Raw genomic sequence first — 288,358 nt, 5'->3', positions numbered from 1 at the left:
TTAACGAAACAAACCGCAATAATATATTGATAATCTATCTTACAATGGGTGTGCGGGGACGTCAGTGTCCCAAGATACACAAAAAGTGTAATCGAATAGTTATCATTTTAGAATAAATTGTCGTATATTCCAATATTTTAAATTATTTTCTCTTCAAAAAACGCTAAAATTTTCTGCCAAACGCCAACGTGTAACCATGAAAACAAATTCACCGTTGTATTGTTCCTATAAGGAGGTGTGTGACAACTTTTATGAGTGATCTATTTGCTGTAATTTCTCTTTTAGCACGCATTATTACGGTATAACACATTGCTAAATATATTTTAAAGTTTTCAATTGATTTATATGAATAACTACGCAGTCTTTTGCTTTAATCAACGAATAATTATTAAATTGTCATATCAAAAACTAAACTATTGGGTTTTTGTGGATTTAAGGTAACACAAATCAGTGTTTTATACCTAAAATTTTGAATATTCAAGTTTTTACGTCATTTCGTTGTATGTTAATTTTACCATTAAATCGACGTATTAGTATCTACATTTTCAACACAATGTCAAAGTCCCAGGAAATGTTTCTTGTTGTTATTAATGTGTATGACTCGGGTTTATCAAAAATGCGAATGTTAGGCTTCTTTCCGTTTAGTATTTATCACAAGTTTCCAAAAGCAAAATCAACAACAACCCACATGTTTACCCCTAAAACCTACCCCTCAGATTACGAACAAACAGTTTTCGCTTGGGAAACAACTTTATGGCAACTTTTGTTGCTTCGTTTTGTACTATAAATAGAAAATGGCACGTATATCGACTACTATACGTGCTCCCTTAGGACAATCAAAAAGGAAAGAAAGCATCTCAAATCAACTACGAAATATATCACGTTTTCCAGCTATCGTATGTGCGGCAACCACCATAGCCAATGGAGTCGGAACAGTTGCAAATACAGCCTACAACGTAGCACATACCTTCACCTGCAACACTGGGTACAAAATATCAGGAACGGCCGAGTTGACATGCGACGGTACAGAATCCAACAACTGGTCAGCTGCTCTACCGACATGTAGCGGTAGGTTTATGTATTTTCCTTATGAATCCATTTCGCTGTAACCATGTTGCACATCTACAACGCAAACTTTGTGACATTTACGCGCTTATCAATTTTTTTGTTCCATTTTCTGTGTAAGCTAACCTTACGTATTTTATGTTGTTATTTTATTCGTGTATTGTGATGGATTTCCGTGAACATTAGTGTCTTGAGATACACTAAAAGCTGTGTGGAATAGTTAAAAATAAAAAAAATAAACCAAACAACTTGGATGTACATCTTTAAATTTAAATGCATACATAAAACAAATAGTCTATAATAATAGATTGTTTAACAAAACAAATCGCAATAATATCTTGATAATCTATCTTACAATGGGTGTGCGGGGACGTTAGTGTCCCAAGATACACAAAAAGTGTAATCGAATAGTTATCATTTTAGAATGAATTGTCTTATATTCCCATATTTTAAATTATTTTCTCTTCAAAAAACCCTAAAATTTTCTCCAAACGCCAACGTGTAGCCATGAAAACAAATTCACCGTTTTATTGATCCTATAAGAAGGTGTGTGACTACTTTTATGAGTGATCTATTTGCTGTAATTTCTCTTCGAACACGCATTATTTCGGAATAACACATTGCTAAATATATTTTTAAAGTTTTTAATTGATCTATATGAACAACTACGCAGTCTTTTGCTTTAATCAACGTATAATTACAAAATTGTCATATCAAAAACTAAACTATTGGATTTTTGTGGATTTAAGGTAACAAAAATCAGTGATTTATACCTAAAAATTTAAATATTCAAGTTTTTACGTCATTTCATTGTATGTTAATTTGATCATTAAATCGACGTATTAGTATCTACATTTTCACCACAATATTAAATTCTCAGGAAATGTTTCTTGTTATTATTAATGTGTATGACTCGGGTTTATCAACAATGCGAATGTTAGGCTTCTTTTCTTTTAGTAATTATCACAAGTTTCCAAAAGCAAAATCAACAACAACCGACATGTTTACCCCTAAAACCCACCCCTCAGATTACGATCAAACGTTTTTTCTTGTGAAACAACTTTATGGCAACTTTTGTTGCTTCGTTTTGTACTATAAATAAAAATTGCTCAAAAGTTATTTAATTCGTTTAATGCTATAAAATTGTTTGGGCACGTATATCGACTACTCTACGTGCTCTCTCAAGACAATCAAAAAGAAAAGAAAGCATGACAAATCAACTACGAAATATATCACGTTTTCCAGCTATCGTATGTGCGGCAACCACCATAGCCAACGGAGTTGGAACAGCTGCAAATACAGCCTACAACGTTGCACATACCTTCACCTGCAACACTGGGTACAAAATATCAGGAACGGCCGAGTTGACATGCGACGGTACAGAATCCAACAACTGGTCAGCTGCTCTACCGACATGTAGCGGTAGGTTTATGTATTTTCCTTATGAATCCATTTCGCTGTAACCAGGTTGCACATCTACAACGCAAACTTTGCGACATTTACGCGCTTATCAATTTTTTTGTTCAATTTTCTGTGTAAGCTAACCTTGAGTATTTTATGTTGTTGTTTTGTTCGTGCATTGTGATGGATTTCCGTGAACATTAGTGTCTTGAGATACACTAAAAGCTGTGTGGAATAGTTAAAAATAAAAAAAAATAAACCAAACAACTTGGATGTACATCTTTAAATTTAAATGCATACATAAACCAAATAGTCTATAATAATAGATTGTTTAACGAAACAAACCGCAATAATATATTGATAATCTATCTTACAATGGGTGTGCGGGGACGTTAGTGTCCCAAGATACACAAAAAGTGTAATCGAATAGTTATCATTTTAGAATAAATTGTCGTATATTCCAATATTTTAAATTATTTTCTCTTCAAAAAACGCTAAAATTTTCTGCCAAACGCCAACGTGTAACCATGAAAACAAATTCACCGTTGTATTGTTCCTATAAGGAGGTGTGTGACAACTTTTATTAGTGATCTATTTGCTGTAATTTCTCTTTTAGCACGCATTATTACGGTATAACACATTGCTAAATATATTTTTAAAGTTTTCAATTGATTTATATGAATAACTACGCAGTCTTTTGCTTTAATCAACGAATAATTATTAAATTGTCATATCAAAAACTAAACTATTGGGTTTTTGTGGATTTAAGGTAACACAAATCAGTGTTTTATACCTAAAATTTTGAATATTCAAGTTTTTACGTCATTTCGTTGTATGTTAATTTTACCATTAAATCGACGTATTAGTATCTACATTTTCAACACAATGTCAAAGTCCCAGGAAATGTTTCTTGTTGTTATTAATGTGTATGACTCGGGTTTATCAAAAATGCGAATGTTAGGCTTCTTTCCGTTTAGTATTTATCACAAGTTTCCAAAAGCAAAATCAACAACAACCCACATGTTTACCCCTAAAACCTACCCCTCAGATTACGAACAAACAGTTTTTGCTTGGGAAACAACTTTATGGCAACTTTTGTTGCTTCGTTTTGTACTATAAATAGAAAATGGCACGTATATCGACTACTATACGTGCTCCCTTAGGACAATCAAAAAGAAAAGAAAGCATCTCAAATCAACTACGAAATATATCACGTTTTCCAGCTATCGTATGTGCGGCAACCACCATAGCCAATGGAGTCGGAACAGCTGCAAATACAGCCTACAACGTAGCACATACCTTCACCTGCAACACTGGGTACAAAATATCAGGAACGGCCGAGTTGACATGCGACGGTACAGAATCCAACAACTGGTCAGCTGCTCTACCGACATGTAGCGGTAGGTTTATGTATTTTCCATATGAATCCATTTCGCTGTAACCATGTTGCACATCTACAACGCAAACTTTGTGACATTTACGCGCTTATCAATTTTTTTGTTCCATTTTCTGTGTAAGCTAACCTTACGTATTTTATGTTGTTATTTTATTCGTGTATTGTGATGGATTTCCGTGAACATTAGTGTCTTGAGATACACTAAAAGCTGTGTGGAATAGTTAAAAATAAAAAAAATAAACCAAACAACTTGGATGTACATCTTTAAATTTAAATGCATACATAAAACAAATAGTCTATAATAATAGATTGTTTAACAAAACAAATCGCAATAATATCTTGATAATCTATCTTACAATGGGTGTGCGGGGACGTTAGTGTCCCAAGATACACAAAAAGTGTAATCGAATAGTTATCATTTTAGAATAAATTGTCTTATATTCCCATATTTTAAATTATTTTCTCTTCAAAAAACCCTAAAATTTTCTCCAAACGCCAACGTGTAGCCATGAAAACAAATTCACCGTTTTATTGATCCTATAAGAAGGTGTGTGACTACTTTTATGAGTGATCTATTTGCTGTAATTTCTCTTCGAACACGCATTATTTCGGAATAACACATTGCTAAATATATTTTTAAAGTTTTTAATTGATCTATATGAACAACTACGCAGTCTTTTGCTTTAATCAACGTATAATTACAAAATTGTCATATCAAAAACTAAACTATTGGATTTTTGTGGATTTAAGGTAACAAAAATCAGTGATTTATACCTAAAAATTTAAATATTCAAGTTTTTACGTCATTTCATTGTATGTTAATTTGATCATTAAATCGACGTATTAGTATCTACATTTTCACCACAATATTAAATTCTCAGGAAATGTTTCTTGTTATTATTAATGTGTATGACTCGGGTTTATCAACAATGCGAATGTTAGGCTTCTTTCCTTTTAGTAATTATCACAAGTTTCCAAAAGCAAAATCAACAACAACCGACATGTTTACCCCTAAAACCCACCCCTCAAATTACGATCAAACCGTTTTTGCTTGGGAAACAACTTTATGGCAACTTTTGTTGCTTCGTTTTGTACTATAAATAAAAATTGCTCAAAATATATTTAATTCGTTTAATGCTTTAAAATGTTTGGGCACGTATATCGACTACTCTACGTGCTCTCTTAAGACAATCAAAAAGAAAAGAAAGCATCTCAAATCAACTACGAAATATATCACGTTTTCCAGCTATCGTATGTGCGGCAACCACCATAGCCAATGGAGTCGGAACAGCTGCAAATACAGCCTACAACGTAGCACATACCTTCACCTGCAGCACTGGGTACAAAATATCAGGAACGGCCGAGTTGACATGCGACGGTACAGAATCCAACAACTGGTCAGCTGCTCTACCGACATGTAGCGGTAGGTTTATGTATTTTCCTTATGAATCCATTTCGCTGTAACCAGGTTGCACATCTACAACGCAAACTTTGCGACATTTACGCGCTTATCAATTTTTTTGTTCCATTTTCTGTGTAAGCTAACCTTGAGTATTTTATGTTGTTGTTTTGTTCGTGCATTGTGATGGATTTCCGTGAACATTAGTGTCTTTAGATACACTAAAAGCTGTGTGGAATAGTTAAAAATAAAAAAAAAATAAACCAAACAACTTGGATGTACATCTTTAAATTTAAATGCATACATAAACCAAATAGTCTATAATAATAGATTGTTTAACGAAACAAACCGCAATAATATATTGATAATCTATCTTACAATGGGTGTGCGGGGACGTTAGTGTCCCAAGATACACAAAAAGTGTAATCGAATAGTTATCATTTTAGAATAAATTGTCGTATATTCCAATATTTTAAATTATTTTCTCTTCAAAAAACGCTAAAATTTTCTGCCAAACGCCAACGTGTAACCATGAAAACAAATTCACCGTTGTATTGTTCCTATAAGGAGGTGTGTGACAACTTTTATGAGTGATCTATTTGCTGTAATTTCTCTTTTAGCACGCATTATTACGGTATAACACATTGCTAAATATATTTTAAAGTTTTCAATTGATTTATATGAATAACTACGCAGTCTTTTGCTTTAATCAACGAATAATTATTAAATTGTCATATCAAAAACTAAACTATTGGGTTTTTGTGGATTTAAGGTAACACAAATCAGTGTTTTATACCTAAAATTTTGAATATTCAAGTTTTTACGTCATTTCGTTGTATGTTAATTTTACCATTAAATCGACGTATTAGTATCTACATTTTCAACACAATGTCAAAGTCCCAGGAAATGTTTCTTGTTGTTATTAATGTGTATGACTCGGGTTTATCAAAAATGCGAATGTTAGGCTTCTTTCCGTTTAGTATTTATCACAAGTTTCCAAAAGCAAAATCAACAACAACCCACATGTTTACCCCTAAAACCTACCCCTCAGATTACGAACAAACAGTTTTCGCTTGGGAAACAACTTTATGGCAACTTTTGTTGCTTCGTTTTGTACTATAAATAGAAAATGGCACGTATATCGACTACTATACGTGCTCCCTTAGGACAATCAAAAAGAAAAGAAAGCATCTCAAATCAACTACGAAATATATCACGTTTTCCAGCTATCGTATGTGCGGCAACCACCATAGCCAATGGAGTCGGAACAGCTGCAAATACAGCCTACAACGTAGCACATACCTTCACCTGCAACACTGGGTACAAAATATCAGGAACGGCCGAGTTGACATGCGACGGTACAGAATCCAACAACTGGTCAGCTGCTCTACCGACATGTAGCGGTAGGTTTATGTATTTTCCTTATGAATCCATTTCGCTGTAACCATGTTGCACATCTACAACGCAAACTTTGTGACATTTACGCGCTTATCAATTTTTTTGTTCCATTTTCTGTGTAAGCTAACCTTACGTATTTTATGTTGTTATTTTATTCGTGTATTGTGATGGATTTCCGTGAACATTAGTGTCTTGAGATACACTAAAAGCTGTGTGGAATAGTTAAAAATAAAAAAAATAAACCAAACAACTTGGATGTACATCTTTAAATTTAAATGCATACATAAAACAAATAGTCTATAATAATAGATTGTTTAACAAAACAAATCGCAATAATATCTTGATAATCTATCTTACAATGGGTGTGCGGGGACGTTAGTCTCCCAAGATACACAAAAAGTGTAATCGAATAGTTATCATTTTAGAATGAGTTGTCTTATATTCCCATATTTTAAATTATTTTCTCTTCAAAAAACCCTAAAATTTTCTCCAAACGCCAACGTGTAGCCATGAAAACAAATTCACCGTTTTATTGATCCTATAAGAAGGTGTGTGACTACTTTTATGAGTGATCTATTTGCTGTAATTTCTCTTCGAACACGCATTATTTCGGAATAACACATTGCTAAATATATTTTTAAAGTTTTTAATTGATCTATATGAACAACTACGCAGTCTTTTGCTTTAATCAACGTATAATTACAAAATTGTCATATCAAAAACTAAACTATTGGATTTTTGTGGATTTAAGGTAACAAAAATCAGTGATTTATACCTAAAAATTTAAATATTCAAGTTTTTACGTCATTTCATTGTATGTTAATTTGATCATTAAATCGACGTATTAGTATCTACATTTTCACCACAATATTAAATTCTCAGGAAATGTTTCTTGTTATTATTAATGTGTATGACTCGGGTTTATCAACAATGCGAATGTTAGGCTTCTTTTCTTTTAGTAATTATCACAAGTTTCCAAAAGCAAAATCAACAACAACCGACATGTTTACCCCTAAAACCCACCCCTCAGATTACGATCAAACGTTTTTTCTTGTGAAACAACTTTATGGCAACTTTTGTTGCTTCGTTTTGTACTATAAATAAAAATAGCTCAAAAGTTATTTAATTCGTTTAATGCTATAAAATTGTTTGGGCACGTATATCGACTACTCTACGTGCTCTCTCAAGACAATCAAAAAGAAAAGAAAGCATGACAAATCAACTACGAAATATATCACGTTTTCCAGCTATCGTATGTGCGGCAACCACCATAGCCAACGGAGTTGGAACAGCTGCAAATACAGCCTACAACGTTGCACATACCTTCACCTGCAACACTGGGTACAAAATATCAGGAACGGCCGAGTTGACATGCGACGGTACAGAATCCAACAACTGGTCAGCTGCTCTACCGACATGTAGCGGTAGGTTTATGTATTTTCCTTATGAATCCATTTCGCTGTAACCATGTTGCACATCTACAACCCAAACTTTGTGACATTTACGCGCTTATCAATTTTTTAGTTTCATTTTCTGTGTAAGCTAACCTTGAGTATTTTATGTTGTTGTTTTGTTCGTGCATTGTGATGGATTTTTGTGAACATTAGTGTCTTGAGATACACTAAAAGCTGTGTGGAATAGTTAAAAATAAAAAATAAACCAAACAACTTGGATGTACATCTTTAAGTTTAAATGCATACATAAAACAAATAGTCTATAATAATAGATTGTTTAACAAAACAAATCGCAATAATATATTGATAATCTATCTTACAATGGGTGTGCGGGGACGTTAGTGTCCCAAGATACACAAAAAGTGTAATCGAATAGTTATCGTTTTAGAATAAATTGTCTTATATTCCAATATTTTAAATTATTTTTTCTTCAAAAAACGCTAAAATTTTCTGCCAAACGCCAACGTGTAACCATGAAAACAAATTCACCGTTGTATTGATCCTATAAAGGAGGTGTGTGACAACTTTTATGAGGGATCTATTTGCTGTAATTTCTCTTCGAACACGCATTATTTCGGAATAACACATTGCTAAATATATTTTTAAAGTTTTTAATTGATCTATATGAACAACTACGCAGTCTTTTGCTTTAATCAACGTATAATTACAAAATTGTCATATCAAAAACTAAACTATTGGATTTTTGTGGATTTAAGGTAACAAAAATCAGTGATTTATACCTAAAAATTTAAATATTCAAGTTTTTACGTCATTTCATTGTATGTTAATTTGATCATGAAATCGACGTATTAGTTAGTATCTACATTTTCACCACAATATTAAATTCTCAGGAAATGTTTCTTGTTATTATTAATGTGTATGACTCGGGTTTATCAACAATGCGAATGTTAGGCTTCTTTCCTTTTAGTAATTATCACAAGTTTCCAAAAGCAAAATCAACAACAACCGACATGTTTACCCCTAAAACCCACCTCTCAGATTACGATCAAACCGTTTTTGCTTGGGAAACAACTTTATGGCAACTTTTGTTGCTTCGTTTTGTACTATAAATAAAAATTGCTCAAAATATATTTAATTCGTTTAATGCTTTAAAATGTTTGGGCACGTATATCGACTACTCTACGTGCTCTCTTAAGACAATCAAAAAGAAAAGAAAGCATCTCAAATCAACTACGAAATATATCACGTTTTCCAGCTATCGTATGTGCGGCAACCACCATAGCCAATGGAGTCGGAACAGCTGCAAATACAGCCTACAACGTAGCACATACCTTCACCTGCAGCACTGGGTACAAAATATCAGGAACGGCCGAGTTGACATGCGACGGTACAGAATCCAACAACTGGTCAGCTGCTCTACCGACATGTAGCGGTAGGTTTATGTATTTTCCTTATGAATCCATTTCGCTGTAACCAGGTTGCACATCTACAACGCAAACTTTGCGACATTTACGCGCTTATCAATTTTTTTGTTCAATTTTCTGTGTAAGCTAACCTTGAGTATTTTATGTTGTTGTTTTGTTCGTGCATTGTGATGGATTTCCGTGAACATTAGTGTCTTGAGATACACTAAAAGCTGTGTGGAATAGTTAAAAATAAAAAAAAATAAACCAAACAACTTGGATGTACATCTTTAAATTTAAATGCATACATAAACCAAATAGTCTATAATAATAGATTGTTTAACGAAACAAACCGCAATAATATATTGATAATCTATCTTACAATGGGTGTGCGGGGACGTTAGTGTCCCAAGATACACAAAAAGTGTAATCGAATAGTTATCATTTTAGAATAAATTGTCGTATATTCCAATATTTTAAATTATTTTCTCTTCAAAAAACGCTAAAATTTTCTGCCAAACGCCAACGTGTAACCATGAAAACAAATTCACCGTTGTATTGTTCCTATAAGGAGGTATGTGACAACTTTTATGAGTGATCTATTTGCTGTAATTTCTCTTTTAACATGCATTATTACCCTATAACACATTGCTAAATATATATTTAAAGTTTTCAATTGATATATATGAATAACTACGCAGTCTTTTGCTTTAATCAACGTATAATTACAAAATTGTCATATCAAAAACTAAAGTATTGGGTTTTTGTGGATTTAAGGTAACAAAAATCAGTGATTTATACCTAAAAATTTAAATATTCAAGTTTTTACGTCATTTCATTGTATGTTAATTTGATCATTAAATCGACGTATTAGTTAGTATCTACATTTTCACCACAATATTAAATTCTCAGGAAATGTTTCTTGTTATTATTAATGTGTATGACTCGGGTTTATCAACAATGCGAATGTTAGGCTTCTTTCCTTTTAGTAATTATCACAAGTTTCCAAAAGCAAAATCAACAACAACCGACATGTTTACCCCTAAAACCCACCCCTCAAATTACGATCAAACCGTTTTTGCTTGGGAAACAACTTTATGGCAACTTTTGTTGCTTCGTTTTGTACTATAAATAAAAATTGCTCAAAATATATTTAATTCGTTTAATGCTTTAAAATGTTTGGGCACGTATATCGACTACTCTACGTGCTCTCTTAAGACAATCAAAAAGAAAAGAAAGCATCTCAAATCAACTACGAAATATATCACGTTTTCCAGCTATCGTATGTGCGGCAACCACCATAGCCAATGGAGTCGGAACAGCTGCAAATACAGCCTACAACGTAGCACATACCTTCACCTGCAGCACTGGGTACAAAATATCAGGAACGGCCGAGTTGACATGCGACGGTATAGAATCCAACAACTGGTCAGCTGCTCTACCGACATGTAGCGGTAGGTTTATGTATTTTCCTTATGAATCCATTTCGCTGTAACCATGTTGCACATCTACAACGCAAACTTTGTGACATTTACGCGCTTATCAATTTTTTTGTTCCATTTTCTGTGTAAGCTAACCTTGCGTGTTTTATGTTGTTATTTTATTCGTGTATTGTGATGGATTTCCGTGAACATTAGTGTCTTGAGATACACTAAAAGCTGTGTGGAATAGTTAAAAATAAAAAAAATAAACCAAACAACTTGTATGTACATCTTTAAATTTAAATGCATACATAAAACAAATAGTCAATAATAATAGATTGTTTAACAAAACAAATCGCAATAATATCTTGATAATCTATCTCGCAATGGGTGTGCGGGGACGTTAGTGTCCCAAGATACACAAAGAGTGTAATCGAATAGTTATCATTTTAGAATAAATTGTCTTATATTCCCATATTTTAAATTATTTTCTCTTCAAAAAACCCTAAAATTTTCTGCCAAACGCCAACGTGTAGCCATGAACACAAATTCACCGTTTTATTGATCCTGTAAGGAGGTGTGTGACAACTTTTATGAGTGATCTATTTGCTGTAATTTCTCTTTTAGCACGCATTATTACGGTATAACACATTGCTAAATATATTTTTAAAGTTTTCAATTGATTTATATGAATAACTACGCAGTCTTTTGCTTTAATCAACGAATAATTATTAAATTGTCATATCAAAAACTAAACTATTGGGTTTTTGTGGATTTAAGGTAACACAAATCAGTGTTTTATACCTAAAATTTTAAATATTCAAGTTTTTACGTCATTTCGTTGTATGTTAATTTTACCATTAAATCGACGTATTAGTATCTACATTTTCAACACAATGTCAAAGTCCCAGGAAATGTTTCTTGTTGTTATTAATGTGTATGACTCGGGTTTATCAAAAATGCGAATGTTAGGCTTCTTTCCGTTTAGTATTTATCACAAGTTTCCAAAAGCAAAATCAACAACAACCCACATGTTTACCCCTAAAACCTACCCCTCAGATTACGAACAAACAGTTTTTGCTTGGGAAACAACTTTATGGCAACTTTTGTTGCTTCGTTTTGTACTATAAATAAAAAAAAGTGTAATCGAATAGTTATCATTTTAGAATAAATTGTCTTATAATCCAATATTTTAAATTATTTTCTCTTCGAAAAACGCAAAAATTTTCTGCCAAACGCCAACGTGTAACCATGAAAACAAATTCACCGTTGTATTGATCCTATAAGGAGGTGTGTGACAACTTTTATGAGTGATCTATTTGCTGTAATTTCTCTTTTAACACGCATTATTACGGTATAATACATTGCTAAATATATTTTTAAAGTTTTCAATTGATCTATATGAATAACTACGCAGTCTTTTGCTTTAATCAACGAATAATTATTAAATTGTCATATCAAAAACTAAACTATTGGGTTTTTGTGGATTTAAGGTAACACAAATCAGTGATTTATACCTAAAAATTTGAATATTTAAGTTTTTACGTCATTTCGTTGTATGTTAATTTTACCATTAAATCGTCGTATTATAGTATCTACATTTTCACCACAATGTCAAAGTCCCAGGAAATGTTTCTTGTTATTATTAATGTGTATGACTCGGGTTTATTAAAAATGCGAATGTTAGGCTTCTTTCCTTTTAGTATTTATCATAAGTTTCCAAAAGCAAAATCAACAACAACCGACATGTTTACCCCTAAAACCCACCCCTCAGATTACGATCAAACAGTTTTTGCTTGGGAAACAACTTTATGGCAACTTTTGTTGCTTCGTTTTGTACTATAAATAAAAATAGAAGAAGTTATTTAGTTCGTTTAATGCTTTAAAATTGTTTGGGCACGTATATCGACTACTATACGAGCTCTCTTAAGAAAATCAAAAAGAAAAGAAATCATCGCAAATCAACTGCGAAATATATCATGTTTTTTTCAGCTATCGTATGTGCGGCAACCACCATAGCCAACGGAGTCGGAACAGCTGCAGATACAACCTACAACGTAGCACATACCTTCACCTGCAACACTGGGTACAAAATATCAGGAACGGCCGAGTTGACATGCGACGGTACAGAATCCAACAACTGGTCAGCTGCTCTACCGACATGTAGCGGTAGGTTTATGTATTTTCCTTATGAATCCATTTCGCTGTAACCAGGTTGCACATCTACAACGCAAACTTTGCGACATTTACGCGCTTATCAATTTTTTTGTTCAATTTTCTGTGTAAGCTAACCTTGAGTATTTTATGTTGTTGTTTTGTTCGTGCATTGTGATGGATTTCCGTGAACATTAGTGTCTTGAGATACACTAAAAGCTGTGTGGAATAGTTAAAAATAAAAAAAAAATAAACCAAACAACTTGGATGTACATCTTTAAATTTAAATGCATACATAAACCAAATAGTCTATAATAATAGATTGTTTAACGAAACAAACCGCAATAATATATTGATAATCTATCTTACAATGGGTGTGCGGGGACGTTAGTGTCCCAAGATACACAAAAAGTGTAATCGAATAGTTATCATTTTAGAATAAATTGTCGTATATTCCAATATTTTAAATTATTTTCTCTTCAAAAAACGCTAAAATTTTCTGCCAAACGCCAACGTGTAACCATGAAAACAAATTCACCGTTGTATTGTTCCTATAAGGAGGTGTGTGACAACTTTTATGAGTGATCTATTTGCTGTAATTTCTCTTTTAGCACGCATTATTACGGTATAACACATTGCTAAATATATTTTTAAAGTTTTCAATTGATATATATGAATAACTACGCAGTCTTTTGCTTTAATCAACGTATAATTACAAAATTGTCATATCAAAAACTAAACTATTGGGTTTTTGTGGACTTAAGGTAACAAAAATCAGTGATTTATACCTAAAAATTTAAATATTCAAGTTTTTACGTCATTTCATTGTATGTTAATTTGATCATTAAATGGACGTATTAGATAGTATCTACATTTTCACCACAATATTAAATTCTCAGGAAATGTTTCTTGTTATTATTAATGTGTATGATTCGGGTTTATCAACAATGCGAATGTTAGGCTTCTTTCCTTTTAGTAATTATCACAAGTTTCCAAAAGCAAAATCAACAACAACCGACATGTTTACCCCTAAAACCCACCCCTCAAATTACGATCAAACCGTTTTTGCTTGGGAAACAACTTTATGGCAACTTTTGTTGCTTCGTTTTGTACTATAAATAAAAATTGCTCAAAATATATTTAATTCGTTTAATGCTTTAAAATGTTTGGGCACGTATATCGACTACTCTACGTGCTCTCTTAAGACAATCAAAAAGAAAAGAAAGCATCTCAAATCAACTACGAAATATATCACGTTTTCCAGCTATCGTATGTGCGGCAACCACCATAGCCAATGGAGTCGGAACAGCTGCAAATACAGCCTACAACGTAGCACATACCTTCACCTGCAACACTGGGTACAAAATATCAGGAACGGCCGAGTTGACATGCGACGGTACAGAATCCAACAACTGGTCAGCTGCTCTACCGACATGTAGCGGTAGGTTTATGTATTTTCCTTATGAATCCATTTCGCTGTAACCAGGTTGCACATCTACAACGCAAACTTTGTGACATTTACGCGCTTATCAATTTTTTTGTTCCATTTTCTGTGTAAGCTAACCTTGAGTATTTGATGTTGTTATTTTATTCGTGTATTGTGATGGATTTCCGTGAACATTAGTGTCTTGAGATACACTAAAAGCTGTGTGGAATAGTTAAAAATAAAAAAAATAAACCAAACAACTTGGATGTACATCTTTAAATTTAAATGCATACATAAACCAAATAGTCTATAATAATAGATTGTTTAACGAAACAAACCGCAATAATATATTGATAATCTATCTTACAATGGGTGTGCGGGGACGTTAGTGTCCCAAGATACACAAAAAGTGTAATCGAATAGTTATCATTTTAGAATAAATTGTCGTATATTCCAATATTTTAAATTATTTTCTCTTCAAAAAACGCTAAAATTTTCTGCCAAACGCCAACGTGTAACCATGAAAACAAATTCACCGTTGTATTGTTCCTATAAGAAGGTGTGTGACTACTTTTATGAGTGATCTATTTGCTGTAATTTCTCTTCGAACACGCATTATTTCGGAATAACACATTGCTAAATATATTTTTAAAGTTTTTAATTGATCTATATGAACAACTACGCAGTCTTTTGCTTTAATCAACGTATAATTACAAAATTGTCATATCAAAAACTAAACTATTGGATTTTTGTGGATTTAAGGTAACAAAAATCAGTGATTTATACCTAAAAATTTAAATATTCAAGTTTTTACGTCATTTCATTGTATGTTAATTTGATCATTAAATCGACGTATTAGTATCTACATTTTCACCACAATATTAAATTCTCAGGAAATGTTTCTTGTTATTATTAATGTGTATGACTCGGGTTTATCAACAATGCGAATGTTAGGCTTCTTTCCTTTTAGTAATTATCACAAGTTTCCAAAAGCAAAATCAACAACAACCGACATGTTTACCCCTAAAACCCACCCCTCAGATTACGATCAAACCGTTTTTGCTTGGGAAACAACTTTATGGCAACTTTTGTTGCTTCGTTTTGTACTATAAATAAAAATTGCTCAAAATATATTTAATTCGTTTAATGCTTTAAAATGTTTGGGCACGTATATCGACTACTCTACGTGCTCTCTTAAGACAATCAAAAAGAAAAGAAAGCATCTCAAATCAACTACGAAATATATCACGTTTTCCAGCTATCGTATGTGCGGCAACCACCATAGCCAATGGAGTCGGAACAGCTGCAAATACAGCCTACAACGTAGCACATACCTTCACCTGCAACACTGGGTACAAAATATCAGGAACGGCCGAGTTGACATGCGACGGTACAGAATCCAACAACTGGTCAGCTGCTCTACCGATATGTAGCGGTAGGTTTATGTATTTTCCTTATGAATCCATTTCGCTGTAACCAGGTTGCACATCTACAACGCAAACTTTGCGACATTTACGCGCTTATCAATTTTTTTGTTCAATTTTCTGTGTAAGCTAACCTTGAGTATTTTATGTTGTTGTTTTGTTCGTGCATTGTGATGGATTTCCGTGAACATTAGTGTCTTGAGATACACTAAAAGCTGTGTGGAATAGTTAAAAATAAAAAAAAATAAACCAAACAACTTGGATGTACATCTTTAAATTTAAATGCATACATAAACCAAATAGTCTATAATAATAGATTGTTTAACGAAACAAACCGCAATAATATATTAATAATCTATCTTACAATGGGTGTGCGGGGACGTTAGTGTCCCAAGATACACAAAAAGTGTAATCGAATAGTTATCATTTTAGAATAAATTGTCGTATATTCCAATATTTTAAATTATTTTCTCTTCAAAAAACGCTAAAATTTTCTGCCAAACGCCAACGTGTAACCATGAAAACAAATTCACCGTTGTATTGTTCCTATAAGGAGGTATGTGACAACTTTTATGAGTGATCTATTTGCTGTAATTTCTCTTTTAACATGCATTATTACCCTATAACACATTGCTAAATATATATTTAAAGTTTTCAATTGATATATATGAATAACTACGCAGTCTTTTGCTTTAATCAACGTATAATTACAAAATTGTCATATCAAAAACTAAACTATTGGGTTTTTGTGGATTTAAGGTAACAAAAATCAGTGATTTATACCTAAAAATTTAAATATTCAAGTTTTTACGTCATTTCATTGTATGTTAATTTGATCATTAAATGGACGTATTAGATAGTATCTACATTTTCACCACAATATTAAATTCTCAGGAAATGTTTCTTGTTATTATTAATGTGTATGACTCGGGTTTATCAACAATGCGAATGTTAGGCTTCTTTCCTTTTAGTAATTATCACAAGTTTCCAAAAGCAAAATCAACAACAACCGACATGTTTACCCCTAAAACCCACCCCTCAAATTACGATCAAACCGTTTTTGCTTGGGAAACAACTTTATGGCAACTTTTGTTGCTTCGTTTTGTACTATAAATAAAAATTGCTCAAAATATATTTAATTCGTTTAATGCTTTAAAATGTTTGGGCACGTATATCGACTACTCTACGTGCTCTCTTAAGACAATCAAAAAGAAAAGAAAGCATCTCAAATCAACTACGAAATATATCACGTTTTCCAGCTATCGTATGTGCGGCAACCACCATAGCCAATGGAGTCGGAACAGCTGCAAATACAGCCTACAACGTAGCACATACCTTCACCTGCAGCACTGGGTACAAAATATCAGGAACGGCCGAGTTGACATGCGACGGTACAGAATCCAACAACTGGTCAGCTGCTCTACCGACATGTAGCGGTAGGTTTATGTATTTTCCTTATGAATCCATTTCGCTGTAACCAGGTTGCACATCTACAACGCAAACTTTGCGACATTTACGCGCTTATCAATTTTTTTGTTCCATTTTCTGTGGAAGCTAACCTTGAGTATTTTATGTTGTTGTTTTGTTCGTGCATTGTGATGGATTTCCGTGAACATTAGTGTCTTTAGATACACTAAAAGCTGTGTGGAATAGTTAAAAATAAAAAAAAATAAACCAAACAACTTGGATGTACATCTTTAAATTTAAATGCATACATAAACCAAATAGTCTATAATAATAGATTGTTTAACGAAACAAACCGCAATAATATATTGATAATCTATCTTACAATGGGTGTGCGGGGACGTTAGTGTCCCAAGATACACAAAAAGTGTAATCGAATTGTTATCATTTTAGAATAAATTGTCGTATATTCCAATATTTTAAATTATTTTCTCTTCAAAAAACGCTAAAATTTTCTGCCAAACGCCAACGTGTAACCATGAAAACAAATTCACCGTTGTATTGTTCCTATAAGGAGGTGTGTGACAACTTTTATGAGTGATCTATTTGCTGTAATTTCTCTTTTAGCACGCATTATTACTGTATAACACATTGCTAAATATATTTTTAAAGTTTTCAATTGATTTATATGAATAACTACGCAGTCTTTTGCTTTAATCAACGATTAATTATTAAATTGTCATATCAAAAACTAAACTATTGGGTTTTTGTGGATTTAAGGTAACACAAATCAGTGTTTTATACCTAAAATTTTGAATATTCAAGTTTTTACGTCATTTCGTTGTATGTTAATTTTACCATTAAATCGACGTATTAGTATCTACATTTTCAACACAATGTCAAAGTCCCAGGAAATGTTTCTTGTTATTATTAATGTGTATGACTCGGGTTTATCAAAAATGCGAATGTTAGGCTTCTTTCCGTTTAGTATTTATCACAAGTTTCCAAAAGCAAAATCAACAACAACCCACATGTTTACCCCTAAAACCTACCCCTGAGATTACGAACAAACAGTTTTTGCTTGGGAAACAACTTTATGGCAACTTTTGTTGCTTCGTTTTGTACTATAAATAGAAAATGGCACGTATATCGACTACTATACGTGCTCCCTTAAGACAATCAAAAAGAAAAGAAAGCATCTCAAATCAACTACGAAATATATCACGTTTTCCAGCTATCGTATGTGCGGCAACCACCATAGCCAATGGAGTCGGAACAGCTGCAAATACAGCCTACAACGTAGCACATACCTTCACCTGCAACACTGGGTACAAAATATCAGGAACGGCCGAGTTGACATGCGACGGTACAGAATCCAACAACTGGTCAGCTGCTCTACCGACATGTAGCGGTAGGTTTATGTATTTTCCTTATGAATCCATTTCGCTGTAACCAGGTTGCACATCTACAACGCAAACTTTGTGACATTTACGCGCTTATCAATTTTTTTGTTCCATTTTCTGTGTAAGCTAACCTTGAGTATTTGATGTTGTTATTTTATTCGTGTATTGTGATGGATTTCCGTGAACATTAGTGTCTTGAGATACACTAAAAGCTGTGTGGAATAGTTAAAAATAAAAAAAATAAACCAAACAACTTGGATGTACATCTTTAAATTTAAATGTATTCATAAAACAAATAGTCTATAATAATAGATTGTTTAACAAAACAAATCGCAATAATATCTTGATAATCTATCTTACAATGGGTGTGCGGGGACGTTAGTGTCCCAAGATACACAAAAAATGTAATCGAATAGTTATCATTTTAGAATAAATTGTCTTATATTCCCATATTTTAAATTATTTTTTCTTCAAAAAACCCTAAAATTTTCTCCAAACGCCAACGTGTAGCCATGAAAACAAATTCACCGTTTTATTGATCCTATAAGGAGGTGTGTGACTACTTTTATGAGTGATCTATTTGCTGTAATTTCTCTTCGAACACGCATTATTTCGGAATAACACATTGCTAAATATATTTTTAAAGTTTTTAATTGATCTATATGAACAACTACGCTGTCTTTTGCTTTAATCAACGTATAATTGCAAAATTGTCATATCAAAAACTAAACTATTGGATTTTTGTGGATTTAAGGTAACAAAAATCAGTGATTTATACCTAAAAATTTAAATATTCAAGTTTTTACGTCATTTCATTGTATGTTAATTTGATCATTAAATCGACGTATCAGTATCTACATTTTCACCACAATATTAAATTCCCAGGAAATGTTTCTTGTTATTATTAATGTGTATGACTCGGGTTTATCAACAATGCGAATGTTAGGCTTCTTTCCTTTTAGTAATTATCACAAGTTTCCAAAAGCAAAATCAACAACAACCGACATGTTTACCCCTAAAACCCACCCCTCAGATTACGATCAAACGTTTTTTCTTGGGAAACAACTTTATGGCAACTTTTGTTGCTTCGTTTTGTACTATAAATAAAAATAGCTCAAAAGTTATTTAATTCGTTTAATGCTTTAAAATTGTTTGGGCACGTATATCGACTACTCTACGTGCTCTCTCAAGACAATCAAAAAGAAAAGAAAGCATGACAAATCAACTACGAAATATATCACGTTTTCCAGCTATCGTATGTGCGGCAACCACCATAGCCAACGGAGTTGGAACAGCTGCAAATACAGCCTACAACGTAGCACATACCTTCACCTGCAACACTGGGTACAAAATATCAGGAGCGGCCGACTTGACATGCGACGGTACAGAATCCAACAACTGGTCAGCTGCTCTACCGACATGTAGCGGTAGGTTTATGTATTTTCCTTATGAATCCATTTCGCTGTAACCAGGTTGCACATCTACAACGCAAACTTTGTGACATTTACGCGCTTATCAATTTTTTTGTTTCATTTTCTGTGTAAGCTAACCTTGAGTATTTTATGTTGTTGTTTTGTTCGTGCATTGTGATGGATTTTTGTGAACATTAGTGTCTTGAGATACACTAAAAGCTGTGTGGAATAGTTAAAAATAAAAAATAAACCAAACAACTTGGATGTACATTTTTAAATTTAAATGCATACATAAAACAAATAGTCTATAATAATAGATTGTTTAACAAAACAAATCGCAATAATATATTGATAATCTATCTTACAATGGGTGTGCGGGGACGTTAGTGTCCCAAGATACACAAAAAGTGTAATCGAATAGTTATCGTTTTAGAATAAATTGTCTTACATTCCAATATTTTAAATTATTTTTTCTTCAAAAAACGCTAAAATTTTCTGCCAAACGCCAACGTGTAACCATGAAAACAAATTCACCGTTGTATTGATCCTATAAAGGAGGTGTGTGACAACTTTTATGAGGGATCTATTTGCTGTAATTTCTCTTTTAACACGCATTATTACGGTATAACACATTGCTAAATATATTTTTAAAGTTTTCAATTGATCTATATGAATAACTTCACAGTGTTTTGCTTTAATCAACGTATAATTACAAAATTGTCGTATCAAAAACTAAACTATTGGGTTTTTGTGGATTTAAGGTAACAAAAATCAGTGATTTATACCTAAAAATTTAAATATTCAAGTTTTTACGTCATTTCATTGTATGTTAATTTGATCATTAAATCGACGTATGAGTATCTACATTTTCACCACAATATTAAATTCTCAGGAAATGTTTCTTGTTATTATTAATGTGTATGACTCGGGTTTATCAACAATGCGAATGTTAGGCTTCTTTCCTTTTAGTAATTATCACAAGTTTCCAAAAACAAAATCAACAACAACCGACATGTTTACCCCTAAAACCCACCCCTCAGATTACGATCAAACCGTTTTTGCTTGGGAAACAACTTTATGGCAACTTTTGTTGCTTCGTTTTGTACTATAAATAAAAATTGCTCAAAATATATTTAATTCGTTTAATGCTTTAAAATGTTTGGGCACGTATATCGACTACTCTACGTGCTCTCTTAAGACAATCAAAAAGAAAAGAAAGCATCTCAAATCAACTACGAAATATATCACGTTTTCCAGCTATCGTATGTGCGGCAACCACCATAGCCAATGGAGTCGGAACAGTTGCAAATACAGCCTACAACGTAGCACATACCTTCACCTGCAACACTGGGTACAAAATATCAGGAACGGCCGAGTTGACATGCGACGGTACAGAATCCAACAACTGGTCAGCTGCTCTACCGACATGTAGCGGTAGGTTTATGTATTTTCCATATGAATCCATTTCGCTGTAACCATGTTGCACATCTACAACGCAAACTTTGTGACATTTACGCGCTTATCAATTTTTTTGTTCCATTTTCTGTGTAAGCTAACCTTGCGTATTTTATGTTGTTATTTTATTCGTGTATTGTGATGGATTTCCGTGAACATTAGTGTCTTGAGATACACTAAAAGCTGTGTGGAATAGTTAAAAATAAAAAAAATAAACCAAACAACTTGGATGTACATCTTTAAATTTAAATGCATACATAAAACAAATAGTCTATAATAATAGATTGTTTAACAAAACAAATCGCAATAATATCTTGATAATCTATCTTACAATGGGTGTGCGGGGACGTTAGTGTCCCAAGATACACAAAAAGTGTAATCGAATAGTTATCATTTTAGAATAAATTGTCGTATATTCCAATATTTTAAATTATTTTTTCTTCAAAAAACGCTAAAATTTTCTGCCAAACGCCAACGTGTAACCATGAAAACAAATTCACCGTTGTATTGTTCCTATAAGGAGGTATGTGACAACTTTTATGAGTGATCTATTTGCTGTAATTTCTCTTTTAACATGCATTATTACCCTATAACACATTGCTAAATATATATTTAAAGTTTTCAATTGATATATATGAATAACTACGCAGTCTTTTGCTTTAATCAACGTATAATTACAAAATTGTCATATCAAAAACTAAAGTATTGGGTTTTTGTGGATTTAAGGTAACAAAAATCAGTGATTTATACCTAAAAATTTAAATATTCAAGTTTTTACGTCATTTCATTGTATGTTAATTTGATCATTAAATCGACGTATTAGTTAGTATCTACATTTTCACCACAATATTAAATTCTCAGGAAATGTTTCTTGTTATTATTAATGTGTATGACTCGGGTTTATCAACAATGCGAATGTTAGGCTTCTTTCCTTTTAGTAATTATCACAAGTTTCCAAAAGCAAAATCAACAACAACCGACATGTTTACCCCTAAAACCCACCTCTCAGATTACGATCAAACCGTTTTTGCTTGGGAAACAACTTTATGGCAACTTTTGTTGCTTCGTTTTGTACTATAAATAAAAATTGCTCAAAATATATTTAATTCGTTTAATGCTTTAAAATGTTTGGGCACGTATATCGACTACTCTACGTGCTCTCTTAAGACAATCAAAAAGAAAAGAAAGCATCGCAAATCAACTACGAAATATATCACGTTTTCCAGCTATCGTATGTGCGGCAACCACCATAGCCAATGGAGTCGGAACAGTTGCAAATACAGCCTACAACGTAGCACATACCTTCACCTGCAACACTGGGTACAAAATATCAGGAACGGCCGAGTTGACATGCGACGGTACAGAATCCAACAACTGGTCAGCTGCTCTACCGACATGTAGCGGTAGGTTTATGTATTTTCCTTATGAATCCATTTCGCTGTAACCAGGTTGTACATCTACAACGCAAACTTTGCGACATTTACGCGCTTATCAATTTTTTTGTTCAATTTTCTGTGTAAGCTAACCTTGAGTATTTATGTTGTTGTTTTGTTCGTGCATTGTGATGGATTTCCGTGAACATTAGTGTCTTGAGATACACTAAAAGCTGTGTGGAATAGTTAAAAATAAAAAAAAATAAACCAAACAACTTGGATGTACATCTTTAAATTTAAATGCATACATAAACCAAATAGTCTATAATAATAGATTGTTTAACGAAACAAACCGCAATAATATATTGATAATCTATCTTACAATGGGTGTGCGGGGACGTTAGTGTCCCAAGATACACAAAAAGTGTAATCGAATAGTTATCATTTTAGAATAAATTGTCGTATATTCCAATATTTTAAATTATTTTCTCTTCAAAAAACGCTAAAATTTTCTGCCAAACGCCAACGTGTAACCATGAAAACAAATTCACCGTTGTATTGTTCCTATAAGGAGGTATGTGACAACTTTTATGAGTGATCTATTTGCTGTAATTTCTCTTTTAACATGCATTATTACCCTATAACACATTGCTAAATATATATTTAAAGTTTTCAATTGATATATATAAATAACTACGCAGTCTTTTGCTTTAATCAACGTATAATTACAAAATTGTCATATCAAAAACTAAAGTATTGTGTTTTTGTGGATTTAAGGTAACAAAAATCAGTGATTTATACCTAAAAATTTAAATATTCAAGTTTTTACGTCATTTCATTGTATGTTAATTTGATCATTAAATCGACGTATTAGTTAGTATCTACATTTTCACCACAATATTAAATTCTCAGGAAATGTTTCTTGTTATTATTAATGTGTATGACTCGGGTTTATCAACAATGCGAATGTTAGGCTTCTTTCCTTTTAGTAATTATCACAAGTTTCCAAAAGCAAAATCAACAACAACCGACATGTTTACCCCTAAAACCCACCCCTCAAATTACGATCAAACCGTTTTTGCTTGGGAAACAACTTTATGGCAACTTTTGTTGCTTCGTTTTGTACTATAAATAAAAATTGCTCAAAATATATTTAATTCGTTTAATGCTTTAAAATGTTTGGGCACGTATATCGACTACTCTACGTGCTCTCTTAAGACAATCAAAAAGAAAAGAAAGCATCTCAAATCAACTACGAAATATATCACGTTTTCCAGCTATCGTATGTGCGGCAACCACCATAGCCAATGGAGTCGGAACAGCTGCAAATACAGCCTACAACGTAGCACATACCTTCACCTGCAGCACTGGGTACAAAATATCAGGAACGGCCGAGTTGACATGCGACGGTACAGAATCCAACAACTGGTCAGCTGCTCTACCGACATGTAGCGGTAGGTTTATGTATTTTCCTTATGAATCCATTTCGCTGTAACCAGGTTGTACATCTACAACGCAAACTTTGTGACATTTACGCGCTTATCAATTTTTTTGTTCCATTTTCTGTGTAAGCTAACCTTGCGTATTTTATGTTGTTATTTTATTCGTGTATTGTGATGGATTTCCGTGAACATTAGTGTCTTGAGATACACTAAAAGCTGTGTGGAATAGTTAAAAATAAAAAAAATAAACCAAACAACTTGGATGTACATCTTTAAATTTAAATGCATACATAAAACAAATAGTCAATAATAATAGATTGTTTAACAAAACAAATCGCAATAATATCTTGATAATCTATCTTACAATGGGTGTGCGGGGACGTTAGTGTCCCAAGATACACAAAGAGTGTAATCGAATAGTTATCATTTTAGAATAAATTGTCTTATATTCCCATATTTTAAATTATTTTCTCTTCAAAAAACCCTAAAATTTTCTGCCAAACGCCAACGTGTAGCCATGAAAACAAATTCACCGTTTTATTGATCCTGTAAGGAGGTGTGTGACTACTTTTATGAGTGATCTATTTGCTGTAATTTCTTTTCGAAAACGCATTATTTCGGAATAACACATTGCTAAATATATTTTTAAAGTTTTTAATTGATCTATATGAACAACTACGCAGTCTTTTGCTTTAATCAACGTATAATTACAAAATTGTCATATCAAAAACTAAACTATTGGATTTTTGTGGATTTAAGGTAACAAAAATCAGTGATTTATACCTAAAAATTTAAATATTCAAGTTTTTACGTCATTTCGTTGTATGTTAATTTGATCATTAAATCGACGTATTAGTATCTACATTTTCACCACAATATTAAATTCCCAGGAAATTTTTCTTGTTATTATTAATGTGTATGACTCGGGTTTATCAACAATGCGAACGTTAGGCTTCTTTCCTTTTAGTATTTATCACAAGTTTCCAAAAGCAAAATCAACAACAACCGACATGTTTACCCCTAAAACCCATCCCTCAGATTACGATCAAACAGTTTTTGCTTGGGAAACAACTTTATGGCAACTTTTGTTGCTTCGTTTTGTACTATAAATAAAAAAAAGTGTAATCGAATAGTTATCATTTTAGAATAAATTGTCTTATAATCCAATATTTTAAATTATTTTCTCTTCGAAAAACGCTAAAATTTTCTGCCAAACGCCAACGTGTAACCATGAAAACAAATTCACCGTTGTATTGATCCTATAAGGAGGTGTGTGACAACTTTTATGAGTGATCTATTTGCTGTAATTTCTCTTTTAACACGCATTATTACGGTATAATACATTGCTAAATATATTTTTAGAGTTTTCAATTGATCTATATGAATAACTACGCAGTCTTTTGCTTTAATCAACGAATAATTATTAAATTGTCATATCAAAAACTAAACTATTGGGTTTTTGTGGATTTAAGGTAACACAAATCAGTGATTTATACCTAAAAATTTGAATATTTAAGTTTTTACGTCATTTCGTTGTATGTTAAATTTACCATTAAATCGTCGTATTATAGTATCTACATTTTCACCACAATGTCAAAGTCCCAGGAAATGTTTCTTGTTATTATTAATGTGTATGACTCGGGTTTATTAAAAATGCGAATGTTAGGCTTCTTTCCTTTTAGTATTTATCACAAGTTTCCAAAAGCAAAATCAACAACAACCGACATGTTTACCCCTAAAACCCACCCCTCAGATTACGATCAAACAGTTTTTGCTTGGGAAACAACTTTATGGCAACTTTTGTTGCTTCGTTTTGTACTATAAATAAAAATAGAAGAAGTTATTTAGTTCGTTTAATGCTTTAAAATTGTTTGGGCACGTATATCGACTACTATACGAGCTCTCTTAAGAAAATCAAAAAGAAAAGAAATCATCGCAAATCAACTACGAAATATATCATGTTTTTTTCAGCTATCGTATGTGCGGCAACCACCATAGCCAACGGAGTCGGAACAGCTGCAGATACAACCTACAACGTAGCACATACCTTCACCTGCAACACTGGGTACAAAATATCAGGAACGGCCGAGTTGACATGCGACGGTACAGAATCCAACAACTGGTCAGCTGCTCTACCGACATGTAGCGGTAGGTTTATGTATTTTCCTTATGAATCCATTTCGCTGTAACCATGTTGCACATCTACAACCCAAACTTTGTGACATTTACGCGCTTATCAATTTTTTAGTTTCATTTTCTGTGTAAGCTAACCTTGAGTATTTTATGTTGTTGTTTTGTTCGTGCATTTTGATGGATTTTTGTGAACATTAGTGTCTTGAGATACACTAAAAGCTGTGTGGAATAGTTAAAAATAAAAAAAATAAACCAAACAACTTGGATGTACATCTTTAAATTTATATGCATACATAAACCAAATAGTCTATAATAATAGATTGTTTAACGAAACAAACCGCAATAATATATTGATAATCTATCTTACAATGGGTGTGCGGGGACGTTAGTGTCCCAAGATACACAAAAAGTGTAATCGAATAGTTATCATTTTAGAATAAATTGTCGTATATTCCAATATTTTAAATTATTTTCTCTTCAAAAAACGCTAAAATTTTCTGCCAAACGCCAACGTGTAACCATGAAAACAAATTCACCGTTGTATTGTTCCTATAAGGAGGTATGTGACAACTTTTATGAGTGATCTATTTGCTGTAATTTCTCTTTTAACATGCATTATTACCCTATAACACATTGCTAAATATATATTTAAAGTTTTCAATTGATATATATGAATAACTACGCAGTCTTTTGCTTTAATCAACGTATAATTACAAAATTGTCATATCAAAAACTAAACTATTGGGTTTTTGTGGATTTAAGGTAACAAAAATCAGTGATTTATACCTAAAAATTTAAATCTTCAAGTTTTTACGTCATTTCATTGTATGTTAATTTTACCATTAAATCGACGTATTAGTATCTACATTTTCAACACAATGTCAAAGTCCCAGGAAATGTTTCTTGTTGTTATTAATGTGTATGACTCGGGTTTATCAAAAATGCGAATGTTAGGCTTCTTTCCGTTTAGTATTTATCACAAGTTTCCAAAAGCAAAATCAACAACAACCCACATGTTTACCCCTAAAACCTACCCCTCAGATTACGAACAAACAGTTTTTGCTTGGGAAACAACTTTATGGCAACTTTTGTTGCTTCGTTTTGTACTATAAATAGAAAATGGCACGTATATCGACTACTATACGTGCTCCCTTAGGACAATCAAAAAGAAAAGAAAGCATCTCAAATCAACTACGAAATATATCACGTTTTCCAGCTATCGTATGTGCGGCAACCACCATAGCCAATGGAGTCGGAACAGCTGCAAATACAGCCTACAACGTAGCACATACCTTCACCTGCAACACTGGGTACAAAATATCAGGAACGGCCGAGTTGACATGCGACGGTACAGAATCCAACAACTGGTCAGCTGCTCTACCGACATGTAGCGGTAGGTTTATGTATTTTCCTTATGAATCCATTTCGCTGTAACCATGTTGCACATCTACAACGCAAACTTTGTGACATTTACGCGCTTATCAATTTTTTTGTTCCATTTTCTGTGTAAGCTAACCTTGCGTATTTTATGTTGTTATTTTATTCGTGTATTGTGATGGATTTCCGTGAACATTAGTGTCTTGAGATACACTAAAAGCTGTGTGGAATAGTTAAAAATAAAAAAAATAAACCAAACAACTTGGATGTACATCTTTAAATTTAAATGCATACATAAAACAAATAGTCTATAATAATAGATTGTTTAACAAAACAAATCGCAATAATATCTTGATAATCTATCTTACAATGGGTGTGCGGGGACGTTAGTGTCCCAAGATACACAAAAAGTGTAATCGAATAGTTATCATTTTAGAATAAATTGTCTTATATTCCCATATTTTAAATTATTTTCTCTTCAAAAAACCCTAAAATTTTCTCCAAACGCCAACGTGTAGCCATGAAAACAAATTCACCGTTTTATTGATCCTATAAGAAGGTGTGTGACTACTTTTATGAGTGATCTATTTGCTGTAATTTCTCTTTTAACACGCATTATTACGGTATAACACATTGCTAAATATATTTTTAAAGTTTTCAATTGATCTATATGAATAACTTCACAGTGTTTTGCTTTAATCAACGTATAATTACAAAATTGTCGTATCAAAAACTAAACTATTGGGTTTTTGTGGATTTAAGGTAACAAAAATCAGTGATTTATACCTAAAAATTTAAATATTCAAGTTTTTACGTCATTTCATTGTATGTTAATTTGATCATGAAATCGACGTATTAGTTAGTATCTACATTTTCACCACAATATTAAATTCTCAGGAAATGTTTCTTGTTATTATTAATGTGTATGACTCGGGTTTATCAACAATGCGAATGTTAGGCTTCTTTCCTTTTAGTAATTATCACAAGTTTCCAAAAGCAAAATCAACAACAACCGACATGTTTACCCCTAAAACCCACCTCTCAGATTACGATCAAACCGTTTTTGCTTGGGAAACAACTTTATGGCAACTTTTGTTGCTTCGTTTTGTACTATAAATAAAAATTGCTCAAAATATACTTAATTCGTTTAATGCTTTAAAATGTTTGGGCACGTATATCGACTACTCTACGTGCTCTCTTAAGACAATCAAAAAGAAAAGAAAGCATCGCAAATCAACTACGAAATATATCACGTTTTCCAGCTATCGTATGTGCGGCAACCACCATAGCCAATGGAGTCGGAACAGTTGCAAATACAGCCTACAACGTAGCACATACCTTCACCTGCAACACTGGGTACAAAATATCAGGAACGGCCGAGTTGACATGCGACGGTACAGAATCCAACAACTGGTCAGCTGCTCTACCGACATGTAGCGGTAGGTTTATGTATTTTCCTTATGAATCCATTTCGCTGTAACCAGGTTGTACATCTACAACGCAAACTTTGCGACATTTACGCGCTTATCAATTTTTTTGTTCAATTTTCTGTGTAAGCTAACCTTGAGTATTTATGTTGTTGTTTTGTTCGTGCATTGTGATGGATTTCCGTGAACATTAGTGTCTTGAGATACACTAAAAGCTGTGTGGAATAGTTAAAAATAAAAAAAAATAAACCAAACAACTTGGATGTACATCTTTAAATTTAAATGCATACATAAACCAAATAGTCTATAATAATAGATTGTTTAACGAAACAAACCGCAATAATATATTGATAATCTATCTTACAATGGGTGTGCGGGGACGTTAGTGTCCCAAGATACACAAAAAGTGTAATCGAATAGTTATCATTTTAGAATAAATTGTCGTATATTCCAATATTTTAAATTATTTTCTCTTCAAAAAACGCTAAAATTTTCTGCCAAACGCCAACGTGTAACCATGAAAACAAATTCACCGTTGTATTGTTCCTATAAGGAGGTATGTGACAACTTTTATGAGTGATCTATTTGCTGTAATTTCTCTTTTAACATGCATTATTACCCTATAACACATTGCTAAATATATATTTAAAGTTTTCAATTGATATATATAAATAACTACGCAGTCTTTTGCTTTAATCAACGTATAATTACAAAATTGTCATATCAAAAACTAAAGTATTGTGTTTTTGTGGATTTAAGGTAACAAAAATCAGTGATTTATACCTAAAAATTTAAATATTCAAGTTTTTACGTCATTTCATTGTATGTTAATTTGATCATTAAATCGACGTATTAGTTAGTATCTACATTTTCACCACAATATTAAATTCTCAGGAAATGTTTCTTGTTATTATTAATGTGTATGACTCGGGTTTATCAACAATGCGAATGTTAGGCTTCTTTCCTTTTAGTAATTATCACAAGTTTCCAAAAGCAAAATCAACAACAACCGACATGTTTACCCCTAAAACCCACCCCTCAAATTACGATCAAACCGTTTTTGCTTGGGAAACAACTTTATGGCAACTTTTGTTGCTTCGTTTTGTACTATAAATAAAAATTGCTCAAAATATATTTAATTCGTTTAATGCTTTAAAATGTTTGGGCACGTATATCGACTACTCTACGTGCTCTCTTAAGACAATCAAAAAGAAAAGAAAGCATCTCAAATCAACTACGAAATATATCACGTTTTCCAGCTATCGTATGTGCGGCAACCACCATAGCCAATGGAGTCGGAACAGCTGCAAATACAGCCTACAACGTAGCACATACCTTCACCTGCAGCACTGGGTACAAAATATCAGGAACGGCCGAGTTGACATGCGACGGTACAGAATCCAACAACTGGTCAGCTGCTCTACCGACATGTAGCGGTAGGTTTATGTATTTTCCTTATGAATCCATTTCGCTGTAACCAGGTTGTACATCTACAACGCAAACTTTGTGACATTTACGCGCTTATCAATTTTTTTGTTCCATTTTCTGTGTAAGCTAACCTTGCGTATTTTATGTTGTTATTTTATTCGTGTATTGTGATGGATTTCCGTGAACATTAGTGTCTTGAGATACACTAAAAGCTGTGTGGAATAGTTAAAAATAAAAAAAATAAACCAAACAACTTGGATGTACATCTTTAAATTTAAATGCATACATAAAACAAATAGTCAATAATAATAGATTGTTTAACAAAACAAATCGCAATAATATCTTGATAATCTATCTTACAATGGGTGTGCGGGGACGTTAGTGTCCCAAGATACACAAAGAGTGTAATCGAATAGTTATCATTTTAGAATAAATTGTCTTATATTCCCATATTTTAAATTATTTTCTCTTCAAAAAACCCTAAAATTTTCTGCCAAACGCCAACGTGTAGCCATGAAAACAAATTCACCGTTTTATTGATCCTGTAAGGAGGTGTGTGACTACTTTTATGAGTGATCTATTTGCTGTAATTTCTTTTCGAAAACGCATTATTTCGGAATAACACATTGCTAAATATATTTTTAAAGTTTTTAATTGATCTATATGAACAACTACGCAGTCTTTTGCTTTAATCAACGTATAATTACAAAATTGTCATATCAAAAACTAAACTATTGGATTTTTGTGGATTTAAGGTAACAAAAATCAGTGATTTATACCTAAAAATTTAAATATTCAAGTTTTTACGTCATTTCGTTGTATGTTAATTTGATCATTAAATCGACGTATTAGTATCTACATTTTCACCACAATATTAAATTCCCAGGAAATTTTTCTTGTTATTATTAATGTGTATGACTCGGGTTTATCAACAATGCGAACGTTAGGCTTCTTTCCTTTTAGTATTTATCACAAGTTTCCAAAAGCAAAATCAACAACAACCGACATGTTTACCCCTAAAACCCATCCCTCAGATTACGATCAAACAGTTTTTGCTTGGGAAACAACTTTATGGCAACTTTTGTTGCTTCGTTTTGTACTATAAATAAAAAAAAGTGTAATCGAATAGTTATCATTTTAGAATAAATTGTCTTATAATCCAATATTTTAAATTATTTTCTCTTCGAAAAACGCTAAAATTTTCTGCCAAACGCCAACGTGTAACCATGAAAACAAATTCACCGTTGTATTGATCCTATAAGGAGGTGTGTGACAACTTTTATGAGTGATCTATTTGCTGTAATTTCTCTTTTAACACGCATTATTACGGTATAATACATTGCTAAATATATTTTTAGAGTTTTCAATTGATCTATATGAATAACTACGCAGTCTTTTGCTTTAATCAACGAATAATTATTAAATTGTCATATCAAAAACTAAACTATTGGGTTTTTGTGGATTTAAGGTAACACAAATCAGTGATTTATACCTAAAAATTTGAATATTTAAGTTTTTACGTCATTTCGTTGTATGTTAAATTTACCATTAAATCGTCGTATTATAGTATCTACATTTTCACCACAATGTCAAAGTCCCAGGAAATGTTTCTTGTTATTATTAATGTGTATGACTCGGGTTTATTAAAAATGCGAATGTTAGGCTTCTTTCCTTTTAGTATTTATCACAAGTTTCCAAAAGCAAAATCAACAACAACCGACATGTTTACCCCTAAAACCCACCCCTCAGATTACGATCAAACAGTTTTTGCTTGGGAAACAACTTTATGGCAACTTTTGTTGCTTCGTTTTGTACTATAAATAAAAATAGAAGAAGTTATTTAGTTCGTTTAATGCTTTAAAATTGTTTGGGCACGTATATCGACTACTATACGAGCTCTCTTAAGAAAATCAAAAAGAAAAGAAATCATCGCAAATCAACTACGAAATATATCATGTTTTTTTCAGCTATCGTATGTGCGGCAACCACCATAGCCAACGGAGTCGGAACAGCTGCAGATACAACCTACAACGTAGCACATACCTTCACCTGCAACACTGGGTACAAAATATCAGGAACGGCCGAGTTGACATGCGACGGTACAGAATCCAACAACTGGTCAGCTGCTCTACCGACATGTAGCGGTAGGTTTATGTATTTTCCTTATGAATCCATTTCGCTGTAACCATGTTGCACATCTACAACCCAAACTTTGTGACATTTACGCGCTTATCAATTTTTTAGTTTCATTTTCTGTGTAAGCTAACCTTGAGTATTTTATGTTGTTGTTTTGTTCGTGCATTTTGATGGATTTTTGTGAACATTAGTGTCTTGAGATACACTAAAAGCTGTGTGGAATAGTTAAAAATAAAAAAAAATAAACCAAACAACTTGGATGTACATCTTTAAATTTATATGCATACATAAACCAAATAGTCTATAATAATAGATTGTTTAACGAAACAAACCGCAATAATATATTGATAATCTATCTTACAATGGGTGTGCGGGGACGTTAGTGTCCCAAGATACACAAAAAGTGTAATCGAATAGTTATCATTTTAGAATAAATTGTCGTATATTCCAATATTTTAAATTATTTTCTCTTCAAAAAACGCTAAAATTTTCTGCCAAACGCCAACGTGTAACCATGAAAACAAATTCACCGTTGTATTGTTCCTATAAGGAGGTATGTGACAACTTTTATGAGTGATCTATTTGCTGTAATTTCTCTTTTAACATGCATTATTACCCTATAACACATTGCTAAATATATATTTAAAGTTTTCAATTGATATATATGAATAACTACGCAGTCTTTTGCTTTAATCAACGTATAATTACAAAATTGTCATATCAAAAACTAAACTATTGGGTTTTTGTGGATTTAAGGTAACAAAAATCAGTGATTTATACCTAAAAATTTAAATCTTCAAGTTTTTACGTCATTTCATTGTATGTTAATTTGATCATTAAATCGACGTATTAGTTAGTATCTACATTTTCACCACAATATTAAATTCTCAGGAAATGTTTCTTGTTATTATTAATGTGTATGACTCGGGTTTATCAACAATGCGAATGTTAGGCTTCTTTCCTTTTAGTAATTATCACAAGTTTCCAAAAGCAAAATCAACAACAACCGACATGTTTACCCCTAAAACCCACCCCTCAAATTACGATCAAACCGTTTTTGCTTGGGAAACAACTTTATGGCAACTTTTGTTGCTTCGTTTTGTACTATAAATAAAAATTGCTCAAAATATATTTAATTCGTTTAATGCTTTAAAATGTTTGGGCACGTATATCGACTACTCTACGTGCTCTCTTAAGACAATCAAAAAGAAAAGAAAGCATCTCAAATCAACTACGAAATATATCACGTTTTCCAGCTATCGTATGTGCGGCAACCACCATAGCCAATGGAGTCGGAACAGCTGCAAATACAGCCTACAACGTAGCACATACCTTCACCTGCAGCACTGGGTACAAAATATCAGGAACGGCCGAGTTGACATGCGACGGTACAGAATCCAACAACTGGTCAGCTGCTCTACCGACATGTAGCGGTAGGTTTATGTATTTTCCTTATGAATCCATTTCGCTGTAACCAGGTTGCACATCTACAACGCAAACTTTGCGACATTTACGCGCTAATCAATTTTTTTGTTCCATTTTCTGTGTAAGCTAACCTTGAGTATTTTATGTTGTTGTTTTGTTCGTGCATTGTGATGGATTTCCGTGAACATTAGTGTCTTTAGATACACTAAAAGCTGTGTGGAATAGTTAAAAATAAAAAAAAATAAACCAAACAACTTGGATGTACATCTTTAAATTTAAATGCATACATAAACCAAATAGTCTATAATAATAGATTGTTTAACGAAACAAACCGCAATAATATATTGATAATCTATCTTACAATGGGTGTGCGGGAACGTTAGTGTCCCAAGATACACAAAAAGTGTAATCGAATTGTTATCATTTTAGAATAAATTGTCGTATATTCCAATATTTTAAATTATTTTCTCTTCAAAAAACGCTAAAATTTTCTGCCAAACGCCAACGTGTAACCATGAAAACAAATTCACCGTTGTATTGTTCCTATAAGGAGGTGTGTGACAACTTTTATGAGTGATCTATTTGCTGTAATTTCTCTTTTAGCACGCATTATTACTGTATAACACATTGCTAAATATATTTTTAAAGTTTTCAATTGATTTATATGAATAACTACGCAGTCTTTTGCTTTAATCAACGATTAATTATTAAATTGTCATATCAAAAACTAAACTATTGGGTTTTTGTGGATTTAAGGTAACACAAATCAGTGTTTTATACCTAAAATTTTGAATATTCAAGTTTTTACGTCATTTCGTTGTATGTTAATTTTACCATTAAATCGACGTATTAGTATCTACATTTTCAACACAATGTCAAAGTCCCAGGAAATGTTTCTTGTTATTATTAATGTGTATGACTCGGGTTTATCAAAAATGCGAATGTTAGGCTTCTTTCCGTTTAGTATTTATCACAAGTTTCCAAAAGCAAAATCAACAACAACCGACATGTTTACCCCTAAAACCCATCCCTCAGATTACGATCAAACAGTTTTTGCTTGGGAAACAACTTTATGGCAACTTTTGTTGCTTCGTTTTGTACTATAAATAAAAAAAAGTGTAATCGAATAGTTATCATTTTAGAATAAATTGTCTTATAATCCAATATTTTAAATTATTTTCTCTTCGAAAAACGCTAAAATTTTCTGCCAAACGCCAACGTGTAACCATGAAAACAAATTCACCGTTGTATTGATCCTATAAGGAGGTGTGTGACAACTTTTATGAGTGATCTATTTGCTGTAATTTCTCTTTTAACACGCATTATTACGGTATAATACATTGCTAAATATATTTTTAGAGTTTTCAATTGATCTATATGAATAACTACGCAGTCTTTTGCTTTAATCAACGAATAATTATTAAATTGTCATATCAAAAACTAAACTATTGGGTTTTTGTGGATTTAAGGTAACACAAATCAGTGATTTATACCTAAAAATTTGAATATTTAAGTTTTTACGTCATTTCGTTGTATGTTAAATTTACCATTAAATCGTCGTATTATAGTATCTACATTTTCACCACAATGTCAAAGTCCCAGGAAATGTTTCTTGTTATTATTAATGTGTATGACTCGGGTTTATTAAAAATGCGAATGTTAGGCTTCTTTCCTTTTAGTATTTATCACAAGTTTCCAAAAGCAAAATCAACAACAACCGACATGTTTACCCCTAAAACCCACCCCTCAGATTACGATCAAACAGTTTTTGCTTGGGAAACAACTTTATGGCAACTTTTGTTGCTTCGTTTTGTACTATAAATAAAAATAGAAGAAGTTATTTAGTTCGTTTAATGCTTTAAAATTGTTTGGGCACGTATATCGACTACTATACGAGCTCTCTTAAGAAAATCAAAAAGAAAAGAAATCATCGCAAATCAACTACGAAATATATCATGTTTTTTTCAGCTATCGTATGTGCGGCAACCACCATAGCCAACGGAGTCGGAACAGCTGCAGATACAACCTACAACGTAGCACATACCTTCACCTGCAACACTGGGTACAAAATATCAGGAACGGCCGAGTTGACATGCGACGGTACAGAATCCAACAACTGGTCAGCTGCTCTACCGACATGTAGCGGTAGGTTTATGTATTTTCCTTATGAATCCATTTCGCTGTAACCATGTTGCACATCTACAACCCAAACTTTGTGACATTTACGCGCTTATCAATTTTTTAGTTTCATTTTCTGTGTAAGCTAACCTTGAGTATTTTATGTTGTTGTTTTGTTCGTGCATTTTGATGGATTTTTGTGAACATTAGTGTCTTGAGATACACTAAAAGCTGTGTGGAATAGTTAAAAATAAAAAAAAATAAACCAAACAACTTGGATGTACATCTTTAAATTTATATGCATACATAAACCAAATAGTCTATAATAATAGATTGTTTAACGAAACAAACCGCAATAATATATTGATAATCTATCTTACAATGGGTGTGCGGGGACGTTAGTGTCCCAAGATACACAAAAAGTGTAATCGAATAGTTATCATTTTAGAATAAATTGTCGTATATTCCAATATTTTAAATTATTTTCTCTTCAAAAAACGCTAAAATTTTCTGCCAAACGCCAACGTGTAACCATGAAAACAAATTCACCGTTGTATTGTTCCTATAAGGAGGTATGTGACAACTTTTATGAGTGATCTATTTGCTGTAATTTCTCTTTTAACATGCATTATTACCCTATAACACATTGCTAAATATATATTTAAAGTTTTCAATTGATATATATGAATAACTACGCAGTCTTTTGCTTTAATCAACGTATAATTACAAAATTGTCATATCAAAAACTAAACTATTGGGTTTTTGTGGATTTAAGGTAACAAAAATCAGTGATTTATACCTAAAAATTTAAATCTTCAAGTTTTTACGTCATTTCATTGTATGTTAATTTGATCATTAAATCGACGTATTAGTTAGTATCTACATTTTCACCACAATATTAAATTCTCAGGAAATGTTTCTTGTTATTATTAATGTGTATGACTCGGGTTTATCAACAATGCGAATGTTAGGCTTCTTTCCTTTTAGTAATTATCACAAGTTTCCAAAAGCAAAATCAACAACAACCGACATGTTTACCCCTAAAACCCACCCCTCAAATTACGATCAAACCGTTTTTGCTTGGGAAACAACTTTATGGCAACTTTTGTTGCTTCGTTTTGTACTATAAATAAAAATTGCTCAAAATATATTTAATTCGTTTAATGCTTTAAAATGTTTGGGCACGTATATCGACTACTCTACGTGCTCTCTTAAGACAATCAAAAAGAAAAGAAAGCATCTCAAATCAACTACGAAATATATCACGTTTTCCAGCTATCGTATGTGCGGCAACCACCATAGCCAATGGAGTCGGAACAGCTGCAAATACAGCCTACAACGTAGCACATACCTTCACCTGCAGCACTGGGTACAAAATATCAGGAACGGCCGAGTTGACATGCGACGGTACAGAATCCAACAACTGGTCAGCTGCTCTACCGACATGTAGCGGTAGGTTTATGTATTTTCCTTATGAATCCATTTCGCTGTAACCAGGTTGCACATCTACAACGCAAACTTTGCGACATTTACGCGCTAATCAATTTTTTTGTTCCATTTTCTGTGTAAGCTAACCTTGAGTATTTTATGTTGTTGTTTTGTTCGTGCATTGTGATGGATTTCCGTGAACATTAGTGTCTTTAGATACACTAAAAGCTGTGTGGAATAGTTAAAAATAAAAAAAATAAACCAAACAACTTGGATGTACATCTTTAAATTTAAATGCATACATAAACCAAATAGTCTATAATAATAGATTGTTTAACGAAACAAACCGCAATAATATATTGATAATCTATCTTACAATGGGTGTGCGGGGACGTTAGTGTCCCAAGATACACAAAAAGTGTAATCGAATTGTTATCATTTTAGAATAAATTGTCGTATATTCCAATATTTTAAATTATTTTCTCTTCAAAAAACGCTAAAATTTTCTGCCAAACGCCAACGTGTAACCATGAAAACAAATTCACCGTTGTATTGTTCCTATAAGGAGGTGTGTGACAACTTTTATGAGTGATCTATTTGCTGTAATTTCTCTTTTAGCACGCATTATTACTGTATAACACATTGCTAAATATATTTTTAAAGTTTTCAATTGATTTATATGAATAACTACGCAGTCTTTTGCTTTAATCAACGATTAATTATTAAATTGTCATATCAAAAACTAAACTATTGGGTTTTTGTGGATTTAAGGTAACACAAATCAGTGTTTTATACCTAAAATTTTGAATATTCAAGTTTTTACGTCATTTCGTTGTATGTTAATTTTACCATTAAATCGACGTATTAGTATCTACATTTTCAACACAATGTCAAAGTCCCAGGAAATGTTTCTTGTTATTATTAATGTGTATGACTCGGGTTTATCAAAAATGCGAATGTTAGGCTTCTTTCCGTTTAGTATTTATCACAAGTTTCCAAAAGCAAAATCAACAACAACCGACATGTTTACCCCTAAAACCTACCCCTGAGATTACGAACAAACAGTTTTTGCTTGGGAAACAACTTTATGGCAACTTTTGTTGCTTCGTTTTGTACTATAAATAGAAAATGGCACGTATATCGACTACTATACGTGCTCCCTTAAGACAATCAAAAAGAAAAGAAAGCATCTCAAATCAACTACGAAATATATCACGTTTTCCAGCTATCGTATGTGCGGCAACCACCATAGCCAATGGAGTCGGAACAGCTGCAAATACAGCCTACAACGTAGCACATACCTTCACCTGCAACACTGGGTACAAAATATCAGGAACGGCCGAGTTGACATGCGACGGTACAGAATCCAACAACTGGTCAGCTGCTCTACCGACATGTAGCGGTAGGTTTATGTATTTTCCTTATGAATCCATTTCGCTGTAACCATGTTGCACATCTACAACGCAAACTTTGTGACATTTACGCGCTTATCAATTTTTTTGTTCCATTTTCTGTGTAAGCTAACCTTGAGTATTTGATGTTGTTATTTTATTCGTGTATTGTGATGGATTTCCGTGAACATTAGTGTCTTGAGATACACTAAAAGCTGTGTGGAATAGTTAAAAATAAAAAAAATAAACCAAACAACTTGGATGTACATCTTTAAATTTAAATGTATTCATAAAACAAATAGTCTATAATAATAGATTGTTTAACAAAACAAATCGCAATAATATCTTGATAATCTATCTTACAATGGGTGTGCGGGGACGTTAGTGTCCCAAGATACACAAAAAGTGTAATCGAATAGTTATCATTTTAGAATAAATTGTCTTATATTCCCATATTTTAAATTATTTTTTCTTCAAAAAACCCTAAAATTTTCTCCAAACGCCAACGTGTAGCCATGAAAACAAATTCACCGTTTTATTGATCCTATAAGGAGGTGTGTGACTACTTTTATAAGTGATCTATTTGCTGTAATTTCTCTTCGAACACGCATTATTTCGGATTAACACATTGCTAAATATATTTTTAAAGTTTTTAATTGATCTATATGAACAACTACGCAGTCTTTTGCTTTAATCAACGTATAATTACAAAATTGTCATATCAAAAACTAAACTATTGGATTTTTGTGGATTTAAGGTAACAAAAATCAGTGATTTATACCTAAAAATTTAAATATTCAAGTTTTTACGTCATTTCATTGTATGTTAATTTGATCATTAAATCGACGTATCAGTATCTACATTTTCACCACAATATTAAATTCTCAGGAAATGTTTCTTGTTATTATTAATGTGTATGACTCGGGTTTATCAACAATGCGAATGTTAGGCTTCTTTCCTTTTAGTAATTATCACAAGTTTCCAAAAGCAAAATCAACAACAACCGACATGTTTACCCCTAAAACCCACCCCTCAGATTACGATCAAACGTTTTTTCTTGGGAAACAACTTTATGGCAACTTTTGTTGCTTCGTTTTGTACTATAAATAAAAATAGCTCAAAAGTTATTTAATTCGTTTAATGCTTTAAAATGTTTGGGCACGTATATCGACTATTCTACGTGCTCTCTCAAGACAATCAAAAAGAAAAGAAAGCATGACAAATCAACTACGAAATATATCACGTTTTCCAGCTATCGTATGTGCGGCAACCACCATAGCCAACGGAGTTGGAACAGCTGCAAATACAGCCTACAACGTAGCACATACCTTCACCTGCAACACTGGGTACAAAATATCAGGAACGGCCGAGTTGACATGCGACGGTACAGAATCCAACAACTGGTCAGCTGCTCTACCGACATGTAGCGGTAGGTTTATGTATTTTCCTTATGAATCCATTTCGCTGTAACCAGGTTGCACATCTACAACGCAAACTTTGTGACATTTACGCGCTTATCAATTTTTTTGTTTCATTTTCTGTGTAAGCTAACCTTGAGTATTTTATGTTGTTGTTTTGTTCGTGCATTGTGATGGATTTTTGTGAACATTAGTGTCTTGAGATACACTAAAAGCTGTGTGGAATAGTTAAAAATAAAAAAAATAAACCAAACAACTTGGATGTACATCTTTAAATTTAAATGCATACATAAAACAAATAGTCTATAATAATAGATTGTTTAACAAAACAAATCGCAATAATATCTTGATAATCTATCTTACAATGGGTGTGCGGGGACGTTAGTGTCCCAAGATACACAAAAAGTGTAATCGAATAGTTATCATTTTAGAATAAATTGTCGTATATTCCAATATTTTAAATTATTTTTTCTTCAAAAAACGCTAAAATTTTCTGCCAAACGCCAACGTGTAACCATGAAAACAAATTCACCGTTGTATTGTTCCTAAAAGAAGGTGTGTGACAACTTTTATGAGTGATCTATTTGCTGTAATTTCTCTTTTAACACGCATTATAACGGTATAACACATTGCTAAATATATTTTTAAAGTTTTCAATTGATTTATATGAATAACTACGCAGTCTTTTGCTTAAATCAACGAATAATTATTAAATTGTCATATCAAAAACTAAACTGTTGGGTTTTTGTGGATTTAAGGTAACACAAATCAGTGTTTTATACCTAAAAATTTAAATATTCAAGTTTTTACGTCATTTCGTTGTATGTTAATTTGATCATTAAATCGACGTATTAGTATCTACATTTTCACCACAATATTAAATTCCCAGGAAATTTTTCTTGTTATTATTAATGTGTATGACTCGGGTTTATCAACAATGCGAATGTTAGGCTTCTTTCCTTTTAGTATTTATCACAAGTTTCCAAAAGCAAAATCAACAACAACCGACATGTTTACCCCTAAAACCCATCCCTCAGATTACGATCAAACAGTTTTTGCTTGGGAAACAACTTTATGGCAACTTTTGTTGCTTCGTTTTGTACTATAAATAAAAAAAAGTGTAATCGAATAGTTATCATTTTAGAATAAATTGTCTTATAATCCAATATTTTAAATTATTTTCTCTTCGAAAAACGCTAAAATTTTCTGCCAAACGCCAACGTGTAACCATGAAAACAAATTCACCGTTGTATTGATCCTATAAGGAGGTGTGTGACAACTTTTATGAGTGATCTATTTGCTGTAATTTCTCTTTTAGCACGCATTATTACGGTATAACACATTGCTAAATATATTTTTAAAGTTTTCAATTGATTTATATGAATAACTACGCAGTCTTTTGCTTTAATCAACGAATAATTATTAAATTGTCATATCAAAAACTAAACTATTGGGTTTTTGTGGATTTAAGGTAACACAAATCAGTGTTTTATACCTAAAATTTTGAATATTCAAGTTTTTACGTCATTTCGTTGTATGTTAATTTTACCATTAAATCGACGTATTAGTATCTACATTTTCAACACAATGTCAAAGTCCCACGAAATGTTTCTTGTTGTTATTAATGTGTATGACTCGGGTTTATCAAAAATGCGAATGTTAGGCTTCTTTCCGTTTAGTATTTATCACAAGTTTCCAAAAGCAAAATCAACAACAACCCACATGTTTACCCCTAAAACCTACCCCTCAGATTACGAACAAACAGTTTTTGCTTGGGAAACAACTTTATGGCAACTTTTGTTGCTTCGTTTTGTACTATAAATAGAAAATGGCACGTATATCGACTACTATACGTGCTCCCTTAGGACAATCAAAAAGAAAAGAAAGCATCTCAAATCAACTACGAAATATATCACGTTTTCCAGCTATCGTATGTGCGGCAACCACCATAGCCAATGGAGTCGGAACAGCTGCAAATACAGCCTACAACGTAGCACATACCTTCACCTGCAACACCGGGTACAAAATATCAGGAACGGCCGAGTTGACATGCGACGGTACAGAATCCAACAACTGGTCAGCTGCTCTACCGACATGTAGCGGTAGGTTTATGTATTTTCCTTATGAATCCATTTCGCTGTAACCATGTTGCACATCTACAACGCAAACTTTGTGACATTTACGCGCTTATCAATTTTTTTGTTCCATTTTCTGTGTAAGCTAACCTTGCGTATTTTATGTTGTTATTTTATTCGTGTATTGTGATGGATTTCCGTGAACATTAGTGTCTTGAGATACACTAAAAGCTGTGTGGAATAGTTAAAAATAAAAAAAATAAACCAAACAACTTGGATGTACATCTTTAAATTTAAATGCATACATAAAACAAATAGTCTATAATAATAGATTGTTTAACAAAACAAATCGCAATAATATATTGATAATCTATCTTACAATGGGTGTGCGGGGACGTTAGTGTCCCAAGATACACAAAAAGTGTAATCGAATAGTTATCATTTTAGAATAAATTGTCTTATATTCCCATATTTTAAATTATTTTCTCTTCAAAAAACCCTAAAATTTTCTCCAAACGCCAACGTGTAGCCATGAAAACAAATTCACCGTTTTATTGATCCTATAAGAAGGTGTGTGACTACTTTTATGAGTGATCTATTTGCTGTAATTTCTCTTCGAACACGCATTATTTCGGAATAACACATTGCTAAATATATTTTTAAAGTTTTTAATTGATCTATATGAACAACTACGCAGTCTTTTGCTTTAATCAACGTATAATTACAAAATTGTCATATCAAAAACTAAACTATTGGATTTTTGTGGATTTAAGGTAACAAAAATCAGTGATTTATACCTAAAAATTTAAATATTAAAGTTTTTACGTCATTTCATTGTATGTTAATTTGATCATGAAATCGACGTATTAGTTAGTATCTACATTTTCACCACAATATTAAATTCTCAGGAAATGTTTCTTGTTATTATTAATGTGTATGACTCGGGTTTATCAACAATGCGAATGTTAGGCTTCTTTCCTTTTAGTAATTATCACAAGTTTCCAAAAGCAAAATCAACAACAACCGACATGTTTACCCCTAAAACCCACCCCTCAGATTACGATCAAACCGTTTTTGCTTGGGAAACAACTTTATGGCAACTTTTGTTGCTGTGTTTTGTACTACAAATAAAAATTGCTCAAAATATATTTAATTCGTTTAATGCTTTAAAATGTTTGGGCACGTATATCGACTACTCTACGTGCTCTCTTAAGACAATCAAAAAGAAAGGAAAGCATCGCAATGCCACTACAAAATATATCACGTTTTCCAGCTATCGTATGTGCGGCAACCACCATAGCCAATGGAGTCGGAACAGCTGCAGATACAGCCTACAACGTAGCACATACCTTCACCTGCAACACTGGTTACAAAATATCAGGAACGGCCGAGTTGACATGCGACGGTACAGAATCCAACAACTGGTCAGCTGCTCTACCGACATGTAGCGGTAGGTTTATGTATTTTCCTTATGAATCCATTTCTTTGTCACCAGGTTGCACATCTACAACGCAAACTTTGTGACATTTACGCGCTTATCAATTTTTTTGTTTCATTTTCTGTGTAAGCTAACCTTGAGTATTTTATGTTGTTGTTTTTTTCGTGCATTGTGATGGATTTCCGTGAACATTAGTGTCTTGAGATACACTAAAAACGGTGTGGAATAGTTAAAAATAAAAAAACAAACAAAACAACTTGGATGTACATCTTTAAATTTAAAAGCGTACATAAAACAAATAGTCGATAATAATAGATTGTTTAACAAAACAAATCGCAATAATATATTGATAATCTATCTTACCATGGGGGAACGGGGACGTTAGTGTCCCAAGATACACAAAAAGTGTAATCGAATAGTTATCATTTTAGAATAAATTGTCTTATATTCCAATATTTTAAATTATATTCTCTTCAAAAAACGCTCAAATTTTCTGCCAAACGCCAACGTGTAACCATGAAAACAAATTCACGGTTTTATTGTTCCTATAAGGAGGTGTGTGACAACTTTTATGAGTGATCTATTTGCTGTAATTTCCATTTTAACATGCAATGTTACGGTATACAACATTGCTAAATGCATTTTCAAAGTTTTCAATTGATCTATATGAATAACTACGCAGTCTTTTGCTTTAATCAACGTATAATTACAAAATTGTCATATCAAACACTAAACTATTGGGTTTTTGTGGATTTAAGGTAACAAAAATCAGTGATTTATACCTAAAAATTTAAATATTAAAGTTTTTACGTCAATTCATTGTATGTTAATTTTATCATTAAATCAACGTATTAGTATCTACATTTTCACCACAATATTAAATTCCCAGGAAATGTTTTTGTTATTATTAATATGTATGACTCGGGTTTATCAACAATGCGAATGTTAGGCTTCTTTCCTTTTAGTAATTATCACAAGTTTCCAAAAGCAAAATCAACAACAACCGACATGTTTACCCCTAAAACCCATCCCTCAGATTACGATCAAACAGTTTTTGCTTGGGAAACAACTTTATGGCAACTTTTGTTGCTGTGTTTTGTCCTACAAATAAAAATTGCTCAAAAGATATTTAATTCGTTTAATGCTTTAAAATGTTTGGGCACGTATATCGACTACTCTACGTGCTCTCTTAAGACAATCAAAAAGAAAAGAAAGCATCTCAAATCAACTACGAAATATATCACGTTTTCCAGCTATCGTATGTGCGGCAACCACCATAGCCAATGGAGTCGGAACAGCTGCAAATACAGCCTACAACGTAGCACATACCTTCACCTGCAACACTGGGTACAAAATATCAGGAACGGCCGAGTTGACATGCGACGGTACAGAATCCAACAACTGGTCATCTACTCTACCGACATGTAGCGGTAGGTTTATGTATTTTCCTTATGAATCCATTTCGCTGTAACCAGGTTGCACATCTACAACGCAAACTTTGTGACATTTACGCGCTTATCAATTTTTTTGTTCAATTTTCTGTGTAAGCTAACCTTGAGTATTTTATGTTGTTGTTTTGTTCGTGCATTGTGATGGATTTCCGTGAACATTAGTGTCTTTAGATACACTAAAAGCTGTGTGGAATAGTTAAAAATAAAAAAAATAAACCAAACAACTTGGATGTACATCTTTAAATTTAAATGCATACATAAAACAAATAGTCTATAATAATAGATTGTTTAACAAAACAAATCGCAATAATATATTGATAATCTATCTTGCAATGGGTGTGCGGGGACGTTAGTGTCCCAAGATACACAAAAAGTGTAATCGAATAGTTATCATTTTAGAATAAATTGTCTTATATTCCAATATTTTAAATTATTTTTTCTTCAAAAAACGCTAAAATTTTCTGCCAAACGCCAACGTGTAACCATGAAAACAAATTCACCGTTGTATTGTTCCTATAAGGAGGTGTGTGACAACTTTTATGAGCGATCTATTTGCTGTAATTTCTCTTTTAACACGCATTATTACAGTATAACACATTGCTAAATATATTTTAAAAGTTTTCAATTGATCTATATGAATAACTACGCAGTCTTTTGGTTTAATCAACGTATAATTACAAAATTGTCATATCAAAAACTAAACTATTGGGTTTTTGTGGATTTAAGGTAACAAAAATCAGTGATTTATACCTAAAAATTTAATAATTCAAGTTTTTACGTCATTTCGTTGTATGTTAATTTGATCATTAAATTGACGTATCAGTATCTACATTTTCACCACAATATTAAATTCCCAGGAAATGTTTCTTGTTATTATTAATATGTATGATTCGGGTTTCTCAACAATGCGAATGTTAGGCTTCTTTCCTTTTAGTAATTATCACAATTTTCCAAAAGCAAAATCAACAACAACCGACATGTTTACCCCCAAAACATACCCCTCAGATTACGATCAAACCGTTTTTGCTTGGGAAACAACTTTATGGCAACTTTTGTTGCTGTGTTTTGTACTACAAATAAAAATTGCTCAAAAGTTATTTATTTCGTTTAATGCTTTAAAATTGTTTGGGCACGTATATCGACTACTCTACGTGCTCTCTTAAGACATTCAAAAAGAAAAGAAAGCATCGCAAATCCACTACAAAATATATCACGTTTTCCAGCTATCGTATGTGCGGCAACCACCATAGCCAACGGAGTCGGAACAGCTGCAGATACAGCCTACAACGTAGCACATACCTTCACCTGCAGCACTGGTTACAAAATATCAGAAACGGCCGAGTTGACATGCGACGGTACAGAATCCAACAACTGGTCAGCTGCTCTACCGACATGTAGCGGTAGGTTTATGTATTTTCCTTATGAATCCATTTCGCTGTAACCAGGTTGCACATCTACAACGCAAAGTTTGTGACATTTACGCGCTTATCAATTTTTTGTTCCATTTTCTGTGTAAGCTAACCTTGAGTATTTTATGTTGTTGTTTTGTTCGTGCATTGTGATGTATTTCCGTTAACATTAGTGTCTTGAGATACACTAAAAGCTGTGTGGAATAGTTAAAATAAAAAAAAATAAACCAAACAACTTGGATGTACATCTTTAAATTTAAATGCATACATAAAACAAATAGTCTATAATAATAGATTGTTTAACTAAACAAATCGCAATAATATATTGATAATCTATCTTGCAATGGGTGTGCGGGGACGTTAGTGTCCCAAGATACACAAAAAGTGTTATCGAATAGTTATCATTTTAGAATAAATTGTCTTATATTCCAATATTTTAAATTATTTTTTCTTCAAAAAACGCTAAAATTTTCTGCCAAACGCCAACGTGTAACCATGAAAACAAATTCACCGTTGTATTGTTCTTATAAGGAGGTGTGTGACAACTTTTATGAGTGATCTATTTGCTGTAATTTCTCTTTTAACACGCATCATTACGGTATAACACATTGCTAAATATATTTTTAAAGTTTTCAATTGATTTATACGAATAACTTCACAGTCTTTTGCTTTAATCAACGTATAATTACAAAATTGTCGTATCAAAAACTAAACTATTGGGTTTTTGTGCATTTAAGGTAACAAAATTCCGTGATTTATACCTAAAAAATTAAATATTAAAGTTTTTACGTCATTTCGTGGTATGTTAATTTTATCATTAAATCGACGTATTAGTATCTACATTTTCACCACAATATTAAATTCCCAGGAAATGTTTCTTGTTGTTATTAATGTGTATGACTCGGGTTTATCAACAATACGAATGTTAGGCTTCTTTCCTTTTAGTATTTATCACAAGTTTCCAAAAGGCAAATCAACAACAACCGACATGTTTACCCTTAAAACCCACCCCTCAGATTACGATCAAACCGTTTTTGCTTGGGAAACAACTTTATGGCAACTTTTGTTGCTTCGTTTTGTGCTACAAATAAAAATTGCTCAAAATATATTTAATTCGTTTAATTCTTTAAAATGTTTGGCCACGTATATCGACTACTCTACGTGCTCTCTTAAGACAATCAAAAGGAAAAGAAAGCATCGCAAATCAACTACGAAATATATCACGTTTTCCAGCTATCGTATGTGCGGCAACCACCATAGCCAACGGGGTCGGAACAGCTGCAGATACAGCCTACAACGTAGCACATACCTTCACCTGCAACACAGGGTACAAAATATCAGGAACGGCCGAGTTGACATGCGACGGTACAGAATCCAACAACTGGTCAGCTGCTCTACCGACATGTAGCGGTAGGTTTATGTATTTTCCTTATGAATCCATTTCGCTGTCACCAGGTTGCACATCTACAACGCAAATTTGTGACATTTACGTGCCTTTTATTAATTTTGTGTTCCATTTTCCGTGTTACCGAACCTTGATTATTATATGTTGTTGTTTTGTTCCTGTCTTGTAGTGGATTTCCAGAGACATTAGAGTCTGGCGATGCACTAAAAGTTGAATGGAATTGTTGACAATTGAAAATAAACCAAACACCTTGAAAGTACATCCTCAAATTTAAATGCATTAATAGAATAAATAGTCTATAATAACAGATTGATGAATGAAACAAAGCATAATAATAAATTGATAATCTATCTTTAAAAATTGTTTGGATACGTATATCGGCTGCTCGACGTGCTCTCTTAAAGACAATCAAAACGAAAAAAAAGTATCCCAAATCAACTACGAAATATACCACATCGTTTCAGTTATCGTATGTGCGGCAACCATCATAGCCAACGGAGTCGGAACAACTACAGATACAGCTTACAACGCAGTACATACCTTTACCTGCAACACTGGATACGTTTTATCTGGCACAGCCAGCTTGACATGCAACGGCGCAGAAACCAACAACTGGTCGGCTGCTCTACCTACATGTAACGGTAGGTTTATCTCCATTTATTTTTCTTGTAAATGTACGTCTTTGTGAACAGATTGCAAGTTTACGATCTGAATTTTTCTTGCGGTGAGGTTCCAACACACGACCTTCGGTAATAGCGATAACGTTACTTCATATTGGGGGATAAACAATCTGGATCCGTATTTTTTGTAAATATTTTATATACAAAAATTATTTTTATTTTTTACAACAGTTCAGCTATCTTCTCCCATATTGCTCACCAAAGATTCAAAGTGCATTGTTGTTATTCTGGATCAAAACACGACCTACGGGACTTATCAGGTGGGTTTACCCTAAATAAAACTATTTGAAAACTTCTAGCTTTGTCGAATATTCTCCGTTTAAATTTCAGTACAAATTACAAGCAAGTAACACGACGATTACGGCGAATACTTCCAGCAGTTCGCTAACCATTTGCAACCTGAACCCGAACACGAACTACACAATCAGTTCACGTCCGCTTACAACACTAAGCGGTTCTACGGTCAACTCAGTATTCAGTAATTCAATCCAAGTAACGACTGGTAAGCTGGCCCATGCTGTAAAGTAATAAAACTTAAACGTTATACATTTTTACGTAATTCTTTTTGCAAAATTCTTGATTGACAAATTTCGAATTACCAAAGGTTTAAATAATACGTTATTGAATTGTTTATGCTTAGCATCAATAAATTTAGTTGAAAAACTTTGTTAGAAATAAAACTAAGGCAAACAAAGCACTCAACAAAAAAAATAAGCACGATTCTTAAAAACAAGCACGGAATGGTAACCCTGCATATAGACCTCCCTGCTAACTAACGACCCACCCTTGCAAACCAAAACTGCTGCATCGTGGAAATGAGCCTTCGTTTATCGCCTCTCTGTTTACCTCGTTTATTAGTTGCTTGAAAAAATAACCTTTATTTGCTTTTTTCAGACAAACTCTCGGTACAGTTTTCGACTTCGCTTAAGCTGGAGACGTTTATTGCTGCTTACAACAATCTCTCGTCAAGCGAGTCGATAGCTTTACTGAATAAGTACCGAGCGCAAATAACCAGTGGCACCAAGACGGCAAGCGGAGCTGCATTGGTGGACATTACAACCACGCTATTGCGGTATGGCTGTCGTTTTATTGTAATTAAACGATAGAAGACACACACACAAATTTTGCTGATATTTATATGTAGGTAAATACATTTCCCTTTTAACCGTAGGGCAAATTAGACCTATTATGCTTCAATAATTCCAAACTTGCACTCCTATATTACACTTATTCACACAACTAAAATAGAGTAGGTAGACCGCAATGAACTCATAGGGTTGTAATATATCTCACCCGCCTACATTTCGAGCCTCCCAATTTTATGGCCTCCTGTCGTATAAACAGAAAACGGATGTTTTTGGTTTTGCAAGCAGCACCGCTTTACATTTTAAATTTTGCTAATATTTGTATTATGTAGGTTAACGTTCTTTACTCTCGTCGTTTTATTTTTGAAATCAGATAAAATCATTTCTCCCAAAACCGAAAGACAAATTAACGTATTCCGTGTTTAGTTCTAATTTATACTAATTCATATAACTACATCAGGGTAGATATATTGATCTCATAACTTTATTACCCCTGTCCTATAGACTTAATAGTGGCTTTTTTTAATTTTACAAGTAGCAGTACATTTTTTCGATTACCTTTACTATGTGAACGAGATGAGAAAGTTTCAGTCAATTGTGTTTCCTCTAAGTAACGAATTCTAACCTATATAACAGTGGTTCCCAACCTTTTTTGGATTGCGGCACCCTGTAGAAATTATAAAAAGTTCGCGGAACCCTTGCTTGTATTTCTGCTGGGTGGTTAACTGTAACATGACAATAAACAAAATTGAAACATCAGATTGACTGTTCAACAAGGTTGAAAACAAACTTTTTAATTTTTGGCACTTTTTTCGTACACAAACAATTGTATCAAGAAGTTTACTGATCTAGCAAAATTTGGAATCCTAAAGGATTTGAAATATTTTTGGCATCCTTGAGATTTAAAAACGTCACCCCAGAGTGCCGCGGCACCCTGGTTAAGAACCACTGCTATATAGCAATCATATTACCCGTTAGGTAAAGTCTCTAAAAGGATCACTGTTCAGTGATAGGAAAAAGGTGGTTATGGAAAATTCACGTTTGGAACCTACAAATGAACATAAAATTTTATTATTTTTCCTTAACAATTAAGCTTTGTAACCTAATAAATTGGAGCGCATTTTGCTACCTCACGATATTTCGGAAATTCTTTGCCAGGAAATTTATGTTTTTTACTTCAGAAACGGAAGCGTTGTGATGAACGGACAGGCAACAACTGACAGCACCAACCCAACAGACGACAGTACAGCGCTCGATACCTCAACTCTAAACACGACCACACTTGGACCTGTAACGATCGGTGTGTACTCACCTTGGCTTACAGTTATTATAACAGATCTAACTTATGATGTTTAACTTTGTAGTGACCAACCTGGCCGCACCTCAGAATGTGACGGTTAGCGAAATAACCTCCAGCGCGGCAAGAATTTCCTACTCAACAAACCTATCGATAATTAGATATGAAATAAAAGGTAAGTTGTGATGAATGACGCTGTGCTTTCATTTTGCTTAGTATTGGGGCTGCCTAATTATTTTACTCGCTGGCCAATTCGTTTTCTTCGCGGGCCATAATATCTAACACTAGCGTCTCAATAGTGTCTTTTCATTTTTTATGTTTTCAATTCGAAATATGTGTATTTAGCAAGATTTGAGATACTTCACTGGCTCTGATCTTGCTGAACATCTTGGCGGGCCACGATTGTTAAACTGGGCAAGGGCATATCCTTGTTTGAATAGTCACTTACTATTCTTTCATTTTTAAGTGATTTTTTGTGTATTTTGCGAATTTTAAAATACTTAATTATTGTTAGCTTATCTCCTTGAAATAAATTACATATTTCGAGTTTGAGTTTATTATTTATACAAATTACAGTTTTCGACTATCAGTTTAATATTTATTCACAAGCCGCTGTAGAAGGTGTAAAGGCCAAATGAAGACTACCCGGCGCCCATGTTGGGTTAGGCTGTGTTATTTTTCATAAATTATGAAATAAAAATCCTAATTGTCGCCTGTAGTGTCCTGCCAAAACGTGCAAGACTACATCTTCAGCTCTTCGAGCACGACGTACGTTGCGATCAACCTTCCATCCAGCACGGTTTGTGCTGTCAGCGTCCGAAGCCTCGTCGATGGGACCGCTGTCGGGTATTCGCCGTATACGGACGCGAAATTCTTCACCACACTTGCCTTGCAAACGACCACGGCCGCGGCCACTACTGCAACAACCGTTTCTACAGCAGCGACAACCATAGCAGGTAGGAGATATTTATTTACTCAGGCCAGAGTTACCATATTGTATGTGATACATATGGACAGGGTCGGATTTAACCATTAGGCTATTATGGCTAGAGCCTTAGTCCCTGGAAACATTCGGCCCTCAATTTTTTTAAGGTTAAATTTTTGTTAGGCTGATAGTGATACAGATTCAGTACCACTAACGTACAGTTTTTGTTTAAGAACGAATGACTGAAAATATGTATGTATTTTTATTACTTCAACAACTGTGATCCGTGCCTTCTGAAGTGTTTTTTATTCAACTTTAACCGCTTAAGTTTTGTATCTTTTCCTTATTTTTGTATAGGTTATACCATGATACACATTTTGCGAACATTGCAACTATTTTTGTAAATTTGTAACATTGCAAATAACATTGACGTTTTTTAATTGTTGTTTTAACTTGTATTAAAACTTATATATTGTACATATCTTTCCGAATCCATTATTAGGTCTTCTGTTTGTCATTGTCATCAGATCAATTGTTTCCAGAATCGTTTTGTGACGGCACAATGTAAAATGTGCGTAAAACGTTACCTACCAGGGGGTTATAGGGATTCGGCCTTTATCTTTAGGAACTGACATATATTATATTTGGTAATGAAAAACTTATTGCCATCTTGTTGTTTTCTTGTTTTTGCAAAGGTAACAACCATAGGTGCGATTTACCTATGGGTTCTGTGATTAAGCTAATGGTTACATACAATTGACATTGTTGCCGAATGACGTGTCCTTAATGTGTGATTAAAGCCGTTAAATTACACAACAGTGATATATCATTCGATTGAATAATTCAGGGGTTACCATACGTTTTCAGGAAGGACGGGATAAATTTAAGGAGTGACAAAGGCGACTGGATATAATTTTTTTGTATACTTTATTGACTTGATTATCATTTTGAAAGGTATTTTCTTGTATTTTCTATTTTGTAGGTAAAACGTGATTTTATTGGCAACTGATCAATACAAGTGCAGAAACCAAACCACAATTTTATTCACTTTTCTACTGTTTTAGATAAATTTAGCGACAAAAATACCGCAATAAAAATAATGGGAACACACATTAAGACCCAAAAAGCAACAATACCTAAAGCAGAAAAATCTATAAAATCATAGTATTAAGACCAACGACATAATAAAGCCCAATACGCAGTAATATCCACGACGGAGTAATAACTTAAATCGTATGAATAAGACATAAACCTGTCGAAATAATTTCCTAATTAATCGGAATAAGACCTAAATGTCCAAAATAACGCCTGAAACCGTGGGTAGATGGTATGGGACGATCGGGGACCATGGGTCTGACATCGGCCGTTTTGATGCCTACATTGGAACGCCCTAGTTTGCCGTTGATTTTTGTCTTATCTCAGTCTTATGGGTAGAGTTCAAAAATAAAATAAAGTTTTATTAAACCACATTAGGTGTATTCAACTATACATAGACAGTATAACCCACATTTCTATTGATTCGCAAACAATTAAGGCTAAACATTTATAGGCCTTATATTTTCCAGTCTCGCATTTAATGTGATAGACGCATCAACTCAGCGCTTATAGTGGTTGCGACGCGCCTGGTGCGCCATGGAAGGTTGCCAAGTGCACCGCAGGAATTTTCCGTTGCCTTATTTTGTCAATACGAGTTAAAATGACGTTTATGTCACATAAAGAGGGTTTTTACTTTTTAAACGCCACATGGACGTTTCTTTGACCTGTTTCCTGCAAGGCATTTTTTAGAATCGAGTTTATTTTTATTCTGTTTTGCTGATCTTTTATTGTTTTTCTACGTAACTTTGACTTGTAAATTGTTTAATTGAGAACTTTAATTTCTCTCTGCAGGAACTCATATGTTGTTGTTTCATAGCATTGCGCATTGACCCCACAGCACTTAAAAATAACGCCAACTACAAGGCCTATTACTGAAATGCACTAAACGCAATAGGAGAAAAAACACCAAAAAGTTGCACTCTGTAGGTACGCCACAATGTTTATCGCGGTCTGCTTGTGGGCTCTCTTTTTTGTTTTTTTTGGGCTGAGGGGGTACTCGGGGGTAGTAGGGTCAGCAATGTGCTTATCCCCCCCTTGGTTTGGGCTCATCGTGTTTCTCGTTCACATCAGAAAAAATCTAATAAAAGAATGAGCAAAATTTCCTACATATATATAGCCTACACTTACCTTTAAATTGTGAGTCGTTTGTCCCTGACGTTCGTTGAAATCACCGCATTGCCCTTGCGTGAAAACTAGTCATACGCCGTTTATAACCACCTTTAAATTACCTTACCTTAACAAAGCGGTCGAGTAATTTAAAACAAATTTGTACTTTTCGCAACCTCGCGCAACAGCTTACTGGTTGCCTGATAGACGAGAGTTGTCCAAGTTATAGTTACGCTATAGGCTATACGCTTCTGCTAAGGTTTATTAGTATTAGACTTATCGGTGCTAAACAAGGTGGCCACCATTTAGTGTGAGGACGTGAGATTTAGAGATAGATAAAAGGCATCAAACAACAGTTTTCAAACAGAGGTCAGCAAATTTTATCTAAGTCATTTCATTTTGTGTCGATATGAAGGTATATATAGATATGTACAATTCACCTCTCATAAAATTATCGGTGTCCAGGAAATGAAAATCGTTTAAGAAAACAAATAATTGTGTATTATTTTGGTTATCTGGGCATTAACGGTATAAAAAAATCAGGAGTACTGAATGACGATAATGTGCAAAGTCAAGGCGGTTAGTTGATCAACCCTCAGTGTACCGTTTCAATTTCCTTTCCCGTTTTTGCTTATCAAAAAAAAACCTTGAATATAACTTGCCGTTTTATGTGGACTCTCTGGACGTTTATAATGTGAAAAATAATGCGATGTACAACATATGTTACCTGTTTGAGTGAAAATATCTGACTCGTAAAGTCAATTTAAAACGCAACTACCCCTTTTCATTGTTTAGTTGATTCGGATGAATGCGTAGCAGGTAGTTTTTCACTTCGTTTCACCCACTGGGTTGCCTTTTTTACAAGTTGTCGCCCCAAGCTTGCCACAGACAGGCTTACGATCGCCATGACCAGTGCTTCATTACAAACAGCATAGGCTTCTTTAATTAACACATGGTCAGCTTATTAAACTTGGTTAGTGATGAGTATATAGTTTACCAAAACAAAAATGTTTTTCTTGTGAAGTGTTGAGACAGGATTAGGTCCGAATATAAACAATAAAAATAATAATAATAATACTATTAAAGACAAAAATTAAACTAAGTACAGAACTTAGTTTAATCTTTATTATTGATGTGCAACCAGAATCGTTGTTTTCACCATTCGAAGTTATTCGAAAGAAAATTTTGATTAATATTACTATTAGTATTAAAAATTTTTTTCCTTGTTAGTTTTGTGTAGACCATGCAATTATTTCAGTTGCTGGCAAACCTATAAAAAATGCTTAAAATGTCCAAAGTTCGAAAGCGGAAAGGTGCAAGTTTCTTCTGCCTTCTGGCAGCGATTGCTGCGGGTAAGTCAATGCGAATTTGCTTTGCTTAGCATCGCCCAGCCACGTTTAACTCACACTTTTTTGTTCTAGTACTGGTAAATGTTGTTCACGGAGACGTTACAGCGACGACCGATGCCAGCCTTGTTGGAAGCGGCGACGATTTTACAACTGAGTCTACCTCGGCAGGTACGGGCGTATTTCTAGAGGAAGGGAGCGGCATGAACTCGACAGAAACATACACAGAAGGAGCCACCACCGTGTCCATGTTCCTGGGCAGTGGCGACAACGAAACAGAATCCACGACTTCTGCGAGTCCTACCGATTCGACCGATTCTGTTAACGCGACCGATTTTGGGCTGGATCCCGTAGTCAACAGCACATCAGCCCTTGTTGAAAATGCAACCACCACAATGGCTACATATTCCACCACGCAGTTGCCGGATGAAACGACCACCTATTCTGTCGAGTCTTCCCCGCCCCTTTCGGCTGAAAATTCAACCAGCACAATGGCTTCCTATTCCACCACGCAGTTGCCTGATGAAACGACCACCTATTCTGTTGAGTCTTCCCCGCCCCTTTCGGCTGAAAATTCAACCAGCACAATGGCTTCCTATTCCAGCACGCAGTTGCCCGATGAAACGACCAACTATTCTGTGGAGTCTTCCCTACCCCTTTCGGCTGAAAATTCAACCAGCACAATGGCTTCCTATTCCAGCACGCAGTTGCCCGATGAAACGACCAACTATTCTGTTGATTCTTCCCCGCCCCTTTCGGCTGAAAATTCAACCACCACGATGGCTGCATATTCCAGCACCCAGTTGCCCGATGAAACGACCAACTATTCTGTTGAGTCTTCCCCGCCCCTTTCGGCTGAAAATTCAACCAGCACAATGGCTTCCTATTCCAGCACCCAGTTGCTGGATGAAACGACCACCTATTCTGTTGAGTCTTCCCCGCCCCTTTTGGATGAAATTTCAAGCAGCACAATGGCTGCTTATTCCACCACGCAGTTGCCCGATGACACAACCACCTATTCTGTTGAGTCTTCCGTTGCGTCCGTAGTTTCGACGGTCACCACCCCAGGTTACCGCATTGAGACAGCTATTGTCTATTTTGTTCGCGGCTCAGTTTGTGCCCTTCGTTTTACGGTGTTTACAACGTTATATCATTCTGTGAAAGTCACAAAATATTTCATACTGGAAATGCGATCAAAATCGATCCGATTAATCTAATCTTTGGAGTATATGGATTTGCAGTAAGACGTAGTATGAATACCAAAGCCGATACAGAAGTAGGTATCATTTTGTTAATGTTTCGAATAAATCTTTGTTCATTTTCAACATCTAAACGTTCAAAATGCAACCTACCTCTGTATGGGCTTTGATATTTTACTACGTATTACTACAACCTCCAACCATTATGCTCCAAAGATTAGATTACTATTTTTTTAGTTTTCTGGTTGGTGGTATTACGTGCGACAAGTTTGATGAATCCAATTCCCAGTCAAGTCGAAGCTGGTGGCTACCGATAAAAGTTTCGCTTTGTCAAAATGTCGCAACACGATTTTCTTTTATTGTCGATCGCCTCTAGTAACTTTCAAAAGCCACATTAGGCGATTAAGCAGCTGTGAAAATATTAATTGGCTCGTTTTGTGAAAGGAGAAACTAGCATATTGAAATCTAAGTATATTGATGTATGTGCGTCATGAATATACTTTGTTTTCCGCTGTTTTCGGTTTAATTTATAAAACGTGAATATTCTTCCCTTATATCTGTTCTATTTTGTAAACGGCATAAAAATGGAACGTATATGCATTCTTGAAAAAATATCTTCATCAGGTTTATTATGTTGTACGATAAACTTAAAATCAGTTCTACATTTTATTCATCCTCTTGTATATGCCGTTTTTGTGATTATTGTCTACTTTTCTGTCGCTAAATTCCATATTTGGGTGTTTTTATTCGTCTTAAATACTCATAACCTGATGACTTGAAATGTTTCAGATCCTTGCGCAAGCAATCCTTGCAGCACCAACGCCGCTTGTTCACCGTCAGGGTGCCATTGCAACAGAGGATTTACAGGGAATGGAGTAAACTGCGTCGGTAAGTCTATACCAGAGGTCAGAAAACTATTCCATAAGGCTTTTCGGTGTAGACTGTTATAATGATACGAAAGCCGTAATTGTTGGTCAAAAAGCAGCTTCCGAGGGGCTAGACCACAGTTGGTATTAAACACATATTTTTGTGTGTCTTCATTTTCCATAAGGCGTCGGATAACTCAAGACCTGGTGATCGCGGTCCGGTTAACTGTAAATATTGACTATCGTGGGCCGGTATAAATTTTTCTATTGACCGTATTTGAGTTAATTGATTTATATAAAAAAGTAATCACAAAAATCTTTATTAATATATTTTGTGAGGTTTGCAAAACTGTCGTTAGGTTATAAATTTCACCAGAATTCGGCCTAGTTTTGGATTCGACAAGAGTTAATGAAGTATTTGGTTATTGTAATTCTTACCAACGTTTCGGCAACCTATTCAAATCGCCTTCGTCAGGGTGAATGACACCAAACGCTCTTAGTACTATAAATTAAAATCACACAAAGGAAACAAATAGTTAATCAAATATTGGTAACAGTATTTTGAAATCAATACGGAAATATGTCGCGGGCAGGATAAATTCATATACGTCCGTGTACAGTCGGGCCTATTTAGATAACTGTGTGTGGAGCCCCACGTGACACGAATAATAAGCATATTCACAGCGCTACACACAAAATTCGTAAATTAAAACTTACTGTTACTGCACACGAGATAACTAAAGTAGGCCTAGCACTGAGCAAAAAAATCTGTCTAATTCCTTGTATATTTCACCATATACCCTAGAGTGGTTTAAACTATTTTTTGTGCCACCATATCTTGCTATCCCATAATTTTGTGCTGGTAATGTTGTGATTTTGAATAACTTATTCGTTTTTAACAATCTTTAGATCTTAACATGTATTAATTTCCTTAAATCGTTTCTATCAGCGAATCATAAATTGATATTAGAAATATTTTTTACGAACATTATGCGGTTAACACTCTCAAACAACGGTTCATTCCGAAATCAATAACGGAATTAATAAAGGGGTATATATATATGGAAGGTATTTAACTTTTGGAGCTTTCGCTCGTGTTTAAAGTAAACCCAAAACTGCCCGCGTCATATCAACCAACCGGAACGTTCTTTCAAGCGGAACGTCTCGTGCGTCACACGTGCTTAAATGAAAATGCCCAAAAATAGTTATAATGCGAGCTCGTGCTTAACAGTTTGATTACCAACCAAAATCTGGCGAAGTTTTATGTCTTTACATTTAAACTGTACGGTCATCGTGTGTTGTTTTTCGCATTAACTGCGATGAATCGCAGAAATAGATTTACGGCGTTTATCCTCATTTTCAATGTTTAGTTGAAACAAACACCGCAATATATTTTACCTTATAATTCGAATTTTATTCTTCTGAGTGAAAAATAAAATATGCCGCCGTTTGTCATTTACTAGTCCACCATTGCTTTTCGGTGTAATGCAAAAATGCTGATTTTCGGAAAAGGTCGTTTGCACGTCACGCCCGAACGGGCATAACTTGACACCCTGTTATAGCTATTTTACCACCAATCTGTAGACCTGCTTTGTCATTCTACTTGCAATATCTCTATTCTTTTTCTAGTAGGTTGTAATTTTTGGTGTCACACGCAGAATATATTTACGTAAAAGCCTTACAACAGTTTATTTCGCTTGTAAAAGTATATATAGGGCCTTACTTACAAAAATTCACGCTTTTTAAAAGAAAAAAATTGACCGAAAACGCCCCACTTTTGTTGGTTCCTCAACAACGAAACTTTTCGTCATCTTCAGTTGAAATTTATTTCGTTACAGATATAAACGAATGCGCCACAGCTTCTGCCAACTGTGACCCTAATGCAAACTGTACCAACACCCCAGGCTCTTTCGTGTGTACTTGCGGAAGTGAATTTACCGGGAATGGCTCAACATGCATCATCCGTAAGTTGTCATATACTTTGAATGGCGTATGCATCTGAACAACATTACATCAGGATTTCCTTAAATTTTAAACTATGGATAAGTTTATTCTGATAAGAAAATGTCACTCCTCTTTAAGCAAATACCAAACCTCATAACTATAATTTGATAAAAATCTATCCTTTTTTTAGCAAAATCTTCTTTTATAAATACAAAAAAAGCGCATTAAAAAAACAAAAAGTAAAACCGTAGTCCTTGGTACTGTGGTTCATAATTCATTATTTTTATTTATTTTATTTTTAAGTACCGGTATTGATTAAAGCAGAAGCTTTAATATCGAATTATATGGTTATTTAAATTAAGGTGCACAAAACGAGTAACATTTTTCATTAAACTAATGTTGCAAATGAGGCTAAATGTTTTTAACAATAAGTCATTGTTAGCGCACATTTTTTTTTAAATTAAAAAATAAGAACAATTTCGATAACTACCTATCAGTGTGCATTAAAACTGAATATTTGCTTGTTTGTGGCTATAATTCGTAGGCCTTAAGAAAGTGTAGTCAGTCTGTATTAACCATAACAACCCTTTGTCAATTTCTATAAAAAATTAATGTACAAAGGGGTAACATTGTGTTGCCGTATAGATCATTGGAGAATAGTTATTCAATATCAGCATAATATTTAAATGGCGTATGTATCTGAACAAAATTACATCAGGATTTCCTTAAATTTTAAACTATGGATAAGTTTAATCTGATAAGAAAATGTCACCTGTCTTTAAGCAAATACCAAACCGCATAATTTTAATTTGATAAAAATAAATCATTTTTTTAGCAAAATCTAATTTTTTTTAAACACAACAAAACACATTATATATCGGTTACACTAAAGTTAAAGTAAATATTTGCTGGTTTGTTGCTAATTCGTAGGCCTTAGTTAACTAGCCGGTCACTTTTAACCATAACAACCCTTTTTTAATATTTATAGAAAAATATAATTTTTGTACAAAGGGTAGAGTATTTTGTTGCCGTATAGATTATTGGAAAATAGTTATTCAATATAAGCATAATATTTTTATATAGGTTTGCTGAACTTGTTCTTAACATTAGTTTGAAAACGCGTTTGGTTAAAGTTTAAGACAATTTAATAGTGTTAGGCTTGAGTTATATCCGTGCCATTTTGTTCGCAAACCGAAGAGAAACTATTGTCACTCTCCCTCGCTGACCTAACTGAGTTTCCTGACCTTTCTAAGAGCCCGCAAATTATCCTAAATTTGTGGACGAGGCATAAAATTTAGATTTCCGGAAAAGGTGTGCCAATCGATACAAATATTTCACTGTGTGCATACCAACATGTCAGTTTGTAGAATAGTTAGCCTTACCCGATGCTAACAGTTTCATACATAGTTACGCTTTCGCTCTATGCCATTACACTCTTTTCAATCTGCTATTCGCTTAACTTATCTTAAATCTGATCAATAAAACAACCTTAAAAGTATATAGTTTTCGTGAATTAAAGTAGCAATGTGGACAACAAAAATACTTCGTTTATACATATTGTAAGGAGTATAGGCCTGTGACATTTAAAGATCTACGAAAAAAACATCAATTGATAAATTATTACAATAAACAAATAAGCTGAAACACTTTAGCCTTATAGGCGAAATATATATTTCTGAAAAATTTTAAGAAATGATTTTATGTTTTATCTGTTTCAATAAACAACTATAAATTCTGTGCCAAACGGGTAACAAGTACATTACACATAGTTCCGTCGAAGTATAAATAGATTTTTGTTTAAATGCACACTTAGTGACTTGGTTCCAAGTTTGAATTCCATAAAAATATGTGCCTTTCGTTTCGATTAGGGGAGCTTTCAAGGGCTTTGTGTGGACTGCCTAAGTTTAGTAACAAGGCTACGTTCAGGGCTGTGCACATTTAAAAAGCTCTTCAGTCGGATTTAGTGTTGCGTTAAGCGAACTATTGCGTTAATTAACGCACAGGCAATAACAATAGATGACCCAACAGCGGCGACTGGTTTCAACTTCAAACGTATTTTGGTTGGTAGCAGGCCAGTTAACAGAGATTTATGCCCCAACTCTCCCGAGATAAGTGTATTTAAGTAAATTTTCATACAGAGTTTCAAGATTTAACATGGCGGACGTCTTGCGAAAAAACAACAACAACACTAAATAAAAAACGATGTAACAAAACAACACGATACTAAATAAAATAAAAAGAATATTAAAATTACCCAATTTATGTCAAATATTATTGTTATTGGTTTACTTGATTCGCTTTATTTCAATTTATTTTTGGTTAGGTTAAGGACTAAACACTTTTTTACTCATCTCTTAAATCTCCTTAAGCCACTGATATAAAGTATTGACCACAGTTAAAAAACAATAAGACTTTATCGAAAAACTATTCGTACTAATTTTGTTGCTGCAATGTTTACCATGTTCATCTGTCGTGGTTTTAAAATGTTAGTGAATTAGTCAATCTTTGTAGCACAATAAATTACGCTTTTTCGTACTGCTATAGCCACTTTTAAAAATATGGGTTAAATTGTTTTCTCTCCATTTTGACTGTGTGTTTTGTATTAAAAACTCTCTTTAATCAATTAATTTAAAGGTCACACTGCTTTCTGGGGTACACTTACCTTACATAACCAGTTAAATATAACGTACTATGCTTGCTCTAAAACAAAGATATCCGCGTCGAAATTTCAACACAGTTGCTAGGTTTTATTTTGTAACGTTATCGCTTGATTAAATGGTGTTAGTTGCTGATTTTTTTTACCACCAGGCCTGAGTTTGTTGGTAGACCGACAGGCTCAGTGTGGCCGTCGTCTTAAGCATAAAAATACTTAAATAAATGACTAGTAAACTGAAAGCAAAATACAAATAGAGCTGAAAGCTAATGAAAAAATACAATTACCTAATAGAGTAATAGACTAATAAAATCCTGCTTGCGGTGAAATAAATTTACCCGACACATTGTACGAAATTACTGATTTTGATTAGGTTTAAGTACAGTTTTTTTTTTTGTTTTTTTTTTAAGTTTCGCATTTTACTTCTACTGGGTTCAACTTAGTCAAGTTGGTTATATTGATATGTAGTTTTCAATATGGTTTAAAGTTTAACTGTATGCAAGGCTTGGTTAAAGCCTATGTATACTTTACTGTTAGACCCGTATACAGCCGTAAACTTTGAAATGTTTCCTCAATTAAACTGATGCTATTTTGCTTCATTTCCAATATAGTGGTTGACCCGTGTTCGACCAACCCTTGCAGCACCAACGCCAGTTGTACATCACCAGGATCCAGCTATTTGTGCAATTGCAATACCGGATTCACTGGAGATGGGGTCACTTGTTTAGGTAAGGCCTGCTATCAATCATATAATGAACGTGGTAAAACTGCGGCACCCAAATAACTTCCGATTGGCGCACATATTATCAGTTTTGCAATGATTTTAGTCAATGACTTAACTTAGGTGGACTTAAGTCGAAAGCTTAGGATTGCCGCTTACATTAGCAAAACCGGATTCACAGGATGCTGGGATGACTTGCACAGTTGGGCCTAAGATCTCTTATGCACTTGCTTACATATCTCACAACGATCTTTTATGCAATGAAGGACACACACATATATGTGTTTATTAGCAACTGTCTTTTGCATTTTAAGAATATCTGAAAATATAAAATTACTGATGTTTTGCGATACAATGTTACGCTAAGCAGGGGTGGCCAACCTTTTAGCTGTTGCCGCCGCATTGACAGTCTTTATTTATCTCACGGCCGGCTGTACAATTATTTTAGAGATGACGTAAGAAAGAGTCATAACGTGACGTCATAGATAAATTATTCTTAAACATACTTGTTGTTCAACGATCTCGTGCAAAAACATAGAATAGAAATATAGCTTAGTCGCCCCAAAGCGCGAAAAAAATCGTTTATTGGACTTTTAAATGTGAAACTTGACACAGCTGAGGCTGGTCGTCCAAACGGCGCGCATGCATTCTAGGGTAGTACCAAGTTCGTTGACCTGGGACCCCTGACCTACTGCCTGTGGTTTATGATTTAAAAAACGAAATACAGATTTTGTTTCTGGATTTTTAATCCTTAATGTATTTCTCTCCATTTGCTCAATAACAGTCTAAGAAACACTTATAGAATCTTATTTGGTTAAACAAGGCTTTCAATAACTACCGCTCAACCTGTCCCACAGTTTTGCCTTAATTCCTTTCACAACTCGCATAGCACATGCCTCCGCAGGTTGAACACCATTGCGCTAAGGTATGGTTTTGAATGACTAGCTATCCTTGATCGTAAAAAAAAAACTTTCTCAAGATTGGTGTAAATTTGCGGGAAACAAAGCATCTTAATATTGATTGTCATAAATAAAATTTTAAACGTTTCGTTTAAACTTAAATGACTATTCACATTAATTTAGTATATGCACGTACATTTCATTGTGAATAAAATTTTCAAATTAAATTTTGTTTTAAACTTAATAAATAGAAGAATTTTGTTTTGGGTACCTACTGGACCGAGCACAAATACCGGTGCTGTTTGTGATTGTTTTAACGTTTGTTTGGTATTATCACGTCTGTCGTTAAAGTATAATTAACGTATAGCGCCTTGCCTTACCTTTATTTTTTCAGGATGCAATAAAGTACGTCATACATTAAATACTGTATACTTAAATACTGGACAGTTATCCGCGTATAGACAAAAAGCCGCATATCATCTAGAATGAATATTAAGCATAGCCTTCCGAAGCAAAATATTGTGATCATTCTTCTTTTGTGTTTGTTTGTTGAGATTTATGATTGAAGAATTCAGGTTTTATTTAAGCACGGTTAGGATTTAAGACTTAGACAACGTTAACTGAAAGAAGTTTAGAATGTATAGTAACCCTATTTGGAAAAGAACAACACAAAAGCTTAATTGAATGTTAAAAGTTAGACTTGAGGGCCAGAATCACGTTAAATCAATCATGTTACCGAGGAGGCACCAGATCAAGGCTTTCGTCGTAGTATTTTTAGGTAAGAATGGGTTTTGGTTCTAGTTTTCGTGTGTTGGTTGGTTTATCAAAACAAAGAGTCTGGTGTTTTTAGTGCTTTTTGTTGACGGCATAGTACCAGAAGAGTACGGTGCGACTGAAGAGCTAAACAGCAACCAGGAATTTCTAAACAATATTCATGGATCTGGTTATAAACCGTTAGAAAACGAGGCCACATCTGTGGGATTGATTTATACTGAAACTGGCGATTTGACCAGTGAAGCTCAAGATGAGTTTGTCGGCACTGGTACTACTTTCTATGAAATCTCAGATTCTATCGCGCCTCGTTTAACTCATACCAGTGCAAATGCTATGTCGCCGCTTAACCCTGCGACAGAGGTAATGTCTACCCGCGATTCTAGCAGTCTATTACCTGCAACTAATGAAACACTTACACCGGGAGAACGTGGCTCTACAACCGTTTTATTTCCCTATACTTTAAGTCTGGGTAATCCAGACATAGATGAAGAGGAATACTCTGGTCTAGAACCGTTGGAAACAGAAACAGATGTACCAAACGAGCCACTGGTTATTGATAATGAGTCCACAGCATTTGTTTCGTTGGCTGAAACTTCAGAGGTCATTTCTACGGCAGAGATTGTTGCTGTCACTAATGCATTAGTGACAGACGCCAGGAAAACTTCGTCAATTATAGTTGATTATGTCTCCCATCGGTCAGTAACAGCCGAAAACCATATGTCGACAACCACATCTTCTACAGAAAAAGGCGATGACATAGTAGACACAACTGTAACAAATCCTATTGCTACTACAGCTTACGAAGGCGGGGTTGCTACGACCCAAAGTTTAGGCGGGGTCATTGACGCAGATTCACAAACAACTTTAGCGGGTATGAGGTTGTCTAAAAACATTATTAAAGCCGCAGTGCTTTCATTTATAAATTGAAATTATTTTGTAAAAGCTTCCAGCCTTAATTGGCTCTTGGCGATGTACAGAGCAAATGGCATTGATTCATGAAAGTAATAACTCCATACTCATCGATCGTTTCACGTGCGTTTAAAATGTAATTACTAAGACTGCTTAAATGCCTTAACAGATGCACAATACCGTGAATCACTTGAAAATATTTTTTTTAGTTTTCCTATTGTAAAACATATTGCGTGTCCTCACGAGATTGTTTTCCGAAAACCTTCATGTCCAGTCTTGTTGCGATAAAAGTCATTTGCACGACTATAGGACGACTTATGGTAGTTTGTTGTCTGTGACGAACCTTCACCAGCCAACCGACTGGGCATAGCTTTTTCGAAAGTCGGAAGATTTGGTGACGCATGCTACAGCGTTAATATTATATTTGATGAATCATACCCTGTTTACTGAGCCATGTACTGTAGCAATTGTACGCGGGCTACAAAACTTAAATTTTGTTTCCCGCGCTACGTTATTGGCCCGATAGACAATGAGTGGAAATAGAGTTCATAGGCGTGTTTGTCACATTTTCGTGGGGGATAGACTGTTTTTTTTTATTCTTTAGCACTTTGGGACCTATTTCCGATCTAAATTTCCTTGTGTTGCCCTTATATGTGACTTGCCTGCATAAATTTAATTATTCGTTTAAAACTGAAAAACACATGTAGTGTAAAACAGTAATGTAATTACGTAAGTAAATGACTTTACTTAAGTGCACATCAGTCACTGTTAATAAGGACTTTACTTCAGTAAGTCTTTCGAGACTTGAGTTTGGGGTTATTTATCTTACTAATTACACGTAAAACAATTTGACTGCCATACCTTTCGTTTATGATATAGTTTACTTTCCCACTAAGTTTATAAGTTAACCTTTTATTCTTATGAAAATGACTTGACTTGAAGTTAACATGCTCTAATTATACCTTGATTGAAACTTGACTTGTTATATAGTCAAAAATATTTTACTTGGATCTAAGTTACTTTACGAATAACTTGACTGGAACTTAAGTCATTTCAAAATGTCTTATTTGCAACACTGGTATGAAAAAAATGCATCGTGCTATCATTTTCCATCTGACGCTTGCTCAATACCAGTCGGGTAAAGCTTTTACGAAGCATCTGGTGACAGCGATATTTGAACCTTTGCAGACATTGACGAGTGTACAACTGGTACCGACAATTGCGACGCAAATGCGGTTTGCACCAACACCGACGGTTCGTATTTCTGCACATGCAAGGATTATTACCAGGGAAGCGGAATCGAGTGCACTGGTAAGCGCTATAAACTACTTTTTAGTCGTCTCTATGGGAAATAAAAAAGCGAATTTTTGCTGTGGTAAGAATATCAAAACCCATTCAACATGCTGAAAATGAATAAATGGTTATTCGAAATTTCAAAATGCTACCTACTTTTGTACGTACTTTGATATTATTACTATGTCTTACTACAACATCCAACCATTATCTTAATATTTTATTGGAAACGTTCAAAATGGTACCTACTTCTGTATGGGCTTCGATATTCTTACTACAACCTCCAACCATTATGCTCCCGAGTTTAAACTGAGTTGCGTAACGCTAAAGATAAACACCAACATATATCTGATTTGGATTTGTTAAAAATTTAAAAGGTTAAAAAAAATCCGGCTATAGTGAATGATTTAAGTACCCTGCGTAATGTTTTTTTATTTGTTTAATTTGGAAAACTTTAATTTAGCAGCTAATTTTAGCTATTCGCAAGTAAAATGCTGTATTATTTCAAAAGGTGGTTTTGGATGAACGTATCTGTACAATGTACATTATAATGATATTAAAATTGTTTAGCTCACATTTTTAATGGGAATATAGACGTTTGAAATGACACTTTATGCCAAAGTGTTTTAACGATAGATTTTTTGCCTCGTATTCGAGGTATTTTGGGGTTGTTTTTAAATATAACTGTTTAGAAATAAAGATCACAATGGTTTTAATGTACTCGTACTTGTATGTATGTTTCATTCAGTTTAAAAAATAATTTAACCATGTCCACATTATACCGATTTGAACAGTTTAATTTGGTCAATAGCCGAAATAATGTAAAAAGACCCGTTTTGTGGCATATTTCGACATTCAGCATGGCGCTCGATTTTAAATCTTTTACTAAGCTCGACGTTTGCTTCACAGGCATCGACCCTTGCACAACAAACAACACGTGTCATTCGAACGCGACTTGTAGCGGAACACCTGGCAACATGAGTATCGCCTGCGTCTGTAACTCGGGGTACACTGGCGACGGCTTCAGTTGCATCGGTAAGTCATAGTTTAACAGCTGCCCTGAAATGTGCAACGGTCCTGTGCGTTTTGAAATGGCTTTCCCGAGCACCTATAACTTTATAAGAAAATTCCCGCCATTCGCTAGTAAGCGTTTCGTACGACAGTAAATTCTCTCAAACGGTGAAGGGGAAATAAATGCGCAATATGAACGAGCCGGGACAAAGTATAACTTTTTAAAGTCTTCCGAAGACGTGCAACTAAAAACATTAGTACAAAATCATTACTAACCTAAACATAAGAAAATATTTTAATTATATCCCTTTGATCCTACACCGAAAACCATCGCAGACTCGCCGAAACTGTCGATCAGTCATAAAAGCAGGGCAGGCTAGAAAAACAACTCGCCTGCTGTGAGTAACTCACGGCCTCCGGTCTTACCGGGACCGTCGCTCTACCAACTGAGCTACACCCTTAAGGGCTAAAAATCGACACTTTCAAAACTGCATTATTACGAATATCTGCATTTGCGGCTCAGATGTTGACGAGTGTGTACTCAACACCGACAACTGTCACTCGGACGCGATCTGCAGCAACACCGTAGGTGCTTTCACATGCGACTGCAAACCTGGCTATTCTGGCACTGGACTTACATGCAACGGTAAGTTGATTTATAATTGTGACAACGTCTTTAAAACTCAAAAGTTGATTGGTTAATGTGCACCGTCTTTGAAATTAAAAAGTTGATTGATGAATGTGTCAACGTTTTCGAAACTCAAAAGTTTATTGGTAAAGTTGGCAACGTTTTTGAAACTCAAAAGTTGATTGGTTAATATGACGACGTTTTTAAAACTCAAAAGTTGATTAGTTAATGTGCAACGTCTGCGAAATTCAAAAGTTGATTGATGAAGTTGGCAACGTCTTTAAAACTCAAAAGTTGATTGGTTAATGTGCAACGTCTTTGAAATTAAAAAGTTGATTAGTTAATGTGCCAATGTCTTCGAAATTCAAAAGTTTATTGGTAAAGTTGGCAACGTCTTTGAAACTTAAAAGTTAATTGGTTAATATGAAAACGAAAAAAAGTCCCATTCTGGAATGGGACCGATACGAAAGACGAATTTAAAAGGGACATAAAGATCGTTATGCATTTTTAGATGTGTTGGTTTACTGAAAAAATAAACTTTATCAAAGTGTTTTTGCTAGCCTACTTTGAATCTATTTTTGCTTTCTCAAAACCACTGTAAAAATAGGTGTGCCCGCAATTGCGTGTTCCGTGTGGAATAACTTTGCCTTTGCAGCCCAAACCGAAACCGAAACTAAAACCTCCATTGCACCAAAAATGTCTTGTCAGCAAACTCAAGCGATAATACGTTCGGGTTCATTAAGCCCGAAATCTCTTGGAAACCCACACCGTAAGATCCGAAAATACACTTCGTAAAAGTACCCGGCCTTGTTTACTAAAAAATCCGGCATTGTTTGTTGACACAGACGCCGTTTTTTTGCAAAAGTCTTTGTTCCCTATGCTATTTTTGTAACCACTTAATTTCGTTACCATCCTTCTATAGCTTCATGATCTTCTAACAGATGTGCTGACCATTTTCAACCTTAAAATTTAGCAAAATGTGAATGATTATATTATTCCTAAACCTGGTGGTATTTTTTCATGTTTTGTTGGCAGATTTAGAAGTGTTCTTGCGGAACTGCGTCAAAAATATATTTGCATCTATAATTTCATAAAAACCCGGGACACACCCGTCTACTTGAAGCGATGTCAAGCGTATCTTTTATCGCGCCATCCAAATTCATTTTCAAACGTGCCAAAATTTTACCTAGATATTTATTTTTTTGTATTAGGAATTCCCCAGCTAAGCGGCGTGGAGTGCGTGACGTTTCATTTCCCTGGTTGATACTGTTTGGCCACTGTTAGACCTCCCATCTTTGCACTTTTCGTTAAATTTAATGACTTTATCAGTCTTGAACATGGTGTTCATATTATTCTATGTTTTGCTTGCAGATTTAAAGTTGCGGATCTGCATTAAAAATATATATTTGCATGTTTAATTAATGAAAACCCAATGCACGCCCGTCTATTTGAAATGATGTCAAATATAACTTTTATCGCGCCTTCTAAATTCAATTTAAAACGTGCCAAAATTTTACCCAGATATTTATTTTTCTTGTGTTAGGAATTCCCCAGCTAAGCGGCGTGGTGTGCGTGACGTTTCGTATCCCTGGTTGATACTGTTTGGCCAATGCTAGGCATCCCATCTTTGCACCTTTCGTTAAATTTAATGACTTAATCAGTATTAAACATGGTGGTAATTATTTTATATATTTTACCGACAGATTTAAAAGCGATACTTGCGAAACTGATTAAAAATATATTTGCATCTATAACTTCATAAATACCCGAGGCATACCCGACTATTTGAAGTGACGTCACGCGTATCTTTTATCGCGCCATCTTAATTCAATTTAAAACGTGACCAATTTTTAGCATAGTTGTGGGTTTTTACCCTCATATAATTTTTCACCAAGATATTTGTTTCCTTGTGGTAGGAATTTCCCAGCTAAGCGTTGCACTGCGTTACCCTGTTTGATAATGTATAGCCACTGTTATGCTTTCCATCTTTGCATCTTCGTTAAATTGAATGACTTTATCAGTCCTTAACATGCTAGTGTTTTCCTATCTTGGGCTGGCAGACTTAAAGTGTTGTTGCGAAACTGCTTTAAAAATATATTTGCATCTATACCTTCATAAATACCCGAGGCACACCCGACTATTTGAAGTGCTGTTAAGCGTATCTCTTATCGTGCCATCTAAATTCAATTTATACCCAGTGACCCACATATATTTTTTAACCCAGATATTTATTTTTTTTGTAGTAGGAATTCCCCACGTAAGTATTGTGCTATTGTATTTTGTGTTTTGGTTGATTCTGTATAGCCAATATTACGCTTCCCATATTTTCACATTTCGTTGTCGTTTCATCTCTGCGAAAATTCTGTTAAGGAAAACGATCAACAATGTCGCAAAGATCAAAACTTTATTCTATTTCATAATATTTTACTTGTTGAACAACGAGTGCCTATAAACTACCTCTTAGCATCGGGTATCGGCTCCAATCCGGTATTATCAGCCATCCCTATAGTTGTCAGCCAATGTTTGATTTTATAAACTGTATTATACAAAAAATGTCTTTTTTAACGCTTTTGCAGCATTTTTAAAGTTGGTGTTGAGACGAAATTGGCAAACAACTGGTTCAAAAACAAAATAAACGTATTTAATTTTATTTGCAACTTTCAGACACTGACGAATGCGCTGCAGGAACCGACAATTGTCATGCTAACGCTGTTTGCAACAACACGGCCGGGAGTTTTTACTGCTCTTGTCCAACTGGATTTGTCGGGGATGGGCTGACCTGTACAGGTACTTTAGACCGACGTTTGCTATGACTGTAAAATATATTCTTTCTTCGCAAAGTTGCGCTGCCGTGTTGTGCTGTATGAACCCTGGGTTTCGACGGGTGAACAACTTAAATAACTCGGATTATCCGTTATGCGTAACGTAACTATAGAAAGCCCTCGAGAATATGATTTAGTTAGGAAGTTAGTTGAGTTGCTCTAAGTGTGCTTCTTATTTATAAGTCTGCTTTTTTACAGCTCAAAACAAATTGGTGAAGTGTAGTGGTTCCCAAAAAAGGAATACATATTGCCAAACAGCACATTGAGTAAATTTCAGGTTAAACACCTTGAGTTAGGCCAGTGTTTTTTGAACTTTTTTGCTTACGGCATCCTACTGAAAAGAAGGGGAGAAGGACACTCTTACTAGGATGTCCACCGACATTTTCTATTACTGGAAAAAACACCTGTAAAATACAACGCTTACTTGAAAAACATATTGTGGGTTTGGGCGATGATTTGCACGTCAACAACTTTTAATATCTTGGATCGCGCCTATATATCCGACATGCCTGGCTCGGCAATAAGCACGGGGCGTTTCAAATCTGTGTGCGAAGCTTAATAATACCGGTCTGTAGCTTTAATTTAAAGTATACGCGAATGATGTTTTCGTAACTTGGTGAACCAAACAGAGACACCAGTGTCGTTTATGATATATTTATATATGTCTGTTCAGGTTTGTCAGTACGTGTGTCGTTAAAAAACAATCTTAAGTCTATTTTAAACAGGATGCAATAAAGTACAAACGTCACACGATAACAGACCGTCTTGAGATTTAAAAATATATACATATACGTTATTTACTGTAAACTAGACACGTTTTATGAACACATCACTTCGGCCCTCACCAACACATTGTGTTCATACAGTTACTTTATTAGAAACATTTTATCCATAGTAAAAACATTAACGAGTCCGGTCTTCAATCTATTGTCCTTGAAAGACCATGGCAACCATGTTTTCTAAAGGTGGCGATAAGAGAATATTAATGCTCAACATGGTTTGTTTATTTTTGCATTTTCTCCCCATCGCCTTAGATCAATGTGTCTCAACCTATTATGGTTTGCGACATCCCTCAAAAATATTAAATAGATTGCGGCACACCTACAAGATTTTTCCGTGTGTAGTTCACTAGAATTTCACGATAAACGAAACTGGAACAACACACATAAACTCTACACAACGTAGGAAGTTATATTTGGATTTATTCCGCTCTAATCTTGAACAAAAAGTTGTATGAGTTCAGATTCTTAAAATCAGATTCTGAAAAATTCTCAAATATGTCTCGACACCCTTAAGTCGTAGAAATGGCACCACGGTTGAGAACCGCTGCCTTAGACTGTCATTGATGTAACATCAGGTCCTGCCACATCAAACTCTCTATCCCTATGAATAGAGAGAAAAACAGTTTATGACATACTTTTTTACTTGTGTGTTTGCAAAGTGGTTTCTACTAATTTAAAGCAGTTTACTGTAATATGACAAAGTATTCATAAAATTCCATGCCATCTTTGACTAGAGAAAATCTCAACTGTTTTATAGCTCCCCTCACCCTTTTCCCCCAAACTTGTTTACGCACCATTCAAAGAATAAATCACTACTAATGAATAACCTCTGTGTGGGCTGCGACCAGCCAGTAAATAATATTCGCCCGAGAAGCTGGCAAACTAGGCCCAACCCTGACTTTAACCATGTAACGTCTTCTGGACGTGACGTAAGGGCTCAAACTTCATGGATCAATGAACAGCGCGATTGTTCCCACAAGTGTATCGAGCAAAAGCCACTGTTACAGTTTCACAGTATAGCACCGTTAGCCCTTTATTTTAAACATTACAAAAAAGTTTTGTAAACAAGAATTCTATAGGACCAATAGGGTTGCAGTTTCAGAAACGTCTGACAAAAAATGCGGCTAACGTTATTTTTTTCAGGCAGCAGTGTACCTTCTAGAACGAAACCTAAAAAGCGAATTTTGACATCACATCTTTAATCATGGTTTCCTTCCCAGTTTCTGCATGATGCACAAAACGATCCTCTAAAAAATGTTATGCCATGTTTCGTTTGATCGTGGTAATTCTGCTATTCAGTAAACAGTTTTAGTATTTTGGATGAACTTCGATTTTAAGCCGAAACTCGTTAAAGAGCTTCTTTAAAAACGTCACTTAAGTCCTTGAGTGACAAGATACACCAAGCGCTCGCGGTCTTTCCACTAGCCTTCATCATCCCTCTCGTTTTCTCCAGAGGCTCCCATGTTCTATTGCGGCACTCGCCACAAAAATAGTTCTTCGACAAGCAGAAACCTGCTGCCAATGGTGTTGGTTTCCATAAAGATGCGCCTGTTCAAACATTAATTGTTCTTTAAACAGCCTCAGATAAACGATTTATAAAGTCTTAACATCACATTCCTCTGATAATAATAACAATATTAAAGATGGTATTACTTAATCAACACAAGTTACTATTGTAACACACATTACCAATGGCATTGATGACCTCTTGCAGCAAAAAAGAACTAACCACAACTGTACATCCTCTACCTTTTTTTAACATGGCTGTGTTTTTGTTAGGGAAGACAGGTCAAAGATAATAATAGTGTATTTTTTTATTTGGGAACAAATATTCAATTAGTGGCTTTTTTATGAAAATATCAGACCAAGTTTTGGGGCAAAATCTTTTTAAATTGATGCTGCTTGACTAGTTTTGGCATTGATCATCTAATTAAGTTCTATTTTAGAAAAAGAAGGTTTTGTATTTGCCCGATTTTGAAATATTTGCTTTTACGTCACCGCCAATATTTTTCCATATATGTAGTTTGTTTTTTCAAAAGACGCTTAACGTTTCGCGTTCTTTCCGCTTGAGCTGGTCCAAATAGGCGAATCGGAATTTAGGCTTGATTTACGCATTACTTATAAAAGGAATTCCCAAGCATATGCTTTTCAACGCTACACTGTATGCAAAGGAATTCGGAAAGTCGGTTGTATTTTTGTAATGTAAATAACCTTTTCCGTGTTTGGTCATTGGTTTTCTGTTGAAAAATAAATTTGGTCTTGGTAATAAGTCGTCATCGCGTCAGTACAACTTGAGGTAAAGTGTAATTATCGGTAGCGAACATTTACCGATCAGTCAAAGCACACAAGTTCTGGTGATTCAATATCGTATGTAGCTTCGCGGTTGATATAATTCTTTGAATTCAAACCAACTAAAAAAACGAAAATCGGTAAAAAAAAATATTTTTTTTTAATTTCAATTGACAGTATTTTAATAAAATATAATGAGCCTAGAATACATTATATGTCACAGTGTAAATTATCCGTACGATCAGTCATGGCACGCCAAGTTCTGGTGACTCAATAACGTATGTAGCTTCGCGGCTGAAAATTCTTTGAATCCATGTCTGTTTTACGAAGTATGCGTAATGAATCATATGGCCTATACTGCGAGGTAGAGGCTTCACACGTTCATGCGGTTGGGCCTAAAATACATTATAGACCAGTGCTTCCCAAAGTTGTTTTTTGCATATTCCTCCCTTACAAGCCCTAACAATGTCAATTCATTTCCAGCCAAAAACCAAGAAGTATTTTACGTTTTTATTTATTACTTCGATGTACCCAGCTGACAGAAAATCAAACATACAGAAAAAGATTAGACAAAATTCTAAAATATATACCGGTATGTAAAACTGCAATAGACATGTTTCTGCCAAAAGCCAAGACTTGTTACAAAATTAGGATATGCTAATCGCCCCAAATTTAAGTTTGTTTGAACGTATGGCGTATATACTACAGGTATAAAAGTTGATACCTATGTAAAAATGCTTTGCAGTGGTGTATATTTTTTAAACGGCTGTAACTGTGAAGAAACAATACACTAGGATTATGGGCCTAATGGACTCTTTACAATACCAATCATTAGGTTGTTATTGCATATGTTTTTTATCTATGTTTTCTCCCCAATTCCTCCCTGGAACAAAGTTCCCCCCAAGTTTAAAAATATACCCCCTTGAAAACTAATGTCATAGACAATACATTGTATCATTGTATGCCACAGTGTAAATGTAACCTATCGACGCTTGTTTTCCTAAAGCCCATTAAAGAATCGTGGATCACTGACGAACGCAAACAACAACCCAAAAACTGCCCTTCGCCTTTCAGCCCCGTGACGCGCAGCAAGCCGAGCATTTAATCCACGCGGTTCGCCGCAGTGGAAATACCGAGAAATCGCTCGACTTGTGCGTTTATGCGAAGGTGGCGCAAGCCCGAGTTTCCAGCGATCCAAAACAAACACCCGTTGTCGGCTCTGTTTTGCTCCGTTTCGCCGCTTGCCGCTGAATAGTCTCGCACCGCTTGTCGCTTTGTTTTTGACGCGCGCAACCTTCGTGCTAAAAAGAGGTTGCTCAGGAAACGGACTGGGCTAATTAAAAACACCTCGTTGTGCTGGACTGTCGCTTCGAGGTGCGAATATGCTGTTGCTACCAGGCATAGTATAATAAAAATAAGTTATTCTGGTATTTATTTGTCCAAAAACCAACGTTTCGGCTTACTATACGGCAAGCCTTCATCAGGGAATGACACACATGACCAACAGGACGCAAAGTAAAATAACACAAAGAAAAAAAGAGATAAAATGTGCGGGACAACGTTCAAAAATACACAGCGATAAGACAACGCACAACTCAGTGGTTATCTTTTAGTACCGACAGGTGTCCAGTTATTTTTGATTTGTTTGTGACACCGTTGGCGTGCGTCGGAGATTTGTTTTGACAGATGTGCGCCTGTTTGTGTTCTAACACCAGTGGCCGCTAAATTAGTTCTGTCCGAATCAAACCCCGAAATAGAACAACACTTGAAATTACCCCGCAGCCTTTTGAGCGATTGTTCGACTTTTTGTGTTTGCATCATAGCTACCAAAATGATGTTTTACTATTATTTTGCTAATTTCCTGTAAGCAAATGTTGTTCAAAATGCAAGCGATTACATTAAATCCAAAAAATCACAAAGAAATCGAAGCACATAAAAAGTTATTTAAGTCGTTAAAAATTGTTTGACCTGCAACAATAACTCATCTCGATAAACTAATTGTAACAAAAATAACACAATTAAACACGACAATTAACATGCAGCAATGCATAAAATAATGAATAGTAAATTCCATTACAAAAACAGCACAATTAAACACAACAATTAGCGTATAGCAATGCATAAGAAAGATAAATAGCAAATTTCTTTGCAAAAATAACACAATTAAACACAACAATTAGCGTATAGCAATGCATAAAAAGGGGAAATGGCAAATTCCTTTGCAAAAATAACGCAATTTAACTCAACAATTAGCATACAATAATGCATAAAACACGGAATAGCAAATTCCTTTGCAAAAATAACACAATTAAACACAAAATTAGCATATAATAATGCATAAAACAGAAAGTAGCAAGTTCCTTTACAAAAATAACACAATTAAACACAACAATTAGCATACAATAATGCATAAAACACGGAATAGAAAACTCTTTTGCTAAAACAACACAATTAAACGCAACAATTGGCATAGAGCAAAGCATAAAACAAGAAATAGCAAATTCCTTTACAACTGAGTGCTTGTTTTTCGTGCGGTTGAAGTAAGCGCCCGCACACTATTACCCTCTTTTTTGCCAGTTGTAATATAACACACCTGTTTATTCGCAGCCTGCAACCAGCTGTCGGTCACGTACATGGTTGGACGTACAGCGGTCGTGTTTGGTCTGAGCTACACGACCCTCGAAAACACCACAACCCGGTACAACATTCTCACAGAGAGCGGTTCCCAGCAGTCTTCGAGGATTGCGACCGGCACTGGTGTCACTCGCTACGTGGTATCTGGCCTCGCGCCGAACAGCGATTACTCGATCACTGTGGAAACGGCCGACAACTGCAAAATTTCGAGAACAGTTAACGTGCTGACCGGTAAGCCGTTCCAGCGAGTTTTTTAATATATTGTTTTTCATTTATTTATTTATTCATTTTTTTAGGGGATTAGGTACCCCAGGGGTATTGGAGTTAACAATGTGTTAACCCCATTTAGTTTTGACTCATTATTGCCTCTTTTTTGTTTGGCGAGAACTTTTACGCACGCCATCGTGTAATTTCCGAGTGCGATTTTTAAGGTTTATATTGTACCTGTCCCTTGATGTTTGTTTTGTTGGCTGGGAATGGGCCACTTGGTCGCTATTGTTTATATACGGCTGTAAAACGAATACCACTCATATTCTAGGTTTATTTGATTAAAAAGTGTTGGAAATATTAATTGCGTAAAAAATAGTATACAAAAGCCAAACGATATTCTGTAAACAAACACACACATGAATTTGCGGTGCTTAGAACTTGACTTAAGTTATATCTAATGAAAATTTTCCAGGGGATAGAAAATTGAATATATACAAAAAAGTTAAACTCAATAGCGGTACCCATGATATTAATAAGTATATACGATTTTATATCAATACAAATTTATATACAAATCCATACTATTGCTAGTAAATTATTAAAACAAGGTTTCTAAATACGAAGTAAGCCTAATATAATTATAAACAACAATAATAATAATCCTATTTTGAAATTTCGGAGGGGAGCAAGTGCCGTAGGGAGCCCATGACCAAAGGTAGTTGGTTTGCCAAACCACGGTACCCCGACATACACTTCTGGCGCTCTGTTAAAACGTAAATAAAAGCTAAACTGGGCGGATGGATTTTGAGCGATGTCATTTTATTTAGAGCTTTTACGAAAAATCACTTTACCTAAATTAAGTGCTATTTAATGTGAAATACGTGTTTCACCTTACTGATTTTATGAAGTAAATTTATACACATTGCTATCATGCGAAACACCGAGGCCTGTGGCGCCTGTCTAAACCAAAACAGCCCACAACTATAACTGACTGGGTTTGCTTCTGTTTTCAGTCGACCAGTGCGAGTTGCAGTGTACTAACGGTTACTGCGTGTATGGCGACAACCAGCAGCAAAAGTGCGAGTGCTTTAACAACTACAACGTCCAAGCCGACAACCCGAACCTGTGTCTGCCCGACCAGCCGTGTGAGACCCTGGCCTCGGATCTATGCGATCTTTCCAAGAGCATCTGCTACAACGAAAACGACGGCAGCTACTCGTGCATTTGCTTTGCCGGCTACGAGTTGGTGAACGATGTCTGCCAACGTAAGTCCTGTTTTCTTGTTATATGGGCGAAAATTTATTTTTCGAGGCCATCTTGTTTTTGCCGTTAAATGTTTTAGACTGGCTTGTGCCTGAAGCTTTATAAAAAAGTATACATCGTAGAATTCTTAAAATTTCAGACAAGACGTAGAGTGGTATATAGGTGTGCAATGTGCATAGGAGGCTTTTGAATCTTCACCCTTAGGGGCATTTAAATAAGCTCCATGTTTTAAATAATCTTAAGACTGTCTATAAAAACAGCTATAAACATAAAATAATTTATTAAAATTTTAAAGAAACATGTAATGATTCATTCGAATTAAAAAAACATATGATGCCTATTTATAAAGCGAAATATATATTTCTGTAAAATCTTAACAAATAATTTTATGTGTTATACCTGTTTTTTATAAACAGTTGTACGATCATCTGATACGAAAACAAGAATCTTTCTTTTACATTTTATTGTCTGCGGGAGATTTCTTACTTCCTAAACTGTTTAGCTTATGCTTTAAATACAATTATAAAATTAGATGAAATAAAATATTCTACATGAAAAATAACTATATTAAGCCTTTATTAAGACGAGTGTTTTAACAACCACTACTCTAACCTGTTAAATTAAAATTGCAATAATATTTTTGTACTAAATGTCGGATTGCTGGATAGGTTAGGCTGATTTGAGTAATAAGTGAACATTCCGATCAATAGCTTTCTTACTGCGTGCTTCTCTTTGGTTTAATTTTGCCGCTTGCTAGTTCTTTTTTCCCTCAGATGCCGGCTCTAACCTTTTTGTTCCGTCACATGAAATGCGCCTCTTTGTTTGTTTGCGTACGCGACACGACGTACAAATGTCGCTCACTTGAACTCGGAATTTAGAAATATTGTTCTCTGTAAAATCTCGTTGCGATGCAAGACGAAAAAAGTTTAAATTTATTGAGTTTTATTTTTAAACTACATTATTTGGGCAATTAACACTGGCTTGCTTTGTCATCCTCTGTAAAAACTCGTTGCGGTACAAGACGAAAAAAGTTTACATTTATTGAGTCTTATTTTTAATCTGCATTATTTGGCAATCTACACTGGCTTGCTTTTTATAAAAAATTAATGATGTCTTTTTGTTTTGTTTCGCACAGCGAGCGACCCGTGTCTGGCGGTCCCGTGCAAGAACGGCCAGTGTCTTGCGAACGGCCTGTCATTCACGTGCAACTGCACCCAGTCCTACTCCGGGAAGCTCTGTGACATCTTCAACCCCTGCCTTCCCGACCCTTGCTTTAACAACGGACAGTGCCTCGAAACTGCTCTCTCCTTTAACTGCGTTTGCCCGGAAGGATACACAGGTTTGCGCGATGCAGATTTGGCCCGACAGTTTAGTGTCGACTGTTTGTTGTTCATGCGGACAATAAACTTACTTCGTGATTTACACTATGCACAAATTGTGTATAACATTGATTGCGATTGATCTTGCACCAAGACAAGGCATAATTTGCGTCTTAAAAAGTTTGAAAAAACAATTAAAAAGCTTTTACAACATCAAATCAAATATTACACTTTAATCTGTCTATAGTGCTTTCCTGTTTTTTAAAAAAGTATTATTTCAAAAACAGAAATAGGAAATTTGGCTTTAACTAAAACAACAAAACAATTAAAAACATTTCACCACATCCAATGAAATTTTATGTATTTTTTAATCTGTCATTCATATGCTTCCTAAATTAAAAATTATGCTTTCCCAAATTAGGTAATAAAATAATGTGATGTGGTAAACCTATCACTGCGGTCGTTTCGTTCTGTAAAAAGTATTATTCCAGAAACAGAGGTATGAAATTTTGCATTTAACGTGAGGAACTTAACAACTACAACAACCAAATAGCTAAAAATGTTTCAACGATTTAAATCATTTTCACCAATTTTGATTTTTTTTAACCTGTCTTTAATGTTTTTTAAATCAATTTGTAAGCAATATGTGGTAAACCTATCCATTCGTTCGTTCTTATCTTGAAAAAAGTATTAATTTCAAGGTGTGAGTTTTGGGATTCAACTAAAAACTTTAATAAAGGTCGAACATGTTCCGATGACGTCAACGAATGCTCCCAGTCTCCAAGCCCCTGCGATTCAAACGCCAACTGTACAAATACTATCGGATCGTACACTTGCACTTGCAAAACGGGCTACAGGTACGAAACGTCGACGCAAGAAATTATGAACGGCTAATATTCTCGATTATCTTGAAATAAAAAATCTCAAGTTGTCGTGCACTAATTCGTATGCCGCTTTGTGGTTATATTAGGGAAGGTATAAAATTCATTTCATGTTAATAAAACTAGTGGACACTTGAGTGCGATTAAACCTTTTGCTCATGGTGGATTATCCACTTAAAACAGTGTTTCTCAACATATGGGTCGCGACCCAAAATTGGGTCGTCATTTGTATGGTTAGGTCGCCGACTTCAGTAGTTTTATAATGGTTAGATTTAATCAGAATGGTTAAGATTCTCCAAAGTTTAAAAACAATGCGTAAGCAGTACGAAAACCTAATTATAATCAAATTCGAACATATTAATACGAAAAGCTCAATAAGAAAAAAAATAATACCAAAAGTATATTAGGAAATTTGGGCCGGCAAATCTTCAATGTTATACTTACGCTTAAAGAATGGGTCACCGCGAAAAAAGGTTGAGAACACTAGCTTAAATAACCTCTATATCCATTACAGAGGGGACGGAAACAAATGCTACGAGATCATCCTTCTGCCTTATGGAAGTAGCGAGAATGACGTATTACTGTCGGTGTTTGATGACGTTGCATCGCAACCCTACTAGTAAGTTCCCAACTGACAATCGGGATATATTAACCTGTAGGGAAAGTAATAGTCAGAGTTTGAATCATATAAAAAATAACACGGTTTGTATATCATACGTGTATACTGTATAGCGTTGTGTAAATACAACCAGGTAAGCAATGTTTATTCAAAACATTTTGAAATGACTTGAGTGCAAGCCAGGGATCTTTAAATATATAACAACAAGTCAGAAGTCATCAGTTGCGCAAGTCCAGTCCCAGTCAAGTCATAATTAGAGCAAGTGAACACTAACTTGAGGTATTAACATACAAATTGAACGCTAAACTATTAAAATGTCCCATTATGAGTACTAGCTTGTCAAAAAAGTAACAAAAAAGATAAATAAATCATTTTTTTGAAAATTTGCCTGATGAAAACTCTCATTCACCTAAGTCATTTGTCATAAAGACTTGGGTGGGTCAAGTCAATTTATTTTGCCCAAAGCACTTAAGTCAGGTCAATTCAGTTAAAAACCGTACCTTGAGTGCACTTAAGTCAAGTCATTGACTTGGGTCATAACAACACTGCAATTATACAAATGGTTCACCTATACTAAATCAACGCAACCCGGCCAAAGTTTGTGATTAACTTAGGCTAAATAACCTTACGTGAGATAAAGTTTTGCCAATTTAACGCAGTTTGGAGTACGGAATCAATTTCGGTCAGCAGTCGTTGCATTCAATCAGGGTCATCTCGAATGGTTTAATCCAACTAGGCGATTCCCACACCTCCGTGCAATACCTTTACCGGCCCTTCAGCGATGGATTTGCATCCAGAAACTTGGTTCTCTTGGCACCGTTTTGGGACGATTTCCATCCGGACAACAATAACGACGGTCGGGTTTATTACCAGGTAATACTACCCTTGTTTTTTTGGGTGTAAATACGTGTTTTAAATAGCAGTTTCCACGCAGTTCAAAACAGCATGTCGTCTTCTCTCCTATGTATTTTGAAAGTTTACGTTGTCAGGTGGTTAGTAGTTGTGAGACAAGTAACTTAAAAAAAGTTTTTGCTGGTATTGGAGCATTTCGATTATTTCAAAGATGGTTTAGTTATTTAAAAGTACTATATTAATCACCCCTGGCCATAGTACGCAACGTTGACATTCTAAACTTACTTTACAAAAGGCTATATTGAGACTGTCATGCATTTCGTCCATACAGCGACTATAGTCAAATAGCGATTGTCGTTTTACGTGTTTTCCAAAATACTGGACACCTTTAACACTTTCACGATTCCTTTGTCGTAGATTTACGACACGATCAAGTCGCAGCTCGACACGAAGGGCCTGGCAATCGTTGCAGAAGTGAAGAAGCGAGTTGAATCAAAGTTTTCGGTCACTTTTAACCCGATCTTCGTGTACAAAGCGACCTGGGACAACGTTGTTATGTTTCCCTATCGAAATCACATCGGCTTTGTGAGTATGCTGGCGGTTTACTTTGTATAGATTGAGCCAGTGAAGTCCCAAAGTATTAAGCACTATCTTGGATGTATAAGCACTATCTTATATTTTCAACTGAAAGCTATTTCCTCTAATTTTAGCTGAAATTAGTCTTAAATAAAGCTATTACTTTTGTATACAAACTGTAAAATCTTTCCGTCTTACAGCCTAGCACCTTCCAAGCTGTGTTGGCCACCGACGGTTGCGAGACCTACCTGATGTACCTCTACAAAGAGGACGCCATGTTGTGGAATACTGCGCTGAGAAACCTTAACACCGGCCTCATCGGTTACACGAACGGCGCCGATTTAAACTACACGGAGACACAGGGAGAGTACAGACCCGACCAGAGGACGCAAAACGGCGGTTAGACATTTTGTTTAACAAGATTGACTATTACTTAAGAACAGTGATTCCCAAACTGTGTGCTGCGAAACTTTTGTAAATTTGAAAAATAGAGTATTCATATTACCAATAGGCATACACGCATTGTAAACTTAAATATTCACTATATGCACTAGGTTTTCACTGTGTACCATATAACATTGTGCTGAGATTTTACTACAAAATTAAAGTATCACTTCGCGGTCCAACAAACCTGGAAGAATAGGTAATAAGGCTTCGGTTAAAAACAAGAAATATTTGCCAAAGCAGCATGCCACCGTGAGAACTACATTTTTTATTTTACCAGATTAACTCCTGCCTCCCAGACATTGTATGTCAAATCCAGGGTTGCCACAAAGTCTTTGAACCTTTTAAAGTCTTGGAATATCTTTAAAATGGATTGTGTTTGAAAAACCCTATGGTTTTCCAAAAATCTTCAATAGTCAATTTGTTTTTTGTTTAGTTTAATCTATGTGTTTAAAATGTGCGCTGAACACTTTTAGCAGCTTTTATACTGTTTGATTTAGAATTATATTAAATGTTCGTTTTCGAATTATATCAAAAAAGTCGAGCGATCATATTCTACGTCTTTAAAAAGCTATAAATTTTTAAGTCTTTGAATATTCTTCATCAAACTGTTTGGCAACCCTTAGGTCGCACTATATTCACGAACGCGGGTATAGGCCATTTCTTCCGTACCAAGCGCCCTTATACCAGTGATTCTCAACCTTTTATGGCTTACGGCACCTCTCAAAAATAATAAATAGATTTTCGGCACCCCGACATGCTCAAATTTTCGTTGAGCATTTTACTGAAATGTCACTATAAATGGAACTGGAACAACCCAATCAACTTTAAACATGTATTAAAATGTTATTTGATATAATAGTCTCTAATCGTACACACTCGATTTTCTTGTAGGAGGCAGCAACGGCCAGTACTTCTACCACCTAACCCCCGGTACAAAGACTGCGGCTCAAACAGCCGCCTGTGGATGCACTTCTTGGTACGTAGCGGACGTAGCTACTGCCTGGAGCCCTCCTAACGTTCCCTGCCCCTGCCAACGAATTCAAGCCCTCATCGACAATCGCTTCACAGTCGCAATGGATTACCACTTTGAAATCTTCAACAAATATGGTCTATCAGACTTTTACCGATCCGCACCAACTACTGAGTGGGAATACGATGCTGGTAATAAATGAAACTGTTCATGTATAATAGGTTTTACGTTATTTGGGCAATAGCGTACGAGCCGGTTACAGTATGGGTAACTTGGCGTAGAGAATATTAGGAAAAACTATCTTGAAACTTAACGTGACGATATTAATCAGCAAATTGACCAATTGCCGAGATTTTTTATCCATCTCTTGTGTTAAGGTGTGGAAAGTATTCCTTAGTTAACTCTCCCGCAAGATACAACATTCATTTACATTAGTTGGTCACCGTGCTAATAAAACAGTGCTTGGTACCATTTCGCATCTATAAATATGCTCATGTGAAAGCCATCTCGCATAAAATAAAACTTTTTAAACTCATTTCAGAAAACGTCAAAAATAACCGATTTGCAGTACTTTATATAAAACTTGTCACATTATATAACAAACCATAAACATAAGAATCGCCCCGTCAAATATTTATAATCCTATAACCTTGGTTGCTGTGTTTGTAGTTTTGAAATTTTCTTTATACATTATATAATGAACCTTTTGCTTGCTGCTAGTGCACAAACGACTTAATAAAACCACTTTTAACCCAAGTAATTTGCCATTTGAAGACAGTGAATAAAGTGCAATTAGATTAAGTCAAGTGTTAACCTATTACAACACTGATGTTTAGTTTCAAGGTCCTTAAGGTTGTTTTAAAATTATATCGTGTTGTATATTGCAGTTCCGTCGGTGCAATGCTACCAACGTGTGCGGACAAGCGGGCCTCGGTGTTGCTACTTCCAGTTCAGGTCACGAAGATCTTCATTCTGGTCCCTGTCATTCGGTCCCCTGCTGTCTGGCCCCTTCAGCAGTCGTTATGAGCGTTACCAGATCCCATACTTCGACGGCCAGTGGTTTTGGAACCGGAACGTGGACCGTTTCAACTCGCAGCTCAACGAATCATTAAGTAAGCTTTCGTCGCAAGTTTGCTCTAAGTTGTTTGAACTGCTCTGTATGCAGTGAAACGGACATTTTTTAGATTCGAATCGTCTCACTGTTTACGTCAAGACCTCGTGACCGCCAAGTACAATTTTTGCTTTAAAAAAAATCTAAGTATAAAAACCCTAGTAAAACAAGGATCAGACATTGTTTGCAGAAATATATATTTCGCCTATATAATTCATTCGGTTAAAGGAACTGACGATGACAGTTTAGGCGAAATATAAATTCCTTTAAAAAATGGCTGATCCTGATTTTACTCGGGTTTTCAAACTTTGAGTTTTATTGTTCAGCGAAACAGAAATGATCGACAGGCAGAAGCCTGCTGCCAATGGTTATGGATTTCTTAAGATACGCCCTTTTATATATTAATAATATTGGGTGCGTTTTTTGCAGATGGCGACCTGATCCCTCGACGACAGTGTTGCGTGGATAGCAATGCAGCTGGCTACTGTGAGATGTACCGGAGAAGAAGGCCTGGCGCCAGTTGCTCGGGATACCGCCCCATAAATCCATGTAAGTATATTTCCTCGCGACAAAAAGCGTTACATTTAAAAATCGATCAATATTGTTTAACAATGCCTCAAAACCAGTGCTGTAAACACGCCATTTTAAAATAACTAAAATCTCAGTCAAGTAATTTGTAAAATAAGTCCAAGTCAAGTCTTTTTCAATAAATCACAAGTCAACTCCGAGTCAAGTCGTAATTATGGCAAGTCAATTCCAAGTCAAGTTTCTTTCAAAGCAAGTCAGTTCCAAGTCAATTTCCCTTAAAAAATTGAATGTTAAACTATTACAAATTGGTGATATCTCGATGACGAGTAGACCTAATCAACAAAAATAGCAAGCAAACTGTTTTATGTGGAAAATTAGGACATAAAGCAAGTAATTTGTATAAAAGTCTTAAGCTTAAAAGATGTTGAAACCCGCGGTATAAATATACGATAACCGAATCGTTGACAACCCTCACTTAAAAAACTACCTTACAGGCATCTTCTACGGCGACCCGCATTTGACCACGATCGACGGGATTTTCTACACGTTCAACGGACTGGGCGAGTACTTCATGGTTTACGCGCCCGGCATCTTCACAATGCAATCGCGCACCCAACGCGCAGTCAAGGAAGACGGCTCACCAAGCGACGCCACCATTTTCACCGCCTTCGTGGCGCACGATCTGCAAAACGCCAGCTCCGGGATCGTGAGTGCATAACGCGTTAACCACTGAAAGGGCTAGGTTTCGTTTGCAAAGTTGGTGCTTTTCCCAATCTAGTGATATTGGTCTGAATAAGATCTTACTGTTTACAAAAACAGATAAAATAAATAAAATAATTTCTTAAAATTTGACAGAAATATATATTTCGCCTTATAAATAGGCATCGTCAGATATTTCTATAAGGCAAAATATATATTTTTGTAAAATTTTAGGAAACGATTTTCTGTTTTATATCTTTTTTTATATTAGTCTTTAGTTAATTTGATACGAAAACAAGAATTTTTCTTTTACATTTTATTGTCTGCGGGAGATTCCTTATTTCCTTAAGTATCTCAGCTCGTCTGAATAAGCTTTGCAACTCCTTACTTTGAAATGCGCACGTTTTGTTTAGAAAATTGTACCAGACAATTATGCTGTCCCGATTACACTACGAAACTTCTTATATTTTTTATGTCTGCACGTTTCTTTGAAGGTTATTTAACACAATGAAATTGGTCCGAATCAATGCGGAAGCTTTTACAGTTTTTAACCCGTATACATTGGTTAGGACGCTATGCCGAAAATCGGACACGGCATTTGACAAAGTCGATTTGTGTTGCCGGTGTCGAGTTTGGGACTCGTGTTGTGTTAGTTATACATGACATTGTGCTTTCTAAGCAGCAAGTTCGGAACGAAAAAGGTCGCACATTGTAAATCGTACTGGTAAAATAGCAAGGTTGGGTTACTTTCCACCCACGTATTTTTTGCTGTATGTCCATTGTCCAACCTATCAAATTGTCTGGATAGCTGGAATACAGGACTGTGGACTCGATGTTGGTTTGCGGTCACTTTATTTTGTAGGGCGGACTCGGTTAAACCGACCCCGCAGCCCTGTTTCTCACAATACGATAAGGGAGTCCTGCACTGCCAGACTGCTAAAAACGCAACTTTTTTAAACAGGTCCAATTCGAACTTGGGTCGAACAACACTGGCGTCGTGGTGAAAGTCAACGGTGTGGTGCAAGCCAACATATCTGACCGTAAGTGTTTGTTTTACGCAATAAATGTAACCTAAGTCGGTGCTGTTTAATGCGTATCAAAAATATAGAAAGTCGTCGCATTTTTCAGAAAAAGAGTTCCATTATCGCTAAAAAAAACACAAAAATGTAGTTTTAATTTCGCGCGCACCGCTTCGAACAACAATCGTCTGCAAGTTTTAAAATTTTTAATGTGAATATGCATTTCGCCATATAAATGAATGGCATGATCAGTTTATCTGTACAAATAAATAGTAGAAAATAATAAAAATGTAAACTAACTGAATAAAATCCACCTAACACTAACATGGACACAGGCAAGCTGCGTTTACCGCCAACCACTAAAGTAAAAAAGGCTACAGTAAAGAATTAACGCTATTAAATAAATGCAGAGGCGTAAGTTTTGTATTTAAGGTAAACGTGAGAAATACCAGCAGCCATATACTTGTCGAATTTTAAAACAAATGAATACAGAAATATACTATTTTCTACCTGGCTTAACCGTTCGATTTTTCCTCTGTTATTTAGTTGTCAGCTCCGTGGTGGACGACATCGTGCTGAGTAGAACTACTAACGGAACTTACAAAGCCAAGTTTCCGAGTGACGTTGAGATCGACGTCACAGAAACCACGGGTCTACTTACAATGACGTTTACAGGCAACCCTCAACTGCAAAACTACTCGAAGGGACTGCTCGGTAAGCTGTGTGTTTAAAAGAACCGCTAAATGTAGATTATGTTGCATCACATATGCTTAGACGAGCGGTTCGCAACCAGTGGGACATAGGAACATTTTGGCTTATGAAAAAGTAATTAATTAATGTGTGTTGATATCTGCCCACGAAATGATGTTATACGATTTAAATAAAATTAAACCCCTTCAACAAAATTTATATCCCGCCCAGTTGAAGTTACGAGTATTAAATGGCACATCATATAATATTAGATACTCAATGCTCATTGTATGTGATTTTGCAGGCGTTTGGACGGACGATAAAAGCGATGATTTCGAGTTTAGAAACGGAACTGTTCTGGATTATAACAGTCTTTTCCCCACCGAAAACTTGGACATCTTGAATGGAACGTTGTCAGAAAGCAAGATTTACCCCTTTGGACAGTCATGTATGTGTTTGTAAAAGTGTTCCCTGCATAATGAATAATGATAATCACTGTTTTAGTTTACTGTACTTGGAAAGCAAGTTAGTGAAACTGAGAACAGAATAATGTGTTGAAAATAGTACTGTACGAATATATTTTTGTTTGTCTTGAATTCAAGGTAAGTTTTGGATGTTTTTTTTATTTTTAAGGAACTTTAAAAACAACATGAGAACTTATAGAGTAGCGTATCAAAGTTTTAAAAACAACTCACATTAGTGTGAAAAATCAATGTGTTTATATTAACAGGCTAATAATATATAATCTGTGAACATTTTTGAAAAGAGTACTGTAGGACTATATTTTTGTTTGTCTTAAAAGAAAAAGTTTTGTATTTTTTTAATTTTTTTAGGCGAATGTAAACAATTCTAGAATAGCGTAGAAAGTTTTAAAAACACCTCACATAACTGTGGAAAATCAATATCTTTATCTTAAATTAAGGGCAAGTTTTGAAATGCACGACAGCTGAGTTATTTTCGTAACTGAGTTATTTTCGTAACTTTTCGTAACGTAGAAAGTTTTAAAAACACCTCACATAACTGTGGAAAATCAATATCTTTATCTTAAATTAAGGGCAAGTTTTGAAATGCACGACAGCTGAGTTATTTTCGTAACTTTAAATTTTTTTTTCGTCTTGCCCATAACCAATTGGACCGCTACAGTCAAGCTCGAGGTTTAATGTAGTAAATGCACGTCTGAGGTTGGTATCCCAACACACATTTTTATCAATTCAGGGAAAATCGCTCAGAACGAGAGCATCTTCAACTACACCGGGGTGGGAAACGACACGTTCATGGGTCACAATCCAACCGATGCTGTCGACCCGCCCTTCCTTGAGGTTCTCGTGGCCCAACAGCGAAACACCAGCCACTTCAACGAAACGGTGGCCAACTGTACGACTGACGGCAAGCTTTCCACCACTTGCCTGTACGATGTCCTCACCACAAACCGGTCAGACATCGGCGCAGGAACTTTGGAGGGTTCTACAAGCTCTACAACGTTGTTTGCGTCGAACTGTAAGTGTTATGCCTAATACCATTGTTGCACTGAATACGCGATATTGGAAATCCCTTTGACCCAATTGTAGGATTAATGTCGACCTCAATTCCCGATCAGTAACAGCGGAATGGTCTAGCAAAGCTAGTAGTTTAGATCAGGCATGTTAAAAGATTTTAAAATACCAAATATATATTATATATATATATATTTAAAATCTATAAGCAGTGTCTGGCCTAAATTACTAGCTTTGTTAGACTATTTTACTTTTGTTGAGTTGAACTGTAAATTTCTCCTTTCAAACTTATACTGTGAGTTCTGTGTAATGGACTTGAACCGTCATTTTACATACTGAAGACCAAATCTAAAATTTTTGCATTCGTAGTATCTTCTCTGCAAATTTACTGGTTCAATTCATAAGAAAACTAAACACAGTTACATGCAAGCGAGATCTGCATTTTTTGTCACGGTTAAGTACTGACTTAAATTGACCAACAAATAAAATTCTGTCACCTGAAATCTTGGATTAAAAAAATAGTGTATTATGCAAAGTGTACTAAAATGCTTATTTTACTTCACCCTGTAAACCGCAGGTTGGGGCTACGAAACATATAGCGCTGCAAAAGCTTAGTTAATACACTCCCTAATGACACGCCTAAACTTGTTAAAGAGATTGTGGGCTATTTGATTTGTGTAACTTAAATTGTTTGCTTGTATCGGGGTGGTTTCGTACAACTTTCCTTTGGGGTGGATTAACATAGGGTGTATACAGCATTATCCACCCTAAAAGTTTGAACGTTATATCCACCTTTGGGTGGTTTACGGAAAATTGAACCCAGAGGCATAAAAATTAATCCACTAGCGAAAGTAGAAATTTCCAAATTTTTAGTTTACACTGCACGTTTAACTAAAACCCGGTGATTTGCACAGCTAACACTCCGCCGAACATAACCTTGACGGACAACGGTGACTTGGTGGACAACTGCTTCCAAGTGAAAATGAACGTCACAGCCACTTTCACGGTTTACGCAACGGACAACGAAAGTCAGGCCATTACTTACTCCATACTGGAAACCAATGCGGTGCCTGGGATTTCGATAGACTCAAGTGAGTTTTATGCAGCTTCTTTGCCGAACAAGTACCATCTGTTTTTTTATCGTGAATAGTTGACAGCAGGGTTTTTTTTAAGGTTTGGTTTGGGTGACCGCTAAGTAGTTTTAAGAAAGCGCAAGTGTTTCATTTAAATACCAAAAAGTTGCAAGTCCAAAATTTGGGAAACCGCTGGAGAAGTTTGGGGGACCGTTTCAGTCCCCCAAAACACCTTAAAGAAATACTGGTTAACAATTTTATTTACCTTGATACGCGATCATAGGCACGTTACGTAGACACCATCTTATCGGACTTAGACAGTGGTCGGCAAACTGTGGGCCTCGGCCCAAATGTTGGCCGCAGAGCCACTTTTAGTGGGCCACGGGTTACTTTTAAATAGTTAAGTGTTGTCATGTAGTTGTGGGCCGCGTGAACGCGGTGCCCGAAATAAGTACCATATTTTTATCGTGAATTGTTAACAGTTTTATTCACCTTGGTATGCGACCATATGTACTCTACGTAGACATAACGTTATATCGGACTAAGGATGCATTTATCCTTTCTCGTTCCAACAGATATATGAGATCAAAATTAGTCACGTGCGAATCCAGAATTGTCTGCTTTACACCGTCGTTGTCAGTCATACCAAAACGACCCGTGTGAAATGCAATTTACACCTTTATCCATTTGTAGGCTCTGGTGTTGTGACTTGGACTCCGAACACAACCAACCTGGAGTTTGCCAATCTCTCGCTGGTTGTGGAAGCTAATGACACTGTTGGTGGTGCCTCGTCACTTACCGTCTGCATCAAGCTCTGCGTTTGCCAGAACAACGGCACCTGCGAGTATAACGAGACCGTCTCTGGCTCCGACACTTACAAAGTAAGTCACGGCACGGCAATATTTAAATCAACTCGGTTTGTATGTGATTTGAAACTTTTGGAACTTTGATACATTTAACTTAATGAAAGATACACATACATATGCGTTTAACAACTGTGATCCATCCCTTCTGAAGCTGCTTTTGAACATCGATTACGGCTTACATATCATACTACCAAATCATTTCGGTCAGCCTGCGATGGCTTTCAGTGTACATTTAATTTAATGTTTTTGATATCTATTTTTTAGAACAAAAAGCGGTGAAGTAACAGCGCCATATTTCTAAAATCGTTAATACACAAAAAAATTGTTTAAGGACATTATTTTTTATTTACTCAACAAATGCGCTTATCCTTAGTTCATTGTTTCTCGCCAACGCAACAAGAGAAAATGGCTATTATTCTAGGTCGCTTTTTATTTCAATTGGTGTTAGGGAAATAACAGCAAGTTTTATGCAAAATATTGTCGTATTTTTCCAATTCGATTGCTCACAAAACGTTCACCACTCAACTAGATAACGGGACTGTTTACAAAATCCCCGCACCAGTAAGCCCAAGGCAGAACGCTATAACCTATTGAAGTGCAAGAAACCGTAAAGTGTGGCTTTTCCGCATGATCGCGCAGATCGTCGGATGCGATTGCACAGAGGCTTGGGACAGCGATGATTGTTCAAGGGATCGGAACGGCTGCAGCCTCTCAGCCTGCTACACGGGTGTTAATTGTACTGATGTGAGAGCGCCCTTCGTGGGACAAACCTGCGGCAACTGCACGGAAGGGACGACAGGTAACGATCAAATTTCCTTCGTTGTCTCGCAATTGAGTGAACTCCAAATACGTAATCTATACCGAGGTTACGAAGCTAAACATTAAGCTTAAACACCAAGGTTGTCAAATCCTAAATTTGTAAGCCCAGCCCAAGGTTACGCCATTGCAAACTGTAGCAGTTTATTTTTGTCCAAGTTTTGCTAGATTCTTTTTTGCCTGGACTACCAAAGTCAAATCTAAAAAAAGCATGAACATGTTTCTATACAAGACCCCACAAAACACGTTAAATACAATTAAGCATCTTTGAAAAAAACTCAAATGTATACTCGAATGAATGCTTCTAACAGATAACGTAAAGTGCTATGCAAAAAGTACTTTCAAATAAATTAAAATAGTTTACGCCTCAAACATAATTCATCCATTTGTGTTTTTCCGAGATATCTAAAGGGCATTGCCTCGAAAAGTAGAAAATAAGTACAGTTAGTTTGACCTCGGGTTGAGCAATTAGTTCGTTGCGGACAGTTGACGAGTAACTGGTAACGTTAAGCAAGACAGTATGCATTGCAGTTAGCTCGCAATTAGGCTCTATACGTCTATAAGTTACGCTTTTTTCCCGTTGTTTCCCAAAGGCGACGGGCGCAACTGCAGCATCATCGACTTTTGCGAGACGTTGATGCCGTGCGAGCAGAACTGCCTGCCGGTCTTCAACGGCTACAACTGCACCTGTAATGCCGGCTACCGCTCCAACACCACCAACGACACACGCTGTGATGACGTCAACGAGTGCGTGGAAACCTCGCCGTGCGCAAACATCACCAACTCTGTTTGCGTCAACTCTGTTGGCAACTACAGGTAACCATATGGGTCGCTGATATTTTAAATTTATGTAAACTAGAATTATTGGAATGAACACTGAATTATAATAAAAATAATATATCTGGTGATCTCATACAACAACACAGTTTCACCAAGGGAAACAACTACAGGTAACCATATGGCACGCAGATATTTTAGGTTCTATGTAAACTTCAATTATCAGAATGAACACTGAACACTAAATTATAATAAAAATACTATATCCGGATGTCCCATGTTCCTCGGCGTTTTATTTTTTTAATATAAGGATTGGCTTGTGTGTGATTAATAGGTGTACAGTATTGACTTGCACTACACCAGTGGTCTCCAACCTTGTTTTCACCGAAGCAATATTTATTGAAATGAAATCTGCAACTACAGGTCACCACATGGGTCGCTGATATGCTAAGTTTATGTGAACTACAATTATCGAATTGAACACTGAACACTAAGTTATAAATTTTAGTCATTTAAAAATACTATATCTGGTGATCTCACACCACAACATAGTTTCGCCAAACGAAACTTCAAATATGCTAGGGTTTTTCTATTTCTTGATTAACCAAATTTTGGTTTTGATGTGAAGATTAATCTTTGTGTGATTTTTAAACGTGCGGTATTAACTAACACTATAGACGACGGGAATTTGCAGCCAAATTATGGAACATTTTAGTTAAAACTAAACCAGTTTTACATTTTGGTTCTTTTTGCGTTTGGACAGGGTATTGGACCAAGCTTTAAGTTCCGAGTGTTGAACATTGCCAGTTTGTAATTTTAATAAACAAATAATCTACCACACGGCTGTTATATTGAATGTTGATTTCACAAAAAATACAACAATGCTTTTTACGAAATCGGTTGTCTCTGTTTCCGTCACTAATGGCAGCTGACAATAATTTTTAACAATTCTAGCATATACTTGTATGTACTATGCACGGATTTGTAATGTAGCTTGATAATGAATTACAAAACCAAAAAGTTCATCTTGACGTTTCGATACGAGCTTGTATCATCTTCAGTTACATGATACAAGTTCGTATCGAAACGTTTTAACCAAGATAATGTCGATCAACTCGATCTTTTTGCAATTCATTATTAAGATACTTTAAGCTACAGATCCGTGCATACTGCATAGCCTATATAAATGCTGTAACTTATATGTAGAAAGTAAATCTAATCCTTGCCAAATCGTAAAAGGCGGAAAAAATCACAATGTAAAATAAGGTGACTGGAAATTTCGCCACCAATGCCCCAGCGTTCCAAAAACGAGCAACGCCGTGGCGCTATTTATAAACGTTTTGTGTTCCGCACAGTTGCGATTGCGTGTCCGGATACGCGAAGAACGGCAGCTTCTGCAAAGACGTCGACGAATGTACGGCGGGAAGCCACAACTGCAGTAACGCCACTTCGACCTGCGAGAACACGCTCGGGTCCTTCGTGTGTCAGTGCAACTCAGGATACCAATGGTAAGTTGGGTTGTGTTCTGTACTCACCTACAATATCAGAGTCGTAATAACTTAAGTCAATGACTTGATCTAAAGTGCACTCAAGTCACTGTTTTTAAATACCCTGACTTAACTTAAGTCGTTTGGGCAAAATGACTTTGCTTGGGCTTCATTGGGTCAAATGACTTGCCGTTGAGTCGAATGACCTTAGTTGAAATAAATCTTTTCACTTAATATTTTATTATAAAACTGAGCTATTTGTCAAACGCTTTCTACATAATCATGCTGTTTTTTTATTATATTTCAGTTGAATTAATTACCAATTAACGAGTTTTCCAATTTCAATGGTTTGTCCTTTATCGTTTTATTATTAGATTACTGGTTGGACTCGAAAACGATGCGCTGTATTAATGACTCGACTGGGAATTGACTTTCTATTTTTTAAAAGACTTGACTTGGACTAACGTTTTCACAAAAAAATTCACAAAAAGTCTTGTTTACAACACTGTACACATAACCATCCATTGGAGGGAGACAGATGAGTGATGACGCCTTATTTCGTAGCGAAATGTCCGAATCTATAAATGACCGACCTTTTGGTTGATATAGGAAAGTTTAATGAATATACCATTGAATGGTTTAACATTTTCCTTGGCTGTAAACCATTTTAAACTAACGTTCTACCTATGAAACCAAGTGATTATTGTTATTCAACTGTGCATTACTTAGTAGATTTGGAAATGGGACGGAAGAAAATAAAGGTATAAGAGAGTTCACTAATCATTACTGTATGTCCGTATTAAATGGTATTTGCAGCAACTCAACAAACTATTTGTGTCTCACTTCAGGCAAGGTTCTAATCAACTGATCTGCTCCGATTTCGACGAGTGTACGAACGGAACACACACTTGCATCAATCAGACTCAAGTGTGCGCCAATACAATCGGATCGTTTAACTGCAACTGCAGGTATCCGTTTTGTGAGGGAATTTTAAAACCTGTTTTGTACTGGTAAAAATACTTTGATTAGTTAACGTTTCATTTGATTTTCCATGGCGCCGAGGCTAGAATGATAAAAAAAAGAAAAATACCCTTGTACTTTTATCCCTTTAAAAAAAATCGGTTATCTCTGAAAAATCCACACAAATGTTAAATGTAGATAACACAAAGGGACGCAATATTTCTGGCCAATTAAAAAAATACCAATAAAGCAATTTGAAAATTGAGATTCGTAATTTTTTTTAGCGAACAGCTAGTTTTCACGAAATTAAACACCAGAAAAATAAAGACTTCAGGAGTGCTATTATCATTCCATGCGTCGTCCAAAGAAAAAAAAGAAAACTCTAATTTCTCGCAATTTTGACAGGCCGGGGTACACGACGTCTGGCAGCAACTGCGTGGACGTGAACGAATGTGCAAACTCGACGTTGAACAACTGCGACAGCTCGACCAACCGTAGCACCTGCCTTAACACACAGGGATCATTCTCGTGCATCTGCCTGGCCGGTTACACCGGCGACGGAACAGTCAGTAGACGGCAATATGATTAAATCATATATATATTTCATAAAACTTTTTCACGCTTTCAGTTTTTTAATGCTAAATTGTATTTTAAGGGCCTTTCTTTCAGATTTAAGTAAATCACGCCTTGTTTAACCGTACAAATTGGTTTAGTTGCGGCTACACCGGTCAGTATAAAGCAATATGATTTTATTCTGATGAGATTAGTCTTCTTAATATAGTATATGGTCGAACCGGGAAAACAACTTTTTTCACGCTTTAAAAGTCTTAACTGTTAGAAAAACACAAGGTTTTCCGAATTTAAGTAAATTAAGTCTACTTTTCAAAATGGGTGTAATTGCGACTACACTGGCAATGGACGGCAGTATACGGCAACATGACTTTATTGCCATAAAATGATTAAAAAATATTAATTTCCACGCTTTGAGGTTTTAATGCTAAACTGTTTTTAAAAGGTTTTCAAAGATTTAACTAAATTACGTCTATTTCATAGTACAAATTGGTTTAAATAAAACTAAAGCTTTCCACTTGTTTTTTTAATTTAACAAGCAGTGCCCCTAAAAAATAAATTTAGTAAACCCTCGGGGTATGTTTTTAATACAACTTTAGACCAAATCGCCTGAATGTATACAAATACTATTTCCACTAAGGTATTGTGCACTTTTTGAAGTTATTTTAGATCTTTTTTATATACCCTAAGTTTACCCTAAGTAAGTATACCCTAAGTGGTACGGTTTTGATCTATTTCTGTAAAACGGTGCCCTTTTCGCGTGCAACTTCTACAGACGTTCTCAGGTGTTGTGTTTCGCAATTGCAATCGCCCATAGCACTCAATCTAAATTCGTCCGAAATTCTTAACCTTTCGCGCGCGGCTTTTCGTAACTATCGTGTTTCGCTCGCGGCAGGTTTGCAATGACGTAGATGAGTGCGACGCCACTGGCAACGCCACGGTTGAGTGCGCAGCGGCAGCCATGTGCGAGAATTCGATCGGAGGCTTCAAGTGCGTCTGCATGGCTGGCTACGAGCAGCTCAACGGAACCTGCATGAATATTGGTGAAACAATTATGCGACAACCTGGTTTTTAATAAAACACACACACACACACATATGTGTTTAGTAACAACTATGATCTAGCTAGCCCCTCGGAAGCTGCTTTTCGACCAACGATTACGGCTTTCGTATACGAAGGCTTTCTTTATAGGTCAAAAAGCAGCTCTGACGGGCTAGACCCAGTTGTTATTAAACACATATATGTGTGTGTCTTTCGTTTAATGATACGGTGCTGTGTCTCCAGGGAATTTCGACGTAAAAATGAGTTTTACAATGTTTTGGTACGATGTGTGTTTTGTCTTTCAAATTGCCAAAACTGTAGATTAACCTTCGAAAAGGCTGTTATCGAAATCAGTTAGTTTGATCGGACTAGAAAAACTGCCAGACTGACCCGGCTATACCGGTTCTGTCGTTCACTGAGCCACAAAGGCGTTGCCTATAGCCCATACAAATAATGAAAGTGTATTAATAATGTATTGCTGACCAAACGCGGGATAATCTTTGTCTCAAGTCATTAACCCTTTGTTGGCGGCCACACTAACAAAATGGCCCATTAGTCCGATTATGAGCAATACTTAACTAAAAAATAACAAATCCCATAATATAGAACGCATATTGTATTATTTGCAAAATTTAAGATAAATACCCTAATTTTATTTTTAAAAATGTCCAAAAACTTAAATGAAGTTAAGTCATTTGTTCGAAAGACTTAAGTCAAATCAAGTCATTTATTCGAAAGACCTAAATCAAGTTAACTCATTAGTCCAAAAGACTTAACTCCAATCAAGTAATTTGCTGACCAAACGCAGGGTGATCTCTGTCCCAAACCAAAGTCATTGCCGCTTTTTGGCGGCCACAGTAACAAAAATGGCCACGATTTAACATGCACATTCATTCAGACGAGTGCAAGAACAATACGCTGAACAACTGCGCCGGTAACGGCACATCGAACTGCACCGACACCCCTGGCAACTTCAACTGCTCGTGTCTGGCCGGATTTTCGGGCGACGGTCTGGTCTGCGCTGATATCGACGAGTGCACGGCCGGAGTTGACCCGTGTGGAAGCAACGGCACCTGCAACAACACGTTTGGCGGCTACTTATGCAATTGCGACCCGGGCTATGCAGAGACGAACGGCACATGCCTTAATGTCGGTGAGTGCTTGGTTTAAGTGACGTTGCTTTGTCTCTATAGTACGCACACCTATGTGTTTTATGCAATCAGTCGGACCGTCGGCTAGTTGATGAAAAATATGTATCGTTAACGACGTATTTTGTGTCTGATTATGTTAGGAGTAAGTTAAGATCCATGATTTGTGATTTTAATGAACAAAAACACGATAAGAATGGCTTGAAACGACAAAACAGGGATTTTGAGACGCCAGATTTAAATCGTTTTATGGACGCCACATGAAGGTAAGTTAAACGCACTAAAATAACACAAAAATACCTTTAAAGACCGGCTTTAAACAATTTAGAACAACTGTGAAGCATTAAATTTTGCAACCTATTCATAATTTTTCGTAATTAAGTGCTAAATATTCCATGTCCATTACATACAACTCAACAACAAGAATAATATGTTGCCTCCGTAAGACAGATTGCCGTAAACCACTTCCTTTTTAACAGTCTTATTTATTGGGAGTTCGACCTTATTCTGTTTATTGGTGTTTTTTAGACGAATGCAGTAACTCCAGCCTGAACAACTGCTCGCCAAACGGCACGTCAAACTGCACAGACACCATCGGCAGCTACACATGCGTCTGTGCACAAGGCTACACCGGAGATGGCTTTACATGCGGCGATATCAATGAATGCTCCAGTCCCTCTTGTGGCAGTAATGCTACTTGCTCAAATACAATTGGCAGCTTCTCTTGCGATTGCATTGCTGGTTACACTGGTGATGCTTACACCAACTGCTTTGACATCAATGAGTGCAACAACTCGCCGTGCGATGCCAACGCTAATTGCACCAACGTACCAGGCAGTTTCTCATGCGTTTGCAACGCTGGGTACACGGGCAATGGGGGGAATTGTTCAGGTAACTGCTCGTGTTTCAGTATATCTATATAAGGATAGCGGAATGATTTCCCGCCCTGTAAAAGTAGGTTCGACTTGTAGATCTTAAGTTGTTTACTTAAACCTAAAAAGCGAAGAACCCACTTTGCAACGGGGGGAATTGTTCAGGTGACTGCTTGTGTCATCGATTACAGTAGAACTATTTTTTAACGATAGGGCGATCAGGTGGCCCCTGCACCTTCCCAAAAAATATCTTCAAATGTTAGAAAAAGTTTTTTGAGTTCCACATATACAGAAAAAACTTTTAGTTTCCACTGCAAATAAATTTCAAACTTTTTTGTTTGCTTTGTATTGATTATAGACAAGTTTTCGCACAACCGTGCTTCATCAGATTAAACAGGTTTTCTACTTTGACCTGATGAAGCACGGTTGTGCAAAGGCTTGTCGGAAATTCAATGCAATTTGTTTTTATACAATGTCACCGGATTAACCTGTTTAGAACTAGACAAGTACGACCACTTACAAAAATATATAAAAATAGGGTAAACAGGTGGTACCATATAAAGACAAATTGTATTGATTCTTGATAATCTTTCGCACAACTGTGCATCAGGTAATTTCCACCTTTTTTTTAGTGCCCCTTGATTACCCTATATTCAGAATTAGACAAATACGGCAATTTGCCGAGATACATAAAGATAGCTAAATAACGCTGTCTATTGCTTTCAGAACTTATCATAACAACGCCGGTACAGCAATCCGCCCCTTCGATACTCGCCACAGACGCAAAGTGCATTGTTGTTATTTTGGATCCGAGCAAAGCCTACGGGATTTATCAGGTGCGTACTTTTTCAGTGTGTTATATCCTCATTCGATCCGTTCCGAAATGCGGATCACTTTTTGAACAGTTCATAATTGCTGATATGTCAAGTTGCGTACTAGGAGTACTCCTAAGAAGTTACATAAATAACACATTTTTTCGATACGAACTTATCTTTTACACTCTTTAGTAAAAGCTATGGGCAGGGGAGTAAGAACTTGGTACATTTTGCACCACTGGTTGTCAAAAAAATCTCGAAAAAAGTCAAAAATCTAAAAACGTTTATATCACTTTATTTCAGTACAAAGTGGAAACAAAGAACAGACCGACGATTGTGGCTAACTTGTCGAACACAGCAACTGCGTCTGTCGCGATTTGCAACCTTAGTCCCAACACGGACTACAACATCAGTTCACGTCCATTGACAGAATTAAATGGGTCGGCTGTCGACTCAGCGTTCAGCACTCCGACGCAAGCAAAGACAGGTCTGTTGCATTGTGCTACTTTAAAACAAGGCTGAGAAGTCGCAGCAGCACTCGGGACTCGACGGAGTCGGTTTATTCGACTGAAGTCCAATATGAGGCCTAAAAGTCCGACATGCACAGTAACAATTTCGTAACCGACAAAGTTTTACCTTTAAATCGTAGAAAAGCGTAGTCTGGAATATTGACTTTTTCACCCACGTAATGGCCCCGAGTCGGAATCAGGATTCGAAATCGACTTACGCTTCTAGATCATAGTCAGGATACATTGTTTTGAATCCATTATTCTTGATTTATCGTCCGATGAATATCAATCTAATCGCGTGTATATCCGACACCATAGTTGCTTTTGCTTTTTAAGTTTAATCCTAAGTCCCAAAGATCTATGCTTATAATGAGTTTAGCCTGAGCCCAAACATCTATGCTTGTAATAAGTTAAACTGATTCCCAAATATCTATGCTTGTATTGAGTTACACTGAACCCCAAACATTTATAATTATTGTGAAATGTGATGCTTTTGTTCCAGGCCTACTCACGGTGCAGTTCTCGACTCAACTCAAGCTTGAGGTGTACTTGAATGAATACAGCGACAGTTTGTCGAACCAGTCAATTGCCCTGCTTAACAAGTACCGCGGCCAAATCACAAACGGTGTGAAAACAGGAAGTGGTGCCAACTTGCAGGGCATTACGCTCATTTACCTGAGGTAATTATTTTCAGTTTGAAGCATAATGGTTAGAGGTTGTAGTAAGACGTAATAAGAACGTTAAATCCCATACAGAAGGATGTATCATCATCACTTTGAACGTTTCGAATAACGAATAACTCTTTATTAATTTTCAACATCTGAAAATGAATAAAAAGTTTTTGGAAACGTTCAAAAAGATACCTACTTTTGTATGGGCTTTGATTTTCAGTTTGTTCGGGCAATTGGTAGATATAAGTTTAGAAACCTGTTTTCTGGCTTTCGTTGCAGGAACGGAAGCGTATTTATGAGCGCTGAGGCTACCACCAACAGCACTGATGCGACCGACGCGACCTCCACTCTCAACACAACCTCTTTGAACACAACCGCCCTTGGCCCAGTTACGACACGTACGTTGTAATTTTACATTTACGGATAAGCTTTGTCGCGCTGTGATTTTACATTTATGGATAAGCTTTGTCGCATTGTGATTTTACAGTTATGGATAAGCTTTGTCGCGCTGTGATTTTACATTTATGGATAAGCTTTGTCGCATTTATCTAATCACTTTTTTTGTTGCTTAGTTGCAAACTTAACCGCACCACAAAACATTACAATCGGTCAAGTGGCATCGAGCAGTGCAACGTTCACATATGCTACAACCGTCGAAGCGATTTCTTTTGAAATCAAAGGTAGGCCGGAACCACTCTTATAGGAATCCACGTATCCATCGAATTTAACACAAACTTAATTTATGCAGTGTCCTGTAACAACAGTCAAGAATTCACCTTCACAGCTTCAACCACCAATTCTACGGCTACAGCTCTGCCCTCCAACACGCTTTGTTCTGTTCGCTTGAGAGCACTCGTTAACGTGTCTGCGACTGCTGCAGGATATTCACCGTATTCCGATTACAAAGTTTTCACTACCACATCTTCAATAGCGGTAACTTCAACAAGCGCGCCAACGGTGGTTAATACGACCGCTTTTGTATCCAATGCAACTGCGGCTGAAAATACCACAACTCCACTGGCAACAGTTACCACTCCAACAGTGCTGAATACCACCACTTCTGCACCCAACGTAACTGCAGCTGAAAATACCACAACTCCACTGGCAACGGTTACAACACCAACAGTGCTGAATACCACCACTTCTGCACCCAACGTAACTGCAGCTGAAAATACCACAACTCCACTGGCAACAGTTACAACACCAACAGTGCTGAATACCACCACTTCTGCACCCAACGTAACTGCAGCTGAAAATACCACAACTCCACTGGCAACAGTTACAACACCCACAGTGCTGAATACCACCACTTCTGCACTCAACGTAACTGCAGCTGAAAATACCACAACTCCACTGGCAACGGTTACAACACCAACAGTGCTGAATACCACCACTTCTGCACCCAACGTAACTGCAGCTGAAAATACCACAACTCCACTGGCAACAGTTACAACACCAACAGTGCTGAATACCACCACTTCTGCACCCAACGTAACTGCAGCTGAAAATACCACAACTCCACTGGCAACAGTTACAACACCAACAGTTTTGAATACCACCACTTCTGCACCCAACGTAACTGCAGCTGAAAATACCACAACTCCACTGGTAACGGTTACAACACCAACAGTGCTGAATACCACCACTTCTGCACCCAACGTAACTGCAGCTGAAAATACCACAACTCCACTGGCAACGGTTACAACACCAACAGTGCTGAATACCACCACTTCTGCACCCAACGTAACTGCAGCTGAAAATACCACAACTCCACTGGTAACGGTTACAACACCAACAGTGCTGAATACCACTACTTCTGCACCCAACGTAACTGCAGCTGAAAATACCACAACTCCACTGGCAACGGTTACAACACCAACAGTGCTGAATACCACCACTTCTGCACCCAACGTAACTGCAGCTGAAAATACCACAACCCCACTGGCAACAGTTACCACTCCAACAGTCCTAGATACCACCACTTCTGCCCCCAACGTAACTGCAGCTGAAAATACCACAACCCCACTGGCAACAGTTACCACTCCAACAGTCCTAGATACCACCACTTCTGCCCCCAACGTAACTTCAGCTGAAAATACCACAACTACATTGGCAACAGTTACCACTCCTACAGTCCTAGATACCACCACTTCTGCCCCCAACGTAACTGCAGCTGAAAATACCACAACTACATTGGCAACGGTTACAACACCAACAGTCCTAAATACCACCACTTCTGCCCCAAACGTAACTGCAGCTGAAAATACCACAACTCCACTGGCAACGGTAGCAACAACTGTAACGACTTCAACTCCAGCAAGTGTCCAACTTAATCCCCCAGTTATCCTTGCCACATACTCGAGATGTATTGTTGTCGTTTTGGACAGCAATGCCACTTTCGCAACTTACCAGGTACTACGGTGTTATGATTTATTGTGGGGATCAGCTAGTAACAAGTTCTTTTAAATTTGCAGTACAAGTTGGAATCGATAAATACATCCATCACAGCCAATTCCAGCAGTGCTGTGGCAATTTGCAATCTTAATCCAAACACTGAATACAACGTTAGTTCACGACCATTAGTTACGATGCTTGGTTCGACTGTCAACTCAATATTCAGTGACAAAACGCTTGTAAAGACTGGTAAGACAAAGCCTAACTTGCAGCCAATATGTTTCTAGTTAGGTATTGTTTCAGTAGAAACCAAAACTTGGATAAAACAAAATATTACGCTGTTTAAAATGTAATTTGCAACAACGTTTAATCCTACTGTGTATGGCGATGTTGTTGCTAGCAAAATAGTTAACCCATAAACCTGAATCGAAATACAATTTTTTTAGTCGCTGTATTATGTTGTGAACATTATTTTTAAGTTAACATGTTTAGCTTATTTTTTGGTAATTTTAGTAATTTGTTGCGACGATGCCTTAGAACTATGCCAAAATACCTAACTGTCTTTTTATGACAAAAATACCCTCGTGTTAAAAAATGAAGTACAGAAAACAAAGTGACGAATTGCTTACTTTTGTACAATGTCAAGTGTTTGTGTTTAGTAACTTAAAAGTTCCCAATTGGCATCTTATTTATTGTGTTCCAGTTATAAACATATGGATTGCCTTAACAATTTGCAAATAACCTTTATTACAGTGAACCTCGTGGTGCAGTTTTCGGTCAACCTTCTCCAGGAAACTTTCAGCGTTAGTTATAACGACCCCACTTCAGCTGACTCTATAAGTTTGCTCAACAAGATTATTCCGCTATTGGTCAGCGGTTTAAAGACTTCAAGTGGAGCAACACTGACAGAATTCACACTAACGTCACTAAGGTATTTAAAATAAAAGAGTTTTGCCAATTTTTTAATACATGCATTTTCGTATGTGCTCGCATACACGCCTTTTCACCCTGTTTTAGCCCCCGTTTGGTTTTAAGAGCTGCGTTCTTTTTTTTAATAACCGCTGTGGTTTATCTAACTTAAGCTCAAGAAAATATTGTTTGCAAAAATGATCACCTATCATTGGTGTAAAGATTGACCTAAAGCTCCAGAAAGTATCACACAATTTACGTTGTTTCCTTTTTGCTTTAGTTCACGCTTTTGTTATTTACAAGGCTAAAACTAATTGAGAATTTTATTTTCGATCGACTAAGAGGCAAATTGTCAAACCAATGGTGTGGTAAACTTGTTTTTCAGGAACGGTAGCGTGATCATGAGCGTTCAAGCCACCACTAACAGCACGACTCCTGTTGACGCTACAACCGCTCTTAACGGAAACCTCCTGAACACCACTGTGTTTGGCTCCTTGACAACGAGTACGCTATTACCTTGCCTTCACTCCAAGAGTTCGGTGTTTTTTTTTACCCTAATATGCACTCCTTCTTTTCTTAGTTAACATCTTGATCGCCCCCCAAAACTTGACCACCGAACAAGTAACTTCAAGCACTGCAAGGTTTTCCTTCGCTACAAACCAAACGATCGTTTCTTTTGAAATAATAGGTAAGACTTTCGTATTCCGTTTGAATTAGTTAAAAAGTTTGATCGATGAGAAACAACATCAGTTATATAATTTGTTTTCTTTAGTGTATTGCAGTGGCAACTTGAAGTTTACCTACAACACAACAAGCACCAATTATACAGCGACTGGTCTTCCATCCAACACGCTGTGTTCTGCCCGCGTTAGAAGTCTTGTTCAAGTATCCGCCACTGCTCTTGGTTATTCTCCGTACTCGGACAATAAATTTTTCACCACTTCAGCATTGGTTGCAACTACAGCAAGTACCGCAACAACAGCAGATACCGCAACAACGGCTGGTACCGCAACAACAGCAGTTACGGCTACAACAGCAAGTACCGCAACAACAGCAGATACCGCAACAACAGCAGTTACCGCAACAACAGCAGGTACCGCTACAACAGCAAGTACCGCAACAACTGCAGTTACGGCTACAACAGCAGGTACCGCAACAACAGCAGATACCGCAACAACAGCAGTTACCGCAACAACAGCAGGTACCGCAACAACATCAGATACCGCAACAACAGCAATTACCGCAACAACTGCAGTTACGGCTACAACAGCAAGTACCGCAACAACTGCAGTTACGGCTACAACAGCAGGTACCGCAACAACAGCAGATACCGCAACAACAGCAGTTACCGCAACAACAGCAGGTACCGCTACAACAGCAAGTACCGCAACAACTGCAGTTACGGCTACAACAGCAGGTACCGCAACAACAGCAGATACCGCAACAACAGCAGTTACCGCAACAACAGCAGGTACCGCAACAACATCAGATACCGCAACAACAGCAATTACCGCAACAACTGCAGTTACGGCTACAACAGCAAGTACCGCAACAACTGCAGTTACGGCTACAACAGCAGGTACCGCAACAACAGCAGATACCGCAACAACAGCAGTTACCGCAACAACAGCAGGTACCGCAACAACATCAGATACCGCAACAACAGCGATTACCGCAACAACAGCAGGTATCGCAACAACAGCAGATACCGCTACAACAGCAGGTACCGCTACAACAGCAGGTACCGCTACAACAGCAGGTACCGCTACAACAGCAGGTACCGCTACAACAGCAGGTACCGCTACAACAGCAGGTACCGCAACAACAGCAGGTACCGCAACAACAGCAGGTACCGCAACAACAGCAGGTACCGCAACAACAGCAAGTACCGCAACAACTGCAGTTACGGCTACAACAGCAGGTACCGCAACAACAGCAGATACCGCAACAACAGCAGGTACCGCAACAACAGCAGGTACCGCAACAACAGCAGGTACCGTAACAACAGCAAGTACTGCAACAACAGCAGTTACCGCTACAACAGCAGATACCGCTACAACAGCAGGTACCGCTACAACAGCAGGTACCGCAACAACAGCAGGTACCGCAACAACAGCAGGTACCGCAACAACAGCAGGTACCGCAACAACAGCAGATACCGCTACAACAGCTATTACGGCGACAACAGCAATTACGGCGACAACGGCAATTACTGGGACAACCATAACTATCGGTACAACGGCGAATACCGCGACCACCGGAACTTTTACAACATCAACAACAGGTTTGTTTTTTTATTAAAATAATTACATCAAAACTATGACAATCCAACAAAAGGGAGCCATTTTTTCGTGGGAGCATGGAGCTATTTAAAAATATTGCAACTGAATATGTTTTTTTTAAAATAATTGTTAGCATTTCAAAAACCATATAGGAATGAGGCCATTTCCATATTATTGACTAGTTGAGAACTATATACGTAAAGGCAAAATATAACGACCTGTGTTTTTTATTCGCTACACAATTAGCACGGCAGTTCACCTTAAATTCAGTTTGTTGTCATAGAGATATTTATTTCCAATCTAAAAATAAACTGAAAGTAAACAGCATCATTTGGATGTCGTTAGAATCAATGTATTTTAATAAGGAATTGTCCGAAAATATAGGCGTAAATTGCAGACAGACAATTTTGCTTTATGTATATCAAGTAAGATATATCGGTTGATACATCTTATTTGGATGATGGACTAAAGGGTATACAAAAAAGATTACGACACATGGTGGGCAACAAACTGTTTTACCAAAAAAAATTAGGCCACGAAATAAAAAAAGCTTGGGAACACTGGTTTAGAGGGATACAACGCGATTTTCGAGCGTCAAAATCGTGAACTAAATTGCGTTATAATCTATATTTATCCACAAAAATTTCTGCAATAATGGCCTGAAATTTCTGCTTGTGGAATTACAAAAAATAATGTTGATAGTCATCAAATTTTGGAGGTAGCAGTCACGCACTAATTTGAGAAGAGTCTGCAACGTTGCTTCGCTTGTTTGTATAGCTATTTATGTTTAAGCAGCTAAGGGAAAAAAGCTATTAAACGCATACGTGACGCTATTATCGCTGTTACATGTTTTTTTACGTTTTTCAACGCTTGCTTGCTGAAAGAGCGATACAAGAAGTCCCGCAATTCAAAGGTAATTTGTAATTCATATTATGCGCTTAGCTTATTTGCAGGTAAGCGGACGACAAGTGCTCAGCAGCCCAGAGTAGTTGGCTAAATACCTTGCAGTCTGAAAGGGAATATGACGTGGTAGATTGGGTGACGCTGTTAGCGCCCGAAGTCTTCACGTAACGCCCCAGCGCTTTAGCCGTAGTCGCCTTTTTTAACCGTGGTAACCCATTGCGGTCCCTTTAGTTAAAGCCTGGCGAGGAAGGTAGCTTGTTGTTACTATGTTCAGTTGGTGCGAAACGCAACATCTTTAAGGTTGTCAAATTCTTTCGAGGCTGAAGTTAGTCCGTCTTTAGTACTATGTGATGCGTAGATTTAGATAAAAAAAATTTCAGGTTGTTTAGAAAGTTGTTAATTTTAGTGTTTTTACAAGAAGGCAATGCAGGTCATTAACAATTAGGAAAATTTAAAATAATAAAAATGACTTTTTGGAAGCGGAAAAGAAGCTCAACATTTGTCTACCATTTGGCAATAATCGCCTCCGGTAAGTTTAAATGCTTTTTGTCCTTTTTACGAAATACATTGTTGGTTAACCGTTGCCTTTTCGTTTCAGTTCTGTTAAATGGACATATCGGGGTGGCGCGAAATAATACAAGTGCCCAAGAATCAACGACTTTTGGAACGGTGTTTAGCGGCGACAATCAGTCGGACAATGCCACTACCTCGACCTATGTCACGACAGTGCAGTCAGTGTTCGCAGGCAGCGGTGACAACGATACAGAAACACCCACAGAAGTTGGCACGACTGTTTCTATGTTTATTGGAAGCGGCGACAACGCCACTCAATCGAATGCCGTTGTTGCCACGATAGCCGCTAATGTTACTGTTAAAACTACGGCAGAGCCGCAAGATCAGACAACTCAGTTCCATATTTTAACGACTTCTCAGTCAGTTGAAACAACGTCCGCTTTAATAGTGGAATCGAGCGGGGACACCACAATCGATACAGTAACAACACCAGGCAACCAAAATTTGCAATCCACCTCAAGCTTTACTTCTACGGCCAGTAACGACACTTTCACGTCGGCAACTGTTACTACCCCAGATGCAACACAAACAACCGATGGAGTTGTCTCTACAACAAGTAGAGATGTAATTGCCAGCACCAGTGAAGCCCAAGTTGGTTCTTCTGCGAGTAGCACCAATCAAGGGGATAGAACCACTGCCCAGGTCACCACTATTGCAACCCCAGAAACATCACAAACAACTCAAGGAGTGGTTTCTACTACAAGCAGAGATGTATTTGTCAGCACCAATCAAGGAGATGGAACCACTGTCGTGGTGACCACTATTGCTACCCCAGAAACATCACAAACAACTCAAGGAGTGGTTTCTACTACAAGCAGAGATGTAATTGCCAGCACCAGTACATCCCAAATTCAATCAACAGCAGTTCCAAGCACCACAGGTTACCATTTCGAAAGCAGTCAAGTTTCATTTGCAAAGCCATTCACGATAGAGTTTTGAGTTTAAAAGTGTATTTAGTGTCGTGTTGACACGATAGTGATTTGGTTAAGCCTGTTGATAGTTTTGCTGCCAACAAAATGGGGCGTTTAATTAAAAACCTAGAAATGGCGTATCCTCGAATTGTTTTGGTTCATATTTCGTCAAATGGAAATGTAACGTATGTATTACCACTCATATACATATATAATTTGCCAAAATGCCAATTCTGGATACTGATAATTATATAAATCGTGCTTATTTTCTTTTAAAATAGGGTTTTAGGGTTGCGATTAACTGTTGCATCTTGATTGACAAAAACGAACTATTTATTGATGTAATATAGCCGGTGGTTATCAATAGGAAATTCCCGGGCGTTTTTGTTTAAATCTTACTCTTAAGTGGCTATAAATTTGATTGTATAGACCCCACAAAAATACATAAATAGGAAGCGCATTTTTCACTGCGAGCGATCCTGGTGTTTTATGTACACAGATCGTCATGCGAGTATATCTAGGCAATTATCTGTCAATGTCCATATCACGCCGATCAATTTGTACCCGGGATTCCGCCTAATCCAATGAATCCCCTGTCGTTGCTTCACCGCCCATGGCTGGCGTGTTAAGGAAACCGCTCTCTTTTGTTATGCGCCTATACCTTTCGGCTATTCCATTTTCACGATTAGTAGTTCGCGACCTAAAAGCATTTTCCCCACCGACGTCGCCAAAGTTAAATTACCCGAAGTTTGCATTAGGTTATCGAAAGTCCCTTTATTTTTAGAGTGTGTTCCGGTCTATATCCGATCTGACCCAGCTATAAGTGTTTGCGAATTTTGCGAAGTTGTGCTACAAGTGGCAAAGGCGTACAGTTGTTCACGTTTTAAAATTGTTTGCCTGGTCAAGTAAGCATTTCCATAGAGCAGGGGTTATTAAACTTTTTTTACCGAGGACCCCGAAATTTTTTTTGCCTCGGTAGGCAAGAACATTTCAAGAATGACGTCATAAATTTACGTCACAATACAAATAGACTTCATAAATTTGCTGATTTCGGTCAAAAAACTGTGAAAAAGTCTATAAATATTCAGTGCAAAAACGTTTTAATTTTAATTATACTATTTAATTTTGATAAATTAATTACTTTTGTAATTAGGCCTTATGGACCCCCTGAAACTAATTCCCCCTTGGGGCTCCATGGACCCCAGTTTAAGAATCCCTGCCATAGAGTGACGTTGGTTTCTGTTAAATGTCGACATTTATAAACAAAGGTATAGTGAATTATCATCACCACGCGCAAGGTAATTACAGATTTCCTTTACGTAAATTCTCATAGGTTTATGCGTGACCCTTTGACGCGCCTGCAAATTCCCGTAAACTTCCGAGAAGCGCTGGGGATTCATGATTTGAATCAGAGCAAGTACGTAAAAGATCTTTCGCAAAACAAACGGAATTTTGTTTTCGGTCCCGAAACATCTTCTAGAAAAGGTTGTGACCCAAACTGACCCCATGTAGTCATCAAGGTGGGCGCCCATCCCTTTCGCTGACGCACCTGACGGCCGACGCTGTAATTTACCCGGCCGACACGCGAGTGATCGAAATAGGAATGTGACGTACAAAGCCTTGTTTTGTGTTTTTGTTCTCGTGACATTTGTAGCTTTTTCCGATTGGATTCGTTGAGTCGGAAAGTTCCTTTATTTTCGTTTACTCACAATGTCCACCCTTGACACACCGGATATTAAGCACTGTGTTTATTTTTTGTACCCCAATATTGAAATAAAAGCACTGTTTCACAAAAGTTTCGCGTACATTTTTAAAACTTAAACCTTCTTTAAAGATTTCTCCTATTTATCTTGACTTTAACTATTTGAATGTTCAACTATATAAATAACGTCAGCTATTTGAATGTCCAAATTATTTTTATGTCGTTGCACTTTGTAACACACCAAGCTTGGGTGGTTGAAAACTTAGAATGAAGTGCGATTCTTTGGGTTGCATCCGTGGTTAAATCGACGTCATCAGTATATATTTTTTATTTTTTTTTATTTAGCTGTCAATCCGTGTTCGACCAACCCTTGTAGCCCCAACGCCACTTGTACAACAACAGGATCCAGCTATGCGTGCAATTGCAACACCGGATTCACTGGAAGTGGGGTCACTTGTTCAGGTAAGGCCTGTTGTAAATCGTTACCGTAGTAAAATGTGGCACCCAAAAAACCTATGATTGGCGTTTTTTGTGATGTACGCGAAATTGTATAGTACTGTTGCAATAAATATTTTTGGTCTAATTTTTAGGGGCGTTAATTTCGCCTATTTGGTTCCCTAACCAAACAATTAAGCTTCTTCTCTCTCATATTTTGTTTAACCGATCGAAAATTGTATCATTTTAGACATAGACGAGTGCACCGACGGTAGCAACAACTGCGACACCAACGCTGGTTGTACAAACACCCCTGGTTCGTTCATTTGCCGATGCAGGACAGGCTATTCGGGTGACGGGAGATCGTGCGCAGGTAATTTACTTTGTTGTTGTTGTTGTTACATTTTCGGGGTTTACAGATTACACATACGACGCCGTAATTTACAGACATCGCGTAGTATGTAGGTGCGTATTTAAGGTTTAGGATTCCGCACCCTTAGGCGCCTCTAATCGGGGGACAAAAACAAAAGTGTGACGTAGTCGTTTAAGTTCTTTACAGCTATCTACTCCAACTTAGTTGTTGGTGTTACCTTCTCGGGGTATACAGATTACACATTCGACTCTGTGAGAGCAAAAAAGGGTCAAGTACTAATGGCAATCAGCTCGTGATATTTATTGTGTATAAAACTGCATTACATTAGTTATTATAAGTGCAGCTTAAAAGGTCAAGTAAATGAGATCATCTTGATCATTAGTTAATCGTGCAAGTGCCTATCGAAACGTCTTTATCAAGATGGTGTCAATTCACTTGACCTATTTGCCTTTGATATTCTTAATTAATCTCCTTTATAGATCACCACGTAGTGTTGCTGTGTGTTGCATTAGATTTGATACGTTTTGCTTTTCGGTTGTATAAGCCACTTTTGAAAATGTGGAACCGCATTTCCTGGACAACAGACGGTTTACAAACGACGGCAGTCAAATAATCGCGTGTTTCGAACGAAATCGTCCAATTTTAAAACACCTGAAAGCGCCACTTCGGACAGACCGTCGCTTTGAACTCACGAATTTCGAGATTTTATTGATTTCCTTTTTGGCGTGTTTTCCAAGATGTCGACGAATGCGCGAACGGTTCGGACAACTGTGACACGAACGCAAACTGCACAAACCACCCCGGATCTTTCTCGTGCACATGCAAGTCAGGCTATTCTGGCAACGGCAGCACATGTACAGGTAATACCAGCGCCGGATTCAGGCAACTGTAGGCTGTTTACTAAAGAAGGGCCTAGTTTTGGCAAACTAAGCTATAAAAATACATAGATGCATAAATGAAACGATTTATTTACTTCCACAGAAGGCACATATTGCCTCGACTCAGTCATTCGTGTTTTAGAAAAAAAAATGTATCGGTACTGCATGTATCAATATCACGCCTATGAGCTCTACAAAAATGTAACCTCAAAAAAATTGAGGGCTGAATTTTTCCAGGGCCTAAGGCCTTCGTAGCCTTATTGTTAATCCGGCACTGGGTAAGACGCCGAGGCACGTTTAGTAAATGCCAGGTCACTCAAATTGACGTCAGTGACCACACCGTAGCGGGGAATAAATAGCTAGCCCGCTAAACTTTAGAATAAGGACTTCTGTAATGCGACCAGCGCTTTACGCTACACGCAATGCAGCCCATGCGCATCGAACTTCGGCGTGACGCAACACGTCAAATGACCGGCTCCTGACTTCCGAAAATACCGAAGGAAGGGTTCAGGTCGAGACATCGTCCCTTACTGAGCTCTTGTATCGTCATACATCACGCTATCTTGCCCGAAAATAGACACCCCGTTTTTTATTGTTGTGAAGATTGTGTTTGATAATGCTTTGGTTGCTATTATTTTATTGCTTTATCCATACTGTAGATTTTAAAAATCATAAACAGCAATATGGTTATTTAAAGCGGTTTGTTGTTTTCTTGTTTAATTCAATTTGCATCGAACACGCAGTAATCTTGTTTGAATAGAATTTATATCCAGTTCGGTTTTGATTTGCTAGCTAGATTTAAGGCATTGCTGTTGGTTGACATAACACTATCAAATAAACGCTTTTTTAATATAAATAACCCAATTATAGGTTTGTATTGAACAATACAAAGCAGTAAATAAAGCATTGTTTTATATTATAAATATAAATTGATGAACATAAAAAAAAACTATGTTCAATAAAGTGTTCGATTTTCTCAATTAATGTTTTGCTTTCTACACAAAAATGTTACTTAGGTGAACTTATGGTTTTGGAAATATAAACCGCCAAGTTTGGGACAAATATTCGATATTTTGAACGTTTCGAATACCTCTTTATACTCTTTAAATGAATAAATAGTTTTTCGAAACGTTCGAAATGATACCTACTTTTGTATGGGCTTTGATATTCTTACTACGTCCTACTACAACCTCCCACCGTTATGCTTCAAAATGTTCCAAAAACATGCGACCATTTAACAAAAAGACTCGCAAAGCGTAAGAAGGCCATCGCAACTTTTGGTGTTCCGTAAAGTTCCACCTTGTTTTGCAAGTAACTAGCCTATCTGTAGTTGGTGACGAGTGTTTATCCGTGGAATTGAATTGTCGCGTTACCATCATTAGCCGCTCGTGCTTTTTATATTGCCGTTTAAGTGGTAGGTAAAATAAGCTTGCGGGCACGAGGTGTTTAGCGCATTTATAATACAGATGTAGCTATCATTTTGTTGTACTCGAATAACTATTTGTTTTTGCAACATCAACTTACGTTTGATTGCCTTCGTCATAACTGACGGTGTGCCCAGTCTAAACGAATGTTGAAAATGAATAAAGAGTTATTCGAAACGTTCAAAATGATACCTACATATGTATGAGCTTTGATATTCTTATTACGTCTTACTACAATCTCCAATAATTATGCTCCAAAACTATAATGCTTTTCATTGCTAACTTCTAGATAACGACGAATGCAATGGTACGCCCTTCCCGTGTAATAGCAACGCGGCCTGCAGCAACTCTGCTGGTTCTTTTACCTGCACATGTCAGACTGGCTTTGCAGGGGATGGAGCAACTTGCACAGGTAACACTGGAGTTGGTTAGGAAAAAAATCCCAACGAAGTTTGTCGCAATACAAAGAGTTACAATGTGATCCTGATTACGCCAATAGATTTCGGCAATAGTCTTTCCGAAAGCACACGGCATATTATTTTAAGTATGCCGTAATCGTTGGTTGGTACTTCTATAGCAGGTCTATAGTTTACAGGATATAACCATGTGGATTCTTTAGCTTATAAATTAGTATTTGTTTTTTTTTCAACGTAAAGTGTTGGTAAACTTTCTCTACGATTTTGTAATATAACTATCATACAGATTTATATGTTTTAAAATGCCGGCTTTAGTATGTACATCAGTTTTGTTTGGAAACTTAAATAGTGTAACAGAAAAAAAAGTTTTCAAAAGCCATGCCGTAATTCGGGTATAATTTGTGCAGTTTTTGTACAAGATTGTCGAAAAAATTATATTCTTACTGTGCATGTAAAGTGCAATAGAGATGCCCCACTTTTTGATAAATGCTATTTATCACATTTAGGACCGAGTAAGAATATCAAAGCCAAAAAGCCCACACAGAAGTGGGTATCATCTGAACGTCTCGGATAACTCATTTATTTAAAATGAATAAAGAGTTATTCGAAACGTTCAAAATGCTTCCAACTTCTGTTTGGGCTTTGATATTCTTACTTAAACCTCCAAGCATTACGCTTCAAATTCAGTAACGTCCGACGTTTTATGTTTCGCATCAATTTTTGTGCGTTTAAGTTCGAAAGAACCGCAATCGATAAATTTGAACGCAGCCTGCGAAGAAGTGAAGGTGTCGTTCAACGTGGGAACCACTGCCTTGTACCTTGGCCAGATCATCTACACGCCAGTCCAAGGCGGCCAAGTGGCATACAGTATCGAGGTTACAGGGGGAATGGCGACCTTCGGGCGCAACACTTCTGTAGGTGCTTCGCGCTTCATGATCACAGGCCTGTCGGCGGAGACCTCCTACGTCGTAACGGTGCGAACTACAGACCAGTGCAAAAAGTCGACCACCATTCAAACCACCACAGGTAACGACACAACTCTGGTAAGGTTGGTCATACAAAACTAGCATATATTGATTTAGGCGTGTAAAACTTTCAAGTTGCTTTGTAATGCTGATGCCTAAAATCAATTTTAGCCCTAAAAATAGATACAAATGCTCAATCGATAAATCTAAGTAATTAGTTTCGGCCACTATTTTTCTCCCTGGCGCCTGGATTTGTGCAAAGATGGATAAATCCTAAGTGTTCCTGATGAAGTTTTCATTTTACGATTACTCAAAACAAATGGCTTTTTTGTAAGGTCCAGTGTTTTATTTATACATGGCGAAACAATTCACGCAAGAGTAAACAATTTTTTTAATGGTTTTCACCTCTTTAGCATGCCTGCCAAACGGCAGAGCGGTTTAAAGTCTTGATTCATTATGGGGATGCTTTTAATTTATTTTTTTCCTTATAATTCCACTTACACTGGCAATTTAATTTCCCATAAACATAACACTGCAAATTATTATACGAATCTACAGGGTAGCCAACCATCACTATTCAGCTTGATTAAAAAATAATTGAGAGCTACAGATACAAACGAAGGTCGGCATACTTGCCCGGAAACCACCCACTAATATACTCTCGGTTGCAGTCGGAATCTGTACCCGTCAGTGCACCAACGGCAACTGTCTGATCTCGAACAGCCAGCAGGAGTTCTGCGGCTGCAAGAACAACTTCCAGCTGTCCACGCAGGACTCAAACGTTTGCCTCGCCGACCGACCTTGCGACACCACGGCCGCGACCTTGTGTGACCTTGCCGTGTCCACGTGCTCCAACACGAACGACGGACTGTACGAGTGTCTGTGCAAAGGAGGGTATGAGCTGGTCGCCGGCAAATGCTCAAGTAAGTTGCTGAAATAATATGTTAAACCAATGTTTCGGATTACTATTCGGAAAGCCTTTATTAGGGAATGACACACATGATGAAGGCCTTCCGAAAATTTAGCCGAAACGTTTGTTTAACAAATATATACCAGAAGAACTTATTTTTATTATACTATGCCTGGTAGCAACAGCATATTTATTAAGTTGCCAAAACTTAGAGTAATTCGATATCATCATTTCCAGTTTTGCACACATGGTTTGTGTGTTTTAGCGCGTGGTTACAAACGTACGTTGCGTAAACTTGGCTAGCCACAATCCACACAATGTTCTACAATGTGAAACAAGGCACACAAAATTAGTCGTTAGTGTTGACAGAAACCTCTAGCATCGCGGCGCCATGCCTATAATAAAAATAATGTTATATTTTGACTATCAGGTTAATAAATAAACGAAGGTTAGATTCATGTTCTAAGGTGTTAAAATGACCTAAATTACACGAGCAGAACTGTTTTAGAAATATATGCATTAAACGCCGTAGTCCAACTTGGAATACCAATACAAGAGCGTATAATTTTCTTAAGTTTGTTATAAAGTACCAACATAAACAAAAATACCTGTTTTGCAATTTGATTAAGGAAAAAATAAGAAAAGACGAAAATAACTTGGTTTAATGACAAACCTATACCAGCTACACACCAATTAATGTATAGCTATACCTAGCCTTCCAAATACCACATAATATAACAGGTAACCGCACAACTACCCAAAATTAACCTTGATCTCTTCTCGTTCCCAGTCATCAACCTGTGCACCTCGAACACGTGCCAGAACGGAACTTGCACGCCACAGTTCCAGGGCTTCAGCTGCACGTGCAACCAGTACTTCTACGGCACAAATTGCGAAGTTTTTAGTCCCTGCTCGCCCGATCCGTGCCAGAACCAGGGACAGTGCTCCGGCAATCTTCCCAGCTTCCGTTGCACCTGTCCAGCCGGATGGGAAGGTAAGTTGTCGTTTCTCTTAGGGTTAGATTTTTAGTTTCGCCATCGCTTTCGAGCTATGAAATGAAAAGTACACTTGGGTACACTATAGTCAGATTTGTAATGTAGCTGAATAATGAAGTGTAAAACCGAAAAGGTCGAGTAGATCGACATCGTCTTGATTAAGACGTTTTGATACGTATTCTGGAAAAAATGTAAGTTCGTAATATAAATTGGTACACTATGCACCAATCTGTAATGTAGCTTGATAATGAATTGTAAAGCCAAAAAGGTCGAGTAGATCGACATCGTCTTTTTCAGTCATTAACTAAACATGATAACAGTTTGAGAAGTACACTTTTATGCATTTTTTGACAAATAATTACTTTTGTGTCATCAGAAAAACCTATATGACGAATCGCCTTGGAATATAAGAGTGTAGCGACCTTAATATTTGCTGTTAGGAGTCCTCTACCAAACGTCGTTTCTTGTAATGCCCCTGTATAGGCTTACTTGGGTTTGCGGTGACATATTTTAGGGGGCTGACGGTGTTTAATGGACTGTGAAGTAAGGTTTGGGGCGGCTTAACTAAAAAACTTTGTCTAAGTGGCACACCACGTAAACACCGCTCTGGTAACCATCTTGTTCACCGAAATGTGTTTCTTACATTTAGCTTCAAGGTGTTTACGTTAACCTAAAACGTGCAAGCGTTTATTTTCAGGCAATGATTGTAGTACTGACACCAATGAGTGCACAAGCAGTCCTTGCGATACCAATGCTAACTGCACCAACACAGTCGGATCATTTACTTGCGCCTGCAACTCCGGATACAGGTGCCCTCTAGAATACTTATAAAACGTTTTACTTGGCGTAACATTTCCGTGAATTGCCAATCTGCATTTTTACGGCTATAATTGCTCGATTCTGCTGCCTTGACGAATTAGTAGCCTTTGTTAATATATTATTGTTTATATTATATGTTATTGCAGGGTTGCTAATTATTTTACGGCCCAAAGTAATAACACAATCATATACATTTGGTATATGTGTTTTGAACAGTGTAATAATATGTTGTTTTATATCATGATTTGAAAGTGGCATTTGCGCCTGAAATAAGCGCGGTAAACAGAAAATTTCATGCAACAGCTTTAGGTCATTTAAAAACAACTTGTTTCGCCAGTTTAAAAGTTTAATGAGTTTTCGTTAAAAAAAACTCATGTTTTAACATACAACAATATCTAAAGAAATAGTTTAACCCTTATAAAACACTATGTTTTACGAATCTGTACGACAATAGTAAATTGTAATCAAGTAGTTCTTTATGTGGTTTAAAGACGAGCGCGACATCGCCAAAGTTAACTAAAACTTTGTTTTATTTGGAGATATTTTTGGAATGTCAGTGACATTACAAAAGGTGTTATTGTAACGCTAGTTGATCATTTTTTAATTTGATGGCCGGACGACACGATCGCATTTGTGGTCAATCACCATGACCAAAGAGAAACAAGTGATATCTACCTTGAATTTATGTGCAACGGTTTAGGTAAAAATCCGTGTTGCGTGATTCATTTTGGTCTTATTCGTGTTACATGCTAAAATAGTTCTGCTATTTGCAGATATACTTACAACTGACCTCCACTTAACACTTATAGTAATTAGAGATTTACGTAGAGCTTTCATGACTGCACTTTTTTTCGCCGAATTTTACAGTTCACGACATTTACAGCACACCGTGTATATCACATGTTACGTAATCTAAACTGCTATTTTGATTAAAGGCCGAGTCATACGATTATAAACCTTAGGTCATGGGACAAAAACATGAGGAAACAGACTGTTTACACAAATTATAATGCACTGTTGTTAATATTAAGGGGTAACGGCCTGAAATGCTATGAGATTGTTCTCCTGCCTTACGGAGTGTCCGAGGGCGACACCTTGCTGCCAATTGGCGATGACGTAGCATCAGAACCTTACGCGTAAGTTTTCTATTTTTTTTTTCTATGTATATATTTTTATCAAAGCTTTTTGGATGAGATGGTAGGCGAATTCTGCTTGTAATTAGAGTGTTAGTTAAAGCACCGTGATTCTGCAATAAATTTTGCTCTGCCGCTTTATACACAATTTTTTTTCTCTTATCGAAGTGTATAGTGTTTCAAACCGGTTCGCCACCAAGATATGTTTTAAATCAATTTTAGGTATTTGGTGGTCTTTTTTCAGTAGAATATTACACAACATGTGTGTTCAAATTGAAATTTGATCACGGCAAGTTTGCCAACAAGTGTTACTAAAATATTTTTTCCCAGCTAAACTCATTTTTCGTCGTAAATCACGAAACTGATATATTACAGAAAAATTTAAAAAAACCTAGATACGATGACTCCGATTTTTAATGTTACCAATAAGGAAGGCAGTAAACATAACAGCGTTGCTGGCAGAAATTTTACAATTTCCTAGCTGAATTGCGTAGCTATACGACTGTTTTCGATTTCCCAGGCTCGAATATGGAATCAACTTCGGCCAGGAGTCATTCTTTTACATTCGCGTCATCTCAAACGGCCTTATCTACTTGGGTAGCTCGTTTTACTACGTGCAATACTTGTACCGGCCATTCAGCGATGGATTCTCCGACCGAAACCTCGCATTGCTGGCTCCGTTTTGGGACGATTTCCATCCTAACTCGAACAACAATGGACGAGTCTACTACCAGGTATCATTTGAGCCCCCCGTGGTTTGTTTTAATCCAGTTTGGCGCCTTTTTTAATCCGTAAAGCTTAATTTTTGAGGTGTGCTCGAGGGCGCGTTCGATATTGGAGATTTAATATCTCGACAGAGCCACGGAACTTCACTATTTTATGTAGAAAAATGTGAAATGGGGTGTATACACTCAAAGTGCAAGTTTTACCGCTGTGGATGTTTAAACCATTTGCGCTTTCAAATGAGGATGGCAAAGTGCTGATTATTTATAAAAACCTATCGTTTCACTTAAAAAATGTGTTGAAAGCGACATTATGTGTCTTAACGTAGGTTCAACATGATCAATATTTATATTTAGGCGTTGGTTTGCGTCAGTTTAAAATTCTTTACTCTATAGAGTCTAGACCCTTATTATAGTTTTCTAAAAATAGCCCCATTTCTGCATGAGGCCTACATTCTTCACCGCTTTGCCAAACTGTTTTTCTGGGGATTTCTCTCTTTTTGCACAACTGTTCAGTCACGTAAAGAAATTCCTTAGGACATTCGAAAACACGTACTCAATTTTAGTTTTATTTTAGTTTTCTAAAAATAACCCCGTTTCTGCATGAGGCCTGCATTCTTCACCGCTTTGCCAAACTGTTTTTCTGGGGATTTCTCTCTTTTTGCACTACTGTTCAGTAACGTAAAGAAATTCCTTAGGACATTCGAAAACACGTACTCAATTTTAGTTTTATTTTAGTTTTCTAAAAATAACCCCGTTTCTGCATGAGGCCTGCATTCTTCACCGCTTTGCCAAACTGTTTTTCTGGGGATTTCTCTCTTTTTGCACAACTGTTCAGTTACGTAAAGAAATTCCTTAGGACATTCGAAAACACGTACTCAATTTTATTTTTATTTTAGTTTTCTAAAAATAACCCCATTTCTGCATGAGGCCTGCATTCTTCACCGCTTTGCCAAACTGTTTTTCTGGGGATTTCTCTCTTTTTGCACTACTGTTCAGTCACGTAAAGAAATTCCTTAGGACATTCGAAAACACGTACTCAATTTTCAATAAAAGCCTAATGTTAAAATGTTTTCCTCTCGTCTCAATCTGTAGGGGGGTGGATGTCTGTGGTTTCACTCTGTGAAAAATGTTTCTTAGAGACCGAAAGTTTGCGAAGCATATAACCAATGCATAACAATTGGAAACCGAAACCGGATAAAATTATTTTCGATACGATATCGCTTTTAGTTAAAGAAACCGAAGGGCGGGGTTTTCCCGACACATCGAAAGCGGCGTTAAAACGGCCCTCAAGTCCTTTCGCCGTTTTTAATCCGTAAAAAGCCCTCAAGTCCCGCGCCGTTTTTAATCCGTAAAGCTTAATTTTTGAGGTGTGCTCGAGGGACGCATTCGCTATTGGAGATTTAATATCTTGACAGAGCCACGGAACTTCACTTTTTATGTAGAAAAATGTGAAATGGGGTGTATACACTCAAAGTGCAAGTTTTACCGCTGTGGATGTTTAAACCATTTGCGCTTTCAAATGAGGATGGCAAAGTGCTGATTATTTATAAAAACCTATCGTTTCACTTAAAAAATGTGGTGACAACGGCATTATGTCTCTTAACGTAGGTTCAACATGATTAATATTTATATTTAGGCGTTGGTTTGCGTCGGTTTAAAATTCTTCACTCTAGAGTCTAGACCCTTATTATGGTTTTCTAAAAATAGCCCCGTTTCTGCATGAGGTCTACATTCTTCACCGCTTTGCCAAACTGTTTTTCTGGGGATTTCTCTCTTTTTGCACAACTGTTCAGTCACGTAAAGAAATTCCTTAGGACATTCGAAAACACGTACTCAATTTTCAATAAAAGCCTAATGTTAAAATGTTTTCCTCTCGTCTCAATCTGTAGGTGGGTGGATGTCTGTGGTTTCACTCTGTGAAAAATGTTTCTTAGAGACCGAAAGTTTGCGAAGCATATAACCAATGCATAACAATTGGAAACCGAAACCGGATAAAATTATCTTCGATACGATATCGCTTTTAGTTAAGAAACCGAAGGGCGGGGTTTTCCCGACACATCGAAAGCGGCGTTGAAACGGCCCTCAAGTCCTTTAAGTAGCAAATGAACCGACCAACTGGTGTAAAGACTGAAATTTTAGAATCTGTATTCACTTAGAATACAATAGCGTTCTAATGGGGATTTCTTGGCAGGTGTACGTCACGATCGAAAATACCATATTTCCTAGCGCAATTCTGATTTTTTCACTGTTTTAACCATGTTCTTGAACATCATTTAAGGAAGGCAAAGTTTTGGCGTATTTACAAATCACAAAGCAAGCGCAAATCAGTAAAAAGTTTAGCGAATCATTCTCATTTACACCACCAAACAGAAAATGGCTTGTAGGGATATAAAAAGTTTGGATAAAATCCAGGCTGTTACTTCTTCCCAAAACTTTGCAACATGTTCAAAAATACGAAAATGCCGAAATTTTAGAATATGTTTTAAATAGACTACAATAGCATTCTAACGGGAATTTCTGTACAGGTGTACGACACGATCGCAAACACACTCGACGCCAAGGGACAGGCGGTCGTTGCGGACGTGAAACAGCGAATCCAGACCAAGTTCAGCGTGACCAGTTTCGATCCAATCTTCGTGTACAAAGCAACTTGGAGCGAGGTGGTCATGTACCCCGAATACCGAGCCGGACACCGCGACTACGTAAGTGCTCAGTTTTCCGTTTCTTTCTGTGGCGTCACAAAGGCATTTCGACAATTCCGTCACGTAGTCAAGTCAAGTGAATACGATAGAAACTTGGAATGCCCCAGTATGATAACAAAGCTTATTTTCGTTTTTGTTGTAGTCCAAGTATGAGCGTGAATCACCTAAATTTCCAGACTGCGTTCTGTAATACATTTTCTTTTATCGAGTTTAGCAGCTCTATCTGTTCAGTGTCACACAAGCGTAACCAGTGATGTTTTGCAGCGATGTCGAACGAAAGGGTGTTTCCAAACCACTATGCCGCCATGAACTTGATCGAGGATAAATATAGTAACACGCCCTATTAGGATTAATGCAAACAACCCAACAAAACGCATCCTAAAATTAGGAAAAAAGGATGTTTTTTTTTATGTTATTCATTAATTCCATTTAGAGTTGCAATTTAATTCTCCGAAAACGTAACACTGGAAATGTAATTTTCTGAAACAACAAACTGCTCCAGTGTAGCCAACCATCACCATTTGAAGTAGTTTACAAATTACAGTGCTTGGAACTTTATTGTATTGATTGACTCAATATACAATCTTTAAAGTTTTGTAAGATAAACCAGTATTTCTTAACCGCTCTTCCACCTATTTTTACAAAGCCTCAAAAATCAAAATAAGCCAATGGGATAAAGGCGCATGCCATAGAAAGTTAGAACCACCACTGTGCTAGACAATTTTACATTTCGGATTTCAGTAATTGACTGTTTAGTGCAAACCAGTGCTACCCAACATTTTTCAGTTCGCGGCCCACTTTAAATGCAAGTTTTATTTTGCGCCTAACAATGAGATGCGACCAAATTGTTTATCAATAATTTAAAATGCAATCAATTGAAAATAAAATTAACAGTTACATAAAACCTGCATCTTTACAACTGGCATACGTATTGAAATAGTTAATGCGACGACACAAGACATATAATTGTTACGTATGTTGCATAAATGTTAGGTAATAATAATGAAATAATTTCCCGTTCTAATAGAAAACTTTAACATTTAGAAATAGCTTCGCTACACACTTGTTGGGAAGCACTGCTATTAACCTTACTCTCTCTGTTTTACAGCCTAGCACCTTCCAAGCTGTGCTGGCCACCGACGGTTGCGAGACCTACCTGATGTACCTCTACAAAGAGGACGCCATGTTGTGGAAGACCGGACTTCGTAGCGTCGACAACGGATTGATTGGTTACACCAATGGAGCCGAACTTAAATTCACCGAGGTCCAAGGAAATTACCTGCCCGACCAAAGACCCCAAAACACAAGTATGTTTTGCAAGTTTTCACTAACTAGCTGATAGTGTTAACATTGCTTACTTTTATCAAATGTCCTGTGTGGTTAGAATTTTTCTTTCGAATAACAGAATCTGCCGGACTTCAAAAGATGAAAAACAAACTTTCCGAACGCTTTTCTTTCCATCCCAGCCACAGCGCACGTCAGCCGCGCATTTTTTAATGGATTTTCTGCGCGCGCCTTTCATTAATCTGCACCTCTGGCCGCGGCTCGCCCGCTTAACTCAAAGTTCAGCCAGCATTGCGAACTGAGAACGCGCTCTTGGCTTTTCGTTGCCCTACGCCTTAGTTTAAAAATGAAATATTTTTCGAACGTACTCGAATTTAATTAGAATTTCTTTCGAATAACAGAATCTGCCTGAATCTGAATGGTAAAAACAAACGATTCTGGTTGCATATCAATGGTAAAGATTAAACTAAGTACAGAACTCAATAAACCGAAAATCATTTTGTTTTAAACACTGGTGATGCTTTAAGTAGCGAAATATATTTTTCATATAACATTAAAACTAACTTTTCGTTTTACTAAGTTATGTACTTAGTTTAATCTTTATGCCCTATGTTGTTAACGAAAATATATAATATCCTTGTTAAGCAACATATCTATATTTGTGAGACGTTTGCTATGTAAAGGAATGTAGTTATTTAGCACTATTAGCTGTTCACATCAGCACATTTATATGGACGATTTAGGTCCGGGTTGCTTGTTTCTTTTTTCAATAACTGAACGACTTTGATAGGCCGAGGGGTATTTGATAAATATATGTTATAATTTGTTTTATAAAACTATTCCATTTACGTGTGTTTAAAAGTGCACAAAATCAACTTTTAATTGGGTTTCATTCAACATAATTTGCGATGTGTATGTTGTGTGGTTCATCCAGTAGCCGAAATAATATACACTGTACTATATAAAGCATACGGTCGCTAACTTATTTTGTAAGATACGTGTATAGTATACGCAAATAGACGACTAAGTCTTTGACCCTTGTCAGATTCCGGTGTACTAGTATAAATCTTACAAGGATTTTATCACAGTTGACCAGCAGCTCTGTAACTATGTTCCTTTTGTCGATAGCCGCAGCAGGAGCCAAGAACGGCCAGTACTTCTACCACCTGACAGCCGGCACCAAGACCCCTCAACAGCAATCGCGCTGCAGCTGCACCAACTGGTATGTACAGGACGTGGCTACCTCTTGGACCCCACCGAACACAGCCTGCCCCTGCTTGGAGATCCAGGCCCTGATTGACTTCCGTTTCACTCGATCGGTTGACCGCTGGTTTGACCTGATCAACCGCTACAATCTGCAAAATAGATACCCGTCAGCCGATACGAGCGAATGGCAGAGCGACAGTGAGTCTCGTTTTAGTTGATAAATAATATTATTATTTTTTTGTTAATATCGGGATCTAAGCCTGTTCCGACATTTCTAGTTGTTGATCTTTTCTTCATGTCATAATTTCCAAACAAAACCGTTCTACTTACTAGTGTCGTTAATTCGCAGGGTTGACACAAAGTTGTTTGATTTTTTAAACCGTATTAAATTGCCTTTTGATTAATTTGCACTTGCACTTGAAAAACCCGACTTTCTTCAATAGTCTTTGAAGTTTTTTATGTGTTATTTGTTTAGAAATTAGGACAAAAATAGCCATATTTAGTGTTTTGATGATCATGTCATTTGTACTGTTCGAATTATATGCAAAACACTTTAACCTTTAAACAAACACAAATGTAAATTTTATGTATAGTCTCTGATTGTCTGTAAATTTATTTCATCAAACGTGTGGCAAGCATGCGTCATTATTTACGAGTATTATAGGGGTATTGGGTGACTCAATCTCTAGACTTGACGTGTGCGCTTATTCACGATTTCCCCATTGGCGCTATTAAACAAGGCTGTTAGACAGTCGTAAATGTTTTTTTCTCCCATTTTAAGATCGGGGATTTCTGAGGATGTATGTGGTCTTTGTTATCCTAGGTAGAATTTATCAAATCACATTGAGGCTAAGCAGGAATGTCAAGTCAAAAATTCACATTGACTTCTAACGATGATTCACAAGGCTGACGTAACTAAAGATTTTAGTGTGCTTCTTTATTAAGAAACTTGTAAACATCGCTAACCAATGACTTTTAGAGTAGCCTACATTGCAACATTCCTCATAATTACTTCACGGCGAGATCTCTCCATTTGTGTTCTCTATAGAATTCATCAAATAACAAGGCGAAGCATGAATGTGAAAAACGATTATCACGTTGATTCACACCGCCTTAATTGAATATTTTAGTGTGCTTTTTGTGGGTTACTTGTAAGCTTATAAACATCGCAAACCATGACTTTCACCAATACATTGCAACATTCCTCATAATTACATTACGGAGAGATCTCTCTCTATTTCTGCACAGTTTACCAACGTGAGCATTAAGTCGTGTTACAGGCCCGAGTGCTTACAAGGCTGACTTAACTAAAGATTTTAGTGAGTTTTTTAATTAACTATCAAGCTTATAAACATTGCAAACCCATGCCTTTCACAATACATTGCAACATTCCTCATTATTACAACACGGCAGGAGACCTTTCTCTTTGTGCATATTTCACCAAAGTGAGCATTACGGCGTTTTACAGGCCCTAGCGTGGTGGGACAGTGCTACCAGCGGCGAAATGGCCAAGGCCCGAGGTGCTGCTACAACCGGTTCCAGTCCAGATCTTCAATTTTCTGGCCTGTTTTCTTTGGCTCTTTGGTTCGCGGACCCTTCGCCAGTCACCAGGAGAGATACCAGATTCCCTTCATCGAGAATAGAGTGTCCATTTTCCGCCGAAACAACGCAACAGTGCAATCTCAATACCAAGCCTCACTGGGTGTGTGTTAAAATGATTTTTATGTTCAAATTTTTTTATAATTTAAAAAGTAAGATGTGTACATTTTCACCCGGAACAACGACACCGTGCAAACTCAGTACCAAGATTCACTGGGTTTGTGTTATTTTTTTTTATATTGGAAAAAAATCATAATTCAAAAAAGCTAGGCGCGTACATTTTCGGCCCTAAAAACAACGCCGTGTAAGCTCGATACCAATTTTTATTATATTTACTTTTTTCATTGTTATTCAAAAGCCTTTTTTGTTAAAGTGTGCTACGAAATTAGAGCATTGGAACACAATACACGTTTTTTTAGTAATTTTAATCAAAATATTAGAGCCAGGATATTCACTAAAATCGACATTTCGCAGTTTACAGACGTTTCAGCAAACCTCAGGCCATGTATCTTTTCACTGATGATGACATGAGGTATTGCTGAAACGTCTGTAAACTGCAAAATTTCGATTTTATCGAATATCATGGCTCTAATATTTTTATTGAAATTAGAGCACTTTGGAGCTTTGGCGAATGGTCGGAAAATTTGAAATCATTTGAAATCAACATGCGATTATTTTTTTAAATTAAACCACTTTTTAAAAATGTGTGATTCAAGACTATAGAAGTACTTTGTAGCTTTGGCGAATGACGGGAAATTAAAACAGGTCCATTTTTTCGAATGTTGTGCTGATAAAGATTTGCGCAGCCACAACTTAATGGCGCTCAGAACCGGAAAACGCACCGCTGTGGTCGTTTCCTGGCTTCGACGAAATAAGAGTAACGTCCTGTTTTGATGCAACGCTAAATAGGGGGGTATACTGTATAGTATACTGTGTATAGTGTCTTGCCCGGGTTGTTTTCACCAGATCTTAAAACAAGTAGACTTGCAACATCGTTAATTGTGACGATGGCAATTAAACGTAGGTGAAAATGAAAAATGAGTTATTCGAGTAGGACAAAATGCAACCTACTTCTATATGGGCTTAAATATTCTCACTACGTCTTACTGCAACCTTCAACCATTATCTTAAGATGTATTCGAAACGTTCACAAAATGCTGCCTCTTTCTTATGGGCTTTGATATTCTTATTACGTCTTACTACAACCTCCAATCATTATGCTCCAAAAACGTAGATTGTTTTTCTTTTCAGCCGGAGACCTTGTTCCACGGCGACAGTGTTGCGTCGATAGCGGCTCGCCCGGCTACTGTTTGATGTTCAGGAGACGAAGACCTGATGCCAGCTGCTTTGGATACCGATTCCGCCGGCCAAGTAATTTTGCTTGTTTGCTACATAGATATAATTTTTTTTTTTAATTTTAATTTTATTATTGTTAAGAATTTTTGTCCTGATTGTGGCGATTATGAAACTTTCCCGTCGATTAGATATCTATGGCCTGCCCATTTGCTCAATACAGTTAAACTAAAAAAATGTATACAATAAAATATTTTTTTTATGTCATAGGTATAGGGGAAAAACATTTAACTGCCAGTTACATCGCCTAAAAAACATTTGCCATCGTCATTACGTTTGCTACAGCAAACGTGGATGACTGTTGTCAACACAAATTGCGTAAATATGACTATAAAACGCACGAATCCGGATCCAGATATTGACAAAGGTTCAAAAGCATCCGCTGAAATTTTAACAGCGCCTGTTTATCCGGCCACATCAAAAGCAGTCAGTTGTCAATTTTGTGCTATTTAAACCTCAATTTTGTTTGATCGTGTGGAGAAAATGGTTATGACTATTCCTATGGAATATAGCATTACGACATATAGTATATACTCAAAAGCGGTTACAACAGCCGTTTGGGCAAGTAAAATCCAAGTAAAAATCGCCCCAACACCGCCATTAAACACCAGCCGTTTTCTGCTCTCAATCAAGTGTTTTTGATTTCCTGCCGTTTTTCAGTAAATTTGCCCAAATAAATGGGGTTAAAATTGTAGTTTGGATAAGCGAAAATTCCAGTGAAAAGCGGCTCAAAAGCGCCACTAGAGACCCAGCACCTTCTGTTCGCATTCAAGTCTTTTTGTTTTTCTGCCGATTTTCAGTAAATTTAGCCAAATAAAAGGGATAACAAGGTCGTTTAAGCAAGGGTAAATTCAGGTGATAATCGACTCGAAACCGCCATTAAACACCTGCCATCTTCTGCTCGCAGTCATGTTCTGGGGCGACCCTCACGTCACCACGATCGACGGCGCCTTCTACACGTTCAACGGACTCGGCGAGTACTTCGTCGTCTACGCTCCTAACATCTTCACAATGCAGGCGCGAACCCAGAAAGCCGTCAAGGCCGATGGAAGCGAAAGCGACGCTACAGTGTTCACAGCTTTCGCCATCCGAGATGTGCTCAACCAATCATCGACCATTCAGTTCGAGGTGGAGCCAGTCAACGGCACCAGTGTGATCGTGAAGGTGGACGGAGTAGTTGAGACCGGATTTTCATCCTGTAAGTGTATATCTATACCGATACTACCACTTTGTATCGGGTGACGTCTCCGATGTGATATTATCTTATATAACACGAAAACTTCCGACCAATCTATGATAAAGTGAGATTTCACATATAAATCAAATTGCGCAACCAAAAAATATGCGTAACCATAAAAATTAATTAAACCACCGATCAATGCCGGTGATACGCGTAATGCGATCGTGGTTTTTCGTATACATGTATGCCTATTGCCTATTTTAAATTTTAAATCACTGTTTGAACTGTATGTGCTGCGATTGCCGGCACAATATTTAAGCGTTGTTCAGTTGTTACCTACAGCCGTCTATGGGGCTAATTTAAGGCAAAAAGCAAGAAATCTTCAAGGCGGTTGATGGCAACCATAAACCTATTTTCCTCGATATTTTGACAATATTTTACGCTTCAATCATGTAGATAATGCAACTGTACCAACGCGTCATTACATTTTTTGTAAAGTTACGAACACGTTTGACATGAAGAAAACGATTAGATTAACGTTTTGTTTGCCCATTATTGGACAGCACAAATATTAGTACATTATTTGGGCCACTTTTAAAATCACGTACAAAACTTTATCGGTATATGTCAATTTTCAACGTTACGTTTTTCAATGAATATGCTATTGCTGTCAGGCATTGTTTTCATTATAAATTTGTTCCTTCCGGCAAATTTTATATTCTTACTACGTTTTTTTCTTTCAAAAACAAATTTTCGTTGTTTGAAGTTGAGAGACTGGTGGGCAACGTGGAGATCAGCGTGAATGACAACGGAACCTACACAGCCAACTTCCCCGGCGGTTCTGTGGTCGAAGTGACAGCAAGCAACGCCCTTCTATCAATGACTTTCACCGGAACCTCAAACTTGGAAAACTACTCCAAAGGACTGCTCGGTATTTGTCCAATCTTCTCAGCGCAAACATGATAAAAAAAATAAATAAAATGGCCGAAATATTAAAATAAAGTGGTCGAAAAATGGTTTGAAAGCTTATATAAAACAACATATTGTTACGTTAATTCTGGGTTGGTTGTTTTCAGTCCTTCACTTTTTGCTTTGTTTAATATAATCATTTGTTTTTTCACATGTATTGACTTTTACCGTTTTAACCTGCAGCAAAATGAAAAATATAGCCTACTCTGCCGCTGCAGCACTATGCGCTAGTACAGAAAGTCACATTGCGCATATAATATGCACAAAGTTGTCCACGAATGTGTCGTGTCAAGAAAGTGTTTTAGCTCTGTGTGAACTTTGATTTTCAGGCTTTTGGAACGGCAACAAAACTGACGACTTCCAGTATCGAAACGGCAGCACCGTGGACTACGACAGCCTCGTACCAACTACAAACATCGACATCCTCAACGGAACGTTGTCGGAAAAGCTGCTTTACCCGTTCGGACAGTCATGTAAGTCTAAAAATAAGTCTACAAAAATATATTTGCAGAAAAACGTACATTTGCCAGTAGTTAATTCAGGGCGTATGTGGCAAACTTTTTTTCAATCCGCGCAAATCTGGTTTACGTTTTCAGTATGTCTCACCCCATTTTACAATTGTTTTTCAGCCAAAAGGTGTCATGCGTCTTATCGCGTAATCGAAACTAAAACTTTCGTAACCTAAACGATATAATGTCTTTTTCGCTGTGCGCGAAGCTATACCAACTTATAATGTAGATTTTGTATAAAAATTACCAACGCCACAATCTTAACGTAATTTTTATGACTTCACGTTAGATGCAACTTTGTATCGTCACGTAATGACGTAATTTATTACGTCATCTCTTAAAAAAACCTTCCCAAACGAAAATCCTATACCCGCGCTTGACATCTGCTACCTAAATTAAGATAATTTTCTGAAAGAAGTGTAAGACCCAAACTTCTTCCTTACATTACCGCTCAAGTAATAGCATCTATCCCCTTTAACGCTTCCATCAAACAGGGAAACTTAGATCTGTGAATGAGAGCATATTCAACTACACTGGGGCCGGCAGCGACACATTCGACGGACACAATCCGGCCAATGCTTCCGAACCCCCCTTCCTGGAGGACCTGGTTGCATCCAGGAGGAACACAACCCTCTTCGCTGAGATCCAGACCAACTGCACATCCGACGGCAAGCTTTCCACCACTTGCTTGTACGACATCCTCACAACCAACCGGTCAGACATCGGCGCCAACACTTTGGTCGGATCCACGAGCTCCGAGACTATATTGGAGACCAACTGTAAGCGTTTAATATCATTTTTCTGCAAACCTTGGTAAAGCAGATACGATTTTGATTCATAGATGATGACGTTCGAAAGCAATTTATCGAAGGGTTTCGCTATACCCTTAAGATTACCGTTTTTGTGATATTTTACTAACACAAAATGACTATTTAACCATCGTTAATGTATAGTCAATTAGAGATTGTTGTACATTGAATTTTCGGTGAAAAACAATGGTACAATATATTTTATAAATCTTACGAAACCTAATGTCTAAACAGATTGGTTGCAAACCTTTTTAAAACAGGTCATAAAGTACTTGCGAATACAAGTTTATTAATACTTATTTAAGTTTTAAAAATTGAAATACGAGATGGCAATATTGTTTGGATGCTTAATGAAGTAAGAAAGGGTAACTTACACTTGGGGGCACAACATAGGGTAACCTATATTATTACTTTTCTTAACACACTATAGCGTTGAATTACAAATCTAACAAGCGTACCCTTCACTTATAGCCAACACCCCTCCCAACATCACAGTCTCCAACAACGGGGATTTCTCAGACGGCTTCTTCCAGGTTAAGCTAGACGTGGCAGCCACCTTCAACGTGACAGCTACCGATGCCGAGAATCAAACCATCACCTTCTCGATTGGCACCACCAACACAGTACCTGGGATCGCCATCGATGCGAGTAAGTGGCTTGGTCCGATTGAATTGCCGTCATGTAAACACCGCCCGGTTTTATATTTTAGCTATACATATTTACGTTTTTCTACCTAAACGGTTAGCTTACTTTCGCTTTTTTGAACTATGTTTTCGCGCAATTTCCAACCTATTCGGTCCTCCGTAAACATCGCCCGGTTTTATATTTTAACTGTACCTATTTATCTTTTGCTATACTTCAAGAGTTGAAACCTTGGCAAAAACTATGATTTCGTGCAACTTTCAATATTTTCAGTCCGTTTAGTAACAAAATTTTAATACTGTTTTAAAAATTAGTTTTTACGGCATTTAATCGGGCCATATTCGTCTTCCATTCTATGTAAATTGACGGTTTTTCCTAGAATTAAACTTAAAATATTCCACGTCTTATGTTTTCATCGTATGTTTTCTCATGATGAGCATGTTAATATAAGAAACGTCCGTGGCATGAAAACAAAGTCGCTTTTAAAAATGCCCTAGATCTCATTAACAACTTTGGAATAGTATCGTTATAATAAGATCAACATAATATAACTTAGCATCTCTCAAGCACCCAAAACATCTTACTTTACAGACACCGGGGTCGTTAGCTGGACGCCCAACGCCAACAACAGGATGTTCGACAACATGACGTCACTGCTGATTCAGGCTACCGACTCTGCGAACGGCGAGTCCTCGTTGACGATCAATATCAAGCTTTGCGTGTGCAACAATTCCGGGGTTTGCCTCTACAGCGACCTAGTGTCGGGAACCGATACATACCAGGTACGTCAAATGACGGGGTCTTTACTGATCAATGCGGGTCGTATCCTGCCATTTTCCCCTTCAGGAAACAAAACAGTGTGTTTTGTTCTTTTTTAGTCGTTTTTTTTTTTGGGGGGGGGGGGGAGGGTATTAAATAATAATTTTCCCTTATACTTACACTAACACCATAACCAAAAAGGTAAAAATGTTCAACTTCAGACGATTCACAGTTTACCTCTTTACCTATAAAAATATACGTGAACTGACGGGGTATTCACTGATCAATGCGGGTCGTATCTTGTCATTTTCCCTTCAAGGAAAAACTGTTTTTCTAGTTTTTTTATAGGGGGAGGGGGTGGTAAATACTAAAATTTCCCTTATATTTGTATTGCATTTACACTAACACCATAACCAAAAAGGTAAAAATGATCAACTTCAGCCGATCCATAGTTTACCTCTTTACCTATAAAAAGATACATGGAATAGGATGTCCCAAAATTCATGTTGTTTAAAATTTTATGCCAATCTTGTTTCTTTGAAAAACAATTGATTTGCGATTTACGCTAATTAAAATTTAAATAGGGTTTCATTATACTTTTAAGGTATTTTTGGCGGCGAACCGCTTGACAACTCAGTTTCCGTTTTTCAGATCGTCGGTTGTAACTGTACCGAGGCTTACGATGGAGTGGACTGTTCAAACGACAGAGACGGTTGTGCCCTTTCTGCTTGCTACACCGGCGTCAATTGTACTGATGCGATCGCGCCCAACGTGGGACAAAACTGCAGCGACTGCCCGGCGGGAACGACAGGTAACCAACTTTATTTTTTGACTGGCAATTTATTAAACCCTAAATACGGAGTTTGATAATAATAAATTCCGAAAAGCTTGATATAGAATTTCCAAAATGCCAAAAAGGTCGAGTAGATCGACATTACCTTCATTACGACGTTTCAATTCGCACTTGTATTATCTTCAGTGACTGTAAAGTAAATCAAACCATCATTTATAAAATATGGATCGTAGTACTTGCTTGGATTTAATTCTCAGCCACATTAACTTCAGATGGTAGAAGTTGGTGTTGAAACGTCTTAATCAAGATGATGTCCATCCACTCGACCTTTTGGCTTTGCAATTGTTTGCACTAAATACATGATAGCAATTAAAGAATAAAATGGAAACGTTATGTGTTGTCTTTTTATCAATCACCCAAACCCAATTTTTGAGCGAAACTACCGAAAATAATTGACAGGTTACGCACAGCTTTTCGTCAATGCCTTTAAATCGTCACCGTATTAAAAAAAATTCAGATTTAAATTCAGATTTAAAACGACAAACAAATACAGCAAAAGGAGAACGGACTCGATATACTTTTGGTATATTAGCAATGTCAGCCAATATCAACTGAAACAACAGCAGAATGCTCTAGCAAAGCTAACATTTCAGGTCAGACGCTATTAAAAGATCTTAATAAGGTATATATATTTCGCCAGCAAAGGCATAGTCAGTATATCGTTCGAATGAATCCAGGCATCACCAGTATATAATTTGACTGCAACCTTCATTGAAATATAATTATATATTTTAATAGTGTCTGACCTGAATTCCTAGCTTTGCTAGAGCATTCTGCTGTTGTTTCAGATGATATTGGCTGACATTGCTAATATACCAATTCTGCTATTACTGAGTATTCTGCTATTACTGGTCAGAAATTGAGGTCGACATTTATTTTGAAAGGGTCAAGGTGATTTCCATTACCACGTATTCAGTGCAACATAAATTGAATAAAAACACACAACACCAACCGAAATATCATTTCAGGCGACGGCCGCAACTGCACCACGATCGACCTGTGCGAGACCACCAGTCCATGCAGCCAGGTCTGCACACCACTCTTCAACAGCTTCAACTGCTCCTGCTTCGCCGGCTACCAACTGGTCAGCGGTAACAACACTGCGTGTGAGGATATCAACGAGTGTACCGCCGGTACTCCCTGCTCAACTGTCGCCAACTCATTCTGCAACAACACGGTTGGCAACTTCAGGTTAGATGCCGATTATTTTGCCGACTTTCAAAAGTTGGAGAAGCGCAAAGAAAAGGGTGGTCTCGATTGGTCGATTCCAAATAGGTTTATTAATGTAGCGTGAAAGCCACGTTTTGCGATTTGGCGATGCGTGCACTGTATTTAAGATCAGCGTCGGGCAAGGTTTAATGGTGGGTTTTGGTCCGAATAACCAAATAAAATTTTTTCTGCTATTTTATTACAACGAAATGAAGTTCTAGACCTATCCTGTATATCTAGCATCCTATAGCTATTTGTTGAACGTCTGCATATTAGTCCGTTGCTGTCTGTTCTTGTTATTTAATGAATAGTATGCAGTAGACAATGATACTGTGGTTGTTGTTGGGCTCGCCACCCTCTGAGCAGTATGACCGGAGGTCGTATGTATGTTCGAACCTCACTTCGGACTATGATTCTTTTTCTAACCTGCCTTGCTTGCTTCATTGATCAACAGATTTGATGCCTGTGATGGCTTTCGGTGTACTCTTCCAAGGAATGATTTATTTTCTGTTTACCTGTGTGTTTAATGTTTTCAACCGCCGTTTTACTCCGGTATATGTAAGGTAAAATGCCAGCATAGGCGAAATGTTTATTCCTTTAAAAACCGGTTTTACTCGGGAGTTTTACTGTTAATATACCAGTCAGCGGAACAGTAATTTAAAAAACCTGCTGCCAATTGTTTTGAATGCCATAAAAATACATCCTTTTATTAAATGTTTTTAATCGCTTGTTCGGTTTTTCTACAGTTGCGAGTGCAACGCCGGCTACGTGAAGAATGGTTCAATTTGTGTGGACATAAACGAGTGTTCAACCTCACCTGTAGCACACAACTGTTCTTCAACCAACTCCAACTGCACCAACACAGACGGTTCTTACCAGTGCAGTTGCCGTCCGGGATACACGAGGTGAATTTTAACACCTCTCGCTTTTTACGCGTTGTTGTCTCCCGAAATGGGATGACAACTATACTGCTTATACAAGGAAATTACTTTTTATTGTAACTTTTTCCTTAACTGTTTGTTTGAAACATAACGTTCGGTGCAAAATAACGGACTTGATCAAACTATATAATTGTTAACGTTTTTTTTTTAATTTTAGACAAAGTATTTTTCCCAGGCTGTACTGTACTGTGCATTACGGTCAATCCAACAATTACGGGTGCGACATATTGTAACATTGAATTTATTTCGAATGGAGTAAAATGCTTAAAACTCTTTCGCCATTTAAGTAGATTCACAAAAGTGTAAATTACCTTTTACAGCGGATCGGATCTTTTTACGTGTCAAGATGTGAACGAATGTATCGACGGAGTTCAACGGTGTATCAATGCCACAGAAACTTGCGTCAACAACAACGGTTCATTTAGCTGCGCGTGTCGGTGAGTGGATGTACAGAGACCTTTAGTCAATCACATTGAAAGGGACATTTTTTAGCATTATATAGGTGTAATGAAGTGCTGAAGGCTGTTATTCAATAAAATCTTATTAAAACTTTATTTTTTTACTTTTGCTACTTTCCAGTTAAGCAATAAAAAGAAATATCCTTATTCTTAGAACTTATAAAAATCAGATATCTTCAAAATAGTTAAAGGGTGCATTGTCCAAAAAATCTCAAGTATAAACAAATTTTAAAGAAGCAAGTCTGGAAAAACTACTAACACGTCGTTCCGATCAAAGGGTATTTAAACAAATTATTTGTTTCGACTAAGACACTAAAACTTATTTACAAATTAAAATTACAATTAGTCGCATTTCGCTCTAATTCATTGAATTAGAGAGCTAGAATTATCTAGTTGTCTACTTCTAGTCCTCAAAGTGTCCATCAGAAAACGTCTTGGCAGGGTATAACGCTTTCCAAACTATATGTTTTTTTAGCACCGGCTACCAACTGGTCAACTCGACTTGCACGAACATAGACGAGTGCGCCAACAGCAGCGCTTGCACAGCTACCGGCAGTCAGTGCTTCGACAACCAAGGCTCCTTCACGTGCGAGTGTAAGGCTGGATATACCGGGGATGGAAACGTAAGTTTAAGCGATCAAACGTGTGAGATTGCAATTATCGTTTTGTTGAATAAAGGGTGTTTCTTAATAACGAATCACAAAGCCAAAAAGGTCGAGTAAATGGACATCTTCTTGATTAAGACGTTTCTATGCAAGCTTATCTTAAGTTAATGTGACTGAGAGGTAAAACAAAGCATCACTTATGTACTGTAAGGTGGAACGCAATTGTGGACCATCGATCTACTCGATCAGTTTGGCTTTGCAATTCACTAGCAAGCTACATTACAGATCTGTACATAGGGTACCCAATAGTATTTCTTTGCTTTTAAACGTTTGGACAAACTATGGACTATTGCATTACACACGTCTCAATGACTCAGTGCAGTTGGATTTTTCGTCGGAAAAATCGCGTAGCAAATAATAACCATTGTTTGTATAGCTACTATTCTTCTAAAGTGTCTTTTGAAGATTCTAAAATAGATTCTAAAATAGTGGTAGAATCAAAGACGGCTCCACTGGTAATTGTAATTCTAACCAACGTTTCGGCAACCTGTTCAAATCGCCTTGTCAAGGAGAATTACACCGAACGATGTAGTACAATATATAGAAAAACACTAAAAATAAAATGCAAGAACAAACGCGAGCAACAACACTATAAGTATAGCCTTTAATTGTCAAGTATTTGTATTATATTTATTAGGTACAGAATCGTTGTTTGTGATGTATTTGTATCTCAAGAAATCCGAATCTTTAAAAGACAAAAAACAACAATTGGTCCTTGAATTTACAGACGTGCGATGACATTGACGAATGCACTTCTACGGACACTTGTTCGGCCAACGCAAGATGTAGCAACTTTGCCGGCGGTTTTAACTGCTCCTGCAACAGTGGTTACGAACTGTTGAACAGCACTTGCACCAATATCAGTAAGAAGTTGTCTAATCGGATCGTTAACCTTACTGCTGAATGGTTCCTTTGACTATTTTCACGAATACGTCGTACCCCTTTCGCCGCCTTATTTTCTACCGATACGTCCGAAATATTACGACCTATAGTGATGTCCGATATCACCTGATCGGAGATGCTAAGTTGAAGTATCGGTACGCGCCCGTTACTCGAGTGGCATTGGTGCCGATCCACAGTTATACATACCTTAAAATTTAAAATATGAAAAAATGACCTATGACCTAACAAAATACCGCATAACCTTAAAAAATCCATCCTTTTACTTGTTTAGACGTCATTTTGCATAATTTAGATCGCGACATCCTTTATTCAAATATCGTGTATCGGTATCGGAACAATATGTATCGGGCACCCATAATAACAACCTTTAAGATAACCCGTGCGATTTTTGTAGACGAATGCCTCAACTCGTCCCTCCACAACTGCACGCAACCTGGAAGCGAATGCCTCGATCAACCTGGAACCTTTACTTGCCGATGCAGTTCTGGTTACTCAGGCGACGGAAGAGTTAGTCGTGACTATAGAATATAAATAAATTTCTCCTGTATTGTTGAATTGTGGCCTAGGTTTTAGTCATAGGCGTTTGCTTATATGTATTTTATGATCTTTTATGATACACTTTACATTACGGACAGGTTTGACAAAAAATACGTATGTAATGGAATGAAGTAAACCGTATGTTTTTAATTGACTGACCAGTTTTACTTTTGCTGCTCTTTAGCTAACCATATGAGAATTTACCGTGTAAATCAAAAAGCCATTATCTCCCTTATTCCGTAAAACATTACCAAAAATTTTTCACTATATTAGGCTCAATTTATTTTTTTTGTTATTATTTAATGTTAATGTTAAGTATATATTTGTGGAAGAATTGGTAGAATTACTTTGAACTATATAATTGCTATATATATTCATGTACAACCCTTTGGTAAACGTATCCAACCCTGATTGGTGTTCCATTGCTAAACTTATCTAATCGTCATAGAACTGCACGGACATAAACGAATGCAGCAACTCGTCAGCTTGTACAGCCAACTCAACCTGCCTAAATATCGTCGGCGGTTTCAACTGCACTTGTAACACCGGATTCCAGAAGAACAATTCGTTATGCGAAAACATAAGTAAGACGTCGTGAATGGCAAAAACTAAGATGCAGAGTGTCTGACCAAAATAAAAAATTAGAAAATACCGTCCAAAATCAGTGAAGCTGTGTTACAGGTGTTTTAATTGGCAGTGTTTATCAGCGATACTTGCAAATTTCGATATGGTTCGACGAATTTTTGTGTTTTTTGAAGCCGGGAAAAAATATTTTCGTTACTAGTTTTTATTCAACCTGTGTCAAAATGCTCATTAATTTTCCCGGTCTAACTCAACACGAAATTAAACATTATGGAGCACACCGGTTAATGCAGGTGTTAAAAATACATGATGGGATAGTGTTTCGTTTTTTTTGCTTTTTTTTTTTTTTTTATTAAGTAAACCAGTCCGTTTTGTTTTTAAAGAAATTGACTCGACGAAATAATTCATTTTCTAATAATTAAAATCCGAGTAAAAACAGGATCAGACATTATTTAAAGAAATATATACTTCGCCTGTACTGGCATCGTCAGTTGCTATAAGTAAAGTTAAATACATAGTAAAGTAACAATAAAATTAAAATGAAATGGCTTCTATTTCTACATCTTACAACTTATTTTATTTCTAATTAAGCTATATCCATTGAACACCATCATAACACTGGTTCTGTTTGCAGACGAATGCGCCAACTCGACGTTAAACAACTGCGCTGGTGGCAACACTTCGAACTGCACAGACACTTCAGGCAGCTTCTCTTGTGCTTGTGTGACCGGCTACACTGGAAATGGGACGACTTGCACAGACGTCAATGAGTGCGACAGTAATCCATGCCAGGCCAACGCCAACTGCAGCAACACTCAGGGCAGCTTCACCTGCACTTGCAAGAGCGGTTATCAGAAGAATGGCACTGCCTGCGATAACATAGGTATGACACATGCTTTGTAAAAACTGATGATTTTAAGACTTAAAAAAAACAGGTATAAAACATAAAATCATTTCTTAAAATGTCATAGAAATATATATTTTGCCTTATGAATAGGCATCATCAGTTTCTGGACAGAAATTAAACATGTATAAAATGCGAATAATAGTAATTAAAATGCAAAAATTAAAATGGTTTAACTATTGGCATTTTATACATGTTTGCTTATTGTAGATAAACTGATGATATTCCTAAGGCAAAATATATATTGTGGTAAAAATTTAAGAAATGATTTGGTGTTTTATATCTGTTTTTGTAAAGAGTTTAACATCATCTAATACGAAAGCAAGAATCTTTGTAAAATCACGAACCGAAGTCAAAAAACTAATCAATCGCCACTAAATATTTACGAACCAAGCTCCATTACTATTCCAGACGAATGTGCCAACTCGACGTTAAACAACTGCGCTGGTGGCAACATTTCGATCTGCACTGACACTTCAGGCAGCTTCACTTGCGCTTGTGTGACCGGCTACACTGGAGATGGGACGAATTGCACAGACGTCAATGAGTGCGACAGTAATCCTTGCCAGGCCAACGCCAACTGCAGCAACACTCAGGGCAGCTACACCTGCACTTGTAACACGGGATTCTACGCTGACGGCAACTTGTGCTTAGGTGGGTTGTTTGTCGTTTTGCTTGAGTTGCATCACTGTGTTAAACGCCTGATACACGGAAAAATATGGGAGTATTTTTTAAATGCAAATGTTTTTTAGACTTTCGTGTCTTTGGAAAAGTCAGTCATTTATATGTTCTGTTCATTTAAAAGAAAATATATTTCGCCACAGATAAACCAATAATTCGAATTAAGAAACTGATGATGCCTTATTTTGTGGTGAAATAAATTTGTCTTTTAAACGACTAAACCCTATTAATGACTGACTTGACTGAGACTGCAAAGTATATTTGCTCCCATTTGAAGTCATTGTCATCATTCACGTGTAAGAGCGAGAAGATATGTGCATATCTTACACATTCAGTTTGCTACTACAATGAAATGCATTTGAAGCTTTCTGTGTGTCAAACTTTCCGGTCACATACACAGATGTGATGATGCTCTCTCGGTCACCCCTTTAACTAAATGCCCATTGTAAAGCGCAATTAACAGTTTAACACAAACCGACCATTTAAGTAACAAATGTAAAATTGCGTTTCCCAAGTCATTAAACCGATACAGTAGCCACAGTCGCCTGTTTTGTTGATTGCATGCCCACAACGGTGGATGGAATGCACATACTATCACTCTCCAATGTGCGTACATTCGTGCTGCTGCCGTAAGATTTTAGTTAAAATAAAATTTATTTTTCCAGCTATTCCATTCCTGTCAGCAGCACCCAGCGTGATATTGCGAACCAAAGAGTGTATTTCCGTACTTGCCGATGCCACATTCGCATACGGCTCCTACGAGGTAATTTTTTTATACAATGTTCTCCTAAACGAGCTTAGCAAATAAATGTAATACCGAAAGCATACAACGGCCTTTTGTTTCAGTTGTATATCAGAGAGTGTTTAATGGGCCACTTTTGCACAACAACGTTGTCGTACTTTTTGTTGCAGGTTAATTATTGGTATAATCTGAAAAACATCGAGACAGGAGAAAAAAATTGCTACGTTTAACCATCTTTTGTTTAAATGCTAAACACAAGCATCTGTAACATACCTTGGCAAACTATATGGCCCGCCAAGCAATACAATCCGGCCCGCTCTCATTTTCAAAACATATTTTTTGGCAAAATTAAGCCTTTACTCTTTTTTTCATGATTAAATAATATGTTATTTAATACATTACTCTTGTACGACATCCTCACCTATTCCTGCTCTTATCAGATTGTCCAAACAAGGGTATTTAAAAATAATTAAAAAAGGAATCTCAAGTTGTATTATATGTATTTCGAGAACCCTCCTTTTGAAACGGCCCGGCAAGATATTTTCTTTTTCTTATGCGTCCCGCTGTCTAAATATAATAGCAAAATAATTGCCCACCCCTGCTCTATAACAATAAACGAAGTGAATGCAGCGCGCGCTTGCTTTTGGCAAAATGAACTTCTATCCGGATAATGTTTCTGCCAAATCAGCCACGTAACGCAAACTGTTCTTCCCAGGTTCAAGCGGTATCCCCATCTGGTGCAGTTGTCACGGCCAATTCGTCCAATCAGCTTGTCCGTGTTTGTGGCCTTAGCCCTAACACCGCTTACCTGTTGTCAACCAAGGTGCTTACACAAAAAGGGTCGAGCCTGGTCATTTCTGGAACCATCTACTCCAGTAATATAACCGCCAGCACGAGTAAGTTTGAAATTAAGGCTATGGCTGGGTGTAATTACTTTTCCTCGGGATACAGGAAAATTACAATATCAGATCTTTTTAAATGGACGTATTTGTCTATTTGCAAATAGCTATATATAAGTGTCATCTGATTAATCCATCAGGAAAATTACTGTTGTAATTACTTTTTCTAAATCTCTGATTCATTTACATTTTTAATTGCTCAGTCCCGGAGAAAAGCTATTACCAATACAAACTAAAATTACACCTCGAAATGATGACGAAGCGTACAATTGCCTTTTTCTTGCGTACGTTTCCATCGTTGTTACTCGTTACATGTTATACACACTGTTTGCCAGCGCTTCATACAAGCATCATCGCTACAGACTAACCTTTTCTGGCAATTATCTGCACAAAATCTCCCGTTGTAAAATTGTTAAACAACAACACAAACATTCAATTAATATTATTTCAAAACTGTATAGCTGTGATAAGATTAAGCAGAGACAAACTAAGGGCGCTTCTTTTATAAAAAAATTATAAAAAACAGCATCGATCTAAAGTAAAAACAAAACATTCTAGGAACCTAATAACCTTTACAAGTACAAATACTACAGAAGCTCCATTCACTTTTATTGTGTGTGTTTTTGTTTGTTTGTGTGTGTTTAGATGGTGTTTGTACATTCTGTAGTTTTTAATGTGAGTGTTTTGCGCGTGTGCAACTAAGCCTTAACCCTTAAGTGTGTAATGTTCGTGAGTATGTCTACAAAAAAATAAGACAATTCGAAAAAGAAAACGAAGGTGAAAAAATTCACACCTTAAACAAAAAACCGTCGTTTTTACTTTTGAAAACTTTACTATTTTTAGTTTTAAAACCTGTCCCGCACAAGTAAGGGCAACTCACAAACAATTGTATCATTAGGATCAGGTATTAAATGCAATCGATCAAACCCTGGTGTACAGCAATTTACTAGCCTTCATCTTCTCGCGCAGGGAAAGTCGTAATTCCCATCTCGGTGGTAATAGTGGACGGCGTGTTCAACGCAAGTCTTCGTGACCCGAACAGCACTTACTTCAAGCAGTTGGTGAACACTTACCAAACGCAGCTTACCAACAGTCTTTCTGGCACCACCTTTAGCGTTACAAATGTGACCATCAACTCTTTCAGGTAAGTCTAAATCAAATCAATTAGTAAAGCCCTTTTGGCCTTTTCCTAGTGTACTATGCCCCATAGCAACAGTATATTTAACTTTGACTTAATGTGATTTTAACCTTTTACTTCACAGGAAGGTGATAAAACGTTATTGCACAATGATAAATAATATTGCAATGCGTGCGTGAGCAACTTGTACCTATATGGTTTACATTATTTAATCGTTTTTTGTTTGAATTCGGCGAAACCTTTATCATAAAAATGTTAATCTATTCGAACTAAATCTCAAAATCTTGGTAGGGACCTGACTTTTCCGCTAAAAAACTAGATATACAATTTTTTTGAACCAATGTATGGCATTGTACTTAATAGGACGGGTTTACCTGTTTTAATAGTTTAAATTTTACTTGTATGACAAGGACCTGGCTTGAAGTTGACTCGTTCTAATTATGACTTGACCTGGACTGGAAGTTGACTTGTTGTTTATTCGAAAATACTTGACTTGGAATAAAGTTATTTGACAAATGACTTGACTTGGACTAAGTCATTCAAAACGACTTGTTTACAACACTGGTTGATTGTAAACACTCTCTCACATATGCGCAGGAGTGGAAGCGTGGTAGCGAGCGGAGATGCCACAACGAACAGCACCAACACGGCCGATTCGAACGCCACACTGACAAGCAACGACACCAACCTAAACGTTACCACTGGTGCGTATAACAGTGGAAAGCAGAATCAATTGCATAAATTCAGTTCATTTTTTTCAATTACAATTACTCCATTAGATGTTTCAATTACATTAGAATTAGAATTACATTAAAAACTGTAATTAATCACATTATAATTTTCGGCATTGAAACTTCAAATGTCTCAATATCAATGTATTGAGTCAAAATTTTAGCAAATTACAATTACAATTATAAATATACAGAATAAAAATGCCTCAATTACATTTCAATTACAATTACAAATAACAGTTGATTTAACTCTGGACCTGGGCAAACTATACGGCCCGCCAGGCAATATAATCCGGCTCATTTTCAATAAAACTTTTAGGCACAAATAAGCCCTTTTCCTTTATTTTAGAAATTTTTATTGGATACATTACTGTTATAAGGCATCCTTACCTATTCCTACTCTTACCAGCTTGTCAAAAAAGGCCATATTTAAAGGTTATTTTAAAAGGAATCACAGGTTGTATTATGTGTTTTTGAGATCCCCTTTTTTGACACGGCACGCCAAGACATATTCTGTTTCTAATTCGGCTCGCTGTCAAACATAACTGCCCATCCCTGGTCTCGCCAACTGTTGCAAACTGTATTACTCTTATGTTTTATTTCAGTGACACCACCTGCTGCGCCTGCAACGCTGACGTTGGGTGCGGTCACAAGTACATCGGCATCATTCTCCTATTCTGCAGTCGGCAACACCACCAAATATGAATTTGAAAGTAGGTCGCTGTGTATCACGTCTAATTAGTTGGCCTCTCGCTTATGTTCAGTGTGATATTTATGCTGTTCGATTGGCCGATTTTGATGACAAGGCTTGAGATTTGACCAAACCTAATATCTGATAAATGTTTCATTTTGCTAAAATTCCGAAAATTAGCCTACGTAATGCAAAATACATAGTTTAAAAAAACATATTTGTGTTGTTTTTGTTAACTCAAGTAGTTAAGTAGTTTTTGCGGTTTTTAAAAAGCCGAATTCTGATGTGAAAAAGGTTACCCTATAACTATTTCTTATTTTAAATCATGGGAATTAATTTGAAATGCATTTCTTCTGCTGGGTATTGTTTATAATTATTGCGTCATGCAGATCGTTAAGTAATATGTGTTTTTACAGTAACCTGTGAGGGTGTCATCCAAACCGGAACTTTCGAGAGCACCATTACATCGTTCACCTACGTTTATGGCGATCTCACCAACAACATTTGCTCAGCAAGAGTTCGCGCCCTAGTGGATGTAACTGCCACGAGCTCTGCTTACACTGATTACAGCAGCTCTACACAGTTCACTACATGTAAGAGTCAACTTGCTATCCCTAAAGTAACGGCAGCAATTCACTAAGCAAGAAAACCTTGGATTATTATGTACCCCAAAAAACAACAAAAGTGAATTACACAACTATTCAAAACAGTAAATTAGCTTCATCAAAGGTGCGCTTTTTTTATAAAATAAACAAACAATTATGTTGTACGACATACTAGTTGTGGGCCAGTCCTGTGCTTCACCTAACATCAGTTAAATTCATGTTTTGATAACCAATTTATGATAAAGTACAGTAAAAATGAGGTCTTATTTCGCAGCAACCATTGGCGTGGTATTTGTAATTTTCTAGGAAACACTAAATTTTGTGGTATCAACGCATACATTGTTTACTCAAAACGAATAAACTGTTAATTTGATGGCCAATATATGGTAAATTTGGACGGCAAAGTTTATGAATATAAATAACTAACATGTTCATGTTCACAAATTTAACTCAATCAAGACACTTAAGTTGACACGATAAAATGTATGAATGTATGACGAGCATTTTCACAAATCCAGCACAATCAAGATACTTAAATTTGGACGATAAATTTTATTTTTGTATTTACGAAATATAGACCAGTGTTATAACGGTGGTAAACTTTTTTTTGAATATACGTAAATTTGTTTATCTTCGCGTCGAAATTATCTGCCAGAATTTTTTTTGCCCCCTAGCCTTTGGTATAAATCACATGTTCATAAAATTTACGCTACTTTTCCTTTTGTGTGACAGTCGCGAACGTGGTCAACTTCAGCCAAGACCCAGCGACCGGCAGCAGTGTGACCATCCGCTTTGCCGCCGTGCCAAGGGTGCTCAATTACACCATCAGTGATGCAGGCGCTACAGTTGGCCCCTTCGTGCTGAACAGCACCAACGAATCGGGCGGATTAGTCACCTACCAGATCACCAATCTTAACAACCAAACCACCTACAACTTCAGTCTTGTGGTGTACGCTTCGGACGCGAATGGCGCCGTTAACAGAAACACGCCACAAGCCTTTACTGTGACCACTGGTGAGCCATGCCGACTTTTAGGTTATAATTGGCGTCTATTCAGTATGATAAGCTTAATAAATACGCGAGACGGCTACAAGCAACTCAGTCGTAACAGAAAAACTGAAATATCGCAGCTAAAACATTTGTTTTGCAAGTGTTAACATTAGTAAGCTTTTGTTAGTTCAATTATAAAGAACTGACACAGACCTAAACCCATACTTGCACTACATAAAAGCTATTGTTAGTATGCTATTTGTGAAGGCGTATACACCTATTATGCCTTTAAATGAACCCAATTTTAACAGTAAACAAGTACGCATTTGTATAGTTCATCGCTATGTTTATGTTATAAATACACATACCAACACAACGTACATCGCAGTTGATGAAATAATAATTAATATTATTATTATTTTTTTGTTAGTATCGGAATCTAAGCCTGCTCTGACATTTATATCGTAAGATCCAAGCAAAATCACAAAGGTTTTAAAAAAGATCCAAAACAGCTTTATTCAATTCTTCTCTTGTTGAACAAGGTTGTTTTGGATTTTTTTACAACCTTTGTGGTTTTGGTTGGAACGTATAAAGCTCGTTGTATAACTCTATTTTTTTGTCGAAACCGCCCAACGAATAAACTTATATTTGCAGGAGCCCTGACCGTTGAAAACGTGAAGATCATCCAGGTGCTGCTGTCCAGCCTCACCGTGCAATACGACGCGATACCAGCCGCTATCAACTACACTATTCGCGTCTCGCTGAGCACAGGGGCCTTGGTCAGTGAGTTAAGCACAACCAACACCTCGTACCAATTCACTGGTCTGGCGCCGTCTGACAACCAGTACCTAGTCAGCGTGGCCTACCACACCGGGGCCGGAAGCACCAGTGCCTTCTCAAACAACGTCACCTCAAGTAAGGACTTTGTTTTTGACTTAAACCGCTAAGATTTATTGATACCGGCTTCTGACCCTCTAGCTTTGACCAGCCAACTTTAGGTTTTTATATTGTTGAGCGAAAAGCAATTGTCCTCGTTTAGGCGAAATATATATTTCTGTAAAATTTTAAGAAATTATTTTATGTTTTATCCGTTTTACATGATTTTAATTCTTGTGGGACTTTTGATTTCTCTCAAACTATGAAATTTGATTAATTTGCGATGAACTGTCAAAATGTAAATGTAGTTTAGCATATTGTAAATTAGGTGAAGCGCAATTAGTAGAATAAACTGCAACTATACCGTGTTTACAATTTCCAGTGCTGTGGACCTTCACTCAAACGCTGGAAACATCACTTGCTTTGACGTGGGAACCGTTCGTTGGTACACCAACCTTTTACACTGTATCGCTAAACAGCACCACGCCATTCTCGGATAACACGGTAAGCTTTAATTACCTTCTGGAGAGAATCACACGAATTCTTCTAAACTAAAATTTATTAAATAATTATTGGCGGTTTGCGATGCCATATCCCAAAACTATGTTTGTGTCATAGTTGCATATTTGTGCACGACATTGAATCGTTATTGAAAATTGCATGCCTAGGTCCCTTTATGACGTAATTGTGACGTGATCCCTAAATATTCATTAGGAATTATTTTAATCGTGTCAGTCATAAAAATGTCTACTTTCATTCAAGTATTACAGCAACAGCCATGTCCTACAAACCAGCAGAGTTTTTTTAGCATATATTCTTCGAAAAAGTTAATGGGGACGTGTTCAAATTTAATGTTTTCTAACAGGCCTCAACCGTGAGAACATTTAATTTCACTGGCTTGTCTGGGGGAACCCTGCACAAAATCACAATCGCAGCCGAGATAACCTGCGCCATAGGAACGGCTGGATGTCCGGATACTAGGTTGAAGACCGAAACATTCCTGGAAATCCTCCAAATAACACGTAAGTACACGTAAAGTTAACACGTAAGTACACGTAAAGTTGTGTCGTGTTGTTTTAATAAAATACCATCGCCATTATATTCGATAAATTTGTCATTTTGTTGTTTATAAACGTTTAGGCAAAACCTCATGCCATCATAAGTGTATAAATACGAAGGTGCGTTGTGTTGTCATCTGAAAATAATTTTTGAGTTTCAAAAAAGGGTTAGCTAAATTTTGTATGAAAAACTAAATTTGAAATTCATCACAAACACTATAAATCAGCCATTATAAGGTTTACATTGGAGCATATTGGCTGGAGGTTTTAGTTAGACGATAATAGGAATATCAAAGCCCATCCAAAAGTATAAGTCACATTTTTGTACGGTTTACCAATTAAAAAAATATACCTATTTCTTCCAAACAATCCTCGTTGACATTTTATACCGATACCGGATATTGTAAATAAAATTACCGCGATCCGATCCAAACCAAATGACCAGATTGGGACTACATAATAAAATATATAGATGAACTTGGAACGTTCAAAGGCAATTTTAGCCGAAATGTGCTTTGTGAAACAGTAGTAGGAATATCAAAGTCCCTACAGAAGTATAGATATCACTTTTGTACGATTTACCGACTTACAAATTAACGTATTTCTCTAAAACAATGTCCGTTGTCGTATGAAACATATAATCGAAATAATTCCATCTCGGCGCAAAAACAGCATTTTTATTTATTTTTAGGACCACCTATACCCGGAACTCCTGCGGCCACGGCTACCCAGGGCAACCTGACCATCGCCTGGACCGCGTCCACCGGGGCCGTCTCGTACACTACGACCTTGATCTACCTTGCCACCGGGTCGAGTGCAGTCGGGGTCGTGGGACTCGGAAGTGTGGCCCTGCCCACCGTTACACTGACCAACGTGACCAACGGTGCCCAGTACACCTTCACAGTTTGTCCAGTCAACGCGGCCGGAACCGGAACGTGCGCTTCTGCCAATGTGACCGGATGTAAGTGGGCATTGGAACCTTTTTTTTCCTTTTAATTCTTCATTTCCCCTTTTTTCTTTTTTTTTGGCTTTTTGTCTTTTTTTTCCTTTGTGTTCTTTGTCAGACCACTTTCTTTGGTTTTTGATTTCTAATTCTACGATGCTAGTTTAATCCCTAAAAAAGTGTTTGTAAAGTAAAAGTTGTTGAAAGCTTTTTCCTTGTTTTTCTTTTCATTCCCTTTTTCTTTGTGGGCAATTTTCTTTGATTTTCGAATTGAAAGCATTGCTCATCGGACTATTTTACCAATTTTAATAGTTACCGTTTAATTTTTGTGACAAGAACGTGACTTGAAATTAAATTGCTTTAATTGTGACTTGACTGGGACTTGACTTGTCATTTATTCAAATTGACTTGACTTGGACTTAAGCATTCAAAAGGATTGTCTAGAACACTGGTAGGTTGGAATTTTTTTTCCTCGTTTGTCAAAAACTTTTCTTTGGTTTTCGAATTGCAGTTCTACGATGCTAGTTCACTGGCAAACCCAAAAACGTTTGTAAAGCAAAAGTTGTTGAAAGCTTTTTCCTCGTTTTTAGTAGGGGGCCTTGCTCTTAATCGGACTAATTTTGCAATATTAATAGTTGCTGTTTTATTTTTACGACGAGTACTTGACTTGAAATTGACTTGCTCTAGTTATGACTTGACTGGGACTTGACTTGTCATATATTCAAAATGACTTGACTTGAACATAAACTAAAGCCATAGTCAAGTCTTTAGAAAAAATAACAAGTTAAGTAACTCAATTTTAACAAAAAAATGCCCCAAAAAGCCTTAAATCAAGTCATTTTGCCCAAACGAATTAAGTCAAATTAAGTCATGGCTTAAGTCATTACAACACTGTACCGTTATATTGAAGTATGCAGTTTAAGAACCACTCGCTTATACTGAAATCGCATCCGGATTTGTCAATTGAGACATACGATTGGCTGACCGATAGTTTCGAACTGTTTCAGATCTCCAACCGGCAGCGCAGCCGAGTGCCAGTGCGATTACACAAACCAGCATGTTGGTGTCCTTCGCAGAACTGGACGGCGCCACTTCCTATGTCGTACGAGCTACGGTCGGTTCCAGCACGATAATTACAAAGGTATAAGCGTAACTCTGTTATGTCTATCCTATTATAATATATGATTGGTAAGATTATCCATGCTTTTTGCCAGAGTTAATATGGCTACTTCAAACTAGCGCCTGCACCGGTATCGGTTATAAACAACCAGAGTACGGCCCTGGCCGAAAAAATTAACTCGAGTCCGAACCCGACCAGTTAGCTTATTCCGACTCTACAGCCCATAATTACAACCATTTAGCCAAAATAGGTATTTTTTTTTTATGAGTCAAAGAACTTATCCACCCACAAAACATAGTCAAATATTTTCCTAGTTTTTATTCCACCTTTACAATTTACAATTGTCAGTTTCGAATATGGTGCTGCGCATGCGCACGTAGTCATACGCAGTCTTACTCGAGTCCCGAGTCCGGCTCGAGCGAAATATACTGACTCCATAACGAGTACGACTCCGACTCCACAGGCCTGCTTTAAAACCCCATATTGTCCCTGTTTTGCGTCTTGACCTGATTGGCACAATACAGCCTAACGTTTATAAAACTTACTCTTTTGTTAATAAAAGTAACATCATGGCTGTTTATCAAACTAAATTGATGCCAAAATATAGGAGTATTTAATATGACCTAGCCGAAATATAAAGAGGCTAACCAATTAATGTTATGCTTAAATACAATAGGCGTAATATCACCGGCTCGTGTAAACTTTAATTATGCTAAACGCTTTTTAACTTATGTCAAAGACTGTCAATCAAACCGGAACCGGCAACGCCGCTGTAACTGTTGATGGTTTAACTGCTGGAACAATATACAACCTCACCGTCGTGGTGGTCTACCCAGCTGGGAACAGCAATGACAGCGCCGCACTGTCGCAAGTCACAGGTAACTTGGACAACTTTTCTTTTTTCGACAGAAACGAATAAATTTGTAATTACCTTACGGTTGTGATAAATCTCCGTTGATTCAACGTTAATGTACAAAAAAAAAATCGATTTGAAACTCTTTTACTTGTTTGAGCTAAATGCTTAATGAAAAAGAATTATTGATGCGACTCAAGATTATTTATCAGGCCCGTTTTATACCCTACGCCCCTTTGAGAACGCTTGTTGCATTCAGCAGGAATATTATATACTAGATTAGAGTCCTGAAACTAACAGACTTGTGAAATAATTGAATTAGTATATTTTTTTACCAAAATACGAACCACTTCCACATATAATTCCACATCTTATCTTTTTGCTTTTCCAACATTATTCACTTCTTCCTGGTATGTTGAATAAATCTTTACTATTATAATTACAGGCCAGTCTCATTGCATAACCACTTGTGGTTCAAGGTTACAAAAATTTAAAATTTGAAAACGAGGAACTGGAAACTTTAATGAAGCAACTTTTACAGCACAATTTCTCTGGTGGTGCTGCGCGCGTGCTAAACACTGCTTATACAAAAGTTTAAACAATTGTGATGCGTTACAGTGCCAGCCGACGTGAGCGCCATTACTTTGATCAGCGCCACCACCGGTCAAATCGCACTATCATGGTTGGTTGGAAGCCAGACTGAAAACACTGTGCTGAAGATATATGCCGGCGGAATGCTGCGAAACAACAACAGCACACAGTTGGCCAACTTTTCCGCCAGCTCTCTTCAGCCTGGAACCTTGTACACCTTCAGCTTACAGGCCAACAACTCGGCCGGACTCAGCAACGCGGTTAACGCGACCGTCTACACTGGTAAGTTGCGACGTCGTAGCTACTTGAAAGCGAAATATATCTTTTAGAGTGATTGGGCTTTCTGTTTACACTTTCTTAAAACGGTGTGAATTTGTAATCATACGATCTTGAGAGTGTAGACCTGGGTAATTTTTTATTCTTAACGAAGGTTTTCTTATCGGGTTTTTGCTCGCGTTTTACATTCCTTCAAATATAGCTACTTAGAAAACCGAAATAAAGCTTTCCGTGTAGGGCATCTGTATTGAGCTTTCTGTTAACACTTTCTAAGAACGGTGTGAATTTGTAATCTTACAATCTTGGGAATGTATAGACCAGTGCTATTTTTTGACAGCTTTATGTAAGATTGTGTAGCTGTAAAGATAGAAAATTACCAGATGTTAACTTTGATATTAACAAAGCTTTTTTTATCGTTTTGTTGTCGCGTTTTTTCTTTTCTTTTTTCTTTTGTATTTTCCATATATTCTACTACAAGCATTTGGTGTCATTCACCCTGAAGAAGGCAATTTGAGTAGGTTGCCGAAACGTTTGTTAACAGCTAAAATTACCAGAGGAGCTGTTTTGATCATATTATTAACGAAGGTTATTTTTAATTTTTTAAATCCAATTTATCACTCCAATCAACGATATCAGTTAGCTTTCTACATTAAATGCTGCCCCGACTATCAATGAGCTCTTGACAGAAAACCTTATTGTGCACGCTAAACCCTGAAGTGTTCCACGTAATTTTACTTAAAAGTTCGTGTATCGCTTGTCAACACACGTGTCATTTTCTTGCAACGTTTAATCTAATCTATGACACGACGCTGCAGACATGGCGTCACATTTGGGAAATAGTCACTTAATTCAAACGTTTACGTAAAGTTGGAACCAACAAAAATCGATAATTTAAGCAAACGAAATAGACACTGTACGTACAATGTACATCCTAAAACAACCAAGTAACCTGGACATAAGAGCCGCAATATATTCGAGTTAAAAGCCCCTGCTTATTCATGGTAAAAGCATTTTGGTTTTCCTTTCCCAGCGCCACTGGCACCTGTCAACCTTCGCTACACCGAAGTCACCCAGACCACGGTCAACCTGACGTTCGATGCGAGCACTGGCGCCAGCAAGTACATCGTGTTTATCGACAACCGTGAGCTCGAAAGCGCCACAAACTCCATCCAAGTCACTTCTCTCGCCAAGGGCACAGACTTCAGCGCTCGAGTGCTTGCTGTCACTGCTTCTGGGACGATCGGCGGCTCGAAAAACAGCAGCCTCAGCCTCGCCCTCAACTTCACCACTGGTAAGCTGCCAATTATTATTTTTTTAGGGAGTGCTGTCAATTTTTTTTTTGATTTTTTTGCTTTGTTTTTTTATTTTTTTTTGGCTGTCACTTTTTTAATTTTTTTTTATATTTGAAGTTTTTTTGAGGGTCTGATAGGTGAGAATGTAATGTATTCAATAAAATATTCTAAAATCACTAAAAAAATGTTAAGGCTTATTTTTGCCAAAAAATGTTTTATTGAAAATGAGCCGCGGGCCGAATTATACAGCTTGATGGGCCTTCTAATCAGTATACAAAAACTTCTAACCAGTACATCAATAATGCATCTACCTTTCAGCAATTTAACATTCCTCGTTTAATTTAAAAAACAGTGCCAGCCGAACCGACAGGCCTTGTAGCCGATACTGCGACCATTAACAGCAGCAGCATCGTTGTAACGCTGCCGCAAGTCATTGGCGCTACCTTCTACACGGTCAAGGCGTCAAACGGCACCGCCGATGTGTTCAACTCAAACTTCACGAGCTTACCTGTGACAGTGACTGGTTTAACGGACGGAACAACCTACTCCATTTCGATCTCTGCCGGAAATTCGTTCGGTTCCAGTGGCATCACCACCTTGTCTGACGTTGTCACACGTAAGTTGTTCACTGATATTAATAATTATCGATAACCCAGCTAAAGTTGGCTGGCTGGAATCCAAGTTTTATGTCCTGTTTTGTAAATAACAAGAAAAATCGAGCTTAAGACATCAGTTGTTAAGCCCAGTCAAAATCATTCTCATAACAGGTCGAATACTATAGAGTCAAATGGGAAAATTGTTAATAATAGAATTTATTTACTCACCAATTCCAAACAAGTTTTGGCCATACAACAACAAAACATATACCCACGCAATTGATTTACGTGTAAAAATATGAAACAGAAAAGCCAATTTTACCAAACATATTCCGCGTTATTTAAAAACGGGACTCAGGTGCGGTTATTGCCTTCAGTAAAACACTACTAACAGGCGGTTGGTCTGATGTATGATATGCTGAATATCATAAAGTTCTAGTCTACTTTGGTGTCGTGCGAATAAACAAGCATTATACGATTTTGCAGGTTCTGTGTCACCGCCTGTGATCAGGGTGACGGCCATCACTGAAACCACATTCACCGTATCATGGGACGCACAGCAACCGACCAGCGTGTAAGTTTATCCATATATGTTGTTTGTTAACGGTTTGTCTCTGCAGCAACGAAAACTGAAGATATTTAATTTTTTTATATATATATATATTTATATATATATATATATATAGTGATTTTATATTATCTATTTTTTTTAATGGCCGTATTTGCCCAATGCTAAATATCAGGTGACTATATAAGACATAAGACAACTTGTCCTGATTCCAGACAAGCCTTCGCACAATCGTACTTTATCAGATCTAAGTAGAAAATCGTGATGAAGCACTGTTGTGCGAAAGCTCGTCGAAAATTAATACAATTAGTCTTTATGCAGTGCAACCTGATTAGCTTACAGTTGTGGGGCACGAGTTCAATAGTTGAACACCTGTCTCAATTTTAAGTTCACTTGAAGGTTGCGTGCGTATAACTCGTCAGCCAACCACAATGCTTCTAGTGACTTAATAATTGTATTAGCTGATAAGCGAACACCCAGTTGAAACTATAGTATAGGCGGACAAGTAAGCATATAGGAGATGCTACTTGCAAATATCAAAGTTGCGAACGGCAAGTTGTTAACAAAGAAGAAGTTAGTTTACAAGCGGAAAGCTGGCTTAAATACACAAAACCCTTTGTTGACCGCATAAGAAAATGCAAGCAAGTAAGCACTTTACACTTCAGTGCGAGTAGACAATAAATCTGGGGCATAAGCCGATACAGCGTAAATTGCACCGTAAACACCAAAAGCTCTTAGTCGGTAATTATAGTCGTGCGCTCTACACAGTACCTATATTTTTTTTAAAGATTTTTTTTAAATTGACACGGTGTACCGTTTTTAAAACTTTTATAATTAATTATTTTTTTTACCCCTACTATTTAAAGAAGGAAATTAGACCGCTTGGCTTGATCTTACGATTTAAACCGGGGAAAAATATATAACTGACCACACTTCCAAGTGAAAGTAACTTCGCCACCCTTAAATTCAACAAATATGAAGGTTCTTCTCAAACACAGACACGCAAGCTTAAGAGACAACGGAAGGGCTTAGCTTATCACCCAGGCCGCACCTCACTGTACAAATGCTAGTTATCAATATTTTATTACGCCTACTATATTTAGAAAAATTTTATTTTGCGATTCACACCGGGCAAAAAGGACATAATTTGCCACACTTCCAATCGAAGAAAGTTAGCCACCCCTTAAATTCAGTAAATATGAAGGTTCTTCTCAAACATACCAAAGCTTAACAGACAACGCCAAACCTATATGTTATCCCTCAGTTCGCATCTCACTGTACAAATTCTCTCAAAATAATGATGCATATTAAGGCATTGCTGTACGACAAAATATAATTGAACAAAGCACACGTTTTATTTAGGCTTTACTCCACTGACTTGGTACCCAACGCTGGGGTTTCGGGATTCCCCACCACCACAAGGGACGTCAACCACTCAGTGTCCGGACTCCAGCCGGGAACCAACTACTCGATCAGCGTGCAGACTTTCGACTACGTCGCCTCAACTCTTCCCGCAACCGTGGTCTACGTTGTTACTCGTAAGTGACTTTTTTCAGTTCGACTTTTTATGGCTTTGAGCAAGGTTTAAACTCTTCTTCTTCGGCCTTCAAGCTGATCAGTAGGAAGCTGCTTATCTACTGGAAAATAATCATGTTTAAAGGGGCATGAGCGCACAAAGTTACGCCTGAACGTGACCTCATAAAACGTAAACTTAAGAACACTGTACAGATCGATATTGTATGGCTTTAAGCCAGAATTCTTCTTCTTACCGACGTGTTTGTCGGATTCTAAATATGGTAATCAGGTGGAACTATATAAAGACAAATTGTATTGTATTCTCGACAAGCTTTCCACAAATGAAAAGGAAAAAATGGAAAGCTTGTTCATAATTCAATACAATTTGTCTTTATTTTGTGCCACCTGATTGTCCTCTTTGTTTTAAGAAGCCACTTAACTCGAAAAGGCTGGTCGACATGGGCGGATTCTGGGGTAGCACGTGGCTATGCCCCCACAAATAAATGTATTTTTTGCGTATTTAAACTACGGAAATGCTAATCTCAATTGCGTTTCCGGTATGCCTTATCCGATATTGATAAATTTGAATTGGCCCTGTCCTCAGTCTTTTCACACCATCGAAAAGTAAAGTTTTAGAAATTAAACAATAAAATAGCGTTTTTTTCGCTTTGCGAGTACCGATAACATTTTTGTAGCTTGACCGGCGGTCGTGAGTTCGAACCTCACTGCAGGCCAGTTGTTTTTCTGGCTTGCTCTGCTTGCATCATAGATCGACAGATTCGGCGAGTCTGCGATGGCTTTTCGGTGTACTATTGATACGGAAGCCGTAATCGTAGGTCATAAAGCAACTTCCGAGGGGCTAGATCACAGATGTTATTAAACACATATGTTTGTGTGTGTCTTTCATCAACATTTTTGTAGTATAGATTTTGTACTGAAAGTAACACCTCTCCAAACGTAAAAAAAATAATAAAATAAACAAACTGTGTCGTGGTTCGTGGTTTTAAGATTATTTTATGACGTCACGTTCAGATATAACTTTGTGACGTTTTGTTTTGACGTAACTTTATGACGTGACGTTATGACGCAAATTTGAGGGGTCATCTCTGAAAAACTTTCATGCTCCCCCAAACAAAATCCTAGATCCGCGCCGACCAGTGGAATTATATATATAGTGGTACTGGTGCTCAACCTTTTCTGATCACTTTTTAAAAACTGTGTTTTGTGTTGTCACTGAATGCTATGACGTTAGACAGGTTTAGGTTAAATTTACCTTTGGTGGAAAAAACTGAACTGAAAATTTTTAAATTGAAATTTTAAAGTAAATTCCAGTAAACCTTACTAAATTAATTAACGAAACCCTTGCTTCCGAGCCAAGCGTAGCAAGACGATTCTTCACTGTGGACCGTTACTGATAAAAGGCAAAATAGCCATTTGCTTTAGTGTACCGGCATAAGTTATAATTTTCGTACTCTATGTAAAGATCGAACGTACCGTAAAATGATACATGTACCACAGTTTAACGCAAGAACATAAGAACACACACCAGGTAAGACTTTGTCTCCAGTTTGCAAAACAGTCTAATGCAAAACTTATATCCGTGTAAAAATTAAATAGTTTTTTCTGACTAAAAAGCGGGACATTTTGGTGATTAATCGGAACAAAGCCCTAAAATCCGAACTCTATAAAATGGCAACGATATTTGCTGGTTTAGCAACGCCATCTTAAAACTCAAACGCGTAATTTTTATCTTCATTTTTTCAGTTCCCGACGTGGTCACTAACATCGTGGTTGTCAATCAAACTAGCACCAGCATAGGTTTGAATTGGGACGATGTCCGCAGCGCAACCATGTACCAAGTGGTGGTGACCAATTCGGCTGGAGCTGTCGTAATCGACGCTGTAAGCTGAAGTTGAAAACTAAAGATAATATACTACATAGTATATATATTTTTTTCAAAAAAAGCTTTTTTTAGTTTAAACAGAAACTACTTCATTCTCATTGACGTAACATTTAAATAGTTTGCATAAAATTTGGTGTTTTAACGTTAAATTATTTTGAATTACTTAATTTTAACCTAAAGTATACGAATTTGAATAAGACCCATTACGATTCAAGTAATAGTTCTTTACTGTAGTTAGATTATTAATGCCCATACAGAGGTAGGTATCATTTTGAACGCTTTCGAATAACATCGGATGTTGAAAATAAATAAAGAGTTATTCGAAACGTTCAAAATGATACTTGTGTTTGGGCTTTGATATTCTGACTACATCTTTACTACGTTGTAATGCCATTTTGTACGCATCTATCGCCACAGAACACAACCTCGTCGTTGTCGGAATATGTCGCCCAGTCTCTCACACAAGGAACCGACTACACAATATCGATCTATGCCTGGAACATGAACGGAAGAGGGAAAATAACCACTAAGAACTCAACCTACACCAGTAAGTTATTGGACAGAGTTGAACCGACAAAAAACGACGCTTTAGTACCAAATTAATCTTCGAATTTACTAGTGGATTTTGGCCTTGACTATTAACAGCAGTTATAGAAATATCACTTCACGATCCCGATATCAATACAGCCCACTATATCTGTGGATTACGGTTGGCCTTAAGTAAAGGAATGCTTACACAATTAAGTCATGAAGAACTTTCATCAAAATGCGCAAGGTTAGCAGGTCGTATCTGTTACCTACGGCCTACGCACTATCCCATTTTAGATTTCTACCGTCATCCTCAGCAATATATATATACTTAGAATCAGTGCCTTCTCACTATGTTGAAAATGAACAAACAGTTACCGGTATTCGAAATGTTCAAAATGCTGCCTACTTCTGTGTGAGCTTTGAAATAGTTACTACAACCTTCAAACACTATCTTATTATTTTATAAAACGTTCGAAATGATATTTATTTCTGTATGGGCCTCGCTATCCTTAATACGACCTTCGACCACTATCTAAGATTTATTCGAAACGTTCAAAAAGATACCTACATCTGTATGGGCTTTGATATTGTTACTATACGTCTTACTGCAACCTCCAACCATTATGCTCAAATAAATTATAATTGTTTTCAGTCCACGACCCATTCCCGTCTGTTGCTTCGTTTACCTCCAACAACGTTTCGTCAATCGTATTGGCAATCAGCCAAACAAGCGGAGTGAGCACCTACGAAGTAATCGCCCAATCCAGCCTCACTATGGGTAAGTTGGTTATTCTACTAACCAAAAAATTATGCCAAAATATACTTTGGCGTTGATGTTTAGTTGCTTATGTTGTTAACCTAGGCTACTCATTTGTTAATAAATGTACCTTTAATGTTAAATATTGCTGCATTGGATCGCAAATATTGGGTTTTATATGACTTTGCTTTTGAAGCGGCACCGAAACCACCTTAGTTGACATCGGGTTTTGGCTTCGATCCAGTATTATCAGACATCGCTATGTCAAACCTCACTTAACGAACTTGTTTTATATCGGTAACACTCAAGGCCAGATCATGCCTTTTTGAGGCCATAATCATTTTGGACTTCGGTGCCTTATATGCGTCATATAAGATGTGCACACAATAAACCACAGAAATTTTTAATCGAATATGCAATAATATTTTTTTTCAGGTTGAGTCGTCCGTAATCGTGTTGCAAAACAAGTCCATTTGACATGACTTGAGTCCCAGTCAAGTCATTCGTAAAAAACTTAAGTTCAAGTATTTTTTTTGAATAAATAACAAGTCCCAAGTCCAAGTCAAGTAATAACTATGATTTCAATATCAGGCCAAGTCCTTAAAACGTCATTTGTCTAAAAGACTTAAGTCAAGTCAAGTCTTTAGGCCCAAAATACTTTGTAAAAGTCGGGTCATTTGAAAACCTATTCGCCCGAGAAAATTTCTGTAATGCCACCTTCTCTCTTTGGTGCCCTAAACACGTACTTGTTTTGCCTAATAGTTAATATAGCACTGGTCATACCGATTAACGCTTACTAACGCTTCGTTCTTTCAGCTTACGCAACTTGCTCGACAACTTCGACGAGCTGTACCCTCTCCGGCCTGGAGAGCGGCACCGACTACACGATAGTGGTCAGCGGAATCTACGAGTCGGGAAGCCAGAGCGCTAACGGAACCTCGTCCAGCTTTACCACCGGTGAGTGAACCGCCTGGCATGAAGACAGGGATGCGATCATTTTTTTGCACAATGTGCGCAAAAAATGTTCGCACATTTTAAAATGTGTAAAGTTTTTTTTTTTTCAGGATGTGCGCACATTTTAAAATAGGTAATGCGGGCACAACTCTAACTCAAAAGTGTCCGCACATTCTGAAAAAGGTGCGCACATATTTAAAGCATTTAAAATATGCGCACTTTTTGGCACATTGTGCAAAACAATGCCACGTCCCCTGTTGCTAGCCTTGTATGGCAAACCGTACATGTGTTTCGTACGATTCCCTAAACTGTTTTCCTTACAGTGCCCGCCGCCCCTACCAATGTCGCCAACATCTCGTCTGACTTCCAAATCGCCCTTACCATCTCAGCCGTTACCGGGGCAACACGGTATAGCGTCACAACCACCGGAGTGAGTCTGAACCCGAGCAGCAACCTGGTGAACGTCACTGGTTTGGACTCTGGCACAACGTACAATTTCAGTATCACGGCGACGAAGGAATCCTCACACGGAAACTTCACCAGCAGCGTGTTCACCGTGGCTGCCAGCACAAGTACGTATACTAGCGATATGCAGGACTTTGTAAAAAAGTTTTTTTTTGTGAAGAAATGTTTCACCACCTGATTTACCCCACAACCTTCTTTAACCTTATTATGATAATTCAAAATTGCAATTTTTGTCAAGCTAGCTTCAACACCTTTTACTCGATAAGACACGAGTGCTTATACTAGCGATAGCGATATGCAGGAGTTTGTAAAGAAGCCTTTAAACATGGAGATTTTCGCCATTTTAACCTTCTTTAACCTCACTATGAAAATTCGGTACTGTATAATTTGTCTGTTAAGCTAGCTTAAGCATTGAGCATATTTTGTACCCCTTTTTCATCGCGTGTCAATCAGTGCATTTAACTGTGTCCATAAGTGGAACTCTGAAACCCCAATTTAAGTGTTTACGATTCCTCAAGAGTAGAAGAATGAAAATCACAACTTCTATAATCCATCCATGACTTTTTGTTATCCTTTCTATATTTGACCACAACCAAAGTAACATGAATCCTTTACAGCCCGAGCCGTCCCGACCAACGTAAACGTCACAATCGGCAGCGTGACGTCGACAGCCTTTGAGGTCACCTGGGACCCGATCGTCGGGGCAACGAGCTTTAACATCACTGTTGGTAGCACGAGCTTTAGCGCCACCAGCTCGCCAAGGAGAATTTCCCCCCTCATGCCGGGAACCAACTACTCGGTATCAGTTGCGGCGGTTTACCCGACTGGCACTGGAGCTGGCAGCCCGGCTGTGTACCAGATAACAGGTACGTTTGAATCTGTTGTAGTTATGCGATGTTTAGGCTATTCACAACCTAATGCAAGTCATATCCCGCCGTACATTTGATATTGAATATTTCTTTTTTGTTTATATGCGACGAAACGGTATTTTCCTAAATGCATTATGAAATATACTTACTGTTCGATCTAGAGTAGTGTCTAGAATAGAAACGGAATATATACAAATGTCCTCTTCTGAAATGGCTGCTCTAATTTTACGTGCAGATTTCATCACTTAATCATTAAACTAAACCCTACGATTCCCACGAAGCTGCATTAAGCCAACATTTTATGTTCTTGTGCATGTTTCAAAACTTAAAAATTCATTTACCACATCCACTTTATTTAAATGCCCGAAAATAATAAAATATGGTATTCGTAAAGTTGCCGTTCATGCTAAGTAACAAGGCATATTCAAATCGAAACTGACTTTTTTCGAATCACATTATTCAGCACCGGCCACGCCGTCCAACTTTACCGTGACGAGCGTCTCCACCACTGGAATGTCGTTGAGTTGGAGTCCGGTCAACACTGCCACAGAGTATGTGCTTACCTACGCAATTGGGGGAACTACACCACCCAACACTCAAGTCATACGAACAGGAAATAGTTTCAATATTAGCAGCCTCATGCATGGAAACGTCTACGAGCTGACATTGCTTGCCAAAAATGGAGATCTTTCGAGCGAATTTACGAACATAACTCAAATAACAGGTAAACTTGCGTACATTATGCACCGTATGGTATAGCTTGATAATCAATTGCAAAGACGAAAACGGTCACTAAAATTACAACTAAAAATAATAAAAGCTTCAGCGAAGAGTAAAAAATGGTAATAGCACTGCGCTAAACGAGACACAGAGATAGGCGATGCTGATGACATTCACACATTTAGGCTAGGTACATATAGCATAATGACTTATAAAGGGGACATGTTAAGCATTGGCATCGTGATGACTGTTTACAAAAACAGGCGAACTGGCTTAAACCTTGTATTTGAAGAAACAAATTGATTTTGTGTTCTGAAAGGCAGTTTTTAAATTTATAAGTTAACTAAATGTGACATAACCCGGATGTACATTTTTTTAATTTGTAGTCTGAACAGTAAACACTGTGGCATGTGGAAACAAGGAATAATAACGCCTAAACGTTTATATTAAGCGTAATATTAAATCGTATTAGTGACCCTAACGTTATGTCGTATTCATTTGTGTATAAAATTATGCTCACCAAAACACGCCTTCAAAAATGTAAAGTCAAGTCGTCGTTGCTGGTCGTTTGGTCTTTTACCACCTGTTTTGGTGAAAAATACAGAAATCGGTACAGGCGAGACAGCTTTAAACTTCAAACGAGTATGCATAAGACTAAATGCTGTCTTTGCGTTGTTTCCAATCCATGGGTTAAAACATCTGACACAAAAACAAATTGCCTAGTTACACTACGACAAAAACGCTCACTAATTCTGCTGCTTTTATGTTCAGTGCCAAGCACCGTCACCATTCTGGTGAGCAACACCAACGTTACACAGACAACCATCATGGCGGCGTGGACCCAGCCTACAGGAGCTGATTCCTACCTCGTCTCGGTGGCCAACGCCAGCATAAGCAACCGCTCAGTGTAAGATATTCTTTGATGTATATACCGTTGCTTGCTCTCAGGCGTTACATCAATTGTAAGATTGTTTATTCGGGAATATTAAATCTACCGACGTTTCGATAACCTATACTGGAAATGTGCTTGTTGGAAACTTGTCGTTTTCTTTATTGTTTGACTGCTCCGAAAGATGGGTTTTGGTGTAATAATGGTACGTAAGCTGTTGATCAAAAATCAGCTTCAGAAGGGCTAGATCACAGTTATTAAATACATATGGGTGTGTATATTTGATTGTTTGACTGCTATGTATATTTTTTCGCCCTTTTCTGTATCGGTTATCGAAACATCGGTACATTTATTTTGAAAAAATTGCCGGATAAACAATTTTACAATTGATAGGGTTTCGTATACTAATATAGAGACCTTGGTAATCTAGATATCAAATAACCGGTATCGTTGTTTACGGCCATTGGTGAACATAAGTAAAATCACATGGTTGTGTCAAATATTCATATACTTGCTGGACGGCAGATCCATTTCGACAGCAAAATTATATGACAGCTATAGTGGGAGATATTTGAAACCGAAACCTGTATGCCGCCATTAACGACTGTGTTTGCCTCTCAGGCCATCCAACGACGTTTCGTTCACTTACGCCGACGGGATTCGTCCTGGAACGACCTACACGTTGTGCGTGAGGGCAGTCACCAGCGCAAGTGACGGGGGCCCGCAAACCGGGGCAGAGACGTGCACAGACATCCTTACAGGTGGGCAGCTGGTTCTGGGAAACAAAGAATGAGAAAGTAGCTTAAAAGCGTATTTTTTATGTAAAGCTTGTTAGATGAAAGTACTTTTGACATTTTTTGTTGGCCGGAGGGTACAACGAATTTCGCTATTTCATTGTTGTGCAACTGTGTTTTATCAGATATAATTATATATAAGCTAGCCTGATTTTTTGGATGAAGCACGGTCTAAAGATTGCCATGTGACAATGCATTTTTCCATGAGGATAATACGGAATTTGCAATCTTTAATAACGAGAACAACTATTAACATAATTTGCTTTTTAAATTTTTAGAGCCTGGTCGAAAGACTTTATGTAAAGATTTTATCATTCTAGAATTTTATTATATTTTTATTAGAATTTATTTGAACGCCCCTTCGTCAGTTTTTCTTATTGTAAGCTGTCAATTTTCACATATAATTTGTTTAATCAATCTTCGCAGTCGCGGGTAACACAACTCAACCGACCGAAACGGCAAGTACGGCCAACAGCATCAGCATCGTGTGGAGCCCATCTGTAGGCGCAACCAACTACAACATCACTGCTACCTCGTAAGTAAACTGGCCTGGTGAAAAGTTAAAAAAAAGTTAAAAGGATATCCAATGATATCGGATCGGAGCCGATACCCGATGCAAACGGGTGATATCTGTTTTCATTCGATCCAACACCTATTTAAAAAGGGTAAATTAGCCATTACCATCCAATGCTGCAATTTCTACTTTAAAAGGAAAATTCAACAAAAAATAGAAGGTTAACATCATGGTAATTAATTAAATTTCGCAATACTAAAATCAAATTTTGATGTAGTAACTTGGGATCTATTTTGTTGTATAATAATACCGATGATAAATAATAAAAGTGATCTTCACTTGATTTTTACACTGATGATGGCATGAGTTATTGCTGAAACGTCTGGAAATTGCGAAATGTCGACTTTATCAAATAGTATGGCTTTTATATTTTTATTGAAGTTACGAAAAAAACCCGTGTATTGTGTTCCAAAATATTGGGTATCGCTATTGGATTAAAATCTTAGGTGTAGGACCTAACTAATTGTACCAATACAAAGCACAAACTTGTTATGATGTAATTTTTCTTGTCAAGTGTGATCCTTGTTAATCACTCACGGAAAACCATCGATCTTACAGAATAAAATAACCATTCAAGTGGGTGTAAATGTTTTCACATTTTTCGGCAAACTACGAGGTGCAATTTTACCGTGTAGTTTACCACACGAAAATAGGACAAACTATACACCGAATCGAAATTTTTATAAGAGTACTTTCGATACTACGCTGTATTCTACTTTTACAAGCTTTGCAGCGCACAGAATCGAAATTTTTATAAGAGTGTTTTTTTAATGCCACGCTGTACACTACTTTTGCAAGCTTTGCTGCGCCACGCTCCATAATTTATGTAATATGTTAACCGCGAATTTGACCGTTACAGCGAAACGGACGGCGCGGTCGTCATTAAGACAGTGAGCGCTCCGATGAACACGACCACGATCGACGGGCTGACTTCGGGCGTATTCTACGTTGTGGCCGTTACTCCGTACAACTCGGCTGGCTTCAGCTTCACCTTCGGAAGCGCACGGATACAGACAAGTGAGATTCGGCTTTGGAAAAATGCCAGTTGACTAAAAATTGGAATGGAAATATTTTTTTTCTTGTAAAATGCATTTTTAACGCAAAGATGCTAGTTAATATCCATGTGACATGTTACAAGGCGTATTCATATGATACAGGTAGCCTATTCAGTATTCAGACTCGTATCATTACATCAAAGGGTAACATACCTTTACTACATTGTTGTATATTTAATGAACTATCCCCGTATTCAATATATAAACTGCTGCTATATACCAGACATAATAAAATTAATCAAAACCAAACTCATGTTGCAATTGTAACTCCTAATCAGCGTTTCGGCAACATATATTTAAATCGCCTACGTTCGGCGTCATTCACCCTGACGAAGGCGACTTGAAATGGTTGCCGAAACGTTGTTTAACAATTACTATTAACAAATGAACTGTTTTTCAACAGCAAAATGCGACAGAATAACGCGTTTAAACAATCGGCAAAGAGCGTATACCTGTTAAAACTCCATTTATCCACGCAAACTCCTTCACAAAGTAGCCCAAAAGTTCGCAAATCGCAAATTTATGAACCTTTTTTTCTTACTTATCAGTTACTTATCCACACATGTGTAATATCGATTTAAACACAGGACAACATGAGAGCAAAACTAACAACAAACGCAATATAAAACAAATAAAATTATTACAAAAAAATCAATATTGAAGTAGAGTTCACGTCTCCTTGATTAAGAACCACTGCTTTAAAACTTCATCTATCGCACACTCTTAACAAAGTAGCCCAAAAGTTCTCAAATCGCACCATTATGAAGCGTTTTTCTTCAGTTACTTATCTACACATGTGCAATTTTGATCTAGCATAGGACACAAACGCGACATAAACCAATAAACTCATTACAAAAATTCAATATAAGAGTAGAACTCGCGCCCCCTAAAAGTTGTCTGTGATCCCCTCTCCCCGGGTTAAGAGCCACTGCTTTAAAACTTCACCCACCTACGCAGACCCCTCCCCGCCCAACGTCACCGCCTCTGACGTCACAAACTCGTCGATGACAGTGACGTGGACGAACTCGTTCGGCGCAATACTCACCCTGGTCCGAGCCAAGCGAAGCAATGGCGTGGGATTGGCCAGCACGGCGGTCATCCAGGCGAACGGCATATTCCGCCCCGGGGACGGTTTCACAGCTTCACTGACCGGACTAACGCCTGGAATCGAGTACAACGTCTCTGTGGTAATCGTTGGTTCTGGCAAGGAGAGCAAACCCGGCGTTGCAAAGCAGATCACCCGTGAGTCGATATTCTGATTATTTGACTGGTTTGTGTGAGCCTTTCAAAAAGAAGCGGAAGCTTTTTTAACTTTGTGTCGGAACTGCATTTTGCTGCTTCGAACTTGCAGCATGCTAGAAAGTGACACGTTACTAGAATGTAGAAGCTAAGGGCTTTAGCTGTAAATTAGTTATGTAACTGCGAATTAATGTTTTTTTTAATCTGTAGGTTATTCACTATTTACATGCGTAACATATGCCCAATTTAATATGAAGGTCAACTGTGCAATGACCATTTTTCTGATACTAGCAATGGCAATGGTCCAAACGGATGTAAAGTACTGTCAATCAAATCCGTGTTTTATAAGTGGCTATTTGCAATGTATTTATATAAAAATATGTTTAGTCGGAACTTGAAAAGCGAATTAACAGGATTGGATAGACATCTTTGATGTCTTAGCTTTCTCCTGAAGTTTCTTGAAAAACCAACGGAAGTTCTTTCAAATAAATAATTTCAAAATCACTATCCGTTTTTAGAAATTTTTGCCATGGGCTATATACAACCTTAGTAAGTCTCAGCATCCCGATACTAGGGGCAGATCTAAGTTAGGTGCCACATGGCCATGCCCCCCCAAAAAACTTTTTGTAGCCTATTTTAACTACGTAAATACAAACTTTATAACGTCGCGTTAAATCGTAGCTTTGTAACGTCACGTTTTGACGTAACTTTGTGACGTTACATATTAATGCCCCCACCTTTAAACTTAAATTCTAGGTCCGCGCCTGCTCGGCACTATCCTAAATATCAATTTTACGATATTTTTCCAGTGCCGCCATTCCCAACCGATTTCAAGGCGTTCGAGCAGAGCAACTCGACCCTTGGCATCCAGTGGGCAGCCACGGTGGGAGCATCTCGGTACTTCAGCGTCCTCTCAAGTTCGCCAGCCATGAACGCCGATACCACGTCGCCCAACGCTTCCTTCACTGGACTGACGGCCGGCACCGGTTACACCCTGGTCGTCCATGCTAATAACTACGCTGGCAACGGAACATCGGCTTCCTTCTTTACTGCCACAGGTACGTGGTCTCACTATACTGACTTTTGTAAATGGCGTATTTGTCTAATTCTAAATAGAGTAGTCAGGTGGCCCGTATAAAGACAGATTGTATTGAAATTGTTATAAGCTATCGCACAACCGTGCTTCATCAGGTCAAGGAAAAAATTACCTGATGAAGCACGGTTGTGCCCACCTGGTTAGCCTATGTTTATATATCTTTGTAATTGGCCGTGTCTGTCTAAATACATCAGGTGGCACTATATGAAGAAAAATTGTATTAAGTTCTCGAAGCTTTGGCACTTTATCAGGTAAAAATTGAAATTAAAGTAATTGAAATGCAGGAAGTAGAGGCACAATGTCCTTTTAAATATAGCAGAGTTAATTATGCTTAGCGCCTTTTACTCGCGCTTGTTCTTCTGCTTCGTGCATTTTAATTGCTTTTGTTTCTACTTCCACTTGATGAAGCACGGTTGTGCGAAAGCAGTACTATGTCTTATCACCATGTTGGCATAATGGTATATGTACCGACAACACATTGTAAACGGAAGTGGTGTTTATCGATCAGTTGTGTTGTTCTTCCAGTCATCAACAACGGCCCACTGATCACAATTGTCTCAACCAGCAGGACAACGATATCCATCTCCTATCCTGCAGTGGTTGGAGCAGTTTCCTACGAGATCCAGCACATCACACAAGGTATCGGAGCCAGTTTAACGAACATACAGTAGCATACCAGTCGATAAGTGTATGTACTTACAAAAAGTGCTTGTAAACCGAATGGGTTTAGACTTGGTTAAATAAACAGGAATATTATATTAGCCTTCTCTTACAGTTGAACATGCACAGCACATGTTTGCGTAATTTTTTAAAACGTTTACGCTTTTCAATATGCTACAATTATTGCTCAACTTTTGATTCAAGTAACACACGTAAATCGGTGTGTTGTTTTAACAACAAAACTACCTAAAATGAGGTCCACGATCATAAAATCTTTCTCCCGCATTATATATTGATTTTTTCTCCATTTTTTCTCTACCTTTCTCCCGCATTATTAAAGACAAAAGTGAAAAAAAACTAAATAAAGCAATTCTATCGGCCTACCAGGGTCGGCAGTTCAGAAGCAAAACGTCAGCGGGACGACCGCCACCCTCTCGTCTTTAACGGCTGGAGTTTCCTACAACATCTCGGTGCTTGTCAACTACGAGGCGGCACAGAGCAGCGGCAGCGACACAGTTTCGCGTGTGACAGGTAAGATCTTAACGTAGCAGCGCGATTTGGTTGAAAGGCTTGTTAATGTTAACATAGGATGTATCGCCTATATGCGAAAAGTTAGGGATCCGTAAGCTTGAAGTTTTTTAAAAGAGGTACGCGACTAAAAAACGCTGGGAACTAACACAAAGGGTATGCAGCGCGATTTTGTTAAAATGCGCTGTAACATAGAATGTATCGCTGATTTGCGAAAAGTTGGGGATCCTTAAGCTTGAACTTTTTTTAAAGGGGTTTGCTATTTAAAAAAAGTTGGGAACCAATGATATAAAGGTTATGCAGGGCGACTTGGTTGAAAGGCTTGTTAGCGTAGGGTGAATGGCTGATGTTCCAGGTGTTTTGACAACTAACAACAGCTATCATTTTTAGGTAAACATGAAAATCAATCAACTTAAAACATGTAGGATATGTCATTTAATATAATGGTCTCCAACCGTAGAAAAGCTTACCGATTGAGAAAAAATCACATTCTTAAAATTCGCAAAATACCTATCGACACCCTCGAGCATTAGAAATGGCACACCAAGGCGGCGCGGCATCCCTGTTGGCTCAACACGTCAATTCCTTGTATCATTGTGCAGTAACCGAGGATCCGACGAACCTGACCGTTGTGAACAACACCCAAGACCAAGGCTTCACGCTGCAGTTCAACGCCCCGGTTGGTTCGGTTCGATTTGTGGTAAACGCAACATTTAACCCGACCACTTCACTCCAAGTCACAACGCCCACAGCCACCTTCAGTGATGTGTTCCTGGGCAGCACCTACACCGTGACTGTCGTATCTTACAACAAGGATGACCTACCGAGTGGAGTTGCCACAACGAATGTGACAACAGGTAAACACTGCTGCTAATTTGAGATCGATTGCAATGCTTTTTAAATTAGAAATTGTAGTTTTACCGAACACTGATAAACAAATCCTTGACAAACTTACATATTAAACGTGCAAAACAGAATGACTTCGAAAAGTGCTATGCCCTCTATACTATAGTGCTCTTTAACCGGGTATACTCTATACTCCAAGTATGTACAGGATTGTTTTATTTATACTTACCCGTGGTGTATTTTAGAATGTCAGATGTAAAATTACTCATTTGTGTAGCCTCATATAAGTCCCAATATCTTCGTTTCTTTTCGCTTATTTTTGTGAGGAATAAGTATTTTAAAACTAGTTAAAGGTATTCAGCATTGAAAAACTTTAAAGAACACTGACCTAATCGTTGGTTAGAACTGCTATAGCTGTGCGAGATCACAATGTATTCCAATGTGCATTCTATTGTTTAGTCCTCGAAAATGACACTATTTTTTAATTATGAAAAGATAAACGTTGGTACAATTTTCTGTAATTAACACCTTAACAATAATATAAAAGTGAATTTAATATACTCCTAAAACCATTTCATAAAGCATATACAAGTTAAATAAAAGGGAAAAGATGTGTTCAAACATTGTCGTTGTATTATAGTGCCGTCGATCACAGTTTTAGGGGAATACCGCAATTTTTTGATAACAGCTGAAATAGTCCACAGCAATTCTGAACCATACTTTATATCAGAGACGAAACAACTAACAAGCTTTCATTTCAATTCGCAGCTCCGATAAAGGTTTTCAAGCTCCAGATCAGGCTCAACACCGCAATCTTTGGCAGCTACGTGGCAGCACTGGCCGATAACACGAGCTCACAGTTCAGCGACGTTAATGCACCTGTGCGTACAGAACTGGCAAATGCATTCAGCAGCGCAGTCGGATTCGATTCTGTGTCGATTGACCGCATTTTCCCCGACACTGTGATTTGGTACGTTTCATGTTTTGGCCTGGCCTTGTTTATTTGTGTTGTTTAAATTTGCTAAGCCGCGTATCACTAAAATCTTACGTTAGCGGTTATCGCTGGTTATGATAGATAGAGCTCATCATTACTGTTGTTCAGCGGGGATGTGCAGGAAATGTTGCGAATACTTGAATTAATATGACTTTTTACCTTTATAAGGGACTGAAAAGATTCAAACCATTCGAAATTCCTTTAAAAAAAAATTTAAATAAGGGATTAAAAATATTTCGACCACTCGAACTCCTTAAAGAAAATAAATATTGTATTGGATGTTTTAAAATCTGCTATTGAATATTCATTACTCAATATAAACTATAGGCAACTTAGATTTAATACTCAATGTAAACTACACGTTTGAACGGATTAACTAAAGTATAACGTAATTGCGATTTCGATTTCGATAAATTTTGAATAAATTCTCGTGTAAAGTTGGCTACATTAATAAACACATTGAACTTGCGAGATAACATTGTTATTTTTTATCCTTAATTCAGGATCAACGTGAACATGAATAGAAGTACGTCGAACGTGTCCAACCTACTCGGTCAATACTCAGTCAACCTGGCCACATTCAATTCGACCTATTTCATTGGTTCACCGACAAGCAGTAAGTATATCCGGTGAACTGTTTGTCGATTGGTTCTTTTTTCATAAATAACATTGACGTTTAACAGGAGTTAGTAAGTAGCCCAAGCGATTTTTTTGTTAAATCCAATATTTTTTTTAAATCTCTTTTTTTACCTTTGATGTAAATAATCTGTTAGTGTAAAAACCTGCTGTAAACATGTTTGAATGGGAAGGGAAACAAACGCTTGCTAAACGGTTAAGACGTTTACAACAAAAGTTTCGAAGCGTTTTGCTTCTAATGTTTTTCAATCTATGCAACTCTCTTATACTTGTGCATAACCAATTAACCATCGCCTATAAATAATTAAGAGATATAAACTTTGCTATCAGGCACGGTAATAATAATTAAAAAACAGCTCCTCTGGTAATTGTAATTCTAAGAGGAGCTGGTTTTTGATTAATACTACTCCGCCTGGTAGCAACAGTTTATATATTGAATTAAAAGGTCTGTTTTAACTTGGCGTTCTTTCAATAATAAGGAACTACAGTACGTTGCCAATATACGGTCGGTGAGAAACATGGTGCCCCTGCATATAATCACAATTACCAGAAGGAGCTGTTTTTGATTTATATAATTAACACATATAATGTACGTTAAAAAAAACTTTGAAATCGTATTCTTTGGTGAGCAGTTTATATCGGCCCTGTTACACCTACCTAATTTTCTGTTTCAAACTCACATCGTGATTTTTAGACCTGGACGAATGCCTGACCACTCCGTGCCCCACCAACGCCAACTGCACCGACACGACCACTACCTTTGAATGCAACTGCGTCGTTGGATATACATGTGAGTTAAATACTCTGCATGAAATATTGAAAGTTTTGAACTTTTTATCTCATTAAAACAGTTCAAATTGGAAGTAAGTTCGATGCTGTTTGATAAGAAAATGCGGGTATTTGTGAAATAACATCACTTGATGCCTTGACATTAACGTAGGTTTCTTTGAAATGTGCATGTGAACCACAATTGAACTAACCTTTGAACAAAGAAACTCTTGGAACAATTAAATTGGAAGGCTAACTATTAATTATAAAAATCGGCCGCCGTACCTCCGAGAACGGCAATTTGAAAATATTGTTTCACCAAAGGGTTTACAAGCGGAACTTCAAGAACGCCCATTTTAAACTAACTTCTGACCTTTCTTTGTATTCAATATGTACTTTTCGCCACCAACAGTTGCAGTAAACAACACGCAATGCGTTGACATCGATGAATGTGCGAGTGCATCAACTTGCCACACCGATGCTACATGTAATAATACAGTCGGAAGCTTCAGGTAAAATACATTTTTGATGATGTCACTGTCTATGACGTAACTCGCTTCTGGTGGTAAAATTGAAGAACCATTTTAAGTTTAGAGCTTAATGGTTGAAGGTTGTAATAAGACCCAGTAAGAATATCAAAGCCCATACAGAATGAGGTGGCATTTTCAACGTTACGTTTTGACTTTAGAATATATTTTCATTCGTTTAGAAGGGATATTCGAAACGTTCAAAAGGCCACCTTCTTCTGTATGGACTTTGATATCTCTTCTATGTTAGGTTTAGAAATGTGTGTCACATATGTAACGGTGTTGTGTTTTTATGGAATTTAATTATTACATTTTAGTTGTGCCTACAATGCTGGTATTCCGGAGACGTGTTAATACCGTTCAATGGATTAATCAGTTTTGTTTATTTTATTCAGTTGCGCTTGTAAGACTGGATATAGCGGAGATGGGTTTAACTGTACTGACATTGACGAATGCAGCAACTCATCAAATAGCTGTGACAGCAACGCCAACTGCACAAACAATGCCGGCAGTTACATGTTAGTGACTTTTGAGCCTCAAATATCAAACGTAGTAGCTGTGACTCCTAGACTAATAACTTTGAATTCGAATAAACTTTGTATAATAATAGTTCATTGAAATTGCTTTAGGAAGCCTTTTCGTTTTTTCTGATATAATAAAATTAATTTTACTCGAAATGAATCAAGCCTTTATTGATATTAAATTGAATTAATTGTCAATCGTCTAGTCTAGTCCAAATGTCAGATCTAAAACGAGTTTTTATATTTTTTTCAATTGCAAAATCCTACCTTTGTCTTCGTTTGTTTAACAATTCACTTTAGGTTTCAGAATGCAATTTTTTGTATATTATAGTAACGTATGCCGTAACAATGAATATTTTCAATTAATCAAATTATTATATTGATAAATTGAGTGGAAATAGCATTTTTTGCGCACCTTTTTGCTAAAGGTTAATATTCACCCTTCTGATTAAACCGTTGCAGTTGCGCTTGCAAGACTGGATATAGTGGAGATGGATTTACTTGCATGGACATCAACGAATGCAGCAGCGGAACAGCCACTTGTGATACCAATGCAAACTGCACCAACACTGGTGGAAGCTACACGTAAGCTACGTTACCAATAAAGTTTAAATAATAAGTTTTGGGATATGCTTGATAGATAAAATTACCTGATATAGCCCACCTAAATGGCGTTAAATCTGAAAACGCGAAGAGACTAGTTTTTGTTTAACATCAAATCAAGATGTGAAGAAAATATATAAATCAAGATGCGAAGAAATATTCTGCAATAGTTTCATTTTGTTTATTTTTTGTTTTATTAAAGAAAGGATATCAAAAAACTAATTTATGATAGGAATAAAAGCCGGACAGTAGAAGTTACATTTTAACAACAAATAACGTAATAAAGCAACCTTAGATAAAACAAAACAGCATTTTTCTCAAATCGATACCTAATTTTGCAAAAATAAGTACAGGCAATATACTAGTGTTTTATGCCTGCATCTCTGCACCGAATTTTTTACCATTATGGTTGGTTTCCTTGCGTTTATAATTTGTTTCATTGAATGCGCATAATTTAATGTGTCTGATCTTTAGCTTTCAGCGTCGCTGACCACTCTGCATAAATCTTAATTTTTATTTTTACTATAAGTTGCGCTTTTTTTCGTGGAATCTTTTATCGATTTGTGGCTATAGATGTCTTTATTATGTTGTATAACTTTGCAAAAAGGTAATTGGCAAATGAATCACGCTGGATATTTTACTATTTTAGTTGCGCTTGCAAAACTGGATATAGCGGAAACGGGTTCACTTGCATGGACATCAACGAATGCGTCAACTCATCAAACAGTTGTCATTCCAATGCCTCGTGCACCAACACCAATGGAAGCTACGCGTAAGCTAATAACTTTTGTCAAATTTAACAAACAATTATTTATCAATGAAAAAGCTGTCGCTGTACCAGGCAAAGTATTCACTGATAATAAGTTCTTCTGGTATTTATTTGAACGTCACATTCCGTGATGAAGGCTTCCTGGATAGGTAGCCCAAAATTTGGACAAACAAAGAAATACGACTTTATTTTCAGTAAACAATTATCAAATTAACCCCCCTCCTTGGTTTTCGATTTATCTCATGCATATACTGGTAATGATTAACTAATGCGGCATCATGTGAGATATCTGAAAAAAAAAAAAAAAAAAAAAAAAAAAAGTACGTTTAAACATTTAAACGTTTGATTTTAGTTGCGATTGCAAGCCTGGATTTACTGGCAATGGATTTACTTGCATTGACATCAACGAATGCTCCAGCGGAACAGCAATGTGTGATACAAATGCCAACTGCACTAATACTGCCGGAAACTACACGTAAAATTCAGTTGTATATGTAGCAATGCGCAATTATTTGGACCTGGTTTAACCCATATCGCCAACGTTTAATAAGCTTACATCCTAAAATCCAAACAGGATCTATTTGAATGATTTTTTTATGTACAACTATAGTATTCTCCTCTTTTTGAATAACCTGTTTTTATATCTTTTCAAACCCTTTTTCGTTTTGTTTGGATCTTACAATAGGAATAAAAGATCAACAACTAGCAGTGTTGGAGCAGCCTTAGATCCTAACATAAATAAAAAATAATAATAATATATTATTTTATCAGCTTACATTCTAGTAACATTCCTTAAAATTACTGTTAATTATTTAGTTGTGCTTGCAAGACTGGATATAGCGGAAACGGGTTCAGTTGTACTGACATCAACGAATGCAGCGACGGAACAGCAATGTGTGATACCCAAGCAATCTGCACAAACACAAATGGCAGTTACACGTAGGTTATTTTTGCTTTAAGTTTTAACAACAGACCAGCTACCAAGGTTGTATTGAACACGTCCTAAATACAAGTCACAAAAATGTGTTTTAAACGCTCTCATAAATGTATCTTACTTATTGTTTAATTTACTCGTGTTGCGCTTATAAGACTGGATATATTGGAGACTGGTTTATTTGCACTGACATCAACGAATGCGTCAATTCAACAAACAGTTGTCATTTTATAAGTGATGCTTGAATTACTTCTCAGTCACATTAACTGAAGATAATAAAAACGTTTTAATCAAGATGATGTCGATCTACTCGAGGTTTAATCACTGTTTGTCAAACCTGCAACTTGCCCAATATGTTTCATTAAAACATTACCATTTAAACGTACATTTGTGAGAAATATACGGACTATTTTACAGAGGAGGGTTTAGTTAAAGTAACAATTGTTAGATGACACCGTCCTGTAAAACCTTTCTTCTAGAACAGTGTTTCTTAAGCAGGTGAATGGTTCACCCCAGGGTGAATAAAATTTTCGCAGGGGTGAGCCAACCAAAAAGGGTGAATAAGGGAAACCGTCAGAAATGGATGATAGCTTGCGAGCAGGGCGGTTATTCCGGATGTTCATTTTGTGCTGGTATATATAGACGAGATAGTTTTGTCATATCATGTGACAAGGGTGAATGAAATCTGGAGATCAATGTTAGGGGTGAACAAAACTAACAAAGTTTATGAAGCACTGTTCTAGAACATTACGTTTTTCGTGGAATCTGTTATCGATTTGTGGCTAGATGTCTTTTTTATGTTGTATAACTTTACAAAAAGGTAATTGGCAAATGAATCAAACTGCATATTCTACTCTTACAGTTGCGCTTGTAAGACTGGATATAGTGGAAATGGATTTACCTGCATGGACATCAACGAATGCGTCAACTCATCTAACAGTTGTCATTCCAACGCCTCTTGTACTAACACCAATGGAAGCTACACGTAAGATATTTTTTCTCAAATTGTTAACCAAAATCAAGACATGTTGGGTTAGACTACAGACTTGTAAAATGCTTGTTGCAGCTAACAAAATTAAGTGAAAAAAAACGCTTTATCAGTGTTTTTATATATATATTTTTTTTATATGTTTAGAAGGACCAAATCTGCCTCTTCAATTTCGTAAACGCTCTGTCAAAATATAGCTTATTTCTGTAACAACAACGGAATATTTGCAGTTATTTAGCGGTCACCAAAGTAGAACCTTAACGAACTGCGCCTTATTTATATTTATTACGTTGAATATCGGTTTTAGCGGGTAAACTAGTTTTGTTTATTTGATGCAGTTGCGCTTGCAAAACTGGATATAGTGGAGATGGGTTTACTTGCATGGATATTAACGAATGCAGCAGCGGAACAGCAACTTGTGATACCAATGCAAACTGCGCCAACACTGGTGGAAGCTACACGTAAGCTAATGCCGTGTGACCAAAGCCAAACAAAAATGCAATATTAGATACACTTTGCCATACTTTAAAATAATATTAAAGCTGACTAATGATCACGAATGAAAATGAAATATCTCCTAAACACCAACAGTTGGTCAACATTTCGGTAGAATAACCATAGGCGATATATATATATTTTTTTAAACTGAAGTACTAATTGACTGCAGACGCCAAAAGCGGCCCTGAAACTGTAAAAACGTATTGCTAGACACAATCGTTGTTTTAGGGATTTGTTTCAAAGGCTTAACAGTTGTGTATAACTGAATAAAAAAATTGGAAAACTGTGAACTTTTTTACTTTTTAAATCTTGCAAACTTCCTAACTGCTTGTCAAAAGCTTGCGCACATAAGTGGATTTATGTATTAATTTATAAAATAGAGAATGTATCAGACATGGTGTCTAACTGCAGCCCAATAATGTCACCAGCATCCACTATACATAAAATACTTTACTCTTTGTTATACTAGTTGCGCTTGCAAGACTGGATATAGCGGAGACGGGTTTACTTGCATGGACATCAACGAATGCGTCAACTCATCAAACAGTTGTTCTTCCAATGCCATATGCACCAACACTGATGGAAGCTACACGTAAGCTATAATATGTAGTACATTTTAGTGAAAACATCAAGGTTCAACTTAGACATTTAAAAAATGTTAATAGTGTAGTAAAGAGTTGAATTTCCAAAATATTATTTTGGAGCATAATGGTTGGAGGTTACAGTAAAACGTAGTGAGAATATCAAAGCCCATACGGAAGAATCATTTTGACTATGTTATAAATGAATAAACAGTTATTCGAAACGTTCAAAGTAATACCTACGTCTTGTATGGGCTTTGATATTGCTTAAATAATTTTTATCATTAAATTATCGAGTTTCAGCGTCAAGTCATTAAGTTTATTTTCTAATAGATAGATACAATGCTTACTAATGCGATAAATTTATTGTTTTAGTTGCGCTTGCAAGACTGGATATAGCGGAGACGGGTTTACTTGCATGGACATCAACGAATGCAGCAACTCATCCAACAGTTGTCATTCCAATGCAATATGCACCAACACTGATGGAAGCTACACGTAAGATACTTTTACATAATTATGCTAAATAAAAAATATCTTACTTAAATAGAAAGAAATATCACTGCTCTGTAGGAACTTAGGAAAGACTTAAAAGCTAATCTTAAATATTTGTCGCATGAAAGGTATAAATTTCACCAAAGTCTGAAACAAAATACAGTTCAAAAAATTGAACCGAGGCAAGTAACACGCTGAAAAGATATCCTTTCTGTACCTTAAAAGTTTAATTAATTTTTTCAAGGGATATATATAATAAACATACTAGCGTTGATTTTAACTGTTGTGAGAAAATTCAATATCAAATTAGGCTTAAGCATTGTTTAAAAACCGGTACTCGATGAAAAGAAAAAAACTGTTAAAAATCGGTCTTATTTCCCAGCCTAAAGACATGCACGGTAAACGTTTAAATAAACGAAATTAAGAAAATAGAGTGGCCCATGTTAAAATGTTGTAATTCAGATACACTGCTGTATTTTTTATGCAGTACGGTTAACACCAGCAATAGAAAGTTTTAGACTATTTTTTGCAGCTATAATTTAGTTTGTTATTTTCTTCTTGAATATTCTGTTCCGTCGTATATGTTTTAAGAAAATAAAATCTAAACCGAAAACAGACACTTTTCGCCCTAAAAGTTTAAACAAATAACTTCATAGAGTTTTTTACAACTGTAATTTTTCATATTAAAAGTGACGATGCTGTTTAACCTGACATAAGAAAATCCAATCACGAAATAAGGTTTTGCAGATAATTTGTTGTTAATAACGCTTGATCAAAAGAGGAACATGTGCAGAGTAGGTTAGATATTAAAAAAATATATAAAACAATGTTTTGCTATCAGGGCTAAGTTTTAACGCATATTGATCGTACAATGATGAATTTTGAAAGTGATTTCATTTCACCTTTAAGCCGCCTGTAGCTTAAATTAACTGGTGTTAATAGCTATCAGTGAACAAACCCCTTTTTGTTTGTTTTGTTCAGTTGCGCTTGCAAGTCTGGGTATAGCGGTGATGGATTTACCTGCATGGACATCAACGAATGCAGCAACTCATCCAACAGTTGTCATTTCAATGCCAGGTGTACTAACACTGATGGAAGCTACACGTAAGATATGCTTAATGGTAATGCAAATATATGCAATATATTTATAGGTTTGTGTTGGATGAATCGTTGACATTTTCACAATTTCAAATATTGTAGTACAGGGTTTATATCTTTAAAGTCATTAGTCTTGATTACTGTAATTAAGTTATTTTTCTCTACTTTATTTATTGATAGATATTTACATATTCGAATATTTGATTTCAGATGCGCTTGCAAGACCGGATATACCGGAGACGGATTTACTTGCATGGATATCGACGAATGCAGCAACTCATCCAACAGTTGTGATTCCAATGCAAACTGCGCCAACATCAATGGAAGCTACACGTAAGACAATGTTGCATGGGTAAATTAACAATAGTTAAAATGAATAATAACAAAAGTAGGAAAAAATGTTAAGTGAATCTAAATGAACTACGGAAAGGTCACCTGAAACATTTGGAATTGACCAACCTTATGTACACTATGCACAGATAATGTAGCTTGATAATAATGAATTGCAAAGCCAAAAACGTCGAGTAGATCGACATCATCTTGATTAAGACGTTTTTGTTCAAGCTCATTAACTGAAGATGATACAAGCTCGTATCTAAACGTCTTAATCAAGATGATATCGATTGACTCGACCTTTTTGGCTTTGCAATTCATTATCAAGCTTAGATTGGATAAAATCAGCAGACCCAGTTGAAACTATAGAACTACAATTAACTGTAGAACCTAACAGAAGCGTTATAAAAACTTAATTATTGCGTCCGAAATTAATTATTGCGTTTTTACGCTTTTTTATAATCTGGATTGCGTTTAACGGGAAAGCGTTCACACAAGGTTTATTTTAAAGTTAAACAAACGAAGTGAAATAATGCAACGCCCTTGGCTTTCATGTTGGTCATTTCAAACTTGCCGACACATTGATTTGGCAGAATAAAAATCAATGTGGACTGTTGTGTTTTGTTAGCTGTCAATATGTTTTGATATCCACTATTGTCGAATAAGTTTCTTTTCTCGATCTTTGTTAAAATGCGTAGGATGTTATAATTAGATTCTAACTTATTAATAATTGCAATGGGCTACTACTGGATAAATCTCTGCAATTAAATATCTCAGTTGCGCTTGCAAAACTGGATATAGTGGAGATGGATTTACTTGCATGGACATCAACGAATGCAGCAGCGGAACAGCCACTTGTGATACCAATGCAAACTGCGCCAACACTGATGGAAGCTACACGTAAGCAAGTGTTCTGTGTGTATTAATGCAAAACAATTAGGATACGTTGGGATTCAGCGATCTTGAGTATTCTGCAGTGATGTATATCTTACAAATGAGTATATCTAAATAATCAAATTATTATATTGATAAATTAAGTTGAAATAGCAATTTGTTTCGCACCATTTTGCAAAAGATTAATATTCACTCTTCTGATTAAACCGTTGCAGCTGCGCTTGCAAGACTGGATATAGCGGAAATGGATTTACCTGCATGGACATCAACGAATGCAGCAACTCATCAAACAGTTGTCATTCCAATGCCAGGTGTACTAACACTGATGGAAGCTACACGTAAGATATGCTTAATGGTAATGCAAATATATGCAATATATTTATAGGTTTGTGTTGGATGAATCTTTGACATTTTCACAATTTCAAATATTGTAGTACAGGGTTTATATCTTTGAAGTCATTACTTTTGATTACTGCAATTAAGTTATTTTTCTCTCCTTTACTCATTTGATAGATATTTACACATTCGAATATTTGATTTCAGATGTGCTTGCAAGACTGGATATACCGGAGACGGATTTACTTGCATGGACATCAACGAATGCAGCAACTCATCCAACAGTTGTGATTCCAATGCAAACTGCGCCAACACCAATGGAAGCTACACGTAAGACAATGTTGCATGGGTAAATTAACAATAATAAAAATAAATAATAACAAAAGTAGGAAAAAATGTGAAGTGAATCTAAATGAACTACGGAAAGGTAATGTAGCTTGATAATGATGAATTGCAAAGCCAAAAATTAAGACGTTTTTGTACAAGCTCATTAACTGAAGATGATACAAGCTCGTATCTAAACGTCTTAATCAAGATGATGTCGATTGGCTCGACCTAATTGGCTTTGCAATTCATTATCAAAGCTTAGATTGAATAAAATCAGCAGACCCAGTTGAAACTATAGGACTACAATTAACTGTAGAACCTAACAGAAGCGTTATAAAAACTTAATTATTGCGTCTGAACTTAATTATTGCGTTTTTACGCTTTTTTGTAATCTGAATTGCGTTTAACAGAAAAGCGTTCACACAAGGTTTATTTTAAAGTTAAACAAACGAAGTGAAATAATGCAACGCCCTTGGCTTTCATGTTGGTCATTTCAAACTTGCCGACACATTGATTTGGCAAAATAAAAATCAATGTGGACTGTTGTGTTTTGTTAGCTGTCAATATGTTTTGATATCCACTATTGTCGAATAAGTTTCTTTTCTCGATCTTTGTTAAAATGCGTAGGATGTTATAATTAGATTCTAACTTATTAATAATTGTAATGGGCTACTACTGGATAAATCTCTGCAATTAAATATCTCAGTTGCGCTTGCAAAACTGGATATAGTGGAGATGGATTTACTTGCATGGACATCAACGAATGCAGCAGCGGAACAGCCACTTGTGATACCAATTCAAACTGCATTAACAATGATGGAAGCTACACGTAAGCAAGTGTTCTGTGTGTATTAATGCAAAACAATTAGGGTACGTTGGGATACAGCGATCTTGAGTATACCGCGGTGATGTATATCTTACAAATGAGTATATCCAAATAATCAAATTATTATATTGATAAATTGAGTTGAAATAGCAATTTGTTTCGCACCATTTTGCAAAAGATTAATATTCACTCTTCTGATTAAACCGTTGCAGCTGCGCTTGCAAGACTGGATATAGCGGAAATGGATTTACCTGCATGGACATCAACGAATGCAGCAACTCATCAAACAGTTGTCATTCCAATGCCAGGTGTACTAACACTGATGGAAGCTACACGTAAGATATGCTTAATGGTAATGCAAATATATGCAATATATTTATAGGTTTGTGTTGGATGAATCTTTGACATTTTCACAATTTCAAATATTGTAGTACAGGGTTTATATCTTTGAAGTCATTACTTTTGATTACTGCAATTAAGTTATTTTTCTCTCCTTTACTCATTTGATAGATATTTACACATTCGAATATTTGATTTCAGATGTGCTTGCAAGACTGGATATACCGGAGACGGATTTACTTGCATGGACATCGACGAATGCAGCAACTCATCCAACAGTTGTGATTCCAATGCAAACTGCGCCAACACCAATGGAAGCTACACGTAAGACAATGTTGCATGGGTAAATTAACAATAATAAAAATAAATAATAACAAAAGTAGGAAAAAATGTGAAGTGAATCTAAATGAACTACGGAAAGGTAATGTAGCTTGATAATGATGAATTGCAAAGCCAAAAATTAAGACGTTTTTGTACAAGCTCATTAACTGAAGACAGGAACTTAAAAAACAAACATCTTGAGATATAGATTTATACCTATATTATTTATTACCAAAATAGTATTATTTTGGTGGTAGAAATTTAGGATCGACTGTGTTCGAACAACTGTAATCTTAAACCAACTTTTATATTTTAACCCGACAAGTATGTACTAAAATTGTCAAGCTAAATATCATTTTACATCCCGGTACTTTAACAATTCTTTCCCTAGAGACCCTGTATACCTGTGTTGTGGTAGAATATTGTCAGACTTCATTTGTCAGCTATGCTATCGAACTTTAAAGAGCCTACTCTAACAGGATCCGTTATTATTAGCTATTTATTTTTGCCTGTATTTTTTGTGCTGTAAACAGTTGCACAAAAACGCCTTTTTGCTCAATGCATCGTTAGGTTTATGAACTATTATGTTGGAGAAGGCTTGTTGTGTCATGCTGTCTAACTTGTTAATAATGCAAAAAGTTTTAACGGGTAAATTAGTGTTTTTTTATTTTGTTCAGATGCACTTGTAAGACTGGATATAGTGGAGATGGGTTTAATTGCATGGACATTAACGAATGCAGCAGCGGCACAGACATATGTGATACCAATGCCAACTGCACCAACACCGACGGATCCTATACGTAAGTTAAAGTCTTGTTTATAATGGAATAAATTATATATATTATAGCAAATTACTTAAGTTGGGATAATCTCATTCCAAAAAAGGAACAACTTTGATTATTGTTAGGTTCTGCACTGATCCATTAAAGTGGTAAAATTACAGCTTCTTATTACAAAATAGTTACGTATTGATCTAAAGGGGGTTGGCAACCTTTTTTAGTCGCGGGCAAAAATTTTTCGCATTTACGTAGGTAAATTAGTCAAAAAAGTATTATGTGTCTAGTTTGTCAAAGAGGCGGCGGGCCGGATAAATTACAATGGCGGGACCCTGGTCTAAATTATATTAGTATAGTTTTTTGCATAGATTCGTTGATGAAATATTTACTAATTTTGTCGTCTGGTATCAGTTGCACGTGCAAGACTGGATATAGCGGGGACGGGTTTTCTTGCGGCGATATCGATGAATGCGCCAACTCATCCAACAGTTGTCATTCCAGTGCAACTTGCACCAACATTGCCGGAAGCTACACGTAAGCTTCATTCTAAATCGCTCAAATAAAAAACATGAAAATATATTTTTTTAAATGTTTAAAATAATAAAATCGGCTTTTGTAGAAAATTGTATTTTTTTGATAATTTTGTTCTGTTTGATCTTACAATGTTGCCTCAATTTATATTGTATCCTTCAAAATTATACGCTCTGTTTTAAAGATAGAAAAACTAATACTAAGAAAAAGGTATAACCTGTACTATTACGTCTTCTTAAAACTGTTACATTTACCCTACATTAAAGACAAGGTAGATAAAAAAGTTGAAGCGTTGGCGCCGAATTTCAATTTTTTATTGCTCAAAAGATGGTGATTTTTTTTGTTTCTTATTTTCCTCTTTATTATTCAAGTTGCACGTGCAAAACTGGCTACTCAGGCGATGGATTTAACTGCAGCGATATTAACGAATGCAACGGAGCCAACGACTGTGACGGCAATGCAACCTGCGCCAATAACATGGGAAGCTACACGTAAGCATCGAGTTCATTTATGAAATAACATCGGTCTAAGAAAAATAACAAGTCAAGTCCCATCTAAAGTTTCCAGTTGCATGAGTCAAGTCCCATCGGCAACAAAGTATTGCTGACACAAAACAATCGAATTGCCTTCGTAATTGGCAAACATAAAGAAAGCGCTGTAAAACACAGTGTATTTTTGCAAACATAAAGAAAACGCATTTAAAATGCTATTTAACCCAGACTCGACAATTGTCTCTCCCCCCTTCCCCCTTTACGACTAACAAGCCAATTTTGTCGTGGTGCTTCAAAACTCTACTGTACAAAGATATTGTCAAAACATATCTCGTGTTATTTTCCTAACCACACTTTACGAAAAAGACCATTCGGGAATTCTCCCTATGCGCTTAAATCGATATTTTTTCCAATGTTTCCAATTTCACGCACAGGTGCACTTGCAACGCCGGTTTTGCTGGCAACGGAACGGCCTGTGCTAATATCGACGAGTGCACGACAGGAGCCAACAACTGTAGTTCAAATGCGACCTGCGACGATCTGGTGCCCGGGTTTTCGTGCACTTGCAAAAATGGCTTTAGGTAATGCGTGACGTTTTACCGCTTTGGCCTATCCTTAAACCTATACGTCCTGCCGTTATGTTACGGTAAACGTTGCAAAAAAAGACTAAGATGAGATCATGGTCTTCATTCTAATATTGAGACAATAGTAATGTATTGGTTTCTGGAACATTACTTCATTTCGACGTTTTGTCCTTAATTAGCATAATGACACCCCCTTGGTTTTATTTCCTTTACGGTGGTTTCACAAATGTAGTACTAATAAACTCAGGGTTTTTGGTAAAAATTCTTGATTTTAAAAAAGTAAAGCTTTTGTAGAATAATCTGTTGTTCTAAATATTGAATGAAAAGGAACTTGTAAGGTATAACTAGTTCTATACATCAATCGTAGTTCAACGGTAAAATATTAATCATCGAAAAAGCAAAGCGTTCGTAAAACGAAAACCCTAAGCACATGTTGATTTAAGCATAATCTTCTGCTGTGTTTATTCATTATGTGCATTGTGACGTAGCGGGAGCGGTGTGACGTGTGATGACGTCAACGAGTGCTTGGTGAACACGACCTGCCATGCGAAGGCCAACTGTACCAACAACATCGGTAGCTTCACTTGCAGCTGCATCACTGGTGAGAGGGAACAAAGTGACTTTGTATCTAAAAAAATATTGAAACTAAAATTCTCCCTTTGGAGCATAATGGCTTGAGGTTTTAGTTGAAAATGTAATTTTTTTGAAATCTTGTCACGACTCATCTTTCCACATTTGATCGAATATTGATCTTTATTTGGTTTATTACTTTTATGAAGGGTTTTGTTGACGTTTTTTTACTAATTGAAAAGTAATTTTCTATCTTTTGAGCATAATGGTTTAAAGCAGTGGTTCCCAAACTTTTTTGCTCGCGGCACACGTTTAACAGGATAACAATAGAGTAATTTTACAATCGCCCTTAACATGCGACAAACTATATTTAAATGTCTCAATATGATTAATTTGTAATAGGTAGTGCGTATTTAAGTCTAAAATGCTTGCTTGGTATACCTATTGGTAATACAAATAACTTATTTTCCAAAATTACAGAAAGCTTCGCAGCGAACAGTTTGGGAAACATTGGTTTTAAGTTTTAATATAGAACATTTATCAAAGCCCACAAAAAAAATGACAGCTTAGTTTGAACCTTTTGAAACTTTTATTAATTCATTTTCGAGATGATCTTGAATAGACTGGGCTAGTCCGACAAAATAACAACCATGTTACTTAAATCATCAATTTAATTATTTACATATGTAGCTATTCTACATGGCCTTTCAATAATTAATTAAAAATTATACAAATTAGGTTAATCTATAACTTTAATGGCACGCAACAAAGGGGCTTTATAGATCTTTTCAAAGCAAAAAACTCGCTTTTGTACGTTTTATCGACGTACAGTTAATGAAAACACTTTTTCAGAAAGATCCAAATAAAAACATTGTGGAAAATAAAGGTCGTATTTCCTTTGCAGGTTACACAGGAACCGGATTATCTTGCACGGACATCGACGAATGCTTAACTTCAAGCATTTGTTCACCAAATGCAAACTGCACCAACACGGAAGGATCGTTCACCTGTAACTGCAAGACAGGATACGCAGGAACAGGCATCGTAAGTAGAGCTTACTGGTAAATAAATGCGTTTTGTCGTGACTTGAAGTATTATATTTTTTTTACGTTGAAACCTAAAATATTAACAAATAAAACTCATAGTTAAAACATTAAAAAAAAACAAAAAAAAAACAGATTCTATTTGAATAAGGAACTAAGATGCCACTTGGCGAAATATATTTTTCTTCTAAACAAAACGTCTGATCCTGTTTTTACTGTTTTTAACTACGAGTTTTAGTTGTTAATATACGCGTCAGCGGAGCAGTGATCGACTGGCTAATACCTGCCGCCGGTGATATCGGATTCTATAAAGATACGCCTTAATGTTAAAACCTAAAATATTAATTCGTTTAGACATGTTCGGATATTGACGAGTGCAACAACACCAATGCATGTGGAATCAACGAAGCCTGCACCAATATTCCAGGATCCTTCTTGTGCGCATGCAAACCAGGATACCCACCCGCCACAAATGGTTAGCCTTTGGGTTTATTGCTCTGTTGTTCGACAGACTTTTATTGCCGTAAAACTGTAATGCTGGCTACAGTATTGCTTGGCGTGTACTTACAAAATGTAAACTCCAGTTTTAGCGATATATTTAAATTTGTTTCCCCTCATAAAACTAATTTTAGGTAATTTAAACTCAAGTAAATGTAAGAGAAGAAGAAATTACACCAAACAAACTCACAATAGAATTTTTTTGTCTTCGAACTTTCAGTCGTTTTTAATGTTTTTAATCTTTTTAAGGGAATCTCATCCCAAAGGCGAAATGCATACCCTGTCGTGTAACACATTAACTCTATAAAGGCGTCCGCGTTATACGCGATTAGACGGGGAGTTTTCTAGAGAACAGCATCACTTAGTGACGTCATCCCTAAAAAGTGTATGCCCCCCTTTAAAAAATGAGCACCGCCGAGTTAACTTTCGTCTCATCCTTACCTAGGAACGTGCGTCAACATCAACGAATGCGCGGCGACGACTTCGCCCTGTCACAGCAACGCAACTTGCATGGACACAACAGGTAGCTTCACTTGCACTTGTAACCCTGGATTCGCTGGCAACGGACTGAACTGTAGCGACGTGAACGAGTGCACAGACGGGACGAGCTCGTGTCAGGCCAACGCGCTCTGCAGCAACACAGTGGGAAGCTACGTCTGCACTTGCAAGACATTGTACAGCGGAGACGGGCTGAACTGCACCTGTGAGTGTAACTGGGTGTTTTGAAGCTCTGTCGTCTTGAAACATATAGATTTATGCTCGGGAATTTCGCTTTATTTTAGGAGATTTTTTGAGCGCTTTTAGGTGTTATTGGTATCTTAAGTCGAATAAATCGACTCAATTTTAGTTTGCTAAAGGCAGTGGTGAAAATAAGCTATGGAACGATCCGGAACAGCGTCCGGTAAATGAATATGCGCAGGTATACGCTGTACCGGTAAAAACACTTGGAATGCCCGATACTTGTCATTTTCTATATTCTGAAATAAAAGTATCGGGTGGTCTTAGAAAAATTTATAAAAACATGTATCAAACATAAATCTTTTTTTTTAATTTCGCCTTATCAATAGGATGTTTTTGTAAATAGTCTTTAAGATCGTCTGATACAAAACTCTTTCTTTTACATTTTCTTGTCTGCGGGAGATTCCTTACTTCCGAAAGTATTTAGCTTAAAAGTTTCGGGTTTCGATACGATACCAAATGACGTCATGCTCAAGCAACAAAGTAAATGACATGAAAAACTTTCAGGGATTTTTCTACCTGGTTATTAGACCAATACTTGCTTTTAATGTTAATAAGTTTATTTGACTCCAATTGTTAACCTACAATTTTTTATTAAATTCACATGTCAAGGTAGAATGGCTGCGTTAGATCGCAAATGAAGTCTAAAATTCCTCTATAAAATTGGTGACGGATTAAAACCGATACCAGCCTAGTATCGGACGGGTACCGATACTACCTCATGTTATCGGGTATCGGCTCCGATCCGATATTATCAGACATCTTTATACTTGTAATCGTGAGTTATATAATGTTATACGTTCACGTTTTTTTTTTGATCGGACATCCCTAAGCCAGACTTGGACAACTAGATAATTCTAGTTTTCCAATTCAATGCATTAAAGCAAAATGCTTCTAATTCTTATCTAATTTGTTGCTTGTGTGCTCTGATTCTAGTTCTTTAACACCTTCCTTTTCACACGATTCATATTCTCTACAGTTATTGGCGGCGAGTTCCAGTTCGAACAGAACATGACAAACAGCTACACAGCGTCTCTCGCCGTGAACACCAACCCCGACTACATCTCCCTCAGGAATAGTGTCACGACTCAGCTGGCCATCACCTTCGCCAACTTCAACAACTTGGAGCTCCGTAACGTGAAGTTCTTCAACAGAAACGGGCTCGTGGTCGCAAGGTACGCTTTCGTTCGTTGTGTTTTAACTGAATTTTCAGTCGTGGAAAAGTCACTGAACGGCCATTGTGCATATCTTTGGCCGACTCTACCAGTGTTTCTCAACTTTGAGGTTATGGAATAGTATAGATTTGTAGATCAATTTCTACTGATATTAATTCGTATTTACATATTAATATAATAGGTACCAAGGTTAAATAGTGTGTAGAAATTCATAATGCCCTCAACCCCTACCATAAACCAGACTTAATAAATCCAAACATTGTGAACTACTTCAGTCGACGACACAATCAACTTTAATACTCATGGAAAATCTTAAACGCACTAGCTATCCTTGTACTTCTTTTTAGGGACCGCTTCGATAATAAAATCATTAAGGTTATCACGTTCTATTTATCCTTTCGGTTTGTGTGGGATCCCTTTCATGTCAAGTTTAAGCTCTCTTTATCGCAACTTAAGCTGTTTCCTCTCTTTTCAGATACACGATTGGAGTCCTTGCGCCTGGCAACGCTACCACCATCTTGAACACATACAACGCCACTCTCGAAAACAGCAACATCTTCACAAGCCCGCCGACCGCAGGTATTAATATTAGGCGCTTAATCATGTATTAACTATAACGTAGTAAGGAGATGTTATAAATTACAAACCGTGAGTTGTTACCTATGTTATGCTATTCACTATGCGATCTGTTTAACTATGGTTGTTCAGGGACCCTTTACTTAGATCTCATTAAAATGGATTGTATTTAGTAAACAAACGCTTTATTGCTTCAATTTAAAACTCCCGATATAATTTGTTTCACCTATAACTTCGAGCTTGCAAAATTCATTTTTTACATCTCTATTTGTGGCCAACTTAAGCTTTAAGACGCCCCTTATATGTCGGACTTGGGACTCGGGTAATTTTACGTAGCCTTATTCGAGCCCAAGTCCGACTCCGACTCCACAGCCCTTCTATCAGCATATAACTTAGATTTGATCATTTCGGTCGATGTTTCACGTTTATCCTTTTCACAGACATCGATTCCTGCCTTGAAGTTCCTTGCAGCCCCAACGCAGCTTGTGTGGACGGAAGCACAACCGCTACACCGTTCACTTGCACTTGTAACAGCGGCTACAATGGTAACGGCACCAGCTGCATAGACGTGAACGAATGCTCTCCCACCAGCCCGTGCCACCAGAACGCCACCTGTACCAACAGCCCTGGTACTTTCGAGTGCACATGTAACAGTGGCTTCTACGGAAACGGCACCAGTTGCACATGTGAGTTGTACCACCTTTTTATTTAGGTGCATTGGACGTCAAATTTCGTGTTGAAACGCAGAATTTGTATGAAAATGTAATCTTTGTAATGGCCGTATTTCTCTAATTCCAAATATGGTAATCAGGGTGCACTATATAAAGACAACTATTATTGAATTCTTGACAAGTTTCGCACATCTGTGCATTATCAGGTCAAAGTATATGGTTTTCTACTTTGACCTGATGAAGCACGGTTGTGCGAAAGCTTGGCGAGAATTCAATACAGTTTGTCTTTAAATAGGAAAAGTAGTTGAGGTAATAAGCCTTACCAAACCATAATTCACACACTCAGGTAGCTAGGTGGGTGAGATCGTTAACATTTTAGTGAATATTTATTCATTTTAAACAGCACAAAATAATTACGTAAATCTGTGTGGCAATTTGTTTTTCTACATTAAAATCCAAGGTGCAATCATTATGGTGCGCAACTGTGTTTATTTTTCATTTAATTACTAGACTAGATTGACCAATTTACGAATGTACTGTTTGTAGCTTGCGGATTGACCGAGCCTTGTCATGGAAACGCGAGCTGCGTACTGAACGGAACGACGCCCCAGTGCCAGTGCAATGCAGGATTCGCCGGAAACGGAACTTACTGCGTGGACGTCAACGAATGTGACACAAGTTCTTCTTGCGACAGGTAAGTGCATCTAGACTTCCAAAGTTTTGCTGAACTTGCGTTGTTGGGTGTGTGGCGCAACTGTCGACTTTCTTAATCCTTATATTTGTTTGTTTAAATTAATGCTGCCTATTAGCAAGAGTTTTGCTTTGGATGTACGCGCTAGAGTCGGTATGGTTCGAGGTAAAGAGATCAAAATGCTTTTTACTTTTATTTATTTATTTTGTTTAAATTGTCAGTCCAGAAGTCCGCCTTCCATTTGTAAGTTTTAAAATTCTTGCAAACATCTAACATTGATTGGTAACGCTCAATAATTCAGTTTTAACCGAAACGTGATGGAAACTTGATTAAACAATACGTATTGTATACTATTAGGATGTCAGGCTTTAAAAAGGCTTGAAAATTTAACTCGAGTTCTCACAAAATTAATTTGTTTCTTATTGTGTTACCTAGTGGACGCCTTTGTATTATTAAATTCTAAACTTAGTTTTTTGAAAGATTAACCCTACAATGAATACCTTAACATGAATATCAGTTTGCATCTAAACAACTTCGTGTACACAAGTTTCGACATAATGATTGTGATTAATTTTTTAGTGATATTTAGGACGCCCCGTCTAGGCTACAACTAACATTGATTGGCTACGCTCAATAATTCAATTTGAACCAAAACTTGAAAATTGTGAACTGCAAATTGATGGTCAAGCTAGAATAAATGTCATCGATTATTCACAAAAATTCTTATGCGCTGCTTAGCAAGTGTTTAGCTATTAAATTAACATCGCCCAATTGTCCTTAAGCGCATCCTTAAAATAAAACAAAACATAACCTAACCGTGTTTTACAGCAACGCTGACTGCGTCAACACTGAGGGTAGCTTCACGTGCACTTGCAAGACCGGCTACCTGGGTGACGGGGCTACGTGTAATGACGACAACGAATGCTCGGCCGCCACTTACCCTTGTGACATGCTGGCCACGTGCACCAACACTAATGGATCTTTCGTGTGCACTTGCGACTCTGGCTACAGCGGTAAGTACAATTGTTGGATGGACCGCGTTTTTTTTTGCTTTTGATTGGAATACTATTGTCGTCAACTTATACCTTACATCCTTTCTACAGTCCACCTAGTTCAAATAGATGCAGGTTGATGTTTGTAGTTGCAGGTTGATTTTTGTACTGATTTATAACTTACGTTTATGTTCGGTATGGTAAAAGCGTATTTAGCTGCTTATGATTACTTTTCCGGTTCCAAGGTTTTGCGATACCTGTCACATTTAAAAAAATAATCTTTATAGCAACGTTGTTTTTTCCCTTGAAAAGTTTGTGATAGGTGATTTAACAATATTGTTTATGTATTTTTACAGGCTCTTAGTACTGATATTTTTTTAACCGGAAGCTAAAAACAATACATACCTGTATCGTCAAATCAAAGCAGTAAAATTGCAAGACTGAAAAGTAGTTCGTTGACAGTTTTACATTACCGCATAAGATAACGCTTCAGCCATTACTAAATCATATTACGGTATTTAGGCAACGGAAAAACATGCACAGACATCAATGAGTGTTTGTCAAATCCATGTGATAGCAATGCAACTTGTACCAACACCACCGGTTCATTCTCGTGCGCGTGCAACGCAGGATACACAGGTAAGAAAGAAACTAATTGTTTTTTGCATAAGCTAATTACCTGCTTATAAATATTGAGCGCCGTCAAAGTTTATTGGCAAACACATTTTAAACTGCTGAATTGAATTTCACACAAGTATTCATGTCATCGAAATTCGGTGAACTGTGTGATCAAGTATTTATGTTAACAAATCAGTAAATTGCATAAAGTTTAAAAACAACTTAGAGGCACAGACGCAAGATGCATTATTGAAGAAAGAAGATAATAGGCGTGGCGTAAATTAATTATTACTTAAACATATATCCTATTCAGGGGACGGATTCAGCTGCAACGACATTAACGAATGTACAACTGGCCAGGATAATTGTCATTCTGACGCTTTATGCGCCAACACTATTGGAAGTTTCACCTGCACTTGTAAACCTGGTTACTCAGGTAAGACAAACCCTAGACCCACCTCTCTTATACACAACACCCTGGTATCTTCACGGAAACTCACCAAAGGCCGTACTCACCAACAGGGTTGTCCGACACTGGAGATTTTATTCCAACACCGATAGCCGATATTGTAGACAAAAAGTGCCGCGAACCTAACTAATACCAAATGACGTTAATTACCATGCAAACAGCAAAACAGATGAAGTTGAGATGTTCAAAAGTAATGTTTCGAGCTTATTATCATTTTTTCCAGCTTATTATTATTTTCCAGTTTATTACGAAATAAAAATTCCGCGTTTAATCGCAAATCCTAGCTGAAATTCCTTCAACAACTTGGTATCCATCCTCAAATTAGTACCAATACTACCACTTAGCAGCGGGTATTACAGGCTTCGACCCGATATTTTTGGACATCCCTTCTTACTAACCATTTTGTCAAGCTAGATAGGGTTGCTGAAAAGGGCGACTTAAATTAAGTTGGTAAAGTTCGGCTTGACATGAAGCGTGTATACTTAGTATTGTATCCCAAGGGAAATTATTCGATAGCAAATTAACATAAGCATATTTTTTATGACAGATTCATATCATTTCCTACTTGTGCTGTGTATAAAAATGTATAATGAATTTCTAAGCCAAAAAAATTGAGTAGAACAACATCATCTTGATTTTCTATACGAACTTGTATCACATTAACTGAAGATAATACAAGATTGTCTTAATCAAGATGATGTTGATCTACTCGACCTTTTTGACTTTGCAATTCATAATCAAGCTACATTACAGATCCGAGCATAGTGTACCTAAATAAACATGTAATTATAGGCAACGGAGTTACATGTCAGGACATTAACGAGTGCTTGGCTGGGGGGAGCAACAACTGCCACCAACATGCGACGTGCGTTAACAACCCGGGATCGTTCACTTGCACCTGTAACGCAGGATACACCGGTAAGTGGAATGAAATTGGACATGATTAACTCTTTGTAAGATGGCCTACTGCTTGAGATAACGTATTAAAATAGCTTGATAATAATTTTGCCAAGCCAAAAATTATCATTGCCGATCTACTCGACCTTTTTGGTTTTGCAAATCATTATCAAGTTATATTACCGTTCAGTGCATAGTGTACCCAATAATTAAAATGGTTTTTGTCAAGACTGTACGTTTAGTAAATATATTAACACCGGTATTTCCTGTAGCAGCTGATTAGGCGCAAAAAATGACGACTGTATTACATGTTACTTAAACAAGCTTCTCACTACTATGTTGGCTTTCATATTAACCAGTTCCAAGATTGATTTGACTGGGTTTAAATGATATCAAACCATCGTTTCCATAAAAATATAAAAAGTTGACTTCGCATTGATAAGTCTATTAATTTTTTCAAGGCAACGGAACCAGCTGCGTGGACGTGAACGAGTGTTTGGACGCCACAGCGAACAACTGTCACCATAATGCAACATGTCAGAACACCCAAGGAAGCTATACGTAAGTTCCAAACTAGCACCGGTCGTTAAGCTTTCAATTCAATTCCAATCTCAAACTGAAGGGTGTTCGATACTTTGTATTTCATTCCCATATCGACCCCTAATATCTTGGGCAAAATAAACCGTCCAAGCCAAATTAGCTGATGTTTCTTTTAAAGCTTTTCGTGTCGGGCGCATGACAAAGTACGTCATAAATATCGCTATCAATATATTTTGAGCATAATCGTTTGAAGTTGTAGTAAGACGTAATAAGAATATCAAAGCTCATACAGAAGTAGGTATCATTTTGAAAACATAAACTATGTTGAAAATGAATAAAGAGTTATTTGAAACGTTCAAAATGATACCTACCTATGCATGGGCGTAGGCTATCAGTGTCGCTATGGTTAAAATATTGCAATTCCTATCTCGAATTGGTACGCTGCACAAAAGAAGACTTTACTCATCGATAAACAAACTGATTCACCGTTTAATTATGGCATTATCGGCGTCGTAATTGATAGTAAAAGGAGCTTCAGAGGGGCTAGATCACAATTATTGAACAAAAATGTGTGTGTATCTTTCATTTAGTATTCTAAAAAGGTAATAATTTACGCTTTGTATTCTAGATGCGCCTGCAAAGCTGGCTTCACCGGCAACGGAACGAGCTGCACGAACGTGAACGAATGCGCAGCCACAACGTCGCCCTGCCACACCGACGCAATCTGTACGGACACAATCGGAAGTTACACTTGCGCGTGCAAAGCAGGCTTCTCAGGCGACGGTAGCAATTGCGAAGACATTAACGAATGTGCAGCGGGCACCGACAGCTGTGCTCCCAACGCTAATTGCACCAACACCCGCGGAAGTTACACTTGCGCCTGCAATAGCGGATTTAACGGGACCGGATTTACTTGTGAAGACGTTAACGAGTGTGCGGCCAGCGTGAGCCCGTGTATCAACACCGCTACTTGCTCCAACACTGTAGGAAGCTTCAAATGCGTTTGTAATGCAGGCTACAGCGGCGACGGGAACGTGTGCAATCGTGAGTTGCTGTTAATATCACATTTACATAAAAATTGTTGCTAAACACAGATGCTATATGTACGTACACATATGTGTGTGTGTGTGTGTGTGTGTGTGTGAGTGTGCGTGTGTGTGTGTGTGAGTGTGCGTGTGTGCGCGTGCTCGTGCGTGTGCGTGCGTTGCATATATACTAACCTATTTAATTTTTACCCTTCAAAAACAAACAACGTTCGCAACGTTAAAGAGCGCAATTAACTCAATTGTTAAGTGTATATCGTAATTTGTTCTTTAATTTATTTTATTTTATTTTATTTATAATGCCTTTTTTATAGTTATACCAAGGTTTTTATGAAACTTATAAAGAAAGCTAAATCACCGTTTGTTAAATTAGTATTGAAGCCTATTGAATCCACGCGAACATACATTTCGACTTAGTCAATCCACTTTTTTGCAGTAATTGTGAAGACTCAATTCACGTTGGTCACCACATACGTCTTCACGGCGTCGCTCCAGGATATAACATCAGTAACCTACATCAATCTGAGGACGACAATCGAGACCAACATCCGGCTGAAGTTCTCCGCCATCTTCATCGTCCAGATTGTGAGCGTCACTTTCTATCCCGGCAGCGTCCTGGCCAAGTACGTACACGAAAATCAGATATATAGGTTTCAACGTTTTATTCAGTCCTAAGACTGCCGCCTGATTGTGATTAAATCATTAAAAAAAGACATCTGTTCACGCCTTCTGAACTTTATGCGTTGTAGGCACTTTCGGTAAATTTTTAAATAAGTACTCGGAAGCTTAAGCGGTGGGAAATAAAATAGAAATAGGACAATCACTGCTTTGCAAATGGCGTCATTTGTGTAATTCTGAATAGTGGTCAGGTGGCACTAAATAACGACAAATTGCATTGTAATGTTGACAAGCCTTCGCACAACCGTGCTTCGTCTGGTCAAAGTAAGAATCTTAGAAAAAAATATATACTTTCATTCTGACTTTGAGCCATAAAAGTAGTAGTACATAATTATTTTGGCGCCTCGACACGTCGCACTATTTTGCAATATACATTTACCTCGCACCATAAGATTGTTTGAAAATCTTTCGCTGCAAGACCAAAAACTGTCATCGCTGGTCGGTTGCGATTCCTCGTTCTGCTTGCCGAAATAAATCGATAGAAAACAAAGCAAAAATAAATAGGTTTTTGTATAAATAGGTTTTGTTGAAGATAATCTTAATCAATAAACATATCCCGTTTTGAGCAAACCATTACAAGTCAAACATATTTTGCAGTGTTCAATTCACAACCAACTCCACTGGAACCGTCCAGGATGTGATCGCAACCTACAACCCGTCGGCTGGTGATCAGAACCTGTTTGCTACACAACCTGTCACTGGTAAGCTTAACACTTTCGAAACATTTGTTCTGTGAGGTCATTCTTTGTAGGGTGCATTGATGTATTGGGTAACTGTTTTCCTTTTCGCAAGAGGTCATCATATTTTGAACGTATTTTTGGGTTTGTCAATAATTCATTTAACATAAAGTTTCAAATACTTTATAAGGATTTTTTGTGTGTGGGCCTAGACGGTAATGCGCTTAAAAGCAGTTCTGTATTTAATTAGATTGTTACCAACTTGTATGTCGGCAAATAAATATTTTCTGGCCTTTTGTGAAAAACAAGGTTTCATCTATTCTTGTAAAATAAGCTTTCAACCATTTTTTGTAAAACCAAGCTTTTACCTATTTTTTTTAATTGAGAGGAAACTGAATAATCTACCATTCCCTTTTTTCGCGCTAACATTTCCCGATCGTTTCCAGGCGTGTGCGCCGAAGAACCGCCACCATGCGGCAACTTTGCGGCGTGCACCGCGTCGGCAGATGGCAACTCGTCGATCTGCAACTGCAGCTCGGGTTATTCCGGTTCACCGCCTGACATCACTTGTCAGGACGTGGACGAGTGTACCACCATCACTGACATCTGCTCTAATTCCCCTTGCGTGAACACCAACGGCAGTTTCACTTGCAACTGTTCCAGCGGATACCAACAGGATAGATTCATGTGCCGAGGTAACGTTCACATTTAATGCGCGGTATTGTAAACAAGTCATTTTGAAAAGACTCGAATCCCGGTCAAGTCACGAAAAATACCTTTAAGTCTTTTGAAAAATAACTACAAGTTATTTGAAAAGTAACTTGTCCTGGTCAAGTCGTAACAAGTCCAAGGCAGGTCTTTTGCGAGAATAACAAGTTACATCTCAGTCAAAGTTATCAGTTGCCCACGTCAAGTCCAAGTCAAGTAATTATAAAAGCAAGCCAACCTCAAGTTATGTTATTGACATAAAAATAAAACGTTAAACTAGAAAAATGGACTCTCTTTCGATTTCGAGCAATAACTTACCTAAAAATAATAAAAACGCCACACACAGCAAGCAAATTGTTTTACGTGCAAAGCTAGCCAAGACTACTTGAGTTTTAGGAATCGGCTTGCGTATATAAGTTTGGGCAATATTCAGTTACCGTACCAAAGCCCATATAGAAGCTGGTAACATTTTGAACGTTTCGAATACTAAAAGGCTTATTCAAAACGTTTAAAATATTTCCCCCTTTTTCACGGGCTTTTATATTCCTACCACGTCTAAATAAAACCTCCAACCACTCTACTTTAACGTCTATTCATAAACATCATTCTTTGTCGATAACATAAGATAGCGTTACCTACTTAACACTGTTCACATATTTGAAGATTATATTATTTTTCTATTTAGACATTAACGAGTGTTTATCCAACGTTTGCGGCTCTGGCGGAAACTGTACCAACGACCAGGGATCATACACTTGCCTCTGCAAGTCTGGATACCTCTTGGAAGCTGGAACTTGCAGAGGTTTGTTTGGTAGACCCATTTTACCGTTCACTTTTTGGGACATAAATAAGAATGAAATGCCGCTATTTAATTGACCGGTTTACGCTTTACTGAGAAGTATAGTGAGCCTTTTATTATCGAAAGAACTAAATTTGTATAGAAAATTTGCAAATCCGTCCGTAGAGTACTTTTTAGTTGACACCGATACTCTCATATGCACGTGATTTAATTAGGATCAGCCCTATCGGAACATTACCACAAGCTTGTGTTCATAGCGGCCAAGCTAGCAAATGCTAACTGAAAAACATTTTAAAGAGTAGTAAAACCAACTTACTCTGCGTTTTTGCCGACTAGAAATTTTGTTGTAAATTTGTGTTAATTCGACGATCAAACTTTCTTACCTTTTTACTACCACGAAGTCCGACTATTGCTGAACATGTATTTTTATTTCTAGCCTTGGTTTGTTCTGACTGCGACAGCTCGACAACAACTTGTAACAACGCAACCTCACCTGTGACGTGCACTTGCAACACTGGATACGTTGGTACCAACTTGACTGGAGGTAAGATTCGCCAGTTGCCTGTCTATCGCAATCAGAACTAGAATCAAGAAAAAATTACGTATGTAGAACTAGAGTCGCTTGTGCATGAATTGCAAAGCCAAAGCGGTCAAGTAAATCGACATGAACTTGATAAGGAAGAGGTTTCGCAATAACTGTTGATGATGCAACTCGTATCGAAACGTTTGAATCAAGATGTTGTCGATCTAGTCGACGTTTTTGGCTTTACAATTCATTATCAGGCTGCATTACAGTTCCGTCCATAGTGCACCCAAGAATTAGAGTGTTTTTCAACAACGCGTGTAGTTTCTTTGAATTAATATGGAGACCTTTTAAAAACCTATATGCTCGATAAAACATACGCGTACTATTCTGGTGTCTGGAAAGATTAGTTAATTTTTTTGTAACGTCTGTCACTTTTAGTTTGGTCTAAAAGGGAAAACACTTAAAAGTAACACAATAATTCCGATTTTTTAAGTGTTTTTTTACCAAGCATGTGTCGAATTCCTCCGAAACGTGTAAAAATATTAAAGTTACATTTTCCGTTACGAAACCTGTCAAAAACCTACGCGATAAAATATGCGCGTTATAGCCTACTATTCAAGTGTCTGGCACGTTTAGTTTGGCCTAATAGGAAAAATCTCTTAAAATAACACAAAAACCCGATTTTACCAAGCCTGTGTCAAATACCTCTGAAGTGAGTGATATTTTATAATATAACATTAAGTTACCAATTTTTTTTATTGTATTTTTTTAAGTTACCAATTTTTTATTGTAGTTACAATTTTTTTTTTCATCATTTTTTTTAAGTTACCAACTTTTTTTGCATTTCTGTAAGTTACCAATTTTTTTTTGTATTTTTGTAAGTTACCAATTTTTTTATTGTATTTCTTTAACTTACCAATTTTTTTTTATTGTATTTTTTTAAATTACCAATTTTTTTTTATTGTATTTTTTAGGTTACCAATTTTTTTTGGGGGGGGTATTTCTTTAAGTTACCATTTTTTTAATTGTATATTTTCAAGTCACTAATTTTTTTATTGTATTTTTTTAAGTTACCAATTTCTTTTGCAGGATGCGTGGACATCAACGAGTGTGCGACCACGCCTTCAGTCTGCCACCCAACCCTGGCCAATTGCACCAACACTCAAGGAAGCTACTCGTGTGCTTGCGTCGCTGGCTACACTGGAGATGGCGTCACTTGTGATGACGTGGACGAATGCACGACCGGAACTGCCGCCTGTCCAAGCAACTCAACTTGCACCAACAGCGCGGGAAGCTTCAGCTGTCCGTGCGATTCCAAGTTTACATCCGTCGCCACCGCCTGCCACCGTACGTGCTTATTAATTGTTGTAAAATTAAATTGGGTTCTTATTGGCAGTGTTGTAAACAAGTCACTTTAAATGACTTAAGTCCCTGTCAAGTAATTTGTGAAACCTGCGCCAATATCATGGGAAGCTACATGTAAGCATTTAGTTCATTTGTGAAATACCTTAAGTCTAAGTCTTTTCAAAATTTAACAATTCAAGTCCCAGTCAAAGTCGTCAGTTGCCCAAGTCAAGTCATTATTAGAGCAAGCCAACTTCAAGTCAAACCACCAAGTTTACGATTAAACGATTAAAATTGTTAGTCGTCTATTTATGGACAATAAATCAACCAAAAACTAACAAATCCCCGACATCGACATATAGTGTACGCTAATCGTTTTAGGTGCAGAATTGAGATAAATAGGTCAATTGTGAAGAACAATTCTAAATGAAAACACTCAACTTCGACCCAAGTGATTTCACTCAATGACTTAAGTCCAAGTCATGTCATTTGTTCAAAAGACTCAAATCATGTCATTTTACAACGACTTAAGTTTACTCAAATAATTTAAAAATAGTGACTTGAGTGCACTTAATTCAAGTCATTGACTTAAGTCATCGCAACACTGCTAAATGGAAAACCAAGGTTATCGCGTGCTTAATCGAAATCCCTTTAGTCAAAACGCAATCTGTCCAAAGCTTGGTTGCCGTTCTATCTTCATGAATTGCTCGTTCCTTGCATACGAATGGCGAAGCAAAGCTTGAAAAACATATTTTTATATTCAGGCGTGTTTTTCGTTCGAGTGACACTGAACGGCACCTTCGTGTTCAGCAACGATCTGCTTAACACATTGTCGGCGCTGTACATTGACTATTTTGGCAAAGTACAGGCCGCACTGGTCGCCAGTTTCACTGCAGGAAACATCAGCGTCATAAACATCACCTTTTCTCAGGGCAGCGTCGTCGCCACGTAAGTACAAGGCTCAGTTAACTCGACATTCTTTCCCAAACAAAATCGATTGAAAATTCGTGCTTGACCAATTTAAACCCACTTGAGTGTGTTTAGGCTTTAGGTATCATTGTTAAATTTGTAAAATTTTCATTATTAAATATTTCTTGATCTTCTTAATGGTAATTAATTACTTAATTCTAATTCTCTTATAGAAGTGGATTTTATTTTACTTTTTGGGTCCCTAACAAAACTGAACAAACACTGTCCGTGATTTTCGGTCATCAAAAGCACATAAATTCTCGATATGGCAACGTAATGTTTCCAATTCGTTGGCAAATGACATTAAACAGGCAATAAATAAACAAAGCTTGTTTTACAAAAGTCCCAAATGTATGGGCTTTCACACTTCTTTTGAGATACCTGATTGTCGCACGGCTTTTGCACAGACGGTTTTTTCCAAAGCGTATCTAATCCTTAATCGTGTTTCGTTCCAGCTCGGCAATATCCAGTCCACGACTGCTCACCGACGCTCAGCTTTCATCAGCCTACACCAGCTCCGGCTTGACCTTTGTCAGCGGCCTCGCCATTGGTAAGATAGAAAATGCAATGTATACGGTTTTGGTATATATACATGAAGCTTAAATCAAGATATACCCAGGAATCGATAAAGCGATAGTAAAGTGAATGCGTATAGTTAAAGAGTAGTTAAAAAATACTATAATTTTTGTAGCCTACTTGATGCATGTTGCTGCCTCTGGAAAAGTAATTTAAAATAAAAGATTTCGCAAGTTTTTTACTATACATAAAAGGTTTATCGCTACTAAAGCGATCTAACAACAAAATATCTAACTGCGGGGTTTGTCAAATAAGATTTTACCCTCTGTAGTTTTAATAGCCATTCAGAAAGCGTTGAACTACTTGAAGGCTTAATTATTTTAACCTATTTATCTTTCCAACTTACATGTATTCAATCCTTCCCCGTAGGTCCATGTTACACCAACAGCCCTCCCTGTGGAACCGGAGGCCAGTGTACCGTCCAGTCCAACACCCAGTACTCGTGCACGTGTAACAGCGGCTACAGTGGCACCACGCAGGGTCCGTGCATCGACGTGGACGAGTGTCTGACCACATGTCAAGGCGCCAACGAAACTTGCGTCAACACCGTTGGCGGATTTTCTTGCGGCTGCGCTAGTGGATACAACAACGCTTCTGGCGTTTGCATAGGTACGTGAAAAGGTGCAGATGGTGTTTTTCCCGCGATTCCGACGATCTATGAGCGATTTAATCCGCTAAACTCCCTGTTTCTCAAAGTAGTTCTTTATTCGGAGTTTGCTGTAACGGGACACACAATAAGACCTACAAAGCAACAATACCTAAAGCAGAAAAATCTATTTCCCAAATTCATAGGAATAAGGCCTAGAACTGTAAGAGGACGGTATGGGGCGACGGGGCCGTGGATCATCGGTCGGTTTGGTGTCGACGTTTGGGCGCCCTTTTAAACAGTGCCGTTAGAGCCTCGCTGTTTTGGCACCGGATTGTTGGGTTTGGGGTTAGTGATGTGTAATTAGTGGATTAAAAAGTGGATTAGGGCTGAAATTATTAGGGGAGTAAGTGATGTACTCAGGGGGTGGGGTTTGGGGCTAAGTAAAATGTTGTATAGGCCTGATTCTGACCATTCAGGTCTTATTCCGACAGGTTTGTAACGTGAGTCCGACTTCAAGGTTAAAGCCAACTAGGTCATATTAGCTCGCTGTGTATCGCGTTAACCTCTTCAGTCTTCATGCTTTATAAAACGATCCCTGATCCTTGCATTCGACATACAACACCACGAATAAGCGAAGACACGCTAAGTGATTGCAAAAGTTGTATTTATCAAGTCACCCTCAGTCTATAGTTGTCACGTGCTGCGGCTTTTTTGTACATTTATATTAAAAATCCGGCTTAAGCATGTACTAAACGCGACGACAAAATTTATTTTCCAAATAAGCTATATTCAGCAGTTTCCCTACGTGTTTAGCAGTTTATACGTGTTTTTTATCCTTGTAATAAAAGCTCCATTGCTCCACAGGCCAATGTACGACCGGCTTCTGCAAGAACGGAGCCAGGTGCGAGCCTTCGAGTCAACCCAACAGAAACCCGGCTTGCATCTGTACATCTGGGTACACAGGAGAAACCTGCAGCGAATCAGGCGAGATTTTTATATAACCTATACATATAGGGTGTTATTTACAGAACGGAGTTTACCAGTCGGTGTTTCTCAACCCATGGGCTGTTTAAGTTGGTTGGGTTGCCGACTGCAATATAGTTTATGTGTTTATATTTATTGACATCAGTTATGAAAAAAATTTCCAAAAACTTTGACAAAATAAGGGAAGCAATACGAAAACATCTATCTTAATCATTACATTTAAACTTGTGTGTGCCAATTTCTTACGTTCTGTTCGCTTACAAATATTTATTGAAGAGAGTGGAGTCGCTAAAAGTTTGCTGTAATTCTTACGCTTAGTTTTCGGCGCCGCGAAATAAAGTTAAGAACCACTGTCTTGAAGGAAGCCATTGCGTGCCGGTTTCTAAGATTTGTGAATGTTTTTTAGGACAGTGTCTTCGAAAATACTTATGTGCTTATGTCTAAAAAACATGCTTTATTTTTTTTAGTTGAATGCTTTGTTTGTCTTAGTTTTATTTATAACAATGTTTTTTAACTACATTTATTGATGCTAAGCATAAATAATTCAATTATAAAGTATCATTTAAATAAATAAAAAAACAGCTCCTCTGGTAATTTTAATTCGCTACCAGAGAAGCTGTTTTTTGATTTGTATTACTATGCCTGCTAGCATCAGTTTATATATGTTCAATTTAAACCATAGGCAATTCGAAATATGTTAATCAAGAATTTTGCTGTTAAGAGATCGAACCATCGCTATTGAACAATATGTAACCAGGATCATGTTTTTACACACGAAGAATTGCAAAACATCCTTGAAAGGGCGAGTTTATGTGAACGTGTATATTTATCGCGTTTCAGATACCTTCCGAACCTTGGCGATCGTGTTCGGAGTCATCGGAGGAGTTATCCTCATCATACTCATCTGCCTGTTGATTTACTTCTACATGCGGCGCAGAAGAAGGTCAATGCACATCGCCAAAGACCCGTAAATGCCGCGCAAACACGCGTATTTTAAATGGCAACCACACAGGTAAATGATCTTTGACACTCGTGCCAGCTTTATTTCTGTTGGGCGCTGTACTTAGGCACAGGAGCATCCAAAGCCCGCTAACAATAAGTGATTGGATGAAAATTAATCTGTCGTCACTTGATCGTATGAGTTTTATTGTGAATAGTCTCTTTATTGCAAATAGCTAAAAGTTTCTTGCAAAAAAACAGGCATATTACCAGTTACCACCTCTTGTGATAAACGCTGTTTACCAAAGGCAAAATACACAATTTCGTATATACCAATAGATTGGCAAAAGTTGAAGTTTTGAAGGTAAATAACAATTTTATAATATCGGTGTTATTTTAACAGATTAATTAACTTCACGCTATATTGTAATGTCGTTTGGAACATACAACTTGGCTTGGGGTTGTTTGGCAAACACGGACACACCAACCCGTATTTTTAAAAGTTTATTTGTTATTTAACTTGATAATGAATTACAAAGCCTAAAAGGTCGATTGCTACATTACAGATCCGTGCATAATGTACCCAGCAATTTGTTATTAATTTATATAAATATATAAATACATTCTGGATTAAAAACGCAATTCTTAGCAAGGCCGTTTATTGTTTAAAAATGCAAATTTGCCGTATTGTCAATGATGTAAATGAAAATACTTAAAAAGTGACAACGAATACTTTGCATTTACAGGTGGTGATGCTTATTGAAAATGAGACGAAGACGTGAAAAACTTGTACAAAAATATCATTTCACTTTCGTACGGCACACTGTACTTTTGGAACTCCCCGATCTTTATACAATCAAATTTTGTCCCAATGTATATCTATATATATAACCTATGCAAAGATAGATGTTGTCTTCAATAACAGTTCCTATATCATAATGTCTTCATCAATCAGCGCGTGTATTGCCTTTTATGCTTCTAATATCGCTTTAAGTCTGTTGTGTTTTTAACCTATTTTGCCGTAACTCACCTAACCCCGTCTCACCTGCTCTCTACAAGACATAGCGATGACCAGTCTGTTTCCAACGACTCGACATGAAGACACGAAACTTCTGACCACTGATGTATGTAGACTAAAGCCTCGAAGAGCTAAAGACTTCTTGTAGTGACGTTGCCGTCGAAGTTTCATGTTCGATTCGATGTTTTTGTAAGCAGACACTTTCATCGCGTGTGCTTGCAAAATAGTATTTCGGTTGAATAACATCACTTTAGAGTCCTACGAATTTCGCGTATGTTTGACGCTATCATATTGGCACTTATAATTGTTTGCTCTAGTTTTGCCTGAACTAACATTTGTTTTCTGTGATGCCGCGAGCTTTACGAACGCGTGTAAGAGAAACCTAATCGTAAATAAAAGTTTTAAATAATAAGAATAAACTTGTTTTTTTTAGGTATGTCAGGTTGTTTTTAGGTAAAATGTTTGTTATCAATCAGGAACCAAAAAATCATGTCCATACTGCAAAATGTCGTTTAAACGGCATATTTCTAATCGTAAGAATCTTAAGTTAGCTGTTGAAAATAATAATAACGTAATGTGCTTACTATCTTGTAAGTCTTATCACGCTACGTATTTTTTAAGGTTGTCTTCACAAGCTAACTTCCACTTTCTACTTTATTTCTGACGAAGAGGTGGATTGTTCTTTTAAATACCTGCTCGCTTTACTAAAATCAAAATGAATCGTGAAGTATAAAAGAATTGACTAAATCTCGGGGTTCCAGTAATATCTGCTCCAGAATTTCCCTTTAAAGCAAAAGATTTTGCTTTTTAAAAGGCGCTCCCAAAACGATTTCACTACGAATTATGTACAGGAGGGCCTATAGGACGTTGTTTAGGAATCCTTTTTTTAATCGCAAAATTACGTCACAACACGATAAGCTCGACCGCAAATTTTCGTTTGACAAACCACTCTACATTGCTGGGCTATAGGAGGAAACTATTGGCATCTATATAGTTTGGGAAAACAGTTGTTAGAGCCGTTGACCTCGCACGAAGGGTAATGACATTTTATATAGAGTGCGTTATTCTTATAAAACTTTTAAGCTGGAAATGTGTTCTTTTCAAAAATTGCCTCGTCCGCGATAAGGCCACTTCGTTCCTGGAAACCAAAGTTCGCTAAGATGCTATCATAACTGCGTGTTGTGAGGGCTAATAAACAATGCATGGCAATATCTTGGATATAAATTTAGAAGGAACTTCTCGGCTTAATCCTTATCTCACATGCAGCACGTGATGTGTTTGTTTCATACGCAGTTTGCAAATAAGTTTATTTCTTGCAGTAGACCACGCGATGTACAGCGAACGCTTTACAACCGCGAAATGAAAACATATAAACGATTGCTTGCCGGCGGCAAACCACGTACTGCAGTATTTACATCTCGGCAATGGGACAGACCTTACTGACACGGTGTTCCACACAACAGCTTGCTCATCCGCTTCGCAAATGCCTTATCTAGAGCTTTAAATCCTCCTTCGAGGGCGTCTTTAATCACGGTGCCTGTGGGCCCCGCGATGATGTCGATTTCACCCAGATCCAACTTGCCTACAGGTGGTTTTACGGGAAGGACGAACACCTGTTCGAAAAAGGTCCTTAGATTAATTTCCAAATTAGAATTTGAAAAGTATTATCTGATAAAGACGAGCTTGTAACTTATGTACCCTTTTTGTACGTTAACAATTTGTTTGCTAACGTGGCTATTAACGCTAAAATGTTAACGCTCAGTCAAAACTCTGACAGGCAAACTGAACCTGTTAAAAAGGTCCGCAGGTTAATGGCAAATTTGGTTTTAGAAGCATTATCCAATAAAGACGAACATGTAACTAGGCATCCATTTTGTACGTTAACAATTTTTTTTTTTAAAGTTGACAAGCATCATGTTTGACTCGCGATCCATATTTACATTTAAAACTCTGACAAGCAAACTTTATGAATATTATATTGTCGTAGCAAAAATTTAACACGACTCATTTACCAACGCTCCAGTGTCTCGAAGATTTTTGGAAGGTATAACGACGTCATCTTGAGAGGCTCCATCGGTAATTAGCAAAACCACATCTCTAGCGTCGGGACGGTTACCTCTGGGGATTAGAGTTTGGGCGGTGTAGTTCAAAGCGTTACCGGTTCTCGTGCCTTTAAACCGGAAAAAAAATGTTAAACAAATTTCCAACCGTTTGGGATATTGAGTAGTGCAGTATTGACATAAAGCAATGGCCTGACTTAAGTGCACTTCGGCACTATTTGTAAAACGATTTGAATATTTTTGGTAAGTGCATCGATTAAACTTAGCTTCATTTATATTTTATACTAATGACTTGACCTGGACTTTTTCGTTAAATACTTACGTTGAAATTAATGGGTTTATTAAAAGCATATTTGAAAAAACAGGGAAATTTAATGCAGGTTTTGAGGCATAAAACAGTATGATTAGTATTTATTTTTATGATAATTATGTGAAATAATGCTCAAAATAGAATTAGTTTAATATTGATTATTTGAAGTTTATTTTAGATTTGGGCAACTATGCTCGGATCTGATTGGGGTATAAACGTACTTGCCTGGGACTTCAAAAAGTCATTTTAAAACTACTTGATAAAACACTAGCTACAAGGATTTAGTGAAACGGAAGTCCTATTGTATTAGAAAGTCCTATTGTATTAAAAAATTATTGGAGTGTGATAGGATATGGCTGTGAGCAGAATTCAGTTAAAAATGATACAATTTCGCAGTAAATTGTTTTTGTTTTTTTTAATTTACAGCAGACTGTATCACTCACCACTTCCGTCGTACGGAATTTTGTCGAATGCTCTCAAAACACCTTCCAAACTATTTGGGTAATCGTCAAGGAATATCTGAAACGATACAACTTTGCTAACAAACAGTGAGTATATAGACTATCGTTATTAAAAAGTACACTATTAAACGCCGTGGTAATAAAATAAAGAAATTTTAAATCCAATGCAGAGGTGACAACACAAAATACATCAAAATGTAATTCATCCTAAAAAAAATAAATAGGCTTTGCTCCAAACACAACAGATTATTGAGAATCAAGCTTATGGGATTGTGGACTTGCAAAAACATGCTTCAATAGAACTAACCTGTGTTTTATCGTCGACCACCTTGTTGTAACGGATGACGGCAAAATGAGAGGAATCTTCGCGAACTGTAAATACCCTTTATGCAAAAAAAATACATTCACTATATCGCGATTAAACACTGCGCCAAAAATTGAATGCATTTTTAACGTTAGTACACCGAAAGCCATCACAGACTTCGAAATCTTTCGATCAATGATGAAAGCAAGGCAGGTTACAAATAGCCTCTAGTGAGGTTGGAACTCACGACCGCCGGTCATACCTGGACCGTCGCTGTACCAAGTGAGCTACAAAGGCTCAGAGAGAAGCGAGTCGACAAACAGCCTTTGATATGGTACTGCAGATCCCCTTCAATGTTAAGTTGCTTGTACTAACAGAATGTAGCAAGCATTGGCGTCATGGTTGTTTCTTGACTCGCTCCTCTCTGAGCCTGTGTAGCTCTCAGTTTGTAGAACGACGCTCGCGGTATGACCGGAGGTCGTGAGTTCGAATGTCACCGCAGTCTAGTTGTTTTTCTATAGCTTGCCTTGTTTGCATCATTGATTGAAAGAGTCGGGTAGTTTGCGATGGCTTTCAAAGTACTAATGATATGTAAGCCGTAATCATTGGTCAAAAAGCAGCTCAGAAAGGCTAGATCGCAGTTGTTGTACACATATGTGTGTGTAATTGTGTATCTATCATTGCATTTTCAATGGTAATCTATTACTGCTTTAACATGAAGTCATTCGGCAATTCTTCCCTAAATAAAACCTTATCACGTTCGCAAGCTTTTTTTTCATTTTTAGTATGTTAACTTACGCGAGGAAACTACGAACAAACTCCTTCATGAGCTTCCAGTTGTCTGCACCGACAGATGAGGATGAATCAAGGATAACAAAAAAGTCCATCACCGCAAAGGGAGGGCACGGAACTACAAAAGAAAGGATTATTTCCCGATTGTTTCAGGAATGTATTGTATGATTTCAGCCTGATTACATGAACGCGACATTTAGACATAAAACGTGATTCGATTAATCTTTCCACGATTATCTTATCTTGATTGCCTTACTATTTCTCGATAACAAGATTTAACACGAAATCCCCTGTAAACAATACTAACGGTTTTGCAATCAGCACTTTAAGCAATTTGGAAGCTATCAGTTATTTGGCGGTTGCCCCAAGCACCGAAAAACACCCGAACCTACTAGTTTTCGGTCAACCTTTTCATCAGCTTAAACTTATCTCTTCAATCAATCTCACGTGTGCAGCAAGGTGCTGGGCGAGTCCAGAGTTCGTTGACTAGACACTCGTTCGACGTGGTGGCCTCCGGATAAAGTTGATATCCTTCATTTTTGTTGCATTGAAACGTACATCGCGAGGCGACGAAATTCCTGTCCGTGCATTGCATGCGTCCGTTCGGCAGAGATTGCTTGGTGCACTGCAGCGCTATCCGCCAAAAAGGGGACAAAATAATGTAGTTACTGGCACAAGCACTTAAGCTGCTGTATTGCGACTATAACCAGGGCTATCATTCCGTGCTTATTTCTAAGATTTGTGCTTATTTTTTAGTAGAGTGTTTTTCTAAAATACTGCGGTTCTTTGAAAAATCCTATTTTGATTTGTGTGCATAGTTTTATTTCTAATAATGTTTTTACGTTTGCATTGCGGCTGCGGGCGACTCCACAATGCGTACAAGTCCTCGTCTTGATCTTCAGTGCAGATAATGTTGTTTCCACCGTGGAGCCTGTAACCCTCGTTGCAAGTAAATCTGTACGACGAAAGGAGTCGGGTTTACAAAGAATGCCATTAAGAAATGCACCAAAACCTGTTAGTTTGATTTCGTGGCGAACGCACTTCGCAATATAGGTGTAAAGCTATTTGAACTGAAAACAACTGGAGAGGATTAAACGTGAATCACTTATGCCCGAGACTAGCCGCTGTTTTAGGAAACAAAACGTTCTAAACAAACCTTGGTAGACTGTCAATCAAGGTAGTCACCTAACAGGTTTACCTTTTACTCCCTTATTGCAAAAGCACGTCTTTCACCTTGAAAACCATTTTACGTTTAAAGAACTTAAACATTAATACTCACGTATATGGTAGGCCTATATGTATATAACTCCTATACCATTCGAGATGTCCTTAGGGTCAAACATCACATATGTTATTTGACTGGAACCGGGTTAACTGAAATCATCAAGGCCCAGATAAAAAAATTCTAGCCGGCGTTGAGGTTCGAACTCACGACTCGATATTGTACGATCTTGTTCGCCTTAAAATCCTTAATTGATCGACTTAATTCTTTACAACCTCCCGACAGTGTTGTAATGACTTAAGTCAATGCCTTAAATTCCGAGTTAGGTGCACTTAAGTCACGGTTTTCTAATGACTTGACTTAACTTAAGTCTTTTTGCCAAATCAATTTGGTTTAAATAAAGTGTTTTCATTAAGCCTGTGAATCATTTTGCTTGTAATATGTTTGATTTAGTATTTTTTAAGTAGAGGGTATTGCTTGGGTATTTGCGACCAATTTACAAACTTTTAACGTTCAATTTTATACAAGCATTTGACTTTAAATGGACTTGTCTTGTCATTTATGAAAAAAGACTTGACTTGGAGTTAAGTTCGTTCACAACTGACTTAACTGGGACTTGATTCATTTTTAAATTGACTTGTTTACATCAACGCCTCCCGGTGTACCAAAAACACAGCGATGTAATTTTCTGACCTGCAGCGACTTCCAATGTTGACGCCGTCCGTGCAAAACTTGGTTCCGAAGTACTGTGGAAGCAATTCCCGGCAACGGTATCGCTTACATGTGGGCGCCGGGTGGTCCCTCTTGCTCCACATGTCTAAATTACATCGAATTTGATAACATACCTCGAATGTATGCTTTGGACGCTGCGATTGTACAAGTCAGTGATTGCTGTGAGCACTTTTTTACTTTTTGTTGTTCTAAAAACTTCTAAAATCATTTTGTCTATTATTACCATAAAAATATGCTTAAGGCTTTATTGTGCAGGCGAACACTAAATTTTATCATCGATGTTCCCAAATCTAGTGCAACCACTAATGATAAAAAAAAATTCCATTTAAGCATCATGTCATTTAAAACCAGCAATATACAATTTGCTAGTAAACACCGAAACCAGAACTGTCGTTACCAGTGTTTAACGGTCAATCGTTCGTATGTTATTTTTGTAGAAAATCTACAGCGTAGAAAAGTGGTATTTTTTTGGCAACATTTTGATTTAGCGCGAATCTTACTTAATGTAAATGCGTTGCCGTTTAAAAATCGTTTATCGTTAGTAACTAAAATAACGCAAAGTGCGATGCTCTGCTATAGAGTGAACGCACATGCGTAATTCGTTCACGAGCAGCTTACAAATGAAATGACCTACCACAGGTGGAGACTGGCGAGCCCACCAAGGCAAAACCACGCTTGCAGGTGAAGGTGCAAACTCCGAAAGGCTTCATCCCGCCTTCGCAAATCATGAAGCCGTTTTCCGGCGCGTCGACGGTTGGACAGGGTAGGCCTGGAAAACAGGTTCACCCGAACTCGTTAAGAGCGAGCCGATAAAGATGCTATCAGGTGCGAACCGCTAATACGCTTTATGGGGAATACTGTTAAACTGTTTAGAGATAGACCTTATCGGGCCTCGATCGGAATATTTTGTTTGTTACAACCAGGGACGAAAAGCCAGACGCAGTGGCGCCCCGCTAACCATGTTTATTTTTCGTAAAAGGTTGCGAAAAACTGGAATTCCCGTTTATCGACCCACCCCTTTTGCAGGTAGGCAGATTGAATTGGTTATGTAGTTATTATATTGTTTTCTAAAATTTTACGCCAGCCATGTATAGCTGTATGCCTTTTCTTCGAAATTCTGCATGAAAGCAGTTAGAGATTTGGGCGTAATCAGATATCCAAGTATCGTAAAACTGTGCCGTTGTGAACTATTATGCTGTCTTTTTAGCAATTATGCAGCTTGAGAAAACGACAAATGCAATGAAGAACCGGTACTGTTATTTTACCGTATTACGAATACCCTTTTTTAATAAAAAATAAAAAGAATTATAAAAAATTATCAAATAACTACCGGTGGTTTAAATTTTACTGCGTGCGAAATTGTATATAGTTTTACGCTACTCAATTTATCAACTACGAAAACAAATAATTATCCCATACGAGACGCAAATAAAGTATAGTGTTACCTCCAAGGGTCTTGCAGTAAAGAATATCGTGATTGCAACCATCCGTGCTGCAGCAACACCTACATACAGACGAAGGTGCTTTCTTGTTGCATTGCGAGTCTCTATTGTAGACTGATGCTGCGCCAGAATCCTAAAACCACGAAGAATAACAACTATAGCGTTTACTAGGTGAAACACATTAAGGAAACGATTATATAATGTAAAGGAAAGATTCCTGCTTTAAATCAGGTGAATGTTTATAATTTTAAATAAATAAAAAAACAGGTAAAAACATGAATATTTTCCTGTAGGTTGTTTAATAACAAAAACATTACATGCTGTTTAATACATTAGCGAAAAAACAAAACCTTCTGCTTGTCAGAGAACAATACAAGACCGCAAAAAACAACAATATCACAAAACAGTATCAATTTTGATCAACGTTTTTTAACCTATACTTGCTTTTTATTATAGCCAGTTAGTATTTACTAGTTTCATACTGCAACGCGTTTGGATACATTGAGTAAACATTTTTAAGAACACGGAGCAGGAGTTTTTGGAAACACGTCAAATTATATTTGCGCAAACGAAGATAAAATTCCTGCATTATTAGTTAACATGCTTTCAGCAAACATGAATGACGACAAATTGCAGGCGGACGCTGCCCCTATCTGTGCAAAGTGTGTGCACAGTTTGCATTTGGGGACTTTATATTGCATTGTTGTTAGTTTTAACTATAGCCTAAATAAGCTTCGTTTACAAAAAAAAAACATTTTTACTTATACACTTACTTACGGTTTCAAGCAGCCAACAAAATATTAATCAAAAACAGCTCCTTTGATAGTAATTGTAAATGTTAACCAACGCTTCGGCAACCTATGCAAACCTTCTTCAGGTTGCATACATACAATGAGTGGAAAAAGCAGAAAGGGAATTGCCAGTGGAGCTGTTTTTGATTAACGATATGCCAGATAGCAACAGGTTTTATGATACAAAGAAATAACACTTGTGAATCATTTGTCAGTGTCACCTGCATGTGGTTCGATCCACAGGCTGTGAGTTGCTTGCAGGCCTTTTCGATGAGCGGGTATTCCCCCCAGCCCCCGTGACGTAGCTCAACCTGGCACGTGTTCTGAAAATGATTCAAACTTAAATGATATAGTCTATTAGTAATATTAAAGAAGCAAAAATAATGTTAGACAAATCGTAGTGACAATTGCATTCCATTAATGATAATTATTTTACCATTAATATTAAATTGGCAAACAGACACTTAGTGACAATTGCATTCCATTAATGATAGAGCTTTATTTTTCTTGTAAGTGCAAAGAATGAGCTCATTCAGTTGGCTAACACGATTTCTGGCCGGAACCACTCAGGTAATAATTAATTTAACTAAGCCATTCGTAAACGATTTTTACCAAATTTCTACGTACGTGAGAGGGCGTGAAATGTATTCAGTCGATATCCTATTTTGAATTATTGTTTTGGCAAAAACATGTGTAAAGCCACCAATTAAGTCTCATTCTCATGTTGTTTCTGTGTTGTGAAAATTATAGCTTAAGTTTTAAAGGTTTATTTTTTTGCTACATGCCACCAATTGTGACCTTCGTAAAAGACTAAACGAAACTGGGTTTTTAAGAAACACACATAAGTGTATGAATATTGAGTAGTTTTTCGGTTGAGTACAAAGTAATTCCAATGTTACTTTTTTTGTGACAAACGGTTTAATATGTTTCCGAAATTCTGTTTTTTGGCCTGCTTTATTTTGTATAATAGTTAAAATATAATTTGACAATAAATTACAAAGCCAAAAGGATCATATCCTGATTAGGACGTTTCGATACGAACTTGTATCATCTTCAGTCAATGTAACTGAGGAGTAAATCAAAGCATCACTTATAAAAGGTGGGATTGCGTTAAGATGACTTCGATCTGCCGGACCTTTTTGGATTTGCAATTCATTATCAACTATATTACAGATTCGTGCATAATATACCTTAGTTAAAATATATTTACACAAATAACTAAGGCCAAACCTGAGTTTCATCGCACTCTGTCATTTTGCCTTTGGCTAAGCATTCCTCCTGGCTGCGAACGTTCTCGCACTCCCAACATTTCAGACCTGGCAAATTACAAACATTTAAAAGTCACGTAACGCGACTGTGACTAACTGCGAAAAGGAAATGGCATTGAAGCGAGATTGATTTACAAGTTATCTCTATTTCAGCAAAATTGCTTAAAAGCTTTAAATAATGCTCACCCGATGTCCCACAGATAGAAATCACGAAACTGCAGATAAAAAGCACATCTCTCCAAGTAATCTGTCGCAGCATGTCCGCAGTTTTTCTATTTCTATTTGTAAAATAAATACATAAAATAAAAATATAAAATACACTTAAAATCCCCAAAGAGTAGAATATTTGGGAGCTTCCATATCAATATTGCATCGTTCGCCGTTAACGCCCCTTTTATTAAGCGCAGTCAGTCCGCCGTTCAAGATCTAAATTCCTTCTTTGTAAAGTCATTTATAAGGTTACACAATCTTGAAAAACTTGTTCTCTATCTCAGATCGCGATCTAAACCAAATCCCACCATCTGCATCCCGATCTGCTCGTTAAACCGACAACCGCCTCTGGCCCGTGCAAGTTTGTGGCATCTAAGAGCGCCAGTCCTGCAATTTAAGCTCGTGCGGTTATAAAAGTTAAAAAAAACGGGTTTAAAATTGCAATTGCCTGAACGCATTTCCATGCAAGCTATCTTGTCAATCGTGCCCTATCGTGTATTCTAACAAGCACTTTTCTGTGCGCGTGTGGTTTTCAAGAATATAACGCGGCGATTTCGACTTTTCAAATTATTGCTTTCCGCTTTGCATGTTCTTTATTTCGTCTAATTTTTTTTTTCTGGAAATAAAATATATTGATCGCATTTTTACTTGATGAGTCATCACATTTCTTGCAAAATTCTTTTATAGGAACGACTAAATTTACTCACAACAGCTTCTTTAAAGCTTGTATAACATTACATGGTCTCTTATCTAAGATGCCTGGGGCACATGAATATAGATCGTGAAGTCATGTTTGCGAAGTGAAGATATACCAATATGTAACAACTTAAACGAAATATAATATTTAATATTAATAAAAATCGATTATATAACGTGTTTGCTTTCACGGTTGCAGCGCAAAGTAACCACATTAAAATAAACTGTATACTTAAAGTATTAACTGAAATTGTAATTTTTTCACTGTTAAAAAAACAGAAACATTATTTAATTGATTTGAAGAACGTTTTACTTGATTAAAAAACAGCAGTAAAACTATACAATTCTCGCCTTTATTCTTTTCGACGAATTCACAAAACTGGTGGTACAATTTTTCCTATGTTGGCAAAACCATATTAGAACTCGCTGATAACACGTTTAGCAGTTTTATTTGTTGAAACTGTTTTAGCAGTTTATTGCATTTTAATTTAAATATATAAAACATAAAACCAGTAAAAACCAATGTGTCAAAATAAAAAAGATTGTCAACAAATAAACAAAAGTGTCAAAAATATGCTTATAAGAAATTTGAAACGAATGGAAAATATGTGGTGCTTTTTGCACCCGGGTCACACTATTTTAAATTTGTTTTTTTACTTTAAAGCCGAAATCGCTGCGTTTATAATTACAAATCATAACTGATATATTCCTATACTTAGGTACGGTATCGGATCGGCACCGTAACCTAGTATCTGACGATCGTACCGAGACTGCCACTTGGATCATTTATTGTGGGCATTTAGCTCTCTTTAAGTGTGTGTGTGTGTTTTAGTAATTTTAACACAATTTAAATTTATGCAGGTAATCGATTCCAAAAAGATTTTACCTCAAAATGAACAAGGAATTTCCATATTTGATTGTTGTTCTGATTATGACAGAAATACTGTTTTAACAAGAGGACAACCCGAGGGATATAATCCAAGATACCCAGATGTAAAATTCCAAGGAGCTGCAGAAAAATCATTAAATCGAACTTCGTTTTCAGATAAAGCACAATTTTCCCAAGTCGGCCCCGTTACGATATTACCGGACCTCCCTTATACTGGCACTTATAGGCTATACCAAAGGAAAGGAATCAGGCTACGCTCTATAACAGGGTTCACCGGTATACGGCCCGCGGGCCAAATCCAGGCTGACGATAAAACAATGAAGCCCGCGACTTATTTTGTTATCCGGCTTGCGATCGTAAATCCGAACAGTTATCCGACCCACGATGGTCAGACCTTGCAGTCCGGCCCTTTATGATAAAATTTTGATGACGGTACTCTATGATAGTTTTCACCAGTGTTGACAGTAAACCAAACCGGTAGAAAATATTTTTTTGTTCTGTGGCTATGTACCAAACTAGCCTATATATGGCAAAACTATATTTGGCTAAATTAATCACCTGCAGTTATTTTTTTCGTTTTTAGCTTAAATTAGTCTTTAATGACATGTTCTTTAATGTTTTGAACGGTCTTTATGTTATTGTTGTCAGTTTTACGTTCAACAAGAAAATGATACTATATTAATGTTTCAGTACCTAGCACAGCGGTTCTCAACCAGTGGGCCATGGCTCACTGGTGGGCCATAAGAACATTTGCCGCAAGTATCTCATTAATGCACGGTTGAATAAATAATCTGTTTTAAAATATGTTCTGGTGTGTTTTTATCTAAACCTATTTTAAAGCTTTTTCTTTCATAAAATTCTATTGAGCAACAGAATTTTTTTGCAACGTAAATGGGCCACGAAAAAAAAGGTTGAGAACCACTGACCTAGCAGATGTAAAAATGAAATGCATTTTAATAAACATAATCTTCTAATAATAACACAATTTTAATATTATTATCGAAAGAATATAACACAAACGTTTCAATTGCAAATAAGACTGTGTCACAGATTTCCAATCGAAAGCTTTTTCAAGACTCTTTGAAAATAAAAAAAATCGTAATTATTTCGTATGATTTCTATGAAGCTTGAAGTCAATGTGGTAAAAAATCCCCTAAAAGGTTACAAAACGTTTGTTAAAAAAATAGAACTATATAGTTTTATTCTTTAGAATTAGATTACTTTACTTTTTTTATTAGATAATTATGGTATTAATAAAGAAATAAAAAGTACTATATTGCTATGTTGCCTTGACATTGAATGTTTTTTATTACAACTGTGACCGTCAACATTCAAGAAATTCGATTAATCTGTTGTAAATTTGTGTCGAACTCTTCAATGTTTTCATGTTTCAGCCTCATTGTATATAAACATTTTTCCCGGCTGGCTAATATTGAATTAATTTAAAATGGTAAGTGCCTCTGTTTCAAGACTAAAAACTTATATACTTTTAACGTATTTTGATAGTTGTAAAGTAGTTTATTCAGCTGACATCAGCTGAACTAAAAAGTAGTCCCAATTTTAATTTTTAGGAGTGTTCAACAGTGTTGTGATGACTTAACTCATGTCTTGATTCAAGGGTACTCAAGTCGGCGCTGGTCTAGAATCCTACCACAGTTCTAAAATCAACGCACAAAATTTGAGTTAGCATGCGGGTTAGCGTTTGGGTGTGAGTGGGTCAAGTATTATTATATTCTTTATTTAATAATAATACTTGACCCACCTTTACCCAAACGCTAACCCGCACCCTAACCCAAATGGTGTTTCGTTGTGGTAGGATTCTAGACCAGCGCCAAAAGTAGTCCCAATTTTAATTTTTAGGAGTGTTCAACAGTGTTGTAATGACTTAACTCATGTCTTGATTCAAGGGTACTCAAGTCACTGTTGCAAAATGGGGCCAAGTGTTTTTGATAAAATGACCTAATATGGAAAATATGGCAAGTGCATCCGCAAGATTTCTTCAACAAACCCAACCTGCACCCAAAAAATAAAAATGCACCTTGATTTCCCATACTTTACAACAGTGGGTCACTTTTGACCTTTGGTGTTTGAGTCACCCATTATTTTTTGACATTGCCCGTGAGATTTCAAGATCTGCCATACTTTTCAGAACGGAAAATACCTTTGAATGAAATCTTATGGACAAATGCCAAAAAAAAAAAAAAATGCAAAATGGGTGTTCAATACAGCACATGTTGTGTGAACTTTTTAATCTTTTCCTAAAAAACATGTTTTGTTTTTAGCTTCGAAGGCAGGCAAGAGAAAGGAGGGAATATATTTATCGGAAATCTATAGAACAACAAAAGCGCTCAATCCAAGAAAGAAAGGATCGTGTGAAATCTGCTTTAGATGGTACTTTGGAAGCGTTTCAATATTTTCTAATTATCAGGATTTTTATAACTTTAACGCTAAGGGATTTTTTTTTTAAGTAGCCAGAATATATTTTACAATTTGGTTATAAATATAAGCCGATAAGTCACATAGGTGTGTGGCTGTTATAAAATTATATTTCTCACCTGCATTTTGTCAAACCATTATAATTTGCCAAAAATATCCAGTGTTATGGATTGGTGTTTTATCGATAATTCACTTTTTTAAGTTCCATGCTTGTTTGTATAGATTCTTATCTTAAATTTGGTCATTAATATACAAACCTAATGTATATTGTTTACCTTGCTGTCAGCCAAAATAAATAAGGAATAAAAATAGCTAGTAATGTGAGATTCAAACTATTCTCTTTACCTTTTTCTTAAAATGTCCATCAAGCATCACTCACTTAAAATAGTTAATACAATTTTGCATGTATGCTAATACTAAACTGGGGATTGTGAAATACACGTAGAGAAATTGAAATAATTTAAAAAAGTTAATTATTTAAAAAAATTATCAGTGGCCTGCTTCACGTATCATTATTCTTTTTTACTTTACTGGTTGGCGTTAACAGCAGCTTGTCCTTGTGCTTGTTAGTCTTGGATGTATTTTTTTTGATTAATTTAATTTTTTTTTACTATTCATTTGTATTGATAAACTGATCAGATGATGTCATTCATTTATATGGTGAAATGCGGATTTAAATTAGAAATTTTAGACCTTGCTGACTGATTTTTGTTCGCAGCGGTGCGCTTCTTACGACATTAATATTTGTTTAGAACTTTTATTGTCAAAATTATGTGTTCTATTAGAGGGCGAGATTCTATTGTGGAAAGACATAGAAACTTGTTTTGTAAATGTATTGATTCCCATTTGTTCCAGCCAACAAACGACTGCCCACTGAGCTTCAGAAAGATGCTCTTGCCCTGCAAAAGTCCCTGGAGTTTGATGATAAGGGGGGAGAAGGGGTAAAAAGTCACATGGACGATGAGTACAAGTGGATGGGAGTTGAGGACCCCAAAATTATGCTCACAACTTCGCGTGACCCCAGCTCAAAGCTGAAGCAATTTGCTAAGGTATGTAATCAGCAGGGTAATCAAAGAAATACAACGCAGCCCACAGTGTTGTTCTGTGATAAGTACTTCCAAAGTTGGATTCATGAAACTGTTTTAAAAAAATTGCAGTTTTAATCTTTGAAAATATTGCAAGTGGTCTACCATGTAGAAAATAAAAATTTGTTAACTTTTGGTTAAAGAAAATTACTTATATCAAATTTATAAACATAGATTACTAATTTTATATACCTTTAAAAAATTAAGTTTAGGTTGTTTTATCTCATTTGAACTTATGAGATATCTATATATAGTGACTAAAAATTAAAAAAAATTGTTTAAAGCTGTTATCTGCTATGAATTCTAACTCGAGCCTCCAGCTTCTAACCATAACTATCATACCATTTCAGGATAAAATTAAGCAGAAAGTTAAAATATATAGGCTTACAGACAAATTGTATTATCTACATAACTGTGTTACAAGTTACTCATAATGATTAGTCCTTTCTAATAGCCTAACTTAATAATAAGTGTGAAAAAATGTTGATTGGTTTGTTTTTCAGGAAATGAAACTTTTTTTCCCCAACTGCTCGCGACTGAATCGAGGTAATCATGAGATGAAGTCTCTAATAAACGCCTGCCGAGCAAATAACGTCACAGACTTTGTTGTACTTCACGAACACAGAGGAAACCCAGGTTAATATCAGCTTGAATAAATGTGTCAAAAATCCTTTGTATAATGTCAATGTGTAACTTAAAGTGCCGGACTTCCTTTTATTGTAACAACAGGTAGTAAAAACGAAGTAGCATAGTGATGCTAATTGTAATGTCCTCCTGTTTTTAAATAACAAACAATAATTAATAAACCACCTAGTTTTAAATTAAATAAGAAATTTGTTAAATTGATTTCTGGAATAGAAGTATAATTAGATATACATTATTACATTAACCCAATTCTATTATATAATTGTTGACATTTCCATGTGAATCATTCGCTTATTATTAGTGCAAACTCTTTTTAATTCATACATATTTGCCCAGCCTTAGAAAGGGGAATTACAACAATGTTGCCGGCAATTATTGACCCAAGGATATTTTGACCAGTCATTGAGCTGTTATATTTATCATAAAACAAATATTACTTATATTGTGTGGCTAATGTGTCCACAATTTTTGTTGCAGATGGTATGATAATAAGCCACTTGCCATACGGGCCAACAGCTTATTTCAATTTGTCCAACTGTGTAATGAGGCATGACATACCTGATGTTGGACACATGTCCGAGGCCTATCCACACCTTATATTTCACAACTTTCAGTCAAAACTTGGCGAACGGGTAGGTCAGATTTATCAATGGCAGTTGTAGTAATTATCTTTGTCTTAATTTTTTTTTACCACATGTCACATTAGTATGATTTTTAAAGGTGTAAATCATGAAGTGTTTTTGTTTTCTCTTATTTATGCTAGTCCAAACCTACACAACATGCCTTCCCAGAGGCTTAGCAAAATCTGCCCCGAAACGGTTTTCTAGCCTGCCCTTGCTAGCGCTACAATCCTGATCAGGCTGACTACTTTTGGTAAACCTCCAGGAAGGCATCTTGTGTACTATACAGGGTCGGCCAAAAGTAGGCTTACAGTAATTCTACAGCTTTGGATTGGAAGAAGAGGTAGCATTTAATGGCCATCACGCTCACCTGACCTGACATCAATGGATTTCTTTTGGGGGGGGATGTTGTAAAGAACAAGGTGTAAGCGAAGAACCCCAAGACAACAAACTTATTTTTAGACCCAAACCCTACTTTTTATAACTGTAAGACTACTTTTGGCCCACTCTGTATATGGGTGCCGTTATCGTTGACCACTACGACTACAGAAGGACCATATTCGTGACTTCCCTATCCTTAACCAAGAATATATGAGCAATTGGACAATTAGCAGTCGGGTTGTTCGATGAAGAATCAGAGCTGATTGCATTGGTACATCTAATACAATGGTTTCTGTACCAAAGTAAATGTCATCATTTCTATTGTATGGTTTGCGAGAGAAATGGACGTTTTTCACATTAAAGGCTTGCGGCACCCTACAGAACTTATAAATGGTTCGCGGCACCCTTGCTCGTATTTTTGTTGGGTTGTTAACTGTAACGTTACAATAAATGAGATTGAAACAGCAGCACATTATCTGTGCAACAAGATTGAAAAAAAACTTTTTAATTTTTGTCACTTTTATCGCACACAAAAGTTGTATCAAGAAGCTTACCAATAGAGCAAAACTTGGATTACTAAATAATTTTAAATATCTCTCGGCACCCTAGAGTGCTGCTGCACCCCGATTGAGAACCACTTATTTATACATTTAGTAGGTCGGTTTGTGTTTCCGTTTTCAAAGTTTCCTAATGCTATTAATGCGTAAGTTAGTTGTAGTATTTACTGGCCAGACTCAAGTTCTGGTCTCCGAATGGAGGCATGGGTTCGAATCCCACTTCTGACACCATGTAGTATCTACTGGCAGGGCACGTAACACACCACGACGTATTAGAACACCAGTGATAAATATCGCATTATTGCGAGAGTCGCGCCTATACACAGGCACAGAAATACGTCATAAAGGTCGCACACAACAATCCCATACAACACAGTATTTACAGAAGAACTCTACACTAGTTAGGGACTACAAAGTGTGCAAAATAGGCCTATAAATATAAAAAAATCCTAACAGTAACAGTTATGTAATCAACTCTCAGGTTAAGACAATCCTCCAAGCGCTTTTCCCGGTTCCCAAAGAAGAATCGAAGCGAGTGGTGACCTTCGCCAACCAGGATGACTTCATTGCATTCCGTCACCACGTTTACACCAAGACCGATCGCAGAAACGTCGAACTAAACGAGGTCGGACCTCGCTTTCAGATGCGCCGTAAGTAAAGAGCTTAGAAAATAAGTTTATTTGCCCCTGTATGAAATTTAGAACTGGGAATCTGCCACAATTTTTTGGTTCTGCAGTTTTTATATCCATATCAACATCTATTCAAACAAACCAAAACCGTTTATCTTATTAACCCTCTATGTATGTAGAAGTTACAGCAATTGCACCTTCGTTTTGTAGTACAGACTTAATGGCTATTAAATATTAATCGTTGCCTCTACCTCAGCGTTTCCAATGAACTCTTATTAACTTTACATTTTCAGTGTACGAAATCAAGCTTGGCACACTGGACGAAGCTGATTCAGCAGACACGGAATGGAGACTTCACTCGTTCATGAACACTGCCAAGAAGAGACGCTACATTTAACTAAGCAGGAATTTTGCGAATTCCGATCTAGGCACCCCAACCGGCTCCACAAGCAGGTGTACAAATCATCGCATTTCAGTCGTAAAAAACAACAGAAAAAAGTGGAGGAGAAACTCTTTTGTAAAACACTCTTTAGTGGTGTATCACTGTATTTTCAAAAAAGAAAAATCTTTCTCGGATAGAAAACCTGCGTGGGAATCCATTGCTGTTAAAACGACAGCAAGGTTTTAGTAGCGGCAACAGCTGTGAGTTATTCATCAAAGAACCTTTTTATAGAGAAATAAAGCTAAATCCATTCCACAAGCAGGAGGGGAAATCGTCGCATTTCGATCTCAGGTGTTTGTCAGAGAAAGAGGACAGCAAAAAAACACATACGAGAAGTATTTCTACTTTCCGGTGAAAAGCCCTGTTTGTTCTGGATAATTGTGGTGTCGTACATCGTTGTATTGACGTGGATATTAATATTAACCTTTTGTGAATTTGGCTCGCTTTATTTTTAGCTCAAAAGGCCTACAATTGCGCGCGACACAATTACACAGCTGGGAGTCTAATGTGTCTACAACCAAGCACATAGTTTCTGCTGTTGTGTTTTTGTGTGTTGGGCCAATTATTATTGTAATGTTTCTTTATCGTTTAGTCTGAAAGTATTCCCAACGCCCGAAGCAAAATAGTTTGCTTTCATGTTACAATAGAATGATTGCTTTTTCTTTCGACAGAAATCATTCTCTCGTAGGTCTAAGCCAATAAAATGTCTGAAATGTCATTATTTGTGGTTTTAAAGTCCACTTGTGTGGATAAGTTTTGGAGTGATTTAACGCTGTTCACAGATTTTTGTCACTTTAAACTATTAAAAATGGAAAATAAATCAATAAATTACATCCAGAACATATTAAAAATGTAAAATTCATTCCAAACTTTTAAACTTTTATCGTCGGTATTATGTCTTATGTTAGTGGGCAAGATTCTGTTTTGGAAAAACATACTAAGCTTTTGAACAAGCGTTGTCAAAATTCGCTTGTACACAGAAACGCGAAGTCGACGATTAAAACGCTAAAGCAGTTAGCGTGAAATTATGGTACTGTGCTCAACCCCTATACTCGTAACATGACAACTTTCTGTAATCTCTTAACGCGAGGGTACATCAACACTTCCGACTCCTGTTCAAACAAACTTTATCTGTTCAAATACCAGCGAAAGCCCTCTTTTGTTGCTGTTTTGAAACAGAGTCACTTTTGTCATGTCGTGGTCTACCAGGGTGCGATAAAACATTTCAGAGTTTATACAAGGCTGGCATTGTTTGCACGTAAGTTCATTCGGAAACTTTTTGGCTCTTCCATTTTATTAAAACAAATAAAATATGGCCAAAGTTTAGCAAAATCGCAGTATTGTCGCTTTTTTAGGTTTTTATCAATTTAAAGCTTAAAAACAAACCGTTGTATTAAAAAGGTTAATAGAACAGATTTACGTAAAATTCGGCAGAGACTTCAACGAAAAAAAAACTTTTATTCCTAATGGTCAGTTTCGGAACATCTTAAGCTGTGAGTGAGAGTTCTTTAACATAATATATTTGTTGCTTTTTATGTGTTCTTAGTGGCTCTATCAACCATCACTGTGATAAACTAGCTGTATCCGTGTCTGGTTTGTTCTAGGCTAGGACTACTCAAGGAGTCATTAGGTAATTCTTAACCTAGGGAGGCCCACCCCCGTTTCCCAGAGCTCCATTGAAATATTTGACTTAACTAAAATAACACAAAACGCAACATATAGCAAGCAAATTGTTTTATGTGCAAAATTTATAGTAAAAAAATTTACAGTAAAAATGCCTAATGAAAACACTTTATTTTAACCCAAGTCATTTGTCCAACAGACTTAAGTCAAGTCAAGTCATTTGTTCAAAAGACTTAAGAGTCAAGTCAAGTCGTTTTTTAAAAGACTTAAGTCAAGTCAAATCATATAAACACAGTGACTTGAGTGCTCTTAAGTCAAGTCATTACAACACTGGAAAAAAGTCCCCGTTCGACGATTCTCGGGCGACACGCTTCCAACTCATTACTCATTCACGGTTCCTTGGCCTTGAAAAACAGAGGAGTAGGTGACCCGCCGGTGCGTGAAACCGCTTTCCGATGAAATCAGGCGCGTAGGGAGGGCGAAGAGACAAACGTCATTCACCACGAGCCTGTTTACTGCTGACAAGTCACTGAGCAATGTATAGGCCTGTACGTCGCCACCGGCTTTTGTTGAATTGACGAAAGCGCAAGTATAAGCCAAGCATATCCACTTGAGCGACGTGAATATGCGAGCAGGGCGCTGGCAAAAGTGCGACTTGTTCGCGGACGTTGTTTTGGACGTATAGTTGGTCGAAGCCGATCGATAAATTCCGCAGTTTTTATCGCTGTTGAGCGTGGTAAATGATAGCAATTAGACGAGTGTAAAAAAGTTGGTTTTGAGACAGAGAAGCTGCGATCTCTAAGTATCTAACATTGCAAAACGATGGGATTGAAAGAGTTAGGGATTAGGCAAGTTTCAGTGAGCAATTACTTTGTTATCTGTCTTGATTTTCTCTAAAACTACCATGTGGAGTTACATTCTTGAGTCCTTTACACACAGCAGGTGTAATTCCAGGATTTTGTTCGTTATTAAAAAAAATTTTTTAAATGACGTTGCATTAAAGCAGGTTATCGAAAAGGATGCAAATGGTTTGAACAATTTTGTCGAAGCAAGGAACTTAAACATTGTTTAGAAACATGTAATCAATGGCATTCGGGCGCGGAATAGCAAATGCATACGCGTCCAGGTTGTAAAGGTGTTTCAGCTAATCGCCTTGTTTGGTGCTTTTTCCCAGCGTAATGTAAATTTGAGAAGTTGTATTGGTTATGCTTGTAATTCGAATTCCTTTATCGCTGTAGGTCAAGTACATCAAAGGCATACGTAAATCGCCTTTAAAAAGGAAAGTTTTTCAAAAGCCGTTCTACTTCTATAAAAAAATATTGAATTTTTAGTATTAAAAATAAATTATTTACATCGAAAGGTAAGTTTAACAAAATTTATATTATAAAGAGGGCGGTGCGCCATAAGCACTGTGATACTTCAAAAACGACAAGTAGCCTACAATCTGAGAGACCTCTCACTTGGCACGAGCGAATGCAGTTGTTATAACACTTCACCGAGTAGAGTATAAGCCTTGTTTGCAAAATAGTGCCAAAGCAAACATGTTTTGTGTAAATTTCGTTTTAATCCGAAGAGTTAGAAATATAAATTTGACCTGTTTTAGCTATATAGGGTTTTGGAAGGTGGTAAAAAAACGCTTTCTAGATCTGTTCATTCTGTTGTCATTTTAGGAATGGTACGACGTTTTATTGTATTAATAGGGCAAGGAACTAAAAACATATGTGTCACCCAGTCTTGGTAAAAGCTCTTTTTAATCTAGATTTAAATTAGGTGGACATTATTATGATTATTAATAACTAATCGGAGCGAACATAACACCGTAAAAAACGTAAATACAACGCAGGCTTCCAATCGTTTGAGACTCATTAAATTTAGAAACTCGGGACTCGAGTGAGACTACGTATGAATTGACACTCCGAGTCCCGAATCCGACGGCCGACAACTGTAAGTTGTAGAATCGCATGTGGTGAAATTTTTTTAACGAGTCTGATGAATTAAAACCACCTCTATGCTCTGCTCTATGAATGGATTGCTTCTATACATATTTTTGAAACATAAATAGTTTTAATACAAAATCAGGTCGTAATATAAAATTAAGATCGACTATGATATGAAAAATGTTAGTAGGTAAATAAGAATATCCCACTTTCTTAAAAAAAAGATTGTATTTTCGCTTGGGACTAGATGACGCTGGACATAACGAGAGAAGTGGAAAGGGAAAAATCTCCTTTTAATCCCGCATTGTGCTAACTTAATCGTATTATAATGGTCGTCCTTTGTGTTATTCACAAAAACCTGGAGTCTCTGTGTCGAGGAGGGAGCAACAGTTTGTCGCGTTTTCAGCGTGTTCGCCAATGTTTTGATTGCCAAGGCTGGCCGACAAATCGCATAGGCGATGCTGGGACTGTTTACATTGCATGGCAACTGTAACCAGGGCAATACGACAGATCTGTGTGTACGGTTATCATCGACCCACCGAACCTACACACGAACGACTGATAAGAACCTTGTACGGACGCGAGTAAAGCCAGGGTTGAAAGGACTGAGTTGAAACATGCCGTGCTAATGTGCTGAAAGATACACGTTATTGGCATTCACAGATCATCCCGTCTGGGATTACCGGAACTGGGAAGCAATTATTATATCCAGTTTGCGCAAGGTCAACTAAAGGCTCTACAAGTTTATGCAAACTTAATAATCTTCATTAGAATTGAAGAGGGGTGCATAGTATACAACCGGAAAGTAATATGTCCTAGAAAGTTATTAGCTTCTCCAAAAATCTATGAAAAAAAGGTGTTAGCAAAAAATTAAAGCTTTTAGATAATGGAGCAGCCTTATATATTACCGTACCTCTGAGTCTATGTTTATTGCGCACAGGCAATGCTCAGTTATTGTGGTTTGTTCAGTTGCGCACTTGACTTGATCGAAAAGCTCATCGAGTACAATGAAGTGACCGGGAGCCACAGGTTCTTTTGTAGGCGCACGTGCAGAGAAATGACGGCTGTATACTTTGCACAACACGGCCCAGCTTCGGCACACCTTGTCGTCTTTGTCAGACCACTTTATAGCTATTCAGACAGTTGTAAACAAGTCACGTTGAAATGACATTGTTACAAGTCAAGTCATATCAAAAATACAAGGTTAAGACAAGTGATCAGTTTCTAAAGTCTAGTTTTAGTTCAAGTCATTATCGTAGCTAGGTCTAAGTCAGGGGTTCTTAAACTGGGGTCCATGGACCCCTTGGGGGTCCGTGAACTAGTTTTAGGGGATCCATCAACGCCTAATTGAAATATTAGTGTATATTTTAGAAGTAAATCAATTTATCAAAGAGAACAATTTAATTAAAAATAGAACGGTTCTACACTGACTGTAATAAGACTCCATTTCACTTTTATATATTTGGACCGAAATCAGTAGATTTAAGTCTATTTTGTATTGTGACGTAAAGTTATGACGTCATTTTTAAAATATTTGGGCCTAGCGTGGTCCGCGCGAGCTCCAAAAAATGTTTAGGGGTCCGTGGTAAAAAAAGTTTAAGAACCCCTGGTCTAAGTCATCTCATTAGAATCAAAATAAAATGTTTAACCAATAAAGTTGGTAAAGCAGCCTGATCCTAAGGATTATTTCGACTACCAAACAATATAAGCGCAACAACATACACAAATTTAATTGACTTAAGCCATTACAATATTTAATTTAGAAACTGTTTTGCTGTCAATTTTCAAAACTTTAATTTTTTATTCGTCAGAAGAAAATTCATTAAAATTTAAGGTTTAGTTACTTATTTTTTATTGTCTTAAATGACACTTTTCGCTTTATATTCAATGTGAAATAAAAAAAAATATTCCTTACAACTCGGGCTTTTTTATAAAAAAAACGGCATCGGTAGCATAGTTGGTTAACAAAACTGTCATCTACGGTGTGACACCAAATACGTTAAGTTGTAACGAAACCGATGAAGTTTATTTGTGCAGACTGCTGCAGTGTAGTATGTTAACGTGGCCGAGACAGGCCAACGCGATGATCTTAAAGCTGTATATAAGCTAGACATCGGTATTAGGTTTAGCTTCACCCTCCCAAAGCACATATGTTTTTTAACCGCAAAGTTAGACAGGCCCGTTACTATATAGTCCTGGTTGTAGTTGTGTTCAGTTAACGTTATTTACTTTTATTATACACACAATGCTGGACATTTATTAGTTTTTTGACTATATTACAAAAATAAGCTTGTAACGTATTTTGTTTTCAGACGTGGACTACTGGTAATATAGAACAGCATCAACAGCATACCACGTTGTGATAGGGTTCTAAGATTTTTACATGAATTGAGGGTCAATATGCACTCGTTCAGAAGGTAACAACACTGTTTCAAACGCGATTAAATCATGGCCGCGGATTCTGGTCAAACTCCTGTGGATTTTGATGGAGATACAGGAGAAGGATCGCTCGGTAAGCCGGCTCCAGTGATAGCCAGGCAAAGCAGCAACGTGAATGCTGTGGCCACGCAGTTAACAAAAGATGCCGCATCCTCTTCCGAAGAAGAAGACATTGAAGAAGCCTCTGATCATGAGGTGGATAAAGAAGAGGACGTGAGTAGTCTTCAGGATGCAAAAGAAGAAAAGCAACAAGAAGATAGTGTTCAAAATGTTAAAGAAGAAACAGAAGACGAAGATAAAGAGGTCGTTTATGATGACGATGATGGTGAAACACCTGGACCTACCTTGGAGATTTCTCCCGGAGAAGTGGACGTTGGCGAACTACCAGAAATCGAGCTGGAGCCGAGCGAAGTGGTGGAGGAGGAATCCAACGTGGTTCCCGATTCCTCCTTGAAACCGATCCTGGAAACTGAGAGGCTCACCATATCCGTGTCGTCGGAGCACGAGTCAGATAATGACGACGCAAAAAGCAGGAGCGACAGAGCAGGTGAACACATGTAGCGAATATACACCGGAAGCCATGACAAGCTCACCAAATCTGTCGATTAAAAACAAGTAGCCTGCAGTGAGGTAGGTGGACCGTGGCCGGAGGTTGTGATTTCGAACCTCACTGCAGACTAGTTGTTTTTCTAGCCTGCCTTGCTTGCATCATTGATCGACAGATTCGGTGAATATGCGATGGCTTTCGGTGTACTAATGATACGGAAGCGGTAATCGTTGGTCAAAAAGCAGCTTTACAGTAGGTATAGATAACAGTTGTTTAACGCATATGTGTGTGCATCTGTCAAATATTAAAAAGTTTTTAACTCTTAGCATGTTAACAGTTGCAGTGAGGTTTATTTCAGTTTTGAAATTAAATAATGGCCAACACAACTTTTTTCTCAGGGAACGCGTGAATCATATTTGGAAAAGTTTTGCCTCTGTATCTCACAGCAGCCCTTTTTATATTTACTCAAACCATGTTGTTAACCAGAAAGATCTGCACTTCAGTCATTTACCTCATTTTGTGAAAAAAAACAATGACTTTTCGACTGCTTTAGCGCAGGCTTTATGGTATTTTTTGTAGTAAAAAGCCTAACCTTTATTTAATGTTTTGCTTAAGTAACCTCACTGTACAAAATCACTCCATGTACAACACAATATTTTATTTTAACCCCACTAAAAACGTCGAGTTCAATTTCCATAAACAGCTTTTGAGTTTTTCAGGTTATTTCAGTTTTCTGCTCTTAAGTGTTGTTTCTTTATGTTTTTAGATACGATATCCGTAAAGTCGTCATCGTCCAGCCATGCTGAGTTTGAGTCGGTCACGAAATCGTTCGACACTTCTGTTGCCGTAAGTGAAACGACTGGCACGGCACAGTTCTTGCACACTGTCACTGAGGTGAACTTAAACCTAATAAAAAATTTATAATCCCAATGCTTATAATGCGTTAATACGCTTTCTACTTACAAGATAAAAAAATCCTGCCATTAAGACACTAAGCACATCTTTTGTTTTAATTATATGTTAACAAGTTTTATAATCGATTCTACTTTACAGCCTAATTTGTCGAGTACATGATCTTGATTAAAACGTTTCGTACGAGCTTGTTTTCATCTTCAGTTAATTGACAAGCTTTGTTTGTTAAGGTTTTCAAAAACATTATCTTGTGTCCTATAAAATACATACTGCTTCCAAAGTTGGTTTACTCCTATTTATTTTTATGAACAGAGCGACAATGACACTCCATTAAAGGATAAAACCGAGAGCTCTGCCAACCAAACAAACGTAAGTACACAAATCTATTTTGACAGCGTTATTCACGTAATTGGGAAACTTAAAAGGGCCGACGACTTCTGCATCATCCGTTCACAGCGTGTTCCCCAAACAACTACTAAAACTAATTGAACGAGTTGCGAATCGATCCAAAAAAATATACACGGTTGTTTTTTGTTTAAGAAGTAAAACTCATAGTTAAAAACATGAGTAAAAACAGGATCAGACGTTTTTTTTAAAGAAAAATATATTTCGCCAAATGGCATCATCAGTTCCTGTAAGAGTACAAATAAATAAATAAAATCAGAGCGCAGCCTTCAACAAACCAATAAAAGTAAACAATAAAATATTAAAACATGATAATAGACTAAAAACGCAATGAAAATAAAGATACACGAATAATAAATAGATTTTCGGCAACCCGACTGGAATTTTCGTTAAATAATTTGGTTAAATGTCACTATAAATTGAGCCTGAGCAACATAATCTGCAAAACATGTAGGAAAATGACATTTAATAATGGTCTCTCATCGTACACAAATAGTTGTATCAAGAAGCTTACCAATTGAGCAAAAGTCAGATTCTTAAAATTCTCAAATAAGTATCGGCACCCGTGAGCTTTACAAATTGCACTTTATGGTGCCGCGGAGACCCGGGTGAGAACCACTATAGGCCTTCTCAATCGCTTGCGTCGTGCGTTCATTTTTGTGGGCCACCACTGACGCTTAACGTAAAACGCAAAACCTTGAAGTTTGGCGCTAGACGCACTCAGTCACTGATTGAGTCTGGGCTGCTATCTTAACGGTAAAAACGTACTTACTGGTGAGCTATGTGTAAATAAATTTCTCAAATACCTGTCAGCACCCTTGATCATTAGAAATGGCACACCAGGGCGCCATGGGCACCCCGGTTGAGAACAACTGACCTAGGGCTTTATTTTTTGTGACCAGGAAGAGCAAATGCAGCCGGTGACCGAAGTCAAAAACGAAGAACTGGAATCCTGTCAAGCAGAGCTGCAAGAGCTACGCGCCAAGCTGGAGCAATACGAAAACGTTCGTGATGCAGATCGCTTCCAAAGCGAGCTTGAAGCCAAGAAGCAGGAAAACGAAGATCTTCGCAGGAAGCTTGAAGAGCGAGAAGGCGCTCTGGAGGAGGCAAAGACACAACAGGGGGAGCTCGGGGATCAAATAAAGACGCTGGAAACAAGACGCGAAAAGGAGGCAGCGCTCCGACAAGGAGAAGTGAGTCAGCTGGAGGCAAGTGTTGCCGCTTTGAAGCTGGAGCTGGAGCAGAAAGCTCTCCTGGCTCGCGAAGAAGATTCGGCGCTGGAGAAGAACGGACTGTCAGCGGGCAACAGAACCGCACAGAGCAGGACTTCGTTAAGGCCGAGCAGCGCTGTGCAGCCGGTGCAAAAGAAGCCCTCGAAAGTGTGCGTCCTGCTCTGACATTTAGTCGTCCTGTGTTTTTTTTCCTTCAGTTAAAATACGAACCTTTTCTTGCGGCCAACCTTTGTCGGGTATGACGTCATCTATGACGTTGTAGGTTGAAATAGAGTTAATTGGCCACTGGCAATTTTCACTAAAATTACTACAAGGCAATTTATTTTGTTACTTGTTTTAGAAAAACATAATCAATTGCTGAATTTTTTCGTTCGTAATATTAATTTTGAATATAAATGCCAGGGGATTATAATATCTCTCAGCATTTTACCGCAATTAAGTTTGGATAAGAAACGTAATGATTGTGCGACGCCCTTGGAGAGTTGAAACAACGCACCAGAGCTTTCCAAAGCACAGTTTGAAAATCTCTGGTTTAACGCTTAAGTCCTTCTATGAAGTAGGGTGTCGTTGCTCTACCGCGGTTATGACAGCGACTCCCCGTGTTATAGGCTCAGTAGTTATATACTATTACGTTATATTATATCTCTGTAAAGAACAAATTTAAAACAGCCTTATTTTGTTTGAAGCAAGTTATAACCTGGAATTCCTAACAAAACAACACAAAAATCATGCGATAATTAACGTTTAAATTTAAAATGGTATAACAGAAAAATTAATTCTCTGTGTTTGCTATCAAGCAGTCAAAAATAGCATCCTATTTTATTGTTAAAATGATATCCATCAAATGACTACGTTTCAATCTACAGTTCAAGAACCAATGCTTTAGGGCATCTGCATAGAAGTTATTATTTTTATTTTACATGTCGCCCCTTTAAATATATATGTATGTATAATATATATTTGTGTGTTACAATTTTTGATGCTTGTAAGAAAAACACTTCTTCTCGATGATAATTAATCTACATTATTTCCTTTTTAATCACTTTTTCTGGGTTTGGCGTAGATGGTTCTTTTTTTATTTCTTAACAAACGGTATAAGGGGCGTTAACAACATTATTTAGCCCGGAGATTTGTCGATACAAATGTGACAGTGTATTATTGAATATATTTCACGGTCCCGTTATCGTCGGAGGTCGTGAGTTCGAACCTCACCTTAGGAAAGCTGGTTTCTAGTCTGCATTTGCTTGCTCTATAATCCTGATTAAGCTTTTTCGAATTTATCCAATGCATTTCAATGTTTATCATATTTGATTTCAAATAAGTGATTTTCACCTTTTGTTCGGCTTTATCTTTTATCTTTAAGTTCCTCTATGTTATCCGTTGAGGAAACATTGTTAGTATTGGAATTACAATGTGGGGATAAAACCGACTGACTAATTGTTAGCTTTTACGTTAAGCGTCGTTTTTATTGAGCCTGTATGGGAGTTATATATGTTTGTAGTGCTACCGCCTTATATTGTACTATGCGTTTATGTTCCGTCCGATGTGCTTAAATACAACTTTATTCACGCTAAAATTTACAAAATATTTTTTTCTAAAAATACCTAATGATTTAAATGCGAAGTTATTAGTGTAGAGCAGGGGTTCTTAAACTGGGGTCTACGGACCCCTTGGGGGTCCGTGAACTAGATTTAGAGAATTCATAAAGGTTTGATTGAAATTTTAGTGTTAAGTAGCAAACAATTTTTTAAAGAAAAGAGTTTTTTGACCGCAATCAGCAGATTACTGAAGTTTATTTGTACTTTGACGTCAATTTATGACGTCATCTCTAAAAATGTCTTGCCTACCGTGGTCCACGCGAATTAAAAAAAAGTTAACACCTGGTATAGAGTAACTAAATATATGCGATTTAGATGCAGTGCGTTATTAGTACTCTATTATCGTGCTATCAATAGCTTATATAACAATAGGATGAGTTGCCAGCAAAATTAGGGTTTGCTTGTTATATTCGTAACCACAACAACAGTATTAACGTAATATTTTGCAAGAAATTTTAGGTCAATTAAAACAACTTTTTGTTGTTGTAATTTTCTTTAAAAATAGTCTCTCTCCAATGTTTCGAGCTCGATTTGAAACAATCGAGCTTCGGCGTCATTTCTGCCATACGACATCACCAGGGTGGTCGCTTCACCTTGTAATTCGTGCAGAGCAACCATATCACTCACAAATGCAATATTATGATCTGGCCTGTAGTTGCTTCGGTAGTAGTGCGGCCCTTCAACTGAAACTTTTCGAAATCTTTCCGGAAGAGTGCCTAGTAGTGGTAAAGGCTTGGTTGCCACTTCCATGATCTTAAATGGCGGTAACGGCTCGACTTTGTAAGGGAAATTGTAGTACGTTTTAATTCCACGGTTGCTTTGAACATAACAGTGAAAAACGCCTAAAAACAAACGTACATTAGTTATCAATACTGTGACTTGACTTAAGTGTACTTAGGTCACTGTTTTCAAATGACTTGACTTGGACATAATTTTGTCAAATGCCTCGGGTCAAAATTAACTGTTTTCACTAAACAATTTTTAATAAAATTGGCCTATTTATCAAAATTGTTGCACGTAAAACAATTTGCTTGCTGTGCTTTTATTATTTTTAGGAGAGTTATTGCTCAAAATTGGAAGGGAGACTTTTTTAGGTTTAACGTTGTATTTTTATGTCAATAACAGGCCTTGGACTGGGACTTGCTAGTCATGCAAAATACGTGACTTTAAGTTATTTTTCAGATGACCAGACTCGGACTTGGGTCATTTCAAAATGGCTTGTTTACAACATTTTAATAATACAGATATAAAATGAGTAGCCTACCCAGATAAAATCTCCCTTTTGATGATTGAAGCAGTAGGCTTGGAGTACCGCCATGAGGCTTTGAAGAGATGTCTTTCACTGGTGCATCTCCATTGCACCAGCGCCTCAAATGCCCAAAGACTCCTGTCGAATTCGTTATAAAGGCTGTTGAACAAGTTCCGACCCGTTCGTCACATTTCAACAGCACGTGGGCAGGATAGAACTTGTACGAGAAATACAGGACGCTGTCAAATATGATGGGAGACCAATTGCGTTCGATCTGCTGTTGCTTCAGCTGTTGGCGTTGTGACTGTTCTTGTGTGACATTTTCATTGATCCGCAATCTAACCACTTCATTTATCGAAAACGATGCACCGCTAGAGACGTTCGGAAAGGCAACGCTTCCCAAGTAAAGTGAACGATGGCTTTGGTTGCTGCAGTTAAGGTTAGGCATCGACGCCTTTTCTCTGCTGTTGAACAACATGTAAAGATCATTTTTGAAGTAGAACAAACGAGGGTCGTGGTAGCCGTGGCCTCCGTCGCTGTAATCGACTGGCAACTCGCAATCGCAAAGCGGTGATACGCGGTTCGATGAAGAGACAACCGACTGAAAAGGGTCCAAATTCTGTTGCGTTAGATCCCTTATAAAGTAGCATCCGTTTTCAGTTCGTCCCAACAAGCTTAAAATCAGCCTGTTGGTTTTAATCCAGAACATCTCACGTCTTCCTGCTTCACCAGTCCTTGATTCTCGCACCAACTTACTTTGTCGCTCGATGTACAGCAGTGTAGAATCGTCGACTGAAGCAATTGCCGGATTCATTCGTCTCCAGGTGAATTCGTCCGCCGTCATTTCTCCATTTTCGTTCGCTCGTTCTCCAAGCACCTTACAGTCTATATAGGTGTTCGTTTTTTCGCAGTCAAAATACCTAGATGGTTCTGTGTTTTCTTTATCTCTCCTTGCATAAAAAAGATGGTCGTCTGGACGCCGTGGCATTGGCAAAGAGTAATCTGAAACTTGTGTTGTAAACAACGCCCAAATCGTCGCGCCTGTCAATTAAAGAAATATAGCCTATATTAGTAGCTATACATTTTACGAAAAAGTGTGTTATCATTAAACAATTATTACGATTATATTCTTCCTTTTATTGTCGAATGTTTAGCCTGTTCAATACACGTTATTATAGTTTTGTCAACTTATATTAGGATTAAAAATTAGTTTACTTATACGTTTAATGTAGCTGATCTATCTACATTTACATTTTACCATTTTGATCTACATTTTACCTCCAAATATTGCTATTCCCATCCAAAGTCGTGCCTTTGATTTATTTTTAAATGACACAAATAAATCCATAGTACCAATTGATCCGTAGCTTATCAAACTTTCCTATAATGTTAAAAAATGATAGGCCTGATCCTTTTCATTGTAAACGTTTAACTAGCGAGTCAAATAACGACTTCTCCAAAATCTGCCTTCGGCTATTTTTGCAACGCTATCCAAACAACATAAGCCACTTAATAGATTAACCAGTAAAACTAAATACCAAAAATACTTCGTCTATTCATTAAAAAACAACTTAAGTCGCTTTCAGGCGTTTTAAATATCCAAGCAACAACTGACTATGAAAACGATAGCCTACAAGCCCATTTAAAATTAATATCAAAATCTTAAATTACGAAACTGTCTGCATTTCGTGTTTATTGGATAAGCTAAAAAAATAACAAAATTTATATTTTCTCTAGGGTAATTGTTAGAAGCCTCGAAATAGTTTCCAAATCGGTTAACTCCTAACCAGGGACGCGGAGAGGGGGGCAAGGGGGGGGGGGGGGCAAAAGTGACCCTTTCATGAAAAATGATATATTGCTTTCATTTTCACAACGTTAAATATTATGCGACAGACAGGAGTAGGGCTTGAGCTACGGAAAAATGCAAAAAAAATCGTAAAATGACGTGGTTGACATTTGTTAAAACATTTTTGGTACCCTTTTAAGCCAATCTAGAGGGCGTGGCCGTTTTTCCGGGGGAGTACACCCTGACCCCAAATATTTCGGCTGCTACGCTTGCCTGCGGTCTATGTTGCCCTTACCAAAAATGTCGTACCACTTGCCCTGAAATCGCTTCGGCGTCTCTGCTCCTAACCATGCTTGATTTGTATTTATCAGCTACCATCAGTTTATGCACATTTTAGTCTCGCTACCTCATAGGTCTATAAATATGGTGATTTAGAAATGAATTGTAATAAATATTGCCGCATACTATTGAAAAATGTTGCAATGAAAGTGTGATAGTAATATAAAGTCATAATTTCACAACTTTTAAAGCTATTTAAACAAATACCCTATCTAAATTTTAAGCTTTTGTTTCGCAATTTAATAATTTTAACCCTAAAAAATAAATTCAAAAGAAACAAATATTTTTAGCTAGCACTTCTCCACCTGGCAACCACAAGATAACGAGCGCACCAAGGATCAAGGGCTGATCCAAGATTTTTGTTTGGGAGGGACACATTACGTCACCAAACAAGTAATCGAAAAACATTCAACTGAAGTTATGTGTTAATCGAGGAAAAGCAAAAAAAATGCTTTTATTTGATTTAAATGGACCAAAGTTTTAATTTGCAACGCAACCTAAAAGTATTTCAGTTGGGCCATAATTTTTTTTAGAAAACCACAAAAAGATCGCGCGAAGCAGGTTAAAAGTTGCACAAAAATAAAATAATTTTAGGAGGATATGGCCAGGAAAACCCAAAATCTACTTCACGGGTAACCACTCATAGAAGCAATATAAAAAGGAAATAAACGCAGTAAAGTGTGCAATCGCCTGCCAATAAAATATATATATAGGCTATATATTACACTTTATTTCTTTGTTTTTAATTTGTTGTAGCTCACTAAAATGGTCGGCGGTCAACAATTTGCCTGTTGGCCTGTTGTTGAACCACGGTGTTTCTAAAACATGGCACAAATTTTTTTTCTTTAATAAAATGCTTAATATGATTTCGATGAGACCATATGACGCATGTCAGGAGCGACGCGATGGTGATTTCGCAATAACTATATGAATATCCTTCCGCTAAATATTTTCCCGCGAATACTAAAATGATAACTATAATTTATTTTTAATTCATCATTAACGATTAATACTAGCCTTATTTTGTTTAATACTATTAATGATTACTTTATAACAAAGTAAAATGAGCAAATGTAAATTGAGTACGCAATAAATTTTATATTCCTCCGCCTAAACAACGTGCCCACAGCCTTGCGTGAAACTTCACTTCTTTTACGAAAAACATGTCTTACAACGACAGGTAAGTTTTAATAGTTCTTTATTCTTGTATTGATTAGCTCTATGACGGAGTTTTGTGATTATTATTAAATGGTAAACATTATAATTGTGATAGTTATATCGATCTGGAAAATATACAAGTAATTCTAATGATTTAATGGCGAAAAAAGACTTAAGCTAGTCCTATTGCTCTGTTTCTTAAAACTCTTTAAACGCCGACCTCGGTGGAATTCTTACAGATGACGACATAAATTAACGTCAAAAAACAAGTACATTTAGGAAATTTGCTGTTTTAGGTACAAAAAATGTGAAACTGAAGGCGCGAAAGCGTTTTTTTACTCCTTAAAAAGAATGTTTCAAGATTTTAATTAGAGCTTCATGGACCCCTGAAATTAGTCCACGTACCCCTAAGGGTCCCACCATTCCCAGTTTAAAAACCCGGTTTCCTAATAGCTTACAATTTTATAATTCAAAGAAACTTCCTAATGGATTTTTTAAACTGTTGTCTTCACCTTTATAAAAAAATAGACCCTTAAGTAAGTAGATTACCGCTATATTGTTTCATATTTATGTGCTGCCAGTCGCGTATGTTCAGTAGTAATCAGGACTCTATTGTACAAACACAACTATTAATAACTAAATTTTGATATATAATATCTTGGTGTTGGTCTAGAATCCTATCACAACACATTATTTGGGTAAGGATGACAGTGTGGGTAGGTAAGGTACTATTATTAAATCTAAGTATAACACATTTATCTTGCAGGGGTCAAGGTGATTTCCATTTTTAACATATTCAGTGCAACATTAAGTATAACAGTAACAGTCCTTGGACTTACCCAAACGCTAACTCCCACCCTAACCTAAATATTGTGCATTGCTTTGGTGACAAATTAGGCACGAGTCCATTTCACATACTTTTTGACTATTTTAACTACATAAGTGCAAAAAAATTTTGCGCTTCGCGAGAATCATCATTCTACCTAGATCAGCGCTTTACGGTTGCCCCGTGGAAGGCAGCCAAGTGCTTCACGGAAAACGTATTAAAAATATTGGACATCTATTTTTTAACATTTTTTTTATTTTCGGCATTGCAATAAAAACTTCCAAGAAATTTAAAAGAAATACCGATACACCAAAAAAATCGCACTTGCTTCACTCACCAGGTCTGCCACAACTTAAAAGGTTAAAAAACACCGAGCTAGATTAACTTTAGATGTTATTGCGTTCCCTCAAAGTAGTTTTATTACACTTTTTCATTAGTAGTATGGATTTCGCGCTTTGCGTCAACACTTGACTGCCTCTGTAAATATAATTAAAACGTTTTTAAGTGCAAAAATTATCGTGGCCTGCCTGATTGACAGTTGCCCTAACATTTTATTAACACAATTTTTAGTTAACATTTGTGTGGCCCGCAGAGACATTTCTAAGTTTTGTTTTAGCCCGCGATTTTCAAAAATTGAACTTTATTTTTATTTTTCTAGTTTCGGCAATGTAATAAACTTGCAAGAAATTTAAGAGATGTCTGTATATTTAAAAAAAATTGCATAAAATAGGGACAATATGAGTAAACATCATTTCTTGTGGTAAATTCAGTGGGCCGTTGATTTCTACAAGCGTTTCTTAGTCAACACACTATGATTTCAGATCAGAAAGCTATTCAAAGCAATATGGAGCGGACTCCTATGCTACTGGCGGTGGCAGCTACAACAAACAACAACAACAGGAAAGTTCAAACGGACAAGTGGACAGTACTGGAGAAGATATAGAACGACTCATCGAGGTATAAATGAACTTTACGGGTTTGTTATATGTTTTAGCATGTAAAATTCTATTAACCATATGGGTGAACTACATTATAATAAATATTAAGAGGGTTTTTTTGATTATATGAACCTTATATATCAAGTGGTAGATTAGGAACTTGTCCATTATTTAAATCAAAGGTTCTTCTGGCCCAATTGCATTCTACTGCCTTCCAATCCAACCAAAGTTGTTTGGTATAGAATGCTGCCCAAACCATGTCAGTGGCTTTCATTTGGCGTGAAATATCACCAGCCTAGTGAATTCACAAAGAAAAATCGTCATTTCTTGGCATAGGATTTTGGATAAAAATAATTTTGGCGCTAATCTTTGGTGGGCACAAGCCATGGATTGCACTGGGCTCCATGGGTCTGTGGACTTCGTATAAGGGGTTAAATAGAAGCTTTATCTCAAAAGCTTGCAGCCAAACAAGCTGAAATTTACTGATAATTATTGATCAACCATTATTTCGTTTCAAACCTCTACTTTTGTGTGTATGATAGGTAGGTATTTTAAATCTTTGAAAACAATGTTTTGTTTGCCTTGGTATTAAATAATAATGGAGATATTGTTTAATTAACATGTGCAATATATTTTTGTTTAGTCCAACTGCAACAAAATTTATGATTCTTTCGATGATATGGACTTGAAAGAAACTTTGCTGAGAGGAATCTATGCCTATGGTTTTGAGAAGCCATCTGCGATCCAGCAAAGAGCCATTAAACCATGCATTGAAGGTATTGTTTTTATGTAGAAAGTATTAAAGTTCCTTAAAAAAGCACCATTGTATAAGTTTCATTTATTGGGACTGTGATGCAGTGGATCGTCAATGGGAACGAAATCAAAGCATGCTTTATTGTGGGTGAGGCAGTGTATATTTAATCAATACAACTGCCTCAAGATAAAGCATAACATAATATAGTTCTGTTAATGTAACTTAGTAGCTTCACTATTATATAAAGAACAATAATTTCTTACACATTTTTAATTTTATTAATGACATCATTGATGTTACCTATTTTGGGCATCTCAAATTTTTGTGGTTTTAGAAAAAGAGGGGTGTATTAGACTTGACAAACAAAGCTCACAATGATAACTTTTTCAGGCAATGATGTAATTGCTCAAGCCCAGTCTGGAACTGGAAAGACAGCCACATTTGCTATATCAATTTTACAGAAGGTTGATCCTTGCAAAAAAGAGACCCAGGCTCTAGTTATTGCCCCAACAAGGGAATTGGCAATGCAGGTAAACACAACTGTTTTTATTGCATACTTGACCCACTTAAAAATGATGAATTGAAAATCCAACGCAGACATTTGTGTGGTGAGATATTTGAGCTATTCTGATTAAGCCTAACAGTAAAACTTTATTCGGTAAGCAATTTGATTCTACAAAGTATTAAACTTTACTTTGTTTGTTAGATCCAAAAAGTTGTTATGGCTCTTGGGGATTTTGAAAAAGTTAATTGCCATGCTTGCATTGGTGGAACTAATGTCAGAAGCGAGATGCAACTTCTAGAAAGGAACACTCCGCAAGTTGTGGTCGGAACACCAGGACGAGTTTTTGATATGATCAACCGAAAAGCTTTGAGTAAGCCTTTTTTGTTCTTTTATTTTTGCATTATGCACTTTAGTAAAAACTTTTTTGTGTAGAGCCTGGTGCTGTAAAGATGTTCGTTTTGGATGAAGCTGATGAGATGTTGTCTCGTGGTTTCAAGGACCAAATTTACGACATCTTCAGGTGGGTGTTAAACTGGTTCTTGTATACACAGCTGACTATTAGAGAGACCATAGACCAATATATCGGTTACAATAAATGTAGTCCAATATTTTAATACTTAATACAATATAATTTTTCCTGTAGAACAAACAATTAACCCTTTTTTTGATCAAAAAAATTGGGGTTTTGGCATCACGCCAATTTAATGTCCAAAATAATAGTTTAATTTTTAATAAGGGAAATGTAAACTAAACGATTTTTAGGATTTGATTTTTAAATTATTCAAGTTTTGAACAATTCCCCGGCGGTATATAAAAAAAAAATGGTATCTGTATTGTTCCAAAAAGAAGTGATATCGTTCGATCCCTAAACTAAATATCAAAAAAATCTAAAGGTTGATGCCGCCAGATATCCAAGTTGTTCTCCTCTCTGCAACAATGCCCACAGAAGTGTTGGATGTTACTACAAGATTTATGCCAGATCCCATTAGGATTTTGGTGAAAAAAGAAGAACTCACATTGGAGGGAATTCGGCAATTTTTTGTCCTCGTTGAAAAGGAAGAATGGAAGTTGGACACATTATGTGACTTGTATGAAACTTTAACAATCACCCAAGCTGTGATTTTTGCAAATACAAAGAGGAAAGTAGACTGGCTCACTAGTAGTCTACATGATAGGGATTTCACCGTTTCATCCTTGGTAAGTATATTTGAGATAGGTGTAATATTAAAATATGCAAATCTTTATATTAAAAATGCAGCATGGAGATATGGAGCAAGGTGGCAGAGACCTAATCATGAAGGAATTCCGCTCTGGTTCTTCTAGAGTTTTAATTACTACTGACATCTTGGCAAGAGGAATTGATGTTCAGCAAGTGTCTTTAGTTATAAACTACGACCTTCCATCCAATCGTGAAAGTTATATTCACCGGTAATTACCTCCCATTTGTCTTGGTCTTAATCGTTCCATTTAAAGCACCTTTGTAAAGTTTTGCAGCAATATATTTTTAATATATTGCTAAAGAACTGTGATACAATGGAGAAATACATGGAACAAGATAATACATTACGCCCCAACATTGTGGGTGAGACTGGATGTGACCTCTTTCTTAATGTCTAATCATCCATGCCTCAAGATGTTGGTGTACATATTTCTTGATATGTAGTGCAACTGTTTGTAGATGTTAAATGAAAGGATTTGCACTTTGCAACATTAAATGTCGCTTATACGTTTTCTACCTTAAACCTTGATGTTATTTGACTACTTTATCATACTAAAAGGTTTTTAACTTTAAATTATTTCTGGATATTGTTATTTAGCTCTAACATTTACTCTGTTGCTTGAATGATTTTTTATTACTGACAATGAGTAGATTCAGCATAATAGCATTTTGTTTCTAGTATTGGACGTGGTGGCAGATTCGGCCGAAAAGGTGTTGCTATTAATTTCGTTACCGATGATGACAAGAGAACTCTCCAAGATATAGAAAAGTTTTACAGCACGACAATTGATGAAATGCCCATGAACGTGGCAGATCTATTTTAGTACAAGGTATGTTAAGTGCTATTGTGTAGGTTTTGTTAATTTGCACCTTGTTACATCCATTTCTGTTTTTCAGTTCAACTCTTCGTTTTGCAACAGTGAGCCTCACACTGTTGCATCCTTCCGATTCTAAAGCTGATTATTTCTGAATACGTTTTATGTGAGTCAAGAAAAATTGCCTCTAAAAAAGTAACGACCTTTATATTAAGTGTGAAACCTTCTCGACTGCGCTCTTTCTGCTGCTGTCAACCTAGTCAATTTGTTTCTTTTTGTTAGTTTCTTCGTATATAAATGTATGTTTAACATTGAAAAGGAGCGAAAGATCTACTTTTCCTCCCGTGCTTTCGGGTGGGAGGCCTCTTGTGCTGCAGGCTTTTTCTGTGCCCTTCTCACTACATTGTTACCATATACATTTACGAACAATTGTTATGTGTTTTTGGGCCTTGAATCGCCCGGTGGTGTGTGTTTGTATTTATTTAAACATCACTGGAAGCTGTAACTGTAAAGTGTTTCAAAGACGACGTGCAACCATGCTTTGTATTCCTAATTCCCAAACTGACCTTGCTTGGCGGCAAATTCGATTCATAATTATAACTAAATGGCGCCGGTCAATTACTTGCGCCCTTTCTTTTTCTAACACTTGTCTACAGCGGTTTGCTTCTTTCTGCTTTTTGGTTAACTATTGTTTTGCAAATTTTGAAAAGGATGTTTTTTGTGTCTAAGGTTTTGGACAATAAAGTGTAATTATAACGAGTTTACGGTGATAAGTACTATAAATATAAAGCAAAATCCTTGAATCTTTTTTGGTCAATGATACTTATTGGCTATAAAATTTTAACTGGTGAGCAGCAAGCGCAAATGATGCTGAAACAATCCAACTCTGAACACATTATGTTGTTGTTCAAATGAACCTCTGATGCGCTTGCTGCGAACTTTGTAATTGCCCTCTTAATCACCACTGAAATAGTCCTTTTTTGGGGTTACATAAAGTGGCACCATAATTATGTCTAACTGTCTTTTACAACTTAATATTATATTGTCGGGAGAAAATTTCGACCGCCTTCAATAACCCATTTTTTCTGTATTTTTACACCTTTAAGTAGTAGTGCCCTTATATACATCTTGCACAGTGCTACTTTTAAGGCTGATTAGGTTTTGAATTGGGAGGCCTTTTCTGTTATCTTGGGTTACTTTTTTTGTGGCAGCCCAAGTTCGTCGCCCTTCTACAGCGGCGTGTCGAATTTTTTTTACTCTGTTAGGGGTACAGAGCTCGTTTATTACGAAACACACTCTAAAAGTGAGAAGTGCTATTCTAATGTAACGTTCACAAGATGAAATGTATATTTGGCATCCACTAGTTAAGCATGTCGTGACTAGTGCTATTCCGCATTTTTTTTTATTCGGCTAAATCTGTTTTTTTTTTTACCGGTAAAACCTTAGATAAAATAATTGTTTTAGTTACAGTATAACTTGTCCCGTCCCAATAAAATGTCTGTGATTAGCCCCGGTAACGTATTAGCCAATCCTCTTATCCCCTAGATTCGTGGCTGCGCCAGCACCCTAATATCACTTTTTGCCAAGAGAAATATGAACATCACTGATATGAATGGTATGATTGGTAATTCTCATATTTTTTGGATCAATGGAAAGAAGTTCCCACTCCCTTGCCGCTTTTACTTCTCTGTAAATAATGCTTCGTTGTTATGGATTGCCATGCCGTGGGTATTGTTACAAGAGTCGTTAACCTTTTTTCACGGCAACCATTCCAAGAAGAGCTTTGGTACGTAAACCAGGGGCGGGCAACTTATACAGTGGGCTGGCAGGATATGGTAAAATTAAGTTCTTGGCGGGCCGTATTCCGGAATCTATACATTTATCCGCCTATACGAGGAATGAGTCGTATGTTGTTGTACTCTTTAAACACGGCAACACTTCCATTGCGCAGCAAACCTAGTGTATTTTGCTGAATTAAGTAAAAAAGTATCTGGGTATTCAATCCTCTAACTTCCAAATTCATTTTTAATCCAAAATATCAAAACACAAAGAAAACAAACCACTATAACAGTTACTATTATTTTACGTAGTAAGCAACTAGTGGGGCTTTGCGGCAGACTGTTGCCTCGAGCCATATTATCACGTAACACCGAAAACTGTTTGCGGCAGCTCAAAATCCCGTCGCACACCGTATGTTGCCCGCCCCTGGCATGAACAATGGAATCCAGTTGTAAAACTTGTAGGTTTAAAAATTATGCTCTTTTTCATCAAACGAATATAAAATTGATATAAAGGCGTTGAAAGCTTTTTTTTTTACTAACCCTATTCATTTAAAAAAATATCACGAAAGAATTTTGACTTGGCTTTCGTGCACCCATATTAAGATCCACTGTATTATAGGAGTAGCCTATATAGTTGCATGCGTTTTTCTCGCAAATCCTGTTTGGCCGTTCACAAGTTGTTACTACTGCGAAGACAAACTCAACACGTGGCTATGCCCTCCTCCTCACCCTAGCTATAATACTGCGTATATTCCATGAAGCGTCATTGAAAATTTAAGGCACTTACAAACGTTTATTGCAGCTTTCGCTAATCTAGAACGTTTTTTTACATGGAATCGTAGGAAACACTTGGAAATATCTATCAAAAATGTGTTTTTTGTGGACCCTACGCGTCCACGTACATTTTAAAATTAAAAGTTTTTTCATTTAACCAACAAAATTTTAACAATATCTTGGAGTTCTTCACAAATTGGCACTTTTTTTCTCTGTTGAAAGAGGTTATCCCGATGATATAATTGCAAATAACGTTCGAAAAAGCTGCAAAAAAAACGTGTCAACCAGATACAATTATCAAAACTTTTATTATTTCGGTTTAGCCTAATGTTTAACTGAAAACAAAGGTTTGTTAGGTTGTTTACCTCATCAAGTTTTGACATTTTTTCGGAAAATGTTGATGACCCCTAAACTTTGAAAGTAACGCATTGGTTACTTCAGTTAAAAAAATATAGCATTTTTGAAACAAGAATATTCAGTTAAAGGCACGTTAGCCTATGATTCATATAAAAAAAAAGGCCGTTATAAACACGGCCTCGAACCGGTTTGGGTAATTTTTTTCGGATCTCTACCGTTTTTTGTGAGATTTTAAGGAGCTGGACCTTATCCTATAACCAGAAAACAAAATCGTTTCACCTCAGCATAACGTCATAACTTGCATTTTACAGAGTCCAATGTTATGTAAATATTGATTAGAAAAACGAATTTTTTTTTAAGATATTTCAATAATAGGGTGCTGGTTTCCAATACGCCATGCAACTTCGATTAAATGACTTACAACTCAATGATAATTATCTACATCCACCCATATTTTTAGCTTAACGCAACTTTATTGTTTCCGAACCGCAACTTAATATCCGGTTTAGGAACAACAACGGTCCAACCGGAACTTTTAAATTACTCGAACTGAACCGTATTCCGAAAAATCCTTGAACCTGAAAAGGCAAACGGTTCGACTCCTGGTTATCGAATGTTCTCTGTCCATATTTAAAAGTTTAAATTCATCTCCTGTGGAAAGTAGTATATAAATTTCCTCGCAAAACTTACTTTTTAGCAGTGTTGTCATTTCAAATTATTTGGTTTAAAATTAATGTTTTAAAAGCATTTTTTTAAATTGGGTTATTTTTCTTAATTTTTTATCCTAAAAACAAATTGCTTGCTATATACGTTGCTTGTGAGTTTACCAGATTTATTAGTTTGGAAGTTTTGTTTTTGTGAACATGAGTTGACTTGCCCCTGTGGGGCGCAGCCACAATGAAATAATATTTATTGCCAATAAACAAACTGCACTTACAGGTAATTACGATATACGTAGGCCTACGATTCTTAACCTCCGTGTAACGTACGCGATCTGGACTCCACAATGAACAGTATGCAAGACTGCTAAATTAACGATTTACAACATTTTTTACATAGCCTACATTATGCTAGTAGTTACTAATTCGTTAGAAACATGACACATAACACGACTTAGGAAATCGACCATTCGACGAACGAATTGTAACCTGCAACACGCGACGGATAATTAGAGTGACAGCATGAGCGATTCAGCTGGCAGACAGAATGGACAGAGTTTACGGGGTCACAAGTTCCAAAGTCCAAAACCCAAGTACTACTTGGACATATCTTTATTTGAAAAGACTTGACTTGTAGGCTACCGGTAGGCCGACTTATTTTATGAATGACTGGACTGGGACTGCAGCCATTTCAAAATTAATTGTTTACAACACTTCATTTTAGACTAAGTGAGTAAATTTCCTTTTTTATGTATGCCCAGGACTCTCGCGAGTGACAAAAAGTCGAAATTAACTATAATAAGGCCAAATATTTAGACCTGTGGCGTGATTACTCCTGGTTGAACACCCAATAAATTGAATTGTTATTTTTATTTTTATAGCTTAACATTGGTCGGGTGTGGAGTTTACGAACTTAGGAGCCATGCTTTTAATAAATGTCATACCTTACAGAATCCGGGGCAGGGGCGGATCTAGAGGGGGGCGATATGGCCATGGCCCCCTCCAAATTAAAAAATGAACATTTTTTTAACTTAAAAGGAGCTTATTTTCGTGCTTTCCTAGGTAGTATGGCCTATTTTCGCCAAAATAGAACATAGCTTTTTAGTGCTGTACGGGCTAATGGCGCCATATAGTGAATATTTCAAAAAAATTGTAAAATCCGTTTCGCGACTCGCGCAAAACGGCGTTTTTCAGATTTTGCAGCGAAGGCATATGTGGCCGTACGCTGACCTCGACTATATAATTAACGTACTGAAATCCAAGTAAAATTGAAAGCCTATTGGTGTTAATGCAAATCTGTATCAGTCCGCCAATATAATTCATCCGGCCCGTCGCCTCTTTGACAAATTAGATACGAGCCCATTTCAAATACTTTTTTTTAACTGTTTTAAGTGTGAAAAATATCGCGCTTCGCGCAAATCATCTTTCTACATCCAGTGTGTTTACATTTTGATGCTCTTTTTGAACTAGATCAGCGCTTCTTTACAGTTGCGCCGTGGAAGGCTGCCAAGTGCGCCGCGGACAAACGGAAACGTATGCAAAAATAATGAACAAATATTTTTTAACCATTTTTTTGGAAAATGTAACAAAAACTTGTAAGAAATATAAAAGAAATACCGGTATACCAAAAAAATCGAGCTCGCTTCGCTCGCCAGGTGCGCCCGGAAGAGTTAACAAACACTGAAATAGATTAACTATTAAACTTATCGCGTTTCCTCAAGATAGTTTTATTACACTTTTTTAATAGTAGTATGGATGACGACGTGTGGAAATTTTTTAAACTCGAATTTTAAACTAAGTAAACGCTTTGTTTAGCGCTTTGCGCCAAGACTTTACTGCCTCCGTAAAAGTCATGACAACCACGTTTTTAAAGTGCAAAAAATGTCCGAAGCCCACCTGATTCACAGTTCTTCTAAAGTTATAATAACACAAAATCTCAGTTAACATATGTTGTGCTGCCCGCAGAGACCTTTCTGAGTTTGGTTTTGGCCAGCGACTCCAAAAGGTTGCCGACCACTGTGTAGGCTAAGGATTTTAGTAACCTATCCAATGTTACGATTAACTCTGCATAGAGTTTTGTTCATATTAGCAAGCTTATTTGGCAAAAAACAATTACAGTAACTTAAAAATTGAGAGAAGTGTCGTCAGAGAAGCACAGCCGACCGCAGAAGACAACTATTGCGACGTGACCTCGGCGCTTTTTCGGAAGCATGTGCGGTTGCTCTCGCCTTTTCGGGAAAAAGCAAGATGTGTAGACAATAGAGATATGGTAGCGCCTTTCAGCAATATTCTTCATACAGGGTCAAACTAGGAAACCGGCCAACTGTAGGGGCTAACCTTATTACACTTTTTCGTGCTCAAAAGGGTCTGTTTTTCGTGCTACGCGGATTGATTTGTTTAACAACCCGAATAATGTTATTTTGCACGAGTTTGGACAGCCCATGTTATTTTTACCTAAATTATGACGTCACGCAATGACATACTTTTGTGACGTCATATCTGAAAAAATTGTGACGTCATATCATAAAAAAAATTTATGGCCCTCCCCAAACTAAAATCCTAGATCCGCGCCTGATCCAGGGCTGTGGAGTCCGTTAAAACCTCCGACTTAACAGCCTCTAGTACAGTGGTTCTCAACCTTTTTATTGTACGGACCGGTAAAATTTTAAAACAAATTTTGCTGACCGATGGATCTTCAAAAATTAAAATCAACCCAAATTCCAAATATGACAAAAGTATGCAACTTAAAAGCAAAGAATTGAAACTTCCATTCAATGAGCATATTGCTGCGGTCTCTTTGGTATCATACTTGTAATACGTGCTGGTTCTATTAAAGTTTTTCACATACAACTGGTCCTAAAATTAAAGACTTAAACGAGCTGTAGCCTACTTTTGAACAGTTGGGCACCAAACTTGCAGCATTGTGACGTACGATAAAGTCCAAAGTAGACCATTAACTCTATGTTACGTCACAATGTTGCAAATTAGGAAGCTGATGGCGAAGTTCTAAATTTGATGGTCAAGCCTTCAACATCTTGCATTTTGTAGTTAAGATTTAAGATTGTAATATATTTGGCGGACCGGCAGGAAAGTTGACGCGTACCGGCGGTTGAGAACCACTGCTCTAGCTGGTACACACTTTACGTATTTTAAATTTGGTGGATTTGCAGCAATCAACTCGTATGTGTAACATAAAAGTTGTCTACTCACAATAGGTGCTTGAAAAGTTTCACCATACCATATTTTACCATTTACAGTAGCCTATATGCAGCTTCATCGTTTTCAAATTTGGTAGGTCTACTGCAAATGCACATGTTCGTTTGACCCGCGCCCTTGTCGGGAGAACACAATAAAACTTGACAAGCAACAAGGCCAACGACCTTATAATACCAAATACGCAGTAATAACTGTACGACGGGCTCGATAACGTAAAGTCAATCCTTATCCTTAGTAGATACTTTGGGGTTTGTGCCCCGAACTATATTCTGCGACACCAATTATATTGACTATAAGCTCTTTTTGCGCCCGGACGCTGCGCAAAATTTTTTCTTACATATTTTTAACCTAATGAACACAACATTTCCCCCAACTTGAACAATTCAGAAAAATACAATTAGATAATAAAAATGTACATAACTTAATTCTTATTGTTGTTTTTTCAAGGTATTTTACAAGTTTACGGCAGTTAATTTTTTGTACGTCATAAGCACAACTAACATTGCATCGTTTGAGATAAAAGAGTCGTTATGAGATGACGAAAAACGTTAAACCGTTCCGGTGGCCTAACTTAATTTAGGCTACTTCCTTTCTTATGGCGTAAATCCGGACATTCTTGCCAAGTTTTGAAACAATCTGTCTAGAAATGTGAACATTTCGTCAAATTGTATATTGTAATCGGGTTTATGCGTGTATCAAAATTAGGGGCCGCACAGGTTTCCCAAAACTGGAAAGGTAGCAATCCGCAACACCAAAAAAGGTTGGGAACCACTGTTATAATGTTATAGGCCAACGTTTATCATTTCGTTAACCCATTTCAGATACAATCAGTCGCAAACAGTCAAGGGACGACAGGCATTTGCCTTTGTTCATTTGCTATATGTTTTTCGATCACCGCGCAAAACGTAATATTTAGCATTTTCATTTTGTGCAATCATCATTACAAAATCATCACACGAGGATGAAAAAACACGGACGTGCTTCAACGCAATAGTTAGCAATAAACAGCATGATTAATTGATTACAAAATTTGGGTAGATTTTGCACAATATTGCGCTTGCAGTGGTAGGTCCTAATCAATTTACATCACCGAGACATCGCCAGTAGGCTAGTCGTTAACTAGAATTCAAATTAAACAGAGGACACGGAAGAAGTCCTTTATTTAATCTGGCCAACACCAGCTATATTGACAAATAGATTACATTTGGCCAAATAGACCTTAAACCAGGGAGCCGAACCGTTTGACTTTTCAGGTTCGGTTTGGGTTCAAGGATTTTTTCGGAATCCGGTTCAGTTTCGGTTCGGAGTAATTTAAAAGTTCCGGTTCAGCTCCGGTTCGAACATCGTTATTGCAAAACGGTTCATAAAGTTCCGGTTCAGATACAATATAATTTGCGTTAAATCTCAAAATGTGGGTCGATAAATGTAGAGAATAATCTTTGCATTGTAAGTCATTTAATCGAAGTTCCGTGCCTTATTAAAAAAACAGCAACTCAATATTGAAATATCTAAAAAATAAAAAATGAACGATTTTTTTATTCAATATTCATATTTTTTTCATAAAATTTCGAACATGGCGTAACTTGACTCTGTAAAATAGAAGTTGTGACGCCATGCTGGAGCGAACCGCTTTTGTTTACAGGTTCGGGTTCGGTTAAGGTTCAGGTTTTTTCAAATTATTCGGTTCAGTTCCGGTTCGGCTCCTTAAAATCTAATAAAAACTGACTCAAAACCGGTTCATAAAGTTCCGGTTCGACTCCCTGCCTTAAACCTCTTTGAGATTTGGCATATACCGGAACTTTCGCAACCGGAAGTTTTAAAACAACTTTGGTCACTCTGGACTAGAACTAGGCCTAAACCTTCTACACACCGCCAAACCTTAATCAGTTCCCGGCAAACGAAGTCAGAAATGAACCTAAATTAAAAAATTAAAAGTTATAATACTATGTTGTCTTGTTAATAAAGCGTTAAGAGATCATTATTATTATAATCTTTTGTAAAGACGAACTACCTAATCAGTTTGATTTTGCTAAAGCGAAAACATCGTTTCTCTTCAGTGCGTTCAGTTCCGACTTTGGCGAACGTCTGAGCACAGATTGTTGTTTGTTGTAGCGTTGTTTATTGCTGCAGCACCATTGATTAATAAAGTACGACCATATGCGAATAATACCCTTAATTATCGGGTGCTGGTCTAGAATCCTACCACAGCGTTGGAACAGTTATTAAAGCAACGCACAATATTTGGGTTAGGGTGTTGGTTAGTGTTTGGCTGAGTGAGGTTGAGTTAATCAGTCAAGTATTATTTTATTTATTATTTAATAATATTGATTTTCCCACTCAAACGCTAACCCAAATAGTGTTCTTTGTGGTACGATTGTAGACCAGGGGCCATTATCGCATGTAAAATGTTTAGTGTTCCTGGTGTAAATGTTTTATCTTTTTTTGGCGCTGGTCTAGAATCCTACCACATTATTAAAACAACACACAATATTTGAGTTGGTAGGCACTTTATGCCAGTAAATGGGAAAAAGGGCAAGATGTCACATAGAATACTTATATTTTTTTTAAATGATTTCTATGTTTTTTTGCCGCCTAATTGTGTTTTCCCCGCGAAAATGCTTAGTCTTATACTCTGTTGAATTTTGCACGGAACAAAGTTTTGAAAACTTTCAAAATGATGTTTTTGGGCGAATTTGACCTTTTGGAATATCGAAAATGTCGGACATGTCTCCCTCACCGTAGGCCTATTTTCTTAACTGAACTACCTTGTGTCCCATTCGACCCAGTTAAACACCCAGGACGCGCGGCAACCCCAGATCCACCTGTAACACCCCCAAGACCCATTTCACCCCCAGGCCCGATTCTACACCCAGACCCGAACAAACCTTATATAGAAAATAATGTGGTTTCCAATCCTATCAATGAAGCTTCCCATGCAGGGCTGTTACCAGGAACCAAGCATTGCTCTGATATAAAAAATAAAGTATACATATTGCACATTTTTATATTGTTCTTGTGAAGTATATTGTACTTTGTTTCCATTGTAATTATTATCATGATATACAATTTTAGTGGTTTCAGTCCTATCACAATGCCAGATGTCATTTGGATGAGTTGTCAAAATCAACAGCAACAATAAAATTACTTTATTCGGAAAAATATGGTTTGTTCATTGTAAAGTTATGCAAATAGCAGTAACATAATCCGAAATTTCTAAAGTTCTTGACATTTTAGTACATATTTATATTGAGGTCTTGTTTATTAGACAAAGAAAATTGCATAATAATTGTTTAAATACTGAATTTTTGCAGATATTTCCAGGAGTAAAATCTATTGGGATGAGAAAATGTATGCTCCATACATTATACACCAGACAGAAGGTTATAATTTAATCCAGAAGATTTACAAAAACGATTTGAAAAGTGTTCGTGCGATGTTATCAAAAATAACTATATTTCCACAATATCAGGTATGTAGATGTTTGGTTTCTTAATCTTGCATTCCTGGTTAAGCAGTTTAGGTAGAAAAACATCTCTTCATACTTAATGAAACCCTTCACCAGTCGTTTCCAACATTTATTGCTTACTGCACCCCAGAAAAAAAAAATCTTTAGACACCCTTCAGCATTAGAAACTGGTTGGAAAGCGCTTCTCTGCACAATAAAAACATTTTTATTTTTCAGTCCGAAACAAAGTGTAAAAAAAGTAGATACAAGAGGAATTGCAGTCAGATGATTCGGAAATCTCTTTTTAGTTCAAATTTGGAAAAAAAGGAAGGATACTTTTTAACAATTCATAATTCGGAAGCAGTGGTAACTATATTTATTGCTATGGAGGAAAACACCAAGCCAGTGTTCTGCTAACAACAATGTAACGTAATGTTCATATTTTTAAGAACCATCATAAAACCACCGATGCATCTTATGATGAAACAATTAAATCTAACATCAAGGTACAATATTGTTTATGCTGGATCACCTAAAGTAAATTTACCAAAACTATTTTTTAAGTGGTTTCCATCTATAAAGAGTGGTCAGAAGGCTCTCGAGGATTTTGAAATTTTTTCTACAACAAAGTTTGTAACCTACAATAGCCATTCTCATGGTAAGCTTTTCATACTATTTTTATCCATTGATATAAATTTAGTGTCACTTGCTTACCCCAAAGATCACTAATTGCAACAATGTATTTAGATTTGTCAAGGACTGCAATTAAATTGGATGAAAAATGTACACCATATATTGTAATCAATACCAAGGAATTACTGTGCCAACACGGAAAAAACTACAAAACTGGCAACAAAAATTTAAACCAAGTTCCAAAACATGTATTACATTTTTATTAAAATATATTGTTAACATGTAAAATTTATATAACAAATTATAATTTTTAACAGTTGTTAGATCATCCTCAACTATTTAAACGTAACAGAAGCATTCAATGTTCCAAAAAAATGGATTGCAAGGCAAAAATAACAATAAAAGAAATACTTAAGTTTCCTCAATATGAAGTATGTATTCTAAAGACTAAACTTTATTATTGAACTTTTATTAAAAGTCATTATTGAATAGAACTTCACAACTTCTTCCTTTGATGTTCAAAAATTACGGAAAAAAATCTTGGGTAATGATGAAAATTTAGTAAAGGAGTCTGCATGTTGCATTAAATTTCCTAATGATGATGAACACTCTGGACATGTATTGGGCCAGGTTGGCTTTTTATTAAACACATTTCTAACTAGTTGCCTTATTTTATGTTAGTATACATTCTCCTTTAAAGATCATATTTATAAAATGAGTGATATCTATGAGTTATATAAAGTTTGTTAAACAAATAAATTAATTTTAGGAAATAAATTAATTTTAGGCGGCTGGAATATTTCAAAAAGTAGACAAAAGGCTGATTGAAAAAATTGATGAAATGGTGAACGATGGGATATATAATGTGCCAGAGATCAAAAGGGGACTGAATTTATATGTTATCCATGAACTTTTTAAAAATGAAGAACTTCCACAGAGCTCAAATCGTAGATTTTTTCCATTAAAGAAGGACATTCAAAATCACTTTTGCAAGTCTTTTACAAGACGCAGGCTTGCAAAAATTGACCAGACAAATGTCCAACTGTTGGTAAATCAATGGAAGGAAGAAGCTCATGGTGATGACAAAATATTGTTCAGACCCTACATTGCAGGATCAGATACTTCACAAAGGGTCACAAACAACGCTGATGAATCTGCACCTGTAATTGACTGCCAGCAAGCATTGCTTTTTGTCCACCAGTTTGCGTGGCAGCGCAGACTGCTTCTTCGATATGGACAAGATATCTGCCTGTTGGATGCCACATATAAAACATCCAAATACGCCCTACCTTTGTTTTTCTTGTGTGTTAGAACCAATGTTGGATACCAGGTAGTCGCAAGTTTTATTACGCAAAATGAAAGGCAGGCAGATATTGAAGAAGCCCTGAAAGTTTTAAAATCATGGTGCCCTAATTGGAATCCTTCTTTTTTTATGACGGATAAATGTGATGCTGAGATAAATGCAATTGAAAGTACTTTTACAGGTAATTAAAGAGAATAAAGGACACCATAGGCTAAATCTTAGGTGAGGTATCTAAACAAATTCTTAAGTTTCAATTCAAATTCACAAGTGAAATATAACTAGTTTATTTATTTTTTTATTTTTTCAGACTGCAGGGTATTAATTTGCGATTTTCACCGAGAGCAGGCATGGGAGAGATGGGTAAAAAAGACAGAAAATAATGTCGGAGATACAAAAGATACACTGCTACAGCTTATCAGAGCTGTAGCTCAGGCTGAGAACGAAAGTGAATTTGTTAAAACATTGCACAATTTGAGGTCAAATAAGATTTGGCTAAACAACATAAAGTTCCAAAGATATTTTGAGAATATGTGGCTAAGAGAGAAGGAGGTTGTTTTTTATATGTATTAGTTTGAAAGTAAAGCGACAATTATTAAAAATAGTTTTGTTTTAGCGATGGGTGTACCTTTACCGAGCAGATAGAGTGAAAATATTGATCAAAACAAACAATGGCGTAGAAAGACAGAATAGAGTCCTAAAAGAATGCCACATGAGATTCCGCACTGATAAATCATTATCAGGATTAGTCACTATTTTACATAAAGAATTTCTCCCCGAAGCGAAACAAAGGTAACTATATGACAGCTAACATTAAAGAAATACAGGTGATAAACTCTGATGTCATCACAGAGCAGCATGCCTATTTTGTATTCTTGGTAGAAGGTAACACTGGTAATCTTTGTTGTTAACTTTTTTATTAAAACAGGTACGATGAAAAAAATCTAAGAGCTTCCAGTTCATACAGGAAATACAATGAGAATGTTCCATGTTATCTAAAAAATCGTCCAAATGCAGTTGTGAAATTCTGCATGCAAAGAATTGCACAGTCAACGAGTATCAATGCTAAAAGCATTGCAAGAACTGGAAGTTTTTTTACTGTGGAAAGCAGTTTAACTAGTGAGAAATACTGTGTTAAGTTTGGATCAACCGAAGAATTTCCGAAATGCACTTGTCCAGATTTTCGCCAACATTTTTTGCCATGCAAACATATGTTTGCTATTTTTAATAAATTTGATGATGTATCATGGTTTAGCTTACCTAATTGGTACTCCAATTCTGTATATTTAACACTTGACCAAAATGTTGTTGGAGGAATTGAATGCAAAGGAAATTCTGTTGAAAGCTCTGTTGTCACTACAGATGAAACTGTACATGCAACATTAAACGATAACGAAGAGCATAAAAGTAATCCAAGTTTTGTCATGAATTCAGAAAAAAGAACAGACGATAAGCCTAACCCTAAAACTATCAAAAGCATTGCAGACCAACTTGCTGAAATAAAAAAATTGGCATATGATGCCACATCAGAAACTACTTTAAAAGAAGTTAAGAAGAATCTCACTACTGTCATCGAGGTACTTTCAAAGGCATGCAAATATGATTCTGGAATAAGAGTTTCTCATAATGATAAGTCTGACAATAAAAGGATGTTGTCCAGCAGACCTTGCGAAGATGGAGTAAAGATATCAACTCCTAGACTTTCTCTAAAAGTTAAACGAAAGTGTCCCTCCAGCGTTCCTTGTCATGATGAGCTGCCTCGTAAACAGCCGAAACCAAATCATTTTGCATCAAGATGTGGAGCCCATGCAAATGCAATGCGAAAACTAAACCAAGTTGCCACCTTATATCCAAAAGAAACAGTTTCAAACAAACTTTCCTCAAAGCATGACAATACAATGCTGCTGCCACCATCTACCAAGGAATGGTGTCATCCAATACAAAAAAAAACTATGAAAAAGATCACACCAAATCTTGATGTTGTTCAGCATCACGATGTTGACCATACCTTACTAAAAAATGGTCCACACTGTTTATCGCTGCTACAAATAAAATCTATTGAGCCACACATAAACAGAGGAGAATTGCTCGTTTTGCTATCCCATGATCACAGTTTTCGTGCTGGGTGGTTATACGATGAGATAGTCAATGGCTTTATGTGGCAACTCAGCATATGCTGCAATGATGTACTTTATGTGTCATCTATGGTTGCTCTAGTATTACAGCAGAAAGGTTCTATCAGGAGGTTGTGGTCTCAAATATCCCTGTCTAACAAAAAGTGGATATTTGTGCCGTGGAACCCAAGTGGTCGTCATTGGATATTACTTGCTACAAACATTGAAAAACGACTACTTTTATACCTTGATCCTGCACAAATGATTTGCACCCAAACAAGTATGAGTGTCAGAAGTGCTTTTGCTTTTATAAATAACCTCATGACTCAAAAGTTTGGATTTTCCCTGACTTCTGTGGAAAGCGTACCCCGGACTCTACAGCAAGACACAGATAGCTGTGGGGTCCTTGTTTGTTTGTATGCAAAATGGCTTGCATCAAACAAAAGTCTTGTGCAATCAGGATCAGTATTTGAATATCGCCAGCAAGTATATGACTCTGTCGTTGGGACATGTCTTAAAGGAAAACTAAGGCGTAACAAATGCAAACTATGTGATGACTCTACAAAAGTTCAGTGGATACAATGCTCTCGGTGTCCACAGTGGTTCCACAGCACATGTGTAGGGATGACAGAAGAACAAGCAGCAAATGAGAAGAACTTTGTATGTCAAGACAGCGATCATTGGAAAATTTGAATCACCTAATATACACTTCATTTAGACTTTAATCAAATTTGTTATTTATTGCCCTTGTACAATCATTTTCAATCACTTTTTAAAAGATACTTTAATCAAAAGTTCCAATCATTTTCAATCACTTTTTGGAAGAATTTTAAATCAAATTACTGTTTGGTTACCTCTAGTTATTTTGAATCACTTTATAAAATAAATTTACTTTTCATTTAGACTATTTTAAATCAAATTACTTTTTCTTAATCATTTTCAATCACTTAATTAAGTTTTTTAATCAAATTATTTTTATTGCCCATTTTTCAATCAAATTACTTTTTGTTGTAATCATTTTCAATCACTTTATAAAGTTTTTTAATCAAATTATTTTTTATTGCCCTTTTTTCAATCAAATTACTTTTTGTTGTAATCATTTTCAATCACTTTATAAAGTTTTTTAATCAAATTATTTTTTATTGCCCTTTGTACAATCAATTTCCTTGTTCTAATAACTTTTAACACTTTCAACTTTTCTATTTCCATTTGTCTATCCTTCTTTTTATCTGCAATCTGCATCATGAATCAATTGACCAGCACCCATCTAGAAATTCCCATGCCTGCAATCTAGAAATTCCCATGCTTTTTTTCATTCTTTTTTTTCATTCTTCTTGCTGCCGATTCATTATTAAGCAATCTTGAAATACCCATGCCTGCAATCTTGAAATAGCCATGTCTGCAATCTTGAAATACCCATGCCTGCAATCTTGAAATAGCCATGTCTGCAATCTTGAAATTTCCATGCCTGCAATCTTGAAATTTCCATGCCTGCAATCTTGAAATTTCCATGCCTGCAATCTTAAAATACCCATGCCTGCAATCTTGAAATACCAATGCCTGCAAATACTAATCTCAGCATTACATTGAATAACCAGTTCCCCTATACACATTTTGACAATCTGAACCATTTCATCAAACCAAATATCAACAACATATTAAACATCAATTTTCTATAAACCACTCCATGTCAATTAGCAGCACTTTAAAAACAAAAATCGTCCAAGATCTCTTTAAAAGTAAGCAAACATTGTTTTTTATGACATAATTTTACATTAGTTTAAAAACACCATGTATTATTTCAGATTGGATTTTTACTTGTCTATACAGAACCCCCATGTGCCTATTGATGATGATCAGGATTCCCTTTGGTTTAGAATACTGGGTATTGGTAAAGTATCGGACATCTGTAGTTAATACTATTTATATAATATAAACCAGTAGTTTGTATTTTTATTAACACACTTTTTGTTTTGTTTTATGTCCTGGTCAACAATGTGGATAACATTTCAATGAGTTGTAAAAAATATTTATTTGACCAGATCAGTCAATGAAGTTGTATGTGCCAATAATAGCTTTCCCAACTGCATGGAAGAAACCGCTATAAACAATGTAAGCACTTAAACTAACTGGAGCCATACACAAACTTATGAAGGACTATATTTTGTTAATAGAACTAATGCTTATGTGTTTTTTCAGCTCCATTTCTAACCTTTTTCCTACTATGACATACTAAGATTATTACCTTTACCTTTGATACCAAATATCTTTTAGGGAGATTATTCTGACATTTTCGATATTCACTTTTTCTGTTATTTATTTTGTTTTACAAAAAAAAAAAAAAAAAAGTTATGCATGGTTTCTGTTTTTTAGCACGTTTTATTATTCTTTGTTTTTTAGTCACCAAAAAAAATTACAAAAAAGTTGTTGTTTAGCATGGTTTCTGTTTTTTAGCATGTTTTGTTATTACAAAAAAAGTTGTTGTTTTGGAAAATAACCAAAAAAAATTACAAAAAGTTGTTGTTTTGCATGGTTTCTGTTTTTTAGCATGTTTTGTTATTACAAAAAAAGTTGTTGTTTTGCATGGTTTCTGTTTTTTAGCACGTTTTGGTATTCTTTGTTTTTTAGTAACCAAAAAAAATTACAAAAAAGTTGTTGTTTTGCACGGCTTGTGTTTTGCATTTTTTTATATTTGGAAAATTACTGTTATGTTGCATGTCCCTTGATTTTTATTTGCGATAGATGTCTATCTATATTATTATAAATTTTTAGGAGTTCATTGAGAGCCAACCATTATCAGTTTCATTCATTGTTGTTTAACTTTTTGTCACTACTGTGGCTTGAACATTAAAAAAATTATTATGAAATTATTTTAAAATAATAAATAGTGCAAATAACATTGATTTAGTGTATCAAATACGATAACATATATTAAGGAACACTTCCATTCATAAAAAAGTTCTATCCCATGTTAGTGTTACTTTTCACCTTGTTAATTTTTATGTTATTAATTTATGTTATTTATTTTTATGAGTTGTTTAAATATTTGTTTGCATGCTGGGGAAGGAGATGACAACCTTCACGTGGTCTTCCCTGTTGCTCTCACTAATAGTCATCATTGTGTATTTTTTGCAAATATTATATGTGCTGTTTCCTTTTGTGCATTGTATGTATATTTTATGATTTTTCGAAAATCTGCCTTTTTATTTGTGCAATAAACTTACCAAGTGTCCGTTTGGCAAATTATTTTTTTGACTGATTTTTTCAGATGCTGTTAAGTTTACTATAATAAAACTGTCTTTGTGGGATATGTGTGACATCATGTTGATTTTACTAAGATAAATAATTCTAAAGCAAATAAATTGTTTGATGATAAGGTGTAAACATTTACTTTTGCGGTGAAATACATTTAAAAAAAAGTGTGGTAAATGGTATTATACTGCTTACCTTTAAATAATAGTTCAGCTATTACAATATATCCTTACAATAAAACTTAGCCACTAAAAAGTCACAAAATACTGATGGTCTAAATGTGGCATATGTAACTACCATGTTTCGTATTTTTTCCATTATTTTAACTGCATATGCGTATATATCTAGGATCAGCTGTAATGTACTCAATACATTTTATTTGCATTATCTGGCGAAACGATAGAGGTAGGCCTGAACAAAGCTATGTTGTCGGGGTCTACGGATCTTTTTTTTCTTGTAAAATTACTTAGCCGTTCCCTGAAATCTACGGACGTTTTTTTTAGTTTTTGCATATAGGCCTATATACTGTTGTGCCGAAACAGTTTCACATCTATTTAACTATCTTTCCACAGTAGGCTCGCTGCGTAACAGTAAAATGTTTAATAAGTTTTCAAATGTAAAGCTAATTGTGTTTAATATAATGTATTTGGTTTTGTATTTACGAATAGCCTTTTTGTTGTAGCCTATCTTGATTCGTATTGCTTTCTTTTATATGAAAAAATAATGAACTTGAATTGAATCACAGCCAGGGGGCAGCTGACTAGATGACTTAACAGTCTTTCGCCGCCCCCTGGGAACTACGGACGCTTCTTTATTATTTCAAATTTTGCATGCATGGTACCGTTGTTCCGAAATAAATTTAAATCTATCTATCTATCTATGTCTGCTGCATTAAATATTGTTGGCGGACCGACTCATTTCAATTCCGAGTCACTATTATGTATGTTAATTATTGGATCCAATAGATACAGTAAGTATTTTATTTAAATATACATTTTATTTAAATCTAAAAAAAAGATCGAAAAAGGGCAGAGTGACACATAGAATACTTAAAAATATAAGTATTCTATGTGTCATCTTGCCCTTTTTCCCATTTACTGGCATAAAGTGCCTACCATTTGAGTTAGGGTGTCGGTTAGTGTTTGGGTAAGGGTGGGTCAAGTATTAATATATTCATTATTTAATAATAATACTTGACCCACCCTAACCCAAACGCTAACCCCGCAGCCTAAGCCAAATAATTTGCATTGTGGTAGGATTCTAGACCAGCGCCCTTTTTTGTGCTGCTTAAATATTTTTTCAGTCTTGTGGTTTTAAATGTATATCGGGAGTGGTGAGGAGCATGTCTAATAGTTAAAAAATATATTGGGCACTGGTTTAGAATGTTACATTTTCGTCAAGGGGGTTTTATATTGCCAACATTGTTTGGGTTAGGATGTGAGTTTCGGTTGGGTCAAATAATTATTATTTGAGTTTCTGACAGCGCGTCAAAACGCCCTTGAATTCGACCGAGTTACGCATGCAATTAGTGTGCATGATTAATTCCTGTAGCAAATTATTTGTTCACAAAGTTATCACAACTTTTCCTAAACTACCACATAGGCACGAGGCCATTAAAGCCCAAAACTACATCTTTTATCTTTACGTAAATGCAATTTTTTTGGTATAATGTTGTATTTTGGCCATTTCCAAGAAAACTATTAATTTTGCCTAAGGGTGATGTATTAAAGGTATAATATACTCTTTAATGCTAAATGGTTTGTTTTAGTTATAATGTTCAACAAAGCAAAAGTTTTCATCTAAGAACAATCACACTATTTATATGATTAAAATATTCATTTTTGCACTGCTTAGAAAAAGCTCCCTTGAATTTTTAAAGTTCGGCTCCTGTGCGGCCAATCTCTAAAGTTACTTTACGAAACCTCTTTGCCTTTTTACAGCTCAACCTCTTTACTGTTCTACTTAAAAATAATTAAATCTCAAGTTTTTAAATTAAGTAAAAAATGTGCTAGAACTTGGATTACGTTAGCAATTGGATTTGAACGATGAGTTGCCGAGACCGCTATTTCCACCCATCGATGTGCGAAAGAAGCTTGGTGGTGTCGTAAGATGATGACAATGAACTTCTACGGCACAGAGTTGGAGTCGTGCAGTGAGAGTACTGCGGCTGCCGCATGCGCCGCGGCTGGTGGTACATCGGAGAATGGGCGCATGCAGAGTATTGCCCAGCAATTTCGCAACGATGTCTACCCCAAAGAGGCTTTCACCTCCATGAATACTCTGAGAAAGTAATTATATATATACATACGAACTGTTTATTTCTATAAGGGTAATTTTTTTGTGTTTGGTTTGTGTGATATCTGTTTATGTGAAAATTGAAATTGAATAGATTAATGACCATTCGGCGTTTAAATGATAATATGGATAAATACTTAATTTGGCACATTTTTTTTAAGTTGAAAGCTTTTTAATTTCGCACTAATTACAAAAGTAATATACAAAAAAACAAAAACATACTATGCCTACATAGGATTTTTAACTATTCCTTAAAAGACATATCTATATAGTTGGTTCAATTTGTACTACCCAGACTTTGTTTTTTTATAAGAAATTTACCTAAAACTACTTTTGTAGTTTTTAAGTGAACTAAAATTTTTGTGTACGTAATCACTAGACATTTTCTGCATCAATCTAAGAAAATTTATTGACGCTGCGGGTTTACCTATACAAATATAGATTTCCCAAGGTCCTCTTTGGAAGCCCTGTGTTAAATGTATTATTTATGTAATGAATACTTACTGTTTCCACAGAAATGGAATCTTATGTGACGTTACTTTAGAAGCTGGAGATGTTGAGATACCTGTTCATAAGCTTGTCGTGGCTTCATGTTCACCTTACTTCTTAGCCATGTTCAATGGTAAATAGTGTTTACCTTTTTATGTTGATATGCGAGTAGCTTATTTCAGCAGTCAACCTTTAAAAACTTATTATACATGTAATGCAACATCTATTATCCATGAAGTTTTGGTGAGATGTGTTTCCGCATTTTTGTGCAAAATTTTTGGCACTTGAGCTTTTTTTACATACATGCGCAAGCAATTATTGAAATTTTATTATATTTAAGTTTGGCACACCAATTATTTCCCATAATCACTATTTTGCAAGTATACTTACTTAAAAAATGCCTTAGGTACCCAATTTTTACTTCAACAAAGTTACAAAATTGTTTCAAAAGTTATTTATAGTCGAGTAGCGCCTGAATTCAAAAGTGCCCAAATTAGTTTTATTTAAGCTACAAGCGAATAAAAAACAGCTGCAATTAATTTTTTCAAGCTACACTTAAGTAAAAAATTACCCTAATTCGTTTTTAAGGGTTTGTGAATAAAAAATGTGCACGTTTTGGTACTTTGCGCACAATTTGCGGCTCAAGTGTAAAATCTCACCTTAGTAAGTAGTTTTGAAATGTTTTACCTTTCTGACCCCCGATTTGAAATAATGAAAAAAAAACATTGGTTGTTTTTACTCGAAAAATTTAAAAAAGGCCACCAGACCATAATCACCCATGGGTACACTATGCACGGATCTGAAATATAGTTTAAATATAAAAACAAATAGTTTGAGCGTTTTGATACGTTATTTTGTCATCACCAGTTAGATTTACTAATGACTTTATGGTACATGTTATTAAGACGGCATGCTTCAGCCTTCAGCTAATAAATTTAATGTGAATATAAAGTTGAAGATACTAAAAAGACACCTTCAAGCCAGACCCAGTTGGCATCACTGATCTTAATTATTGATCTAATTGTTCTATTGTATTTACAATAAAATATAGCCCTTTTTGGACTCTATTTTTTTGTAGGATTTTGTAAAAATTCTTTGGCAGAATTATTTTGCAGTCACTAATTATGAATTGCAGTCAGCCACGATTTGTGGTTTGTTTATTTTTGGTAAAAGTGAAAATCTGTTTACTCCTTTAAGTTCTGTAATATTGTCTGAATTTGTTTATAGCCACCATATTTTTTCCTTATATCTTAAAAGATTGCCGCTATGAAGCAACAAACATATTTTATTTAAATTGTCCAATAAACGTTTTCGAAAAAAAAGTTCAGTTTGTATAGATATCTATATATATATTTGTTTACCGGTTTACAAATTTTTGATTTTGCTTTTTTAGGTTTACGAAAAGTAGCTTATGAGATAATCTGTTATTTAATAGATTTATATTCTCTGATTGTTATCTGATGTTATTGCAGGAAAAATGAGCGAAAGCAAAGCGGAACGCGTCAAATTAAAAGGAATCGAAGGAAAAGTATTGTGCCAGCTAGTGGAATATATTTACACGGCGCAAATTGAAATCACAGAAGAGAACGTCCAAGCCCTTCTACCTGCCGCCAGCTTATTGGAAGTGCGTATTCATTTGATTTAGTATTTGCAAATTTTGGAACATAATGGTGGGAGATTGTAGTAAGACCTAATAAGAATATCAAAGCCTATGCAAAAGTAGGTATCATTTTGAACGTTTTGAATATCTTTTATTCATTTTCAACAGATTTTGAAACTGTATGGGCTATGATATTCTTATTACATAGTATATACATAGTTATACACTGTTTAGTAAATATTTATTCTTTTCTCTAAAAATATTTAAATATATTATGTATTTTTGAAAAAGAGTTTGTCAGCTGGTCTTTTTCGTTAAGTCGTTTTCTTTCCGATTTAACCATGAATATTGTAACCTCATAACCCATATTTGATCTCTCTAAACTTTCAGCATAGTGGATTGGTTGTTACTATACACCGTCTTTTAATGTGGTGATAAAATATAACGCTAAAATTAAGCGTTATTTTTTACTTACATTTTGTTTCTTTGTTTGCTACTAGCAGCCCATTGGAATACTGTCCATGTTGGGTAGTGTTTAAAATCTGTTCAGGAAATTTATATTAAAAACCAATCTGTCAGATAATTTAGCACATGGTTACAAACTTGCTTTATTGTTTAAATAGTTCTGGCAGCATAGAATCACTACTTATTACTAATTTGGAAGAAAACTAAACCTGTATACTGAATAGAATCTGTGTTTTTAGTGGATAACAGTTGGACGTCGCCACAAACTAGTCATTAATATTATAGATGCTTCTAGATACACAATCAAGTGCTACTTTAGCAAACCAATTCATTCTTTTATTTTGCTGAAAACTTTTTTTTTTATTTTTTTATTTATTTTTTTTTTAAATTAGTCACCTAAATGTCTACTATGAATTTAGCTTCACAAGGCAACATATCAATAGATAGAAATTGCTCTTCTGGTGCAAACAAAGTATAAACCGACGTTTCAGGAGAAGATCCAGCTGACCTCATCAGGGTTAATAATTAAACCAAGATTGCATGTGCCAGTTTATATACTCAAAGTAAAAATAAAAAGACTATAGATAAAAATAATAATTTTAGATGTCGCTGAAGTATGCCATAAGCTGAGACTGGTATCTGCTTCCGAAACATAGGTTTATACTTTGTTATACCAGAAGAGCGATTTCTATCTATTAAATGTCTACTATACTCAGATTTTTTTCTTTTTCATTTTAAATCAGCCATTTACCTTAATATTTTAACTCAAGTAATGTTGTTGCGCAGCTTACTTTTGTGCGAGAATCTTGTTGTTGCTTTTTACAATCTCAACTCCATCCTTCCAACTGTTTGGGAATCCGGCAATTTGCTGACATGTATTCCTGTTCAGACTTGCTAACTCATGCAAGATCATTCACAGGTAGCGTTTATTTTTTTCTGAAGTTTTGAACATTTCCAAGATATATAAAAAATCGGTATCCGGTATCAGTTGACAATGTTGTAAAAAATCAAGTATTGGTATCGGTCCAAAAAATTGATATCAGTCGATCTCTAGTTGAAATTACGCTTTTTGCCTTATTTTAAGCTGATCGTTATTAATTTCAGTGGACATGTACTTAGTGCATTGAATACTACAGAATAACAATATTTTGATTGTTTATGTTACTTTACACTTTTAGAACAACATTTTGCTGACGTTGTACGCGGCGAGGAATTTCACAACCTTACTTGCCAGCAAGTTTGCGAGCTGATCAACAGCGATCAGCTTTCTGTTTCTTCAGAAGAAATGGTGAGTTTGTAATCCTCATGTAAATTTGTTTCTCTAAACTAAAGGTCAAGTAGAATATACTATCAAAAAATACTACAGCCGAATATAGGAAGACAAAATATTTTTATATTATTTTTCACCATGTTTTTAGTCATAACGAACTTGGGGAGCTTTGTTGCTCACAATTCAATGCTTAAAGAGTGCCAATTGCTTTATAAGAGTTGTATAACACAAAAATAATTAGAATATCAAAGCCCATACAGAAGTAGGTATCATTTTAAACGTTTCGAATATGTCTTTATTCATTTTATCAGTGCCTTCTCTCTATGTTGAAAATGAATAAAGATTTATTCGAAATGGGGATAATTGTTTTAAGATTCTATTTCATGTCAGGAAAATATAGCCTAACCCAGTGGTTCCCAACCTTTTTATGGCTTGCAGCACCCTACAGAAATTATAAATAGTTAGCGGCATCCTTGCTAGTATTTTTACTGAGTGGTTAACTGTAACATTACAATAAACGAGATTGAAACAGCACATTACCTGTTCAACAAGTTTGAAAAAACTTTTTGATTTTTGGCACCTTTATCGTACCCAAAAAATTGATTTAAAAAACTTACCACCAGAGCAAAAATTGGAATCCTAAAAAATTTAAAATCTCCCTTGAGTATTAAAAATGTCACCCCAGAGTGCCGTTGAACCCCAAATAAGAACCACTATTCTCAGTTCAACGTTTATAGACTATTTAGTTCAAACTTCGACTCAATCATAATTGTTTGTTTCAGGTGTTTGAGGCAGTGGTGGGATGGGTTCGAAGTGATCTTCCCCAAAGGTCCCAGTACATGCCAAGGCTTCTAGAACATGTACGTCTGCCGCTTATGCCGAGCGACTACCTTGTTGAGGTAACATATTGCTTTTGTTACTTGGTTAATGCGCACTACAATCTATACCAGTGTTTCTTAAACAGGTGAATGGTTCACCCCAGGGTGGATAAAATTTTTGCAGGGGTGAACCAACCAAAAGGGGTGAATAAGGGTGAACCGTCAGAAATGGATGATAGCTCAGCAGTATATCGACTACTGAACTGTTGTTTTTTGGTGCTTTTTTGCCTATTGTAATAGTGAAGTTGCTTTGCACTGAGTGTATAAGTACAACATTTTGGTGACTGTTTTTTGTAGCTTTATATTTCTGGACTCGAAAAAATTGTACATTGCAATGGTAAAACTTAGCTTGAGTTGATCTTAACAAAAATCGAAACCTAAAAGTACATATATATATATCTGTATATAATACATATATATATCTGTATATATGTCATTATTCCAACTTTAAATATGTTTACTAAAATGTATCCGAAAAAAGCGTAGGTTAACTTGACATTATAAGCGAGGGCGTTTAGTATGCCCACTGTTAGATGCACATCCCATTGTGGGCAAGCGTGTTTGTTAACGGTGGGCGTCGTTTGCCTGGTAATAGTGTTGTCAGTGGTCTACCAGCATTATTATTATTTACGATCCACTGGTGACGGTCTTTGTTTCCAGCTTCAACATAACAGAATCAAACGCCACTAACGCGCTTTCGATCGGTCTCCATTGTTTGACCGCTTTGTTGCCTGCTGGGCAAGCGGTGATACGTTTCCTTAATCGATCCCTAAATTGGTCAACAATTATTCCACACAACTTGTTTTTTTTTGTAATTACGCGATATTAAGTTACACGGCGTAAGAAAAAGACACACGAGAGTTAAAGATAGATAGCTCAGTTAATAAGAAGCGACAGATATACGTATAAATACTGGTCAATTTAATCGAAATGGTGCGAAATTTTATTTCCTAGCGCAATATGATATTCTGATTTTTTCACCCAACTTGTTATCCATTAATAATATTATTACTAATTGCCAACAGTAGACACATTCGCACAGACACTTGCGAAGGCACAGCTTAACCAAAAATCCTACACAACGTAACCTTGATGCACATCCGTATCCTATTGTTCTGCTAAAAAAAGCATTTTGTTTTGTTAACTTGCCCAGAAATAGTACAGGGTAGGGTAGATAACGGTTTCTCAAGACAACGCTAAAAACGAAAACTGGTTTACTTGTGTAAATATGTTTTTTTCAGTTGATTGAATAAATAATTTCAGTACATTCCGCCAAAACATGCAAACAGAACGACTTTTGTTTTTTGACATTCAAACTGTCTTTTTAGCGGGTCGAACAGGAAACCCTGGTAAAGAACAACGACATGTGTAAAGATTACCTCATCGAGGCCATGAAGTACCACCTGCTCAGCCCGGAGCACCGAGCCACAATGAAGATACCAAGGACCAGGCCCCGGACGCCAAAAGGAATGCCAAAGGTAATTTTTTTTCCACCTGACCTAACTGCGCCCAAAATTTCGCCACCGCAAAAATATAAAAACCGTTTAAATAGGGTTAAAAAGTGCTTTAAAAGGGCGTTGTGCGACAGTTTATGTTTTAGGTTGGATGTAAGGTATCCATGGGTTGAAAATTGATGAATTTATTTTAACATTTTCTAATTTACTGATTTATCATGTTTAAGTGTTCGAAACACGACTATGTCAACATTTGAAACTACACGACTTATTATTATCAACACCGAAAAATTGTGGCTCATTGTTTATTGACTTGTTATATTTCCTAAAATTTCAATATTGCCACAGTTTTTCGGGTGGCGCAAATAATCATCGACCATTATGATCTCTGCAAACGAGAAACACAGACTCAATCTAAAATTTAAATTTTGCACCGACGTTTTAGCAATTTATTTCGGCCTCACGAAGTTTTGCCTGCTCCACTAAAATCCTGAAGCTGTTTTACCTTTGTCGGCCAGCTTAACTAAACTGACAATACCCTAGCTGTATCCGGAAAACCGATTTCGCCATTGGCGTTGCTACCGCACGCTTGTCACGTATAACGATTAAGGTGTCGGCTGATTTATACAAACACGGCGACGTTTAGGGATTTAGTGCGGAGTACCTCGTCAATGGTTCCTGTTATGGCTGTCAGGTTTATAGCTTTAACGACCGTGAACGTTATTACGGATTATGAGCTCGTATTTCGCTCAGAGGGTTATTACAATAGGCCAATTGACTGGCAATATGACGTTACACTGCACTTGTACTGCGCGGTGCGAAAACGATTGCTTACTGCTGTAAAACTGTGTCTAATAATGCATTAAAACAAATCTTTTTATGGAGCTATTACAGATATGGCGTGACTAGCGCTCAGCATCGTTTGGGCATTGTAACGAGAGATGACGCAAAAAAACAGTTCAAACTCACGTAGTTGAAAATGTTAGGTCGTATCTGCTGCAGTGTTGTAAACAAGTCATTTTTAAATGACTTAAGTCACAGTCAAGTTATTTGTAAAAAAAACTTAAGTTCAAGTCAAGTCATTTTTGAAAGAACTTATAAATCCCAGTCAAGTCATAATTATAACAAGTCAATTTCAAGTCATGTCCTTGTCGTAAAAATTAAACGTTAAACTATTAAAATTGGTTAACTAGTCCGATTTTAATTATGAGCAGTAACTTACCTAAAAATAACACAAACCCCAATATATAGCAAGCAAATTGTTTTATGTATAAAACTTAATATAAGTATGCCAATTTTATAATTAAAAATTCTTAATGAAAGCACTTTAGTTTAACCAGAGTCATTTGTCCAAAAGACTTAGGTCAAGTCAAGTCCTTCTTCCAAAATAACTTCAGTCCAGGCATGTAATTTTGCCAAAAAAACTCCAGTCAAGTCAAGTAAGTTAAAAACAGTGATTTAAATGCACTTAAGTCAGGTCATTACAACACTATAAATCTTTAGTCCACAAGGTTTGTGGGTTGCTTGCTGCTGAGGGTTTGAGTTTGTTTTGCGAACAGAATGTGTCCCTAATCTCGGCACATGGTAAACTTGCGCTGTGTGCAAAACAAAATCGGCTCCCACCGCGGTGAAGCCCTGTAATCCGCACTGGTCATTAACCGATGTTGTCCACGAAAAGAAAGGCGCCATTTGGCCGCAATGGCCGACCCTGAGGTCCCTAGCCACCTCCCGTTCATGAAATATTAAACGGGCAAAGGTCTACTCGCTTGTCGCTCTTAGTCAGCTCCGGAGACCGCTTGTCTGGGTTAGCGGTTTCCTCACCGTCGAGTTTTTACTGTTACTTGGCCACCGACCGAACGCGTATTCGTTCACAACCTGTTGCTCGATTGGAGCTAAATCGCCTACTGACTGTGAAAAAACGTGAGGCGTTGTTAAATGTTGACCTTGTTTGGAAATATGTAGCGCCTTTAAGACAGTTTTTTTGTGGTATTCGACAGGATTGGACCGTGACATAAAAGCCAAAACAACCAGTACTGTATTCTAAGGCAAAATTGAAGGACCTTGCTTAACTTAGCTAACGGTATCTAACGAATCTATAATGCCTAACAACCAGTATGTAGTTCGCCACAATTAAATGAAAGACTCCACAAAACGTTTTTATCTTTTTCGCTTCATTTTTGTGTGGTTTCTAGGCCTTTTTGATTTCTTATACCTTTTCCTTGTTCAGTGCATGTACGTGGTGGGCCAGACATTCGAAATGAGACCTACTTCTGTATGGGCTTTAATATTCTTACCACGTTCTAACGGATTTATTTAGCAAAATTTTACACAACCTGTTAAAAAAAAGTTTAACCAGTACAGCCATACCTATAAATTGATACCTTCCCCTGTTTCTTGTGCAGTGCATGTACGTGGTGGGCGGCCAGGCACCCAAGGCAATCCGATCGGTCGAGTGCTACGATTTCAAGGAAGATCGCTGGCGGCAAGTGTCCGAAATGACGTCACGGCGCTGCAGGGCCGGCGTCGCCGTCTTCCAGGTATTATGACGTAATAACGCCGCCGCTAATCGCCTTTGCTACGCCACCGCCGCTCTAATTTGAATGGAGCCATTAGGTCGCCGCTGTTTTGGCACCTAATTTTTAACCCTGTATAGGGGCTATTGGTGGGTAATAGGCGGGGTTAGAAAATGGGTCAGGGTTGAAATTATTAAGGGGCTTAGTGATGTACTTAGGGGTTTGGGTTAGGTAAAGTCTTGTTTAGGACTGATACTGGCCATTTAGGTCTTATTCCGACGAGTGTAGGACTTAGACTTATTCCGACTATTAGGTATTAGACCTATTTTGGTATTAATAACACAGTGTGGAAACTGACACTTAGACACGCGAACTGTTTTTAGCACGCCCAACACTATCTCAAGTCAATGTTTCTATTTTTGTGTGCAATTATTCGAAAATTTTTGTGTGCAATTATTTCAAAAGGGTAATTTAAAAAGTATTTGGAGTTGAGTCTGACAAGTATGCGAGATGCTATCTTTGACCAATTAATAGCCAAAACTAGTATTCAGCCTTTAAAATAGTTTAATTTTTTAGGTTTTGTTTAACGTAACGTATTGTGTGAATTTAGTGTAGATTATTACTACTCGACTCTTTTAGCTTTGCATTTCATTATCACTATTGAAGTTACTGCCAGATGCCACAACGTGTAACATTGCCTCGAATTCAGCGGGTATTGTTCCCAAGTCGGCCGCAACGCCGTGCAATAATAACCCGGTCAAATCAAAGGGCAAAAATGCAAACATCGCAGTCCTTCCCCCGTCAGGCCACGTAGTATGACAACACACTGTTATGTTGATGTGCTCTTCCTGGCGAGCACATACGCACAACAATGCAATAGCGCCGTTTTCATGTGTTTCCTTCTCCCAGTACGCGATGTGCTGACAAAGAGAAAGTTGTTTTTTCGACCCACATCTGTTTTTGTTTGCAAATATATGACAAGCAGTGAACAACTAAGGTAACCTAACAAATTCTGAACTATAGGGCATACCTATAGGCGCACAAAACAGTTGGCATTTGAATGAACGATTATCGCATAAAATGGTGAAAATCAGCAGACAAAATATGGTTTTATTTATTCCAGACATAATACCCTATTCACAATTTGGGCAAAAATAAGTATTTCTTAAGCGATTTGTTTATCAAGGTGTGTTTGTATTACAGCCCCTTTTCTAGCCAAACATGCAACAGCGGCAGCGCCGCCTCTAGTTAATAAATTATTTCGTTTCGGACAGACACGAGTATTGTTGGTTGTCGCTTATCAACACAGAATGCGTAATAAACAATTTATTTGTCTTTGCGCGCACCAGACAAGCACCAAGACAAAGAAAGGCGTCATCGCATAAATTACGTCACGCAACTCCTATTTAATGCGATAAAGCGTTATAATGGGGAGTAGAAGGCATATAAGGTTATGTAGCTAATAACCTTTAACTGGCTTTGCAAGGATTACACTTGGGTAACATTACTAATAGTTACATTCGTACTACTGGCAATATTGTGTCATCGCATTGGTTATGTCACTCAAACTATTGTTTAGCGTTGAGGTGCGTTTTGTCCGTCCAACGAATGGTTTATCTTGTATTTTGTGCGAAATGTTTACAACTTGTCCGCATTTGTCGGCATATCGCTGGTGCTGTGACGAGTTTCCTCTAATGTTTACACCGGATTTAAGTTTGCAATAACACACTGAATCACACCTCTATCCAAACCAACCTGAAAAACGAATTTCCAAAGTACAAGATGGGTTTCGAAAACATATATATACATAAATATTTGACCCACATGATAATGGCCAGGGTTTCCACATAGGGTTTAAATCCAAATGTGTAATCTTAAAATTGAAGTTATAATGTGATTTTTAAACTGCCGTGACGTTTAGTTGAATTGCGTTGACCATGGCATTTATAGTGTTTTGTTTTCGAATTATTTTCAAAAAACGTCGAGCGATCAAATTTTAGGTTTTTGAAAACTTACAAATTTTCTTTCAAAAGTCTTCAAATGCCTTAGGATTATTTTTTATAAATTGCATGACAAAACTGAAGGCATCGGACCTTGAATGAAAGTTGCATTTCTTTAATTTCCTAAGTTTACCGACGTTAATTAAATCTGTTCCTATTGACATCAAGCTGTTATAAATCAATTATATAGCGACATAAGCAAACAGCTTGAGTTTTGTCTGTTCAAACAATTAAGTTTGCGTCATAGCTGCTTTAATTGGGTCAATTGGTTTTAAAAGCTGGTGGAAAAACAACAGTAACATGCTAAGTTGGAATCTGTGTGCAGTACAAATACATGATATCAATACCTCCGACCCCGATATACAATTATTCGCCAGTTTAACTCTAATTCGTGGCTTTGATGCTTTAAAGATCATGATTTATAAAAAGATCAATTTATAAATGCAAAGGGGACAAAAATTATCTCTTTACCCACTTTAAAAAATGAATAAAAACTGACGCCCAGTATCTGGACATCGACACCGTTAAAATACTGTTACAAACCTACAATAAAGACCCCCTGCAATTACACGTCATCGTATAATCAGTGATATATCATTTGCCATCGCATTCGAACCAATTCCCTTTCGTCTCTCTCAGGGTTGTATTTGGGAGGTGGGCGGCTTCAACGGCCCACTGCGCGTACGCACCGCCGATAACTTATCCTCTGCATTTATTTAATACGTGCCCTTTTTTCGCTCTTTCAAACCGACTTCTCCTCCAACAAAAGGCACCGTTGTTAGCCTGCACCCTGTTCGTAAAAGGCCTATAAAGCTTTTATTAAAAAGAAGCTCTTCCGGCACTTGTTTATTTTCTCGCAACGTTACGGCTAACTATATACATGCAAAAATGAGATTGGCTCACTGTTTTAAACTTCAAATCTTAATGCCCACATCCACAACCCTGAAAATGTTTATCATCGACATTATCGCCTTTCTAGTGGTGTATGTAATAATATAAGTGTCAGTAAGGTAATAATTTTAGTATTTTACCGCCCCCTAAAAAAACCGGTGTTACCAGGGAAAAAAATTGCAGCACACAAACCCCACAGGGATCCCGTGAAAGACCACCGTTAGGCAAATGAGGTGTTTATTCCCCTTTGTCGTTCTCAGGGTTGCATTTGGGCGGTGGGCGGCTTCAACGGCTCACTGCGCGTGCGCACCGTCGATAAGTTCGACCCGCTGACCGACCGCTGGACACCAGGTGCCACTATGGAGGCGCGACGTTCGACACTTGGTGCCGCTGTGCTCCACGACATGCTCTACGCGGTCGGAGGCTTCGACGGGTCGACAGGTGATTGTTGCTTCTGGTTTACACATTTGTGCGTTTCTTTCTTAGTTTGTTGCTAAATGAAAATTGATTTAACAAGGAAAAGTTGGGACAATTGAAAAAAATCCCGACGTTTGTGCGTTTTTTTAGTTTGCTACTAAATGAAAATCGATTAAACATGGAAAAGTAGTAAAGAATCCGTCATTTGTGCGTGTTTGTTATTTTTTTTTTTAAATATATTAAACATAAAGTTGGCACAATTAAAAAATCCGACATTCGTGTGTTTCTAAGTTTGTTAATTTTTTTAAAAATTTATAAGAATGTCGAAACAAATAAAAAAATTCGACTTTTATGCGTTTCTGAGTTTGTATATTTGGTAAAAAAAATTCAAAGAAAAGGTATGACCATTGATTCTTCGGTCCATAGGCCTTCTTTCGGCGAATTTTGAACTTATTCAGACAGTTTTAGATATTATTCTGTCATGGTTATTCTTGTATATATTATGTATACATTTGCCTATTCGCCTAGGCCCTAGGACTTACTGAACGCTTTACTTCCACTAGGCCTGAACACGGCTGAGGTGTACGACCCCAAGGTGGGCGAATGGAGATCCATCACCTCAATGAACACGAGAAGAAGCAGTGTGGGAGTCGCAGTCCTTGCAGGTCAATTGTCAAGAAGCGTGTTTTTTAACCAAAAAAGCCAATTCGTATGGATTTTACCCACCTCTTTTTCGTGCTCTATCGCACAAAAATGTTTCCCGCTCTGTGCAAACATTCATTTTTTATGGGTACACTTTGCACGGATCTGGAATGTTGCTTGATAATAATAAATTGTAAAAGGCAAAAAGGTCGAGTAGATCGACATCATCTTGATTAAGACGTTTCGATACGAACTTGTATCATCTTCAGTTAATGTTACTAAGAAGTGAATCAAAGCATCAAACTCAAAATGATAGCAACCGCGTCCCTCTTTTTATAAGTGATGCTTTGATTTAGTTCACATTAACTGAAGATGATTGAAAGTTCGTATCGAAACGTTTTAATCAAGATGATGTCGATCTACTCGACATTTTTGATTCATTTTATCAAGATTTATAAATTCCTGAAAAATGTATTAAATGTTCAGGGTTGTCACAAAGTCTTTGAAAAACACTTGTTTTTTTCAAAAGTCAACACACTAAAAAGCAGCAGTCGTCTCATGACTTGTACTTATAAGGCAACAATTAAATTTTCAGACAAACAATCACAAAAGGAAAATTACTACAATTATAAAAATTAACACAAAATGTATAAGTGTTACGTGCGACCTTGACCATTGCACATTTTGAAAAAAAAACACGTGAGCTACTTGGATCTCAAAAATCAATGTATGCAATAAGATGCAAAAATCCATTGACAGTAACTACTAATGCTAACCGGTTCGCTGATGTCATAAATTTCCGCGAGACGGTTCTATAGAACCGGTGCGAACCGGCTGAATCCCACCACTGGTTATATCCAGGGTAATTAACAACTACGAGTTAGCAAGGGTTAGTTTAAGTGTATATGATGTTAGCAACATCATGTTACTCATTTATACTGTTTTGATTTTAAAATGACCTCAAACTTATGCCGAGTGTTTCAATTTTCGGTCTTTAAATATGTAAAAAATGTATTTGAAAAGTCTTTTAATGTCTTTGAATTTAATTCTTAGAACTATGTGGCAACCCTGTACGTTGCATCGCCAATGACTTATAAAGAAGATTTTATTATTGGTAAAGTCTTTACGTATATCTGTATTGATTTCGACGTGGTTACAATGCCCAGCCAACTCAAACACCCATTTACAAATACATGACGTAATCTAGGCCCTAAATCCGTTCATTGTTCGTGTTTGGGAACTTTTTCGGTTTCATAGCATATTGCACGCAAACAATGCCCTTTTTGTATAACGGCGGATCTGGTAAACACATGAAAATACGATTAAAAATTAACTTATCCATTGTTGAATCGGTTTAATTTACCAGCTTTAATTAAATGCGTCGGTTTTACTTACATTCCCCCACCCATTTGTTGTTCTACTTCTACTTTCATCGTAGCTGAAAAAGCGAGCAAAGTAAAAAGTCTTGGTGGTAAAAAAACTAGCGAATAAACAGGATACCAATCCTTATACTGGAGCTCTTGAGTAGACACTAGACAGGTCCATTCTGTAACTAGGACCTTTATAAACTAACCGTTTCAATTTGTAGACTAAACATGATTATATATATCTTAGTTGATGTGTAAAATGAGCTTTTTGTGAATAGGCTTTTCCAAATCGTAGACTGGGCATTTACAAGTATAAACTTAGTCGATTTTCAAACTAAATCTTTTTCAACGAACTTAGCGTTTTGGTGAATACGAGAATTGTTTTCGATTAAACCAGGTTTACTTAAAATGGCCTGGTCTAAGATTTATTAGTTCAGTTTACTGAAAAGAAAATCCTCGTGTTTTCTATCTTGTCTGTTGTGCGCTGGTTTCGTAGTCTTGACCTTTTCAATAACCAGACTATTTTAATGAATTTTTATGATAAATTGGGCAACGTTGTTGTTAAACTGTTGTACTTCGATTTCGCAAGTTGTATACCTTTTCAAAATTGTAGAGTCGGAATTGTTTCAAACAATCTGGATTACCTTTTATCTTGTCCGTTGTATACAGGCTTGCTGTTCGCACTTCGCAGTCGGCGGCTACGTGCTGCATTTTTAGACAGTTATGAACTTATGAAAGCAAGTTAGACCTGCAGAGATTGTAGTTTATTATTTATAGTATTAAACATGATTGTAATTTTTGCCAAAAATTGAAAAAATGCAATATTTTTTAATATGTTCAATACATTATTTTCAAGTGAAATGCGTTTTCTGTGGATCTTATACTTGTTTAAAACAGTAGAAATGGAAATGCCGAGAACTCGAAAGTACAAGATGTAAAGTTTGCCATATGTCTGACCATCAAAGCCACTCCCACTGAATGAACTGCCTACACTAAGAGATGTTTTTCAATTACTTAAATATTTTAAAATATATTTCTTTCTTTACAGGCTTGCTGTATGCAGTGGGCGGCTACGACGGTGTATCGCGGAACTGCCTTCTCTCAGTAGAGTGCTTCTCCACAGTCACCAAGGCCTGGTCGTTCGTTTGTGAAATGAGCACTCGAAGGAGCGGCGCCGGTATGTTGAAACACGATCAGCAGAGTTGTGAACATGACTTGCGTCCAAGTCAAGTCATTCGTATAATAATTTTATAATAATTTTAAAATTTTGTAAAAAAAAGTAGAAAACGGTAAAAAGTCAATTCCAAGTCAAGTTGTTGTAATAAAAGTACACGTTAAGCTATTAAAATTAGGTAAACTTATCTTATTAAATGAGCACTATCTCCACAAAAAATACCAAAAGAACAACATATACCAAAGCAAATTGTTTTATGTGCAAAAATTAGGATAAATTTTACGAAAAAATGCTTGATGAAAACACCTAATTTCAACCCAAGTCATTTGTCTAAAAGACTTAAGTCAAATCAAGTCATTTAAAAGTCATTACAACACTAGTGCTCAGTAGTTTAAGTTTACTTTTTGACTTACATATTTCGTGCCTGGCCGCTTTTTTGATACTTCAAACCTCTTACATTTCAAACAGGAGTCGGCGTGGTTGACGGCCTACTGTACGCTGTGGGTGGACACGATGGACCTCTGGTGAAGAAAAGTGCTGAAGTGTACAACCCAGCCACCAACAGCTGGTCGCCAATCAGCGACATGAACATGTGCCGTCGCAACGCAGGTAAACACGCAAGACGTGCTTGTGCGGTTTGCAAGCGCCATTTGCTATTTTTAGAAGTTGTTTTCCGGTGTTTCTTGACTGCTTACTGCTGAGCGTTTATGTCAGCAGTTGTTAGATAACAAGAGATCTTACAGCAGAGTATATTTGAAACGAAATTGCTAAAGTAAAAGATTGGAGATCTTAAATCTGGTTTTGTTCGCCAAATTTTGTTTGGATTTAGATTTAAGATTGTAGGCTTACTGAATACAATGAAGCACACATATGTGTTTTACAACCGTGATCTAGTCCTTCTGAAGCTGCTTTTACTCTTCGCCTGTGTAGTCCAGTTGGTAGAGCAACGGTCCCGGTATGGCCGGATGTCGTTAGTTCGAACCTCACTGCAGGCAAGTTGTTTTCTAGCCTGCTAGGCTTGTATTATTGATTGACAGATTCTGTGAGTCTCTCCTGGCTTCCGCTGTTAAGAAAAATATATGTTGAAAAATATTGGGTATACTATGCGCGGATCTGTAATGTAGCCTGATATAACGAATTGCAAAGCCAAAAAGGTCGAGTAGATTGACTTTATCTTGATTAAATCGTTTGATACGAGCATCTTCAGTTAATGTGACTGAGAAGTAAATCAGAGACCACTTATAAAAGGTGGGACGCAATACTTGCTTTGATTTACTTCTCAAACACATTAACTGAAGGTGATACCAGCTCGTATTGAAACGTCGTGTCCGCGGTAAAAAAAAAAGAAAAAAAATTTGAGGGGTCCACGGCAAGAAAGTTTAGAAACTCCTTCTTTAACGCAACCTTTTTTCTATTTCCCAACAGGCGTGGCTTCAGTGAACGGCCTTCTCTACGTAGTAGGTGGCGACGACGGGTCGTGTAACCTCGTATCAGTCGAGTACTACAACCCACGCACAGACTCTTGGACCCTACTACCAACCACTATGAGCACCGGACGCTCGTACGCCGGCGTCGCCGTCACCGACAAACTCTTATGACGTCACTGTGACGTAACGCCTACGTCAGCGGCAGGCCTCTGTGAGCGCCGATGATGCGTGACCGGTAGCGAGATGACACGCGACTTTAAATACCACTGGACTGGAATATGGAAAACGACATCATTTTCGATTAACCGCCTGCAAATATTCACGTTCGCCCTTAAAATCTGAAATATGTTTTTTTAAGAGGAAAGCGAATTAGGATAAAGATGAAAAAAGTCGCTGTTTAATTTTTTTAACTGGTAAATTTTATATCTTTGATCCTAATATTCATGATTACCAAAAAAACATATTTTTTAAATCTAAATAATATTTGGAGAAAAGCGTGTACGGACAAAGGTGAAAAAAAACCTCTGTTCGATTTTTTTTTACCGCTAAATTTATTCCTCTGATCCTCGTGACCTCGCATTTTACCTTCTGGCAATCAAAGAAACCAAATTATTCTATTGTAACGTTCACTTACACGAACGTAGCTTAAACGGACGGACTGCGTATCTTGTGTGAATGTACTTTTACTAAACTGAACCCGAAAGCGCAGTACGCTAGTGTTGGTGACAACGAAATCCTACTTAACTCTCTCGGCTGGTTTTGCTTCTTTTTTTCTGCTGCTTAAGCAATCGTGTGTTTCGCGAATCGGATTCCGTTCAACACTGGCTGTTTCTGATGCCCCTTCTCACACCTCTTTATTTTAGAGAAATACTAAATTCCTTCCACCAAATGATCTCTCTGGGTAAATTGCATCTTGCGTAAGAACACGCGTTGCAACATGACGTCAATCTACGTTTGCTGTTTAAGAATCGAAATACTTACAAATCAAGTCGATGTTTCTGTCGGTCGTTTTTTTTTTGCTTAACTCATTTTTGTTACGATGGCCTCTTTTTTCATACTTTAAAATCTATGATTGCCGCACGAAATTCAGTAACATCCCTATTTCTCACTTTTTTTAAACGACTCTAGTTGTACGTAGTAAGAATAAAAAAGCCAATACAGAAGTCGGTATCATTTTAAACGTTTTCAGCATCTTGAAAATGAATAAAGATTTATTCGAAACGTTCAAAATGATACCTACTATCGTATGGGCTTTGATATTCTTACTACAACCTCCAACCATTATACTCCAAACTCGAATTATTTTAGTTTTGTTACCTAGGCCTAACAAAACAAGCTGTTTTTGTACGTAATGGCGCCTGTAAATGTTAGCCGGGTTAACTCAATTTGTTTTATAAGATATTATGTTTAGGTCCAATTTTCTTTTGAACAGATAACCGAAATTGCCTTAGTTATCCATCTTTCAAAGAAAACGCCTGCACCTCAACAAAGTATGGGTTTGCTACTTGGTGATCATCGTTCCATTTCCACTCGTTAGCTTTCTTTTGGCGCAACGCCAATTCAAAACCGATTAGAAATATAAAAGGCGCTTAAAACGCTTGTCGTATTCTTGTAATTTCATGTCTTTTTTTCCTTTTGATCCGCCTCAAAGACCGTGGCATCATTGTGACGTTTTCTGGCGCAGAGTAAACTCGTTTTTCCCGCAAAAAACGCCCTTGCAAGATAATGCGTTGCGTTTTTCAACGTTTTTTTAGCGGCACTTTCCCAATGCTTTATCCTAGACAAGCCGTATAGTTGTTTGCAATTTGTTCTTTATTTATTCGCTCGCCTAAACGCCTGTGGTCTTCTTTGACGTGCGCGCCATTCCGATTAGTTTAGTTTTTTTATGTGGCTTTCATTCCTGTGTCTACGCTATTTTACCCCACCTAGCGCTGGACTGCATTTTGATTTGCTGTCGCACGTTGGCGCACGAGCGTCTCCAGTTTATTTGAATTGTCTCGAAACTCTTGCGGCGTTACAAACTCACAAAAACAGAACGAAGGGTGTTAGCGAAATAGATCCCAATGCTATTGCGATTCGGCCGTAATCGTTGGTCAAAAAACGGCTTCAGAAGGGCTAGATCACAGTTGTTAACACACTTAAGTGGGTATTTTTCATTGAATAATGCTATGGTACTGTAAATCCCCTTTTTTGTGAAGTTGCTTGTACTAACAGAGTGTAGCAAGCATTGGCGTATGGTTGTTTCCCGACTCGCTCCTCTCAGATCCTATAGCTCAGTTGGTAGAGCCACGGTTCCGGTATGACCGGAGGTCGTGAGTTCAAACCTCACTGCAGGCAAGTTTTTTTTTTTCTAGCCTGCCCTGCTTGCATCATTGATCGACAGATTCGTTGAGTATGCGATGGCTTTCGGTGTAAAACTTCCCAGTTAAATGAGTTTTTAAACGTGACTGATCCATGACAATTTGTTTTGACGCCGCATAAGTGTTAAACCCGTTCTTAGCGAGTTAAGTTCGTTTGGCTCCGTCATTCCGTGAGCCACGTATGTCGGAACAACTGTCCTGGCAAAATGACCAGTCGCTGTTATAAGAGCACTCGCATTTCATTTCATGTCGCTTTAATTTGTGCTTTCCGATCGCCCCTTTATCAGTTAGGTATTGTTGCTTTTATTTTCATCGTGAGCATTTATTCTGTTGTCGTTATGAGCGCCTGATGATAACCCTGCGATTCTTCTTTTCGCAAAGTATACACATTCTACGAAGCATATTGTGTGTTCTATGTTAAGTGTTGCAGTATATTACTTTATAGGCGTAGTCAACTTATGTCTGACTGCGATCGACTGAAATATTTTTTAGAGACTCACGATCGACTGGTTCGGTAAAAAGTCACAAGAAGACTTATCAGGCATTTTGAGCGTTAATTACATCCCAAGCAAGCGATTAAAGTTAAATTGTTACGCCAAAGAACGCTTGAATAGGCTTGCCCAGACAACGATTGGTCATTTTAATGTTCCGCTTGTGTGTGACTGCTACTGTAATGACGTAACACATATGCGACGCGATCGACCAGTTGAAATGTGGCGATCGACGTGTTGGCTACCCCTGACAGTTCAACTTCACTGAAATAGTGGCATCCCATTCTACAAACCAATTATTTGCAGACGGAGACAAAAACAACATAATAGTTTAAACTTTTTTTAAATAAAGTAAGGCTTTTAAAACCATCTTTGTATAGCCTATTACTAGTTTTAGGTTTGTCAACTACTTATTATAAAAAATATTTAAATTTAGAAGAAAAATTTTACTTTTAAAAGTACTACTAGATGGAAATTAGAGGAGCCATCGTATGTTCGAAATCAGCGCAACCAGAAAAGCGGCTTTTGTTTTTATCTTTGATTGGTGATGGGTACTGCCATTTCATAAATCCTAAATCATTAACGTGGTCTCAAATTCAAACATGCACTTAAAAGTAATTCTTTTTTTGCCGTAGGCAACATTTTGTTTTGCGGTCGGATTTTTTGCAATACGTTTTTCTTAACGACTTGTTTTTTTGCAGTAAAACTTCAAGTTTTTAATTTTTTGCGGTTTAGTTTTGTTAAAAGCCGCCATTGACTTTACTTTTCAACATACCGCAATCAGCTCGCATAAAAGGCTTTGCAAAGGTCAAGAAAACATAGGCGTAACCACACGAAGTTTTCGACCAATGACAGCACGAGCTTAACCAGTTCTCCTCAAACGAACGACGCCCGAACTGGAAACAAACCACCACGATTACGTGCCAGTTGAGGCGGCCCAGACAAGCAGCTGTAGACCAGTTGGCTCAGCTTTTTTCCAGCGCCCTTGTCGTCTTTTCGGGCGTCTCCAGTTGTTCATTGTTTGGTTATACACATTTTACGCGTCATGCTCCCTCCGGCAAACAGAGCCGCCATAATAAAAGCTTGCCATAATCTCCTGATCTGGCAAATAACTTGCCTGCCAAAGCGGCACAGGTGGAATGGCCGAACGGAACGCCAAAGTAAATTTCACTTCTTTCTTGTCTTTTACCGACGCGATTCTGTATAGTGTCTAAATTGTTGTCGCATCGTGACTTAAAGCTTCCCACGCTCAAACAGCACTGCATAATTATTTTCCATTAAATTGTCGAAAATTTTTTTTATCCAGTCTGCGATACACACGTGAGAGCGAAAACGACTTAACAATTCTCTTATGAACATAGAACACAGTTTTTAATTTTTATATGATTTCTATATTTATCTAGCTACTACTTTAAAAAAATGGGAATTGTGTATGCAAACTTTCCGTGATGCAACTTAAAATAATAAACGATTTGCCCGGTTGCTTTCAATTAACGCCTACAGAACACAAAGTTTACGAAATACACAGAAACGTGTGAGTACAAAACCTGTGCCAGCAAATTACGCCTTTCTAAAAAAATGGCTTTATAAGAAAATCTGTTTTTGGCAAAATGGAAAGCAATATGAATTTTTTGCAAAGAGCAACTAAAATATGCGGAAATAAAAAAACTACTATTGAAGTTAAACCTTAGTTAACATAATAAACATCTAATTAAATTGTTAGCGGCCATTTTATACCGTTTTACCATACTTTGTCTGAATTGGCATAGGGCTCTGTATCGCAAAACGTTGCCTGTTATACGAATTAGATTGTAAATATTTAAAGACACGTATATAAATATTAATAGTCTTAGTTCCAAATAGGACGGCCAAAATAGCGATTATATTTTGCGAATAAAAAAATTGTGTTTTTTTAGTTAGCAAATGACTTGACTTGACTCGACTTTTTTTTAATTAAGTCTTTTTATCAAATTGGGTTATTAATCTCAATTGTTGCACCTAAAAAAATTAGCTTGCATTATGTCGGGTTTTTGTTATTGTTTATCTGAGGGCTCATAATAATCGATTAATTTTACCAATTTAAATAGTTTACCGTTTTGCTTTTATATTAATGATTTTTCACTCGACTTGAGCAATATTATAAAATAAATTGATTGGGACTTAGGTAAATTCAAAATGACCTGATTTCAACAATGTGCAACTGCATAACACAACGCAACGCAATATGCTTTGTGTTAGAGTTTATACAAACGAAATGTACAAAATTGATCGAAGATTTATGGAGAAATTCGACTGGTCCTTCTCACGTTTATCAAGCCATTTACCTTGTTTGAACTTTGTAACACTAACTATTAGCGTCGCGGTAAAGTTTTCCTAAGGAGGATCGATATTTGTCGTTCATTGCGTGGGCAGTTAGCACGCTTCCAGGGCAAAGATTAAACCTTGCGACACCTTATTAACAAATATTGACGTAAGATGTTCGACGAAAGTTCAGCCAGAAACGGCCGCCTAGAAAGCAATCGGACATAAGGAAGCAACCTAACTCGGGTTTCGTTCCTTTTTTGTGTTTTACGACGTCTGACAGTTCGGCATTGTCTCCGGCGTTTATGGAATTATTACTTTATTAATCTTTACCGCTTTGGCATTTTAAATAACCAGAATCTTTGGCCTACTGAGGCACAAACACACCTGTGACAGAAAGATGGACATCGAAAAATTGTTTGTTTCCCTGTAATCCGTATTTCCCTCCTTTGACTCACATATCGTATTGGGAGGTCACTGTATTTTGAAAGGCCGGAAAATGCAATGAATCTGTAGACGTGACAACCAAAAAGTATTTGACGCCTTGACTGTCTGTCAAACACTTAATGCTGACCCTTTTCATTCTGTTCTAAGTTTATTTTAAGTTTTTCGTAAATAATTTTTATGTTTGCACTAAAGAATTTCTCATGTTTTGACAAAAGCTAATTTACTCTTAAAAAGATAATTTAGTGTCTTTTGTCATTGGTGTTTCGAAATACACCGGCGAACGCTTCTCATTCCCATTTCCGCATTTTTCACCAAAATATAAAAATAAAAAACAAAAATTAGGTTTTGTTGTCCATTGTACTTTATACCATGCAAAATGACAAAAAATATAGTTTAACTCACATTCAACCGATTTCTTGTTTTAAAAACACCTACATTAAATCAACTACTAAAGATAAACGAAATGCCTTAGCCATTTTTTAGAGCAAGTCATTTCCAAGGCAAGGCTTTGTTATAAAAATTAAACGGTGAACTATAAAAATTAATGAACTAGTCCGATTATAGCAGCAACTCAATTAAAAAATAACCTAAAACGCAACATATAGGAGCAAATTGTTTTGTGTGTAAAATTTTAATACATAACTCAATATTATAATAAAAAATGAATAATGAAAACACATCATTTTAACCCAAGTCATATGTTTGAAAGTCTTAAACAAAGTCAAGTCATTTTGCCCGAAAGACTCAAGTTAATTTAAGTCATTTAAAAACAGTAGCTTTAGTGAACTTAAGTTAAGTCATTGACTTAAATCATTTTAAGACTGGCAGGATCGTTCCAAACCTTTTTTATAACTTTATTTTTTTTTTATCTTTTCTTAGAATTACGGCCCGCATGTTTGCTTCTTTGACGCAATTCCCTTCAAAAAGTTCCGGGGCGGAAATATTCTATTGTTCGCCCCTGTGGGGTGTTTGCAAAGTAAAACAGTGATCGCCCTACAACAAAGGCTGGTCCGGACATATAACGACTAGTTCCCTTGAATCGAAAAGTCATTTACTGCAGCGACAGATCAAATAGGTTGTCGATATGCCAAGTCATAAACTTCTGTTTTCAACGGAGAATTTTTAACAGCTGTAATGTCCTCGTTGCGACATTTTGGCAGCAACGATTTTAGCCAAGCGATCGCGTCTCAACTTTATTTTCCATAAAGTATAGAAACTGCTGTACAAGTTAAGAGTCTTGTGCATTTGCGCGGCCAGCCCTAGTCATAATCAAATTTACCAAAAATTGAATTTAGGTCTAAGGTATATTTATCTTTTTATTTTTAATAATATTTTAAATAGATAAAAAATAATTTATACAAATATGGCGGATTTATTTTTTTCGCTACGTTATTTGTCCATTTTTTAAATGTTTAAAACGCCCAGAGCAACAGATTAGATTGTTGCTTAAAAAAGGCAAATACTATTACATGTACAAAAATATTTGTTTTTAAAAGAAATTATAATTCAACAACAATTGCGCCCCTGGAAAATTTTTACAGTGTTGTCAAAACCAGTGGTAAATTTCCACCTTTTTGACGCGTTACATTGAAAGGCTGCAAAATTAATGTTTATTGGTACTTTTGTTTATTCCTTTCTCGTATTTTTAGTGTGCATATTAGGAGTTATTTTTATCGGGCATAACTATGCGGCTGTTGTGTTACTATAGAGATACTCAACACATAAACTGTTGCGCCAGGCATAATATTAATAACAAAAAATGCGTTTGATATCATTCACCCTGTATGAAGGCGATTTGAATAGGTTTCCGAAACGTTGAACAACAATTAGGCTACAATTACCAGTGGAGCTGTTTTTGATTAGGCCCTATTATAGATATTCAACCTTCGACAAAAAAGCTATAACTTAAATACAAATAGTAGTAAACTAATTTGAAAAACGAACCATGTACTGTATGAGTAGGTTAATTTAGGTAAAAAACAACAAAACAACTGTATTCAAATGAAAATAAGCCATATTGAACAAATAAACATATATTTCTAAGAAA

General features: G+C 36.6%; 8 protein-coding genes across 9 annotated transcripts; 6 read left to right on the top strand and 2 right to left on the bottom strand.

Annotated features, from left to right (window-relative positions):
• The first annotated feature begins 55,867 nt into the window (after positions 1 to 55,867).
• Positions 55,868 to 206,454, top strand: LOC146157475 (uncharacterized). The gene is made up of 161 exons (XM_083388224.1): positions 55,868 to 55,991; positions 56,061 to 57,053; positions 57,974 to 58,072; positions 59,889 to 60,014; positions 63,259 to 63,375; positions 67,139 to 67,261; positions 68,153 to 68,278; positions 68,778 to 68,900; positions 71,547 to 71,669; positions 77,383 to 77,640; positions 78,633 to 78,884; positions 80,018 to 80,221; positions 80,941 to 81,058; positions 81,597 to 81,701; positions 82,361 to 82,574; positions 82,971 to 83,138; positions 83,330 to 83,528; positions 84,468 to 84,737; positions 85,434 to 85,658; positions 86,087 to 86,206; positions 86,680 to 86,891; positions 87,846 to 87,924; positions 88,450 to 88,617; positions 88,898 to 89,041; positions 89,809 to 90,090; positions 91,001 to 91,177; positions 91,853 to 92,040; positions 92,665 to 92,824; positions 93,435 to 93,657; positions 94,974 to 95,126; positions 95,954 to 96,073; positions 96,471 to 96,630; positions 97,531 to 97,678; positions 98,575 to 98,829; positions 99,353 to 99,715; positions 100,423 to 100,532; positions 100,815 to 100,998; positions 101,523 to 101,700; positions 101,971 to 102,089; positions 102,264 to 102,371; positions 102,440 to 104,103; positions 104,166 to 104,334; positions 104,839 to 105,016; positions 105,380 to 105,498; positions 105,575 to 105,682; positions 105,767 to 106,029; positions 106,107 to 106,992; positions 107,060 to 107,278; positions 111,711 to 111,827; positions 112,051 to 112,173; positions 112,911 to 113,033; positions 114,765 to 114,887; positions 115,660 to 115,917; positions 116,528 to 116,779; positions 117,557 to 117,760; positions 118,459 to 118,570; positions 119,612 to 119,716; positions 120,234 to 120,447; positions 122,964 to 123,140; positions 124,249 to 124,447; positions 125,553 to 125,828; positions 127,099 to 127,332; positions 128,481 to 128,600; positions 129,490 to 129,780; positions 130,529 to 130,693; positions 131,061 to 131,204; positions 131,735 to 132,019; positions 132,521 to 132,697; positions 133,283 to 133,473; positions 134,102 to 134,261; positions 135,272 to 135,494; positions 136,259 to 136,417; positions 136,774 to 136,890; positions 137,387 to 137,534; positions 138,304 to 138,439; positions 138,874 to 138,986; positions 139,465 to 139,600; positions 140,233 to 140,481; positions 140,914 to 141,156; positions 141,849 to 141,946; positions 142,641 to 142,821; positions 143,794 to 143,968; positions 144,560 to 144,666; positions 145,299 to 145,406; positions 145,801 to 145,977; positions 146,722 to 147,003; positions 147,634 to 147,894; positions 148,238 to 148,359; positions 148,721 to 148,877; positions 149,605 to 149,874; positions 150,864 to 150,997; positions 151,716 to 151,854; positions 152,448 to 152,702; positions 153,727 to 153,987; positions 154,341 to 154,604; positions 155,071 to 155,158; positions 156,515 to 156,690; positions 158,432 to 158,568; positions 158,988 to 159,117; positions 159,754 to 159,879; positions 160,675 to 160,815; positions 161,136 to 161,384; positions 161,895 to 162,143; positions 162,610 to 162,870; positions 163,638 to 163,773; positions 164,377 to 164,516; positions 164,976 to 165,084; positions 165,983 to 166,140; positions 167,136 to 167,420; positions 168,227 to 168,475; positions 169,039 to 169,152; positions 169,561 to 169,704; positions 170,304 to 170,558; positions 171,316 to 171,517; positions 172,045 to 172,157; positions 172,872 to 172,967; positions 173,358 to 173,457; positions 173,868 to 173,990; positions 174,456 to 174,578; positions 175,246 to 175,368; positions 175,718 to 175,840; positions 176,182 to 176,304; positions 177,162 to 177,284; positions 177,626 to 177,748; positions 178,255 to 178,377; positions 178,742 to 178,864; positions 179,843 to 179,965; positions 180,170 to 180,292; positions 181,070 to 181,192; positions 181,402 to 181,524; positions 181,730 to 181,852; positions 182,556 to 182,678; positions 182,888 to 183,010; positions 184,013 to 184,135; positions 184,523 to 184,645; positions 185,014 to 185,088; positions 187,250 to 187,331; positions 187,685 to 187,805; positions 188,274 to 188,531; positions 189,546 to 189,741; positions 190,217 to 190,320; positions 190,758 to 191,003; positions 191,535 to 191,682; positions 192,508 to 192,692; positions 193,194 to 193,310; positions 193,603 to 193,725; positions 194,551 to 194,676; positions 195,117 to 195,216; positions 195,824 to 196,239; positions 196,675 to 196,861; positions 197,514 to 197,617; positions 198,040 to 198,288; positions 198,987 to 199,103; positions 199,537 to 199,644; positions 200,716 to 200,973; positions 201,735 to 201,918; positions 202,395 to 202,489; positions 202,885 to 203,124; positions 203,969 to 204,088; positions 204,929 to 205,100; positions 205,774 to 206,454. The coding sequence occupies exons 1-160, from the start codon at positions 55,919 to 55,921 to the stop codon at positions 205,057 to 205,059; spliced, it is 29,700 nt and encodes a 9,899-aa protein (XP_083244350.1). The 5' UTR covers positions 55,868 to 55,918; the 3' UTR covers positions 205,060 to 205,100; positions 205,774 to 206,454.
• An 874-nt stretch (positions 206,455 to 207,328) lies between these two features.
• Positions 207,329 to 215,736, bottom strand: LOC146157474 (uncharacterized). The gene is made up of 13 exons (XM_083387569.1): positions 215,614 to 215,736; positions 215,390 to 215,475; positions 214,381 to 214,482; positions 213,372 to 213,501; positions 212,561 to 212,695; positions 211,888 to 212,011; positions 210,815 to 210,927; positions 210,420 to 210,605; positions 209,979 to 210,090; positions 209,184 to 209,259; positions 208,859 to 208,934; positions 208,058 to 208,215; positions 207,329 to 207,658 (listed from the first exon to the last, which is right to left on the bottom strand). Exons 1-13 carry the CDS (start codon positions 215,684 to 215,686, stop codon positions 207,482 to 207,484), a joined length of 1,548 nt encoding a protein of 515 aa, XP_083243695.1. The 5' UTR covers positions 215,687 to 215,736; the 3' UTR covers positions 207,329 to 207,481.
• A 3,450-nt stretch (positions 215,737 to 219,186) lies between these two features.
• Positions 219,187 to 224,054, top strand: LOC146157473 (U3 small nucleolar ribonucleoprotein IMP4-like). Its single transcript, XM_083388223.1, has 7 exons — positions 219,187 to 219,198; positions 219,505 to 219,613; positions 220,514 to 220,707; positions 221,247 to 221,379; positions 221,866 to 222,020; positions 223,428 to 223,596; positions 223,869 to 224,054. The coding sequence occupies exons 1-7, from the start codon at positions 219,187 to 219,189 to the stop codon at positions 223,970 to 223,972; spliced, it is 876 nt and encodes a 291-aa protein (XP_083244349.1). The 3' UTR covers positions 223,973 to 224,054.
• Positions 224,055 to 229,894: 5,840 nt separating this feature from the next.
• LOC146157472 (uncharacterized) lies at positions 229,895 to 234,372 on the top strand. 2 transcript variants are annotated; one of them, XM_083387458.1, is made up of 4 exons: positions 229,895 to 230,563; positions 231,330 to 231,409; positions 231,788 to 231,844; positions 232,783 to 234,372. In XM_083387458.1, exons 1-4 carry the CDS (start codon positions 230,026 to 230,028, stop codon positions 233,275 to 233,277), a joined length of 1,170 nt encoding a protein of 389 aa, XP_083243584.1. In that variant the 5' UTR covers positions 229,895 to 230,025; the 3' UTR covers positions 233,278 to 234,372. The 2 variants fall into 2 exon arrangements, with proteins under 2 accessions (XP_083243584.1, XP_083243583.1); XM_083387457.1 differs by having other exon boundaries at positions 231,330 to 231,457.
• Positions 234,373 to 235,205: 833 nt separating this feature from the next.
• LOC146157471 (uncharacterized) lies at positions 235,206 to 236,803 on the bottom strand. The gene is made up of 2 exons (XM_083388222.1): positions 235,975 to 236,803; positions 235,206 to 235,552 (listed from the first exon to the last, which is right to left on the bottom strand). The coding sequence occupies exons 1-2, from the start codon at positions 236,801 to 236,803 to the stop codon at positions 235,206 to 235,208; spliced, it is 1,176 nt and encodes a 391-aa protein (XP_083244348.1).
• Positions 236,804 to 239,203: 2,400 nt separating this feature from the next.
• Positions 239,204 to 245,059, top strand: LOC146157470 (eukaryotic initiation factor 4A-I-like). The gene is made up of 10 exons (XM_083388460.1): positions 239,204 to 239,264; positions 240,890 to 241,025; positions 241,650 to 241,782; positions 242,151 to 242,290; positions 242,467 to 242,635; positions 242,698 to 242,785; positions 243,159 to 243,462; positions 243,524 to 243,693; positions 244,164 to 244,314; positions 244,382 to 245,059. Exons 1-9 carry the CDS (start codon positions 239,248 to 239,250, stop codon positions 244,306 to 244,308), a joined length of 1,302 nt encoding a protein of 433 aa, XP_083244586.1. The 5' UTR covers positions 239,204 to 239,247; the 3' UTR covers positions 244,309 to 244,314; positions 244,382 to 245,059.
• A 9,460-nt stretch (positions 245,060 to 254,519) lies between these two features.
• On the top strand, positions 254,520 to 257,412 carry LOC146157469 (uncharacterized). The gene is made up of 7 exons (XM_083388221.1): positions 254,520 to 254,555; positions 254,981 to 255,037; positions 255,482 to 255,595; positions 255,657 to 255,794; positions 255,952 to 256,648; positions 256,775 to 256,912; positions 257,393 to 257,412. Exons 1-7 carry the CDS (start codon positions 254,520 to 254,522, stop codon positions 257,410 to 257,412), a joined length of 1,200 nt encoding a protein of 399 aa, XP_083244347.1.
• A 7,228-nt stretch (positions 257,413 to 264,640) lies between these two features.
• On the top strand, positions 264,641 to 283,464 carry LOC146157468 (kelch-like protein 3). Its single transcript, XM_083388344.1, has 12 exons — positions 264,641 to 264,747; positions 266,087 to 266,238; positions 267,466 to 267,598; positions 267,858 to 267,967; positions 268,732 to 268,848; positions 270,156 to 270,305; positions 272,684 to 272,818; positions 275,946 to 276,126; positions 276,666 to 276,767; positions 279,160 to 279,288; positions 279,754 to 279,894; positions 280,711 to 283,464. The coding sequence occupies exons 1-12, from the start codon at positions 264,738 to 264,740 to the stop codon at positions 280,881 to 280,883; spliced, it is 1,533 nt and encodes a 510-aa protein (XP_083244470.1). The 5' UTR covers positions 264,641 to 264,737; the 3' UTR covers positions 280,884 to 283,464.
• Positions 283,465 to 288,358: the final 4,894 nt, after the last annotated feature.

Source organism: Ascidiella aspersa, chromosome 4 (genome assembly GCF_963924565.1).
Source record: "Ascidiella aspersa chromosome 4, kaAscAspe10.2, whole genome shotgun sequence".
Classification (NCBI taxonomy): domain Eukaryota; kingdom Metazoa; phylum Chordata; class Ascidiacea; order Phlebobranchia; family Ascidiidae; genus Ascidiella; species Ascidiella aspersa.
This window is presented reverse-complemented; position numbering and strand designations above follow the sequence as displayed.

Excerpts from the sequence above, each read along its gene's own strand:
- LOC146157470 (XM_083388460.1), top strand. Across the intron at positions 242,636-242,697 it reads GATCAACCGAAAAGCTTTGA|AGCCTGGTGCTGTAAAGATG; the intron begins GTAAGCCTTTTT and ends TTTTTTGTGTAG. Across the intron at positions 242,786-243,158 it reads CAAATTTACGACATCTTCAG|GTTGATGCCGCCAGATATCC; the intron begins GTGGGTGTTAAA and ends AAAAATCTAAAG.
- LOC146157469 (XM_083388221.1), top strand. The coding sequence starts at position 254,520 with ATGTTATCAAAAATAACTATATTTCCACAATATCAG. Across the intron at positions 254,556-254,980 it reads CTATATTTCCACAATATCAG|AACCATCATAAAACCACCGA; the intron begins GTATGTAGATGT and ends CATATTTTTAAG. Across the intron at positions 256,913-257,392 it reads AGCTCAGGCTGAGAACGAAA|GTACGATGAAAAAAATCTAA; the intron begins GTGAATTTGTTA and ends TTATTAAAACAG.
- LOC146157471 (XM_083388222.1), bottom strand. The coding sequence starts at position 236,803 with ATGACGGCGGACGAATTCACCTGGAGACGAATGAATCCGGCAATTGCT. Across the intron at positions 235,553-235,974 it reads AAAAGGGAGATTTTATCTGG|GCGTTTTTCACTGTTATGTT; the intron begins GTAGGCTACTCA and ends GTTTGTTTTTAG.
- LOC146157473 (XM_083388223.1), top strand. Across the intron at positions 219,614-220,513 it reads TGTGAAATCTGCTTTAGATG|CCAACAAACGACTGCCCACT; the intron begins GTACTTTGGAAG and ends CATTTGTTCCAG. Across the intron at positions 222,021-223,427 it reads AGTCAAAACTTGGCGAACGG|GTTAAGACAATCCTCCAAGC; the intron begins GTAGGTCAGATT and ends ATCAACTCTCAG.
- LOC146157472 (XM_083387457.1), top strand. The coding sequence starts at position 230,026 with ATGGCCGCGGATTCTGGTCAAACTCCTGTGGATTTTGATGGAGATACA. Across the intron at positions 231,458-231,787 it reads TCTTGCACACTGTCACTGAG|AGCGACAATGACACTCCATT; the intron begins GTGAACTTAAAC and ends TTTTATGAACAG. Across the intron at positions 231,845-232,782 it reads GCTCTGCCAACCAAACAAAC|GAAGAGCAAATGCAGCCGGT; the intron begins GTAAGTACACAA and ends TTTTGTGACCAG.
- LOC146157468 (XM_083388344.1), top strand. Across the intron at positions 266,239-267,465 it reads CTGCCGCCAGCTTATTGGAA|CTTACTTTTGTGCGAGAATC; the intron begins GTGCGTATTCAT and ends GTTGTTGCGCAG. Across the intron at positions 279,895-280,710 it reads CATGTGCCGTCGCAACGCAG|GCGTGGCTTCAGTGAACGGC; the intron begins GTAAACACGCAA and ends ATTTCCCAACAG.
- LOC146157475 (XM_083388224.1), top strand. The coding sequence starts at position 55,919 with ATGCTTAAAATGTCCAAAGTTCGAAAGCGGAAAGGTGCAAGTTTCTTC. Across the intron at positions 162,144-162,609 it reads GGCTGTGTACCAGATAACAG|CACCGGCCACGCCGTCCAAC; the intron begins GTACGTTTGAAT and ends CACATTATTCAG. Across the intron at positions 181,193-181,401 it reads AACACTGATGGAAGCTACAC|CTGCGCTTGCAAGACTGGAT; the intron begins GTAAGCAAGTGT and ends AAACCGTTGCAG.
- LOC146157474 (XM_083387569.1), bottom strand. The coding sequence starts at position 215,686 with ATGCTGCGACAGATTACTTGGAGAGATGTGCTTTTTATCTGCAGTTTC. Across the intron at positions 213,502-214,380 it reads GTGGATCGAACCACATGCAG|GATTCTGGCGCAGCATCAGT; the intron begins GTGACACTGACA and ends TCGTGGTTTTAG. Across the intron at positions 210,928-211,887 it reads AACATTGGAAGTCGCTGCAG|ATTTACTTGCAACGAGGGTT; the intron begins GTCAGAAAATTA and ends TTCGTCGTACAG.